At 38.2% G+C, this 248,905-nt stretch overlaps 10 protein-coding genes across 15 annotated transcripts; 5 read left to right on the top strand and 5 right to left on the bottom strand.

Moving 5' to 3' along the window:
- Nucleotides 1-8,764: 8,764 nt before the first annotated feature.
- LOC139134996 (uncharacterized) lies at nt 8,765-15,867 on the bottom strand. The gene is made up of 5 exons (XM_070702148.1): nt 15,568-15,867; nt 13,803-14,006; nt 13,160-13,220; nt 10,915-10,962; nt 8,765-9,480 (listed from the first exon to the last, which is right to left on the bottom strand). Exons 1-5 carry the CDS (start codon nt 15,784-15,786, stop codon nt 9,353-9,355), a joined length of 660 nt encoding a protein of 219 aa, XP_070558249.1. The 5' UTR covers nt 15,787-15,867; the 3' UTR covers nt 8,765-9,352.
- Nucleotides 15,868-42,763: 26,896 nt separating this feature from the next.
- On the top strand, nt 42,764-54,638 carry LOC139135017 (paired box protein Pax-5-like). The gene is made up of 6 exons (XM_070702179.1): nt 42,764-42,966; nt 45,732-45,770; nt 48,108-48,328; nt 49,251-49,430; nt 50,317-50,632; nt 53,656-54,638. Exons 1-6 carry the CDS (start codon nt 42,789-42,791, stop codon nt 54,105-54,107), a joined length of 1,386 nt encoding a protein of 461 aa, XP_070558280.1. The 5' UTR covers nt 42,764-42,788; the 3' UTR covers nt 54,108-54,638.
- Nucleotides 54,639-63,041: 8,403 nt separating this feature from the next.
- LOC139135016 (LHFPL tetraspan subfamily member 5 protein-like) lies at nt 63,042-77,353 on the bottom strand. Of its 2 annotated transcripts, XM_070702177.1 has the most exons (4): nt 76,806-77,336; nt 72,754-72,996; nt 71,790-71,840; nt 63,042-67,580 (listed from the first exon to the last, which is right to left on the bottom strand). In XM_070702177.1, exons 1-4 carry the CDS (start codon nt 77,200-77,202, stop codon nt 67,231-67,233), a joined length of 1,041 nt encoding a protein of 346 aa, XP_070558278.1. In that variant the 5' UTR covers nt 77,203-77,336; the 3' UTR covers nt 63,042-67,230. The 2 variants fall into 2 exon arrangements, with proteins under 2 accessions (XP_070558278.1, XP_070558279.1); XM_070702178.1 differs by lacking the exon at nt 71,790-71,840 and having other exon boundaries at nt 76,806-77,353.
- A 548-nt stretch (nt 77,354-77,901) lies between these two features.
- On the top strand, nt 77,902-105,818 carry LOC139135015 (origin recognition complex subunit 5-like). Its single transcript, XM_070702176.1, has 11 exons — nt 77,902-78,068; nt 79,117-79,257; nt 80,581-80,673; nt 82,613-82,816; nt 90,298-90,484; nt 92,453-92,583; nt 93,350-93,489; nt 97,718-97,940; nt 101,935-102,045; nt 103,049-103,161; nt 105,530-105,818. Exons 2-11 carry the CDS (start codon nt 79,129-79,131, stop codon nt 105,573-105,575), a joined length of 1,377 nt encoding a protein of 458 aa, XP_070558277.1. The 5' UTR covers nt 77,902-78,068; nt 79,117-79,128; the 3' UTR covers nt 105,576-105,818.
- On the top strand, nt 85,447-88,028 carry LOC139135014 (ATP-dependent DNA helicase RecQ-like). Its single transcript, XM_070702175.1, has 2 exons — nt 85,447-86,055; nt 86,555-88,028. Exons 1-2 carry the CDS (start codon nt 85,568-85,570, stop codon nt 87,894-87,896), a joined length of 1,830 nt encoding a protein of 609 aa, XP_070558276.1. The 5' UTR covers nt 85,447-85,567; the 3' UTR covers nt 87,897-88,028.
- Nucleotides 105,819-110,853: 5,035 nt separating the features above from the next.
- On the top strand, nt 110,854-181,524 carry LOC139135005 (reelin-like). Of its 3 annotated transcripts, none has more exons than XM_070702161.1 (56): nt 110,854-111,507; nt 117,119-117,356; nt 119,034-119,140; nt 119,431-119,500; nt 120,320-120,468; nt 128,949-129,045; nt 129,390-129,630; nt 131,592-131,752; nt 133,407-133,558; nt 134,252-134,367; nt 134,745-134,953; nt 135,645-135,773; nt 136,432-136,541; nt 136,955-137,024; nt 137,671-137,904; nt 138,389-138,550; nt 138,881-139,117; nt 139,846-139,976; nt 140,647-140,821; nt 141,268-141,405; nt 141,835-142,021; nt 142,261-142,466; nt 143,075-143,234; nt 143,718-143,891; nt 146,911-147,146; nt 147,560-147,711; nt 148,218-148,422; nt 149,226-149,470; nt 149,835-150,017; nt 153,159-153,432; nt 154,345-154,485; nt 155,427-155,601; nt 156,802-157,087; nt 160,447-160,642; nt 161,033-161,132; nt 162,350-162,576; nt 163,102-163,322; nt 164,072-164,222; nt 164,699-164,957; nt 165,242-165,524; nt 166,140-166,308; nt 166,589-166,729; nt 167,258-167,441; nt 167,977-168,170; nt 168,776-169,175; nt 169,548-169,765; nt 170,474-170,675; nt 171,427-171,608; nt 172,628-172,734; nt 173,147-173,326; nt 174,181-174,398; nt 174,964-175,205; nt 175,783-175,940; nt 177,880-178,093; nt 178,478-178,777; nt 181,150-181,524. In XM_070702161.1, the coding sequence occupies exons 1-56, from the start codon at nt 111,297-111,299 to the stop codon at nt 181,202-181,204; spliced, it is 10,362 nt and encodes a 3,453-aa protein (XP_070558262.1). In that variant the 5' UTR covers nt 110,854-111,296; the 3' UTR covers nt 181,205-181,524. The 3 variants fall into 3 exon arrangements, with proteins under 3 accessions (XP_070558262.1, XP_070558261.1, XP_070558263.1); XM_070702160.1 differs by having other exon boundaries at nt 111,163-111,507; nt 131,574-131,752; XM_070702162.1 differs by lacking the exons at nt 110,854-111,507; nt 117,119-117,356; nt 119,034-119,140; nt 119,431-119,500; nt 120,320-120,468 and adding an exon at nt 126,863-126,984 and having other exon boundaries at nt 131,574-131,752.
- On the bottom strand, nt 181,462-196,875 carry LOC139135011 (traB domain-containing protein-like). 3 transcript variants are annotated; one of them, XM_070702172.1, is made up of 8 exons: nt 196,702-196,875; nt 190,837-191,397; nt 190,041-190,181; nt 189,039-189,149; nt 188,173-188,312; nt 186,340-186,503; nt 184,770-184,869; nt 181,462-183,795 (listed from the first exon to the last, which is right to left on the bottom strand). In XM_070702172.1, exons 2-8 carry the CDS (start codon nt 191,392-191,394, stop codon nt 183,660-183,662), a joined length of 1,350 nt encoding a protein of 449 aa, XP_070558273.1. In that variant the 5' UTR covers nt 191,395-191,397; nt 196,702-196,875; the 3' UTR covers nt 181,462-183,659. The 3 variants fall into 3 exon arrangements, with proteins under 3 accessions (XP_070558273.1, XP_070558270.1, XP_070558271.1); XM_070702169.1 differs by lacking the exon at nt 196,702-196,875 and adding an exon at nt 192,496-192,895; XM_070702170.1 differs by lacking the exon at nt 196,702-196,875 and adding an exon at nt 192,689-192,884.
- Nucleotides 192,938-217,407, top strand: LOC139135007 (uncharacterized). The gene is made up of 10 exons (XM_070702166.1): nt 192,938-193,119; nt 195,428-195,543; nt 199,753-200,332; nt 203,842-204,006; nt 204,976-205,151; nt 205,558-205,701; nt 206,459-206,676; nt 207,995-208,183; nt 210,867-210,956; nt 213,622-217,407. The coding sequence occupies exons 2-10, from the start codon at nt 195,445-195,447 to the stop codon at nt 213,812-213,814; spliced, it is 1,854 nt and encodes a 617-aa protein (XP_070558267.1). The 5' UTR covers nt 192,938-193,119; nt 195,428-195,444; the 3' UTR covers nt 213,815-217,407.
- Nucleotides 217,408-218,004: 597 nt separating this feature from the next.
- Nucleotides 218,005-222,868, bottom strand: LOC139135010 (uncharacterized). Its single transcript, XM_070702168.1, has 5 exons — nt 222,402-222,868; nt 220,143-220,882; nt 219,368-219,500; nt 218,920-219,061; nt 218,005-218,415 (listed from the first exon to the last, which is right to left on the bottom strand). The coding sequence occupies exons 1-5, from the start codon at nt 222,720-222,722 to the stop codon at nt 218,294-218,296; spliced, it is 1,458 nt and encodes a 485-aa protein (XP_070558269.1). The 5' UTR covers nt 222,723-222,868; the 3' UTR covers nt 218,005-218,293.
- Nucleotides 222,869-225,673: 2,805 nt separating this feature from the next.
- On the bottom strand, nt 225,674-234,122 carry LOC139134995 (uncharacterized). The gene is made up of 5 exons (XM_070702147.1): nt 233,609-234,122; nt 229,723-230,462; nt 229,000-229,132; nt 227,948-228,089; nt 225,674-227,551 (listed from the first exon to the last, which is right to left on the bottom strand). The coding sequence occupies exons 1-5, from the start codon at nt 233,879-233,881 to the stop codon at nt 227,430-227,432; spliced, it is 1,410 nt and encodes a 469-aa protein (XP_070558248.1). The 5' UTR covers nt 233,882-234,122; the 3' UTR covers nt 225,674-227,429.
- Between the last annotated feature and the right edge of the window lie 14,783 nt (nt 234,123-248,905).

Here is a 248,905-nt window from a genome sequence, read left to right as displayed (position 1 = left end):
TGGCGAATGCAAAATGTTTATCCATTGCGGATATCCCGGCTAGCTTATATGGCTTATGTAGCCTATAGCAGATCAATCGGGGTCATACGTTAAAGTTCATCCGGGAATGTTACTACGCCTGAAGAAAATATAGACAGGTGTCTGTTCGCGGCTGATGAGGTGTAAGGAAAAACTTATTCCTTTAACAAGCCCTCGGGAAATGAGATGGGTCGGTCGGGAACTTTTTTTAATTTCACGCCAGTATGACCCATCAAAAAACAGCAAATTTCGACAAAATCATTCCTTAGTTTTCAAGTTGAAAATGACAAAAACAGGGTCGGAGGATTTGAAGTAGGGTATATCGGGTTGCGGGAAACACATATTTTTATTTGGTCTAAAAAACATTGTCGCTGCCTGCGAACTACGTATTTTTTCACATGATAAAGCTGAACCTGTTCGGCTGCCACGCTTCCTTGCTCACTCTGTCGGTTGTCAGTCAAGAAACCCCGATTTATCGCGCGGGTTTGTACCCGGTAACGTTACCTTCAATATTACCATTGCGCCCAAAACAGGCCCGGAATGAGATGTGGGATCGGAGCTTGAAAGTTCAAAAAGGAAGACGTTTGATAATTAATTTACCCAGGAGCATTTTGCTCGCATTGTATAATGATATACAGCTGTGAAATGAGCATGAAAACACGTCCTACGTCGGAAACTGACAAAATCAGTTACTTGCTCTTCTGTGAAATAATTTATGCTTGAAAAGCTCCATGTCTATGAAGTGGTCGTGAAATTTGATTTATCAACAGCCCGCATTATTACAGTGATCATGTGATCATGATTATGTAACCTCTGAACTTTACGACGTCGATTTCAATTGAATTTTATTTGGCGATGTTTGTCATAGAGTTTAAACAATATAGCCGACGTACATTGAGGTAGCATGCAGACTCTGACGATGTGAGAACAATAAAGGTCATCTCTCTCTCTCTCTCTCTCTCTCTCTCTCTCTCTCTCTCTTCTCTCTCTCTCTCTCTCACACACACACACACACACACACACACATACACACATGCAGCGAAAAGCATAGATACAAAGAGACAACTTTATTTTATTTTTTCACCACGAAGAGTACGCAGGCGATAAACACCGTTTGAACTGGCTATAGGGAGCATTCGCTTTTTACGGGGAAGGGGGGGGGGTCGGTGGAACTTGAGCAACAAATGAAATGTAAAAAGTGAACCCCCCTCCAAATCAAATTTCTAAAATTTGACCCCCCCCCCCCCCCATAGATCAATCGTAAAATGTGACACCCCCCCACAAAAAATATCATCAGGTTTGATTCATTAACTCTTCGCACCCTATGGCCCTGGGCTGAAAAATTAGACCCTTCAAAAGTGTTTGCAAGAAAAAAAGTTACCCACCCCAATTTTCATGCTCAAAAAAAAGCGACCCTCCCCAGATGTCACAATCCGTATCAGAAATATCTTAATTGACTTATAATTACCCATTTGACCTTTGAACTTTCAAAGAATCCTTTTTTAACTTTACAAATAATCACTGGGTGAAATTTCAGATCTGCTCTTTCAAATATAATATTCTCGTCACGTACATATATTTTAAAGCACAGATTTAATTAGCTAGTTTTGTATTGTAAAAATATATTCAAAGTTTCCTCACATACCATAGTGTATAGAGAATCAACATCTTTGGTGAAATTCTAAAATCAAACTACTTGCACACACATGAACTTGTAATCGCCCTAGTCTAATCAAGTACTCTAATATCCATAATCAAGAGTACATAAATACACAGATTTACCTGGTTTTGTATTGGAAAAAAATTATTCATAGTTTCTTCATAGACCAACATGTATAGTGAATCAACATTTCGGTGAAATTCCAAAATCAAATTTCTTGCTCACACATGCACAGTAACTACCCTAATCTTATCAAGTACATTAATATCAATAATCAAGCATACATAAATACACAGATTTAGCTAGTTTTGTATTTAAAATAAGTTATTCATAGCTTCTTATAGCCTACTCATAGATTATGTATGGAGGACCAAGCAACATTTAAGTGAAATTCCAAAGTCAAATTTTTTCCATAACTCCATACAATCCTTTGAAAAATTTGACCCCCTCGATATCCCGGCTAGCTTATGTGGCTTATGTAGCCTATACAGATCAATCGGGGTCATACGTTAAAGTTCATCCCGGAATGTGACTACGCCTGAGGAAATATAGACAGGTGTCTGTTCGCGGCTGATGAGGTGTAAGGAAAAACTTATTCCTTTAACAAGCCCTCGGGAAATGAGATGGGTCGGTCGGGAACTTTTTTTAATTTCACGCCAGTATGAGCCATCAAAAAACAGCAAATTTCGACAAAATCATTCCTTAGTTTTCAAGTTGAAAATGACAAAAACAGGGTCGGAGGATTTGAAGTAGGGTATATCGGGTTGCGGGAAACACATATTTTTATTTGGTCTAAAAAACATTGTCGCTGCCTGCGAACTATGTATTTTTTCACATGATAAAGCTGAACCTGTTCGGCTGCCACGCTTCCTTGCTCACTCTGTCGGTTGTCAGTCAAGATTCCCCAATTTATCGCGCGGGTTTGTACCCGGTAACGTTATACCTTCAATATTACCATTGCGCCCCAAACAGTCCCGGATGAGATGTTGGATCGGAGCTTGAAAATTCAAAAAGGAAGACGTTTGATATTAATTTACCCAGGAGCATTTTGCTCGCATTGTATAATGATATACAGCTGTGAAATGAGCATGAAAACACGTCCTACGTCGGAAACTGACAAAATCAGTTACTTGCTCTTCTGTGAAATAATTTATGCTTGAAAGTCTCCATGTCTTTGAAGTGGTCGTGAAATTTGATTTATCAACAGCCCGCATTATTACAGTGATCATGTGATCATGATTATGTAACCTCTGAACTTTACGACGTCGATTTCAATTGAATTTTATTTGGCGATGTTTGTCACCGACGTACATTGAGGTAGCATGCAGAGTCTGACGATGTGAGAACAATAAAGGTATAATCTCTCTCTCTCTCTCTCTCTCTCTCTCTCTCTCTCTCTCTCTCTCTCTCTCTCTCTCTCTCTCTCTCTCTCACACACACACACACACACACACACACACACACACACACATACACACATGCAGCGAAAAGCATAGATACAAAGAGACAACTTTATTTTATTTTTTCACCACGAAGAGTACGCAGGCGATAAACACCGTTTAAACTGGCTATAGGGAGCATTCGCTTTTTACGGGGAAGGGGGGGGGGTCGGTGGAACTTGAGCAACAAATGAAATGTAAAAAGTGAACCCCCCTCCAAATCAAATTTCTAAAATTTGACCCCCCCCCTCCCCATAGATCAATCGTAAAATGTGACACCCCCCCCCAAAAAAAAAGATATCATCAGGTTTGATTCATTAACTCTTCGCACCCTATTGCCCTGGGCTGAAAAATTAGACCCTTCAAAAGTGTTTGCAAGAAAAAAAGTTACCCATCCCAATTTTCATGCTCAAAAAAAAGCGACCCTCCCCAGATGTCACAATCCGTATCAGAAATATCTTAATTGACTTATAATTACCCATTTGACCTTTGAACTTTCAAGAATCCTTTTTTAACTTTACAAATAATCACTGGGTGAAATTTCAGATCTGCTCTTTCAAACATAATATTCTCGTCACGTACATATATTTTAAAGCACAGATTTAATTAGCTAGTTTTGTATTGTAAAAATATATTCAAAGTTTCCTCACATACCATAGTGTATAGAGAATCAACATCTTTGGTGAAATTCTAAAATCAAACTACTTGCACACACATGAACTTGTAATCGCCCTAGTCTAATCAAGTACTCTAATATCCATAATCAAGAGTACATAAATACACAGATTTACCTGGTTTTGTATTGGAAAAAAATTATTCATAGTTTCTTCATAGACCAACATGTATAGTGAATCAACATTTCGGTGAAATTCCAAAATCAAATTTCTTGCTCACACATGCACAGTAACTACCCTAATCTTATCAAGTACATTAATATCAATAATCAAGCATACATAAATACACAGATTTAGCTAGTTTTGTATTTAAAATAAGTTATTCATAGCTTCTTATAGCCTACTCATAGATTATGTATGGAGGACCAAGCAACATTTCAGTGAAATTCCAAAGTCAAATTTTTTTCCATGACTCCATACAATCCTTTGAAAAATTTGACACCCTTCCAATCATTGATTGTAAAATTTGGCCCCCATAAAAAACGGTTTCGTAAAAGTCAACCCCCCCTGATTTCCACAGACCCCCCCCCCGTAAAAAACGAATGCTCCCTAAGGTGTGTGTACGTATTGATATTTTCAAAGGGCGCCACCATGCGGTACGCTCAGAGAGAGAGAGAGAGAGAGAGAGAGAGAGAGAGAGAGAGAGGAGGAGAGAGAGAGAGAGAGAGAGAGAGAGAGAGAGAGAGAGAGAGAGAGAGAGTCGGCTCACACTAGCGGGACGGAAATGAATAGTTGGTCATTTTTAACATTATCCTATGATGACACCTTTGCCGTGAAAGTTGTTGCCATAGGAATTTCAACCTGGGAAAAGTGTGAATACAGTATCCTGAATGAGCTGTGAATTCATTTAAATCACTAATGCAGACAGAAGAGCAGTACTTTAAGTGTTACCAGCCATCAAGCTGAATGTTAGTGAACCCGTACTTTTGCTCGCAAGAAAGCGGTTAAAATTTCTCATTTGTTGGCAAACCTCAGCTGTATCTTTCCACAATTTTTTCATTATTTTTTTTCTGTATACTGTATTACCGACAGAGGAAACGTCCAGATTCTAGTTTATGTACATAGCATATATGTGAAAGCTTATAAAGTGTTGCGTTATTACCAATACATGAATTTAGGTCTGGCGTGGAAATTCTCTTGTCGCCTATACATGTACAGGTTATTTTACCAAGCTTAATACTTGGCTTTGAAACATGCATTTAACCCTCAAGTTGCCAACATCATGGTATCGGTGGAGTTCTACAGAGAAAAATTGGGTGAAAAGGTCACGAGAGTACGATAAACTGCAGTTGATAGTACAGAATTAAAATCACGAAGAAGTTGTATTACAGCTACTCTCTACAGACGAGACCAGTGTAATCATCAATCTCTTTTTGATAATTTGGGTTTATTTAAAGTTAATTTTCAGTGACTTGACACTGTTTCAACTCTCTGAAATGAGACTTTAAAGTTATCCTTGTACTAGCTTCAAAGGTGTTGAATTTTCATCTGTCGTGGTTTTCTCAGTGTGTTTCTTTTTTATGACAGTGCCAGAAACTCTGTATTCACATAGGGATTCGAAATCATTCTCCTAACAATGGACAGAAGCAAAGAAAGACGGACTTAAATTTATTAGATTCCAATTGCATCTCCCGAAATGCCCCGGAGAGCCATTTTTATAAGTTTTGGCAAAATCTGATAATATTATGAACAGTTGCTGAAAGGGTTTTTCCTTTTTCTTTTTAAGACAGTAAATATCAGCAATGACAAAAAACCAACTTCAGTAGTTATCATTTTACTCATAGAAAAACAACTTTTACTTGAAAACCTGACACAGGGACAAACACATTTTCCAGTAAGGTGCATCAATGACAACGAAAATTGTCCCGTCATTTTTCCTTTGTAATATATGTGACTGTCCACGTATTATGAAATATTAGTTCCTGTTGCTTTCTCATACAAAATTCCGCCCACAGCTCAGAGAAAACAGTCGAGGAACAGGTTTCTGTCAATGCTGTGTATATATTAATTGCAGATTTCCACGATGAATACGCTTTCCAAAACAGACTTTCAATTTGCAAACATCCAGATATCTTTGAAATATATTGCTGATATTTTGAAGTTACACGCCAAAAGTTCTCGCCTGAAAGTGCAACTGAATGATGCAAGAGCTGGAGCGATGCATTTATGCGATTGTGGGCTGGTATATCTTACAACAAAAATCACATTTACCCCTACCCCCACCAACATTTCCAAAATATGGTGACTCCTACACAAAAATAAAACAACATTGCGATTCCTACAAATCCACCTCCAGGCCGAAGAAACTGGCCAGTTCCTAAAGTCTGACACTTGAATTTGACAGATTTCCGGACCTGAACATGGCTAACTTCATGGCCTCAATAAAATCGCTTCTGCCAACGAATGCTGAAACTCTGTATCCCAGTATAAAAGTAAATGAAGAGTAGAGTCAAGGACTCGTAGGCAAATAACGCTGGTAGAGATGTCCATTTCGTTTTCTTTTGTGGATCTTTTTCAATAAAACTGATGTCAGTCTCATAAGAAGATTATAATGTCCGACAGAACGCAAACATCGACCATTATCCTTGCTTTAAAGATTTTAGCGCCTTTTGTTTTTGTTTTCACGATATGCCGGTAGAAGGTGATCTGTTTCTACCCTTCAAGCGTGACCCTTCTATCGCATTCGTAGCACATCCGCTGTGATCAAACTGCAGCCAAAGCAATGAACATCGATTAAGGCATTAAACAACCGATAATGTTCAGGGAAAATTTACAGAAGGATGAATCATTACATTAGAGGTGGTGTGCGTAAAATTCTTCCTTGCAAGTAAATAAGTTGATACAACTTGATTATCTTATGTTAAAAAAGTTCGTTTTTATGGTCCTAAAAACCGTGGTAAAATTTGAATTTGTAGCTCAAAATTTCTCCACTTTTATATCGTGTCAGAAATCTAGTAGGAGATTACCTATTGGCCCGCAAACGAGCTTACTTGGAAAAGATGCGTCACCCGGATTTGTCTACTAAATACCTAGATTCCAGCCCATTCTAAACAAATATTCTTGACCGATACCACTGTTCGCTCTGCAAATTGTAGGGTGCTCTGATGAAAAATAGAGTTTGTTGTGGACGTACAATAGCTGGTAGAAAAATGCCAGGCTTTGCCCATACCATCGTTTGCTACTCCTTCAGGGTCAAACAGTGGCCCACGATGGAGTCACTTTACGCATGAACATTAAAATTTCCATCATCAAAGCTCATGTATGGAGAAGCTCAGTTCACTACCACACATGCTTTCAGAGTCTCATAACACATGGTTAAACCGTTGAGGGGGTACATTACCAGATCTGAAAATTCACTCGGGGCAAGGGCTGCGTGAGTCTGATAGCATGCTGACAAGTCTGTGAGCGCCTCCCTGGCTTGGAATCTGGCTCTGCTCTTGTTTTTTCCCGGCGAATTCCCCATAGCAAATTAGAAAACTTTTCATCCAGCTGCAGCGAGCACACTCTCAGCCTCAAGTGCAAAGTAACTTCGACATTGATGGAAAAGCTTATAGGCAAGAGAATGTGTTGTCTGTTTTGGCGGTCAAAGCTTGTGTCCAGTTCTATGTGTTCACGAACCGTAAAAACAGGTGCTGTCACCGTGTGAAAGCTACAAGCCAACCTTCAGAGATCACCAAAGCACTGGTTTTGTCTTTGCTTTCTCCGTTTTGACAGTATTTTGATACTTTGCCAGCATTACTACCAACCGTTATGTTGTCGAATGACGAAGATCACTGTAACACAACACTCTACTGATCTGCAACAATGGTCATAAAGACCCAGCATTTCATCTCCGCAGTGGAAACAAATAGTTTTGCAATATCATTTTCCTTTTCTAATAGTTCGAACAAAAATTTTAAATTAAAAGGAAAAAGTCGTCGGAACTGCGCCTGTGCGAGTTTCTTGTTCACAAACAATGTATTTCACGCACGATATCTAGATACACATCATCATAGCTGCAACATTAAAATTATACGATGTAGATTATGACAGGCATGTTTTAACTTTCATCAATCACCATCGTACCTTGGATAGGGTTTACATTGATCGCATGGGTCCCATACGCCCTTTGAGCGCAGTTCCTCCGACTGTAAGCCCCTTAAATTTAAGGTATAATGGTAAGTAATCTGAGATCCTGTGTTTTTTGTACTGTTCCGTGAGGGCGTCATTTTATGAGTGCGACAATGTTTATTATTCAGCCTGTTAAAACGTGTAGGCATGGCCCAAATCAGCAAGCAGTGATACTTCTATACATATCCTTCAGTTAGCACATTTACACCAACCAACTTTGCTTTCAAAATGAAATCATGAAAATAATGCATGAAATTCGCAGCTGTTGGGGCTTTAATCAACATGCCAGAATTGCAGAAATTTGTATTTCTTTTTGATTTGTGAAGGAGTACAAGGACATGACCGGGCAGCTATCTGAATCCTCAACAGCCACTTCTTGTAAACCAAACAGCACACTGACTTACGGAACAAAGTCAAAAAACAACACGAGTCAACAGGAATCGGCTTGACTATAGCATAGGTAAGCACAGGTATAAATGGAAAATTCTTGTAACTCAGGTCGCGGGGTCTTTAATATACTGTACACACGTGATCTGATTTCTGTTAGTGGTTGCAAGGTTTTCAAAGATTACAAGATGGCTGACCTGTGAACGTCAGCTGCATACAGGAGTAACAAGTTAGAAACCATGGGCAACTATCACAGTTTGCAACAGGCATATTGTGGACAAAGCAACTTGGAGCGCTCTCTATAGACATCAAGCACTTTTGAGAATAGTGTTACAAAGGAATTAATCTAACACTGATTTGGAGAAGAGATCCATGGCGTATTACAAGAAACATGAATTTCACCTTTTTTCATGTCATTAATGTGATGCAATTTTTCCCTCCATGGAATTTGCAAGTAACAAAACTAGGGTCACATGTAACCAAGGTAAAGGAACCATGGTTTATTCAATCTAGGCGTCATCAATTACACATGGAGTGAAACTTGTTGACATTTTTTACATTTGCAAATGTATCAATGGACATGTTTACATTTCTCATTTCTTCCAGTAAACTGCAGATGCATAGGCGTCTGTACCAAAAACCTTGAAGATGTTGTGTTTCATGAAAGTTTGTCTTTTTTATTTACACAATTAATGTTGGACCAGATGCATTATCTAAACATATGATGGTAATTGAATATTACTATATACACACACAGACGCGCAAAAAAACAAAACTCAATTTTCTGGAAGTTCTGACAAGACTCCTTGCAAAATTACAAGTTTATTGTCAAGTTACATGATTGATACAATGTCCTAACTTTACCATATTTACATGTTGCTTAATAAATTTCTTCTTTCTTTCAGGCCATTTGGGGACAGACTTCCCTCTCTAGGGGGCGAACAGTTCAGGTCAAACAAACTGAATTCTCCTGCTGGCTGGTTTAAAAATTCTATTATACATCGCTAGAGGGCGCTGTCCCAGATTCACAGTTTCTTGAAATTTCCCTTTCATAGATCTTCTCCTCAAGACACTTTGTACAATAGCTGTGTTCTGGGTACCAGCATTCTGCCTACAGACTTGCTCTGTACAAATATGTTGAATCTGTCAGTGATGCGCGGATCAAAGCTCCGTGGCTGGATGTTCCAATCGGCTGAAATTAAAATGAGAACACGTCACATGAATGGCATTGGCAATCACCCTGTCAATGTCATTTGTGAATCTTCTGTGCAGATTGAACATGACATATCACAACTACATGAATAAACAGATGCCTAATATAAAGTGATAAGCTCCTACTCTGTGACAATAACACTGATTCTGAAAGAAAGTTCAAGAAAGTTCATCTTGCGTTCTTTCCACAAGTGCTCTTTCTGTTTTCAATGCATTCAGCTTTTCACATTTCTGGGCAAATACTGTCAACACATGGGCGGTTTCCTGCTGAATCAGTCAGCTTCCCATGAAGAATTTAGAGTCACAATGATAGATAAAAAATTACCACTATCACATTCATTCCTCAACATCTTGAAACCAATTTGATGATGAAACAGCGTGTATGATTTTTCAGTCGTCTGTTCATTGTATACAGCGGTAGGTCACATGTTAGCAGCAAAACAGGGCATTTTTTCCCAGTAACAGTGAGAAGAGCCCCTATTCCAGTAACAGTGAAAGAGCCCCTTGTGTGAGATTTTTTTGTCCGTTATGGATAAACACCAGTTGTCTTACAAGCAGCAGTAGGGAGCAGGGATCTTGACATATGGCAGAACAGATTATACCCTCTTGAACTTTGTAACACTCTCACACAACCTCAAATACGGTAATATGAATCCTTGACCAAAACTCCTTGATGTTTTGGACACATGACCGGGACAATTATCAAAGGCCCAGTGACTTTAATTTTGGATAATTTTTTACTATTTTTTTGTTTTTTAATGTCAACCACAATTCCTTTTTCTACTCCCAAAAGCATGTTGAGATACACAGTATTCAGATTGTCTACTCAGCCTGGATATGTGTGAAGACTGCATTGTTATCGTTGATGAGTGGAATTCTGGTCCGGACTGGAATTCAAATGTAAACAGTAACAGTGCATTTTACCAATACATGTATAGATGCTATGTTGACATGCTAAATAGTGGGTGTTTCAACATGCTTTTTGAAGTAGAACAAGAACTTGCTGTTGACATACGGAATAAAAACCATGACAAAAATCATGAAAAGTGAGATTAACTGGCTCCTCAAAGCTTCTATCAGAGCTATCTTGAATTACTTTTCCGCTGTGTGCGAGCTATAGCTCCTTGCTCTAGTCCAAAATTAGTATCAAAATGCTATTCAACTTGTCAATACAGCCTGTCTGTGGGTAACATCCAAAGTCACTGTTAACAAATGAATTTCAGTCTGGACAAGAACTTATTCATCAGCAATAACACAATATTATTCTACAAATTGCATTATGGTGGCAAGGCTTATAATTGTATTTCAAGGATTTTGTAAGGCAAGAAATAAGGAAAATATGATTGTTTTACATAACAAAAATTGTGAAAATTTTATTTCAAAGATCCAGCAACTGTCCCTGTAGGAGACTCACCTCTTCCCCTCACCAATCCTAGTAGCTCTCTGACAGCAGGCCCTGTATCTGAGAAAAAAAGAATAAAATTACGCTTTTTCTACTTGATATTGTGACAAAAACATACAATCAAAACAGTTTTGTTGGTGACGAGGAGCTTGCTTTGCACATCAACTTTACACATCATTTCTCCTTATCTATTTCATCCAATTCTAATGCTTCAACCCGGATTTGCCATACAACGGTCCACACTATCTGTCTGAAACAATTGGTGTGGGCTAAACCATGCTGGTGACAGGGTTTTACAACAGAACAATCAGGTCTTTGAACTTCTTCAGTTGGTGTTCCGCGTTGTAGCAAGTATTTAGATGTTACATGTACTTTTCGAGAAACCCAGTCTATAATGTGACAATTTGTGTACAGTATCCAATTCAAAATGTCATTTGTCAAGGCTAATGCTGCTACATAGTGAAAACTTGTCCATAAAAATCGTACCGAGTACAAGTTGATCATCATACAAACAAAAGCAGTTACTTATCAATAGCATCACTGCAACAAGCTCATCTCAGCAAATCTCTATGTTTGGCAAGTATGACAGAAATCTTAAATTTTGTAGCATGAACTGTCATCATATGAATGTGGATCATACGCATGACCTTACACAGTGATCTTAATTTCTTTTGAATTTTACTCCATGTAATAAGTCAATCAAAGTCATTTTTCACAAGAGTGAATTTTACAAATATGTCAGTTACAACAATCCTTGCACTGACATGACATATGCTGATATAAAAAAAAAGGCACAAATTTTGTGCAGCTGTTCATTAAATTGAAAATGCTTCCCAGGTCTCTCTTTCTTCTCATATTGTTCTAAAACATTCAACATGAAAACCACTAAACATCATGCTAGCTAATTTAAGGCAGACTGAACTAAGGGGACAGATATTCTGACTTTAAAATTTATACAACTTTTCTGGTCTACCACTTGTGGGGGGGGTGAGATTCCTATGAAATCTCTTGGAGAAAGTAAAGTTCTCGCCATCTTAATTTTGTGAATGAAGAAAATGTATTTTCTTTCCAATAGAGGTAATACAGGTATGGCGGCCATTTTGAAATTTGAGATATCAATAAAAGTTTGGAAATTCACTTTCCTAGAACCAAAATTTGCATTGTGACCTGATTTTTATTTTTCATGTGGTAAGAGTATGGTTGAAGTTTCCGTATAGACAGTTTGAGAAAAAGTTTTTTTCTGTTTCAAGACACAAACTACCTTGAGTTGAGAGAGGAGACTATTATCTGTTGTTTTGATTAGGCCAAAAAAAAAACAAACAGTCCTTTACCAATAACATGGTTTTCAAAAATAGGGTAGATAGATCGGCAGCATTTTTTTTTCCAAAATATTTTTGTTTTTAAACATGCATTTTTCAGGGGTTCAGGGCAGTCAAACACTGGCTACATTTCCAGAAAAATGTATCATACATATAAATGGAAAAAAAACATAAAAGACATCCTCGTTCAAGCAAAAATCAAATGAAAAGTACAAACGCATGATTTTACAGGTTTTTTTCTTTTTTTTTTAACTTCCATGTTTACATAACTCTAAGACGTTTAGGGTCGGCAGGTAAAAAATAGGGTAGGTCGGGTTATCTGAACAGCACAATTTTTTTTGTTCGGCATTATGGAAATTATGCCACATTGTCACTCATCTGACAGCAGTCTCTTTCCCCCAAACCTAATCAACCATGTTGGTATCACACAAGTTACCTGATTAAGCCAAAGAAATTTGCACTGCCATTACAAAGTGTTGCCATCAGAGAGGAAACCTAACAGAGAATAGTTTACAATCAAATCACAAAACCTAGCACGGTGACATATGAAGAATACAGAAGTCAATGTTGGAATTAAGATGTTCAAGGGTCAGTAGCTGTGATTTTAATGATTTTTTCACTATTTTTTGTTGTTTTTTTATGTCAACTGCAAGTTCTTATTCTACTCCCTAAAAGGTGTTGAAACACCCACTGTTTAGCTTATCAACACAGCATCTGTATGCGTAAAATGCCTGTTATTGATTACGTTGCATACTAGTCCAAAGAATTTAATCGTCAACAATGATGCAGTCTACATATGTACAGGCTGAACTGACAAGCTGAATACTGTGTATCTCAACATGCTTTGGGGAGTGGAACAAAAAAATCTAGTTGATATAAAAAACAAAGATAGTGACCTCTATTATTGTCTGTAGCTGTATCGTTGTTCAGAAACTTACATATTTGCTTTGTCTTCTTATCCCGCAGCAATATATTTTTCATAAGTCCAATTGTTTCACTCTGTCGATAAACAAATGAGAGTCTACAAATTTATCACCATGTTACAGAGGAAGGGGATCAGTTTATCAATCACAGTGAAAAACCAAAGTATTGGCAAGAGAGTACAAGAGGCATAGAAATGGCTGTGCGTGATAGATTTGCGGAATTTCACTCCGTTGCAACTAAATCCCTTTACGGACGTTTGGAAAGGTAAGTCTTTAGAACCGATTGAGGGCATAAAATCCTGAGATGCAGATTTGGAGAATAGCCACTCCTTATCCAAGGTCTTTCAATTTTTAGAAAAGAGTGAATGAAACTATCACACGTTCCACAGAAGCTTAACCAGTATTGGATGGTTCTTTCACTGTGCCCTCTTGAGTCCAAATCTCAAACAAGTCAGCGGTAGAAACAACCTTGTTTCATTAGAGACTCAAGAGTTTGACACCTGGCAATTGACGATGTGTCAAGAAACACCTGACAGGTGATAACATTTCCACGACACTCACGTAGTGAGTGGCTGCACCGACACCTTGGTAAGTGATAGCGTTTCAACATGACAACCGGCAAATCACAGAGTTGCACAAAGAGTGGATATCAACTGACCTTAGTGTGCATATAGTAGGCATTTCCAATAATGTACTTCCTGTTTGTTGTCGACTGGATAAATTCTTTAATGGGCGTCCTTTTTTTCACTTGAAGTTCAACAAAATTAGATGATGGCTCTGGTTGCAAGGCTTCAAGATTTTCTTCATAGGTCTTTGGTCTCGCTGCACGGGGAACAACTCTGGGATATAGTCGGCCAAGAGTCTGTAATGACAATGCGGTAAAAGATGGGTAAAAACAAAGCAATTAGGGATTGAAGCACTTTGTATATCAGTTTCACAGGGTGTCAAATCCTCTTTGCTTTAATAGCCAACCCTTTCAGCACCATGGTTTGGCCCGAGGCCATCGATATCAACAGTGTGTGTGGACCTGTTTACAAGGAATAGGGGTGTACAGGTTAAGGCAAGATGCACAAGTAGTATCTAAAAGTTTCAGATTCTCTCTTTGCTGTACTGTAGTTCACAAATTCATTTAGGAACTAGAGACAATAATATCCATTAATATTTCCCAAGTGATTTTTTTCACAAATAAGATATCCTGATGACAATAGTAATTTTCCTTGAAATTTTCTTTTGAGATTCTAAAGGGATGAGCTTGAAGTTTTTATGAGCAAAGTACTACAAGCAGTTGAATTTCAGGGAAACAGATTACCTCAAAACACAAGAGAGTCTGAGACAACAAAACTGTTATTCAATGCCTGATGGCGGATGTTTATGTTGTGTGAGCATGTGATACACACAACATATGGGAACTTGGTGTACTATTTGCCTGTCCATCCTTCAATTATGTCGTATTCTGAACTCTTTCATTCTTGGGTTCCGATTTCCTTTCATTCATGTTTCTTGCATTGCCATCAAAATCATTCCAAAACAGAGACAGTAATACCAGAGATGTGCATATATATAGGCATTATCCTCAGGATTTTTTTACCAATTTTCATTAACCATGAATTGTTGTCACTCAGTATGTTATGTTGTTTGGAAAGTTACAGTTAGCTAAGTCAAGTCAGTGGACTTGACTTAGCTAATCATAATTGCAAGCTTGGATTCAGTCAGTCATTTTGACACTTATCAAAGTCATGTGGTACATTCATACTGACATCTCCAAAAACATGCACTGATAAAAAATAAAAATACTGACTTATCATAAATTCAGAATTATGAGAAGTTACATCACAAAACAGAGAGTTCTCTAAAGCCTTGGAAATCACAGGGGTGACCAGTGGTAATCAAACTCAGATAGGGTTGTTAATGCCACTGCTAGCTGCAGTTCCACATCGCTCAAAGCTTTCCCAGGCTGTTCGGCGGTACATCAACGAATGAAGGCTGTGGGCAAAGTTACCGCAGTGATATTGTGCTGTTTGAGCCATCAGTCCCCCCCCCCCCCTTTTGCGGAAGGAAATGTAACATTTGACCGCAATGGACCCAACACGGGCGCTCGTGGGCTGAGTTGTCTGCATGATCGATCAATCGTCTGTTGCGGCGGAGGGCAGAGCAACGAGTAGGTAATCTATAGATCAAACAGACTACATGTACTGTACGGTACCCAGGTCCAAGCCCACTTGCGCCTGCGGACCCAAACTCCGGTTCTTCGGCAGCCATAGCGAGAAACCCCATCGTTGCTGACCAATGTCATAAAATGCGGATAGTTGGCAGTTTATTTTTACGTTAAGAGTTTTTCAACAGGATTATCTTGCTATAGGCTATGTAAGGCTATAAATACCCGATACCAGCGGAGATACAACACGCCAAGTTTCCATACCTACCAGTTGTTTGTACCGCGTTTTCCAATCTTCAGCCCGGCCAAGGTAAGGTTTCATATTTCTAATTCTACAAAGTCTCTCAACTTTCTCTTTCCACACACGATTACTGCCTGCAACGTCCCGCCACAAGTGACACACTTGCTCCATCTGACATAGGCTGCGAGGGTCCAACTCTCTGAATATAAGCTCGAGAACCACTTCATCATTCAAAACACCCGCCATATTGTTTTTTCTAGTCCGCAATGCATTGTGGGTGTGGTAACGCCGTCCTGACCCCTGACCTGGCCTAAATCTCGCGTGCCCTGGAGACCCGAATTGTTCCTTGAATCGCTTTCTTCGTAGAGATAAAAGTGACTTTAGGTAGCACTCTGGAAGATACAAACTGAAGAAATGACACCTTCCCTAAATAGAACAGAATATGTTCTTGATTTCTCGCTGAAAATACTGGTAGAAAAGATTTTAAAAACCTGAATTAGCTGGTGTGAAACTTTTTTAGGAGCCAAACGGATCAATAAGCTTATCACATGGTGTAGGTCTACTTGATCGTAGACCACGAGGCGAGTCTCACTCGGGGGAGGGGGCAGGGGGAGGCTATGATTTGATGGAGTGGGTCTTCTTTAGAATTACGATAACAATCCTAATGCCAACGTTCGCACTAATTCTGAAAACATAACATTTGAAAACTACTTCCTAAGGGACTGGTCAGTTTCTTCGGCCTGGGGGGGGCCGGTGGATTATTTTTTGCCGACGTCAAAAAGTGGCTGACCCCCCTATTCCAAATTTTGAAAACAGGGTGACCCCCCCTATTCCAAATTTCGAAAACAGGGTGACCCCCCCCCCCCGGCGCGCGACATAGGTAAAACAAAAGGTGGACATAAATCATATATATATATATATATATATATATATATATATATATATATAATATATATATATATATATATATATATATATATATATATATATATATCCAGACATCACGGGTTGACGTTAAACCACCCATACGAGCAATAATCTCACAGATCAATAGTCCCACTCGTAGAGCCTCGCTCTGGCTTCACTATCAACTCATGAATATCGTGCCAATATACTGTGTAGAGTTGGTCAAGGATTCCACCGATTTTCTGAATCATTTGCACCATTATAATGCATCACAGCTGTCAAACTTGCCAGACAATACTATTCTTTTTAGTCTTGACGTGGTAAGCCTCTATCCTAACATTCCCGTAAAGAAGGATTAGAAGCATTAAAACATGCTTTCAAAACCTGCTCTACTTTAAATGACAAAAACATCAATGATATCATTGATCTAGCAGATATCATCCTTCAAAATAACTACTTTGAATTCTGTGAAGAGTACTACCTTCAAACACATGGTACAGCCATGGGTACTCCCTTTGCACCCATGTATGCTAACATATTTATGAGCTGGTTTTGGAGAAAAACAAGTGTTTATAAAGATCAAGCAGACTTTCTTAAACGTTTCATTGATGATTTGTACGGTATTTGGACACTTGGTGAAAATAGACTCCAAACTTATCACACTTTCCTCAATAGCATTCACCCGTCAATAAATTTACTTTAGAATACGGAAACAAATATGCAACATTTTCTGGATATGTCCACCAGCCTAATTAATTCAAGAGTAGAGACAGATCTATATATTAAACCAACCGATAGCGGTAGATATCTGCCTCCATCCTCTTTTCACCCCAAGCATATATTCAACAGCATTATCTACAGTGGTACCATAAGACTGAGACGCATTTGTTCCCTAGACAAATGGTTTGATCAGCGAATAGAAGAGTTTCAAGATAAATTGGTTAAATCAGGATATAATAAAAATAAGATAATTGAAATCATAGAGAAGGTTCGTAATAAACCTAGGACGCATTTTCTTCAATATAATAAACTAAGACAACAAAGAGAGTAGCATGGGTCAGTGACTTTCATCCTCTGCGCCCAAATATAAAAGAAATGGCCAAAAAACACCAAGATATATTAAAAATTTCCAAAAGAATGCGTGAAGTCGTGCCCAACCCACCTCTTATTTCACAAAGAGTGTGCGCAAACCTTGGCCACTCATTGTTAGACATAAATTAACATTGAAACGTAGTGACAATATAAATTAGTTCAGGACCATGTGGAGATAGTAAATGTAAAATAATGTGTTCACATATGGTAAAAACGGACAAAATGACTAATATCCATAATGGAAATATATTTCAAATAAAAGGGAATTATAATTGTAACACTGAGAATGTTATATACTGTATCTACTGTGATAAATGCATGTGTCAATATGTTGGACAAACCAAGAATAAAATCAGATATAGAATGGCTGGACACAGGAGTATGATTAAATCTAATAAGTCTGACCCTAATAACCCTGCAATGTTCGTGAGCCAACATTTTAATTCATCTAACCACTCCGTCAAAAATATGAAAGTTGTAATTCTTGAAAAAGTACACAAAGATGACAAATTCTCCAGAGATTTCACAGAGTCCAAGTGGATATTTCAACTCAACACTATGTATCCTCAGGGTTTGAACAGAGAGACACCACAAAAATTCTAGATGTGTAAGCAGATTTTACAGCTCTTTCTTCATTTCATTTTGACGATTTTTAGTAGGCATCACTCTTTCAGCAGTATTCTTTTTAGTTTTCTTTGTAACTGTTCTAGTTTGATGTATTGTAGAATTTCAGTTGTTACATAAGTGTCCTTGGATGTACGCTATTGTCCACGGTTCATAATTTCACCTGTTTGAGCTGTATTTTTAGAGTCGGATATTTTTAGTACGTCATTTCTGTGTGGTTTGCACTGCCACCTTTCCTACACTTTATATGCAAATGTCTTTCAAGTATAAATAAGCCTTGACGTTGTTTTGAAACAATACCCACACTTTGACCATTCGACTCCTGGGTTTGAAGGAAAGCGGAGCAGTTTTCTGCTCGGCTTTTTGTAGTTGGCGCCAATTTTTATTTTTAACTTTTACACGTTTTCCAGTCTCTGTATGATTCAATCTTTTTTAGCATGTGTATTTTACTTTAAGTTTGTCGTTGTTATTTTATTTCAGATTGTTTTAACCTTGATAAAGTGGGATTACTCCCACGAAACGTCGGTGTAATAAATTTTATAAATGAAGAGCTTGGTGTCCTGAGTTGGTGCGTCTTGACCTGCTTTGTTATATATATATATTATATATATATATATATATATATAATATATATATTATATATATATATATATATATATATATTATATAATCATATATATATACATATACATATATATATATATATATATATATATATTTTTACATTTTTGTTACATATATATTTATATTTTAAATAGTCATTCTATGTTTTAATGAAATTGTTAACATGTCAGTTGTAAGATAGGAATGTCAAAGTGTCAATCTTAAAGTTTGAATACAGTACATTTTGAATGAGCTGTATTTTGAATGAGCTGTGAATGTATTTCACACTTTCTATGCTTAACCAGATGTCCTGAACTGTTGTACAAAGATGGATGTCAATCATTAATATCAAGAGGAAAAAGCAGTGAATCAAAAACTTTGATGGGTGTTAAGACTTGCCACCATCCAATTAAATCTCCTGAGGAGCCATAGAGAGCTTTTTTAGCCAAATCTGATGTGTACAGTGTCTGAGAGGACCTTTTCTTGTAACATTGAAACCATAAAAGCAAGCTAATAATGACAAAAACTGCCTTTTTTAACTGTTATTTTGTTCATAAAAAAGCATCTTTCTACAGAAAACCTGTGACACAAAGGAAAATAATTGCATCAATGAGAAGGAAAGATATCTTGTCATTTTTCTATCTCTAAAATAAGTCAGTGTATCAAATATATATTGTGAAATATTTGTGCATGTTGCTTTCTCATACTGAATTCTCATAGAGAGAACAGAAAAGTATCATGAATTTGTCATCCTTTTCATATGAAATGCAGATTTCATAATGTACACTTTCACTTTGCAAACATCAAGATATCTCTGATTTATTAAAGTATGGCGCCCGAAGGGCGCGCCGAAAAATATGAAACATCCTGATATCTCTGATATATATGCCTTGTATATTAAAATCATGCACCTGAAGGGCATGCTGAAAAATGTCTGATATATTAAAGTAATGAGCTTGAAGAGCACGCTGAAAAATATTGAACATACAGATATCTCTGATGTATGTATGCTTGATATGTTAAAGTTGGGCGTGCTGAAAATATGACTGATTATTAAAGTTACGCGCCGAAGGGCGCGCCGAAAATACAACTGAATGATGAAATTTGTGGCTGACACTAGCATTTTAGGCAATGATGAGCCTGTGTCAAAATTCAAAAACACACTGACCCCCCCTATTGGGTATTTCAAAAACATGGTGACCCCCCCTATCACCAAAGTCAAAAACAGGTGACACCCCCCCCCCCTGAATCCCACGCCCCCCCCCCCAGGCTGAAGAAACTGACCAGTCCCTAATACGTTCGTTCTCTACTAGTCCACAGATATAGGCCTATCCACCGGATAGACATATTAGTTTCTGTGACATCAGACATTCCCTATATAACGCATATTTTACACAAGGCGTTATGTTTTATCAAGCTTACACTTTCTGTTTCGATATACACTACGGGTAAGAATAAGCAAAAGTTATGAAACGATTATGAAAGTACATATAGGCCTATTGTCTTTTTAACACCATGACACTTGAAAAGATACGGGGATATGCAACAGCCCTGCGTTTGGCCGTTTTCTTGAGGGTCTATGGTTCGGGTGAGCATAACATTATTGCTAGATCTGGCTTCGAGAACATTGCAGTTGTAGGTAGCTTTTCGTGAAGTGTTTATGCTGAAACCCTCCATCACGTCGAAATCAAACGTCCCAACTGTACGTATATTGCTAAAACCTGTAAAATTGTATTGCCAAATGTCAAAGTAGGCCCCTAGCTGCAGTGTATCAAATTGAATGGAAGGGGGAGCGATTCTATTCCGCTTATCCTATACGTGTGATCACTTCCAGACTTGTAAGTCCATTATCATTTTATCTCATCACAAAATGTGTTTCTCAGAAGCTTCAGCAAACATCACAACCTTGTTGGATGCCAAGAAAAAGAAACATTTTCTCGGCTTCACCGAACAGTAATGGGCTCCAGACTCCTAGGAACACAAAGCTGGATTTCAACAGCATTTATTTTGCATTCACCACAGGGACTGTGCATTCACACAAGAACACAATAATTTTGATATTGTACCAAGTTATTTCGTCGATGCTTTCAACTTGACCTTGACCAGTGGACATGGAAATGAAAAGCCATCAGGCTATAAAAAAGGAATCAAAATGGCTGCAATAATGAATATGATTGTGTGACGAGGATGCCACCGGCGACACTGTTAGTGCCATATGGAATAAAGCTGCATAAAAGCGAAAATTAAAAGGTGAATCCAAACCACTGCGCGAATCAGGGTTCTGCCTAGAGACTGGAGGACAGGTAATGACTTTTATTTAAACCGGACAAGGAGGCCCTGTGGACATATATGTAGTAATAAATGCAGTGCACACTGAAAGAGGAAAGAGGAAGGAAGCATTTAGTTTTACAGAATTATTTAAAATAAGCTATGGGATTAAATCGACATAGCCGTTCCCTTAAACACATTAAAGGCGCCAGCAGTAATGAGGGGATGCGATCAGGTCCATTTTGTTAACCCTGTGTCGATGTCTATGAGAGTTATCTTACCGACAGGATCTATCATGAGAAACGCTTGTGATTTATGATCTCTTTGACCATGAACAATGAACCTGGCGACCTGTAATTTATTCAATATACCTAAGTACTGCTGCTGTAATCTTTGTGTCAAGCAACGTTCGTCTACGATAGGTTGAAATTAAAGTTGAGGGCATGGTCAAACTTTGATGAAATCAATCGTCACGCGTCCAATATATCTTCAGATCAAAGTCTGATTCGATTGTGTATGTTCGAGAAACGGGGTTACGGAGATTGACGGCTTTCTCTATACACTATACGAACAAATACGAGTTAGGAATCCTTGCACTTTACAAGTAAAACGTTCTATTTGTTTGCTGTGTTTACAAAATGCCCTGAAACACGACACGATTACGGATAAATGATGCCCAGAAACTCATCGAAATACATACATACATACATACATACATACATACATACATACATACATACATACATACATACATACATACATACATACACACACACACATACATACATACATATACATTACATACATACATACATACATACATACATACATACATACATACATACATACATACATACATACATACATACATACATACATACATACATTATAAATTATATATATAGTATATATGTACATACATACATACATTATATATATGTGCACACACACACATATATGATATTATATATATATATATATATATATATATATATATATATATATATATATATATATATATATATATATATAAAACGCTCTATCAACATTTTCCAAAATACTCTAGTGATTGGAATTCGAAAGAAGTTAGCTACCCATTCCTACATGCCTGTTTAGGTACATTCATGATTCGTTTCTCTGTTCGCTGATTTAATACTTCATAGTGAAATGCTAGCAGTGTTGGACATCAATGCTGTCGTTGCGTCTATTAATCGAATTACCGCTGCCCCCCCAAACGGGGAGTTGATGGCGTTGCAGTTGTTCTGACGTCAACCAGTGATTCAAGAATGTGTGGTTGGATCGCCAAAATGCAGTGCTCATTGTAACAATTAACTTGGCAATCGGAAGAAGTGATTTTTTAGGTGTTTTCGTGTCTATATTTTTTTGTGGGTGAGTTGATGTTTTGTTTTCAACCTCCATAAAAGTTTAAAATGCACTAATTAGCGCTAGGTAAAAAAAACAAAGCCTTGTCCATGGAAGACCCAGACATTTCTGTTTCAGGTGTCGATTCAGGCTATATCCAATAAAATGCTGCAAATTTAAGTTCGCTCAAAGGCACAACGCTGAAATCTTCAAATGACGAGATTCGTTTTAAAATATGATTAGATCGTTGGTGTTGTAGAGACAGACAGAGACAGAGACAGAGACAGACATACAGACAGACGGACAGACAGACAGAGACAGAGAGACAGACAGGGAAAGACAGAGACAGACAGACATGCAGACAGACAGACAGAGGGAAAGAGACAGAAAGAGACACAGAAAGAGAGACAGAGAGCCCTGGGCAAAACGATGGTATCCCATATTTGACATTTTCCGGCATTTCCCGATTCAAAAATGCAATGTCGTTTCTTTTCCTTGTTTCCACTTGTCTTTGCAAGTATTGAGCATGTACGACGTGACAAGCAACTTTCTACCAATCAAAACGTTCAAAACGAATACATGTAAAAGATCTCAACCCAGGTGAATCCATTCCGTTTCCGGGGTATACATAACGGAGTTTGTTTGGATGAGGCAGTAACCTAGACATGTTCGTCATGCTTCCAAAAGGATGGAAGCAGTCTATCGGTGTGCAGAGTGAAATCTTGATATCGCTTGCAGACATGCGCAGAGAGGTAACGTAGGCCAGCAACGTTTTTCCATTTCCGGACAGAAAGTTTAGAGTTCAGCTCCAGGTTGATCATGTTAGCAATTGAACACGTTGTCGATCATACTTGACGTCCACTGGCATCCTTATCTAACTTGGCCACCGGCGGTTCTAGTTTCCCACGCTGTTTTCAGGACAGACCTGCCGTGCTCCGCTGAAATTATTCAACTGTCTACGTTTTGTTTTGCTGAAAAGTTACAATGATAGATATACCACTAAACGCATTGCTTAGACTCCCCAGGTTGCTGCAGAGAAAGTCGAATATATTCCTCGGCTAATCCATTTGTTCCCGACATGACAACTCCAAACACATAATTCTTACATACATACATACATACATACATACATACATACATACATACATAGATACATATATCGATACATCGATACATCGATACACACATACATACATACATACATACATACATATCCGAATATCAACTGATCAGAATCAGAAAAGATACCATTGACCGAAAATCTATCGGAAACACATATTTCGTCATTGGACGTATGAAGTTCGCACACTCGTAGACATGCCGCAGGAATATTTTGAGATGACGCAATTTCCGGTAAGCACAAGAAAATGTATTAGAGAATAATAAATGATATGAAAGCGTAGCTTTAGAAGACATCAGCAATCGACCGGGCCACCATAATTTCATTTAACAAATGCAATAATTTGCGGCTAACCCTTTGAGCGCCAAAGTCAATTTTTGTCACTTTTATAAAATGTACCCCAGTCAATTTTTTTTTCAGATTTTTGCCAAAATTTTGATGAAAAACTGTAGCCAATGAAAATTGGTGTCCGTTTGGTCCAAAACTATCAAAAAAAATTACAGAAAAATTCATAAAAACTGTTGAAATGTTGCACTAAAATTTTGGTGGGAAAAATTACAGAACTCAAAGGGTTAATACTGAACAAAAATCTGCGAAATAATGTCGCCTAAATATTTATTGTGCCGAATTTCCATGTATACTTGGATAAATTTGTGTCTTTTCATAATTTTTGTTGGCGAAAGATAGTCCATCATTCTTCGTTGGATTTGAAGATCCTTTCCCAGCTGACATGCAGCATAGAACGGGACAGATTCATCTGCGCCGTCCCTGCAATGTCTTCATGGCATCAGTCTCTGTTCGGAACAGTTGGCAGGGGACAATGACAGAACGCGCTGTCAGGGATACGCCAATTGTTCATGTATGTGACGGAATCAAGTTTTATGGCACAGGAACTAGTAGCTGTACCAGCAACCGTTCTATTAAATGCCCCTTTGATAAAATTTAATCATTTCTGATAAAAGAAAGCAAAATAAAACGCCGTTTGAAATTTCCTGATGTTTTCTAAGCTTGACGCGCCATTATTGGACAAAATACATCGGAAAAAACGTTTTGTTCGGCTTTAATCTGTTATTTCGAAAGAACAGTCGAGGAAAAAAGAGATTGTCGGACCAGATTTCATAAATCTATTAAAACAGGATTCACTGGTGTATAAGTTTGTTTCGCTCAAAATTAAAAGTGAATAACCGACAACCGATCGGCGTGGCGCGGGAAGATCATTTTGCAGGTTTCACCTGCCACTACACTTAACTCGATTTCCAGTCAATTTTCTAAAGTAATCGAACTTTATTCCCCGTCTTCGCCTGTTTTGACAGTTGCAAAGTAATTTCTGACCGCTGAACTTTTATTTTTGGCGCTCAGGTGTACTTAACAGCTTCCGACAGTTCTTCGACCAAACAAGAAAAACGCACGCTTGCTCATAGCTTTCCATAGCGCCATTACGTCTTCCTCCTCAAGATGATCAGCAAGTTGCGAGCTATGTGACACGCGTAAACTGAAACGATTGTGTTCTAACGGTCTGTCGGCTATTTTTCCCACCTTTTGGACAGAGAATGGAGAATTTGGTTTGGTTCACTCTTCTTATCGGAAAAAGTGAACCACAGAGTGACGTGGGGTGATCAAGTCTTTGATTTTTGAAATTGAAGAATATTCTTCAGCGGTTATCCATTTTTAAACATTGAAACTATCGCTGCTTTGTTGTCATGGAAGCAAGCAATGCAATATACACTTCCGTATATTGTACACAGGCGATTTTATTTACTCTTCTTATATATCATTTAATGCTTGTCATAATGATGCTAGGGATGGTTATGAATTTTTATAGTAATGGATTTTTCACATTTCCCAAATATTCCACGAGTTAATGTGATAGTTCGTATTCGGTGACCCAGCCGGGACGGTGCATCATGCTATTCGGGTCAAGACCAGAGATAAAAACTGATCAACATCGTAACTGGTACAAAATTAAAAAAGAAACGTGAAATATAATGGCTTTGTATAAGATCGCGACAATTACTCCATGTGGCGTATTCGTTTATTTCCGATGATGCTCTCGTTTCTTTTTCCTGCACATGCCCAGATACTGCTAACCTTCAAACACACACAAACTACATGTACTTCAATACCTAACCCAATCGAATACAGGTACATCAGCGCCGTTAAATTAGCTTAATACGAGGAAAAAACCTAGGGCATATTACGGGTATATCGCCCCTCTAAAAACTTCAAAGTTCTGTACGTTATCACAGAAGTTCTCCATTAAACGTTCAACAATGTAAACGCTCGGCCTATAGGAAATAGCGTATTGTGATCTGGAGCAATATTAAAGAATATAAGTTGAAAATTATAATATAATTATATATATATAAGTTGTAAGTTTTTCTCATTTTTTTCGGCAATCTAGGATCAAATTGAAATGCACTTATCTTAGCGTCATATGAACAAACATTTCAAGTTCATTCGCTTATCGTGTGCTGGGCAGTAGTTCATGATATCTGCCGTTAGAGCCATGAGTATTATTGTTGAAATAGATACAAATTCACAGATTTGTTTCACTGTGGACGATCAAGAAAGACACCAAATTATCAAAACCCTTTGCAGTGACCGTTTACTGTTGATCTATACGTTACATCACGATACAACATCGCACCACACCACACTACCCTACACTACGTTGCACTACACCACACCACACTATACATACGTCTCATTTCTCTGTACTACACCATTTCACCAACGTCACAAGACCACATCATCTAACCACACCACACCACCCCAAACCACACTACACCTGGTCGATATTCACTACGCTACAAACATTACACTATACATGTACATGAAAGCATTTGTCTGTGTGTACATCGCCGTCTTACAGAAAAGAGCTGGGAAATGATGTACAATTATACATTCGTTCGTTCAACAACAGCATTACAAACCTGTTGCATACGGACAGAAAATCGGAGAGTGGAAACTGCGCCAGTTTCACCCTGTGGCAGATTGCTGATTGTTGATTCTGAGGAGAGACTCTCTCATTTTTGTACAAGCATATTTATGTATTTTAAATCACTTGCGATTCGAAAGACCTGATCGCACGGAGGGCGATGAATATCAAAAGCCACTGCAGTGTCTTACACAGTGTAGTACCGCGTTGACAGTCAGTCGATGATATTTGCAAGGTCCCAACATCAAATTAATCATTAGGTTTGATAAATGATGCAAAATACCCTGGCCATTTATTCATTGTTTAGCTTCTTCTAAGAGGACCTACTTCAGAAGTTTTAAACACAGCAGGCAAATGCGCTTAAACTTACAAATGAACTTGTTACATTTAAAAAAAATGAAATTTATTTATTTTAGAATTCGTTTTATCAAACCCATTGACTTTTACCTTAAGCTCTGGCTTCTATCATAACATCAGACAAGTGCCAATTATAATGACGTTGGACTGACCTAGCTATACATAGCAAACCAGTTTTAATCAGTAAATTAAAAATATATTATAAAGCCAATTTTTATCACAGCTTTCTTCTCTACACCGGACCTAGAATCCACAGATGGCATATGACTCGGATTGAGGTAAACAGCTTGCTGTTGTGATATCGTCGGATGAAAGCGACTCTTTCATGGGGCAAGCGGCGAGTGCACAAAGAAAAGCGGACGACTTCAGTTCGATGCCGCTAGGTGCTTCGCTAGATCCAGCAACGTTTCGCTGTGAATTGAGTAGAGGTGAAATATGTGTGACGGGCGTTTGCCGACTTTTAAAAAGAAAGCAAATTTGATTTTGATTGTTTTCGTTTCTTTTCAAAGCCGGGGTTGTGAGAAAAGTCTGCCCTTCAAAGGAGGGACACGTCTTTTATCGGAGCTTAATTCTAGGGTTGCCCACCAAAATATTTAAATGTGGTTTGATCGGGACACTTGCGGCGAGGTGTTGGCGAAACCGATACATTAGCCGTACTATTCATGAGGACAGCGAATTCGACCGTGAGAACTGAAAGTGTAACCGATGTACAAAATGAAGAATATAGGGGGAATAAGTCCAATACAATAGCCTCACCGCCTTTTATCACGTACCAGTCAGTTCAGTGCCGTCCCAATCTTTTATTTCATTCCTGTCTTAATTTTTACATGTATGGGCCGTGACAACAACTCATTTCGTCACGATGACTCCACATTAGAATAATCTAATCTAAGCTTTTTTTAATTATATTATCTAAACCTTACAGGATCTCTTCACTTTTCACTCTGATGGTCAGCCATTATGCAGGGACTCGGTGTTTTGAGGTAGCATAGCTCGCATGAAGTTGCCATCTTCACACACAGGGACTTCATGATTCTGTGTGAACACTTTCAAATATTTATAGCGACCAAATAAGGTATAAGTTAACCAATAATGCAAAATATCATATGTTCCAATAATAGTGTTGTACATAATATAATAATTGTACACAATATAATGAAAATATTTTCATGACTATGAAAATATCAGTTTTTCTTATAAAATCTTTTCGTCTTCTGCAGCTTTATACAGGAAGAGTCTAGCGAAGAAATGGTCAAACAAAAGAAGAAAGTTATAAAAGAATGCTCAACTAAACGGTCAATTGCACATAACAGCTTATTAGTCTCGATTTCCATACATACCTAACCAGATAAATATGCCCGCAAATATCTTCCTGTCAATCAACCAAATTATTTAGTATTTCTCATTGACTCAGTTGTTTTGAAATTAGCTGCCTAGATGTGACTGAATTTTTACTTCTGAGAAGACGTCAACGCCGCTATCATTATCAAATAGATTCATCATTACAAATTCACAATAGGTGGCGTTATATGTGTTCAGAAGGGTGAGACTGCGCTGTCGTCCCGGTATGTCGACTGCTTTTAATAAACCTGCGTCAAAAGCTATTGTCGCCGCGTTTGAAATTCATGCTGGTGTTGTTTTTTGTATTCATAAACAAAACACGCATAGTTCTGAATAAACGTAAATTTTCCAGAAAGTACAATCAGCGGACGCGCGCGAACATCGTGGATTTTCTTTCGCATTGTATTAAACATCAAAGCATCCGTTGTAGGTTTGTTTTTTAGCACGAGTATTGCTCAATGAAGGTAAGAGAATGGACGACAAAGCAAGGAAAGGCCGAGAGAGTGAGTTTGCGGGAAAACCCCGAAAGCTATAGGAGCAAGCAAATGCCATGTGGTCGGCAGTTCCACAACGAAACAAGAATGACACTCCTTCGCCCTGGTACGATTTATTGGCTTGCACTGGGTTGTTGGTTTTTACAAACAGAACAACGGCGTTACGCTCTACGTGAACGATTTATTGACTTCACAGGACGGGTAACCATGGCTTTTTACAAGCTACACGAGAAAGACACAAGTCGTTTACGCAATTCGTTTACGGGGGGCTTCGTTCAGAGGTGCTTTTCAAACCACTAGCTGAGTGCTTTCGAAGTCAGCAAAGTTAGCGAATGCAGTGTGATATTTGGAACAGAAGCTCACCCTAAAATTCTCTAATTCGACCGTTGTCGCCGTAATTGCTACACGTTGATCTGTTAATCTGTCGACACATCGGCGATGTAATCGATTCCACACCAGTTGTCAGCGATAATTCCCGAGAGGATGGCCGGCTATTAAGTGGCGAATCACGCAAACCCACGGCGGTGTCTTCCGTCCTACGAGAGCACTGAAAACAAATGTAAGGGTGTAATATGTATTATCAATTACTGTATCAGCCTAGGCAGGAACGCTCTGAAGTGACCGTGTGAGACGATGGAGTAGGTTTTACCTTTCCTTGACATCATCGTTTACATTGTAACTGAAGGACTTTTTGACCATCGACCAATACTGGCACCGTGTATGGCAAAGAAAGAGTCCGTCGTATTTTTCGTCTTCTTTATAAAAATAAAAGCATTTCCCCCAAATTAATGATTGCATAGCATTTTCTCGCTTTCGTATTTTTTTCCTATCATGATATTGAAACTGGTGTTTGTACTTGCAATTGACGACAACGGGACTCGAACAGCCCCGAAACTATTAAAAGTTTACCGACGCTGTTTACAGCTTGAGTACGACGGCCAAAGCAGTAGCGTATCCAAGTTCAGTGCAGTTTGGAGCCTAGACGCAGTGATTAGTATAGCCATTGATTTCCCCTCTCAAAGACGAATAAAATGGGCCAATGCAATTATTCTGTATATGTGGAATAGTGGATTGAACGTAAGTTTGCTCGTCTCCCACAGCTCAATTGTTTTTTGCGATCGTGCCCGAATTTTCGGATAGCGTGAGTTTCAACGGCCGTCGTCTCCAGAGCCCGTAAGTTACTTTGGCATGAGCACAGTAATTGCTGCAGGACCATGTGCGTCGGACAATATTTCTACAAAACAATGCAGTGTTAGGCCTTTTTTTATGTCTTACTAATTCTAGCTAGCTGAGTGCTCTCAAATTGAATGTGAATCGATGATGACCAAAGAAAACTACATGTAATATGGCTTCCCGCTGGTCGAGTTTTTTGTGTCTTCCGATTCGGTCACCATTCAACATTCACATTGATAACCTGTATTGAGGAGCGATCTGATGCTGCCTGCCTCCACTGGACTAGCCATGGTCTGCAGCCCTCCCAACGGCTCGTGAAATGCTGCTGTATATACGTCTAGACTAATCGGAGCCCAACGCCAATTGCTCATCAGCGCTAACCGACAGATTCGCACAGAAAGATAATCGACCATACTTATCGCTGATTTGCGAAACAAAGTGAGGGGGCAAACAGCTAATTTTTAATTCGCTGTGATAATCATAGGATTTTACAACGCAGAGGCGCGTGTATAGCCGCCGATTACCCACCGATCGAGGCAGATTTCTCAGAGTGAATTTCAACGAAATATCGACAAACGGTCCATATATATTCCTCGTTGCGTGACGGATCGCCAATCTGAACAGACATGAACTTCACCAGAGATTTTAACCGGCTATATACTGAGATGGACTGAAAAAAAATCGTTAACTTGCCATTTTATTCCACTTGCTTTGCCCACAGCGAACCGCTGAATAAGCCGTTGAACTTTTGCAGTCGCGCTCAGGTTGCGGAGACATGTCACTTTAGGTACTGCCAATCAAACTAGAGAGCGCAGAACGATCTTTGTCAGTATGCAGACTTTGAAAATGAAAGATAACTCGTCGACAAACCCTTGGTACGGGTAGGGTTGTGAAAAAAGTACATTTATTCAAAGTCGGCTCCTAGTAGCCTCTTAACTTGTGGCATGTTTATGGATATACATTACGGGGCTAATCGCCCGATAAATGTAGCTTGGAGTTCCGAGTTGTCTCGAGTACCGGAAAGCGGCCTTCGAACACCGAGTTATTCAGCTGACGGCATTGTGGTTGTCGTCTGTACCGACATCGTGCTCAATGCAACGTCACTGGCTGACAGCGTGAGTCAATTAAGGCAAATAACGACTCCTTCATTGGCCATTTGTTTTATCGAGGGTCTGATGTTAACTCAGGCGGTGAGTTGTGTTCCAAACGCATTGAGGAAATCCCATCGGGAAAACACAAGCATGCCAGAAAGTATGTTTTTTCGAACTAATGGAGACCGACTCTGTCGAATCCCAGACCAAAGAAGCCATCGATTTTTTTTTTGTAATTTTAGCTTTTAATTTTAGCCGATACCCAACGAAAGAAACAAAATTTTCCCCGCTGGATGCCCTAGATCTCAAGTTGCCATGGACAATGCAGCATCTTTCGTCTCTTGTTGCAGCCTTCAACGATGATTAAGTATGATCTATTTCATGTGTCGATCCTGTGAGACGGGTCACTGCTGATCAAAGCCAATTGCCTCACACATCCATTCTAATTTTTCGCTCCCACTGCTGCGCATTGTTTCCTTTCCCATTCGAGGCACTGCGCCAGGTCGGGAGATTTATATTGCTGCCGACAAAAAACTCGAGGATTTTGCACGAACTTTAACACACAAGAAGAAAACAAACCCAGACGAACAAAAGAGGAATCTTTTAGACTGCTGAAAAGCACCGTCTTGATGTGTGGGTATTGCTTTTATAGGTCAGAACCCCGACCAATGGCTGTAACTGTCCACTACACTCCTATGAGCAAAACAAACAGCAATGTTTTTCGACTGAAAAGTCACTTGCTGTTTTCTCCCAAATTTATCTTCACACTCAGACACGGGCACAGACACAGACACACACAGACACACACAGACACACAGACACACAGGCACACACAGACACACAGGCACACACAGACACACAGGCACACACAGACACACACATGACACATGTATATCTCTCTCTCTCTCTCTCTCTCTCTCTCTCTCTCTCTCTCTCTCTCTCTCTCTCTCTCTGAAGATTGAAGGTTGCATGAAACATAAGTAACATATATGATTACTTTGTACTTGAAGTAAATTATATATATATATATATATATATATTATATATATATATATATATATATATATATATATATTTGCTCTGACAACGTGAAAGAAAATTTGGCACTCTTTCTCTCGCGACAAAAGTAAATCGCTCTAAAATAATCGCAAGATCCCTTACAAAGTCACAAACAACAAATAAAAAATAGATAAATGGATTGTAGACCCTAAAAGTTTACCGTACGCGACATTTTTCCCGAAATTTAACTGTAAAAATTTGGGACTTTTTCAGTTTGCTTATAAGAATAAGGTGTCGGTTTTATCATGAATGCACATAACGCTTTACTACTAACAGTTACTTTTCTTGAAGTCTCCTCAGTCACAACATAACATTTCTTTGTGACAAAACTTTCTTTGTTGGCTTTGCCCATATGGTATGGCCGACTGCGAATCATAATTATACACCTTGCGACCTTTCTATTATTTTTGGCTACAATCCGTGAAAAGCCCTCTCTCTCTCGCCTGAAGGCCCCTGCCTCGTCTAATTAAGCATAATGTGCATCGGTCGTCAATTGAAGTCTGTTTTCTTTGAAACCCTACAATAAAGTGTCTCACAGGGTATACCGGGACGACACTTGACGAACGTGGTTGCGGTCGAGACTTTTAACTGCGGCACCAAGGCGAAAATCCCGCAAGATCCCCCGACTGGGGCACGCCGTCTTTCTTGCCGAATCAGAGTGTCGAACACAGATTTTAGAAACTCCGGGCCGTTCAGCGACAGTAGTTGTAAGTTCGGTCTAGAAAGAAATTATTCTGAGCTTCATAGCAAAGTTAACTCAACAGAAATAATAATTTCAGACTGACTATTAAACTAAATTAACCTCAAGAAAAAAAACTCTCCAAAATCATGCAAAAACAACACCGAGAGAATAAGTTGGCATGGAGATAATAGTAAGTCCAACAAGTTGCAATCGGTTCATTCCCACGCCCACAAAAAAGAAATCTTACCATTGGACGAACCAAAACATTAATTGCATCATCATCGTTCACACTTCAACTCTCCAATGAATTCAAACTATCAGTTTACTTGCAGTTAATCGGACACAGTGTAATTTAAGAGTTTTGCATCAGAGATGCGCGGGCCGGCGCAGTGATGCGCCCAAAAACTTTTTTCCCCAACAATGTGTTCGCACTCTGAAACCTATAGCGCCTCGTTACAGAAATATGACGACCAACGCCGCCCTCTTCAGAGGTGTTTCAATATTTACAGAGTGTTTATTCACAGAAATTGAAGAGTAAACAAACTGATTGAAATAAAATGAAGTGGGTTGAAAAGGAAGGCAGAAACAGTGTTAATATTGGTGACATAAGGTACACGGTTTGCAGACCACGTCGAGATAACTTACCCAAGAGACTGCATTCCGTACACGTGCACGGACTTAGCTACTCTGGCGTTATATGTACACACACACGGCCCGATCCATTTTAAATTCTAATAGCAAACTTTTACGAGCCGTTCTCTTTATGTAAATTGGTCCAAGTTAACAAAACAGACGATCGGTAACGGCATCGAGTGCACGTGGCTGTCGAGAGGCCCGCCTTTTTGCGATGTTTTACTGGCTTTGCTTATTTAAGCTTGGGAGATGGCATGGCAACGGTGTATAGAGATACTGGGACGATAAGCGACAATTGAACTATCGGCAGTGTTATGCTTTCAGTCATCACAAAAAAAGGGAAAAAAACACTCAGCGAATCTACCTTCGCCGGCGATTTTTTTAATGTTTCATCGTTAACACATACACTGCATCATTCATTAAGGGGTGGATGTCTGCCCCGGTGCCGCATTGTGTTGGGAGCAGATCTCTTGCAGGGATCGCCTCCAGTGAATATTCAATCTACAACGATGAGCCTGACTTGGTCTTTGAAATTCTTAATCCCATTTATCAATGCCCGTTTACTGCCCGACGGACACGGAACCGCGCCCTGGCACGAAGAGCTGGCATTCGAATGTTCGGAGTGAAGAACAAGTTTTCAGATCTCTGCAATTTTTTTCTCTCCCAAAAAAGGCGCGCACGACGTAATCTCTAGACGAAGACCGTCGTTTCTGAACCTCTCGGCGATTTCTCGGCTCACAGCAGAAGCTGAAACCGAATGCCCGGAATAGATGAACAGTAGCTACGTCGAGAGTGACACATTTCGAAGGATGGATAATTTCATTTAATTTACCTTTCAGGGAGATTTGCCACTTTCTCCCCCGAAAGCCGCTGTAATTAGTTCGTGCCCAGCAAAACCACCGAGCCCTTTTGTTCGAATAGTATCGCGGGAATATAGTTATGAACACCTGCAGACGCGGACCACAATGAAAACCAACTAAAAAGACAAGGAAACATCTAAATAATGTGCCGATGGTACATTTCATTTCAATGGGCTTCGTTAACACACACACAGGACAGGGTGAAATAAACAGATAATGCGAATTAGAGAGTTAATCGGGCGGAATGCAGTCGAACACTGTGGCTTGGCAGAAAGACCGCACTCTTCCATTCAGGGGAACACAAAACGATTGGATTTTCTTTTATCTGCGACCAATACAGAGTGTATTCATGTTATTTTTGTAGGGGAGGGCTGTAAGCGATGCTAGCAATGAATATGGCAAATAAAATTCAATAAACGTTTTTATTTTGATTTTAATGATAGATTAGATTTTCATGCACACATGTATGGCTGTTAATGACCGTCGACACTGGCCGTGTCTGTATTATCTATCTACCCTCGCTTCTCGTCTATTCTGTTGCCTGCATTCGCCAACTTTGGGGCGATTTCTCTATTTTTTTTTTTTTTTTTTTGCTCCTTGCTTGTGCGTGTTTTAGTCCTGTAGGTGCTGTGACGCGAACTTTCGTTTTGATTTTAAACAGTGTCCCGGCATGATGTTGCTCTGGAGGATTTTGTTACGGTGGCGAATCATATCAGAGCGCATCACTGCTAACTCGTATCGTCAGGGGAACAAGCCAATCCACGGAGGCAATTACGCTAATTATTGACTTCAGTTTCTATCGCACAATAAGGACACTCCATTCAAACAATTCCTGCTGTAGTGATTGTGGCCCTTTCAAAATGCGAATAAATCCCGTCCGACATTTCAGACGCCCAGCTTGGCAAAGACAGCAAAAACTCCTCTTGAAGTCTATACTCATTTAAGAGCGAGCCTTCTGCCATCCTTGACACAGTTTCGGTTGTCTTTAGAATTTGACGACTTCGTCATTTGTATCAAAGAGAAGGACACTGGTGGGCCGCTGGTCGCAGACTCCCCGCTGGCGTTTTCTGTGGCGACTGCTCTAGAGAGAGGCACTTTTCGTTGCACACAAAAGAGACCGGGGTGAAACGAGGCACTCTCAAGAATAAGCGTTTTGTCGAATGTTCGTGAACTGGTAATCACAATCAAGTCTCAAAAAAGAAAATGAAACAAACTCTGAGTCCGGATCGAAACAAGAACATTAATTCAAAAAAACAAAAACAAATGCTACAGCGACTGTAACTTTCGGAGATTAGAGCGACTCTTGTCCAAATGCTTCGTTTCAGTGAGCGACTTAAAAAGTTACCGCTCGAAGCAAGCAGCACAAACATCTCCAACTAAAGGTTCTATTATACTCCGTAACAAAACGGGAAGAAAGTGACAGTTCTCAACAAAGAAGTGTGAAAACGAGTTGTATGGAGGGGTATTGTTTTTACCCCGCAAAATAGGTTTATAGCGGCTATCGTCTCAGTCGACACGGTAAGAAGGCTAGCATTGACTGCGCTAATTATCGCCGCTCTTAATCAGCGAACTAACTGTCATAATGTGTGACAAATGTGTATGATCAGAAACAAGGTATGATAGGCCAGGAGCATCCCGCATGATTAAAAATGTTGAGCATAGCAGTGCAATTTTTTTTTAATAAGAAAAACATATTTTAAGGTAGATGGCCAAATATCTACAGACAGCAAAAGCACACATGTACTTCGGATGAATTTAAGCAGGGACATCATACTGGTTGAAAAATATAGAAACGATTTGGGTTTCATTTGGTTTGTGCACCAAAGACTACCTGATGTTTTTGTTCGCTTTTTTCTTCTCCTGCCAGTTTTTCCGTCCTCTATGAACCAAAAGTTATCAAGGAAATATTTCAATAATATCTAGGAGATTTAAACGGGCATTCGCTGCCCGCTGCTGAGCGACGGCGCCGCCTTTAGAACGGGGGAAAAAAGGTGTGAAATGCGTAGAGTGTATACATGCAGCAGACGGACCTAGACTACATGCGAACATTAAGACGCCTCTGAACGGTTTATTGGGCATGGTCGTATTAGCGGAGAAGGCCCTTCCCCGGTTGCTCCGTCGTGACGTGACGATGTCGCGACACTGGGGAAGAGTTAACAAGCCAGTGGCATCCCCGTATGATTGATTACGCTCAATCCGTGAAAATAAAACCGGTAAAGTTTGCACGGAGCATGCGCACATTGTCAGCAATCATAAAGAATTCATGGGTAACAGACAGTATGCCGTACATTGTTTTGTGTGGAAAAAGTCATTATTCTCCGCGTCGGGTAGACGGCAAGATTTAGCTTGGAGCGGGAAATCATATCTCGCTTACCGGGGCCCCGCACCATTACAAGTCTTCCTGTCCTTTTGTTAACCCGTGCTCCTTCGTGTCTGGCGAATCAAAATGTACACAGTATATATTAAAAAGAACAATTTTTGACGGAGTATCCTTCCTTTCCTTGAAAAGCTGTCACATGTAAACATCTGTTGAACGCTTGTCAATTACAGCAAGGCGAGCGATTTTTCATTTCTCGATTTTTTTTACGTCAAAGGAAAACGGTATGAGTCTGGTTGTTAGCCATGATTTCATGGCAACTGAAGCAAAATCCCCGACTCGACTGTTCTCACCATGAAACGGCTTCGAGGGGAAAATGTTACACTGCAATTGTAAAATGACGAAATTAATAGAATTGTAAATGACTGACGTATCTAATCTGCGCTGACCAGAAAGTATACTCCGTAGTTGTTATTATATGTCGCGATCCTCAAAGTGGAGGTAGTTAGGAAATTTGTCAACCTTTTAGCGTTCTTAGATAGGCGGTTTCAGATATCTTTATGAAACTGGAACATGTACATCTTGCTGAAGGTTTAACTTCACTTGTTTGTGTGCCTTTAACTGCGCTTGACTCACTTGGAATTTCTTGATTTTCTATGATGAAAAAGTCAGGCGAATAAATATCTCATGTGAGGGAGAGATGGCGTTACCGAAGGGAGACACTCGCGGCGGCTACTCTCAAAAGCGACTTCTGACCCAAATCAAGTGTTGATTTGTGTCACGCATGCCGACGGCAATAACATCAAGAGGCTAATAATATTGTGTCACAGAGACAATCGCATCAGAAGAGGACAAAAATTTCTCAAAAATCAGAGCCTTCGTTGTCATTTACCGACTGTCGGCTTTTCAGTGCCTTGTTTAGAACTGATTGGGGGGGCATTTTACAAAGAATCGAGTAGAACGCAAGGGGCTAGGAGTTGAAGTGCCTTTGAAGCATGTGTTAATGAGTTAATTAGTTATTGATTGTGGCCCTCGCATCTAGCCACACACAAAGCGCAGGAGGAAGCTTGTTACTGGTGCCTGTTTCACACCTTTTATGAGAACCTGTTCACCCGTGCATTGTTGTAAATTCACGTCACTAAATAGACGAGAGGAGTTTTTTATAGGGCACTGAGAAAAAAAACAGGATTAATGGCGAAATATGGCATGAGCCGTTTCCCACGAATAGCTGAGTATGGAGGATTAATGCTCGGCATTCAAATGTTAGATGGTGATTCTCTGGAAGGATGAGAAAAGATTTCCTTATAAGGTATAACGATTCTTGAATATTTTTCTTCTCTTCCTTACTGTTGTCTGTCTTTTAAATCTCTTTCAGAAGATCCAACTTTCCATTAAATAATCCACGAAATAAAAAATACTGTCTACATGAGCGAATAGATAAAATCTGCACTCTAAGATGTTTTATTGGGCAGATATTTCACCTACGTAGTACAATTAGAGTCAACCGGTTTTGAATTAGGTATTATAGTCTGCGTAATTATTTTTTTAATTTTTGTTTGCTTTTATTGATTTGTTTTTGTTTGGGTGTATAAGGTTTGATGGTCATTTTGATACGTCCGTTTTTTTTCCGCCGCGTGAGCACGAGACGGAGCGCCTCCAGGGAAGATTTAAAACGCTCCGGAGATCAACGTTTTAACAGCCAACAACTGACTGTTGGGATAGGTAAGAAACATGGAGCTCCGGACGGTCGAAAGCACAGATGACTGATATTGATTCGGTTGATTATTTTTTCACTCCTCGCCTGTCGTTCAGTGCAGATTCATTGTCGGTGGTGTGAAGGGCGTATGGCTCAAAGGTTAAAGTGTCTTCTTAATTTTGCCTCTTTAAAAATCATGACAGTATTCAACTGTAGCAGTGAGGCGTTAACTCTACTAGAAGCTGATGAGGACCATCCAATGTGGTGTCCGATGAAATCAAGACATTTCAACCAAAGGCCGCAAAGTGATGATTGGATGACACGACCCTCGAACATTCTAAATGTGAAAGTCTTTCAATGCCCCATTACAAAATTACGATCTATTCAGATATGATATACAGAGCAACGAAGCGTTGGACGAATGACGTCAGTCCACGTCCTTAAAGGGGACTTCTCTTCTACTAGAGCAATTACAACGCCTGTCGGTCGAGCAATTTGGTTTTAAGACTATGAATATAAAGGTAAAGTGGGCAGAAAACTCAAAATGGGGCAGTTTAAGAAGTTTCGAACCAACAACCACATCATTTTTCTTAAAGCAAAGTGAAACACCACATGGTAGTAACGATTGAATATTTTTTGATTCGGAGAAGTATGATGTGATGTGATATGTCAGTTCAGGTCAGGTCAGGTCAGGTGATATTGTATGTTTCGTGTGGTGTAGTGTGGTTGGCATGGTGTCCATGAGTGTGGTTTGGTGTTGTGTGACTTGACGTGACATGACATGACATGACATGACATGACATGACATGACATGATATGACATGATATGACATGACATGATATGATATGATATGATATGATATGATATGATATGATATGATATGACGTGGAATGGTATGATGTGGAATGGTATGGTATGATATGATGAGATGGTATGGGGCGCAATAGGGGTAGGATAGGAAAGGATAGGATAGTATAGGGTAGGATAAGATAGGATAGGATGATTTGGACAAGGAATCGTGGTACAGTATGCGATGTGATATGATACCTTGTGATACAAAGATGTTTATAGTTGTTTAAAAAGATTATGCTCAATATGGAAAGTTACAGGCAGGTTTGCAATGATTTAGAGGTACAGTCGCTATGTAGTATTCACTTCACTACATTTTATAGACTCACAGAATCATGAGCTCAGTTACAAAACAGGTCACACGGTGCTCTTGAAGTTTAACCACGGGCAGCAATGTAACTATCAACATGAAATGTCTTGTGACGTCATAATCACGACAAATTGTTTTGTTAATTCAGGTCGATACAACTAAACAATATTTATTTATTTCTTTATTTATTTATTTATTGATTCCAAACGGAGGATCCCCCATTTACAATCACAAATCGGGAGAAATGACCCAATAAGGTTTTTATCTTCCATGATGTCCTCTAAACAATAAAAGAAAAACATAAAGTAAAGTGTAAAAACTGTAAGGACTATAAATAATATAAATACGACAAAAGAAGTTTTAAATAAGGTCATTTTTCTACATTCGCCACAATTAAAGTTTTCAATTGACCTCTAAAACCATTGTTCTCTTAAACCATAGTGTTTGGTGATGAATTCCAGTGTTCTGCACTACGCATAGCAAAACGTTCTCTGTCTACTTTGCTGTAAGGAATTTCGAAAGAAACAATTTCAATGAGGAGGCTGCACGTGTATGTTACATTTCTGAGAGGAAAGATTGTTTCTGTAAGACAAGGTGGCGCCATATTCTTTGAACATATGTATGTCAAAATGTAGGTAACGTAAAAAGACGACTTTCTGGACAAAAAAAATTGTCAAACATGCAATCATATTCATATATTTAAATGGAAAATTGCGGTCAAGTTTGTCTGGAATGTTCTTAATATAGCGCTACGTATATGTTGTTCCATGTTACTAATTCTTGACTATTCCTCTTACGCTAGTGTAGACGGGCTGGTACTGGAATATTTCTTGGTCATGCAAATGATTTTGTGTCTACTACAGTATACATGACGATGCTTCATCTTATCTATCGCATGGTCACCACCAGAGTTGAAGACTTGTTTTGAATTGCCGGCTTCACGACACTGTAGTTTGCCCAAAGACAGGAACGAAGAAACAAATAAATAAATAAATAAATAAATAAATACCAGTACACGACATTTATTCCTGTCGCATGACACATCGTGTCGCGAGCCCATCTGTTGAATTCTGAAAGACTCAAGCCAAAGGTTCTACAGGACTGGCACATACGGTCTGTCCTCTACCTATAATTAATCCATGATGGCTCTTATTCTTTACGACCTGCGAAGCTTTGGTATGGAAATACCGACTAAGTCCTTGTTAAGATTTGTCCACAATATGTCTTTTTATCAGCATACAATGCCGACACTAATACCCTTCATTGGGAACAATGGAAGTATATGTATTGCGGTGGCAACAAAAACACTTAGAAGTCGTTTCGCTCTCAGAGGAGCAGCCTTACCATCCGACGAACAAAGTACACCCCTATCTCAGTCTATTATTCTAAATGTGGGTATTATAGATGTCACTGTGCCTTTTAGGACTGATTCGTGACTTTGTTTTACAATCTTTTGAACCTTTCACGAGTGATTCAAACCCTTTTGACTCGTTTAGTATACTTCAGACATGCGCTACTTGGAGTGCTGCTGGAGAAGATCCCGAAAGTCTTTTGAAAAAAAAAGTCGTTGGAATATTATGTATCATTGTTCGTCGTCAGTGTAAAGATTCATAATCGAGGGCCCAGTTTTTTTTCTCCCCGAAGTAAGGTAAAATACATAACATGTAGAGGTTACGGGAATACGTCACTACCCAGCCACAGTGTACGTGACCGGGTATTTGCAATGTGTCATGTCCAGCCGACGTGAGAGTCAAAAAGCTTGTTCCCAGTAGAACGGAGATTGTTTGATACATTGACGGCATTGCATGGCTTCCAACTTACCACGCTCTTAACATTGAGTTGGTCTTTCATACAATATATTTCCTAAAGTGTTATTGGATCAGGTCGGTAGGCTAGGTTGTCAAATAAATAATAAATACGCTTTAAACTAACTCTCCTTTGTGAGCCATTAGAGTTACGGTCGACCCTCTCTCGCCAAAGTCCATCGGGGATGTGCCTTTTCGACGGGGCCACTCTTAACCCCGGCCAATTTTGAAGACGCCGGCGTGGAAGGGTTCTTGTGAAGGCATATGGTGCTAGACGCTTTCCCACGACTAGCTGTGGATGGTAGAAACACAACTGACAAAGACGGAGAAACGGTTAGCGACATGGTTGTTTTGGTAATTATTGTGCATTATTGGTTTCGCCATTCAAGTTTCGTGCGACCAAGTTATACCGTTGATGGATTGTCCCAGTTGCAGACGACAGTGGCCCGAGTAGAACCGGAGTAATGAGTGAACGGTGAAGGGACAAAAATTAATTTATCATTCCTTGGTTTAACTGGAGTATTTAAAAGCGGCTGTGAGAACAAATTACGCTGTCTGTTATGCTCGTATCTCGTGGAGCAACGTGAGAAGAAAAACTGAAAAAAATGCCACTTAAAAACCATTAGAGGTGTCAAAGTTAGAAAGTTAGCGCACTGAAAAGCTTTAATGTAGCTTCCCAATAAATCAATCCACATTAGGAATTTGGACAGCGAGATTTGTTTCTCGGGCTCTCGCACGCGTTGGTCGTACGCAGTGTCGTCTGTCGATGGCGTGCTCTGACGGGAAGACAGCGCGCACTTCGTACATCGTAATCCCGGTCTCGTTGGCGGGATATACGAGGGGATTAGACAGAGAAAAGAAAATTGAAAACAACCCATGCCATGTAACAGTCTACTGGAGACAGACGGGACATGTGTGAGTCAAAATAACCCTCTCCCTGCCGGCACCTGAGCCAGCTCAAACAATAAGAAAGAAAGGGGACTCATACTGTTTACGACCGAAAAGCAGTTGACTTCGTTTTTCTCACGTTAGTTGCCTGTTAGGGACGCCTATTTGGCACTTGGGAAATCAGTACCCGGAAGTATTGTACCGTTCGCTTCTTGAAAAGGAAAAAAAAATATCATCTCTCGACGGTTTGGTGGATAAATTCGCAACATGTGAAAAATTCCGGTGTCTGTAGGAAGACGCATTTTGTTCCATTGGGGATGGTATTACTGCCGAGTATTCAATGAAGATATCGTAATATTTGTAAACTGTTCTATAAATAATGATAAAATATTGTATCGTTAGAATGGGTACTACAATAAATCAATCACCCTAGATTAATGTAACAGGTCAGCTGCAAGTTGTATTCAATTGCTCCATTTAGAATAGTGAAAACTCTAGATTTCTTGAAAAGGATGGATAATGCTGACAATTTATGTCAAATTTCACTTCGATCATTTTTGAATTTGGATAGCGCACAGGAAAACCTTCCATTGAGTATGTTCAACACGGTATGGCAGCTGTATTCATCCACAACCTAAACATGTATTATTAAAGCCGAAAGTCACATAATGAAGGCCGAGCGTGGAAACACATTATTGGTTCCGTTCATAAAAGTATGAAAAGTGCTTTATGACTGTTTCGCCACTACTCCGGATATCCGCCAGAGCTCCTTATTGGGCATGCGCCGTGGAGCGTTTAAAAGGTGCCGTAAGATCGGCGCAGGTGCTTCGCCTCTTAATCGCCTGTATCACTTGAACGCACACATTCGAGATTCTGTTCGGCTTCGGAGATCAGTGAAGCTGCGACTGTTGCTGCCACTTCTGGAAGCACTCTGCGTAAACGTGGTCATTCTCAAAGGTACGTGCCAATATTTACGCATCTTTTCTTCACTCTTCACTGCTTTCTTGAAAAAAAAAAAAAATACCGTTACGCCGTGGATATTACAAAAATTCCCGATGTCAGACATTGTCATTTCTCAGCTAACTATTATTTTTAAGTCTTGTGTTTTTCTTAACACTTCAAGTTCGCGATAGGTCACAAAAGTTATCTCTCCCCTGCTGTCGTATGAAAAATTGACTTACTTTTAAACTCACTACTACGATAATACACACGACATAAGACGACGGCCTCTATGGTCAGAATTTACTCTATTAAAATTGTTGCGCAGAGAGATAACAAGTTGATGGGCGAACGTGAATATCAGAATTCTGTATTCCGCGTTCCAGTTTCAATTACGTAGAAATATCGAGTGGCGGGCTGGCATTTAGTTATATGGTTTGCAATACTAACACTGCGCTCCACCCTTGATAACATGTCTTCATGTAAAACATCATCTTCGATTTAGAAACCCGTAGGAGCTAGAGGGAAAAAGCTAGAATTGCATAACTGCCGCCCCGTGAAGAAATTTTGGGACCGAGCTCCGATTTTGCGAAATTGCAGAGTCTAGTCAGGATCGTCCATGAACTGGCCATCATCTTGCTTCTGACAGTAATATTTCCGAGAGCATACCAGCCTTTACCATCTTAGTAATAGTCGACTGTAAAGACGCTTTGTTCTACATCTGATATGACGTGTCATAGGCCTTAATAAATGATAGCTTTCCTTCAGCGAACTTTCATCTCTCATCTTCCTAAACTCGACCGAGTTCAAAATCTCATTACTCTTTTTGAACACTTTTAAAAGCACTATACGATTTTATCGTTTCTTTTTGATCCACCTTTGAGTCGAAAAATGCCAAGTCAATGTAACGGTGTTGGTGAATACTCGATCATGGCTGAATAGTTCCGACGTTTTTGTTCGACCCTTTGAAATGGACATTAAACAGGTTTATCTTTTACTGGCGACGCAATGAATAATAATGAGATATGTCGACATTCTCCTCTTTTCATCAGCCTACTTGTTGTTGTTCAATTCTCTGAAACAGACATGGAAATACCCATCACCTTAACACGTGCCATTTGCGCACATTCATACGACCTACGCCGAGTGACCATCGATTTCAACGACGTTGGGGAACAGAAGCGTCAATTGACCGTCTTCGTAAATGTCACGATGACTTGGGCGCGGCCTCTACGAGCGGTTCCCTATTTTTGCTCTCTATTACAAAGAGAAATGATGTTTTGGTGAGGGGGGATTTGAAGAGCAATGAAATACGGATACATCTCTCGGTAAATTGCCCTGCACTCAGGGCTTAGGGCTTGACGTGCTATACCACCACATCGACTACTGGCGCCGTTTTTGATCCGATCGTCTATGGAAGGTCACCTCTCAAATTACGGAGGGTGAAGTGAGTTAACACATCTGCAATATTCCTAAAAGAATGCCTATATCCATTATTTGTATTCCCCCCCCTTTCTGACCATCCTGTCTGTATCTGCACTGTATTTCTAGCCCACACCCGGCCACTGCCGCGATTCGCATCCAATTGACATTCATGGTGCTTGCGTCACAATGAATGGCGATGTACTTGTAGCATTTTGCTAAAGGAGCACCCCCTCCCCATTATGTGTCACACACAATTTGCCAAATCTAATATCTCATCCGGACGAACCATTAATTCAAAAGGACCACTCTCTATCTTAAGTTCCTATTAGTGTCCAACAAGCTCATTTGGCATTAATAAACGTTCAAGCTCCGCTTTTGGCTCCATCAGAGAGGAAATCGCCGTCTCATCTGCAGGAACAGTGCAGCTGCAGTTCCACGCCGGTCAGGAAGACAAGAAAACAGAGCTCGGCATTCATGTCAAGTTATTAGTTTTGATACGCACTTTTACTGCACAGTAAAGGCCGGCTGAGCATGTAAAAGATTTCCTTTTCAGTCTTACAAAAACCCAAACTTAACATATGTGTATGTCATTTTTTTTTCTATGTCGCATACTTTACAGGGGATTTGCCGTTCATTTTACGAGTAGCACTGTCAATACCACAATTGCGCCCCTATACCGGTGTTTAGGTCGAATAGCACCGCGTTGTGATTTGCTCAACGAGCTAAGAAAAACGAAGTGCCATAACTTATTTTTCGCCGATTGACTGTTAAGTCATTAATAGTCTGTCCTAAATGTTTTGAACACCGGGAATGAAAATGAAATGGAAAAAATGAAATCGCTACCAGTGTTACACAGCTGGATGACGTCACGATGTTAAGGTGGATGTCAATCTTTATGTGAGCGGGCAGTTCAGCCTGTGTGACGTTTTATAATGGGACGAGTGCTGCATCGGAGGCTACTAGGCACGCTGTATGTACAGTGCAAAACCGATTCTCCATCGGATATGGATGGTTGGCTCTGAAATTTGATACAGTCAATACTAGTGCCCAGCCATATGTGAAACCCTGGTGTCGGTTTGATGCATGGTTTGGTGAGCGGAATTTCTCCACGCTTGCTACATATAACGGCACCGTGAACACGGCGTGACGTGTAACTGTGCAAGTTTATCGGTCAAGTGAGCTGTGGTCAACCAGACAGGACTCGTAGCCACATTATGCAAATGTTCCTACGATTTAAATATCAATTTTAAAAAGGGCAAAACTATATTCATTGTATTTAACCCTCTTCTCTTGGAGGTCTAATCGCTGGTACCTCCGTGCTCGAATTTACATGATTTTTCTTTGTTCTGCTCCCCAAGGTGAACGTGAAAACGGAAGGAAAGTTATGCCACACACAGGTAAGTTCAGGCCGACAAATCGACCGGTAAACTTCCAACTTAAATATCTCCGCAGCTTCAAATTTTTCGCCTCAAAGCTTGCCACAGAGGGCGGTAGTAATGGAAAAAAAAAGGCATTTATACTGATTGATCTGCTCCCACATATGCTTGAGTGAGTGCGGTGTCTTCAAACACCATGCTAAGTGATAGATCGAGCAGATTATTTGGCCCGCATATTGTTACAATCTTTTGTCTTTGTCATGCTCACCTTCAGACTACAATAATGTAGATCGGCGATACAGCGCCTTGAATGAACATCGGGAGGTGATGCTCAGTGCAATTTCTGCAGGCGCGTTTCCTCATGCTAGATTTACAAAAAAAACCGTTTAAAATCGGCACCTCAGCCTCTCTCTTGAAGTCTGACTGTTGTCCGTACATAGTAATTGTCAGCATATTAATCTGTCGGGCTGGACACGGTGTGAAAAGCCCTCGAGAGATAGCAAGGCGTGAAGCTGGGTCGCAAAAGGGTGAGACTGTCGTCAGAATGTCGGAGTGTCGTCAAAGGGTTAGTCGAGGAGCGCTCGCTGTTTCGGATGAGAGCTCGAGCGAAGGTTGTCTTCGAAGTTTCGGCCAATAACACATTTGCCTCAATACTCAAAAAAGAAGTCATCGCAGCCGTGATCACAAGCGTGGGACGCCACAGTGACACATGATCGGGTCATTAGACTAATACATATCATACTAGTGGAACCTATGAAATTGTAAACTAAATATGTAAAACAAGAACTAAAATTACATCCCTATACCACAAGACACTGAACATTTCTCTTTTCATGTATCCTTTCTATAAATTTCATCGCCCTCGATTTGAAATAATGTTATTCGACGGGACGGATGTCCGTGGCTTCAACTAGGGGACTTCCGCGTGTAATTCGCTTGATTTCGTGAGATATCATTCCAATCGTTCTTCGTTAGTTTTGTTTCAAAAATGTTTATTTTCCTTCATTACCGACCAACCAACCAACGAAAAAAAACTTGCTCCAATAAAAGAAAATTGAAGACAGCATTCATGTTTGGGTACAGTATTTCGTGAGCCAAACAAAGTCAACATTTGCAGGAAAGGACTCGTCATATCGCTCGGCGCGTACACGAACGTTAGCGTATTAAAAAGTAATACATATTCATTTAAGCGCTGGAGATAGAGATGTTGAAGCGCGACGACGACGCGGAAAAAGTAATCGTTCAGCCATCTTCGGAATGGGCAGAACGGAGAACAAAGGTCTGTCAACCCTGTTGATCGTATATTTCCTGGGGTTCCAGAGTTATCGACGTGCATGTGCCCATCCTTCTCTTATTTCTGTGCGGGGGTAATCCTTCCTTCACGAACGGCCGCCTGTCTTACAGGTGGCCGTAAAAGATTCCAGTTTTAGGTCGCTGACACATTCGGCAACAAGCGTAGCATTCCCCCATAAGTCTCAATAAAGGTACCGCTTCCTATTTTCTCCCTGACTGAGTTTTTCTTCCTCTCCCTCGATCTCAAACTACAAAGATTGGGGACGCTTATACTCTGGGTTAGCGAAGGACGGTATATACGGCGCGTGCGCTGCAGAGCCAGTGACAGACTTTTGAACCGCCAAGTTTTAACCCGGGGCGACGTCCATACAGATCAATTAATGCAATGCGCAGGTCCCCCAGCTCAAGCAACTTGACAAATTTTGTGTGTGTGTGTTTTCTTTAAAGAAAAGTAAGAGTTATTGGATTTTGTTAAGTGATCGATCGCTAGCGGGTGATTTCAGTTCAGCAAGCCCATCATACTTTTTGTCAGCGAGATATGTATCGTGTTTGTTGTTCAGGCGAATATCACAAATCAGATCCCGATCTGATAAGGGCCGCTCGACAAAAACGAAAGACTAAGGTCCCCATGTACTCGTGACAATTGAGAACGATATCACTCTATCGTGGACAACTTGGAACAAAACAAATAGAGAGTTAGTCTAAACAAAGACAAATTTCACAAAAGATTTATTGCGTCGTTTGTTGTGCTATTAGCATTCAGAGCACTGCCCCGATCTGCAGTAATGCGTTCCAACGCGAGTGGCGTTAGACTTTTTTTTTCAGGCAGCTTATGGTAATTGATGGCGAACCGCAGAACAACATTTGAGAAAAGTCTTTGTTTCTTTTGGGCAGCTGGCTGACTTCGGTTAACACATTTCAAGAATTACTTGCGCTAGATCTGACATACAAACATTTTGTACCCCTCTTTGATTCTGGATCTACATTTAATTCGATCCCTGTTTTTTTTGTGTGTGTGTAAACTAAGTTCTTTTCTTTATCGCTCTCCCGCAATGCTGCTCGTAGGCCAAGCTGGAGTCAACCAACTCGGGGGTGTTTTCGTCAACGGTCGGCCCTTGCCAGATTTCGTCCGTGCCCGCATCGTCGAGCTGGCCCATCTCGGCGTCCGACCGTGCGATATATCCAGGCAGTTGCTGGTTTCGCATGGATGCGTAAGCAAGATACTGACCCGATACTACGAGACTGGCTCAATCCGCCCCGGAAACATCGGAGGAAGCAAGCCAAAGGTGATTCAATAATATTTTGATTTTTCTTTAAATTCATATACGAACATGACTTGGTTTAAAATTTTTATTTATTTATGCATTTTCCTATTCATTTCATGCTTCACAAAAACTGAGCGTTCGCCTCACTTCATCATTCACCCCTATCTAGAAAAAAATACATAAATTTAATACTCGAAAATCAACTCAATGGTATTCTTTTACCGTTTTTCTTGTCTAGTAATGACGTCGGCATCATACGACACCCCTCTATCCGCTTAAGACTTGCTGAACGTTTTTAAAAAGAAAAGATTCGTGACTTGATTCACGTCAGATTCCGTTTCGAAAACGTCGATGACGTAGATCCATGCAACACTTTTTGTAGGAAAATTTCTTTGATCGCCTCGCTTTGTGTCATCCGTGACCACTGCTTTACATGTAACGACACATCATACTGTGCCTAAGGCTGGTAATGCTTAACTTTTGATGTTATTTTCACCATTTTTATTTTGAATGTGAACCATAATTCCTTGTTCTTCTCCCAAAAGCATGTTGATATACACAGTATTCAGCTTGTCAACTCAGCCCTCACGGTTGTAAACTACATTCAATGTGTTTTTGTTGAAAAACTGACATTGTGTCCGGACTAGAATTCATATGTAAACAATAACAATTCATTTCACAAATAAACGACAAGTTAACAAACTAAATAGTGGGCGTTTCGACATTCTTTGGGGAGTAGAATAAGAAGTTGCAATTGATATATGAAATAAAAATAATAAAAAAAATCATTGAAAGTTTGCATTACTGGCGCTTTGAAACAGAAATCCCCATTCTGACTTGTATCGACTTTTTGCCGTCTGTGGCCTGCTACATTCTACCGCAACTTACGCGCACGGAAGATGGAAATTCACGGTCTCTTTCTGTGTATGACTTCGCATTGCAGGTTGCAACGCCGCTCGTTGTAAGGAAGATACTGCAATATAAGCAAGAGAACCCCTCCATCTTTGCTTGGGAAATCCGCGACAAACTGCTTCAAGAGAGAGTCTGTGATGAAAACACAATCCCAAGCGTCAGCTCGATAAACCGGATATTACGTAACACCACAAATAATATAGCCGATAATGTAAGCAATTTTCACTGTTTCCCTTCGTTTTTTTTCCAGGACCTTCCTGTTTTATTCACTTTTGTCGGGGTACAAAATGATCTTATGCATAAAGCATATCTCTAATGATTTGATGAATAATAACATTCTACAAGTCAAGTTCTAATGCTGTTAAAATGTTCAGCTCGCTGGTACAGAAAACAGGAAGTACTCTCTGAAAACAATCAACGCATCTTTTCCGTCTAATTGACGGATAAATTCTTGATCAGTGTCTTGTGTTTTATTGGATTCTCAGAGAACCACAACATCAACAATGCGTAAATATCTTAAAACGGCAAATGGCATAGAGCTCCCAAAAGGATTACAATGCCCTCGTTTGAACATGGGACTTGCAGTGGTTTTTACCGTACACTGCATGCCGCATTGATTAAACATGTTGCTTCGGTCTATAAACGATTTTGCTTCCGAATCGGTTTCTATAATTCTTCGGAGCATTTATCACTGCTGACTAAGTTTTATACACTCAACAAAACATTCGTTCACAGTATCGTATGTTTTTTTAAATTTTGATTGTACCTTTGGTCTGTAATGACGGCCACGCCTTATACTAGTATTCATTTAGTTAAATCCGATTCGTATCAAACAAGCCGGTAATGTTTGGATCAATACGGTGAAACATACATGTACACATTTAAGAATTTTGATATAAAGCTAATCACAGCACATGGTAGAGAAACCCACGAGACAACGTATCGGAACGGACAGTCGAGTCTCTACAATATGCGTATGAATTTTTTATTATCCAGTCTGACCAATATCTGCTTCGCAAGTATCTGCTGCGAAAACACTATGTGTGTCTGCGGTTTAAGCGTCAATTTTTACGGCTTCATGAATGTTCATTCGACAGGAATTAGTCCACAACCAGCTACCAGTCCCTTCGCTTCCCGCTCCGACGCCACAGAAACCCACGCTGGACTCAATTCCGACTATGCTCCGACTGAGCGCCAACCGATCGCATTCCATCGAGGACATCCTCAACCAGCAGGTGGCCTCTGCATCCAGCATCATCCCCAGCAACTCCATGGCGCTGTCCAGCGTGACGTCACTGACAGCAGGCTCACCGGTTTCAACCAACTGCAGCATGGACGACAAACGGACTACGGGCGACTGCCTCAAAAGGAAACGACCAGCAAGCGAACATGATTGGCATGCCACTACTAAAGGTAAAAAATCAAAAACCGTGTTCTGTTATTTTGCTCCCGCTTACGATCGTCCTCGGCTCTCCGAAATCTTAAAATATTACTAATGGTTAACTAAAAGGAACACGTGAATGTTACGGATTTTGCAAAGAGTCGCGTCTCGACTCGTCTTTTTTAAATATACATAGATATATATACAGTACATTCAGTGGATACACTTTTTCTATTTGTGAGAAAAATTGTTAGAATTCTAAACCTCCTTTAATTTGACCCGATCGGTACGATGACGTACGGGTTAAATAGTTGAGCGCTCTTTAGTGTCGTCGCACGGTTCATTCCGCTCCGTGATCATGGTGAATTTAATCGGAAAAGCAAACAGTTCATCGAGACGGAGCGAACCCGAGCAAAACATAACATAAATCTTCCTTTAATATGCTGGTAACTGCCTGTATGTGACATCTTGGTCACGAGGTAGCCGTTTGTTTGTTTGTTTGTTTGTTCAATTATATTTGAACGTCAATATTTTTTGCCGCTTTGGTACCCCGCAATCAGCAGAAAGTTTGAAGAGCTGTTTCCCCGTCGCCATTGAACAAAAGTTTCGCCCGCTGTTATGCGCACTTTTTTGAACTTTGTTACCGACAGTAAATTTCAAAAAGGGTTGTGCGCGAAAGATTGTCATCGGAAAAACAACGGGTTTTTTTTAGATCGCCTGGCATCCAAAACTCGAAGTTTTTCATATAAATTTGCGCTGGCGAAACGTTGAGAGGCAGGGTCGTACAGAACTGTATGCATAGCGCCGTAAAGATTGTGAGTGAGGCGAAGCCTAATGATTTAGAGCAGACTGAAGTCCCCTGACGATCACAAATCAACGATATAATAGATTTGTAGGAATACAATATGAGTGTATAAGTTCTGAAAGAGTGGGCCTAATGTTTTGGATAATTATGTCGATGGCAGTGAAAATGAAACTGAATGCGTCCAAATTAATCCAAATAAGAGCGATAACGTATACATTGAAATAAAAATCGACGCTGCATCTCCATCGTAAATGCTTTAGAGACAAGACGCAGAATTCAAAAAGCCACTTGTGAAGTAATGAATTTGCCTGCGATGTTTGTGATAATATTGCTAAGGATAAAACCTGAAGAGCTGATTATAAGTCACACAAAAAAGTGAGCCCCAGGGTCTTTCGGCTGATATCAGCGGCCTCAGCAGCTGGGTTATCGCGATCTTGTTAAAACGAACTGTTTTTTTTCACGGATTTAAATAATATCAATAAAGACTCGTTTTCTGATCGCAGCGTCGACCGAAGACGTTCAATGGATGCAAAATCGGCAGCGTTTCGTCGGAAAATAAAATGTAACTCCCCTCGTTTCAACGAAGTACGCCTTCTCGGAGTATGTCGAGCCTTGTAGAAATTCAAATTTGCCTTCTTTGTGGTCTTTTCCCCGAGAGATTTTCCCCGAAGCCCGATGCAGGTGGCGCATAGTACCTATAACTGTAACCCGTTCTGACAATAATTATGCGGTTTCATTAGCTGGTTTTATCATTACACTATTACTTAGATAAACAGCACTTCAAATCAATTTGTTAAACCTTATCAATATTGATTTTCTTTTATTCATTGTCTGACGCAAAGTGCGTGTGCTCGCCTTTGCATAGAGAACGACATTGCGCTGTGGCGGTTGTTGGCGGCGGTGGTGTCGGCGACCCTCAACCTGTTTCTATAAACATCGCTCTGAACCCGGTGGAGACTGAAATCAACTGAAATTCTCGGAGGGGGGAGGGGGGAGGATGGGCTATTTATGAGCCTGTATCAAATACAGCAAATCTACCAACGCTTTTATGTTGATTTTAATCCCGTACAGAGCTGCCGATACCCGAAGTCGCGACATATGGAGCTGTTACACGCTTGCGCGTTTTTTTTCTTAAGTCAAAGGCCTTTAAATTTGTACACAACGTATTTTAATGTCAAACAATAAACATTGAGCAACATCGCACCTCGAGTGTAAACCATCAACGAATTTGCACATCGTCAAATTCGTTTGTAACACGACACATTTACTCTAGGTTTCATTGAAAATTATGTTCTTACTCAGTTATTTAATCTAAGATAGAATTTCGTTTGTGTGGGAGTTTATTGGGCAGCGTTTTGTGGGCGGACGTATGTTCATTACCAGTTGCATAATCGTGACAGACTTGTGGGTGTCACTGTCGTGGATGAGTATATTGACTGAAAAAAAATCAAAATTTTCAATCAGTTAAACAAAACAGCATGGGCTGAATGCTTAAAACAGTCAAGACGACAGAAAAATAACCTAACACATGTAAACAATAATTTACATTGGAATTATATAATTAACAGTTGATCATGTCGATATGAGATTCATTCGGTTCTATCATACGGCAAATTGTGTTCTGCAGAGTTATTATAATCGCCTCCTTTGTCTAGTTTATCAAATGTAATTAATTTCATTAGATGTCAGCATATAACGATAAATCAAGTAATCACCCACTGCGATAATTGTCACCAATCAACGCCGGCTTTAATGAACCCAGACCATGCCCTTAAAAGATAACGCTTGCATTCAACGCGCAGATAAGATTTCCGTATTATGAGTAGGCAGCGGGGAAAAATCGAGCTCAGACACTCTCAGATAATGTCTCCCCCATTTACCCGCTGAAATTTGATATATTGTACGATTGTGTGCTCAAAATGTATGGTAATTTTTTCCCCGCTTGTCTTCAGACTTTTATCATTGTCCACATAATGGTGTGTACAGCTTTAGAAGCAAATGAAAATTTCATCCTGTGAGGATTGTTTGCCGCAGTCGCCCGAAGCGTGACTACACTATCCATAAAGGGCAGTTAATTAGTTCCTATGGAAATTGACGTCCTCCGCTGAGGGGGTTGCTTTCCCTGTAGTAATGTTGGCGGCGCTGTTGTTGAAAATGGTTTAAGTTGATCCTTATTGCGAAGGTTTCGACATAGAACCCAGAAAAAGTAGGGTCATTGGTTTATAGAGATATTTCTACCATCTCTTTCAGATAGCATCAACAAGCACCTGATGTCCTCATCCACAGGAAGTTCAAGTTCAGCAACTTCAATGATCACACAGCCGTCCACAGTGACGTCACCTATCCCCGGCACGACAACAGGCAACATCGCATCGTCGCCCATGAAAACATGCGCCCCGACAGCAGCACAGGTGCTACCACCAAATAAGAAACTATGCGAGACACCTGCCGTCACCAAACTGACCGCCATGACGCCATGCATGACCTCACACGACGCCACTTTTCCTCATCATCGCACTCTCAGCCGCCCCGACATCCCGATAACTACCTGCGGGCCGGTGCTCATGCCGCCCGCCATGTTGCACTTCCATTCACAAGTAACCACTCCGTCATTTACCAGGTCTCCACACTATCAGTTCCCGGCTTGTAACATGTCCACTGACTGGGGGTACACCCAGCTGACGGCACAGCACAAACACTGAAAACCTTCCTTGCAAATCAGAGAAACGTTTCATGCGATGTGCCTTCTGGTTATTGTACATATCTATCACCTGTTTTTTAAAAGTATTTATAATATTTTTTGAAGAAAAAAATCCTTATTTATTAAGGCAAAGTCATACTACCTGAGTATTTGTGTGATAAGAAAACGCGGGGGAAACTTCAAATGAGATACATATTATACCTTTCCATAATCATTTTGCCAGTTTACGTTTATTTACTAGCTACAGGTCATATATTATTTATTACACAGGAAATCACTGATTTTCATGTATTATTCGAAGAGTTCATAATATATTATCTTGATTTCAATATTTATTTGGATATTTATGATATTTATTACATGACGCGGATTCAGTAGTTTTATTGATCGTTCTCAGCTGGCGGGCTTATGATCAAAGGCGCCCTCACTGGTGACACGAGGCACCCACCTGTTGAGTCAGTCCTGCGTCATACTGTTCTTTGTGAGTCGTCCCTGTCAACATAGAGTGAATAAATACAGCCAAATATTGGTATTCTTTTTTCTCAGTTGGTCTTCTTGTTTAGCTACTACATCTGGCATACTAGTCACTGTTACTGGGGCGCTTTCCCAATAAATACCGCATGGGGATCTTGGGTAAAGTTTATCCAAAATACGCTTATAGTATTTTTATCATTTTATATTATTTTATTTTTATTGTATTTCTATTCTTTAATTTTATTTTAGTTTATCATATTCTCGGAAAAACCTCCTAATAGCTGCCACTTACGGACACGCTGATTAGCAAAACACTTGACAAAAGTGCAAACCATTATGACAGATTACAGAAAAGAACTGCATGATTACGAAACAGCATAGAAAATATAACAAAATCACATCGCCTAAGACAAAAACGCGACGATTTAAAAGTGCTTCTGTGATTTACACGCTTTGTGGCATAAACAATTATTTTAGATCAGTGGAGATGTTGGGTGATGTTCAGCCTAGAACTAATTGATTTGCAACTCGTACAAGTTTGGTTGCACTCTGTCTGCAGGGGGTAATGCTTGCAGAGGCACAATAGACGAAGGTCACAATAGCACATAAAACAGAGACAGCTAGGAGAGATTTGACCAAAATACAACACCAGTCGTGATGTAACATGCAAGCTGAGATCATAAGACATTTCTATAATTCATCGAGAGTTCCAACATATTAAGTTGCATTTCGATTTTGTCCTACAAACATCGTGGAAGGCGTTCTACAGAGACAGTTTGAACGGACAATCTCTGTAACTTTTGATAATACTTTAATCAATTTTGTTCCATAAAACGAATGTTATACGTTATTGTGGTACCTTGTGTCGATCTGCAAAATTTTAGCTATGTTAACGCAATGCTTTGTGTATAAAATGCAATGTTGTCGTTGACAAATGAATTCTAGTCCGGAATAGATTTCAGGTAGTATGCGCTCCGAAAGTGAAAAAAATTAAACTTTTGCTGAAACTTTCCTGAATCAAACTTTCAACGATTCTCTAACCAAATCAACAATAAATATCGGGGTCACCGCGCAAAGTTTGTAATTAGCCATACAAAGTACCCAACATTTTGTGATATTTAAACTTCAAAATGGCCGCTATTCCTATGAGGGAAAAATAAAATTTTGAATTTTCGAAAACTAAGTCGGTGAAAGTTCTTCTGTCTCCAAGAGCTTTAAAATGAACCCTCACTAGTGGTAGATCAGAAAAGAATTGTAGAAATTTGAAAGTCCGACTCTTAATCCCCGATACCGTTCTACCTTATCATTAGAACAAAATTATACACACGGAACTTATGTTGTTTAATACTAGGTATATAGTATTTCGACACATCAAGGACCAAGAACAATAACAAGATACTATGTTTTACAAATAAATTAAAATTGCTAGATTACTCTGCAGCAGTGATGTGCCGTTACAGTGGACTTTCGTCTTCATCGGGGGCTGTGTACGAGTCAACGAAGAAAATTGTTTTTATGGCACGCCCAGCGTACTTTGACCACGAGTCTTTCCATGCATTCGTCATTAGCGGAGTATGTCAATTCATAGGGCATATTTTTCAGATATGTATCTTAGGGTCAGCTCTCAGTCACCCCAAGACAAACCAAAAGTGACATTGGTGGTGGCCTCGAAAATAAGTGAACACGAAGGGCCTCCGCACTGTGTAAACCGTATTTTCTACACTATATATAGACTTAGTTTCATCGCTTTTCATATAATTGTATCCTGATGAGCCAGCTCGTCATCGTAAGTCTAATAGGAAAAAGCCTTGCGCCCTGAAATCAACCTCAACATAGACATAAAATGAGCATCCAAAGTTGAGCCTCAAAACTCCAGACATAATACGAGGTAGAACTAAATATATGATCTCTGTATGCACCCGATTAAAACACATAGCTCGCTAACTGCTCTTGATGCAAAGTAAAGGTCTTATTTCCAACGCATTGTCGCTTCGACAGCAAGACGCCCATTGCAAAAACGTATCAAAAACTACTGGCCGTTTCCTGCTAAGGTAAAATAATCACCGAAAAAAATTCACGCTGGCCATAAAACTACCCGTTTAACATGTACGCCCGAGGCGATGAGACCCAACATAGCTAACGTTAGCTATGACCTAAAAACCAGGGACTCAGATTTATCGTCGGGGTCGGAAAAGAATAGGAACCCGGATAGCTTTTGCCATGCTGTCAGTTGGCTATTCCTAATGACACAAATTACAGAAGTTTGCGTAGTGTTATTTTTAGAGTATATTAAAAGAATCTAAATATATAGCTCCATATATAGTTTTGAGGGTTAAAGTTGATTATACACAACGTGGAATTTTCAACGGAAGTGTTGGGAGATGGTTTCTTTCACGGTCGGTAGGTGATGTTGTATGGAAGGCATTCGACAGTAACGAATAAAAATCGAGGATGACTACCAGAACGGAAGTATTTTTATCGCCGGTAAAATATATGTGTTGAATTAAAAAAAAACAACATAAAAAACCTAATGCAAATTAACTGTTATCTGATGCCCTATTTCTTCACTGCATCTTAAAGTTTACCAAACTAAAAATGAATGATGTCTGTCAAGGGTGAAACTAAAAAAGAATTTTTAAAAAAGGGGAGTTTTAGAGTCGCACCAGGACAAACGTTCCCGAGATCTGAAGAAAACACTACAACCCAGATAGCAAAAGTTATGATTGCTGGGACGATTGACGTTCCCCTTTCAATCATCTAAAATTTAAGGCAAAATTTAAAATCCACACAAATTTGTAGTAAGCTTCTGTTAAAGACTCCTTGTCTGTGGTTAAATGTTTTAATTTGAAAACATCTGGGTCATTGAATAAATGAAAATAGACAAAGAGGCCAGCCCACTGACGAGAAGTGGAAGAGAAGAGCCCTCTATCTGTGTGATAGGAACATAGCTTATGATGTTCATGGTAGTTCGGGTACGTAACTCGGGAAGTTGGTGTTCGCTCATTTTTTGAGGATAACACTACATCTTCTCTATTCAAAAAATCTGAAGCTGAGCATATTGCACCAAACTCAAATACCGGTACTTCCTTTCTGAAGCAAATGGTTTTGGTACTGAGACGAGAACAGATTCTCAATACTGTGACTGCTGACAAAAAGTTGAAAGGTCATCGGACATGGCGGTGATTCTATTGGCAGATTTATGAAAAAAGCAACCTGTTATACACCATTGAGACGTGACTCTGATACCCTTTCTAAGCAATATGGAGGGAAAATTAGAACATAATGCGTCATGCTTTCGGCCCTTCTGTACGTGATAATGCTGGATTTGATCATTATTTTGCAACTTGAAATTAAATTAATTACTGAAAGAGAGAAAGAAGTGTTTCCTTGACGTAGGAAACACTTTGTCGGTTATAATTTTAATCGGAAACAATTGGAACATTTGTTTATTGCCCTCGGCTGTGACTGAAAACCAACCGATATGATTCAATTATTTACATGTAAAGCGTTGCTGTCTATATTAGTAATACTGCACGTAAGATTCCATACCCTTCAGATATGAATAGTTTTACGGTTGACTTACGAAACGCTGTGCATGTAAGACGCCATTCTCTGATATTATTTCCTGCAATGTCGAATGAGGGAGGGAGACCTTTCTCCCTTCAAGGTTCGATGACGTGACAAGGTCCCGTGGGCTGCTTTTTGCCCCGGCAGTAAAATAATTCTCTTCTTATATGAGAGCAATGCCTTTCGCTTATCGGTCGGGGATGATGCACTTTGAACAGCGTAAGGGGAAACACTGAAGTTGGTTAGAAATTGGAGGTATAACTAAATTTGTTCATTTGGCATGCAGAGAATATCAATGGCACAATAAGGTAAGGGATGTACTATGAGATCTCGGGGAGGATTATAAGATTGAGGACATACAACGTTTTGCATTCAGAGATTTGACATTTTTAGGAATTCGTGATTTCCCCCTGTCTCAATTACATTTGACGAAACAGCATTACAGCTGAAATTAAAGATTTTTATTTTTGCAGGCCTACAGGAGATTGCTTTCCATTTTCACCATCCCTCCAAGGGTATCGATGGAATGACAGAGGTATTCCTAAGGTCACGGAGTTTGTGTACTTTTTAAAATATTATCCCTGAATGAACGCAACAGTAGCATGGAAATGCAGCCACAACGTCAAAGTCAAGATTAGGAGACGTCTATCACATGTGAAAAAATAACTTGTGCTTAGCCCATACTGCCGGACCAATTTAGAATATTCATGATCTCGGAGATTAAATGGTATGTTGTAGTCAAACCTTAACTAAATCGGTGCGTTCAATATAACGATCACGCGAGATTCTTGAGTGACTGTTTTATTGCTTGTAGCTTCCCGGTTTACACAGCGATATCACCAAGTTTTATTACGGTCGATGGAACTCTGTTCAGCATAATTGCTTGTCTGGCCGATTACCTCGAAAACGTCGAACAGACCAGTGGGTTTACGCAAACCTCTGCGGTTGCAACGTCAAAACCACTTGAATCGCTCCTTCGAGCAAAGACCGGCACAAAATTGGTTAAACGGTTGTGAACACGGATTTGGGTGGCCGGATTGGTGCGTGTCAACGCGTATCACCGCACCATGACTCGTGTTTAGGGAGCCTTCAGTTTTTATGGGGGGGGGGAGGAACTTGAGGGTGGTCCATCATGCAAAATATGACCTCCCCCTGATGCCCCTTTTTAAATCGTGACCCCCTGAATGTGTATAACTTGATAAAACATATATAAATGTGTATAACCTTGATAAAACATATATGAATGTACTTGATTAGAATATGATGGTTACAAGTGCGTATGTGTGCAAGAAATTTGATTTTGGAATTTCACTGAAAATGTGGATCCACTATACATCAGTGTCTACGAAAAAAATATGGATACTTTTTTTCAAATATAAAACTAGCAATATGTGTACATAAACGCTAAGTTGATTTCAATGCACTTTGCTTAAAGGTATAGGCCTACTGTCACCTGTCCAATTTTGCCACAGTTACCATGGAAAGAGAAAATCTAACCAATCACAGATTTTAAGCGGGTGGCCGCTTTTTAAAAACAGCGCCCTCTCATGGGCATTTTGAATGCCAAGGAACGCCCCTTTGACCATATATGGGCATATTTAGATTACAGGTGACTGTATACCTTTAAAATGGGATGTAAAAGTACATGTGAGTACACGAAATTTCATTTTTTTTATTTCATTGAAAATGCTGATTCACTATTCATGGCAGTACTGTTGTGAAATTTGTTTACACAATTCATTCTGAAGTTGCATCCATCATAACTTACCAATGTAAAATGTGACCCTCCCCCAGGCTAAGTAAAGCTACCTGATGGCCGACAGAGCCCCGCTGTGTTATGTAGAGAATTACTATTTATGACCCTAGGAATCTGCATACTAAATATCAACGCTATCAGACGAGTAGTTTTTAAAACAAATTTTTTGAATAAATTTTTTTGAACAAAACTGATTAAGGTCATCCCTGGGGACCTGTTCTCCAAATATTAAAGGAATCGGACCGGCCATTTTGAAGAAGCAGCTTGTAGTGTAAAAAGTTGACGGACGCCGCCACATATCCACCTATCATGTACGCTTCGCGTCGCTGACAGCAGAGCTAAAAATGTGACACCTCTCCCCCATGCCTCTGGCCCACCCACCTCATAATAACTGAAGGTTTCCTTATAGAAAATGGGGTCACCAGCTGACCTCCCTATAAAGTCAGGTACCCTGTCTGCTGTGTCAAGATGGAGGGATTGTGGCTGTGTAGAGTCGAAACAAATTAAAACGCAAGAATAGTCATCAAGTGCACACTCTTGACAAATCGCGAAACAATCGCAAAACGAGGGGATAATCATGTTTATATTTTAAGCGTGCGGAAGTACTAGTAAATAAAGGCTGTAGAGAAATAACATTTTGTAAAAGTAAGCCATAAAAGGCACGATAACAATCTCACGCGTCGATAGAGAACTAGATCGGTATACCAAATTGATGACTGATAATACTACAGTTACAGCATTCGGAGATTGTCCAGATCGCATTAGTTCTGAGCATGGCAGTGCCTTTTAATACGAACTGTAAATGGTTTTACCCGATAGAAATTGTATGAAACACGATTGGAACTAATTTGGGATAATTGGATCTTCATATTTTTTTAAATTTCCCAAAAATGTTAGGTGCTATATAGTTGAATGTTGCGATATTACAAATTATTCATAAAAACAAATATGTAATTTAAAAAGAAAAGCAGATGAGCCTATATTTACAGATTAAAACGACCTCACTTCACCATCCAATTATCCCAAATCAGTTCCAATCGTGTTGTTATAAATTATGGAGTCCCAAATTCATAATTTGGACCTGTTTGCATGAATAGCATATTAGCAAAGTGCAGTCCACACAGGTTATCCATATAAAACTAGCACAGTACGAAACATCTGACTACAGTAAGTCCTATGCACCCTCACTCTGATAGAGCGTAGTCAAGAGTAAATATTGTCTTCAATCTTTCACAAATCACAGATGATGCCATGCCTACCGCAATGTGCCGACGAAATCCGTGGCGTTGTTGCAGTGTTGAAACTGAGAAAAGGTTGAAATTCTCGCTTCAAAACAGCTATGACTAAATCGAGCTCCACAAAACTGGTAGAAATCTGTACGTGGCTCTCCTTGACCTCACCCCGGGACCTCACCGTCCCATATCTGATATCTCGTTAACAACTAAGCTTATGGTATGTTTTGGAACACGTGGCAAATCACAATGTCAGCTTGAGAGCTTGACAAATACTTGTAATACGAGATACGGTTTTTACATTGTTTGAACATATTCAATTTTTGTTTAATTTAGAAAATGAGGTAGAGCTGTTGTTCACGGTCTCGTAACATAGCAATGTTACAAAAGGTTGCCATATCTTTTTCGTCCGGTCCGGTATGTTGCTGACGAATAGATTGGCAAAGTTCCAGGAGTTCTGAACATACCTACACGAATACATAGATATGACAAGAGTAGCGTAATCGATTCATAAGATTATTATCAACGGATTTCAACATTTCTGTTCATTATCTAGTATCCGCAACGGCACAAAGCTTACAGGCCTATAGTCACTGGAATAATCAGCCGATACTTGGTACGATTTGAAAAACAATGTTTGCTTTAGAGGGACAAAGTCACTTTTTGTGGTCTATCAGGAAAACTATGTCTTGCACAAACTGCTAAAGTGTCAAAAATTACCCATTTGCTGAATACAAACTCATTATTATTATATTTGTGACAAGACAAAATCGATTTTTCCTATTCTGGCTTCCTTTCCTATGACAAATATAAACATTGCCACAATGTGAGGGAAAGCTGCTAACCTTATCAACATGAAAGGCACCACCATTTAAAATTTCATGGGGTACCAAACTTTTGTAACAGTGTATGTTCAGCCATGCATGGTGGCAGTTGTGCACGAAACTGGTTTTTTAGCATAAACCATAAAATGTTTCACTGAATCAAATCTTGTCTGGCTGCAAGCAGAGTTGAGGTTGTGTACAGAATGACTGGCATTTCAGCATGTTTCAAGAAGTCAAACAACACAAACTACTTTTCATATCAAACAAAATTCATCAAAAAAGATACAAAAAGAGCAACTTTGTATTTACGAACTGTTACTAAATCGGCATTCAGATAGTTCTAGAAAGAACTATCTGAACTAAATTTTGTGAGTAGAGGCACAGGGGGCCAGTAATCTAGTTATTGTTGTTGTTTCTATTTTTGGTTATGTTTATATTAATTGTGTTGTTGTTGACCAATAAAATTCAGCGAACAGAACTGTTGTGTTGTTTCAAACATAACGTAGATGTCATCAGAAACACTACAAGGATGCTATCATTATAGCATCTTTGGGATATTTTTGAAGCCATTTCTCATTGTTTCAAGGTAATAAATGGGGTTCATAAATGTACAGTTTCCATACAGTGTATATTGTCACGTATATGTACATGGATACGATTTAGAGAAGTTTGACTCCAGAATACTCAAATTTATCTGAAGCCTGGCACTTGACAATACAAGAAACTCAATTCAAATATCTAACAGTAACTGAGGAACAGAAACTCATTTAACACAGGATAATTATGGTGTTTCTATTCTCTACGATTCTAAGAATCATTGTTGGTCAAATGCTGAGATCTATTTGGTACACTCTGGTGCCAAGTACACTTCTAAACAATTTATCGTTAAAGATGTTGCTCACATGAAGTTTTCACATTTGCCTGTTTAAAAAGGGCAACCAGTGAGTTTACCAACCTATGCACAGACCACATACTTGTTAAGAAATGTTTGACACAAGAACATGTATCAAATTGACACAAGAACATGTATCAAAATCTAACATCTTCAAAGAAATTAACATACAGAAGCAAAACAACTGGTATAGGATTTGCATAATTAGTGGTTTTTTATTTGAAATTTAATCCCATCCTGTAACACCAAGGCTTTTTTTAATATATCCATACAAACTCAAATGGTGCAAAAAAGAAAAAAAACATGCAACAGGTGACATATTTAAGTACTGGAGGTGTTTCAGAAAAAATAAAGTTTCACACAAATACATGACCATTTCATTGTACGTTGAAGCCTTATTACAAGGTCTCTTCCGATTTTGAAGATGACATTGTGAAAATTCACAATACATCTCAATGCAAACAAAAGTGTTGACATCTTTTGACAGCAGCTTTGACTTTAATAAAACTATAATGAATTTGATATTAAGGTAGAACGCGCCTCGGGGACAGATATTAGGACTCTCAAATTTCTACAATTCTTTTCTGATATACTACTCGTGGGGGCTCATTTTAACCCTTACACCCCCAGTTCCCTGTATACAGGTCCAACTTTACCATACAAAACAATGGATTTGGGACAAACCATGGCGGTGAAAGGGTTAAAGCTCTTGGAAAAAGGATAACTTTCACTGTCTTAGTTTTTCAAAAATCCAAAATTTAATTTTCCCCTATAGAGTTAACACGGGGATGGCTGCCAATTTGATTTTCACATAATGCAAAATGTTGGGCAATTTGTTTCGCCAATTCCAAAATTTGCCAGGTGACCTCCGATTCTTATTGTTGATTTGGTTAGAGAGTGGTTGAAAGTTTCATTCAGGAAAGTTTCAGCAAAACTTAGTCTTTCACTTTTGAGGCGCATACTACCTTACGGTGTTGTCACAACAACATGGCTTTCATTGAAGTAACTTACACAGGAGTATATGAAAATGATATAATAAAGGGGGCCTGTTTGGAGGACAAAACCAAAATAATTCACAGATTCTTACAACAAGTTGCAGTAGATTAGTTGAAGTGTTCCTTGTTTTCCTAGGTGTAATTTTCCTGGAAAATGTTCTTGAAAAGCAAGGATTCCCTCACAGGGCACAGGGCACCAGGTTCGCATGTGTCGATTTTCCTCTGTACAAGCTACTATGTACACTGTACTATATACATGCCATGAATAATTTCTACTCCGGGTCAGTGCCATGGTATGTTTTGACCTCGGGGAAACCACAGTTGCCCTGCTCACAGCTTATGAAAAAAACTTGGACAATCTAGCCATTGCAAGTGTAGCGGATTTTGTGTCTGAAAATGAGACACGATGCGTATTCATGTTCGCTGCCCATTTGCTAGGGTTTGAATCAGTTTTTGACCTAATGTGAAGCTATTTATATACCTTCTAAATCAAACAATGGGACAAATTATATGCCTTGTGAACTTACTTTCTGAACAACTATCAAGAATTTTTACTTCATATTCAATTTCGTTCATAAAATACTGGTAATCAACACATGCTTGGCTGATGACCTGCATCCTTTACAATATCATGACATCATTACTGTAGTCATCCCTGCTCTGCGAGCAAACTCTGATTTTGAACAAGGCTTTTGGTGTTACACTCAAGTTCACATAAAAACCCATCAAGGGTGTCTGTGTGAGCTGGCATGTCACCATGCGGATGTGAAAGAAGGTATCACAATATCACCACTGTTGTTTGCTAAAATGTGTGCAAGAATGATCAGATTATCATAGCAGAGGCATGCAGCTAGATAAGCTCTGTAAAGTGCAAGGTGCAGATTTCACTGTGACTGGTACGCAGGTGTTATACATGTATGAGGTTTTAATAATCCTACATTATGACAATGGGGTAGGTTTGGTAGTCAAACAAAAAGACCTGACAAAGAGGGCATTGTTATGGTTAATACAGTGGCCTCAGATACATCTTCAGCTTTTGCTAACAAGTTCTCAATTGATCTGTTTACATATATTTTACACTATCATATCAAGAATTGGAGAGTAGCTTGTCTTCACGCATTGTCTAGGGGATGTATCATTTATGTGTGAAAAACTGTAAAGACACCTGAAACAATATGTTATCTGTAAGATTATTATACAAACTTGCAAATGACAATGGTGTGATGACCAACTGACAGCACACCTTGGCCATATAGTGCAAATCAGACATAGCTATCTATGGAGCCAGGCTGTGACTGATACCTCTACTAGATTTGCTCTCAGAGGAGTGAGTATATTCAAGGCCATAATCACCAAAACTTGAAAACAACCTCTTCCTTTGAATTTTAAGTTCAATACAGTATAAATCACTTTCACAGGGTAAATGCTGTATCTGTATTTTTATTCTTAACTTTTAGGGAAAGAATTATAGTACTGATGAAATTCTACTTCTCATTAAAAAAGAATTCTACTTCTCATTAAAAAAAATTATTCTTTCCTTGCCATGTAATCTTCCTACAAATTTTAAATTTTCTTAGAGTAAAACCTAAAGGTGGAACTTGACTTTCCATGAAGAGAGCCCTTTTGCATGCCAAACTGTCGCATCAAAATGACCAACGGAGACCTTTTGCCTAGCAAACATATTATGTACTTGGATTCTTGTTTCACTTATGGCTCCACTGGACACAGGTTTAAGATATTTCACAGGGTTTGCACAGAATGCACTCAGCCAAACATACAGTGTTATTTGGGGCACACTTCACAGCAAAGTGATCTAAAAAGGGAGTGACTTTGAATATATGGGTAATGACAAATAATGCTGGGTAAAATACATAGGATAAAAACATTCCACATATTCCTCAGATATTAAAAGTGTACATCCAAGGTAAAATCGTGTATACTATTCAAAGAACTATGTACACAATCTATGCAAGGCACAAACAATAACAATTCAAGGTTGTGTTATATGCATATATATATGTAAATAGAAAATACTGTCAGATAAAATATAGTGTTCAATCTACATTTAGAATCATATTCATGTATCTATATTGTGTACTGTGAAATGAAACTGTTTTCATTTGACCATACAATAGTAAGAAATACGTTTCATTATTCTTTCAAGTTGGTAAACAAAGATAAAAAGCCTTTGAGTTTTAAATTCCATCTAAGGTTTTTTCATTTTGAAGTGACACAATGACAAATCATTCATATCATTCACTGAGTTGACATTACGCTATATGGGTGGGGTGATTTCTGAGATTAGGGCAACAAACTTTGTACTGGTCAAAGTGAAATTGGTACAGAGATGGTGGACTTGGGAGTACAATTTCAACAAAATATTGCTATATTTAACTGGTGAGTGTCCATATACAAGTGCAGTGCACTTTATCTTACAGTGTATTATATCATTTGCAGTGCATTTAAATTTATGAAAAACAAACGTATATTTAATTGCTGTTGTTTAAATAGAGTTTTCAGCCGTATTGTAACATTGATTAGGTTAGCTATCCTCATCCAAAATGGTCATATTCAATACTCAGAATTTTATTTTGATCCATAGAAAACAACGAGAATGTGGTTTCTAGATAACATGGTTCATGTATCAGTAGGTGTATTAAAGACAATATATATCAAACACTACTTTTCACCACGCCCTTCATGATTTTTTTTTGGGGGGGGAGACAGAATCTTATGGCAAAAGATCTATTTCCAAGATGTTTTGATCACCAAAATACAGGTAGGACAATAACCAAGCTGTTGGAGCAAGTAGACTCTAGTGACCAGCAGTGTTTCCTGAAACTTATCTCTGAAGGAATCAAAAACCCTAATGGCCGAACCTTAGCAAAAGAATATTGCCATTGTATGGCTTACCTTTGATTGAGTGATAGGAGGTCCACACCCTGGCCTTGTTTTCATGTATATCACACCGTAAAGATACAATTATGAAAGGAGACCGACTGAATAAATAATTAACATGGCACATTTGAATTTTCAATGTTTACTGGCGCATTTTGCTTCCAATAATTAGTAAAAATATGAAAGTTTTGATCATGGTCCATTGCAGTGGTGCTACAAATATACCATGATAAGAAATATGACAGTATAGATTTTGTATTCAAGCTACCAAAGTGTTGTGAAGTAAAGAAATGTGTACTTTGGGGATAGAGAAATCAGCTCAGCATGTGATAACATGAGGTGTGGTGTTGGTACACCAGGCACTTCACAGCTGAGAGGGCAAAGAGCGCTGACACAAGACTGGGTGTGGTCCACGTGTTTGCTTGTGAGTAACAGTATGGACACGCTTGCCAAGACTTTTTATCTCTGACTCACAGGAGTTCACTTTTACAGCGCTATGTCTGCGGTGTGCAAGACAACACTGCTATTTCCAGCACTCTTGTTGCTACCAACACTTTTCCTGCTAGCGTTGTCATCCTGATCATCATTTCCGATTTGTGCGCTGTGCGTACTTCTTCGGCTCACACTTCCTGCACCGCTGCTGGCAATGCTGGTTGTGCTTCGCCTGCCGATGGAGCCTGCTGAACCATTTTGTTTGCTGTGTCGGCTGATGTCATCTCCGTCGCGGTTTTCTCCTGCGGGGACCGGGTACAAGTTGAAGGACTGCTTTGAGTGGCCTGAGTAACCTGATACAGAACCATGAGTACCTTTGAGAGCACTGGATGAGGCATAGTGACCTGAAAGGGGATATAGAAAATTTATATTATAAAACCTCTATTCTATTCTGACAAAATTTCTAAATAAACATAGAAGAGAACAACTGAAGACTGCATAAGTGGGGTGAGAAAAATGACTTAAATAAAAGGCAAGGCTGAACAGGCACAATAAATCTAGTTGTTTGCAAGTGTACTCAAGTCACACTATACCAAAAAGGGGCATCAAGAGCTACATGTCAATCATAGAGAACTTCTGAGGTGAAAGTTCAATATCTGAAATGACCTTTCAAGTCTATCAATTTCATTCGATGAAATATACTTTGACCATAAAAAATTTCCATTTTGTTTGAGATTTCTTGTTATTCATGATCTGTATGAATTATTACTTGAAGTTGCTCTACAGACGGGATGGAATTTACAATCTATGATAGCTTATCATTTATCATTGTTTATTTTTAACCAACGCATATAATTATGATAAGTAGAAAAGATGAGAATTTCAAAGTGAAAGGGAAGAATCGAAATGACTTCAATTATACAACTAGATATTATATTCCAATTAGACAATTGCATTTAATTTGCCTGACAAACTTGGGTCACATTAAATTTTGCATGTAAAAGTTGAGATAAAAAGTAACCATATCATCAATTTAGAACACAGTACTTCGGCTGACTTGATATATTAAACTATATCTGACATTTTTGTGGGTGTACTTTGTATGGCTGATAAGGTCTCCATGAATGACACGGTAAGAAGTAACTACATTTAACAAGAGGGTAACAAAACTTGGGCATTCATCCGCTTGAAAAAAAATCAAGTCTTGAAACTAGCAAACTTCAAATAAATGGATGAGAAAAATGAAATACACTTTTACTGTGAAAAGAGTTAAGAACAGACCTTAAATGCGATGGGTGTAAAGCATGCTTATAATTGCATAAGTTAGGTAGGGTGTGTGGCGGTGCATGGGTATGTCTTAACAAAGTCCAGCGTGCAACTTTACTCGGGGTTAATACTTTACCTGTTGACGCCTAAGCAAAAATATGAACAACAGGAAAATGCTTGTAACAACTCTACCAGGTCTATCAGGTTTCTATTTTAACTTAGGGATTTGTGAAAGGAGAGGAAACGTTATCTACGATAGTTTGTACTGATTTTCTTTTGAAATTAATTACCAATTTATTGCTGAATGTGTGGAGTTTTTTGTATTTTGCCTGCAAGAGAGGGAAAAAAGTGTATAATAATCAGACATTTTCAAATTCTGACCCAATGTCAGAATCTCAATACTCAGGTATACAATCCATTTGGCATAAAATGCCAACAAGAATGATGTGTCTTGACACACAGTTTCAATACACTACAATTAGTATGTAGACTGAGTGACCAAATCATATTTTTCTCCCAATCAGCACTGTTGTGGCAGTTAGCTTTCATTGACATCACAGGTCGTTTTGCTGTGTTAGGTAAAGGACATGGTACATTGGAAGATATGGTTGATTTTATTTCAGACACACAGCTATGCTGATGTAGCTGTGTACTAGACCTCAGGACTTCTGAAAAAACCCTACACGCTATAATGCTGCTACTATCGAATAAAACAAGATCATTGTCTACTATGGAACAAATAGATTCTTATTCCCTATTTACGTGCACCTCAGAGCTGATACCAAAGTGGTTGCAATGAATATAACCAAAGTTTCTCATTAAAGTGCGGGGTTATGAACCCTACAACATTCCCAGCATGCATCTGTCTCTCCTGCAGCAACAGCAGCAACGCTTTCCCAAAATGAAGTACCTTTAACTGCTGACAACTATATGCCTTGATCTTATACAGACATACTGGTACGGCCAAAACTTGTGTTTCAAAGTTAGAGCTGTAATACTTGTCATTGTAAATGATGACAATTGTTTGGTTGTTTTGTTCTGTGGAATTCAAATGTACCGTTTGGTTTACTTCCCTGTGTTGAAATATCTGTATCAAGTATTTGGCTTATCAACAAAACACCAGTACATGTATGTGTGACACACAGACACAAGTTATTATTGGCATATGATTCACTCCTAGACTATCTGCATTCGGGTCATTTTCTACAAAAGCTGATGTGTCTTTGGATAAAATGCAGGCTCCACATAGACACGAACGACCCTTCTCATAAATCCTGGAAATTTTTTATGGATATCCTTTCTCTGATTTGGGAATCATAGGGATACCTGGTGATATGCTAGCATTTATGAGATGTATAAAGAGCAGGCCCCATTTCAATTTCTTTACACTTTCTACCTGTAGGTGGCAGATGGTCTTGACAGCAGAGCTGACAACTGAATTTGTAATCAGTTGTCATTCCGAAAAAAACCAAAAACACAGGGACAAGTTGATCAACAAGAGTGCTGCTTCGTCAAGTTCATGTCTATCACTTTGGTAAATGCAGCCATGTTCATGTATACCGAGAGTAAAATTATTGCTGGCCTGCCATTATACTCTCATACAGCACACGTACATTTGTACTTTGTAGCATCTCCATTAGCTCCCTTCATCATCAAATGAGTCACACGACACATCAAGTGTCTACATTCTAATAGTCATATTTTTTAAAATTTCTCAATCTCTTTTGCCTGACAAAATTGAACATACATGAATCTGTTCATCTGCATTGTCTAAATACACATGTACAAAACTAGGTTTCCAAGAGCTGCAGAAACTGTCAGGCTTATCAATTGGCAGGGATAATAGGATTTTACCATACACTTTTGTAGTACATGACAATCACATATACAGGTGCACACAAGAGAACGTTCAGAATGTTCCAGTGTGTTGCAAATACCAGCATTTGGTTTAAAAATTTGCTTAAAAAAATACTGACCAGGTGAGGCAGGCTTCTGCCAATATCATTAATCTTTTTATGGTCAAGTTATTGAAAACTGATGTAAAAATCAGTTACCAGGTGTAGAACAGGCTGTCTGGATGATTCAATATTCATGTTGATTATATCATTTATTGACAAATCAGCAAAAAATCATAATGTTTACATAAATCTTATCATTGTCCTCAAATGGCCACGTCAATTGTAATGAGTGATATAGCTCATGTAAAGTTAGCTGGAGTAGGGAAATATGATTTTTTTAGTGGACAGGTGTTGGCCATCAAGAAGTGATAGCCAAGGGTGAACCTGGTGGGAAAGTGAATGTATCTACACAATGTAATTGTCATTTTTCGTATTCAGAGATGGCTCATATTACCACACAAGAGAAATGCGGATTTGAAAGTTCATGAAATACATTAATAAAATCTTACGTGTTACAACTTGCAAAAATACAAAAATAACAATGATAGCAAAGATCATGCGATTAGCAAAGATCATTTGTTAGCCACAGGCATGCACAATACTTGCAGACCCATGACGAAGCTGTTCCCAGTACTGGACACCTGGTACAGTAAAATGCTAACATGAAACTAATTACCCTAGCGTAGTTTCCTCCTCATTTCATAGATAAAGATTTAGGAAGAAGCCCTGAATAAATTACCCTGGGACAATCTATACCAGAAATGTAGATTAGGGAAATGGTGGATGAATTTGACAAATATGTCCAGGCAAGACTGAATAAGGTAAAATTAAATCTTACCACATTACACTGTTTTGTTTGGAGAAGGGGCAACAGCTTGTACTTACACAAATGGATAAAGGGACACAAAGAGAACACACAATGACAAGTCAGGTATGGTTATTGCAGTATTCATGACACATTTTTAAGAAAAAAAAAATGGGGTATGATATTGTTGGTGGTAAAAGACTGCAAGATCAAGCTTGGGAATGATGTAACGTTTTCAATTGAATACACAAATCACACACATTAAAACTGGCCAGCTTTTAACACATTACCATTTCGAGAATGACAAATATGTACCAAAGTACACACAATTTATTTGGTTCAGTGTTCAGAATTAATGACCATACTTACCGGGTTTTTGACACAAATTATCCAGTTTTTGGTTTAAAGCTGACCAGTCTCTCTTAGGAACACAAATTTTATGAAGGCTATTTTGAGTTAATCACATGCATTGATGAGGAGGAAGATAGATGTCATGGGAACAGAACAAGAGGTTACTTAAAACACGGAGTTGTGACAAGCACAGCCATTTAAGGTTTTTAGTCATGTTTCTTACGAAATGTGGGTGATGGAGCGCTGTATCTTCACACTTCACGATATCTGAGTGCAATTCTTGCATATCTTACCTGTTTGTGAAGACCCACTACCTTGTGTGTTATTATCGTGCTTGGTTTTGTCTAAGTAGTGATAGTAAAGGTCATGCAAAGTGAAAGACACAGAAGGTTAACTGTTTTCAGATGTTTGACTGATTTTGGAAGATTATTCAAGCTCCTGTGCAAGCTATTCATTGCTGTTTAGCAAATTTTGTCAATATAGGAGTACTCAATTGTCTCCCTCCAGTTGCATACATTGGGAATAATGCCCCTTACCACCACAGTAGAACAATACATATGCAAATCACAGAAGCAGAAAATTCACCAATTTCTGAATAAATTTACTTTGCTACTCTTTGAGCACCTAAAGCTCTGTTGTCAAGGGTGTTTCTGGCTAAAAAGCAGTGTTTGTTTTGTGACTTTACCCCAAACAAATCTAGGTATGTTTATGCGATGTCACTGAACAGACTGTGTGCGATGTGTGATATGACAGAAATATGGATACATACACTGTGCAGGTGCCAATCAGGCAAACACTTACTTACAAAATACAATGCAATTTACACAACAAACCATCAAACAAGGAAGAAACAGAAAACGATGGTAGTCTGATTGCTGTTTATGGTTTACAATGTAAAGGACACTGGTTAAGTTCAAAATGGCCAAGAATCTAGCTGGTTAATTTGGGACGCTGGAAACCCCAATTAGTCTTTGGGTTTGTACAGCTCCAAAATCAGCACCTGGATTCTTATCTGAGTTGTAAAAAGACTCAAAATATACACTTCACATGGCAAACATAGCTGCAATTTAAAAAAAAAAATTTGTCCAAGGCACTGGAAGTGGGATGTACGCTCGACACACTTAAAAAATTTGCCGTGTGATAATTTGAGATGTCTCCCTCTTTGAAACACTGCACACTCAATAAAGCCAGGGGCATAAATAATGTAGAATTTACACTCAACTGACTCAAGCACAAATACAACTCTGTTGGACATACCTTTGTAGCCATGCATTTCTGGGTGGTACACATGTTCAGGGAGCAATTTGTCCTGCCGGCTTGCTAGGATGAACGCCAGGATTCCGAGTATACCAGCATCGAACACTCCGATAATTGCTAGAATGAACGCCCATCGCATTTCGCAGTTTCCAAGGTTGTAGGAGCTACTGCTGCACACATTCTCGACATGTTGGCCATCCCAACCAGCAGGATAGAGCAGTATACCAATCACCAACAGAATTGCTGAAGGTCAATAAATACACAATCAAGATCAGTTTATTTTCAGGGGTTACAGGTCCCCTACTGAGCAGAAATACTCACTATTTCATACAGCACAAAACAATAGCATCAATATATCATAGGTGTCATAATCATAATGGCTGACATAACAACAGGTATACAATATGTTCAGCAATGGTATGTGTAATTTACAGTAAAGCTATACATAATTTTTGAAACACAGTGACCATTCAGACATAACAGCATATCCGTTTTATATACAGATCAGTTTGTATGAAAGAAATACTACACAATAGGTATCCTCCATTTGATTACAATGCATGTGTATATATCACAGACTTGTAAAGCCACACAACTGTCTCACTGGCCAATATTAACTTCGTATATCATTTATGATCATCCACACCTACCAAAAATATCATATCCCCGGTACAATGACAACCATTCCTAGCTACCTTGAAGCTCCAAAAATGTTGATTGACAGAAAAAAATTTGCACTAGAATGTGTATGCAAACAACTGATGGCCACTGTTTTTTGACAACAGTACTTCATACATGACAAAGCATTTGAACGTACAAGGTCTGTCTTTGTACTTCAAAGCCTGCAATGGTGGCAACCTTATCATCACAAGTTTACTTAATGTCAAAGTTTCAGGATGAAATAAACATGGATAAAAACAAATGTTCCTTCAAAAACAAATGTTCTTTCAAAGGGTCAAATATGTGAGGCACAGTTGGATTTTGGGATCTAATAATATCAGTACCTGTTCTGACATGCATAAAGCACTTGAGCAATAAGTCTATTATATCAAATCAGCTTTATTTCATGTTACAAGATTTCCTTCACACAGTTTGCACATATCTCTATTTGATCAATGTCACGGATGACTATGCCACTAGTACCATAGACTCGAGAAAAGGGTCTATGGTGAACCATTGTACCAATATTATATTGTTAGGTTCGGTATACAGCCATGCTGTTTGTAGAGAGCTCATACATTGAAATTAGTTCAAGGCCTGTACAATTTATGCACATTACGATGTTAAAAGAGCTGTTTCGATTGAGTTCTTATGTCATGCCTATTTTACTGAAGTCTGATGGTAGCTTTTATCTGAGAACATCAACAGGAGTAAATTGACACAATAAGAGTACTCAGCTACCAGTGTTTGAAAATTCGTCTATCGGTGACATTTACAGACGCACAGTATATCTGATCAACTGGATACTTATCTACAGAATATCAACGGACTCCATCCAATACCTTTGGCCCTATACATCACCCAGTTATGTACATTGACAACTTCTCTTTAACGTATGCCCATTGTCATGGCTACAGCTTGTTTGATTACATATTGGCAAGACGTGCATTTGAAATGATTCAAAACTATTGCAGGTAGCAACCTCCGAGGTTATACAGTTAAAAAGAATATGTTAACAAAAATTCAGCATTGTTGACAGGTGGCACTTGCAGTGTTCGCGGTAACTTTTTCTCCTCGCGTACGGCATACGCATTAGTCTGCTAAAATTGCGTAATGGCTGGATTTGAGTGCGTAATTTCACTTCCGCACTCGATTGATGAAAAAACCGACAGCAAAATACAATGTGCCGTTGAATAAACCTACACTACATATTCGGATTGTACGATGTAACATTATTTTAATGAAAACAGTTTAACGAACAACTTGAACAATGTTGAAACGTAACAGCGAAGGGTATACATGCAACCGTCACAACACATCGGGCAACCCAAAATGCACATAAAGTACTGGTCAGAACGCAAAGGTCACGCTTACGAATATGACGGATCAGTCAATTACTAAATAGTTTGGGTTGCGGTGCCGAAGTGACTTGGGACCGGAAATTGAGAGGCCGAAACGACTTGGGCCGAAACGACTTGGTGCCTGAACGACCAGTTACCATCCACACACTTCTGCAGTGTTCAAAATTTATCGGGATTCCGACGATCTCTACCAATGAATCATTTTTTTCACGGACTCATAGAGCAAAGTTGAAAGAAATTAAAACAGATTTGTCTGCTTCGACGCCATGCTGCATGTGTGCTTGATCAAAATTTGGGAACAGCGAGACGCGATGATCGTGCACGGTTGGCATTTATATAATTTGTCGCAACATTTCTGTCCTTTCAGAAACTATCGCTCGCCTGAAAATTAGCAACGTAATTCATAGGCACAGCTGACATGATAACGTGCCTAACGTGATAACGTGTGGACTATATATGATGCCGATTTTTCAGACAACGCCCAGAGAATTCGAAACTTTCCACACAAAATGAGTGATTGACAGAAATGTGTTGCAACAAATTTCGTCTGGTTGTCGCCTAAGCTCAGTCGTGGGGAGTGCTTTCGGTGTTATCCTTTGCGTATAGAAAACGCATAACGATGAAAAAAATGCGTAGAGAGTCAATTTCAATGCGTAAATACGCACGATTTTTGCGTAAACGCGAACTCTGACTTGTATTTGCTTTGGATTGAATCTGCTAAGTACGAGTCAGGATATGCAAGCTCAGTGCTCTTCAGTTGGGCTAAACCATACACTGAAGGGCTGAGGCTACACAGCACTTACTAGCAATACATTTCAGAGGGACAGCTGAATAAGGTACATTTACATAATGAAAACACATACTATGACAAATGACAATTTCACCCTTTTTTGGCCTTTGACATGCCAAACTTATCTGCATAAAAATGTGTCATTTTGGTTAATTACATCCCACGATAGGAGCCCTCTAGTGACACCTTAAGTGTTCTAGTTTGCCATTCTGCCTGTTTCCGTTCTGCGGGAACTCGTTTTGTGTGCATCCTGTTTTGCTCCCACCCACCACTCCCTTTTATTTGACGAGTTGTAACGCATGTAATCACGTGACCTTTGAGCAGCAGCTTCACTTATTTACTTGTATGGAATTTCATCGTTCTCTCAGTAGTGGCTTGCACTGTGGTTTGTCACTGCTGTTTTTCTTGTTTTGGTGGAGTCTTAATAAAGTACTTCCTTATTTACCGCCAGACAGTTGTCTTGTACTTGGTGGTTGTGTATAAGTGTTGGGTGTAATTATCACTCATTAGTAAAATCCCAGCATTCATCCCAAACATTTTAAAGGGCTTCTTGTTGTGACGACTACAGTCCCGCTACAGTGGGCTGCTCACAACAGGGAGACATATATACGCAAATTCATTGGGGAAAAATTAAAACAATTGAAATCAATAATTGCTCTTTACATCAAAAATAACCTTCGACAAGGAAATGAGATAAAATATAACATGCCGCCAGAGTGCATAGCGGCAGAATATAAAGCGAAGATTACCATTGTCGCGTCATTTTAATGAATAACTTCTTCTCCTTTGTTAATTGACGGTATTGTATATAACGGAACAAATTAAGAGAATTCCAAACAAATGGGTTACAAAACTTCACAGAGGTCGTTCGAACGACTGAACTCCTCCATAACGTGTATAAATGAACTTACAGATATAGTTTAATATATAGCAACGAGAAAAAGATACAGGCCGGCCTATGAAAATGTCTGCAGCCAAGGTGTTCTTCATAAGCAAGAGCATGCAGTTTCACTTCATCGAGCTGGTGATGCGTGACACCAATGTATCGGGTACGCTTATCAGCATCCGTGGCTTTATCAGATTCCATTGAAAATACACGACGTTCGGCAGAACTGAACGGGTGTGGGTAGAACCACACTAGGGGTGATACAAGGCAAAACACAGTGGTAAACATTTGCTGCACAGTAAATGGTGGACTTAAGATAAATCGTTGTTTTGTCACAACTGCACTGAGCACTTACCCGCAACTACTTGCTGCCAGGCACATACTTTGTAAACTCGAGCTGTGTTGACGAAAAAGAACAAAAGCATACAGCAAATTGACGTCAACACAAGCAAGGTGGATATTCCCACAAAAACTGTCGCGGCGATCCAATAGCCGCTTCTTTCACCGCTAAAGAAAGGCTCGGTTGTACACACAGTGTCCCCGGATATGCCATAGCCGACGCAATGACCATAAAGTCCAAAATGTCCCGTCGCCGCGGTATTCAGTGTGTCTCCAATCCAATATGGCTGAATGAAAACAACCACTGCAATAATAGCATAGCAAATTGTAAATATTCCCCATAGGACACCAACAGCACGACTATTTCTGATATAGTTCGTGTGATAGATTAAGGCAGCGTCTCCTGTCGTCATCTCGCTCTTGTTATTTCGAAAGATTCGGCAACATATAGATTTTTTCTCCGTCGACGATCACCGTGTATGCGTCGCTGCCTTTCCTACCATGATCAGTCTACCTGATAATCGTGGGTGGGGCCCACAAAGATAGACCTGTACGTCTGATCATGATGGTCTGATGTTAACAGGTGTGGTGGGGTCATACCTGGCTTTTTTAAATGTTGCTAGACATAAGTTTTTGAGTTAAATCCCCCAGAAGAAATATATTGAAATTCATTATACATTATGGTCTTCAATAAAAATATCTTACTAGGAACACATTTCGCGAATGCAGACTCGCAGCAGCGATGATTGCGATTACAAAGCGACCCACCCTACCAAGAAATGGAATATCTGTACTGTAAATGCACTGTAAATGCCAACTCGCAACGTGACCAGAATACTTTTTGGGTTTGCCGCTAGCTACTGTATTGCCAGTTCAATATTTGACACTGCGTGTACGTTTATTAGTAATACACGTTTAACTTATTTTTTATAAAGGGTTACTGCGTGTATATATAACAGCCGGTTTGAAAACTGTTTCCAAAAGACACCTTTGAAGACTATTCTCTCTCCTCCCACACATTGCGTGTCAAGGCCAAGTTTCAAACGGCACTCGACGCGGACAGACTTGCTTACGATAGCGCCACCACAGAACACATGCACACAGCCTCTCACACAGCTGATGCGCCTGGTCGGCCATGAGCATTATGAGCATTCATACACGACTCTTGACGACAGTGGTCCAGGGCGACTGAAGGGTTCTTTGAGCTGAATGCTCCAGATCGATTCACAAAGAACACTTCTAATTAAGTTTGAAATTTCCTCGCCACAAAATCGTCCAGGTGAGTTTTCGCATATTTCAATTAACATTGAGGCTGCTGCAAACCCATCGCATTGTCATACAAGTTACAACAAATTGAACAATGTCATTGATTTGCAGTTTCGGACACCGACAAAACAACTCTTAGAAACCTGCATAGTCACAAGATCTCTGACACCAGAAGAGTTGTCAGACACGCAAAATCCAGCAGTGAATTGCATCATAGACCCTGGAGCGCTCTCCAGGTCTATGGTGAGTTGTGTAGTGTAGTACGACTTAGACACGAAGAGAGGGCTTGTGAACTTGTGTGAGTGTACACAACTCAACAAGTGTGTCTGTCACTTCCTGCATCCTCGGCGAAGGCGGGAGATTTCGAATTTGAAGATGCCTACTAAAGATATTTACAGTCTCACTCAGGGTTCATATCAGAAATCTTAATTTTTATGGCGTTTATCCAACTCAGATGGTGATGAAAATCAGATGGTAATGATACAGATGACAGCGATGAAATTATGTCATTTGTTCAGAAGGTGGTTTGATATATCAAACTTGATAGCTATGGGACAAACCCTTTTTTTAGCAAAAATGAGAGAACTGGCCCCAAAAATTAACATATGCAGAGTTCAATATTTGACTTAGGTTACCTGGTCTTCCCAAGCATACGCCAGACATAAAAAAACCCACAGGAAATTGAAATATTTGGCCACTGGTGCTAACAATTTTGTTTAGTCATCAAGTATCACTGAGCAAAACAGCTTGGATTTTGCTACGTATAGATTGGTGTGATTAATTGATGTACAAATCAAATTTTGATGCGCTGTTATTTGTTAAAACAAATGTCCAAATACATATATTGTTATTTTTATTACCTTGTATAATTTTCACCCAGTAAAGCAGCTTTTAATTATTTCACTGATCTTCAAGTAATCAGAATGCTCAAACGAGTCTTAAATACCCTTGCGTTGTTTAGGACTTATGCGATGCATTCAATTGTGCATCATACGAGTTCAGTAATGATGACAAATAGACCTGTAATCTTTTGCAAGTTTTTTCTCTTCTATTTTCCACAGAGTATTTCTAGAATGGCCAAGGCAGATACTGCCAGTGCCTACAGTAACTATGGTTATGATGCCGATCTGGTCAGCCAGTTGTACAAGTCATTACCGTGTCGACAATCACAAATATCAACATTACTAGCTCTGTTTGGCGAGGTAAGTCAATTGAATGCAAAAGTGTTTCTGTCCATAAAGGCATACTGAAAATGTATTCAAAGTAATTATTATGCATTCTTAGATAGGCTTGTATATCTCCATAGATTTCCAGCAAAGTGATTGTCATGGTGTATAAACCCTTTCATAACTATGGTGTGGCCTTATGTCATTATTGTCTCAACCAAAGTTTGATCTCCAAAGGGAGAAATAAGAGTGAAACAAACAGAGTACAATGGAGTTCATAGAAATATAGATTTATCCTTAGCTCCAAACAAGTATGGGTTATTTCTTAAAGCTAATTACATGTATTTCGTTAGGAATACGCTAAGCTAAGTACCAAATACCGTATTTACAAAAGAATCAAACATATCTACTGTGAGATCACATAAGGATTCACCCTTTACTCTTTAAGGCGCAGTTTATAATTGATACACGTGCATGACAAACAAAAACACACTGTGTTTCACCTCAAAACCTGTCTCCTAACAGTAGTTTGGAATTGCAAAACTCTGACGACAAAGTTAAATGACTATAGTACACTGTAGTACTGTATGAAAAAACATCTATTATTAAATGGGCCTGCTACAGTTTGATACATTCATACAATGTGAACCATATCGTATACTTTGGGGTGTCACAGCTTAAGTATGGACAGTTCAACAGTGAACGTCAGTGACAGCATTCAAGATTTAAAAATCTTATGGTGGAACAAAGGTCACCATCATTGCTTTTAGACAGTATTGGTTTTTTTTTGTAGTACAAGGAGTAACGTTGTCCTTGGCATTGACTTGGATGAACTATTATGTTGATTAAATGTCAAATGTAATTTCAAACTCAGCGTATGGGCACAATCACTTCAGCAATGTATTTTCTGGCTTATATTAGTAGGAGCCATATTGCTGCATGGTGTCAAAAGCATGATTTAAAAAATAAAAGATATTCACAAAAATTTGAGCATGCAAATCATCTTATCGACAGAGAATAATTGTTGGTGATAAATCACACACTATTTATCAAATCACTGATGACTGCCTATCCCCCAGTCAAAAGCATAATCATATAAATCAACTTCAATCATAAAAATAAACTTGACTGACAGGAAGAAAAGTAGCCAAAATAATATCAGATGTCGCCAACTTTGAATTTCATGCATTTGAGCATCCCAGATCAGTATGTGAGGGAAGTTTCTTGACGCTTTCGTGATAAAAATTGTTGATTTTAAAGAAACCCTAGACCTACTAGTAGAAAGTTTTGGTGCCTATTTATACATGTATTTGCTGAATTACGCTCAATTGTTGCTGAAAGAGTTCTTGTTATTTCCAGCGAACACACACAGGATGTCCGTGTCTATTTGTCTATGGTCACACGGCAACGGGCAAGTCGGCTGTTGTTAACACCATGCTGCAAACACTACATGTAAGTTTCAATCCCAGGGCATTCCAAGTATTTTTCTTTTTATTGCAAACTTTGATATCATCAAAACACTACGTGTAAGTTTAAATCCCAGGGCAATCCAAGTATTTTTCTTTTTATTGCAAACCGTGATATCATTTAAAACTTTATTTACCTGAAACGTGATATCACACCGGACAACACTTCCCTTTAGAGGCACAGTGAAATAACTTTTTATGAGCCACGATAATACATGGAAATTGTTTTATCCGGCTGAAACCACACCAACGTATCCCAGAACACGGGACTCATGTCAGTTCACATATGTCATTCACAGTAATTTTCATTGCTACTGAGTGAATCATAATACTCATGATGAAGTTAGCTTCAGAAGCCTCATTTTCACATGGTTTTGTTCATAATTAATGGTACACTGCATCAATATCCCCATTGTTATTGCAAATTTTCTGTATACTATATTACACACTGTTGAGCTGAAGGCTGTGCTTTCACCATATGAAGAAAGCATTCAAAACGTACAAATATATGAGGTTTAGGTCAAGAAATATAAAAAGTTTGTTTCTCATCCTCGGGCGCGTCAATTCAGACCAACCATGTCAACCTTTTTTCTGCTCATGAGGAAATAAAATGAAAAAAAAGCAAAAATTCATGACGATAGTGCATAACACAGTGCTGTATAAAACAGAACTGTAAACAAAATAACTGACACTAACATTCCGTTCAGATCTGTACACATATGTCAAGTACTTTGCATTGCTGCACTAAAAGTCAAACCTCAGAATTGTTGCTACAGTGTATACAAAAATACTAAAGCAACACTGCTGTGCATTTATCTCTGTGTGCATTCCTATGTTGTTTTCATGTTTTTTGCGTGTTCTTGTTGGTTGAAGAGTAAAAAAGCAATTGAAAGAAAAATAAAACCTGCGTCACCGCATCATTTTTGCAATTTGTCTAGGATGAGAAACAAACTTTTTATTTTTCTTGGCCTTAAGAGACTACATCCATGTACAGACAAGCCACTGAGAGGAAACATGCAAACACTCACTAGCAATCAAAAACAGACAAGTTTTAAAAGTCAAAAAATGAAAGCATTAGGTTTTAGGCAAAATTAAAACCGACAGTACTTTTTGAAATGGTCAAAGAGAAACACAACTTCTGCAGATAATATATTCCATATTGTGACACCAATTTCAATAAGTGTCTGATATCTTCAGAAAACACGCTGTAGCTACAAAGTGCTTCTTAAAACAAAATAGAACTTCTTGAGCCAAAAGTCTGAGATTGAGTGTTCCTTTTTTCCAATGCTTTGGTTTTTCTTCTGAGACGACACACCTTGATGGTCATTTTTCAAGTCATGTATGCATAGTTATGATGGCTGTCAGCTCTCTTCCCTTCCCCCTGTCACACTGCAACAGATTTTTCAGTCAGATTACTTTTGACTTACTGTCATAGCTGTGTCATTTGAAGCTGAAATCATGAGTCTTTCATTCCATTTCCCTGTATAGGGGTCCAACTTTGCTAAGGGAAATGATAGAGCTGTCCTAAAATTTTGTTGTTAACTAAGTATGCATCTCAAGAGTGAAATACGTAAACGTGCTCAAACTTTCCACACGGAAACTTTCAACCATTCTGTTACCAAATCAAGCATAACAATCAGGGGTGAACATGCAAAGTTTAGTTCTAGAGAAAAAAATTATCGACACTTGCCGATATTTGAAATTCAAAATGGCTGCCATCCATGTGTTAGACCCTATGAGAAAAAATAAAATTTCAATTTTCACAAAACTTCTTTGCTCAAAGACCTCCAAAGTGAGCCCCACAAGTGGTAGACCTGAAATGAATTATGAAAAATTTGAGAGTTTGAATATTTGTCCCTGAGGGACATTCTCCTTGAAACTCATTTATACACATTATAAGTTTTGTGTCTTTTTATCGTCTTCAGCTTCCAAATGCCAGTGTAAACTGTGTGGAGTGTTACACACTGCGTCTCCTCTATGAACACATTCTGAACCAAGTCGCAGAGATTGTACCGTGCCCAGACAACAGCTATGAATGCTATTCTAGATGTGATACCATGAACGACTTTGTCCGATTACTACAAAAAGTGATCGCTGAAAGGCAATTGTCAGAAGAGACTGTTTACATCGTAAGTATTTGTCATTTTTTTGCATCTCAGTGGAGTAGGAAATAACTGCTTGCCCACCTGCCACAGGCAGGTAAAGTGTTGGCTAGGCTTGTGAAATTTTACAGCTACCTGCCCCATGGACAGGTAAAAATAATTTTTGCATTTGGTTTGCTCAGAGGTGAGGTTAGGTATACTGGGTGTATGGTATGCGGAACATAATTGTCAGGCTGGGTACTTTTTTGCTCAGGCAGGCAAATTTTCAAAGTTGCTTGCCGAAATATTGGGTTGTTATTTTCTGAGAATTTTCAACCCTGATGGTTAAGTCACATTACACTCTTTTAACATCTTTTAATATTATCTGATTCTGAATCTAAATCTTAAAGAATACATTGAAGGACCAGATAACTGGTATGTCATCAACAGGATTTGTTTATATCACTGAATGCTTCGTTTTTGTTATGTATGAAGCAAGCAACTTTGAAAAAAAAACCAACAGCCAGCCTCTATTTGGAAATTTGATTTTTGAAGGACTAGTAAATTTTAGGTCAGTAGCTCGAATGTTTGCCACTTGGACTATTGTAAACTAAGAAAAAAGTACAGATGAGTTCACAAACTAGTGAGCCTACGGTATGGCACTGTGCAATGTGTCTTCCTTCTTGTGGACTTCCTAGAATAGTTTTAATTAAGCACAGTGGCATTTGGGTGTATCAGCTAAGCATACAAACCGTTGTGAGATGTTCCGTTATTATGTTTGCTTACAGAAACATTTGACTGCATTTTTTCCCAATTTCTCCTTTTCCTGTGTAATTGCAATGGCAGATAAATGTTGACCTAACACTAATAAGTGTTATACATGGGACATACCTCTTAAACAGGAACTTCCCATATAAAAGCCGGATTATCGTAAAGCTATGTAAATGTGAAAAAGCCATGCTACTGATCCGACGTGCAACATTTGGGCCCAGAATCCCATAATTTTGCCATGCTGCAGGTGTTCATTGTCATTGAATCTTGCATATGATGTCTGTGAATATACAGTGACTAAACTTGAGTCGAAAATAAACTGAGAAAAACGTTCCGTTTTTTGTCAGAGAACGCACATGTTTCAAAATGCGTTCCCTCTATGACCATTTGACCCCTCTTTGCATATATCACAAAAGTGACCATTGTGGTTATTCAAATTTATCATACAGCAGGGCTCCCGCTAAGTCACCAAAATGATTAGCCAACTCATTAGCCAAATCAAAAATCTTTTAGCCATTTTGAGTAACTTTTAGCCAGTTTATGATCTCAAGTGTGGCAACAGCTTTCTCGTCATTCAGGAGTCCCAAATTTTACAAATCAAGATGTTTTGTGTGATGTTCATGATGGTTTTTACATTAACGAAATATGTTTAGTTTTTGCATTTATAATCTGTGTTTTTATGACATTTCAGGGATAGAAATCCTTTCTCATTTTTGGTGGTAAACTTTAAACACCAGAAATAAAATTAGGTAGCAATTGAAGTCTAAAAATCTGGTAGCAATATTAAGTGTATATTACAAGAGGTACAGGTTGAATATTTCTGCCACATTCAGTTAGTATTCACAGTATGATAGCTTGTCATAAGTTACAGGCTTCTCATGTGGCAAATTTATGCAGTCTTCCATAACCTAAATGTTTGAGCCACACAAGTAAAACAATTTTCCATGCAGAAGACAGCATTTGTGGTATAGCACAATGGCAGTGTAGATACGATTATTGTGGTATTTAAGGGCCTGGTTTTACTTGTATGTCATAGTTGTGATCAAGCAGGCTGAAATAGCATCTTGAGTATAAGTACTTTTCTTGAGACAAAAAGGGCTGGGCCAAACAAAACTCTTGTAAAACAAGACACAATGATATATATTCATTTAAATTACTCACTGTTTGAGGGCATTCATTGTTTTAATATTTATGATAACATTTTAGCCCAGATATATTTTCATTTGATATTTTTATATCATCAAGAAATGTCTGGTGATGTTCACTTCTAGATCATTAAACTGGTAGAATCTACAAAAATATTAAAATCATTCAGAATCACATAATTTCTTGTATAAGTTATAGCAGTTTGAAAGTAGGCCGAATGGGAGTCAGTCAAGCTGAATGCCAAAGGCAGCAAAATTACCTTTCACCTATTGGACCACCCTAGGTGGTTTCTTGTGAACCATAATTGTGTAATTAGGGGGTCTTCATGCATGACATCACATGATGAGATGACCTAGACTTGACCTTTCAGAAAACCTCAGTTTTTCTCCTTTTCTTTTGTATTATGGCTCCGTTTGTGAAAGTTTCCTTTGAAATTATGGTTTTTACTATCAAACTGAGTAGTTGCAGGCCAAATTTTGATACAGCAAAGTAGGTAAAACTTTTGATAGACTCAAGGACGACCCAGGACTCAGGGAGGCAAGCAGGCCTGCAAAGCAGGCCTCAGTGTAGTCTCGCATGCCAGACCTCTAACCTGCGACTGCGGTCGGCGCACGAAGTGCGCCACGAGCGGCGAAGCCGCGAGCAGCGAGTAACCGCAGGTTACGAGGTCTGGCTAGAACCAGCGTGCTATATATACTGTCCAATAGAATGCTTCGAAAATCGGAGAGATGAAAGAGCATATTTATTAATTATTCATGTATGTAGGCGGGGCGTCTAAAAATAGCCTTTTGAACTCGACTGAATGACGATGTCATTCATCCAGAAAAGTTTCACCGGAAGTAAACTATCCTCCGCTCCGTTGACCTCAGACAGAACGACAACATGGAAAATATACTCAATTCAATCGAGTATGGACTGAACAAATTGTCGATTGACAGCCTGAAACCGATGCAGGAGAAAGCAATAACAGCTTTTCTGGAAGGGCAAGACGTATTCGTGAATTTGCCGACAGGTTATGGCAAGTCTCTCATTTACCAGATTGCCCCGTTTTGCTCAGACTATTTACCAGACAAAATCGGAGTAGAGGGAAAAAGTAACCTGCAAGTCGCAATTGTTGTTTCGCCTTTAGTAGCATTGATGAGGGATCAAGTGGAATCTCTGAGAGAAAAAGGCATCAACGCCATATATTTAGGAGAATGCAGGCTGGAGGACTTGAAACGAGAGTTGAACAGCGGTGACTGTCGCTTCATCTTTGCCAGTCCAGAGTCATTACTGGAAAGGAAAGATACAAGACAACTTTTACAGACGAAACCTTACCGAGATATGATTTGCGGATTATTCGTAGATGAAGTTCACTGTGTTGCCAAATGGTAAGCATTACATCACTTTATAATTAGTGGTCCCCATTGTGGAAAAACTTCCGTTCAACAAACTTTGCATCGTATTGTAGCGGTCCCCCCTTGGAGTCACACTTCCGTTTCAAACACCGTTACAAACATGCATGGCCCTGCACCAAAGCCATATCTCATCTGTCACATAACTGTATAAATAAGAAATTAGATTATAAGAGTTTGAGACCAGACTTTGAAAAAAGTAAGCATCGGCAGTTTGTTGCAAGTGCTACGTTGTTTCATACTAAGTTCTCCAACTAATTCTTTTTGAGGCAAAGTGCTTTGACATTGGAAGTACATGTTAATAATTATGAATTGCATTTTAATTATACAGGCATTAGCAAAATTGTTAGAGTTGTTCACCATGTCGGGGTTTTTTCTATGTATTTCTATATACTACTGATGTAAAAAAGTAAAATCAAGAAGGTAATTACCTATGATACTGTTCTCAGTTGTTGATTTTTTTTTTAAATTTTAGGGGCATGAACTCTCATGGCACCAAAAAGGCATTTCGGAAATGGTATGGGAGACTTTCTGAATTGAGGTCGCTGCTTAATAGTACAGTACCACTTGTTGCTCTTACTGCTACTGCTAGTTTTGCAGTTCAAAGGTCTGTCATTGAAGAACTCTGTATGAAAAACTGCAGAATTGTTAGCCTGTCACCAGACAGGAACAATATTCGCTACTGTGTTATCAAAGTGAACAACGATTTAGAAAGAAACTTTTCCTGGCTTATAATGGACTTGATGGATAAGGGTGTCAATGCAGAACGTGTGTTAGTCTTTTGTAGATCACTGAGATACTGTAGAGCACTTTACTTTCTATTCAGAAAAAAATTGGGTGATCATGGATTTGACACCAGTAAAAATCAAAAGATTAATGATGACAGAAATCGTCTGTTTGCAATGTTCCATGCTCAAACCCCTAAAACAGTGAAAGAATCTGTTTTAGAATCTTTCAGAAAAGCAGATGGTTCTGTTAGAGTTGTCTTTGCTAGTGTTGCATTTGGAATGGGAGTTGATGTAAAAAGTGTATATACTGTAATACATTATGGCCCTTCAAACTCAATTGATGACTACTTTCAGGAAAGCGGGAGAGTTGGTCGTGATGGAAAAGAGAGTAATGCAGTTTTGTTAGTTTACAAGCAATCATTATCTAAGTGTGTGAGTAAAGAAATGAAACTATATGCCCACTCCAGCTCTTGTCGCAGGAAAATACTTCTGTCTCATTTTTCCACAGAGGCTGACACACCACCTGCAGCACTACATATGTGCTGTGACATTTGTACCAAGGTTTGTCAATGTAATAATTGTAAAGTCCATGACAAACCTGTAAGTCATGCAGAGTCTAGTATCCTTTGTAGTTATCAGTCTAAAGATCCTTTGCACAACAGGAATAACAAATCGAATCTGTCAAGGGCCCAGGTAAAAGAATTGAGATCTAAACTGTTGAAACTACGCCATGAAAGGTTACATGGGGCCACTGATACACAAGGAAATCTGCGCCCCTTGTATTCTGGCCCTGATTTCACTAGTGGTATTTCTCTCAAAATGATTGACTTAATCATCAGCAGTGTACGAAATGGTGACAACTTATCATCTTCATTAACAGAAACTGTAGGTGTTCATGACGTGGATGATATTTTGCAGCTTATAAATAATATAGCAGATGATGCTGATGATGATGATGATGATGATGATAGTTACAGTAGTGGATCAGAGACCTATTGTAAAAGTGATAGTACATCAGATAGTGATACTAGCATTGAAGACAAAATGATAGACCAGGTGTATCTTGAATCTGATGATGAAGTTGATTAATCATAGAAAACAATATTGTGACATTGTGCATGACACAAATTCTTTATTGTGATGTTTTGCACCAGGAAATAAAGTTTCTGTAATTTGAAAACAACAACTGAAGTGTCAGTGTATCTTTAATAGAAAGCTGCCTTTTTCTTGTAGGAAAACCTACTATATTTAGAACAGATTTCTCATAAGATTCACACACATTGTATGGTGCACAGTAAGTGAGGCTACCCACAATTCTCCATGATCCGTACACACGGAGATCACTCGCTGTACCGCGGTAGTAATTTCTTCTGTACACAGAACAACTCGGTCCATATTTCAAAATTCTGGCAACATAGTTCTGATAATCATAATTTTCTGATTTCTCACTGTGAATAATGAGACGATCAACCTCTTTTCCACGGAGGAGATAGCAATTTTGTAATTTTGTCGACATAGAAGTTGCTGTGCAGAGAGCTGGATAGCATTGTTCTTCTGTCTTTTTCTGGGACATAGCAGCGCGGGAGAGAAAACTATAAAATGTAGGCGCTCTAGTTTTCAACTCATCACTACATTTCTGGAAACTAAAATCTTCCAGATCTTCTTTTCCATGTTTCCTGAAAATGGATTGGTCTTTTGTTCCACATAGTTTGGTGCATTCAGCTTCAACTGTTTTGAAGATTCGTTCTTTGACTGCTTTGGCAAGTTGTGAACACCCAAGAATGATGTGAGCCATGTTCTCACAGGATACTCTATAGTCTGTTTGCAATGCCTTAATCAAAGCTGCTGCTTCAAGTGCTGGTAGCTGCTCATAATTTGCCTGTATCACCATAAAATAATGAATAGAAACACACTATGTTATTGAAAACGTAGTTAACAGTGTATTATGTTTTATTCATTTATTAACTTTCCCCTTACCGGGAAGTGTATCACCTGTACAGTTACATTTTGGGTAATGGGAACAACCACTATAGGCTACTGTTTAGGTCATGAAATTCCCTCTCACCCACCCCATCCCCCCCAAAAAAACAAAACAAACACAACAAACAAACCAACAAACAAATACACACATCCACGCAGGCAGTTTATCATAACTATCAACATATTTTTGGTTCAAGCGTTCTCATAGCAAAAATCCGTTCACGTAGAAATACTTTATCTTCCCATTTCCAGCTGATATGCTTAAGCTGAATATCGAGTACGATCGGTTTGTCAGTGTACAGTTTCAGACACGATTAATCATTTGGATTGTTGTGTGTATAGCACAGGAGTCTCGTGTGGGAAAAGGCGCGCGCACGTGCTATATGCAGTCCCATCAGTCAAGACAGTATGCACATCTGATAGGACAATATTGCCATTTACACCCATCAAAATGTCAAATCATCAACCACCGATAGTATGTAAAGATGTTGGTAATACGAACTCACCTCTTTGGTCGGTAGGTGCGGTTGTTTGGGTGGAAAAAATGGACTGTAATCAATGCTCGCGCTCGAGAAAGACAGTGGGACTGCTTGTTGCTGTGACTGTCGATCGTCAACATCTGCTACGGAGTTTTCTTTTTGCTCCGTTCCAGCAAAGCTCAGCCTTTTTGCCCCATTCGGCTGCCGAGAAGCTGGTGATAAATGGCCTCGCTTTATATGCCCGCCGTAGATTTTTACTGGCGTTTTTTTCGGGGTGGAAATGCGAAACATGGTGAGCACACACAGTGAAAATTAGTTGTGGTCGTTAGTGGTTAAAAGTTACACTTATTAGCATAGGAAAGACAGCCCACTTTTGACGTCACCACATTCCTGAGCAGTTGGTTCTTGCCAGACCTCGTAACCTGCGGTTACTCGCTGCTCGCGGCTTCGTCGCTCGTGGCGCACTTCGTGCGCCGACCGCAGTCGCAGGTTAGAGGTCTGGCATGCGAGACTAGCCTCAGTGTATTCATGGACCTTACGTTCATGATGTATTGTAGTATCGAACAGCAACAGTGTTTGTTTTACGTACCAGGTAATTTGGAACTTTGTAGAAAGTAGATTAAACTGTTTCAATACATTGCAACTTTGTAGGAAAGAGGGTAAACTGTTTCAACATCTTACAACATTTTATTGTTAGGTGTAGTTTTCTGTTGAGGAGGCCTAAGAATTCAATAGCCACTAAATTAGCCAAACAGGAATTTTTGTAGCCATTTTTAACTTTCTTTCGCATTTGGCGAATTGGCGAATAGGTAGCGGGAGCCCTGTACAGTAAAAGCGATGCTATGAGAATATTCAAAAACTCCCGCCCAGCTTTGTCATCAGTAATATCCCTATTGTGTGCCCACGGTCCTGTAACTTCCTGTTTTAACTGTATGAATTTTGACTTTAATTTTCATCGATGAAAAGAACACCAGCTTTATTGACTGATCGCCTCACGTTATACAGAATCAAATTTTGTCTTCTTTGTCTAGGTTTTGGACAAAGCTGAGAGACTTCGTGACATGGAAAGTAACATCTTACCAGCATTCTTGAGACTACAGGAACTCAGTCAGTGCAATGTGTGTGTGATTCTGATCAGTGAGATAGTGTTCGAGAAGTTTCGTCAAGGAACTGGCTTCTTGGAACCGTTTATCGTACATTTCCCAGATTACAGCAGAAGTGAGTCGCTACTTCAAAATAAATTAATCCCCTTTTTACACTAATTTCACTTCCCCAAGTTGTTTGTCGTAAATTGGGTAATTACCCTTCTGTGAAGTGGTGGTTGTTTTACAAACGATTGTATAATGCTATTAAAGCGGTAAACTCCTACAATAGTGACGTTATGTTTCTCTCAAATGTTTAAATTTCTGTCAAATGCATTCAAGGGATTGCTGTCACTCAATGTTTTTCCTTTCCAGATTCCATGTTTTTGAGACAAACTCATCCCTTACAAGAACGGGTCTGATTCTCTTGTATAACTAAAATTGATCCGTCACGGAGATTAACATATATTCACTAGCATTATTGATGTTGTAACATTTTAACATACCCCGTGAAATTCCTTACTTTACTCTTATTTGTAAGGGTTTATATCAGCATTTGTAGTGTGTCTAGTGAAGGTGTGACAAAATTGCTCAAAAAAGCCAAAGTTTTACTCAGAAACCATAAACATGTAGTTGTCATTTTCATGCCTCAACACGTTAAAACAGAAGAGAATTGTAAAAAATCCAAAGAGCAGGTTATTCCCCTAGGTAATTAAACTGTCAAACATAATTAATAAGTCACGAATAGTCCATTTTCAGTAAAACAATACACATGAGCATTTTATTTATTTTACCGAACAATGTAAGGGAAAATAAAGAGTATATGACCGGTTAAATAAACATCATGTGATGATGGTTGAATTCTCTGTGCCATTGAATAATTGTAGTATGGGCCTCAAAATTGAAAGAATTCAACTTTTGCTCACTCTTTCTGCCAAAAAAGACTTTAAACCATTTCCTTTTGAAAGCAAGGAAAAGATCAGGGGTCACTGGCATGCAAAATCTTATACTAGACAAACAAATTACCGTACTCGTCCGAGTATAAGCCCCCGGTTCGGCAACACTAAACAGCTGTAAAACTAGGGGAGGGGCTTATACTCGAGCAACCCCATGTTATCTGGCATGGACGCATAATTTATGCTAATTTTATGCACGATTTTTTTCAACACCACTCGATCTTTCTATCGCTTTCAAAATCGACTTACACATCCAAAGAAACTGATTGTACAATCTCTGAACACAGAAGTGACATTTTGGTGAAATTCAGCGTCAAAAAACCCCCAAACTTGAAACAAAGACGTCATGTATGCTGCTGATCAACAGTACAATGTGAACAGGCATGCATTGCTTACACGGAAAGGCAACTCAATATTCCAGTATCAAACTGTCTACATCTTGTGAAAACAACAACATAGCAGTGAAAATTGTAATAGTCACCAGGAAAAGTCTTCACAAATGAAAGGATAATTGCTTCAAACAAAAGAAACTGCATGTTTCAAGCATGAAAACATCGTGGCTGTGCATGAAAATGAACAATGGCCGACGTGAGTGAGACTATTCTATTTAGGCGACGGGGGTGAGTAGGGTCAAAGAATCAAGATAGTACTCGGAAACGTGTCATTTTCCTTACGATGCTGTCAAGGGAACTCCAGTTTCCCATTGTTTTAACATCATTTAATGGTTTCTTTATTATCTAAAAGTAATTTTGCCAAGTTAAATGACCAAATATACTCTCCTAACCTTTCTGTATTTGAGTTACACTAGGGTAGGGGCTTATACACGGATGTAATGCATTTTCTAAAATCCTCTGAAATCAGTAGGGGGCTTATACACGAGCAGGGGCTTATACTCGGACGAGTACGGTACCTAATAATTACCGACATTTTAAAATTCAAAATGGTTACCTTCCCTGTGTCAACTCTGAGAGGAGAAATAAAATTTTAAAGTTTTTAGCTTCAAATGAGCTCCCGCAAGTGGTAGACCAAAAAAGTATTGTAAAAGTTTGATAGTCGGAATATCTGTCCCTAAGATGCTTTCTACTGTAAAAACAAATTTTGCCTCCTCTTCTGAGAATCAACAAGTGTTATTTCATTTCACTCCACAGAAGAGATACTAGAGGTCATAGGTCAAGATTGTCCGGAAGGCTACCCAGCAGACTTCTACCTGTCGTATGTGAATCTTCTAATGAGTGTCTTTTACATGGTTTGCAGAGACCTCAGAGAAATTCGCCACTTGGTGAGCGTAAGATTTTATCTCGTCGTGTATGTGCAAATAGGTGTATGTGTTGGTGCTTTGGTACACGTATATGTGTGAGCAGTGGTCCAACGCAAGGCTACTTGTAGTTTGTTTGCCGAGACAAGTGTGGATTTGGCATTTGTCCAGCAGACCTTTTTTTTTTAACTTTTGTAATGTATATAAGAGAATAATGGTGTGTATGTAGAACTACCAAGCTGGTATGCAGGATGACTAGGTTCACCTAGATAGTGGTCCCTGGTTTTTTCAGGAATAGCAGACTTTTTCTCCCCTGATAGTAGTGTAGCTGTGTGTCTAGTTCTATGCTCCTATGTTTTGCATAATAGATTCATTCAACCATGTTGGGTGTGTGTGTGTGTGTCCATGAATTATAAACCAAATTTTTATTAGATGTTTGTATATTAAACTTAATGTGAATATGATAAATATGATAAATATATAACACTTTTCCGTGTTTCTTTAATAGTCATGTCAAGATGATCTCTTATTTTGCAAAGTTGCCTAAATGTCAGAGAAAGTTCTCCAAAGTAACTTCGTATTGGTCTTGAATACTGCAAAAATATAATGGAGAAATTTGTTTTCATCCAATGTTCATTTATGTACATGGCTGTAGAACTGTAATTTGATATAGGTTTGCCTGATCCTATTTTTCAAAAAAAATAGATCATCAGTGTAGCATGTGTCAGGTTGAGATGAGACCTGTGTCATCACATTGCAAGTGTTTCTCTTTACTCTTTGTTGGACGCAGGCACAGTTGAATTTCCCAAAATACGTAGAACCCATCATGAAAGGGGAAGCTACAATAGAGAGCGCCCCCAAATTATGGAGGAATATCGAACCCCATCTGAAGAAGGCTTTGCAGACAATTTATTTGAGAGAAGTCTCCAGGTAAGGCTTTTACCAGGCTATTCATCGGATTAATGATATCATTTTAGGTGAAACATAAACAGTCCCATAACGACTTTACCATGGAATCCTGTTGTCCAATCGAGGTTAACTCTTTGGGTGCCACAATCAATTTTTGTCTCCTGTATAAAATATACCCCTGTCAATTTTTGTCAGATTTTTTGCCAAAATTTTGGTAAAAAAACTGTAGCCAATGAAATGTGATATCCCATTGATCCAAAATTATCAAAAAAATTACAGAAAAATTCATAAAATTTGGTAAAATGTTGTACTAAAATTTTGGTTGGAAAAATTACAGCACTCTAAGGTTTAATAAGGGGCCGTCGATAATAAAAGCTAACGCACAAGAAACGTAATTCCTTCGTTTTACTTGAATCCCCTTCCCTCCCCCTCAAAACGAAAGTTCTTATGCGAAATCGATTTCGTATTATGATGCCGTTTCTGACAAACCCACTCGCACCTCTCCTATCCGCACGCCCATGTAAAATACCGGAAGTGCACTTTACGCGTATCACTTTTTAAGACACAGAACATTTTAATGTATTTCGCACGTAGGAAAATGTTTCATGTACATGTTTCACGTTGAAAAAGCATACAAGTTTTATTTTATATTTATGTCTTTTTTGTCTTTTCTGTCTCCGTATTTTTGTGGTCATTCTGTTCTCGAGGAACGCGAAGGTAGTATTGCGTTCTCGCTGCAAAGTCGCACTTCGAAAACAATAGACGAAAATCCTATGCGATTTTGACGCACACAAAACGAAATGAGCTTTGACCCCTCCCCCTAAAAGAAAGAATTACGTTTGTCGTGCGTCAGCTTTTATTATCGACGGCCCTAACCTACCTTCAGGTTATTACAGCTGATTATTTGTGTTCATGGAAGTAGCCAATTTGAGGTGTTGTGGAGAACCCTTATCGAGGTCCTTATCTGGATTGTTTGACTACTCAGGATAAGGCTCCCCTGTCAAGTACCAGGTTTCAGGTTCGATCTGAAAAAAGCAGATGTTTTCTGAAAATCAACACTGTGAAATTCGAAACCCAGCAACCTTAGGTTTCATATTCAGAAACGCAGTGAACTTTCAGTGTAATAGTTGTAGCTCTTGTCTGTAACTGCCGTGTACACAGCTAGTGTTGATGTTCTGCCAATGTAAAGTTGTTTACTTTCTTCTCCTCCATGGGTGGTTCATAATCTTTGTAGTCTGTCCCCAGATAAATGTTTCACATGTTCTGCACGGTAAATTCTCCCTGTAGTCTATGAGCTAACATGTATGGCCATTATTGAATAAAACAGAGAAGCTAAGAAAGTCACTTAATCTGAAACATAATATTTATTTCATGAAACAAAAGGCTCTGCATATTTTGTTTCAAGCTTTTGCAATAGCTTGCAAAGAAGAAAAAGCATGTTTGGGTTCACAGAGTGGGACTGTACTACACAGATACCTATTTCACATACATCATGTTGAAAAAATCATATCATCATATCTAAACCCTTGTAAAGGTACTTTCTGGTTATCATTATCCTTAACCCTTTGAGTGCTGTATTTTTGGCACAAAAATTTTAATGCAACATTTTACCATTTTTAGCTCCCATAGCCATATGTATATATGGCAATGGAAGCTATTCTTATAGGCTAGGGAAATGTCTGTATGTATGTATGTCTGTATGTCTGTATGTCTGTGTGTCTGTATGTCTGTATGTCTGTGTGTCTGTATGTCTGTCCGTCAACATCAAAAACCCAAAACCGCTGCACATTTCATCTTGATATTTGGTGTGTACATGGATGATGGGCTGTAGATGAGATTTTGTTCAAATGAAGTTGTCATTGCCAAAAATATGCAAATTAAGTGAAAAAATGTAAAACCAGTCAAAATTGAAAAAACTCAATAACCACTGAGCAGATTACATGAAAAATTAGCATGTAAGTACTTTGGGCTGACGTGAAATGATTGTGCACATCTTGGGTCAGTATCTTGGACTTGCTATTTTTCATGAATTTTTTGTAATTTTCTCCCATTTTTGGTCAAAAAATCTTCTTCTCTGAAACCACAAGTCCGATTGATTTGAAACTTGGTATGGAAGTGTATAGGAGTGACCTTTCCCAAATTTGGGCAAATCGTGGTGAAATTTGCATATTTTTAGTTTACACGTCCATAGACTCCCATGTATAAGGCAGATCTCCATAGACTCCCATGTATAAGGCCACGAAAAATAAAAATTTAGTTTCTCATCGTATTCATATTGCAAAAAGGATGCAGTGACACAATTTTTAGTCCCCACAGATGAAGTCCAGTGGGCTTATAGATTGGGTCATGTCCGTCTGTTCGTCCATCCGTGAGTCCATCCGTTCACGCAGATATCTCGGATATTTTGACAAAATGTCATGTGACCTTGATGACCTTTGATCTCAAATATACATATTTGTCCATAACTCAGTAACCACAAGTGCTACCACCCTTCATATATGGTATGATGGGACACCTTATGACGCCGCATATTGTACCTCATTAATTATGCACATATCTAATTTTGAGCGAGCCAATAGAGCTAGAGGTCTGATTTTTGGTATATAGGGATAACTTAGCAATACAATTTTTTTGACAAAATGTCACGTGACCTCGGTGACCTTTGACCTCAAATATACATATTTGTCTATAACTCAGTAACCACAAGTGCTACACCCTTCATGTATGGTATGATGGGACACCTTATGACGCCACATATTGTACCTCATTAATAATGCACATATCTAATTTTGAGCGAGCCAATAGAGCGAGAGGTCTGATTTTTGGTATATAGGGATAACTTAGCATACAATTTTTTTTAAAAATGTCACATGACCTCGGTGACCTTTGACCTCAAATATACATATTTGTCCATAACTCAGTAACCACAAGTGCTACACCCTTCATATTTGGTATGATTGGACACCTTATGACACCACATACTGTACCTCAATAATTATGCACATATCTCATTCTGAGCAAGCCAATAGAGCTGGATGTCTGATTTCTGATATATAGGGATAACTATAGGAGAGAAATTTTTTGACCAAATGTCACGTGACCTCGATGTCCTTTTACCTGAAATATATGTTTATGTCAATAAATAAGTAACCACAAGTGCTATGTCCTTTGTATTTAGTAGGATGGGAGACCTTATGACAACACACGCTTTACCTCATTAATTATGTACACATCTAATTCTGGGCAAGCGAATAGAGCTAGAGATCTGATTTTTATGCATATAGGGACTAATTAGCAATATAATTTTTTTTTCAAAATGCCATGTGACCTCGATGACCTTTGACCTTGATTATACATATATATGCATATCTCAGTAACCACAAGTTCTATACCCTCCAATTTTGCCGGGATATTAGACCTTAAGATGTCACATCTTGCACCTCATTTATAATGCGCATATGTATTTCTTGGCTGGCCAATACTGCTAGAGGTCTGATCTTTTTTCCAGATTTAGAACCATAACTTAGACATGCCTCATGTGTTTCAAATTGGGAACAATGACATAGACCTATGTGCCCATAGATCTCAACATATACACTCCAGTGATACTTCTTAATGACCACATTTTCCTGCCCCATCAAGACTAATACTCCTATTACAAGTGGGGACTATGTCATTGTAAATGACTTGTTGAGTTAATGGTTGTATCACAGTATTTGATATATCTAATTCTGTATTTTTTCCATTTTATATTCTGAATAAATACATTAAACATATTTCACTGTCTCCAGTACATTACATTTAAGTATCTTCACTTCATGCACTTTATCCCTTTCACACATGTTCAAATATTTGACCAGAGAACAAACACTAAATAGTCCAGGATGGGAGCTACAGTGTCATTGACGCTATTTTTTAATTTTTTCTGTAATTTTTTTTGATGATGTCTGATCAACTGGCTCTAAAAAAGATAATAATGAGCATCATTTCCTTTTTAATTTAATACTAGTACTTAAATTTTTTCTTGCACATTCAACAGTGAAGAATAAACAGATATCCTACCTTTACATTTATATATTCTACATGTATATTTTCATGATTACCAGTATACCTGTTTGAAATGTGTTTAGGGTAGGTGTGAAACAATGAAAGAATGCAAATAAAAAAACTAGAGATCAGTATCTTGCAAAAAGTTGTTGCTCTCGGTGTTATGGATTAAGGATACCTGAAAATGACTTCCACATTCCAGTGCACAATGGGAGAAGTTCCAACAGGAGGCATCTGACGGAAGTGTGTCCGGAACGCTGCCAAGTCAATTAACAGCCAGGGCCAATGTGGAACTTCCGTACTATTCCAAGTACCTGCTGATTGCAGCGTATCTGGCGTCCTACAACCCGGCCAAGTCGGATAAGAGGTTCTTCTCAAAGCATCATGGGAAGATCAAGAAAAGCAAACTGAAAAAGACGGAAAAGGTTGGTGTGATCTGGGTGAATATTTAGAATGACAACACATGACAGTAAGGTCCGGCAAGAGTTTAGTTTGTTTCCTGCAGCCTGCCCAGGGGATGATGCTCAAGATGTCAAACATTGATAATGCAAGACTTCAGCAATATTGCCATCATGATCATCAGAATTTGAGTAGGTAATGAATCGTAATTGTACCCCAGTGCTAGCTGTGATATGTGAATAATTAAACCGAACAAAAATGTCTGCGTCTAATGTTTGTCTAGCAAAAATGAGTGTTACCAACACAAGCAACTCCATTTCCTGGTTGCCATACGTGAACTTGAAAGTCATGTCACTTCTAAAATGAGAGATTGTATTGTTTTGTTTGTGGGTGGTCCTTCTGCATTTATTGTCCACTTGTACAGAAATGTGGTCTGATTTGGCTGCAGTTAACTCGCCATACCTTTCTCAAGTCGTGACAATCACAACAAATTGTGTAACCAGTGAATGACGGTTGTTCTATGTGAAGTTAGATGTGCATTAGTCCACTGTCACTTTGTGGTTATACCTTTTGCTTCGTGCCATGTGACTAAGTCTCAGTCAATCGTGATTACTGTAGAATGTGTGAGGTTTTATAATGCTGGGTATTCAACTGTATTTGAAAGTTTAAACCTAGATACGAAAGAATTTTTTGCATGGATTCACGTGGCAGCTGATAAATTGACAACATTTCATCATTTTGAGAAATTCTCTCATATTCTCAGCCAGTATTTTCATTAAATATTTCCATAACATTTTTTAATTACACTTAAACAGTTGGAGAGCTAAAATAAAATTTGGAAGTTAATAACAAAAAATTCTGACATCAAGTCAACATAATTGCAGTGATCTAAAAATGGTAAAGAAGAGCTACCAAAGAAAAACACAAAAGAATATTACAGGGTTTGTTGAACTGCAAAACCTAAATATGTAGTATTGATGTAGGATTTCAATATAACTAACAGTAATCCACGTGAAATCCAACACACAGAGATTTCATATCAGCATTCCAGTATTCCTAAATAGTATGAGTGGCTGGTACAGGGTATCGGAAAGATAAGTCTGAGTTGAATTTCAATCGTCTAATATTCTAACTTATAATATTCCTTGTTTAAATACCTCATTGTAGATTCTAAAAATGTATTATGGGATATATGCCAGCTTATACCATGCAATTTCCCATGTGTGAACATTTCTTGTCAATGATTAAACACACAAAATTGGTCTTTGTCTGTTTTATGTATTCAGCTTATGTGTATATTGAGAACCAGTTTTGTAAGTAGAGTTTAAAGCATAGACCCTCCAGGGTCTACAGTCCATGTAGCCGACAATGAGATGCAAATGATATGCGGTTAAGGTCTCCTCAACTAACTTTCAGCTGGTTGTTCACTTTCTACTATTTTTATAGTATTTTATACAAAGGCACAGACTTATTCTACCTGCAACTTAAAACTGATAGTGATTTTGTAGCCCATTCTTGACTATTTTTCCTAGTATTTGATAGCCGGTAACAGACACTTCGTGTTCATGTCGGCTACATGGACGATCTGCCCCCTCCAGGGTCTATGGTTTAAGGAATGCCTTCCATGTTTGTGGCTTGTAGCCATTTTGCATGTTTCGTTGGTCTCCATGGTTTTTAAACTCCATGTTGTAAATTTCTTCTTGAAATTTCAATGCAATCACCATTGAAGCAATTGGAGTTGAAGGTTGTAAGCCAGTTAGTGTTGCCGTGAAGCTAAGGTCATTAAACTCACGTTTGCACTTGAGAGAGAGGCTGTGACATGGTATAAGCTGTGCAGAGTAATAATGCCAGGGTATGCTGCAAAGTGAGAAAATGGTCCATCTATCATAAGTTCCCAAATGTTAAGCTAAAATGATACAAAACTGTCAAACCCATGCCAAAGGACATAGTTCTATCACTACTGAGGAACAAAAAATAGCTTTTTCCTTTAAAAAACAATAACTATCAATGACATGAAACTCTGATATTAAAGTACAGTATATATTTCTACTGTCAACATGTGTCATATCGACATACCTGCAAATATGAACCAACAGTTATTTGTACAGCTGATGAAGGGAGCCCTCAACCAATTAATTGACATTTTCTACTGTTTATGACCTACCCCATTTAAAGTAGGTCCACCAGTGTTTGTGTTCATCAGTCCATGACAGGATGGAACTGAGGCAGGATGAGACACTTTTAGAACTCTATAATTAAAATTCTAAGATAAACCGGAAAGAACATTCCTAGAGGCAAGGTCACTAATTGAATAAATGGATTTCTTTTGCTGAAATTTGCGTCCTGTCTTCTTTCCCCATCGTATCAAAAGCAAGCATGAAGGCTATGTCTGAATGTACATTTTGAGCATTTCTGAAGCATTCAGTATCCTACTTCTCATCACCAGTTGTACGTTTTCAATCAAGTCACGTCTGTAGGTTGAATATTACACTGTTTCCATAGTGATTGAATTGATGTGTGCTATTTTCACTGTGTAAATCACTGTCAAGAAATTGCTACTTTAACCTCGTCAGGGTACACAATACCCTGTTTGCAACTATACATGGTATAGAGTGTCTTACTGGTACAGATTTTTTCTCTGTCCCCTCCTTGAATGTAGAGAGTGCAGCTGATGAATAGTACAGGGTAAATTCCCGGCTCACTTTAAACATTCAAAGACAATATGTCAGATATAATATTAGCAATTACTCCTCATTTAAATTAACGTTGGTTGTTAAAATATTATCAAACAAATCTTGGAACTACTTTGCACTAAGGGTTGGTGATTCTGATTGTTTATACTGTTACGTGGCTGTTTTTCAATTGTGGCCATCCAAGGCTACAGTATGTGCCAATGACCATCCTTGATGCTCAGTCAGTTTTAGAAAACTAGAATTATTCATTCAAAATGCCTTCCATGCTAGATATTTGGCTTTCCAGTGTTTTGACTTGTCATTGTTGACGTTCCATGTGGACAACCAAGAGTGTTTTACTGTACCTTGCAGGAAATCTGATATCAACGTCCCTGAGCAAACTGATGATTTCTTACCAATAAAAGGCGAAACATTTTCCTTCTTGACATTGTCTTGGGTTTCATGTGGCTGTGTTCTTGCACTCATGCATGGATACCCATGAAATGAACCCACTTTGGATGACTTCAGTGAACAGTAACCCGGGGTCAGCAGAGGTCACTGGACGCTTGGGAAGCTTATGAGTTCCTATTGAAAGTCATAAGTTTCAGTAATCGTGATGGATGATAAAGTCATTTGGACTTGTTTTGTTTAAAACTTTAGAAGGACATGCATCTCAGGTGATTGATTGCACCCTATGAAGGGATGTCTGTGAACGTCGTTTGAATTTTCTGGGTTCATGCTCTGCGTTTGGCTCCCAAACTCTGTAATGGCTTCAGTGATGGACTGATTTCTGCTGTACCTCACCCTATTTCAGTATCACCAAACTTTGACTGAGTTGTTCAGTGGTTTCACTGTTTCCAGGCTCCAGCCAAAAACTTTCAGAATGATCACCCTTGTCAATTAAAAAAACTACATTTTAATAATCTCTTGTGTGAAAGTGTTCTATATCAACCAGTGACCATTTATATTAGAAGAGATATTTCTTATATTTCTAACAGTGGGATATGGTGCACAACTTAACTTACCGGTAGTTTATATCAAGGTGTAGAATCATGAAGGAGTTATGTAATGGAAAAGTATGTAATCAAAACCATGGGTCAGTGTTGATATTTGTGTATGGTGAAAGTAGAGCTGGAGATTTACCAATATATGATATTTGAAATTGGGCATTTCAAAAAGTGAAATCATGGTTAATGTATTTTTCATCGAAATAGGCAATGGTCGTCCAGGAGTTCTCACAAAAGTGATATTGTTACAAGGTGATAGATACTTAACTTAAGACTGCTATTTTTGCTGAAAATTTGTCCCATTACCACATCTCTTCTGCTTTTTTTTTCTCTTGCACCAGATAAGTTATCAGTTGCTGGGTCCAAGACCATTTCCTTTAGATCGACTGATGGCAATATTCTACAGCGTGGTTGACTCAAGGGTTGCCCCCACAGCCAACATCTTTGCACAGGTGAGTCATGTGGCCACTCTCTGTAGGATATATTTCACATTTTGTATCTTGCAGTTTTTTCCGTTCTTTTCAGTGCCTAATATTAATGTTACAATAGCAGTGGCATATTCTAATGAATTTGGGTTTGTGCAGCCCGTTTATGATTTCCAGTGAAAAAACCAAATTTTCAAAAAAAAGACGATGGAAGCATTGAATTTTTGAAGGTGCCAAATGTTTACACTACATACACAGGTATGTGACACGCATTGGTTTGTGGATGTATTGTTTCAGTATAGTTGAGAAACTAACATGGAAATGAATACTGTTCTTAAATATTCCAACAAGACTGTCACGTGGCACTGTAAATGAGAACGTAGGTGTAGGGTTGATACAAGAAGAATAAAGGGTCTTTTTACCAAATATATATCGCTTGCTGTAATGCCACACTGTATTACAACAGCAATCTCTCGAAAGCAGGGACTTGTCTCAGCTCTGCTACAGCTTTCCATCATCTTTGTCTTGCATTGATCAGTGTTTCAATCATCGTAATTCAAACACCATAATCCAGTGGGACTGTATCATCAGCAATGACTTGTTGCCTATGTATCAGCCCTTTATATGTTGTGACTCACATGCGTAGTCTTTCTACCATATGATTTCCATCATTGTCAGCTTGTATGATATTACTGTTCATAAAATATTGATTGGAAAGGAATTGAAATCAAACATATTCCATAGTACAGCAATTCATTTCTAGGTCAACCATTTTGATGTTGACCTCCATCATTATTAGTATTCTCCCTTTGCTGCTGAATACCCTAGTGATGCCTTATCTCTGTCGCTTCAGTGAACTAAATGTATGGAAAATCTCAGCTTTTCAGAGCTATTTTTAAGAATTTAAGAGTAATTATGTGCAGTCTTCAAGATTGGTTATCTTGTAAAGCTCACAGCTTTTAAAGAAACAGCCCAAAGAGTTACGGGCAAAAATTGACTTGTCTCTCATTGAACTTTTTTTGCCTTTCAGATTTCAAGTTTGGTGACTTTACATCTGCTGACTCAGGTCGGCCATGATGATCAGTTAGATGGTGCTAAATACAAATGTACGGTGTCTCTTGACTTCATACGTTCCATAGCAAGGTAAGACCAGTCTAACAATTATGGATCAGTGTATCATTTTGAATTCTTTGATTGGGTCAAGGATGTATTCCCCCAAATTTTACTTTGCAGAAAAAAATTTTTTCACATTGTGAAATTTAAGACCATTTTCATGCTTTTGGTCTCAACCCTCTCACATCCATTTCTCAGTGTACACGTCAAACCTTCCTATAGCAAACAATAGAGATAGACCAAAATCTGGTGATGAAAAGTGTGAACTACACAGGTTTATTACAGTCTGGCTATGCAAGTGATGAATGCTTTTAGTATTCTTGCTTGTACCACTTTTGCTAGAACACTTTAGCTCCATTCTTCAGCATGCATGCTTTTCAAAGCATTTTGCAGTGCATGAAATTTTTAATCACCCCAGAAAATTGTTCGGCTAGCTGCTTGAGGGTGCCAAAGGGTTTTGTAAAATGGCTAATTTTGTGTGAAATTTCGTGTTGCTACTGTAGACTGAATTTGCCACACACCAAGCAGAGGTAGTCTGTGTCAGAACAGCCAAAGTATTGTGAAATCTGGTTGGTTATCATAATTAGATAGAGAGGCAATTGTAAAAATTTCACTTGGATTGCACATTGAAATTCAGAAAAATTGCAGATTTGTACGGTATGTTTGAAATATTGTTCACATTCCACTGTGAGATATTTGAAGTGTATGCATCTCTCATTTGAGAAGGTCAAGCTGGTATGACCCGGTGCAGAGGACAAAGGTCTCAAACTATAGTACTTTTCCTCAGACTCAGATCAATAGATTTGTCATGACAGCAGACTGGTCAAGAGTACCATTGTACTCTTGTATAAGAAAGAATTAGCAGAAGACTGCCAAACTACATTACAAAACCACTTTATTCATCCTTGTTTATCAAATTTGAAATGTGTTTTAAAATCAAAGGTTTTTGAACGGATTTTCCCTGTGAACTGTCCTAGTCTAGAACATTTCTAGTGAGCAACAACAGTTATCCCTATAGACACTCACCCACCAGGCACTCATCCTACCACAACCCAGCTGGTCAGTTGGAAAGGTATGGAAGAGAAATGTTGGTCGATTGGGGTGGACCGTCCTTATAACATTTTTAGTGTAGAACCCCCGAAGAGTTAATTTTTTCTAAAGTCCCCTAGCATCAAAAAGCCTTTTAGATTTATCAGATTCAGAACAGTTGTTGAAGCAATCACCTGTGACATGGGTAAGGACAGTTTTATGGGAGAACAGTGTGTGAATTTACAGCTTTCACTCAGCCATGGTGGTCCTAAATGACCTGCTGTCCAAACCAAGAGACAAAGGTTATGTCCGCAGTTGCAATCAGATTTTTTTTGTGCATAGCATCAGCCCAAGGGCTGTTTTAACACTTTTTTGAAAAGTGAACACAAACCTTACAACAATAGTTCAGTGTTTGTCGCTCTTTCATCCAAATGCATTGCCACAGAGGCACTTGTATCGGGGAGGGTCTGCAGTCTTCAAGTGTGCGGGTTGCTTGAATCGCCTGATGCGACCATTTCCTGTTCAGTGTTCAAATGCATTCATGTTGAAGTAGAAGAAAAATAGGCATATAAAAGACATCCTGGTGTCATGCAAACATTTTCTGTGCATGTCTGTGTTTTGACTAAGTTTGGAAAATGTTGGTAGCATATAGAAGTTTGCCCAGAGCGGCTGAAAAGTAAAGAATGTGAAACTTCTGATGCTACCTGCACAATGTACTCACCTCTCACTGCCCAGTACAATGTTTCCATTCAGTCAGAGCATTTTTGACAATAAGTAAACATGTAGTTTAAAGTACCATGTAAACCATCTATCCTAAAAATAAAATACCTTCAAGTGCCATTATAGTTACCCTTGATACATAGAAATATGTACCAATGTTAAACTTTGTGATTTTCATGTGCTTCCTCATCAAGCTTGATTTTGCATCTCCGCAGCTCATCTGTAAGCATTTGGATTAATAATGGAGGATTTTGTACACTGTGATGTCACAATGTACTAATTTGCATAATGTGGTGGACCACAAACACTACTTGTGAATTTACACTTTTGAAGTTAAAACTTCTAATATCAACATCTTAGGCGCTCATGAAGTGTGTGTTTGTTTTATTGCCAAATTTATCATTTTTAACGTTTTTCCTACACAGGACGTCTTGTCCAACGATTAAGTAATTATAAGCTGTTTTTAAGAGAGATGACAAACTGTAAAACATTTTGATGAAATTTCTTTTCTTTCAATGAGATTAATCAAAATTCTGTTCTTCAAACAAGATTGATTTTATTTTAAGATTTATAGCCACTCAAGTCACTTTCAGTGTCATCAACACAAAGTATGATTTTTTTTGGTGTCTCTTGTTTTTCTTTTCTGTAGAACTGTTAATTTCGATGTGGTTCGTTACCTGTATGACTTTGCATGAAGCTATGAAAGTGACACGACAATTGTATCAATAAACACCTTGACATTGCTGCCAATATCCTTTCATCAACAAGGTCTATCCAGACAGTTGTGTCTCAACCAAGATGTTTGATGATTCTCTCCGTGGCTGATTCAGTTTCAGCTTCCATACTGCCATTTGTATATCATGATGTATTTTTCCACATATTTTGTTAGAAATAAAGATATGTGACCACATAGTTTTTGTGGTCAAAATAAACAGAGAGTCTGTTCTGTTTCAAAGTGGTCCTTGTTCACCTCTCACAATATCTTCTTCGCTGTAAATAACATTTCGGTGTGGAAATTTCATTTTATTTTAGTATAGTATTAACAATCATTCCTACTGTATTCAGAATTCCTATTTAGTATCGAGAGGCTTTCTCACCTTATCAGGTGAGTGCCACATGCATAGGAAACTATCAAAAATTCCCTGTGGATGGAAAAAATTTTTACCTCCTTGAATTTTTTATCACCAAGACATTTTTTTAATAAGTTTTCTGTCACAAGAATTAAATGCACATATATTTGCAACTGGGTTATAAGGACCCTATGTAGTGTTCAGTGAGTATGAGTTGTGATTTCATCTTTCAAGTACAGACAGACTGAAAGATGCAGTCTGCTGTGTTAAACCCTTTGAGCGCCGAAGTCTATTTTTGTCACCTTTATGTAATAATAAATAATTGTAATTTCAATTTCTTCTGATTTTTGCCAAAATTTTGATAAAAAACTGTAGCTGATGAAATGTGATATTCACTTTGTCCAGAATTATGAAAAAAAAGTTCACAAAAATTGGTAAAATTCCGCTTTAAAATTTTGGTGAGAAAAATTACAGCAGTCAAAGGGTTAATAGCATCGTGTGACCATTTACATCATCTGGGCCGTCAGTTTCACCTTTGAACATACTCATTGCTGTCCCACTGCTGTTGTGTTGAGGTAAAGCAGTATAGGGATTTGGGCATTAGGAGATCTGAACGAATGCAGACATGTTTACTGAAATCTGACGATCTTCTCAGATCTTATCGGAATTCAAAGGATGTATTGTTGAAACCAAAGATGGCATGAAATATAGATGTGTACATTTGTCGGCGAAAGTCTCTACTTCCAAATTTTTTTGTGTCAGTGGCCTGGAAACGGCAATGAACTGTCAAAACTGTACTACCAAGCATTGTATCTATGTCTCCAGCAAGTCTGTTGGCATGACAACGTGTACCTAGCAACAGCCAGATTATTAGTTTGGTCAATGATGCGATGAAGGACTACATTTTTGTGTGTGTTCTCACTTGAAAACATTTGCGTTGGTGAACAGCCACAAATAGAAGGAAGGCTACAAAGCTTAGAGGAGGTCCCATTTTAAAGTTCAATAACTCCCAAGCCGCATGTTACTTTGGATGAAAACAGCCTTACTTACATGCAATGTGCAGTGTAATATTGATCTGTGACCCCTCACCTTTGTTTGGTGAGTTTGTTTACAAATTGTGATCAGGAGCTATCCAGATCCCAGTATTAAGTGGTAACAAAGCCCAGACTTGCAAGCTTGGATGTGTCTTACTTGGTCCCCATTCATTTGTGAGACTGGTGTGGGTCATCAATTTTGATACTGTTCAGAGGGGTGGTTCCGACTCCCTTAGGTACATTGTATGCTGCGGAATTTTCAATAAATCATTCCACTGCTATTAAGATTTCAAATGAACTGGCACAGTGCAACAGTGCCATTTTTAAACAACTCTACACACAGGCTATGATCACCACATAAGCAGTTTTGTGGAAAGCTTTCTTCAGCGCCAATTATTTTATTTGCATGCATCAATTTCACCAAAGTATTTGTGGGGTACTTGCCTCTTGCATGCTTGACGTGACATTCAAGAGTTTTTACAAACCAAGGTTGGCTGATTTTTTTTTTCAAAACACAAAAAGTAACCTACACTTTCAGTTGGTGCTGAAAGTGCTGATGTCTAAACTCAATGTTGGTCGTTGCTGAAAAGCTGAAGGAACCTGTGCCAAAGTAGCAGACAAGCAACTGACAAATTGAAAAATTACCAGTGACAGTAGAATAATACTTGCCATTGTAAACTGCTGACAGCCTTTCTCAATGTCTTCCATAAGTATAAAATTGCGAGTTAGAATTGAATGGTATTAGGGTATAATACTCAAGTTCAGTGCAATTCTCCAATCAATATTTGACAGATAAGTTGTCTAACTTTCAGGATAACTTTCTGAAGGAATTGTGTTGTGCCAAAAAGTGTTGAAATTGATGGGTACATTGTGACATTTCTTTGGACAATTACACATGATTCTGTTCAAAACAAAAGCATTCATTAGCTTTGCCTGGTAGTGTGGTATGTATGTAAAACACCTGTCCAATATTTTGCAGTGCTTGCGGGTTCAATGTTTTCCCACCATGGTCTAGGTTCCTTAGTTTATGAGGCACTTACATGTATTTTAGATGGGTAATGGATGTTTCAATACCTGAGAGTCTATGCCAGCCATTGGCACCCCCTCATAATTTTCCTGAGACCCGCTGGTTTTAGATGCATTTCATACCTATCAACCTTATTCTATTTCTCCAGGCAACGAGGGCACAAAAGCAAATATTCTGACCTTGAAAAATAAAGTGGGTTACTTTTGTGTGATTTTCACTCAGTCTCAGTACACAGTTATTGTCTGTAACTTCTGTGTTTGTTTTTTTATTATAGCCAAACAAAGGTTTCTGAATCATGCGCCATGAGAAACAGTTATGCCTCGGGGTATGTCAGTTCACTTTACAGTCTGTGGGGATTGCTACGGCTTCAGTTCCATCGTCTGAGATGAGACTGTATCACTGATCGCCATCCTGAAAATGGTTTCTCCCCGGGCATGATTGTAGAGACATTTAAATAAAAAATGCAGGTCAAAATGTTCAGATTATTTTCTCGCCAAGCAACCAAAGTTTGTCTATGAGCATTTTTCACACAATTTCAACTCTTCCACACCTTCGTTTTGAGACAAACTTATTATATTCAATGGCATGGCTGACCCATCAAGCTATTATAGGGGAAACCAGGATTAAATGCTAAATTTATTGCATTTGGTCACTATCTTTTATGAAAGGATCTGCACTTTTTCGAGTCTTCAACTTTTGAAAATGGTGCACCCGAAGAAATTACTGGATCCAATATTCACGATAAATATAGTTGTGTTTTCTGAGTGGGCATGCCCATACCTTTATGAAGCAATGTAGATCATTAAGGATTATGTTGATTTTTAAAATTCTTCAGTTTTGGTCAAGCAGTGTTCTTCAGTCATACATTAAAAACATTGTAGTCACTTTTCTCACTAGTGCAATGCTTATGGAAGAATTATGGCAGTTTGATTTCAACCTTTATTGTATTGTATTGACAATTCAAAAAAAGCAGTCCCTGTTTTTAGGTTTTGGGTCTAGATCAACTGCAGTGACAAGCAAATAGCCATTTTTTAGGTGTACAGTAGTTAATCAAAATGCCTTGCTTTAAGGTACACACTGGGGGCAGCATTGAATTGGAAATTGATGGAAAGAACTCTGAAGTTCACAGAAGTCATGTCCATTCTTTCAAAGTAACCTGGCGGAACAGAAGTGATATCTGAGTATTCCGTGTTGCAGCATCAAGTCATATGTCTTGCCATGAATAATAATCCACTAGTCACGCTTTGATTGCCTCTCCCCATCAACAGTTTTCAGATTTATGGCACTTGGATGTGCTCTGCAGCTGTTGTAAAGTAGTATAAATCTACCCCTTGAATAGAGTGAGAAAAAAAAAACTTCTTTTGGTTTTAGTGTTTTTCCACTAGTGCAGATTCTTCTTTCAAACTTTGGTTGTGGATGATTTGGAGAAGGGTAAATCTTTCTTTATTCAAGGACTTCCTATGCAGGGATATACACTATATGTAAACATATGTCAGCACCGACAATTTTATCCTCACGTCTTTCCCAAGAAAAAAAAAACTTGATGCATGATGCAGTTGGCAATGTTATTCTTTTTAAGCATTTCAAGTGGCTGCGGTGAGAGTCTTGAGTATAAGAGAACCCGACTTGTTGTGAGTGGAAACTACATTCTTGAAGTTGAGGGCAGTTCAGATTGAGTAATCAGTCTGTTTGTGTGCTTTGCTAGATCTTTATCACCACTTCAACTCCCGGTCCCAGTGCCATGCGGGTCCCAGGATGTGGATACATGCATATTAGAAACACGGGTGACCTTAGCAGGGTCTGGTCACATGCAACAGGTGGCAGAATGGAACTGGTTTTTGCGAATGTAGGTGTTGTCAAGGTATTCTGTGGTGAGAGACAAGGGCAGAGCTTCATTTGTTGATGTACGCTCTCTAACCATTGAAATCATTGCATAGTGACCAGCACATCTTGATTGTTGTATTTGTCCAAGGGAATGCTCTTCGTAGCCGAGCAGCCAGTTATCTGTTGCACACACCAAATGCCATATTTCAGACTTGTCATGTCAAAAAATGCATCGGAAGTCATAGCTCCGGTTATCAGTTGACCATTGAAGTTTGACCAAAAATTATCTTGGCCTTTATTGACTCACGGGTGCAGAATTGCTCCCCTAGTCAAGCAGCTTTCTGACCTGATAATGACAATCTGAAAGATATATTGTACATGGTATTGGTGGAGACTTTGCTCAAATTTTTTTTTCCTAATTTTAGCAAGAACATATTCTCAGTGTTCAAGGAGTACATGTGAGAAGAAAAAATAGATTTATTTCTAAGCAAATAAGAATTACGGAAAACCTCTTTATAAATTGGAAATTTGTTTCAGCAGTTCCGATTTTTCATTACTGTGGTGGTATAGTGAGAATTGTCCCCACACTTGTTAAGCAGATTTTGAAATTGTACTGAACTGGACCCATTCATGCATGCAGACGGACCCCCAGCTTGAAATGGTTTGACTCAAAAATGAAATATATGAACAAGGCTTGCCAATTCACTCTATCTGCATACTTACTACTTCAAAAGAAACTTACTTTTTTTAGTAGATGTGTGCTGTTCAAACCTTCCTTTGGAGCAACGTTTTCTGTATCACGAGATATGAAATTAAAGGGACAAAAGTACTAGTTGAGTCAGGGGGTTTTTTTTAGTATTTCCGGCCCCTGAGAGCAGATCAGCAGTAAATCAGTGCATTGAGACGGTGAATGGCTGTCCATGCCTGTGAACAAAGGCATTACACACAATTGTTGTCGGCTTTTAAGTAGATTGAAAGATTGACTGAATTGTTTGGTTGTACAGGATTTGCTCTACTCACAGACACCACTTGCCTAACAAGCACAGCGTGTATGAAAAGGTCCCCCGTGTCTGAGCTGAGAGGTGACCCTCCCTTTTCTCGGAGCTGACTTCTTCGCTTGATCTGGAGGACTCCTGGCATCTGTAAAGGATACTTTACGCTCGCTGAGCCCAGCTGACGGCGGTATCACGTTTGTCAGTGGATTAGACAGTTGGCTGTTTTTAGCTGTCAAGCCATTGGCTTGCCGATGGTTGGCCGCTCTTGGTCAGTGCTGGGACTGTATTGATACACCGTAGTGTGTGCGTATGTTTATGATATCCGTCTTTGCTTAAAAAAGCAGTACTCGTGCCACTCCACTGTACTCCTATGGGAACAGGGGAAAACTATTAAATCTGGTCATCGGTTACCATAACAACCTCTTCTAAGGACAGCAGAGATAACACACTTGGCTCGCTGCAAGCCATGGCGCCGTCAGGAGCAATTACTATCACCCTAATTCTAACGGCATGTGTCACTGTGTCCTGGGGTATGCTCCCAGGTATGACATCCTTCTACTTCATGTGTAACTACCAAGGGGGACTCCACCAAGCAGATGTGGATAGTGGAGAAGTCACCCTAAGGGTGGGGATAGTCGGGAACCCAACATTCTACAAACCAGGACAGATGTACCAAGGTAAGTAACTGAGACAATCTTTCTTCTCATCCGACTAATAGTAGCCTAGGATTGCTTTGGTAAGGTAAAACATACTGCCTTGCTGCTGTTTACAAAAAAGACGTCCCTCCAGTCAATTTATAACGGCTGAACTTTGCTCACTTTGGTTGTTGTTTAGCAAAAGATTTGATCCTTCATATGTTCATATACATCTGCATGCCACATCTCTTTTTAGACTTTGTAAAGGTAACAGAACCACATTACGCAATGTGAACGACAACACCAAAAAGTTTGCCTCCAGTGCTCCCCTATTAAAGAAAAAGCTATTTGAGCATGGCATACCCATCCATTACGACTTGTTGGAACCATGAAGTGTGGACAAGTCCCCTTTGTTACACATTACTGTGGCGATATTTCATGTAAGCTGTCGATAAGTTGTAAGTCCATGTGATTCAGGAGACTGGCAATTAATGACGTCATAGTTGTTGATTTTCCCGTAACTTCACTGAAACTGATAGCATGAGAAAAATATCGTCGCAGTGCACTTAAAAATAGGTTTGGAAGTTAATGGAACAGACGTATGCCATTGTCAGTATCATTACTTTTCAAATTACCTGAAATATTTTGTAGCATATTTTCAGGAAAGCCCATTTCATTTAAGCATTTACACCACTCCCTAGTGGAGGCCTTGACATTAAGGACAGGTGTAATGAATGGATGGGGTGTCTGACTTTGGTGTTTGCCAAAGTACACTCAACAGAGTCCCGGCGGAGCATCCCACCTTTTTAACTGCATTAGTTATTGTTCAAGTTCTTCACAGCTGGTAGTCTTCACACCCAGCGTCACAAACAATTGACCTCTTCCACCGCCGTGAATCGCACTGGGAACAGCAATCTCGCCCGGCGATCACAACTTCTTCTTTGTCGCCGATGTCAGCCCTGGTGAAAACAGACGTATAGGGTGTCTGCAGCCCATTCTTTGATAGTAACATTACCCTTTCCTTAGATTGTTATTGAGGTGTATAATGAGTGATTTCATGGTCTAATTGTCCCAAGTAATCCCCTGTCTATTGTCAAGTTGTGCCGGTTGCATAGTTTAGCCAGGGTTGAATCTTGATGGAAAGTCACACAGTTAATGCATCCTCTGAATGGTAGGGCTGGTTCCACTGATTCAAAGTCATCTGGTGACCATGGTAGCTTTCTATGAACAAGTAATAAGTAAATAAATGTCTTTTGGTCTTTTATGTTACACCGCTATACATTATACATATCATTGTTTCTGGCATCAGCAATGCTTGCCGGAATGCATTCATCTGCTGATGGAAAGTCGGGCAATTAGAGTACGTATCACTACCTGCCCCCAGGTCTGTGAAATCAGCCTTCAAATTGAACCTGATTGCCGGCGTCGTAAACAGTCATCCTTGTTTGCTCAGAAATCTTGGACAGCTAGGGTTTGAACATACTCCCCTTAATGGGTTTTTATACTTAGTGAGCTTGCGACAGACTGTAATTCCTCACAACGGGCGCTACTCTCTACAGTATCAAGTTTTGCGGTTTTGCTTGAAATCAAGATGAAAACAATCCGTCAAAAGTTGATGTCTAGGGTCCCTGGCTGAGTCATGTGGTTTTTGTATCTTTTCTCTCACTCAAATCACTGCGTTCAGGTGGCAGCAGGCAGATCTCCAATCTCTGTACATGAAACAAATTACCATCAGGCTTGAATTTATTACCCCAAGTGCCACTCTGCAGTCACTCTGGCCATCTACTACAAACCTCCATTCAAACTTCTCCACGATCTTTAGAAGCACTGCAGAATGGCGCAGTAATTTAGGTTATCAAGATGTGCGACCAATCATCCATGAACCTCATGAAACTGACAAGGCCATTTAAAGAACAAAAGGCGGAGAAATGTTTCAATCAAATACAAGCAAAAGGCAAGGTGGTTGATTGCCTTTGCCTTTTAGACTTTAACACAGCAGCTAAATCCATTGTATGGCACCGAAAAGTTCTGATGTGAAAAACGACCATTCCTTCCATTTAACTTTACTTTTATCATCCCACGGAAATGACCATACATTGTATGCTTTACTCAAGATACAAGGTTACTGTAAAGTTTTTCAAACCTTGCACTTTCAAATTTTATCACATTTCTTGGCCAATCATCTGTTGCCTTTTGATTACCTACAACACAGAAAGTTCCAGTTTCGTCAGCCTAATTGGAGCTTTTGGCTAACACAGTGTTCAATGGCCATGCATCCTCCTTGCTCTGTTTCACGTGATTTTTAGCTCCCATATGGCCATACATGTATTTGCCAATGGAAACTATTCATATAGTTTGGAAAAATTGCCTGTCAGTCCGTATGTATGTATGTATGTATGTATATATGTATGTATGTGTGTCCGTCCACTGCAAAAACTCCTAAACCACAGAACCTACCATCTTAGTGTTTGGTATACAGGTGCACCCAGGGGTGGAGATATGAATTTTTGTATTTTGACTATTCATACTATGTAATGCAGTTAGATATTGTGTAAGACAACAATTTCTTTTTTTATGGCAGAACTTTGACCTCTGATAAAGGAAATGGCAGTGAAAGTATGGAAAGTGTTTCAAGCCATAGTGTTTTTTGCTAGCAAGATAGAGTGTATGATGTCTCAGTAATCAGGCAATACTGGTACTTGCTGATAGCAAGCTCACTGTCAAACTTTGATCCGCAGTCATTCATCTTTGGTTTCTTCTCTTATCCTTCATTCAGAAACGAAAAATTTAGGGACCTTATGGACCAAAATGAAATGAAATACAAATCATAGAAGTTTGGCTTCCCTGAACTGACTCATTCCAAAAAACAATCTAATAGATCAATCGGTTAATTTGAGATAGTATGCGCCTTGAAAGTGAAATACTTTAACCTTTGCTCGATCTTTCCTCAATAAAACTCAACCATTCTCTTAACTGAATCAAGAATAAAAATTAGGGGTCACCGTGCAAAGTTTGGTACTTGAGAAACAATTTACCTAACATTTACCAATGACAACGTTTGTAATTCAAAATGATTGCCATCCTTAAGTCAACTTTATGGAAAAAGATAAACTTTTCTACTTTGATTTTCAAAATAGTTTAGACAGTCAAATTAGTCTTATTGAAGGGCTTGAAAATGAGCCCCCACAAGTGGTAGATCAGAGAGGTATTGTAAAAATTTGGAGTTTGAATTATCTGTCACCATGGTGCATTCTACTTTAACCCTTTCACCGCCGTGGTTTGTCCTAAATCAATTGTTTTCTATTGTAAAGTTGGACCTGTACACAGGGAACTGGGGGTGAACAGGTTAATAGCCTAGTTTTTCTCCTGCATGCTTTTCCTATCTCAAAGAGTGAATTGTGCAAATTTTTATGGTTTCATGTATTGCACTGTATAAGTATAGACTGTATTCTGTTCCGTTATTCCAAAACTGTTAGCCTAGGGTCAATGATACATGATCAAGAGGTCAACTGTCATGGCAAATAGATGGCCTGTCAGTAACATTAGCAAGATGTAGTGTTACACTAAAAGCAAATATTGGTATGATAGTATCATATGTGTGTAAGTATCTGTTGAGTGAAACAGGACATACCAGAAAACAGACGACTGCAAAAGAGATTGATACTTCTCAAAATGATGAAATGATTCGAATTTTAAAAAAGTCATCATGCAAGAAAGTTTAAAAGATGGTGGAAAGATATAAAGCTGACAAACCATAGAATAACATTTTCAATTTATGTTAAAAAGGAATATATTTTATTGCCAGTGCAAAATTTATCATGAAAAAATTCTTTCTCTTAAAATTTTCCCAAACTGTTGGTATATTCTTACAACTGTTCAGGCAGTAAGTATTGGTATTTTCAAAATGAGATGCCGTACAAAGCTATCAGATCTCAAAGAGAGAAATTGTGAAAACGTCTCGGTGAAAATTTGTGATTATTCAAAGTTTTATGATATTATGGGCTTTTGTCAAAGTGTACTGTACTCCAGAAACCTCATTTATGATGATAAATAACAAAAAAAAGGAAAAAATTGTCTCAACATGACACACAAAAGATATGTAGCACTAAATTGAGTCTATCATAAGGAGTGTCCATTCGTTTCTAGTTTCAAAAACTTTCACACCTGTAGCGCTTTAACCTGTACATTTCAATGCATGTTTATGCGCTGGCTGTCTCTGCCATCATTGCGACCACTTTCTTGTCAACATCTTTTACTGATGAAGCCATCAAAGGGTTTACCTCAAAAAAGTACCACTGTAATGGTCCATTCATTGTGCCCGCTTAATGTCAACAACAAAAGCGTTAAACTTTCAGAATCTGTGTCAATGTTTTTCTTAGCCATCCATTTGCTTTTTTTTGCACGTTTGGCAGTTTTTAACAGCAGGTGGCTCCACCAGAGCTTGTCAGTTTTCCAAGTTAATCAGAGTGTTCCTGAATAGCATGAGACGCTGATTGTCTCCATGTCATTTTAACTGTGCCCTCATGCCATTCAACTTGTCCTGAATCTCCAGTTGCACTCTTACAGAGCCTGACTACAAGTCAGCACACACTTCACCTTCTGTGTCAAAACTTGATAAACAGATTTGAACTTGCATCTATGAAGAACAGATATCTGTTGGCTTTTTGACAGTAAAAAGTTTGGCAAAAGTTATATCGTTAAAGCAAATTTAGGAGTACTTGCTCGCATTTCTTACAGAAAAAAAATCCAATATACCACACCGAGCCAAAATATACAGAAGGGAAGAAAAGACCTACTGTATACGACACTTAGCTGAAACCATTGATCACCTCCAAACGGTACATTACCCAGATGTCTCTATTCGCTGCAGGCCAGTGGGATAGGCAGCTTTTGTTTTCACTTACAATAAGGGTCCTTTACGAAAGGAAAACAACTACATCAATCGCAAATTACTGCGTCCAATTTATCATGTTAATTTGAAAAAAGTGACAGAGGGACTTCATTTTCCCTTGAGAAAAAAAAAAAGAAAGAAATTGTAGAAGATGGGAGAGGCGTAGACATCCACTTTGTCATGGTGGCATTGAAGTCCCTTACAGAAGTACTGAAATCTTAGAACTGCATAAGATGACAGATTTGAAAATTGTGTATTGCATACTCACAAATAGTTGAACTTTGGCACAGTTTTTGACTGTGTCCTAATATGCAGACACCAGTACTTCAAAACCTCACAAAATAATTTTGACCTTGACTTGTTTTTCAAAACATCACAAAATGATTTTGAGCTTGACTTAATTTTCTCCAAAACCCATCCTACTTGTTGCTGATTTCTTCAATGAAAGGCACAATAGCTGTATATGTTGATTATAGTTTTTGTATTTTTTAGTACATTGTTTATACTTAATGATATTCAATGTCATTTTGATGAATGAATCAGAATTCGGACTGAAATTCTGTTGTCAACAGTCAAGTATGAGTACGTTACATGAAGGTACATGTAGTGTTTACAACTTGAATACCAGGCATTATCTTGATAGTAGAACCAGAAACTGTATCACTATTTTACAGAGACAGAAATATTGGAAACTTGCACATCAAATTTCACAGCGAGGGGAGCTTTAGGCAGTCTCTAACTGAAGTTTTCTTCTCTTTGCAGTGATGTTGACGTCCAGCAAGGAATTTGATGGATTCTTGGTGACCGGCATGTACCCATCCATGAAGCCCCAAGCACCCATCAACCCCATCATGGCCGCCATGATGAATCCAGTCGCCATGGCGATCGGACACGCATCCATGTGCTCCATCATCCATCAGCATCTCAGTCTGTCTCCCCAGACGTCTTTGTCCTTCTTCTGGTTTGCACCGCCGGCAGGAAGCGGTTGCATCAACTTCCTGTGAGTAAATTGATCTCATTGTCAGCGGCATTGCATGATCTCCTCATTTTCCACTCATGTAAGGATACATATTTTATTTTGAACAAATAATTGCCCATGTATTTTAAACTCAATCCAAGAAAAAGCTTAATTCATGCTGCTCAGAGTTGAATTGTTTTCAAATCTTATACCGCTCAAAGAAGAACACGGCTCCGAAATACTGAAGAGCTCAGTCTCAAAACACGCACCTTAGACAATCAGTGCCATCAAATATTGAAATACTTTCAGCATTGTTTGTGTTGTTCATACCAAATAAAATTGAAGGATAAACATTTGTTGTTGCATATATTGTTTTTGGTGTTTGTTGGATTGGTGTCTTTGCAAATAAATTGTAAGAAAGTAATTATATTAAAACCTAAAAATGACATTCTGTAACATTGCCTGCATGGGCATATTGTGACTTTGCTGATTCCGCAACACTACTTTCTGTACACAATCATCTGTATTATGCTCCTTGTACATAGGGAGTGTGTGTACCAGCACAGAGTACAATTAATAGGAACTGTAAGTGCTAGAACATGGTAAAGTCAGGTTACCTCTATGTCCTTGTACATGTACTGGCGAGAACAGCAATATTGAAGCATTGAATATAATCATCTACATAAATATCAACAAACATATATACTTCAATTGACACACTGTGCAGAAGCCAAATAATGCCAAGTAATTTCAGGTGATTTTTGAATGAAGACATGTGATGCATAGCATCCAAGCAAAACATCATACCTTATAAAAATCCAGGCTTGATAAGCAGTGGTACTCCTGAAGATTCCAAGACCAGACTGTCAGAAAATAGTTCCTGTTTATTGTCACTGTTTTGCGAACATTAGTTTATTTAATTTGTGTGCATGTTGCCTGTCAATTATTTGACATAATTGTATATTTCATATTTATTTCATATTCATTTTATTTAATGCATATTTATCATGCTGCATGTGTGAATTCCAGATCCTTTTGTCACAATGGTCAGAGATCTTGGCTTCAGACTGTTGCTATCTTGACATGACTTCCATGTTTCATAAAAAACCCTTTTCCTGCCAGACAGTATCACTTCCCCATCAGCCAAGTCAGTAAAAAGTGGTATTGAGCCAAAACATGACGTATTTTCACCCACTTGGCTTGGTCTGTTATAGCATCTTTTGTCCAAAAAAATCAAGTTTACAGTATTTATGTTTTCAACAGCCTTCAAATGTACAGTATTATGTTAAAATACAGCATATGGAATATGTTGTGTTTCAGTACTTTTAACCATCTTGACCTGGTGGTGAAATATGGACTTGGCAGGAAAGGGGTAAAAAACTAGTAACAAATTCGAAGACGGCGTTTCACACATGATTGATCTGTTTTTGTTGCTCTTAACGGAAGTGTGAAATTATGCAGTCGTGTTTACTTTTCTTCATTCTGTATATTGTCAAAGAAAAGGAATCAGTCCAGGGACACTCACTCATCTCAATGAACAGCAACAAAAAATCACAACAGGAAATTGATTAAAAAGTTTCTTGGATATTTACAAGTGAGCAAACATGAAACTGACAGCAAGGAAAAAGTTGAACCACCTGTTGAGTGTGTCCCATTTTGTCATTGTGCGATTTCCTGTCTTTATGCATCATCAATTCTCTGTGTCACCTCTCTCAACAGGGCCACAGGCAGCTTACACCAGCAGATTCTTTTCAAAGACACGCTTGCACTGGAACTCTGTGAGGAAGGCACCGTGCAGCAGGACTCGCCGGTCGCCGAGGTCGAAGGTCAGTCGATTTGTTTTCGTCTGGTATTCTCTTGGAGTGTTTTGATTTTGACACATAATGGGATATTTGCTGTTGTGAGTCTGGGATTGCTGTCCCAACGAGGGTGTCTTCTTTCTCTTTTTGAGTAATTTGTGAAGAGTAAGATGTCAATTGGCTGGTCTGCAGCTCTTTTTGCTGGGGCTGCAAATTGACTGCCTTTTTTGGAGGCCAGCTGACTTGCACAAAAATGATATTCTGTACTCTGGCCAAGTTTATTCTTCAACTCTTGCTTGCTGTTCCCGTTTCAATAGATGGTGCAGTCAGCGGTGTTATTCTCAGAGACAACTTTGATGCTTCGGACAAACTGGACACCTCACTTTGGTAAGTGGTTGAGAACGTCAGTCTTCATTCTCCCTCACTGCTTTAACTTTTGCCATTCTAATAACCAAAACCATGTCAAGTCAATGACTTTATCGGATGTAGTGGAACAAATTTTTAGAAAAGGCATTCCTTGTCATTCAGGCGGAATGAACCAATCATACGGCAATCTTTCGACTGAGCAATTTGACCAATCAGATGAACAGTATCAAGTATACGTTCATGAATATTCATGAGTGAACATGCAGTGGGATTTGTAAACAGCATACAATGGTGTGCCTCCTTTGTGTGTCATGTATTTATGAAATCAACCATTGTCTCCTCCGTGCTCATCTTTTATTGTGCTAATTTTCATGATTCTTTTTTGTGGGATAATGATAACTTCCTGCAACTCAAGAAAAACTTCTGAAATAACCCGGTTTATTAAAATCGCTAAAAAAACATTTCAAAACTAAAATCACAAAGTTTATTTACCGGTAGTATTTTTCATATACATTGTTTCTATAGCATGATCGCAGTATATATATTTAGTTAGAAATTTGTACAGAATACTAGTAATCAAAGGGATATACCACCTAAATGCAAGGAGTTGTGTTTGTCATATGTGTGTCGCACATTTCCATGGCTGTTTAGTTGGTGTAATTTGCTGTGAGTGGGTGTTACTATACACATTTCTAATAGAAATTAGCATGTCATGACATGCAATTAAGTTTTGTGTTCACTGAGTATCACATGTATTATCAATGCACATTATTGAGTACTGATTGAGCAATTGCTACACGTTTGACGATAATTGCATGGTCCTAATTCTTCTGGTCACAGGTCTGATTTGCAAGGAGGCGTCGTGAGCCAAGACTGTGGTCCTGTCATCCATGCCAATTCCATCGTCTTCTGCCAGCATTTGGGAACCAGAGAAATCACCACCGTGCACCTGAACACAACCACTGCTTCGGTTGTACAGTTTGCCCTGAGTAAGTATACTGTCACTGTGTCCTGGGAATAGAAAATGAACATTGGGTCTTGCATCAATTGACTGAAGGTAGAATTTTCCTCAGCAAGAGTCTGTCTTTCATCGCAGACACAAATTTTTTTAGTCCCCGCGGACGAAGTCCGGCGGGGACTTATAGATTGGGTCCCGTCCGTGTGTCCGTCCGTCCGTCCGTCCGTCCGTCCGTCCGTCCGTCCGTCATCAACAGTTTCTCAGACACTGCCAAACCAATTTTGTTCAAACTTGGCACAAAGGCATAGCACTATGACCTACAGATGCACATCGATTTATTTTGCGATACGATCCAATATGGCCGCCAGGCGGCCATTTTATTACAATTTTTTCATGTACTGAGCCATAACTCAGACATGTTTCAACCGATTTTATTCAAAGTTGGTACAAGGACATTGATCAATGTCATAGATATGCATGTCAATTTGTTTTGTGATATGATCCAATATGGCCGCCAGGCGGCCATTTTATTACGATTTTTTCATGTACAGAGCCATAACTCAGGCGTGTTTCAACCGATTTTATTCAAAGTTGGTACAAGGACAATGACCAATGTCATACATATGCACATCGATTTGTTTTGTGATACGATCCAATATGGCCGCCAGGCGGCCATTTTGTTTCGATTTTTCATGTACAGTGCCATAACTCAGGCATATCTCAACCGATTTTATTCAAACTTGGTACAAGGACATTGACCTATGTCATATATATGCGTGTTGATTTGTTTTGTGATACGATCCAATATGGCCACCAGGCGGCCATTTTATTACGATTTTTTCATGTACAGCGCCATAACTCGGACATGTTTCAACAGATTTTATTCAAAGTTGGTACAAGGACATGACAATGTCATATATATGCATGTGGATTTGTTTTGTGATATGATCCAATATGGCCGCCAGGTGGCCATTTTGTTATGATTTTTTCGTGTACAAAGCCATAATTCAGGCATATCTCAACTGATTTTATTCAAAGTTGGTACAAGGACATTGACCTATGTTATACTTATGCACATTGAATTGTTTTGTGATACGATCCAATATGGCCGCCTTGTGGCCATTTTTTTTACGACTTTCCATGTCCTGAACAATAACTCAGACATGTATCAAGCAAATTTATTCAAAGTTGGTACAAGGACATTTACTTATAGTATACATAAGTACATTGATTTGTTTCTCGATATGGTCTGATATGGCCACATGGTAGCAATTTTGTTATGGTTTTTTTCATGTCGAGAGCCGTAACTCTAGCAAGTCTCAACTGATTTTATTCAAAGTTTGTACCTGGACATTGACTTATGTAATACATATATGTGTTGATTTTTTAATCAGTAAGATCAAATATCGCTGCGTGGCGGCAAATTTGTTACGATTTTCTCATGTACTGAGCCATAACTCAGACATACCGGTATTTCCACCAGTATCATTCAAAGTTGGTACAAGGACATTGACCTATTTCATACATGCTCGTCAGTTGTTTCACGTCATGTAGCAGTATCATGTCAATTATTGAAGTTTCATAATTAGGTTGATATGTCAGAAATACTGCATCAAATTTCATGAAACTTTGTACAGATGTTAAGCTCACATTGCTTTAACAGTGAAAAAGACATTTATCAGTGTCATTTTAATTAATTTGTAATTGCATATGTAATGAACTTTCCTAATTAAGTGATATATCCACAAATACAACGTCAAATTTGATGAAACTTGATACAGATGTTGATCTCATAGTGTTGTAAATACTACATTAAACTTTATGAAATATGGTACCGGTTATCTATTAGTGTTAGGATAGAATGAAAAATGTTTTGCAACATCCTGTCAACTAATTCCCAGTTGTCTCATTTAATTACCTTTAGGATAGTGGCCTACATTGGTTTTATGTTTTTCATCACCATGGAACTCATTCTTGGCCATTGAGTGCCATCTGTATCAAAGTATTTTTATCACAGAACCTGTAATCAAGTACCATTAGCAAGCGGGGACTGGGTCATCAACGATGACTTGTATACTCTGGTCTCTTGCTGCTATCACTTTATTTTGAAGCCTGGAAAGTAATAGAAGTTTTCATTGTCAGAAAGTCAAATTTTGATTTTCTCTAATGTAGTTAACAGAGAATGTACCAGCCATTTTTAATTTTAAACATATATGAATTTGTATGAAATTTGCTTTTCTACAGCAAAACTTTGCACGGTGACCCTGATTTTAGCTCCCATAGCCATATGTATATATGGCAATGGAAGCTATTCTTATAGGCTAGGAAATGTCTGTATGTCTGTATGTCTGTATGTCTGTATGTCTGTATGTCTGTCCGTCAACATCAAAAACTCCAAAACCGCTGCACATTTCATCTTGATATTTGGTGTGTACATGGATGATGGGCTGTAGATGAGATTTTGTTCAAATGAAGTTGTCATTGCCAAAAATATGCAAATTAGTGCCAAAAAAGGCGTTTTTGGTAAAAAATCTCCTTCTTCATAACCGCTGGTCAGACAGCTTTGATATTTGGTATACAGGTCCCTAGGGATAACCCAACTTGGATATTTTCAAATTGTAATGAAATAAGCCAATCTGTATTTTTAAGGAATTTTTTTGTCATTTTTGGTCAAAATTTATTTCATCAAAACCGCTCGTCTGACAGCTTTGATATTTGGTATACAGGTCCCTAGGGATAGCCCAACTTGGATTTGTTCAAATTGTGATGAAATAAGCAAATCTGTATTTTTAAGGAATTTTTTTGTCATTTTTGGTCAAAAATTTATTTCATCAAAACCGCTCGTCTGACAGCTTTGATATTTGGTATACAGGTTCCTACAGATAAACTAAATATGATATACAGAATATATGATGAAATCTGCAATTTTGTATTTTTGGTGCAATTTTTGCCATTTTTGGTCAAAAAATGTGTTTCTCAAAAACTACTTGTCTGATGCCTTTGATATTTGGTATACAGGTTCCTGGGGGTTCTCTTAGTGTGATATAGTGAAATTTGATGAAATCTTCAATTTTTGTAATTTGGGTCAGTTTTTGCCGTTTTTGGTCAAAATATTTGTTTCTCAAAAGTTACTCATGTGATAGCTTTGATATTTGGTATACATTTTTATACATAATTATGATGAAATCATCAATTTTGTATTTTTGCAGCTAATTTTGCCATTTTAGGTCAGGCCATCCTGAAATGAGCTATCAAAGATCTCAACCTTCTTCATCAATACATATGTCACAAAACGTTGCTCTCTTCATAACACAGCAGAGCTCTGTCGACCATTGGGTCGTTTGTTAGCTCCCATAGCCATATGTATATATGTTTACAAGTTTACATTTTATTGAAAATCTCAATAGCCACTGAGCAGATTAGATGAAAAATGAGCGTTGTAAGTGCTTTGGGCTGACCTGAAATGATTGTGCACATCTTGGGTCAGTATCATGGACTTGCTATTTTTCATGAATTTTTTTGTAATTTTCTCCCATTTTTGGTCAAAAAAATCTTCTTCTCTGAAACCACAAGTCTGATTGATTTGAAACTTGGTATGGAAGTGCATAGGAGTGACCTTTCTCAAATCTGGGCAAATCGTGGTGAAATTTGCATATTTGCATTTTTTGGCTATTTTTTTCATTTTTGATCAAAAATTTTATTTAACTCTGAAACCACACGTCCGATTGAGTTGAAACTTAGTGTAGAGGTTTTTACGGGTGACGTCAGTAAGATTTGATCAAATTCTGGTGAAATTTGTATAATTTTATTTTATTGGGGGAATTGTTTCTATTTGTGATAAAAAAATCTTTTAGCTTGATTTTAGCTTGTTTTGATAACTATATGGGAGCGACCAGTGACATTGTCACTATTTTTACTCCTGTCATGAAAGAGAGTGGCTTAATGCTTCATTGATGGAAGTTTGAGCAAAAGTGCAAAAGTGTCTCTTTCAAGGCACACATACATATGCATGTTGCTCATTCATTCTTGTTGAAATGCTAGTTTGTGACTGTCTTGGACTATTGACTGAGATATCTGTAGTATTGTAATATTGGTCAATGCTTTTCATTCATATGCTTAATGCGTTCAAAGATCATTGGCTATATGTTGATGTATTTTTTGGTCCATATACCGTGACATCGGGTCCATTTGTGATGTTTTGTCGAGATTAGTACATTAATAATTTTCTGCCTTTTCGAACATTTAAAGCATTAGCCTAATTGAATTTTTCACCTTTTTCTTTGTTTCATTTAGAAACAAATCCTGATTCAGTTACAGTTTTTACATCTGAAAACAGACAACTCACACACTGTGATTGTTCCAGTACTTTTTCATATTTAAGTATAATACTGAAAATGTCCGTGACATGAGGGTCATACTAAAGGTTAAAGGGAACTCATTTGAAAAGACGCTGTATTTTCATGGGAGATTGTTGACCTACTGTCAATCTGTCAACATATTACAATGTTTCATTGCTGACAGCCCGTCAGAACATTACAAATTTAATTTGGTCTTTTAGATTTTTTTCTAAAAAGCAACCTCACAACAACCATTGAAGTCAGTTTTTAGTCCTTTGTGCCCTGTGGGCACAAAGTACTAATGTGATGACGCGGCCTCTGTTGTTGCATACAGTGGGCCGTATGCTGTGGACGCAGGTATCTCAGAAACGCTTCAGTAACTTTTTCTGAAATTTGGCCTGGTGGTCACTTGGGCATGTATCTCAAACGGTCTTTTTTCTTTTTTTGATTGAATCATTTTAAAGTCACTTTTTTAGCTTTTTTCTGAAAACCACTATTTTCAATTTTTCCTCAAAACCACTGATTTGATTATTGTGATATTTGGCATGGGTGTTCGTATAGTTGAAATGCCGTTAGAAATGTTCAAAATTGGTGATACATGCCTTATTATTTTTAAACAATATTTTTATCCATTTTTATTTTATATTTACTTGATTTTGCCTCGCTTTCGTTAAAGCTACCGTCTGCGCATGCGCACAATTCTAGGACAATTCTGAGTTGAAGAATCGAATCGGACGCCATCTTGTTTCTCGGTGTGGGTACATTTTTTACGTCGTGAACGTTTCACTGTGTATTTCAATATGTTCTATAGTTATGAAGTTGACAGTGATGCACTTTTGCGGCTGTCGTGTATTTTTTGGTACGAAAGGCGCCTTTGATCGACTGAAGAATGATGGCCTCCGTAGGCGATAAACACCGGTACCGGCAGGCATATCAGTTCTACTGAGGAAGCAATCCACTGGCCCGTATAGGTCAGGGGCTCACTTAGGGGAGAACCACATGATTTCCGGGGGGGGTATGGAGGATTTTGAGAAAAAAAAATGTCACCAGGTGAAATAAAAGAAAGAAATTAAGCCTGTCATGGCTTGAGAAAAAAAATTCTCACAACAGACAGAAATAAAAAGGAAGTGTCACAATGCAGTTGAAATGAGCAAAATTTTGGAAACTTCATCCTCATGTATTCTTTGCTGGCATGCTGCCATAGGCAGCGCAAATGTTTTTACCACAAGCAATTCTTACGTGTTTTTTTTTCAGCGCTTACGATATAAGCATTCACTACTTTACACCTCAGTGCACTCGATGTTTCCCTTCCCTTTTCTGACCCAAGAAATCATATTTCAGGATTTCTGTTGCAATATCTCAATGGTATAGGCAATATCTAGATGGGACTATTTGACTTCTGTAAATTGTGAAAATTTAAAACACAAGACAGGAGTCAATAACTAGTGTTAAAACCAATACATTATTCTCTCAATATAAATATGTTAGAAAGATTACAAGTTGACAATGAAAATTGAGGAACAACAAATATAAAGAAATACAATGTGTGAGCCTTGTTTCTCTGACCACAAAAGATAACATCCCCCCCTGAGAACTTAAAAGGAATTGACTATTTTAAAGAAAAGCAGGTATAGTACTGATCACAGTTGATTTGCCAAAAAAGTGTTCTACAATTGAAAGTTGTATATATACTAGACTTCCCATTTTGTTTTCATTTGTTGGAATGTACAATGAATACATAAAACCATCCTGTGATATGTGAAACAGTGGCTTAAATTTGAAAATTCACTGCTACTCCATCCATTTGAAAAAAAATTGATGCAGGTCTGACAGTAGAAATAAAAAATGCTGTCTCTCTGACAAAAAAAGTTCCTGCATACCCCCCCCCCCCCCCGAAATCAAATGGGTCTCCCTTAATATGCGCATGCGCATATAACAAGTTAGCATTGTTTTGCAACTTTGAAAAATCAAACCGACGCCATCTTGTTTCTCGCCTCTGGTGCGAATCTTGACGTTTTTTGGGGTTTTTAGCGTGTATTTGATGTTGTTTTGTAAATATGAAGTTCACAGTGATGGTACTTTTGTTGCTGTCATGTATTTTTTGGCACGAAACGCTTCTTCGATAGACTGAAGAATGATGGCCTCCGTACTCGGTACTCCCCAGTACCATCAGCGAGGCAATCCCACCGGCGGCCCGTACTAATAGCTGGGTGAGAGCGAGGGAACGCTCTGTCCTTCTACCTCCATGTCATAACAAACTAGCGTCGTTTTATGTTGATGTACTGTCCTTTCGACATAGCGATAACTTTTAGTTTTCTGTTGCTTATTTTGGGTAATTTCGACAGTTGTGCATTGATTTTGACATCATTGTTGACTCCGATCGCTAAAGACAGTCTGAGTGTGTGCATGCTTATGTTGACCTAGCCCTGCGTACGATGGTGTGTGTTCCGCTACAGCTATTAAATTGTCCCGCTCACCACAGCCCTGCAAAGACCCGTACGTAGGGTGAGCGGGGCGATTAGCTGTAGCGGAACACACAGCATCGTACGCAGGGATGTTGACCGATTTACTAAGGAAGTACGTGCACTTCAGAATCACAGCATAATCCGACATGGTATAAATTTGGCATGATCATCAGATCATACATGATCCGAGATTGCACTTCAGCAAGGTCACGATAACTAATGTTGTTTGTTTCACTGTCGTTTAATACCTATATTTCCACTAAAAGACCATTAGGATTTCATCCTTGCTACTTTGAAATCGTGCACTGGCATGCATGTACAGTGTAGTTGTCAACATCACTATGCTTGAATGTAGTAGACTCTTACTATGAATATATCAACTGTCACTGCATATTGCATATGTGTGGAAGTCACTCCATATCATATCAAAAAATGTAGTATTGCGACGTTTGAGCTGCCAGAAGCCAGAATTTACAGTTTACGAGAAAGTTATCTTACATGTAAAACTCAGTTCTACTGTGAACAAAATACAAGCTAGTGTGTATAACTATCGTGAATAGCATAATATTTTGTACCTATCACCGTGTCAGAAAATCAGAAGGAAACAACCAGTCAGACAAACTGTGGTCAGGATGATACTGTCCAATTTTAATATTTGTCTCTCGGCACACACCAGATACTCATGACTGTAAAACAATATTTCCAAATAATTGTATATTCAGTTTTTATATTTAATTTGCTTTTCACCATATTGTATGTCCTTCCCTGCACTACATAATTCAAAATTAAATATTGTCTTTGGCCTATACATACTTGAGGGGTAAGCTTATTTAGTCTCACACATTAAAGATGCACTGTTGACCTACAGAGTCCAAACTTTTTATCATTGTATTGTAGATAGGTGTAGGCCTACACTCCAAATACTAAGTACAAGTGTGGTGAGTGTAACAAGCAAATGTTTTTTAGTCAATGGCCCAAATTTATTTTCTATATGATGGACAATAAATACATGTGTAATCAATGCCAACAGTCCAGTTTAAGTAATTTGGTTTAGATTAGCCATTGGCTAAATTTTCTCCCCTTCTGTATTATATAAGTTCACCATTTCCTGTTTTAGATATTGTTGATCCTATTGAGTCCCATCTCTAATTCTTAATTCACTTTCATATCAGGGTTGTTGATACTTAGAATCCACACTTGAACTTATGCTGGAGCAGTAACCAACCAGTTCAAATAACTTTCATTCTATGTCCAGATAATTTGACTTTTTGCCAAATTTCACATTTATGGCAAATAATAAACAGTAAGGAGGTACAAAGGACGTCGGTGCCCCCGGGCCCCATGTTTTTGCATTGTCGAGAAGTTTATCATTTATGACAGAAAAGTAAAAGAAAAACCATCAAAGCAGGCCTTGACATTTTGGAATATCAGAGTCATACTCTAGTTCTTTTAACAAGAGGGTACCAGTTTCCCCTACATCGAGTAAGATTTCAAAGCAACTTTTTGGAATGTGATAATATGAAGCCCTCTCTAGCTTTTAAAGTGATAACTTTCCTGCCATCATGTTTACACACGTTACGTTAATGAAATGCCATACTGATTTTTATCACAAGAAAATGTACAATTTTTCTCATGGAAAGGCTCATGTTTTGCAAGATTTATGTGTAGTTGATGGAAATATCATAAATTATTGTTTGCTTTACCACCAGGTGCCGGCACGTGTCATCCTGGAGTTGGAGATTACAGCATTGAAATATCATACGCACTCCGAGAAAAAATCGACTGGCATCTCATTGATAAAGTCAGGTCAGTTACATCACCTTTTTCAGCAACTTTTCATCAATTAACTAGACGGATTGTATCATAAATAGGGAGGTACATGTAATAAATGGTACAATTTCTATTGAATGTTGTCAATCAGTTACCAAGCCATGGCATGTCAGAAGGGCCAAGTAATCAGTTGTGGCACTTGTCATTTGATTAGATAAGTTGTGTTTACCTTTGATTGGTCAAATGATTAAAGGTCAGAGTTCATCCTATTAAAGCTTCAGAGATGTATATACGGTATGTTGAAAAGATAAATGACAAAAATTTTAATGTGCGGGGAGAGATCACCATGATAAATCTCAAAATTTGTGGAATTTCCGCAGTGCTCCAGTAACAGATGAAACTCAAACCCATATCGTTCACCTGCCGCCAGAGGCTCGTAAGGAAGAGATAGTGTTGCGATGGCATCAAGATCTTGCCATGGATGCATACAGATTCCAGGGCTGCTGGGCCCTGGACAATGTGTTAGTCATGAATTCAGCAGATGTGCCCAATCAGCTCGCAGATGACTTTGACCCAGTGACCCCTGCCAACTGGTTGTTCTTTCCCACGGCTGGTGTCAAGGTAACTTTGCTCAATGTCTGATGGTGCACACAATGAGGGGAGTTGAGTTTTCTACATCTTATTGTGGCAACACTGGAATGTGTGAATATCATGGGAAATAGCCACTTGATAGTACCGGTTAAAGCATGTTACCCCCATACAACATCAGACCACCTTTGGGATTTAAGGTCAAGGTCATGATTAGGTATTTTAGAGTTCAATACACTTTCCCTCTTGGACATTTGGTGCTTCATGTCAGGTAGTACATTTCCCTTTCATAATCTATTTTTTATCCTATTCTAGACACTGGGATCATCTCAAAACATTCATGAAGGTCACAATCACTGTAGCATCCAATTAGCTATAACTTTTGATATATTTTTCATAATTTTTGATATAAAGTACAGCTACTTATTCTACTGTCAAATGTGTTTTTGTTAAACTTTTGAACACAGCTACTCTATGTGTGTCATGTGTGTCATGGCCAATGGTATTGACAACTGAATTTAACTCTGGACTCGAATTCATTTGTCATTGGTAACATGGCATATTGCACGCAGTGCATTGTGTTTGCATGGTCAATATTAAGTGTTCAACATACTGTTTGAGTGAAGAAGATGAAGAAATGTGGTGGCTTACTTGTTTCTAGAGTTCGAACGATGAAAATATCAAAAGTTACAATATTGACCCTTTAAGTAATTCAAGAGTTCCTTCCATGCATAAAAATGTGATTATAGAATTCATATCACATTCAATTAATGAAACTTATAGGTTAAAAGTTAATAAGTCAGTAGGCCATGTCACAACTCTTCATTTTTCAAATGGTATACCTATAGTAATTTCAGGGGTGTTTTTCCATGGAGGTAAAAATGATATTATGCCAATTATCACAAAGGCAGTGGTCACACAGTAATACTGGGTACTTTATGTTTTAAGTTTCTCAAATGCACTCTGCAGTTGTATGACCATGCATCTGCTCAATTTAGGGTAAAAAGTCTGATATTAAAACAATTGTACAAGCATGTTGTACTACAAGGTTGTAAGTGAGGCAAAATGGTCATACAGCCGTTTCTTTTCCGAGGAAATGAAAATAGAAACATTCTGCACAAATTCAGTATTCTTGAACTAATCTTTACTACATACAGCTTGTAAAGGTTTCACAAGGAAATCAGAAAAAGTACTCAAAAAATTAATGTCTTTATATATCTCAGGCTGCAATGTTAAATGATTTACTTCACTGCCCAACACTGCCCTCTTAGGTCAACTGTGAATCTGCCTTTGTTTGACACTTGGCTATATTTTCAATACATAATGCTGGGATAGAGAACTTTTGCACTGTCTATGTCACTGTGGGAATGTCTAGAAACTTACAAAAACAACCAACAAAGTCACTTCACTTGTTACTTAAAACTGAAAACAAAATGTTTTCAAAGTTTTGCAGCCACCTAGGTACAGCTATTTTACTTCATAAAAATATTTATCCCTCTATTTTTTTGTGTCATGAGCATATATAAAATATATTGCTACATACAAATAGTATTATTATAGTCTCAATGATGGATATAAATTTAATGAAGACATGGCTACGTACTGATTTTAGATTGTGTACATATCCTGTAAGGAGATTAAAGATACCTGTGCTACCATGCAGAGCTAAGTCTGCATATGCCGATAGAGAAATTCATAAGTTACCACAGTCTGGTACTCTGTACCCAAAAGTATTCCCGCTGATTTTCCCTGAAATTTGACAGACAGTTGGTCAATAGTTTTTCTTTTCAAAATCTCTGTTTCTGCGCATTTTCTTAGGACTTGAAGTGAGATATTTTTCAGTGAAATTGAACGGAAATTGAATGTGTGAAAAATTACTTTGGTTTATGATCTTCATGATTGTTTTGAGATTGTTTTAGTAAACGGTGTCTTTCTTCTTGAATTCTGACAACATTTTTGGTTTTTTGCTGATATAGCAACCTCTTCTCTTTCAGAACAAGTGCTACTCGGATGGAAAGGCTTTGATATTCCACGGTAGCCATGACAACGAACTAGGATACCAGTTTGTGACCTCCCGTGACATCAATCTCTACGAGGACGGTACTCAGGATGCACTGCTGTCTGAAACTTTTGAACAACTCTCCCCACCACTTGGGTAAAATAAACTTAGCTTGGAGTTTCAGACACATGTTCATGAATCACATTACTGCTACGTTGTATCATAAGCTTGCAAAGCCCAAATTACTGTAACTCTTGGCAAATTTTTGTAGGATTTGTCTCGTGCATATCAACCAAAGTGTTTTGTCAAATCCCCAGGATAGGTTAAAATACTCAGTATTTGGTTTGAAATCAGTCTGGATTGTTGCTTTTTGCTGTCGTGTTGCTGTGTAGACTTCATTCAGTGTTTAATAACAATCTTAATACCCCTTGCTTATGTGTGTACAATGTCGACTAGCCAAATACCTGGTACTCGACAGTTCAATGTGTTTTCAAAACTTAAGTTGAAAATCTTGCCACAAGTTACAGTTATTGGTCTGTATTAATGATCAGCAGATAACAAAGTTCATTCACCTTCCATCAGTTCAATATAATGTAACAGAGAAAACAATACTGTTTTGTGTCAATACCATACATGTATCACAGGAGATGGAAATAATGAAATTGTTGATGCCTGACCTAATCCCATATAGCTCTATTTTTTCCTTGCAAATATTAAAATTAAAGCTAATATTTCAATTCTGGTAGGGTATGAGAAAAGTAAGATATCAAAATTTCTTTCCAAGTTCGGTGAAAATTCTAATACTGTCTTGGTTCTGTGACTGGGATTTTACTTTTACCATTGACATAATACTACTATGGTGACCAGTTTGAATTTGGGGGTTAGCCATTTCGGGCTCTTTGTTCTCATTGAACAAAATTGCCCAACGATTCCAAACTTCTGTCAACTTTTCTCCTTCTCATTTGAAAGGCATTGGGTATTATTTCTGGACACCCATCGCGCAAATTTGTAGATTTCTTATTTCAAGCATCAAATACCTCAAGCCTTGGCAAATATTTCATCTTTAAGTCCTCAGTGCCGATAATCAGTATACTGATCTAGATTTTCTGAAATATTTCCTACATTCTAATTAATGTGATGTTGGCATTTTAGAGATCTCTGTTTTCCATTTTCTGAGAATGATACAAGAGCATTTCATCATCATCATCTTTTCAAAATGAGAAATCTTTATCAAAAATATGGAATCACTTTATTCAGCAAGGGATTCATCATCACTTTTTTTATTTCTTAATTCTCTCATCCATCATTAATGTTATATGCTACACAGTAAGAGGTTAAAATAGTATGCGCCTTGAAAGTGAAAGACTTAAACTTTTGCTCAAACTTTCCTCAATGAATATTTCAATCATTCTCTTTCAAAATCAAGAATAAAAATCAGGGGTCACCATGTAAATTTTGGTATTAGAGAAACAAATTACTCAAGATTTACTGATATTTGAAATTCAAAATGGCCACCATCCCTGTGTTAACTCTATGGAGAAAAAAATAAAATTTTCGATTTTCGAAACACTAAGCTGGTGAAAAGCTTTCTTACACCAAGACCTTTAAAATGAACCCCCACAAGTGGTAGATCAGAAAAGAATTGAAAAAGTTTGAAGGTCTGGATATCTGTCCCCGAGGCGCGTTCTACCTTAACATGGTTTTGATCACTTAACTTGATAGTCTCTACTTGTCATGAGTTGTCGCAAAGTTTAGTTGTAACGGCCACTGGACCATTATTTTGATTCTACATTTTGTTTGCCTTACAAAGCTGGGAATCGTCTGGCAGTGAGATAAGCACAACCTGTGGAGTTATCTTCAGGGGAAGTTCCCTGGTGTTCAATGGCAAACACAACAGGAAGGTCTGCACACCGTATCTCAACGCTGCTGATGTCGGCAATGTCAGGTTCTACTTTGCCATGGGTCAGTATACAGATCTGTGCACAGGGTTGGTTGTTATACCAGTATTACTGATGTGGAGTATTTCCACCATAAGAATCTTTTTGAACACAATCTGCACGCAACTGTGCCAATTTGAATGAAAAGTTAGACCTCTGGGCTTAATTTACTATTCCTGGGCACTTCTGATTACACTATATGTTGGAATCTAGGATCTTCTGTAGGGTTCTTAAAAGGCCAGTAATGCTAACTTTTTATGATTTTTTTCATTATTTTTATTTTATATGTCAATGGCAAGTTCTTATTCTACTCCCAAAATAATGTTGAAATCCTGCACTATTCAACTTGCCAACATAGCATCTATATAGTATGTAAAATGAACTGTTATTGTTTACATTTAATTCCAATCCAGACCAGAATTCAATCATCAACAATAACAATGCAGTCTTTACATGTATAGGATTAGTTGACAAGTTTAATACTGTGTATATCAACATGCTTTGGGGAGTAGAACAAGAAATTATGGTTGACATTAAGGACAAAAAATAGCGAAAAAATCATCAAAGTTGGCATCACTGGCCCTTTGATTATGGACTGGCATCTGGCCAGATGTGACTGTGCCATGTGACATAATGATGCAGTGTAGTATGACAGACATGCATTGGTAGGTCCAAAATGTATTTTATTACAACAGCTGACTGTGTGCTTGATTTGCAGGCAGTGGTGAGTGTGACCCAGGTGACTCTGTTGACGTGGAAGTGACTCTCTACGCACAGAGATCTGGATCTGATTCCTTGAAGAAACTGAGAACCATGGATCACCAGGCATACAGGGTGAGTCTTTATGCATTTCTGTGGCATCTCCATGGAGTCTTCATGCATTTTAATTCATTCTCACACTTTTCCCATACATTTTTCTTTTAGCTGGACACATATGATGACAAAGTGACCATTGAAATTGAAATACACCAATTTGAAGATTGCAATTCACAAAATTCAGGCGACTATTTTTATCAATACGTCAAACAAACCTTTGATGTCACTCTCTTCCCACACTGCTTATTATCAACAGTTTGCCATCTTATGATCTATTTGAAAAATTTTTGAATACTCTGAAATATTCACAAATGAATTAAGTCATTGTATCACGTGCCATATGCAGACACAATTGAAAGGGACACAGTGTGTTCTCTCGTGTTTCCACCTTTCAGAAACCGAAACTAATATCTGTGGTGGTACCAAATGAATTGCAAACTCCATCAACCAGATTCTGCCTCATTCAAGATGAACACAAAGGTGAAAATAGACACGTCTGGGCAATCGATGAGTTACAGCTGTTGCCAAGGTTACCAAGAAATGTCAACAAGTACATGCAGTTCAGCTTGAACCTTGAGTGTGGATCGTCACATCCAGCAAATAAGTAAGTCGGCTATGAGGGTTGTCTGTTACATCCTGTTGATACATTAGACGGATGTATAGAGATGTTTTAGCCTTACAATTTAAGGAGATATGACTGTTTTCCGTTCTGTTTTTCTTTCTGTCAGTACTTTCCTTTCACTGGACAAACTTACCAGCAGTCAAAGAAGCATGTTATATGTATAAGGTTATATGTGAGATGGTGTAAATCCTTGCTCAAACAATCTTATCACATCTTGGTGATCAGCTACAGACATTATTGGAGGACCATCCGAACTCACTCATTCATTACAAAATTAAATGATTAATTCAGAGAAATGGATCTACTAATTATTGAATTATAGCTTGTCTCTTATCATTCCATCATATAGTGCAAGGTCCAAGGCACATGAGTACTCTCCACTGATAATGTGTTTCATTTCTGAATTTGCATACGTCATGAATATTCATTGATATACTTTGCATAAATGAAAACCAATTAGTTGCACTTCAACCGTTTGATGCATTCCATAGACTCATTTGTTAGATGATCTATAATGTACTCCATGTGTCAAGGATGTTTTCTCCTGATATTGAGGATGTCAGCTGATGTCCAATGTTTTGTGAATGTGACTAACGTTACTCACCTTCTGTAGACATCTTGAGTCATAAAGAAGTGACAATTTTGCAATGGCATTCTTCTCTTATTCCACCAGGATTGATGTGGAGATGTCTACTGACCATGGTGTCAGCTGGGCTCTGGTGCACAGTGCCTGTCTGCCAGGCAGTTGTCCGGGCTCTCACTGGGCCGACAGCACCACGTACCAGGCTGATCAGTACGAAGGGTAGGTAAACTGAAGTGTCAGGGTAACCATTTCACTGTACGGATGAAAAACAACTTGTATAGTGAAATAACAAACTCCAATTGTCACATTAAGTCACCAAAAATTATCCACAAATACACATACGTTAGTTTAAATCAGATAATATAGTGACGGCTGGCATTAAAGTGAGAAATGATTTGTACTGCTCTTCAACAGTTTTACCATCAATGAGAATATTTCCACATCAAAATATTTTTAAAATTTCAGAAGTGAAAGGAAAACTATAAATGTAGCTTTATTTTGTCAGATGTGAGATATGAATAATTATTCATGGTAATCTATATTTTAGTTTCAAATTCTCATCATCAACAGTAAAATATTGATATGTTTGCCAGTATCAGTGCCTTAAAATCCAACGCTGTAGAGAAGAAACAGAAACATCCCTCTTTATAAATTTTGTGCTTCTATAAAAATGTTATGCTAATGTCAGAAGTTAAAAACACTTGTTTGTTGATACTTTACCATATTTTTTCTCTGAGTGTTTATGTTAAAATTTTGATACATACCAAACATAGAGTTCAGCCTTACATCAGCTTACATCTGCAGTGTTTTGAAAACTTGCAGTGATTTTATTGTGTTAGCAAGCAGTTCTCTACAAAGATAACTTCTTTTCTTCCAGATGGGTTCGTATCATAGTTCCACTTCCCTATGCAGCGTTGTCCACCTCCACAAGATTCAGATGGACACAACCTAATGAAGATGCTAAGACTAACTGGGGTTTTGATAGCGGTAAACAGCAAATGTTCAATTCCTGTGGTCCAGTGCTTCCTTGCGTTGTCCAAAGTTGCTATAACTAGAAGTCTCCTTTTAAAATAATGCAAAACATTCTCACAGGATCAGATCATCTTTTGTAAATGCTTAGTTCTGTCATTAATTATGTATGAAATGACAGTGATATGTAAAAGAGTGTATATATACATGGGTAGACTTCATTTGGTATTAAATTTCAATAAGTCTGCAAATGACAGTCATGGAAGCTTTTGAGTGGTAGACATTTTTACAGCTTTAACTGGTCATTACCCAGAGGGCATCCTTGTAAAAAAGGAAAGTATTGCTAAAGAATGCTGACTAATTCTTGTTATGTTTCACTGATACCACAAGAAATGCTTTGGTGTTAACTTTTTGTCTTTTCTTATTGCCAGTGCATATTGGAGATGGATGTGGTAATGAGATGTGTTCTGGTCATGGCTACTGCACATCTAAAGGTTGCAGGTACTGTACTGCCAATGTGCTCTATTGTCCTCTCAGATCAAAACTGATGTTCAATCATGATTAACATCTGTCAGAGAGATCGCATTTAATGGATGATATGGTCAAAAATTGACTCTGTAAACAGCAATCATAAGTGACAAACTGTGGCTGCCAAAACTTTTGGACTTTGAATTGACAAAAAACTGAAAACTACATGTATGATAAAGGTTTATCATAAAAATACTGACAACTTGATTTTCAGATGTCCATCAACTATCTTTGTGTCATCTGATACATCATTTTCCAAAACTTTTTTCTTAAATTAGTCATTGTGTCCCCTCACAAATCAAAGTGGATCCAATACCAAAGCTAGAGAACAGTAAACAGCATCATTATCAAGTTCAGTTTTCATCATCTTAAATTTCCAAACAACAGTATCCAAAATATTTGCAAAATTCAGGATTGTCTGTATGCAAATTATTGTTTGTTTGTTTGTATTCTCAAAAGGACATCAAGTATATGGTAGTTTACAAAAGATTCACAAAACAAAAAGAAAGTACTGTAATATAAGAAGTCACAGGCCTCCTATCGGACTTGTTCCAAACATATAAACGACTATAGATGTACCACACTAATGCTTCTGACTTCATGTTTTGTTTGTTTCCAGCTGTGATGCCGGATATTCCGGGACTTACTGTGAAACTGTGGACCATCCCATTGCATCGAGTCTCCGGGAACACTTTGAAACCAGCAACTTCACTGAGAACACACAGTTTGCAGAAGTCCTCGGCGCCAGTGTTGGCTACGCGTGTGGCGTCCTGTCCAAAGGGAAATCCTTGGTGTTCAATGAAGACAGTACTAGAATTTTGGTTACCACAGAATTGGATACTACTACTAGTAGGTAAGCAGTACCCAAGAGTTTGAAGTTTTTTAACAAAGACAACACAGGAATTCCAACGTCTACTAAACTTGTACAAGTAGGCATACGACACTCTTGTTCAAACAAATGAAGTTTTATTTGTTTTCTTGTTGTGAAAATCGAAAATTTAATATTCGGTGAGTTTGGCTAAAGGTTAGCAGCCATTTTGAATTTTAAATATATAAAGAGTATATTTAAGAGAGTTTATCTTACCCAAATACTGCATGGTGAACCCTGAATTTTATGCTTATGAAAGAGAACGGTTTAAAATTCCCTTGAGGAAAGACTAAGCAAACGTTTAAACTAACTTTCTGTTTCAAGTCAAGTATAGTGTTATTGTGATCATATCAGTTATAGTTGATCAAACCCTTGATACATGTATATCGGAAGAGATATCAGAACCGACTGAATTTCAGTAAAGTCTAAAAAGTCAAAAAATTTGGCCCTATTATCATAATTTTGCTAGATATCTGCAGTTCACCATAAGGCTTGGCAGTCGCTCAACACTTGGGACATGTCCACCACCAGATCAAGTGACAGAGGCCGTGCTGGTACACTACAGCTGTAACGGTGGCATAGTGTGGACTCTCCTGAAAACACTAGACTATGAAGAATATCAAGAACCCAAGTAAGTTATGCAAGCCACAGCACAGATCTGTAAACTGTCAAATTTCAGAAAATCATGGTCTATTTTTGAATTGAGTATGTGGTTGTATGCTCCTCTGTCTCCCAATTGGTATTTATTTTTATGGTTTGTCTATGGAGCTTGGTAGAAAGAGGATTGATGTTTTTCGCTAATAAGTGTGTCTCATCTGATATACTCCAAAAAGTGTCAACAAAAAAAACCCACAATATTTATATTATGTAAGAAATGTAACATCAGAAATTTCATCAATATAAAAACTAAGGAATGGTAAGACAAGTACATATTGACATTGTCCGCTTCTACCTTTGACAGGGTAGTGACAATATGGCTGCCCGTGACAGCTCACAAAGCCAGCTGTCAATTCAGATGGTGGCAACCTTCCAACTCCGGCCAAGACAGAGACGTCTGGGCGATTGATGATATCACCATAGCGACAGTTCTCCACAACACAATTTCCAGCGATTTCAGTGATCCAGAAATTGTCAAGGAAGCTTTCAGTTTTCACCGGGGCAAAGTAGATGATTTCTGTGGTGCCAGGAAAGCATTCAGGTGGGGTTTTTGTTTCCACTTTTATACAAGGCTTGTATAGTAAGAATTGAAGAACATTTTAAGTCAAAATTCATTTTTTTCTGTCCGAGCTTTATTAAGTGATCAGTTTCTTGGTACTATCTTCATACAGAGTAAATTTATGTATCTTTAAAACTGAAATTAAATCTACCGGTATCATATTTCAAAAGTGAACTCTACACAAATGTTGCTTTAACGTACTTCTGACAAATGCCAATCCAGATCTTTGATTTCAAAAATGATGGCTCTCAACATGTCAGTGAGTTAGAATAAACAGAGCAGTACCAAGTTGATTGACATGATTTTCCCTTTTCCCTTGTATCGGGCTGCCTGTAATGATCAGTAAACATGTAAGACAGGTGTTGAAAATATCCAAAGAGAAATTCAAGTTGAAGCTAGAATACTTTTGCATATACCAGGTCCAAAGAATAGCGCCTACTTCATTGATAATCCCTATGATTGATAGGCACTTTACATGTAACACTGGTCCAGCCTGACATGTAACGCTTGATTGTTAACTCATTCATAGTTGCATGCCACTGAGTATACTTCAGGTAATACAGAATAAATTAACTCCATGCCAAACTCAACTGTTCTCTAGGATTACAAATGAAATTGTTTGCAATGAGTTCCCATGTGGGTCATTCACAAATTCGTAGACATTATAGCTTTAAGAAGTAACTGTCTGAATATACCATGATGCTTTGCAGTTTTTCCAGTGCAGCTGAACCAGGCAGTGTTCGGTACATTGAGACCCAGTCCATGCTATTAGGTCCTTCATCCATGGTACAATTTGATCTGGTTATGGGATGTGGGGTTCCATTTAAACATCTTGGCATTGGTAGGTCAACCAAGATTTTAAAAAATTGACCATATCAATTGTTAAAATGTGCTTTTCATGTCACATGTCAGCAAATCAATTCATCTGCAGTGCAAGACCAGTCAGTGTGTCATTTTGCTTGTTTTGCAAACAGGTTAATGCAAAAAGCATTGTATTGTATAGTATATGGTACAAAACAAGGCAGTAGAACCATATTATTTCACTTTGATACCTTTTGACCTTACAAGGGAAATGGACTTGACAAGTTCTTGATGATGTTTTCTAAAAAGCAAAAACTGTAATGATAGTAGGTTTCTTGACTTAGTTTAAACCAATTTATGATGTCCATTGATAACCAATGACATTTCACCTTGGCCCAGTGGACGGGGTACCAGACTCACTACCAAAAAGATGGTGAGTTTGTGACTTGGGTTTGGCCAGGGTAGCAGACTCATTGTCAAAGGATGCTGAGTTCAAGACTCAAGCATGGTGTTGTGCCCTTGAGCAAGGCACTTTACTCCTCATTGCTCCATTGGGTAGTTGGTATTTGGAACCTCATTCTGTAAGTAGGCTTCTTGCCTGTTGGATGATAGACTAAATATTAATTGATCAAAAGTAATTGATCATTTGATTAATTGATTTTAAGTGTGAAACAGTGTTGCATTCAATTCACTGTGTTTTTTCATTTCAGACAACAGGGTACATTTTGACTATTCCACAACTCATGGGTTGACATGGAAACCAGTGGTTGCCAGCTGTCTTCCTCCAGAGCCTGGCTGTGATGAATACCTTACAAGCAGTGTCTATGACAGTTCAGAATACAAAGTGTGGACACGTGTCACAGTGCCTTTAAAAGCTAAATTCAGGTAAACTATACATTGTGATAACAGGAGTCTAAACAAATGACTTTGGTGTATCCTGGGCTACGTGTTTGTTTGTAGAATATTTCACAATCGTCAGTGATGGTTTTTGGTTCATGCACCAGCCTCCTCTGGTCATGTAGATCATCTTTTCATGACATCATAGAGAGATTAACAGCATCAACCAACCATTCCAGCAATATGTTCAACTCAAATTAAATAAGGAATTATGTCACAGATACCCACAAACATCGTATCTCAGAAGAGTTGACTAGTTTTAAAGACTAGAAATTCCACCACAAGAATTTCCCTTGCTGCAGTCATTTTTGCCTGAAATAGGGGGGAAAAAATTTGTGTCAAATTTTTCTTCTATATGTAACCTTTACAAAGAACACTGATGGGGTAATAGACATGGTTTGATTAATACCCGAAACTCTTGGTAATTTTTGCAGCCTTGGGCCAGTGCGTTTCCGTTGGCAACAGTCTGACTTCACTGGCAACGACAGTTGGGCCATTGATAATATCTACATCGGTCAGCAGTGTCCAAAGTTTTGTAGTGGACATGGAAGATGTGCTGATGGTATCTGCAGGTAAACTTCACTGACATAAACTTTTTTTTCTTGATCTTGCACAAGTACAGGAAGAGCATCCTCATTGGATGTCACTAAGTCTCAGCATCAATTTCAAAAGAGATGATATTTTTTCTTGATTGCACTCATTTATAACCCAGCATTATCCTTCCACAGAGTTTGAATAAAGTTCTGTAGAATTAGCAAACTTTAAAAACTGATGGTAATCCATGTGATTACAACTGTAATTACTTTTGATATTTTACTGCAAATGTAACATAAAGAAATTTGAAGCATTCTGAGATGCAAGTCATTGTCAACAGAAATGATAATATGTCAAGACAAAAATTTGCTTCACTGATCACTGTACAAGATTATCATCAATATCAGTGAAACCTTGCTTGCACATTCATTAACCTATTCCCTCCACCCATCCTCCTCTCCTCTCAGATGTGATTCAGGTTACAGTGGTGATACATGCAGCTTGGAGTATCCCCTTGTTTCCACTCTACGGTCAGACTTTGAGAACACCGTCTTGCTGCAGTCTGATTGGCTGGCTATCCATGGCGGTAAAATTATTACTGGAAATCAAGGATGTGGCATCATTACATCCGGCATGTCCCTCTACTTTTCCGGGGTAAGCTCTGATTCTTCCTCTAAAATTAAAAGCATTATATCTCTGTAAAGATAATGTTTTGCAGGCATCTAGTTCTCTGAACAAAAAACTCTATGACGTTTCACTTCAGTTTATAAATGCCCGTAAAGAATACAAACAATGAAAAATTTCATCACAATTTTTCCCAAAGGGTCGACTTTTGCCGATAGGTCACTTAGCCAAAAATTACAAGACTGTTCACTTATCTTCTTTATGGTTAGGATGGAGTTAGAAAACTAACCAGTTTTGATATGAACACACAACTCGCCAGTTTCGTCCAGTTCTACATCCGCATTGGTGGCGGCGAGGAGCAGTGCACGGATGCTTTCAACAGGGAAGAGAGCGTGTTGCTCCAGTACTCCAATAACGGAGGAGTGTCCTGGAATCTGTTGATGGAATTGTACTACAAGGACTACAGGAAAGCACGGTAGGGTCAGAGGAAATGGGGATCGGTATTAACTCCATGTTTTCATTCCCAGATTCCATATCTTTGAGAGGGACCCCTACTTTACTGTACGGTGCAGTCCAATTTCACGTATAATACAAAGATTTCGATTTCCTATTTTACATGAATCATGACAGGGACTCACCAATAGCAGTTGTTTGTACAGTTCCAAGGAAATCTCTAATACTGTCTTGTGTGCTTTATTTGCATGATTTTCTGGATAAATTTGCTCGTGACTTGATATCTGTGAGAGATTTGGTCATTTATGTCTGAAATGCAGCAATATCTATTATGATAGATTGAACTCTCAGTATATCTTATCAGGTAGTTTTCACTGAACTGTCACCCAAATTTTTGTGCATTACCGGGCCTAATTCAAATATCACCTCTAAAGCAGTGCCAAGGATAGTCATTTGTTAGCCACATTATGACAGATGATATCTAGACCTCAATGCAATAGTTATGTTCAAATAAAAAATAACAAACCTCTGGCTTTCCTGTCCATTAACTTTCTAAAGAACAAGATAATGTTGTAAGACATGGGTGTACTGATACAGTACCTACATATTTCTTTGACATTTTCTTCCCAGATTTGTGTATGCTGAGTTACCTCCAAAAGCGCGGACTTCATCCACAAGATTCCGTTGGTGGCAGCCTTCTCATTCCGGCACTGGTTACAACCAGTGGGCTCTGGATGACGTTTACATCGGCAGTGATAACAGTCTCAATACCTTACAAGCAGACTTCCATGTAAATGCAAATAATATCATCATCCACTTCACTTTGGATAATGTTTCTTAGTTGTTATGAAGCGAGTAATATCACCATTGCGCCTTTTGCATGTAGGGTAGATCTTGAATATAGTTATGTTGAACTCATGTCGCTGCGGACGCTGCTGTGGAATGAAAACTTTGCAGAGCTTTACAGTAACTTAGCCTGAAATAAAAGTTTCTTGTTGTATGATGTTGAAAGGAAGTAAGTCCTGCTGACCCAGATTTTGTACGGATGTGGCAACATTTTGAAAAGTGTTGACATTAATACTCCTATATCTCAGTTTCTCATCTAAGCATTTTCATAGAAATAACACTGAAAATCTCCAAGGTTATTCGAGAAATATGATCAGTATATTTTCCATGTGTATTTTCACAGCTCTCAAAGTACTAAAATTAAATGTTTTTGCACCAAACTAACCTTGATTATAATAACATCCTTTGTATCTTTCCATTTCTTTAGGACACTGATCTGTCACTGGTGACTTCTGATATCTGGATTTCCATCTCCAATGGCCATGTCGGCCAGTTGTGCCACTCGGATGGCACGGCTTTGGTGTTCAGCAGTTCCAGTGGGGAGAGATTTGCAGTGACCGAGTACATGAATCTTCAACTTGGCGACGTAGTACAGTTCAAGGTAAGTGATGCAGAAAGGTCATCAGTTCGTGTTCTCTCTTAATTTAGAGATGTATTTTGGAGCACTGCGCATGCACAGATTAACATTTGCATAAGCGACCCGTTCAACACGAAAATGGATTTTTCTCAGGGCACGCGTCCCGCACCGGGTGCTTTCGGCTCTTGTGTAAAGGCGATGGAGACATATATTCGGGTCAAGCTTGGAAGCAGAAACAGTTTGGACTTTCAGTTAACGTCATGGCTACCAGCGAGGGTGGAAAGTTCGGATTTCCGGTAGATTTTATGCAATACTTTCAGTGGTCCTCTCAGGGTTTCCGCCATATTGTTTCTGTCAGAATATGCATGATTTCATTCAGCTATATTCAAATCCATCGTACAGTGTCTTTTTGGCCGATTTTTTCATCCCACGTGAACAACACTGTCGATGAACAATTGGTGGACACAAAGGCCAGCATTTTATGGCCGTTGCACCATGGGGGACATCGGGGGACACTCGACATTTCCTTACATGCGTCGCGGCCTACTTCTATTTTGGGAAATTCTGACGTTTTAGCTTTGTATACGTACCAAGAATATAACGATCTTGTTCATGGCGACTTATAGAACAGCCCGCGAAGGAATTCTTTTAGTGAAAAAAATACAGCCTTCAACTCTCCACAGTTTCATCCCAGTGTTCAGCTGCGTCAAGTGGTAGCCCTGCGTACAATGGTGTGTGTTCCCGGCGCTACACGGCCTCCCATCCGTGTAACGCCAGGAACATACAGCGTTGTACGCAGGGCCGGCTACGTCAAGTGGCAGTATACGAATTGAATCAAGTCAGTGGGTACGTACCGCACTTTAGATGGGTTCAGATGTAAAGTGATAAGAGGGGAAATATACACAATTATAAATATTTAGGATTTTGATCCCATTTTAAAATAAATGTTGCATGTAGGCCTATCAGATATTGTAGAGTACAATAACAAATTGTGTTCTAGAGAGTCAAAGAATTTTGATGTTAGTGTTGCCAAGCATTTATAATAAGTTTTTGTTTTTGAGATGATATATGTATGGGGTCACATGGGTAAGTAACCTGGCCCTGTGATTAGTCAATTTGGTGATGCATCTTAAAGGTCTGCAGTTTGGGTATTTCTACAAGAGATACCTTGAATTTAGTCAGTATTGTTATTCCAGTAATTCTGTATTGCTTTTCATGACTGAGGATCTGAATTAAAAAAGACACTACTAAGTCATATTGCAGTATCTTTATTATATTTCACAACACCATGAACATGTATAACAATATAATTATAATTTTCAAATAAATACTCTTGCAGTAAATAAATGTTTCTCTGTCTTGTTTTTGTAGTACTTTATAATAGAGCTGCATGGACAGTCCTGTTGAGTAACTAACTATGAGTGATATGCTGCTGACATGCGTCTTTTATATTAACCTAAGAACAAATGCTTTCATTGCACTGTGCAAAAAATATAATGATAAAAAAATATAAAAAAATAAGAACAAAACCGAAAGAAAACCCTCAAACTAGGTTTTGGAGGAAATAGTTTTCCCAAAAACAAGAGCAAAATCAAAACAACCTTAAAATCAGCCTATAAGCTTGGCTAGACAAACGTTATAATGCACATGAAGCAAATTTTATTTAGGCAAATTTTATCATCCTGGTGTCGTACGTCTGACTAAAATTCCTCTTCAATTGGTTTCCTTCCGTTAGTCCGGATCCTCCAAACCTCATTATGGCGAGACTCCTTTGGCGTCGTTGGCGTGTAGCAAAAGACAGAGGGGAAGGGAAATTAAATATAGTTTCAGAAACCTACGTAAGTTATGGAAGCCTAGCCCCCGAGGGTCATTGCGGAAGCTTAGGTTTTTGACGATCGCCTTTGACGTACCTCTGCAGACTAGAGTGCAGTCGTCCATCGGAGCATCAACGTACGTTCACCGGCCGTGGCGATGGCGGAAGAAGTTTCTACCTCCATGCAGCATCATATTTATAATTATAAGCCATACACAGCCCCATTGCAACATATTCGAAATGATCAACAACGACAGGCAGGGAGGGACAAACAGTCGACGGTACAATGGCGATAAACACCCAAAGAAATACAACTGCTGTGCATGCAAACTTGAAATACAAGTCCGGGCAGCGGGCTCTGCGTCGCAGGGTACCGGCGTTATGTGGCCTCAACGCCGGTAACACACACAGCCCTGCCACGCAGGCCTTGCATCGTGCTCCCAGGAAAGTTAAAAATGAAGCGCTGGTTCCACAAATTTATCATGGGATCACTGTAAAGAGGTATATTTACTGTTGATTGCTGATCTATTGTAACTGTGGACCTGATTCGGCAAGTTTACCGTATACAGCAGAAGCTTCCGAAGGAGTACACACGGTGTAGACAGTCAGGCAGAAAACTTAGCCTGATCCGCGCGATCGGAGCTAGCTCTGACCTCTGACATTTAGGTACGATCAACTTTCTGCTCTACGCACGCGCAACAAAGGGTCAACGGGTCAAAACGTTACTGCGAGTGCGCATAATACATCTCTAAATTAAGAGAGAACAAACACGAACTGGTCATTGAAACTCAAATGACCTAAATGATTGTGACTGAGACTGAGAGTGCAGTTTCTTGTTAGACTTTTTGTTCCAGAGAAATTTCTACCAAATCTGCATGTTGTAATTAATGCAACTGGCCCGGATAGTCTATGCCTTTCAGTGATAACTTCAAGCCCATTAGTGTGGTGGTATCTCAGTGAGAACAACTCCTTGTGTTATATCTTCTTCACCCCTAATTACTGTAGCAGGTTGGTTAGGTTTTTAACTGGAAAAGAGGAATTTCAAAGTATTTTTGCAGCTAAATTTCATGCACTTGTGAATATCCTTTTCAATATACACATACATGTGTTAAAACAATGTTTGTTTCAGATAAAGTGTATATCTAACAAGCAACATATACATGAAGTATGCAGACCCCTTATCTTTTTGTGGGAAAACTTTTTTCTAAGGATTTATTTTGTCTTTTCCAGATTGTGATTGGTTGTGGATTAGAATTCCAGACAGATTCACCAGTGCTGTTGCAGTATTCAGTGGATGCCGGAATGACGTGGGACTTGATGATCAAGCCTTGTCATCCTTTCATCAAGCAGGAAGGATTTTGTGAGGGACTGACTTCCGATTATCAGGACGGCAGCATTTATCACATGGGAGCTTACAATGAATGGAGACTGGTTGTCATTCCTGTGGAAAAGAAACTAACCAGCAGGCATGGATAAAAACAAAAAGATTAGTTGTACTTTATTGTAGAGGCGCACTTGGTCCTACCACAGGCCTAGCACATTCTCTGTGACAAATTTTGAATGCTTGTCATTAAAAGTTGCTGGTAAATAAGTCATTACTCCAAGTCTGCAGACATCTCAGTACAAGGTTGGTTAAAACCAAGACATGATGTTGACATGAAAGTTTACAAAAACAATTCTAGTCTCATTGATTATTTTATCAGTATTGGGGAAGTGATTTATTCTCTATTGACAGATAAAGTCAGAACTCTCAGTAACATTAAATCTAAAGTCATACTGCATTTTGACAGTATCATATTTGTATTGTGTCGACAAGAGGCATGCCAATCTTCCACATAACGATGGAGAGCTCTACATTGATTGATGATTTTCTTCCCAGGAAAATCCAGTTCCGTTGGTGGCAGGCAGCCGCCGTGGATGCACCAGACTTTGCTCTGGATGATGTCTATATTGGACCATCATGCCCAGACATGTGTAATGGCAAGGGTATATGTTACCATGGTGAATGTGTTTGTGAGCAAGGTTACCATGGTGAGACTTTCTTTTCACTTTCTGTGCTAAAATTGTTTCCGTCCTTACGATTGATCATGTGACCATCATCATGAAATGTATACCATATGACATTATCATTATAAACACATGTCACAGGTATTTTTAGGTCTCTGGCATCTCTGACAAGTGGCTTCTCATCAGTTTATTGCATTTGTTAGATTTCATTGTGACAGAGGGAGGACTCAGGGCAGTGCTTGTCATTACGCTGTCTTTCTGTCAATAGCTGTATAATTTCTTTCAGTTGATCGATTGAGTTCATAGAATAATCTAAATTCACATTCGCATGTTTTGTGATGCAGTTGAAAAGTATAAGTATCATACTCTGATTTTGTTTCATTATTTTTGTAAGTAATGTGATAATTCAACACTGCAAATAAGACTAGCCTTTTTTGCAAGTCGATCATTTAAATGCAGAAATTTGCATGTGAAATAACACACCTGGCGTACCTCCTCCTCCACTTTATTTCTTCTGTTGTTATCGTTAGGTCCAAGTTGCCTGTCCGTGACTCCTCTTACCAACAGCATCTCTGACAGATTTGATGACAAGACGCTAGGCTCGTCGTGGGAGAGAGTCGTCGGCGGGGAGATTGGCACTAGTTGCGGCATTCTGGCTAGGGGCCAGTCTCTGTACTTTGGTTCAGTCGGTCCCAGAGAGGGTAGAACAGCGGCTCTCAACACCACATCAACAAAGTGAGATTTGCTCAAATGCTTTTGTTTGAATCAACCCATTTTCTAGATCTCATCCAACTGTGTTTGGTTGAACATTAGGTATCAAATGCAACAGTATCTATAAAATATAATTTTTGGTTATGGTTGTAAATGATATCAAAGATGTCAAGATGATGTGTTTGTCATTCATTCTCATAGTTTCCACTTTCTTCCCGGGCACTGTTTGAACAATGTCATTACAACTGATAGACCGTTCCTCTCTTATATTTGATATGATTTTATATTTCACTACCATGACATACATAATACCTCAATTTCTTGAAATACCCTCTGCAAGACCCTAGAAAACTTGCTTTTTTATGTGGATTAGAAAGAGTAACATATGCCAGTGTCACAATTATAAAATCTCAACATTATATTAAAAGATGGTGAATGGTTTTGTGATTGTCATTTCAATTAGTATATGTCACTGAGTTAAAGGAAAATGCATGTTTTCAGCAATCCAGTACAGCACAGTCTAATGTTTTGAAAAAAAAACATGTTCAATTTCATATCCAATAATAAAAATCAACCATTTTACCATTACTGAAAATTTGACCTTTAACAATATCATTGAGATATTTCCAAGATGAAAATGAAGAAACATTAAAACCAGTGTGATGTTGTTACATGGTGGACACGATCTGGAGAATTGACAGGAAGCTGTTTATAGTTGGACCTTACTGTGATCATTGATCAGCGTTTATTGACCAGTCCTTCATATAAGTTGCTAACTCCACAAACACTTTAGTTGTGCTAATATTCTTATTCACGTCCTATCATAGGATGCTGCAGTTCTACATCCGCATTGGCAGTTCAACCGTTGGCCAGGCCTGTCGGCTACCAATCAGTCGCCAGGAAGACATCATCGTCCAGTATTCGTCCAATAACGGCATCTCCTGGCACACGCTGCACCAGCTGGATGCCAAGTCCTTCAGCCTGTCCGCAGAGCTGGTGACCATAGCGCTTCCCACGGACGCCAAGACGGAATCTACCTCCTTCCGGTGGATACAACCTTACCTGAAGAAAGGTCAGTTAGTTTGCTAGTGAAGGAAGTGCTGTTTTAGATCATATAAGAGAGTCAAGACTTTGTGAATTGTGCAAAGCAATCAACAGAGTATAGGCAGTTCAGTCATTAAACCACTGTCATACTGTTGCTATAATGTGTCAATTAGGTCTTCACAAGGCACATAACATGTATATACACATCATCTCTAAACAACACTAACTCTACATGTACAGTACATTAAGTAAACATTAACTCTACATGTGCAGTCCATTTGTAGCATTCTCTGACCAAAAATCAATGGAAAGTATCTAATGTACTCCACCTATAGACGACTTTTCAGTGTTTATTTCACCAGTTCACCACAAAGTTTCGTCTTCCTGGGCAGGTCTATCCCGGGCGCAGTGGGCCCTGGACAATGTCCTGATCGGAGCCAACGACACATGTTCCGGTGGTTTTGAAGATGACTTCTATCCGGGAGAATCTAACATGTGGTACATGATTCACGGTGGACAGCCGCTCAGGTCGTGTCAGTCTAACAACTATGCACTGTATTTCAACAGTGAAATAGGTGAGAATGGTAGTATGCTGGGGTGAACTGAAAGCGATGGATAGACCGCCCAGAAAAATTTTCAGTGATGTATTCCAATCATGACGATAGATTTGTTCACTGTGTCAAAGGCATTGTTTACGGTCAGGAAACCACTATAACATGCTTCATAGTGTGCAAACCATGTAATTGTGAAAATATAGACTCTAGAAAAAAGGGCCGTGTTTTATTAGTATTGTTTAACATTGTAAAAACAACAAGATCTCACTAAATGGAGCATATTTTACCCATACATCATAACTGAAATTTCAATATCATCTGTCATAGAACTTCAACATCTTGTCTATTTTACTGCATGAGCACAGTTTTGGATATACCAGCTTGCTTATAAGTGATCAAGTAATAACCAACTCATGTTTCAATCTTTCCTACAAACACAGCCACAAGTTTTTTAGCTCCATAGCCATATGTACATATGGCAATGGAAGCTATTCTTATAGGCTAGGGAAATGTCTGTATGTATGTATGTCTGTATGTCTGTCCGTCAACATCAAAAACTCCAAAACCGCTGCACATTTCATCTTGATATTTGGTGTGTACATGGATGATGGGCTGTAGATGAGATTTGTTCAAATAAAGTTGTCATTGCCAAAAATATGCAAATTAAATGAAAAAATGTAAAACAGTCAAAATTGAAAAACTCAATAACCACTGAGAAGATTACATGAAAAATTAGCATGTAAGTACTTTGGCCTGACTTGAAATGATTGTGCTTTTTTTGATTTTTTGATATTGTTGAAAATATGCAAATTAGTGCCAAAAAAGGCGTTTTTGGTAAAAAATCTCCTCCTTCATAACCGCTGGTCAGACAGCTTTGATATTTGGTATACAGGTCCCTAGGGATAACCCAACTTGGATTTGTTCAAATTGTGATGAAATATGCAAATCTGTATTTTTAAGGAATTTTTTTGTCATTTTTGGTCAAAAATTTATTTCATCAAAACCGCTCGTCTGACAGCTTTGATATTTGGTATACAGGTTCCTACAGATAAACTAAATATGATATATAGAATATATGATGAAATCTGCAATTTTGTATTTTTGGTGCAATTTTTGCCATTTTTGGTCAAAAAATGTGTTTCTCAAAAATTACTTGTCTGATGCCTTTGATATTTGGTATACAGGTTCCTGGAGGTTCTCTTAGTGTGATTTAGTGAAATTTGATGAAATCTTCAATTTTGTATTTTTGGGTCAATTTTTGCCGTTTTTGGTCAAAATATTTGTTTCTCAAAAGTTAGTCATGTGATAGCTTTGATATTTGGTATACATTTTTATACATAATTATGATGAAATCATCAATTTTGTTTGCAGCTAATTTTGCCATTTTAGGTCAGGCCATCCTGAAATGAGCTATCAAAGATCTCAACCTTCTTCATCAATACATATGTCATGAAAAGTTGCTCTCTACATAACACAGCAGAGCTCTGTCGACTATTGGGTCGCTTGTTTTTTTCAAAACCGCTGGTCAGACAGCTTTAATATTTGGCTAACAGGTCCCTAGGATGACCTTAGTGAGATGATTTCATACAGTCAGGAAATACTTAATTTTGTATCCATGTCTATAGTAGCTTCAGGGACATTGGCCCTATGTTTAAGATAATGCGGTGATTCAGTAAGCATTTGAAATGGTGAACTGTATTTGGTGTTGAAATGCGGTAAAAATAATGAGAAAACATAGCTGAGGTGATTTCAGCAGGTTTGGTTTCCAACAAATATATTCAAAGTTTTTTTCAATGTTAAAGAGTGATGGAGGGGGGGGAGTCCTGGCAGATTTTGAAAAAATCCAAACAAATGTCAATAAAAAAATCAGCCACAGAAGGTTTGTCAAAAAGAAAAGGTGGGATAGTGGGAAAAAAAGAATGTACAATGTATCGGATAAAAAAGATAATGTTCCTCATCAATCTTCCAGACCACCCCCTTTTATCAAATGGTACACCCCTGTTGTGTGCAATTAACCATGCAGTGTATTTTAGTTTAAGATGTCAATCAAGTTAGGTAAGGATTTGAAAGGAAAAGTCAAGTTCACCACAGTTAAATTTCTTAACTTTATCTCTTAATGTGTCATCATCCTTGTATAATTGGTTAAGTTTGTAAGTTGCTCCAGATGTGGATGTACCAGCTGTTCTGGAAGAAACAATGTTTACTTTTCCCTGTAGGGTTTCTGAGTTGATGATTGTATGTTGAAATCTCTCCATGTATCTGGTGCATGGGCAAAATGTAAATATCGGTTGCATGTTATGTATTTCAGTCTATGTCAAATATTGTAAATGAAAATCATGAACAGTTTGCTGTGTGCTTGTAAAAGATAACATGTTTGTCAATACATATTAAAACTGCCTTGCAGTTTGATTGTCTTAAAAATTATCACAGAAGTAGAAAACGAAAAGAAACTAATCAAATTGCTGTAACATATTCACCCTCAGTGTCTGTAGGCCTATACTCAACTATTTTATCATTTCATTCAGCTTTTTGTTATATCTTTATCACTCTTCATGGGCCAAGGCACATTTGGGTCAATGTCATCACTCTGTGCCAGTCTGTGAATGTCAGTCTGTCTGTATGTGTATGTCCATGTTTCATACAATTGTTGGTTTGTTTTGATAACTGTATGGGAGCGAACAGTGATTATGTCACTATTTTTATCATGCCCGTGCCATGTAACCTCTACAAAAACAAAATTGGGGGTCTTCATAGATGTAAATACACCCTGAATAGCACATCTGAAGACAATGTGGCCACACCTTTCATGTGATGGAAATCCTTGTTTGTCTATTGGTGCTTGCAATTATGGTGAATTAATGTAATAACATAATCCCTGCGATAAATGTTGAATTATAGAACAGTTTAGTATGGGCCCAGCACTCTCCGGTCTTGCCAACTCACTTACATCTTTTATTTTGCTTCTTTTAATAATAGATAAAGAGAGAGTGTCTAGTTCAAATACTCTGTTTTAGTCTGATGCAATAGTCATTTAATGTGTTCAGCAACTCACTGGTGTGCATCAAGCTGTAGACTATGGTATAGTTTCACATGTATCATGATTTGCCATAGAGCGCATATGAAATGAATCACTATATTACCAACTGATCTATTCACACTCAGGAACATCGCGATATGCCGAGACGTGGGATTTCCACGTGGCAGAGTCCACATTCATACAGTTTGAACTAATCATGGGCTGTGGCATGACGTACTCGGCGGAGTCCAGCGTTCACCTGGAGTATTCCCAGGACATGGGAAAGACCTGGCACTATGTCCTGGAAGAGTGCGTCCCTCCAAACATTGGCTGTGAGAGCTTCCATCAAAGCAGTGTCTACATCTCAGAGCTGTACGCCAACAAGACAAAGATCACCGTGTATCTACCCAAGTACACAAAGTTAGTTGATTGTTATTCGCTTTGTGTTTGTGAAACATGGTCAGCTAGCATGGCTGCATATAAAATAGGACTAGTCCTCGAAAATACATTGAATAAATCTGAGTTGGTCATTCAATCATAGTCAGTTTTATTATGTACAAATCACCATCATAAATTGTGTAAAACTTGATAAAGTTAGTTGAGTCCAACACATGATGAAACACCAACATTTCTCCTATCATTTACCGGTATTAATAATAATTTATTTCACCTGGAAGAATATATATAACATAATTGGTGAAAACCATTTCTTTAAAGGTTACAAAAATTTACCAATTGCTCAGCTTAGAAAGTTATGTACAGAAATACATTTATTTGTTCATAATTCAGCAAATTTATGCCACAACATGTCAAAAATTGCCCAACGCCATAAAACGTCTTATTATTCACAGAATACATGTGGGTTTTCAAATCTACAAAGGAATCTTAAAAGTGACAGGATGAGAAAAAATTCCTGTATGGCTTCTGTTTTTCGTCATTAGTTTTCCGTGAAAACCACTTAATTTAATCCATGTTAATAATTAATGCGTTAACAGTACTTACGAGAATAGTGGTAGCCTTCAAGATGCTATGATATTGTATATAAATTGCTCACTGTATCCACAGTCCTTGTGGAGGGACTGTGCTGTATCAAAGTGAAGCTACCAGCTAATGCTAATTTCTAAGCATTTGTAAAGTCTCTTCTAAAATGTCCAAACTGATTTCACACTCAGCAGAAGTATGCGTGATGCACTTCTTGACAACAAGAACTGGAAGGAAAGTGGTTGATTTCAATCAGTGCTATTATAGTTTTTGAAATCACTTTCACCTTGTCAAAACAGTCATTTTCAGAAAGCCCTCAAATACCCATTTTCATTTTGATTCTTTCCACAGTTCTCCAGCAACCAGATTCCGGTGGATACAACCCTCATTTGAAAGTCGGCGAGACACCTGGGCATTAGACTTTGTGTACATTGGAGATCAATGCCCGTGGATGTGTTCAGGGCATGGAAAATGTTACCACGGAAAATGCCTGTAAGTAAATTTTACTGACAGACTTGAAAGTGAAATAATTGTGCAAGGCCAAATAATACTTGGTAGAAAGAAATATAATTCAAGCTTGCGAGATGATATGAAGCGAGAAAACCACCTCAGTCAAGATGAACATGATTTGTAGAGCTGGCAGGGCTAATGTATTTTCCAATTTTCCGTGATGGTACAATTGCAGGTACTTTTGCTGGATCACAAAAATGATCTATTAAAGGGAAACAGTCGTCAGAATTGCACCTGTGCAAGTTTCTTGTTTACAAACAATGTATTTCGTGCACGAAATCTAGATGCACCTCATCATCATAGCTGCAACATTTAAATTATACAGTGTAGATTATGACAGACATGTTTTAACTTTCATCAATCACTATCATACCTTGAATACAGTGTTTACATTGGTCGTATGGGTCCAATACGACCTTTGAGCGCAGTTCCGATGACTGTATCCCTTTAAAGTGCTCTTTGGTTTCACACTATTTTCAATCGTATCGCCGTCTTAAGAATTAGTGTACATGAGAGGTGGAATTTTTGCTGGTCATGCTTGTATCTCTGGTCAGAGCAAATCATATCATCACAAAACAGGTGCCCTTGCTTTAGGGTTATGCCTGTATCTGAGCACAGTTTTGTTCAAAATTGATATAGTTATTGATTTTGAGAATCATACATGGTTTTTCAATGGGTTGCGTAGTCAGGGTGAGATTAAAGTATGAATCATTTCTATTAACAAACTCACAAACTGAAGATTTATTTATGTCATACCTTGTATTTCCATCGAAGAGAAAGTTTGTTTTTTGACATTGTACAGAGAATGTTTGATAGGCTACATGCAAACCAAGTTTACTAAGTGTGAACACTCCAGTCAGGAGTAAAAAATTATGCAATCTGAGACTTTACATGAAAAATATCCCGTGTGTTCTATCTTTCAGATGTGACAGTGGTTTTTCTGGTGATAACTGCGTTCCACAGTATCCTTTACCTCAGCTTCTGAAAGACAATTTTGATGACCCGTCACATCTTGCACAGTGGCCTAACCACTACGGTGGCAACGTTGATGGTTCGTGCGGCACATTGGTATCTGGTAACGCTCTTGTGTTTTCAAAGGTAGATAACGGCTGTTTGAATTACTATAATTGTACATTGGTAGTTTCTCATGTCTGCAAGATTACATAATTATGCAAGAATTCATGCAAATTATATCCTAAGCTTCTGACACACTTTAAGGCCTATTTGCCCTTAAGGTAGTATGCACCTCGAAAGTGAAAGACTTAAACTTTTGCTCTAACTTTCCTCAAGGAATCTTTCAATCATTCTCTTTCAAAATCAAAAATAAAAATTGGGGGTCACCGTGCAAATTTTGGTACTAGAGAAACAAATTACCCAAGATTTACCGATATTAGAAATTCAAAATGGCCGCCATCCCTGTGTTAACTCTATGGAGAAAAATAAAAATTTTCGAATTTCGAAAAACTAAGCCGGTAAAAAGTTTTCTTTCACCAAGAGCTTTAAAATGAACCCCCACATGTGGTATATCAGAAGAGAATCGTAAAAGTTTGAGAGTCCGAATGTCTGTCCCCGAGGTGGGTTCTACCTAATAATAATGAAGGGAGCTTTTAGGATCACTGGCCGTATGGCATTGGGTAATCTTTATGTGTGTATGTATGTATGTCTGTCAACATCAGAACGTTGAAAACTGCTGCATGTATCATCTCAGTGTTTGATAAGTAGATATATATCATGCATCATATTAAAATGGGATTCAATCCAAAAGAAACATGCAAAAAATGAAATGAGCTTATAATAAATAATATCCAGAACTCAGGAACTTCTGGTTCAATCTCTGATGTTTCGGTGACATCTTCCTTAGGATATCAGAATAACAAAAATGCACTAATTTGCATATGTAAATTCTTGAGAGTTATTCTTTTTTCTGTTCAAAAATCACTTCTGAAATCTCATGTCCACTGGCTTTCAAAGTTTGTTTGTACCTCCCTGAGATTATCTCAACTACCAATAACCAAGTTTTGATGAAATTTGCTTTTTAAATTTTGGGGGCCATTTTCAGCCAAAGCATCTATTTCATTTAAACCACTTGTATATCCAAAATAGCTTCCAAATGACCTCATTCAGAATTGCTCAAATGATATTTTAAGTTTTATATTCAAACTTAAGGGCCCAATACTTCCTTTTTGCAGGAATATGTGTATTTAAGGAGTTTACCAGTAAAAGTCGCAGGTCGTGTAGATTTGTTTCAAATGGAAGCACAATGTCACTGAAGCTGTTTATCTTTGTGCTTTTTTTAAGGATGGACTTAGAATGTTGGTGTCACCTGACCTGGACAGCTCAAACATGGAATACATCCAGTTTACAATCAAATTTGGATGCAGGAATCCGATTTCCACGGAGCACATTGATTGTTCCCGAAGTATTCTGGTGCAGTACTCCAAAAATGGTGGCATTATCTGGGATTTACTGGAGGAAATAATGTACAAGTCAAACGATGATCATCCAATCCCCATAAACATCAAACTGCCATTGGCTGCCAGAATGAATCCAACGAGGTTTCGACTGTGGCAGGCAAAGCACTCAGGTATGATGGTATCTTTTATCGTTTCAAATAATATGCCAATATGATGCAAGTACTGTCACCATTCAAAATGTCAAAAATTGACACAGTGATAAGTTTTCAACTAATCACAGATTCATTTGCCATGTGTATACAGCATTGTGTACAAACAATCCTTAACTGTGTTGGACAAATTAAGTTCATAGAAAGAAGTGTTTGAGCTCATGATACATATGAAAATTATGAGAAATTTAACTTCAAATTTCCTCCCAAAAGCTTTTGTGGTATTTCAAAGTAAACCTCAAAATCCACATCATTCATAAACATTGAAAAGATACTACATGTAGGACATCACAGACACAGGGAACTTGTGGAAAATAGATCTGCGACTTCTTTAAAAATTGTCCACCAAATTCATTGACTTAAAATTTGAACTGTGACCTTCTTAGAAGAAAAAGGATAAACAGGTCTGTATGTTGCAAGTTATTGATGAATTACTTTTATGGCAGAACTGACGAACTTCAAAGACAATAATATCCAGTGATTCTGTATGAATTTTGTGTGTTTTCAAGATGGCAGCTGTTTTCAGTGAAATGTCTTCTTCATAGAATCAGTAGCAGTGATTGGTTGACAGTCATGAATCACCATGTACTCAGCCAATCAAAATCAACCTTCCTACACAACAGAGATCTCCATCTGTAATCAAACACACTCTGCATTACCATCCTTAAGGTAGTGGTAAAGGCTATTTTTGCACCAATTCTTTTCTAAGAGTTAATGTAAAGTTTCAAGTGTTAGAATCAAGATATTTAGTTCAAATTTTCAGGATAACTCCCTTAGTTAATACTTTCTCCAAAGAATGTAAAAATTGTATATTTGTAGCCATGATTTTGAAATATGACACCAATCAATATTAAAATTTAATTTTTCATATTTTTTTACATTAATAATAATTGGATTGTATTAATATTACCAATTATAAATATGTTGACACTATTGATTGTAAGATTTGTACGGCAGGATTTGTAGATAAAATTTGTTTTTATGATTTTACATGGGTTTACATATCAAAAAATTCTTTCAAATTTCAAAATGTGATTTTTCAAAAAGTACTTCAAATACAGAAAAATTGTGCCGTACAAATCTTATCTGTAACCTTGTTAATAAGGTGTAAAAATTCCATGTCCATATCTCATTTCAAAGGTTGGATTGAATTGGTGTAAAATTATGTACGAAAACTGTGATTCTGTCAAAAATGTTGAAAACAAGCCATATTTGCACCCCTCTTTTGAAGTCACAGAGCAGTCTTTTTGGTTAATCTCACTTTTGACACCTCTTTGACACTCAAAGAATCTAAAAATGCATTTACAATAGCAGTCACGCATTCTGAATGCAAGCACTGCCTTGTCAAACTTTCCTGAAAAACAGTAAAAAATGACTTTCCCTTTTCAAACATTTTTTTAAAAGCTAGGGGACCTCTACCATAGTTAATACACTAAGGACTCCCCAACTTCCTCTTATTTGGTCAGTTTTTCAGAAGTTTCAACGGGCTATAACTCTGCAATGCCTATGACCCCAAATGTCTAGTTTTTTTTATTCCACAGAGAATGTTGACTACTTTTATGTTTTAACCCTTTCACCCCCAGTTCCCTGTATACAGGTCCAACTTTACCATAGAAAACAATGGATTTAGGACAAACCATGGTGGTGAAAGGGTTAATAGTTTTATTAGCTCACATTTGGTTTTACCAATGTGAGTTTATCGTATAGGCTGAAGTCGATGGCGTCTGTATGTATGTGTGTATGTATGTATGTATGTATGTATGTATGTATGTATGTACGTACAGTATGTCCGTCAACATCAAAAACACGCAAACCGCTGCACGTTTCAGCTTGGTATTTGTTGTGTGGATGCATCCTGGGCTATAGATGGGATTTTGTACAAATGAAGTCTGCATTGCCAAAATTATGCAAATGAGCTTACAAAATGTGAAAATGGTTAAGAATTAATAACTCAAGAACCGCTTTTTTGATTGCTTTGAAAATTTGTGTGCAAGTACCTTAGGTGAACCTTATACAGTTTTATGAATATTGTGCAGATATCCTTAATTTTGTATTTTTGCTGAATTTTTTTGTGATTTTTCTCATTTTCAGTAAAAATTCTTCTTCTCTGAAACTGCCAGCCCAATCGCTCTCAAATTTAGGTTGTCTCTTTGCAAGGGTGTTACTCTTCTAATTTGTTGAAATTATGACAAAATTGGGAAAATTACTATTTTTGTGCAATTTTGTCATTTTTGGTCAAAAAATCTTAGACAGTATTTCCTTTTTAAAACTACTTGACAGACAGCTTTCATATCTGGTACACAGACGTACAGAGATGACAATAGTTAGATATGTGGAAATTGTCCTGAAATATAAAAAATTGTATTTTTAAGACAATATTGTCATTTTTGGTCAAGAAAACTTTATCTCAAAATTACTTGTTTGATAGCTTTGTAATTTGGTATAAAGTCCCTTGTTTGATAGCTTTGTAATTTGGTATAAAGTTCCGAAAGATGTTATTAGATAAATTTTCTGCTCAAAGTGTTGGGAAACCCCAAAATTTGTATATTTTAGGTACTTTTCTCAGTTTGTGACCTTAAATGACCTATACACCAACCCAGGATATGTTGTGAGACAATTTTGAAGGCTGTGAACATAATTTTGCCATATTTGGTACCAATTTGTAGGAAAATTTGATCCAGAAAACAAAGCTGAGGTGATTTTTTTCATTTTGGACCCATTTTTGCAACTTTTCTATGTGAGACATACAAGAACTGATGAGAAATTTGGATCCAGGATAATTCCAGATGTTGTAATCACCGCCCACAGTGGAAGGCATTTCACTATCTGTAACTAACTTAAGTGCTGTTTACATTAGAATGATAACACTCATGGCATTAATTAAAAATCTCCAAGGTTGTAAATGTACTTCCTGTCATTTGGTCTTATGTTATACCAAGGGGTGGAACATTTGATATTCAGGAGGGGGTAGGGTCTAGAAGATCGATGATGCAGCATTACTTTTTTACCAGATCCCTTGTGCATTTTTGCCCACTCCCACCTTTTCTTTTTTTATCAAGCCTTCTCTGTTTTTTGTTGTTGACATTTGCTTATGTATTTAGGATCTGCTTCTCCCATTGCTATAGAAGTTGATATGCATGTTCCTAAAGATGACCTCCAGTACCTAAGTTGGAAACCTTAGTTGCTTTTGTCATTCTTGTTTTTCTGGTTTAAATATTTCTTGAATGGACCAATTCAAACCGAATGTGAGCACATAGTGTCCTTGACGGTATTTTTGAAGTTTATAATTGACGCTCTAGCCTTTACCGCCACCTTAACAGGAGCCGAGTCAGAAACATGGGCTATTGATGACATCATCTTTGGAGGAAACAGTAAACTATCGAACATCATTGACCAAGATTTTGATGATGGTCCGTCAGAATCTGATTGGTTGTTTTATCCCGGGAGTCACATTGGACCATTTTGTCCTCCTAAAAAGCCAACTGTTAGCAGTGTGTACAACAACAGAGGTCATAGGTGAGATTGCTCTGGCAAATAGACACATTTATCATCCCTCAGAGGTACAGAGCCAATTCAGATCCAACGTGTATCCAATAATTCCTTTCTGTATATTGTAGATCATATTTGGTGTTCAATAAATTTTTCACCATTCTTAGACACAAATGGTAAAGAGACACCTGTGTACTTGAATTCCTCATGAAACACTTCTCCTCAAGCATACAAAAGAAACCTTTCAAGAGCTGTTTTGGGATTTCATATATTCATGATTACTGTTTACCTTTTCATACAGAAGAAGTTACATGCACCCCGAAGTCCAGCTTTGAATAGTGGATTCACTGTAATTATTAAAAGTACATGACTCATACATATCTCGTCATGTCATATCTGTCTCTTTTTCATTCTCAGCTACGACAGAACAGCGTTGACTTTTGGTGAAAGGACTGGTGAACACTCTGTGACTAGCAGGGACATTCATGTCAATGAGGACACAGTGCTGCAGTTTGAGGTGAGTAAAGCTTTCATCATGAGTCTGCTTATTTGCAGATATTGATATGAAAGCATAATTAGTTGTTTGTAATTTGAGATGGCATGGAATAGCTTCTACATGTATTTGATCATCTTTCTGGTTATACTGTACACAATTCTCACCCAGAAAGGCATGCAACTCAAGCTTTGATGATTTCAAAACTCCAAGCTAGAGGCAAAGCTTTCTATGTATGTGCATGTGTACTTTTTACAATGTAACTCATTTCCAGTACTTAGAAAATTACACCACAGGCAGTAGAATGGACGGATAGTGTGAATGTGTAAAGAACCATTGTTAGTGATATTTTCTGCTGCTGATGATATTGTTACAGGCATTTTGTTTTTTCCGAAAGCAAATTTTTCTCTTCCATAGTATCCAAAATTTGCCAAAAGCCACCTTTATGAAGTTAAATCACTGTAACACGATCAGCTAGTCTAGCTTGCCTCTGACATATATATTTGATTCCTTTTATCAGAGAAATGAATAGCTTTATGAATTTGAACTAAATGTTTGTCATCACACTCTTAATGGCATGAACAGTCTTCAACTCGTCTTTTCCATCACACATTCTACACTCTGTCCTTAAAGCCACAATAGCGGCAACTGTGTAATAAACTGATTTCAAAATATCCTCAGTTTTACGAGAACTTTCTTGGAATAAGACCTGTTAGAGACTGAAAAAGTGTGTAACACTGTTATAAGTGTGGAAAGTGGCATGTAATTTCAAACGTTTCCACATTATTGTAGATTTCCCGCCATTTTCAAATACTAATCATATCAACAGAGAAAATAAAGATTTCAACAACAAAATGTTGGCCATCATGCGTGGTGCATTCAAGTAAATAGCATCATGCTTGTCTCTTTTACGACCACGATGTGTATGTGCAGGAAATACTGATTTTTACACTTTTCTGTATGGGCGCCAGTTTATGAGTGTGGCACCTGTTTATTATTCAGCCTGTTAAAACTCATAGGCATGGTCCAAATCAGTGAGCAGTGATACGTCTATACACGTCCTTCAATTAGCACGTTTACATGAACCAGCTTTGGTTTGAAAATAAAATCATGATCATAATTCTTAAAATTAGCAGCTATTGGGGCTTTAATACCACATATTCTACCGTATACTGTCCCTAAAACCACATGTTATGTACTGTCCCTAAAACCACATTGTTCTATACTATTCCTAAAACAAGATCAATGTTGGATGCAGTGAACAAGGCTCATCCGAGAACGCCATCTACCTGAAGTTCTCCCAAGACTTTGGCGCAACATGGAAGCTGCTTCAACCACTGTGCATTGGAGCTCACAGAGTCAACACTATGTGCGGCGGTCAGATGAGTGCAGCTAGTGTGTACTACAGAGGTGCCACAGAGGACTGGCAACGTTTCATCATACCTTTGGACAAACTGCACATCTGTGGGTAGGTCACAAGTCTTTGATAGCACAATCTGTGTGATAATTCCTATTTAGGGGTTTGCTAAAATAACTGTTAAACTAAACATCTTCAAGTTACTATGTATAAGGTCTTTACTCATTTTCAGTCATACAAGGAACAGATTACCAGTTATTCAAGGATGCTGTTACTGTTTTCTATAACATGTCAACTGTTTCTTTAACTTTGATCACAATCTAAGTAAAAGTATAAAATCAAGCAATTCTATGTTACTGCATTATTAGCCATCTGCAATATTTCTTAATTTACACTGGCTTAAAACTCTGAACAAAACTGCAAAGTGTTTCTTATATTTTGGCATTTGAAGTTCTCTTGGTTCAAAGTTTTACAGTATGTACATGACGTAGGGAAAGTCATTGCAGTAGGAAAGTTACACTGCACAGTTGTATTGCTACATGTATTTGATCTAGATCTGACAACAAATTTACTGTAAGAAATATTTTGCCAGACTCAGCAGATGTTAATTGACAGTGCACTTTCGTTTCTGTCCAGAAATGTGCGTTTCCGCTGGTACCAAGGCGTCTACGGAAGGACTGAGACGTCAATTCCGTGGGCAATTGACAATGTGTACATTGGTCCAAAGTGTCCCGATAATTGCAATGGACATGGGTGGTGCCAGGCCAACCAACTGTGTCAGTGTGACTTTGGATATACTGGTGCAAACTGTCATGCTCTCAGAAATCATCCACATTTCCTCAAAGAAGCATTTGAAAGTAAGTCATACCAAATCCAAGATATGTGTTTAATATTTGGTACCTTTACCTGTCTAACAAAGGAAAATGTGATGATGTCGCTGTATGCTATTACTGTCCTGATATTCATTGCATGAATTTCTAATTCTTTTCACCCCATTTCCAGGGTACACAGATTCAACCTTCCGTTTTGAAAATAAATAGATTATACCAAGTCAGAGTTTTGAAAAGAGCAGAAATTTAAATCAGTAAATGCAAAATCATTATAAGAGTTGTTGATCCGTAATGATGATTAAAGGTATACTGTCACATGTTCCAATTTTGCCACAGTTACCATGGAAAGAGAAAATCTAACCAATCACAGACTTTAAGTGGGTGGCCGCTTTTTAAAAACAGCGCCCTCACATGGGCATTTTGAATACCAAGGAATGCCCGGCCCTTTGACCATATATGGGTATATTTAGATTACAGGTGACTGTATACCTTTAACTCAAAACAGAACAAAATTAAGGCTTTCCTGTGTGTGTTCACATGTCAGTTTAAGAGAATGATATGGGAAACATTAAGAAATGACTCTGGTACCAAACTATGGATGTCAAGAATACAAAACACTGGAAACCCAAGCTGCTGCTATGAAATATAGAAAATCCTAAGTACTTCAGTGAAAGAAGAAAAGTGAAATACAAAGTAGCAAAGTACATGTACACATCGCTCAATGTGGATAGTAGTAATTTGATTTCAACATTTGTTTTGCAAACCTTGCATCGCAGCTGATAAAATAAATTCCAAGAAATTCCTCCAATGGAGTGGTGGTGTGATAACGGACAAGTGTGGAACTTTGATCACGGGTAAAAGTCTGCATTTTGTCAATGACGGCTTGAGAATGTTGGTGACCACAGATATGGACCTGACAACCACAAGGTGAGAAACAGTATTTTTAGTGTCCCTGACATCTCTTTATCTATCTGTTCGTAATACGGCTAGTTTTCAATCGGGTTCGAACCCACAACATACGGCATCAGTCGCCTAGCGGAGAGGCCACAGAGAGAACCGCTCGGCTAAATCTCCACTCCCAAAAAAGAGTGGTTCAATAGCTGGCTAAGTTGTTACATTTTTCTGACTGAGACCGCTCCACACATTGTAGAGTTCGTGAAGCACTCACGCACGCATGCTCACCATCACACATCGCACATACAAACTTTATCGAAGCGAAGAAACGAATTGTAACTGTTTTGAGTCTGTTTTCTCAGAACTTGTGAATGCAGTCTGAAAAACTAAAACAAAGCAAACTTTTATGTCAATGATAGATTCCCGTGTCAGATTTTGCTGATGTGTACTTCTGAAATATTTGTCAGCTACCATGGTAACCGATGTCACATTTCCCCTTTCTGTCGTAGCTCTGTGCATTTCTACATCAAGCTTGGCTGTTCCTTCAAGCCCCCAAGCTCAAAGAATCACCCAGTGTTCCTACAGTTCTCAGTCAACGGTGGTTTGTTATGGAGCACTATGGAAGAGCTTCACTTCATGCATGACACAAACAAGCCGTCGTACATCGCTGTGGCACTGCCCAATGCAGCGAGAACAAACTCAACTCGGATCAGGTGGTGGCAGCCATCCACTGACGGTACTTTCCTTGATGAATGGGCCATAGATCAGGTATTACTTAAAGTAAATGTCTGTCATGGGGAAAGGTCAAAGGTCAAAATTGCATCAGATTTTGTCTGACTTTACCAAAGTCTGTACTTTCATTACAACCAAAGAGTAGTCCAAGTGTTGGGCTGTTAGATGAACAACATTCGAGAAAATAAGATTTGTATCCCTGTTTTTCGTAATCTGTTTCGAAGAAATAATCTCTCATTGCTGGAGTTACACTAGCGTATATATCCAGTGCAGTGTTGGGATTTCAAACCATGGATAACTTTTTGCTGTCATCTTTCTAGATATTTGTTGGAGGCGATGTCTATGGCCAGATGTTCCTGGAGGATGATTTTACGACATCTCTACAACAAGACAGCAATGGCATATCCACTGTCCATGACAGCAACTGGATGCTTTATCCCGGCAGCAGGGTGGAGCAAGTCTGTGGGTCCCACGTCAACGCCTTGCACTTCACAGGCAACGATTTGATGCGGTATGCCATCACTGCTGATGTCAGGATCACTGAGCACACTTTCCTACAGTTTGATTTAGCCATGGGATGTACCTCCAGTGAACTCTGCTATGGTAAGTTTAGGCCGAAAAATTAATGTTTGTGTTTTTGTTACAGTGTGTTCAGGAATTAGGATAGGTCAGCTTGGAAATGTTGTTACTTTTCTATTTTAATGAAGTGTAAATGTAACCCAGTAAAAAACATCAAAATTTGGCAAAAATCACGCATGATTTTTTGTAGAGAGAAATCTAAATGCTAAAGGTTGTTATGTTTTAAATATGGTAAGTCAGAATAGATTCCTGTGTCAGATGTATATTTATTTATTTATTAAGCTATTAACTCATTCATTCATTCATCAAGCCCACTGTGCAGTCACCTCTGACAGACAGACAAAAGAATTAAATTGTGAAATACATTTAAAAAAGAAACATCTTTACAGAAAGGAAAATAGCAAAGGAACGACAAGAACTACTCAACATTACAAAGTAAGCATAACACACTGAGGTGTAGTTACTCAAGAGCTTCAGCTGGAGACATTGTAAAAATCTAATCACAAAATGCTTGTATAATCAAATGTTGTTAGCTGTTTTACCAGTAAATATAGCATTGGCTGGATTTACTTTTACCGCAATCAGTGACATAGAATGATTGTTTCATCATAACTGCATTAATTTCCGCTACATCAACAGACATCAATTTGGAATATTCCACTGACATGGGTAAGCAATGGCGTATGTTGTTGGATGACTGCTTGCCTTTGAATGTAGAATGCATGGAATACCATACCCGCAGCGTTTTCACAGCAGACGTGTACAATGGCTGGAATAGAGTCATTATTCCCCTACCCATGTATACTAGGTAAGGATGTGAAATTGCCTTTAATATTGATGTGATATATTAGAACTGTGCACATATCGCTTCAAAAAAATAACTTTTACATGTAAAGTGTCACTACAAGAAATCGCCCTGGTTAGCCTGTGATAATTAACAACTGACTTTTGGAGAATGTTTTTGAAGAGTTTAAATGTGTGCCTCAGAGTTATTGTGTGATTAAATTTCTTCAGATATTCACACAAAGTTTACTCCAACTGACAATCACAGTACTTTGCCTTTTTGTTGTTTCAATGCACATGTACAGGTCCAAGGCAACTCGTTTCCGATGGAGCCAGCCACCAGGATTTGAACCTGCACATTCCTGGGCCATCCGCTACATCTACATTGGTCGGGAGTGTATGGATATGTGTTCTGGACACGGAAGATGTAATGAAGGATTTTGCATGTAAGTGCAAGGACAGGCTTCATCAACCTTTGATGTAGAATTGTAAAGTGAAAATGGATAATGTTTTGCAAGTTCATAGACCAAAAGGACAACTGTTTTTAATTGAACCCAATTTGACGAGATGCGGTTTACCAAGAAGAAGATTGTATGTTGTAAAGAGTAAATATGTTTGATTATTCCAATGTGAATAGGGCTTATTCCCAATGATATAATGATTCCATCATTAATATGAAAAAAATACACATTTTTCTGAAATTATTTATGGAATTTTTGAAACTATATTCATAGAAGTGGCAGCATTAGTGATTTGTTACCAAAGATGTTATGATTTGAAACTATATAAATTACTTGGCAGAGAATCTGACTGCGAGCGTCAAAAATGAACACATGCTCAAAAGATAAATTTTGTTCAAATTCTCTTGACAGTATGCAATGTCAAGTGCGTGTTATGCACTGTTTAGAAACAAACCTACAGTCTAAATCAGTGTTCTGAAATTCTCAAACTATCTCCAATTGGACTCAATGCAGGTGTGATAATGGCTGGGGTGGTGACTCATGTAACATCCCACTGAAACCTCTCCCGAAGAATCTGAGAGACAAATTTGAAGAGCAGCCTGGTGCAGACAGCACTGAGTGGTTGAAAGTGAATGGAGGAACAGTGTCTGATTTCTGTGGTCCATTGTCATCAGGCAAAGCACTGCATTTCAATGGGGTGAGTGCTATGCCCTGTTTGATATTATGTGAATCTACATGTGTGTAACCATTTACTAGAGCTGTGCCGTAGAGAGATCCACTTTTTATGAGATAATGAGCCACGTTTGGCAAATTTATGTTGAATAAATTCATGAAGTTCTCCATGTAATAGAAACAGTGCCTTGTGGACATCAGTGCTAGCAACAGATCAAATTACTATAATAGCAACTCATGTGCTGCTTTGGAGACCAGTAAAAGTAGCAGCCTAGCCGATGTATCATGATTTATTCTAATGTAACAATCACCATGAAATGCTACATGTAGTTGCATGAAATTACCTAGATTGTATCTGTTATGGAAAAGCTGAATAGGAGATCAGATTTCCAATCATTTTAAAGTTGGTCAAGTTTGTAAAATGTTGCCGTGTTGATTCAACTAAACTCATGATAGTATAGACCCAGATTGATTGATCGATTATTGATTGGTTGATTAGTTGATTAATTAATTAATTTATTTATTTATTTATTTATTTATTTATTCATTCATTCATTCAGGCTTGCAATAGACAATTGGTGTCAACAGATTTGGACCTGTCTGAAGTGGAACACCTCCAGTTCTACTTCATGTACGGCTGCAAGAGTGCTCCTAGCAACCGTAACCAAGGTGTGTTTGTGGAATACTCCACCAATGGCGGCATATCCTGGCACCACCTGACAGAGTTGTTCTATGACCAGTACACCAAGCCAAGGTAAGATACTAGGGCACACCTTGTGTATAAAAGCTGCACAAGCTCCCAATAAGTATCAGTGGACTGTCTTACTAATATAGGGTTATGCACAATTGCAGTCATGCATGTATCTAAATTTGCACAGCGTTTTGGACAGTCACCAAAGAGTCCAATACACCTATTAAATGCAGCTCTGTCGCAACGTAAAGTTGTCTGTCCCTGTCAAGGATGCAATATAGTACAATCAGGCTGTGTACTCTGTCTCTCTGTTAACTCTATGCAGAAACTGCAGGTGCTAAGCTGCAGACCAAGTATTACCTAGGCACAGTAAATTTGTAGTGTCTAGCTGTGTGGATAGTTTGATAAGCACTTTTTGATCAATCAATGATAGTGTTTCAGCCGGTAGAGGCTCGTGTTGCAGCCAAAATTTTAGGACATACTGGCAATATTTAATATTTTGGTTTTTACACCGATCACAACATGATTCTACATCATTGCTATTCAAAACATATATATGGTATGTATGTCAATCCAAAACAGTCAGGAAAAATACAAAGTCAAGAGTTGACATCAAGAGTTGACATCAACTGTTAACATTGATATAAATTCTACTTTCTATGTTTCAGTTTTGTCTCTGTCAAGCTACCAGCAGCGGCCAGATACAGAGGTTGCAGAATCCGCTGGTGGCAACCCAAACACTCTGGAAGGGGAGAGAGCGATTGGGCCATCGACAATGTCCTGCTATCAGGCTCGAAAACGCTCCCCAGGTCTCTCAAGGATCGGTTTGACAGTGATGAAATCCAGTCACACTGGTTGTACACCGACAACACCGGCCTTGGCAGTTACTGTCAACTGCCCAGTGATCTGCACACCAGTGACCTCTCTGATGTCTTGAGGCAGCTGCAAAGTATGGCTGGAGACACCCCAGTCGCTCCTGCCATCGTAGGCATCCCGGATAAGGATGAAAGTGTTTCCATAGTAACAGAGGACTTACTGCTGCAGCCTGGTTCTGTACTTCAGTTTAAGGTTAGTAGTAACAGACAAAGCTTCAATGTACATCGTATAATTTTGTGTAGATGAGAGAACAGCTGTAATTGCTTGTTTGTTCTGATAAACTCGCATTAGATCTGCATCTAAGCTCACAGCTGGTAAATGACAATCATTAGTTTTGCTGTGCATTCAATTCTGTAAGACAAGCTAGCCATGCTCATAATTTAAATATTATAATTCTGCTTTTCAAATCCCAGCGAAAATTTATTCAAATTTACCTGACGTTTCTCACTTCATAGTTGTCTTTTGAGTTCTCATTTTAATTCTGTTCCAGCAAATAGGAGACCTATCCTAACAAACTCTTAAACTTATAATATTTCCTATGTTATGTTGATATGTCCCTTTCAGATCAGTGTTGGTTGTAATTCAACATCAGCAAATGAACTCATACAGCCGGTCAAACTCTTCTACTCAACTGACCATGGTGTCACATGGTCCTTCCTTGTTCATCAATGTTTACCATACGACCCACAATGCAATGGAGAAGTTGGACAACCCAGTCTTTACTTTGCCAACCAAGGATGGAGGAAAGTTGTCATCAAATTGGCAGATAAGATCTTGGAACGGTACATACTGAAAAGTTTAACTCATAGTTCAAAATGTTTGATTCAAAATAAGACAAAATATCAAAAAAATGAAATGATATCCAGTGTCACGAAGTCTGGAAAATATCAAAAGTGCCAACATTCCATGTCAAAGAAATGATACATAACAAAAAAGATTGATTTTGTCTTTTCAGATGGAAACTTAATAGTGACTTCCAATCATTAGTAATAGATTAAGTTTAAAGTAGGAGGAAGTGGGTTCAAGCCAAACTTTTTGCAAAGAGGATCATCCTGCGTTAGACTGCAGATGCTCATCTTTAAATACAGTTGTAGCTAAATTATCGCATTTCTCAGTCAACACGTAAATATAATTCCTGAACTGCAAAGCATTCTTGTCAATCTTTTATTGTTTCTAGTTTCCAAAATTTTACGGAACGTTAAAAAAGTTCAGTTATCATTCACATGTTGTTGTCATGGCATTAGACCCTTACGGGGATCAGTTCCTTAAACAGTTTTTACTTCCTGGCCAAAATTCTTACAAGTTTTTCTCACCATTACTCGAGTATATGCAATATATTATTAAAAAGAGCTAAAACACGAAGTGCAGTATTTGATGTGGTTAATTATAATACAATGGTAGCTACTGCTCCAAAGGCACTATTTTATGCACTGTTGTGATACAGTTGCAAGTACAGTACAGTACCAAAGGCACGATGTGTTTTCTTTCAGACCTGTGAGATTCCGGTGGTTTCAAGGAGCAACCTCATCATCCGCGTCATCCTCACATCCACATTGGGCCCTTGATGACGTCTTCATTTCACAGAGCTGTGCAGATGACTGCAGCGGACATGGCCTGTGTGACTACCCACAATGCATTTGTGATGACGGCTTCTACGGAGACAGCTGTGAACTGCAGGTCACAAGATTACAGGTTGGGAAATTCAAAGTTAATAGCTATGATAAGGAAGGTTGTTCTCAGTACATTTAGATGTGCCTTTGTTAGTCTGATCACTTCATCACTTTGGTTATAGAGGACAAATTCGTACATTTATTCTGTATAACCAGTCATTTTGAAAAGAATAAGAAGTAAACTACCCTTCATCTCCTGCCATGTTCAATCCTAAACCTTCAATCAAATCATTACCTCTCACAAGATATGACTGCTCTGAGAAAGGACTCCCTGTTCCACACAGCATTATCATACCTTTCCAGTGTTGCAGCCAGGACACGCCCTCGTGACAATGACCCCAAAACACAACCATTGTCCCGCATTCTCACCTACTGCAGGTCACTTTGGGCGCACTTATGTGTTGACTGTGTTGAGCGTAGTCTGCAAGTAATACCTGTTACTGACGATGGCCTAAATTTGTTTGCACAATTAGTTCGAGGCTTATATTTACGCCATTTTAGAGCTGTGATTAGAATTAAATTAAAACTTGATATTATAACTTGCTTTCAGTCTGACTGAGCTCTGATTGCCTGAAAATCAAGCATAGCATCGCGTTCAAGTAAGCTTGAATTATTACAAAATAATACAAAATTTGATTGATAACTGAGGCATGTTGTCCAAAAAATGTGCAAAATGTCCCCCAAAAAAACCCTGGTTTGAAATTCGTGGCTGCAAGGCTGCCTTTCAAAAAGCACCCTATGAATTGACAATCCTCTCTGGCTTGAAATTTCAGACTACAATCAAGGATCGGTTTGAAGTGTCCAGCCAAGCACCCTGGTGGTCAGTTGTACAGGGAGGGGACATTGTCAGGGGTAGATACAGCTGTGGTGTTCTACGGGAGGAATCGTCTTTGTATTTCAGTGGCTATGGAATCAGACAAGTAGAGACGGTTGATTTAGATCTGAGAGGGGCAAGGTAAGAGACTGTCGTACTGTTTGGGAGGAAAGTAAACTTGATGTATGTTTTATTACATGCCTCGATGTGAGTGCAAATCAGTGCATTGATTAGAATAGGAACATCTAGGGAGTTAGCAGGCCGGTGAACAATGTACTGAATGGTTTCCATGGTTACCCGGTCCAGACGTTTTCGACATCAAAGTAGACGCTTAATGCTAAATGTAAAATATCCATGCGCGCACTGCTATTTTGACTTTCATTCAACTATGTTTGATGCTGTCAATAATGGTAAAAATGTTTGAGAATGCCCTGCATGTAACTAAATGTCATATAGCATGAACTGTGAAGAGGCATGTAATAAAAATATTATTGCCTGAATACATTGGTTTATGTGCCCTCACAGCAGGAGACAATTTGCCCTCCTGGCGTAGGGCAAATTGTCACCTTCTCTCGGGCACATAAACCCATGTATTCAGGCAATAATATATAGTCTTTTTGGAGGTTTACAAAATATGATGAAATGTTTTAGTTAATGTAGAAAGTTATATTTTTCAAGTGTTTTGCAACCCATTATACGTTGTTTGTCCAATGCTCCCTCACTTCCCCAAAGTGAAAGCTTTGAAGTGCCAAAATCTGACAATGAAATGGTGCTATTTCCCTCCTTGACCTTTGGAACTGTGCATTGTTGAACACTCATGGCAAATGCAACCCATGATTATATCGTTCGTCCAATTCGTCCTCTCTTCCCCAAAAGTGAAGGTTTTGAGTCACAAAATTCTGACAACAAAATGATCCTATGAGGGTTACTAAGTAACAGTCATAATGGAAGGCATGATGAAGATATATAAAGCTCATTTTTTCTGTGTTGATTTTGTACTATTCTGTCGTGTTTTAGTTTTGTAAATAATGAAAACTTAAAAAAAACAATTAAAAACAAATGTCATCAACATCATTCACATTTCATGTACAGCATCTTGCTGTGTTCCATTAAGTTCTTGTTGATCGTAATACTGGTCTGTTCTGAATTTGTTGAGACAGTTTCATCCAGTATCACGCAGTGATCGGTAGCAAGCAGGACACAGGACCATGTGAGAAACCACACAGCAGAAACGAAAATGTGATTTTACAGTATTCCATCAATGGAGGTAATGTATGCACACTCCTCCTGATCACTTCCAAGGTCAAAGTGTAAATTTGTCTGTCTGGATTTAAGTGCTAATATACATTAAAGTCTGGCGCTGATGATAACTACATAAAAAAATTGAAATCCCTTTGAAATAAAAAAGTAAAGAAATTAGAGGGCATTTGATTATGGAGACAACCAGTCATTCTGTTATGACTGAATGGTTCCTACAACAATCTAAAAGTTAGCAATGGCATAGGGTCTTCAGAGACTGTGGCTATTATCGATTAGTTATGCGATTCCTTATGATAATTATACTATAAAATGTATGTGCAAATAAATCTTTAGATTCATTCAATGAAATATAAAAATTTAAACTAAACATGTTATATACTGAAGTTCCAGGAACCAATTCATTTCCTAATTTTTGATAGGTATAAGTTGGAACTTACTCCATGAGTTGGATTTTGAACAATACCAGACTCCGAAACACGACTACATCCCATTGCCAGTACAGGCCAGATATAGGACAACCAAGATAAGATGGTGGCAGCCTGTTGACATGGAAACCTATCAATATCAAGCTCAATGGGCTCTCGATGACATTTTCATAGGTAATGTGTTTTTTTACCTTTTTCCATCATTTAAGTTTTTTTTTGATCTTTTGTTTTTGTTTTTATAGTGGAATGCGCCTTTGGGATGTCGGCAGTTATTTGTTTAGCATCATTTTATCCCCATGCTTCCCATAATATGCATCAAATCATTTACTTTTTGTCAAACATTCTTGAAGTTTAAAGCCAAAAGAGTTAGCATTTGCTAAGTTCATTTAGTCTGGCTAGAAAAAATATATTAAAAGAATACAGTTATCGGAACTGCGCTCAAAGGTCGTATGGGACCCGTACAACCAATGTATAAAACACTGTATCCAAGGTACGATAGTGATCGGTGAAAGTTAAAATATGTCTGTCATAATCTACACCGTATAATTTAAATGTTGCAGCTATGATGATGAGGTCCATCTAGATATCATGTACAAAATACATTGTTTGTAAACAAGAAACTCACACAGGTCATAGACCCTCGAGAAGTTTTTCTCGAGGGTCTATGCACAGGTGCAGTTCCGACGACTGTTTCCCTTTAAGTATATCACAGTGCCTCCACACACTGTGAGTACCGTATATGTATCTGAATTCAACTGCCAAAATGAAAGTGGAGATAACAGGTGTGTAGAGCACAAGTCTGGAGAGCAATACTTTGTAATTTATCGTTTACTAATGTTTATGAAGTTTATTGAAAAGCATCAATGTATATGGCATCGGTGTATACACTCCTAGTAGTATAAGTTAGTCGTAAAACATATTCATATATACCGTATGAGTATTCATGATGGAATTTTGGCATTCCACACTCTATCATACATATACTATAAATACTGTTGGATTTTCACATCCCTGTGAACACCCTGCAGGTGGCACCGAGATCAACCCCAGCTTCATCAGCGACAGGATAGAAAACGACATCCAGGAAGCCAACTGGGAATTCTACCCCAACAGCCGCCTTACCAATGGATTGTGTGGAAGCCAAGGAAAGCAGCTGTATTGGCAAGGCGGAAAGAACGACGGAAGTGACAATAGTGTCACTTCCAGGCAGTTAATCATCATGGAAGAATTCATGATCCAATTCAAGGTACACTTTTCATTATATTCCAATACATGTATTAAACAATCTCCATGACTACCGATATGTTTCCTTCAGAGCATGATGAAATGTTTCATTTAAATGAAGCTCAGCTTATGGCACCCAACTTGATGAGGGAGTATAACATTAAATGTACCAGCACTATCTTTTTTCTAGAGTGATTTTAATGTTTCTCATTTGCAGGCTGAGTCTATGTGCCATGTGAATTCAGAAAGTGTGCGGTTCTTTCAAGATCAAGCTGCTCTCACTGTGTTGATTGGAAAATTATTGGAGAGCAGTTTTGATTTTTTTTGTTTTATTAACGCAACCAGGCAAAAAGGAAAAGAAACCTAAAAACAGACAAAAGAAGGCTTACATAGACATAATTGGATTCTATTTTTCATAGAAATGTTTAATTTTTTCATTCTTCTGACATAATATCTTTTACTTTTTAACAAAAACAAAAAGAGATGGTTTCTCATTTAAAACCAGATGAATACGGTATTTTGCAATCATAAATTAATAGTAATTTGTTTCTGTGTTTGTAATTGATCATTTTCCGTGCCCTACATAGATTGTTGTTGGCTGCGGCAGTCAAACAGACCCATGCTCAGTGCTGGAACCAGTGAGATTGGAATTCAACACAGACCCTGTGAAACCAGACTGGCAGCTGTTGAGATCACTGTGTCTGCCTGGAATTGTGGACCATGTGGAATGTTTCCCCTATCAGTATCATGAAGCCACGCTGTTTGACACCAGTGGATTCAACCAGTGGACAAGAATCACCATGCCATTGCCCGATAAAGCTATCTCAAGGTATAGCTCTGTTTTGTTTATAGGTGCAGCCAATGAATATTTTCCATTGATAACCAATGATTGATCATTTGATTTGTATATTCATCTCTCATTAACATATCTGCATAAATAAGTAGATTTGTGTGTGAAATAACCATTAGATACAGGAAACACATTCCACCATTCAGCTTTAAATTTGACACTTCAACTTTTTCAAGTTTTAAGGGTGTTGTAATGCAGGCCCCACTGAATTCACCGTGGGAAAATTATTCATGATTGACAATTTTCACATTCATATATGCTTTTGGTAGGAATGATTTAAGCAGCTAAAATTCTGCCCAGGAATGCCTTGCTATATTTCCAAATATAAAAAATGCACAAGATGCAAAGATATCTTAAACAAGGATAATTTTTTACCATATTTACATATTGATTTCAAACATTCAGTTTTAAAAATTTGGGTTTCCCCATTATGTCTGGTCATGTTCCTGTCAGATGCGCTAGTTTATTCAAGCAGCAATCTTCCTGTATAAAATGAATCCCTAGGTTTCAACGTCAGATGTTGTCACTTCATCAGTTGTAAATGCTCTTTCTACAGTTCAACCCAGTTCCGATGGATACAGCCATCGCCCACCCGCAGTGCACCCAGCTGGTCCGTGGACGACATCTACATTGGTGAGAAGTGTCCGGGCATGTGCAATGGACACGGTGTCTGTACAGAAGCCAAGCAGTGTATCTGTGACCCAGGTTACCAAGGTACGTGTAATGTTACATGACGTTCATTTCTGTGCTGTTGACTTTTGCCACACTTCATTTCATATGGTTCCACAGTTAACTGAAAGCAAGTATCAGAATGGAATTTGCATTGAGATTTTAAACTCATTTTTTGTATGATAAAAAAACAAACAAACAAAAACATTTTTATCTTAAAGTTTTTTAGCTCCGCTGTCAGCGACGCGGAGCTTATCAAATAGGTTGATTTTCCGTCGTCGTCCGTCGTCGTCCGTCGTCGTCGTCGTCGTCCGTCAACAATTGCCTTCTCCTCTGAAACTGCAAGTCCAATTGCTTTGAAATTTTATATGCAGTTCACTTGGGGTGACCACACTTAAGTTTGTTCAAATCGTGGTGAAATTTGCATATTTGTATTTTTGGGGCAGTTTTTGGTGTTTTGGTAAAAAATCTTCTTCTCTGAAACCGCTTGTCCGATTGCTTTGAAATTTGATATGCAGTTTACTTAGGGTGACTTCAGTCAGATTTTTCAAATCGTGGTGAAATTTGCATATTTGTATTTTTAAGGCAATTTTTGTCGTTTTTGGTAAAAAAAATCTTTAAAAATCTTCTTCTTCAAAACTACCAGTCAGATAGCTTTGATATTTGGTACATATGTCCCTAGGGATGATCTATTTCAGATTTGTTCAAATTGTGCAGAAATATGCAAATTTGCATTTTTAAGGCAATTTTTGCCATTTTTGGTCAAAAAATGTATTTCTCAAAAAGTACTGGTCTAATAGTTTTGAAATTTGGTATACACGTTTCTATAGATGAACTAAGTAATATATATTGAATTTTTGATGAAATCTGCAATTTTGTATTTTTGGGGCAATTTTTGCCATTTTTGGTCAAAAAATGTGTATTTCCAAAACTATTTATCTGATAGCTTTGAAATTTGGTATACAGGTTCCTACAGATAAACTACATGATATTTATTGAAATTGTGATGAAATCTGCAATTTTGTATTTTTGGGGCAATTTTTGCCATTTTTGGTCAAAAAATGTGTTTCTCAAAAATTACTGGTCTGATAGCTTTGAAATTTGGTATACAGGTTTCTACAGATGAGTTCAGTAATATATAATGAATTTCTGATGAAATCTGTAATTTTGTATTTTGGGGGCAATTTTTGCCATTTTTGGTCAAAACGTGTATTTCCAAAACTACTCATCCGATAGCTTTGAAATTTGGTATACAGGTTTCTATAGATGATCCGAAATGATATTTATTAAAAAATAAAGATGAAATCTGCAATTTTGAATTTTTGGGGCAATTTTTCCCATTTTTGGTCAAAAAATGTGTTTCTCAAAAAAAGTACTGGTCTAACAGCTTTGAAATTTGGTATACAGGTTTCCATAGATGAAGTTATGAACTAAATTTGATCTCTTGAAATTATGATGAAATCTGGAATTTCATTTTTTGGGGCAATTGTTGCCATTTTTGGTCAGAAAATTTTATTCTCAAAAAACTACTCATTAGATAGCTTTGGTTGACATGTTCTTAGGGATGATCCGATGTGATATATTCAAAGTATGATGAAATCTTCAATTGGGTATTTTGCAGCTTATTTTAGCCACTTTTTTCTGGCCTCTGCATTGAGCTTTCAAAGATTTCCACTTCCTCATCAACATGTGTAAAAAATAGTTATTCTCTACATAAACACAGCGGAGCTATATCGGCCGCTAGGTCGCTTGTATGTGATTGTCTAGCTTTATGGTTTTAATATTTGACTGTCTGTATTAAAATACAGTGGTAGGGTTTTATGTTTTCTTAGAAATAATTCATTGATTCTCATTTGCATCAGCAATATGCCACAGTGTGTCCATGTATACTTTAGCCAGTCAGTGTGACAGAACCATGTCTGTACTGATACAGATGCACATGTACGTAACTACAGCTCCTGTGTTTTGTATTTCTTCATATCAGGTTTGTCATGCACACCCTCCACTAAATTACCCCATTACATGATAGAGACATTCGAAGCCAGCGCCTCGCCCTCCAAGTGGTCGTTGGTCCGTGGTGGGGCAACGGGCAGAGGTTGCGGATCACTCCTTCCGTACGCCCACGGCAAGAATCTCTACTTCAATGGATGTGGAATCAGAGAGGCTGTTACTGTGGCCTTAGATACATCAAAAGCAAGGTAAAATGACTACCAGACAATTCATTACAATTAATTAGGATATGCAAATCAGAAACAGAGGGCTCTGTATTATAGTTGGCAAAAATTGTTTCACACATCTCATTGGAAAAAAATAATCTACCTACCTGTAATAGATATATTTGTGTGGTTCCCGTGAGACTTTGTCTGCTAAGCTATCCTGTAGAGGAAAATATCTCCAGTAGTTACTCTTGCAATGCAGATGTCTGTTTTTTAGTTCAACATTTCTGGAGCAGGGTGTGCCTGATTATCCTACAGATGTTATTTATTTTGATCAGATATAGTAATGAAATGAATCAATCAATCAATATCTCTCTCTCTCTCTCTCTCTCTCTCTCTCTCTCTCTCTCTCATTCTGCCTCAAAGTGAGATTCAGTTTGTGCTTCAGATTGGCAGTCTAGGTCAGACACCGACCTGCAACATTGGGCTGCAGGCCACTGAGAACATTGAGAACAAAGCAGTTCTTCTGCAGTACTCTGCCAACAACGGCATCGACTGGGTGGTCATACAGTCCCATGATGCAAATGACTACACCACTCCAAAGAGGGTGTCGTACGATCTGCCGAGGAAAGCAAAGAGCAAATCCACAAAGTTCCGATGGTGGCAACCTCAGCACAGCGGCATTGGATTTGACCAGTGGGCTCTGGATCACGTTGAACTCATCTTGTGAGTATTTTGTCCCTAAGGATCAGACTCCATCACAGCTTAGGGGCACAGGAACACAAAATTGATGAAAAATATCTGATTTTGACCTTGATGAAGTTGTGACAGGCTGTCCTGTTTTCATTTTAAAGACAAAGAGAGAACATCTCATTCAAATTTCCACTCAAAATATCTTTATGAATTGCCTCCTTTGTGACAGATGTGCACAAGTGTGTTAGTGTAACGTACATTTTTACAACCTGCAGAAAGACTCAATGTTATAGTATTTTACACTGGAGCCATTCAAGTGTAAGATTATACTTCACCACTTACCCCAGTGTAGTACTTACATAACACAATATCAGAGAAACTCTTCTTGTCAAATAAGGAAATCTTCAACACATGAAATATTAAGGGAAAAAGTGATATAAAAGAAACATTATCATCCACACGTGTCAAATTCATATTTTATGTGTGCATGATCTGCAATAGTGAAAGTCAGTAACACCATTTTTATCATGGTGCACTTTTTTTGCATGCCCCTCCAGGACAAAATCACTGATTGGTGAATTGTAAACACAGGTCAACACATTGCTCCAACACTTTCACCACCAGACTTGTGTGCAATCCATTGTTTTAACCTTTTGAGAGCTGTGTTGTTCAAACCAAAATTTAAGTGCAACATTTTACCAATTTTTATGAATCTTTGTGTTTTTAGCTCCGCTGTCAGCGACGCGGAGCTTATCAAATAGGTTGATTTTCCGTCGTCGTCGTCCGTCAACAATTGCCTTCTCCTCTGAAACCGCAAGTCCAATTGCTTTGAAATTTTATATGCAGCTCACTTGGGGTGACCTCACTTAAGTTTGTTCAAATCGGGTTGAAATTTGCATATTTGTATTTTTGGGGTATTTTTTGGTGTTTTTGGTAAAAAAATCTTCTTCTCTGAAACCGCTTGTCCGATTGCTTTGAAATTTGATATGCAGTTTACTTAGGGTGACTTAAGTCAGATTTGTTCAAATCGTGGTGGAATTTGCATATTTGTATTTTTAAGGCAATTTTTGTCATTTTTGGTAAAAAAATCTTTAAAAATCTTTTTCTTCAAAAGTACCAGTCAGATAGCTTTGATATTTGGTACATATGTCCCTAGGGATGATCTATTTCAGATTTGTTCAAATTGTGCAGAAATATGCAAATTTGCATTTTTAAGGCAATTTTTGCCATTTTTGGTCAAAAAATGTATTTCTCTAAAAGTACTGGTCTGATAGTTTTGAAATTTGGTATACAGGTTTCTATAGATGAACTAAGTAATATATATTGAATTTCTGATGAAATCTGTAATTTTGTATTTTTGGGGCCATTTTTGGTCAAAAAATGTGTATTTCCAAAAGTACTGATCTGATAGCTTTGAAACTTGGAATACAGGTTCCTACAGATGAACAAAATAATATTTATTGAAATTATGCTGAAATCTGCAATTTTGTATTTTTGGGGCATTTTTTGCCACTTTTGGTCAAAAAATGTGTATTTCCAAAACTACTCATCTGATAGCTTTGCAATTTGGTATACAGGTTCCTACAGATCACCTTAATGATATTTATTGAAATTATGATGAAATCAGCAATTTTGAATTTTTGGGTCAATTTTTTCCATTTTTGGTTAAAAAAATGTGTTTCTCAAAAAATACTGGTCCAGCAGCTTTGAAATTTGGTATACAGGTTTCTATAGATGAACTAAATTTGATCTTTTGAAATTATGATAAAATCTGCAATTTTTATTTTTGGGGGCAATTGTTGCCATTTTTGGTCAGAAAATTTTATTCTCAAAAAACTACTCATCAGATAGCTTTGGTTGACATGTTCTTAGGGATGATCCCATGTGATATATGCAAAGTATGATGAAATCTTCAATTGTTTATTTTTGCAGCTATTTTAGCCACTTTTTTCTGGCCACTGCATTGAGCTATCAAAGATTTAATTCCACCTTCTTCATCAACATGTGTCAAAAATAGTTTTCTCTACATAAACACAGCGGAGCTATATCGGCCGCTAGGTCGCTTGTTTTTAAATAATTTTGGATCAAATGGACATAACTTTTCACTGGCTATGTTTCTGACCCATGGTTTGGGATAAATCTGAAAAAATTGTCAGAATCTGAAAAAAATTGTACATCTTACAATTTTATAAAGATGACAAAAATTGACTTTGGCACTCAAAGGGTTAAAATAAGGTGGATGGATCCATATGCAGGAAATTTGGTTTTAATGGGATGAACATGTTCACACCCGCACACTTCCCTGTTAACAGGTTCAGGATCGCCATTTACAACAATGATTTCAGGTGCATCCATGATGTTGAAAGGGTTAAACTAAATTGTAATTTTCTGTGTCTCATCTACAGGCCAAGGGAAGAAAAGATGCGCCATAGCTTTCACAATGGTTACGGGAGAAGATAGAAACCAACATATGGTGCAGTGAACCAGTTTATAGTCCAATATCATAGTTTTCCGTTATTTCATAGTTTTGTAATCACTGAGTGTTTCATGTGAAGTCCAAATATTCTACTATGGTAGAGTTCGTAGACATACATTTGTAGTTGAGCAAAACATGATCATTTTTAATAGTTTTTCTATTTTTGATAATGACAAAGATCGAACAGACTGCAAAGTTTTATATGACGTTTGTCAAGTAATGACCACAATAATCCAAGAGATATATTTTCAGGAAATGTAATAGTTTATTCTAGGTAATAAAAACAGAATGTTAAGAACAGGAATTATGAAAATATCGTTCTAAATCTATAAATTGTCAAATAATGCCAGTTGGAAAGATGTATGATGACTGCATAATTAGACCAATCTGTGTATAAATGTTAGCATGGTTATAGTTGTGCATGGTTCCGCAAAAAAAGACACTATTGTTCCCATAATGCATTGCTATTTGTACACGTCTACTTTTGTACTGCCTGTGTTTGGTGATATCAATTTGGTAAAGATGAGCAAAGTGGACTATGACAAAAATTAGAAAAAGATTGTTAAAAGGAGAGAGACTTTTCCATGTAACTAGATCTGCATTTGTTGAGGTAATTGACAGTCTCCACAGTGAAGAATGGGAGTAGCCTGATTTGATAGCACGTATCTACCCTTCTGCAGTCTGACTTTGGTCAATGCCCATTGTTCTCAACATGGTGGCTGGACTTGTACATGTAGAAATAGGGGTGACGCATACTTCTTTCAAGAAGTGCATGCATTGAAGCAACATATTTCATGCGTTGACATGTATGTACTAGTTTGTGAGCCCACATCATTTTGTCCATGGAGCCTGTCATTAAATAATATTTTTGAAAGAATTAAAAAAATACATCTCGAAAAAGGTACATCTTACTTGTAATAAATTCTTTAGACTGGAAAACTTTCCTGCATTTGAACTGTAGCGTCTTCAGCATTTGATCTCATGAAGCCTGCGCTTGTATTTGAATACCCAGAATTTATTCAATATGGTGATTGATCTTTGGGCTCTCCAAGTCATACAATAATAATTCTTGATAATGGAAAAATGTGCTGTCAGATGCAAACAGGTACAGTAAATGACAGAAAAACGACAGTATACCTGATGTTTGAGGAATATTTACACAACACCTGTTGTCCCGTAGTCAGTAGATGAACACTGATTTTGTTCATTTGACACGACTTGCTCAATCTAAAGAAAATTATTCTAAACCCAATCACTAGAAATGAACCATCTATCCACATAAACGTAAAAACACAAAAAAGTGCCATTAAATACTGTTATTATCTTCAGTCAGGAATCAATAAATGTGTACATTTACTTGGCGGATATGAATTAAAACAAGAGTTGTATTTATACATTTGAAATTAACATGATGGTAAGCAGATATGCTAAGTAGATTTGTAAAGTCAGTAATAGAAAATGATTTACTTGTCAACATATACATATATCATAAATGAATGTTTTTAAAACAGCAAGTTGATTTTGAGGGTAGATATTTGAATTGTCTAAGTGTAAGACTGGGAAAATTTGGTTCTTGTCTCTTAGCAACAATTTGACTGTGCTGTGAATCCCCTCATTTGACAACACCATGGAAACGAGAGAATATAAAAAATTCAAAAAGGATGCCCAGGAAAAACCAGTATATTGTTCATTTCCAGGAGGAACTCTTGTTCTAGTTTGAAACAACGACATAATTATTGGAGTACTTTCAGTGATGGCAAAGAAATTGGCAAAGGGATTATCCCACCCTATTTGACTGTGTGCAACTTACAGACCCCTCTCCCTGTACACAAGAACATTGGCATTCAAAACTCAATGTTCGACATCACCCCCTGAATTAACCAGGTACTACTTTGACCAATAAATACTGACTACACAGGCACCATGCTGTGTTTCACAGCATGATGGCATCTACAAAGTTAAAATGAAAGCATCACATGAAAGAAAGTTAATAAATTCAATTGAAATCATTAAAATATCAACCTTTACACTTATACAACGTGTCATTATTAAAACCATTAAAACCAAATTACAGTTGTTTTAAAATCAAATTTAAAAACCTGATAAAGGATCAGAAATGTGTCCAAATCGTTTCAATATGAATAATGGAGATTCTCTATGGTTGCTCTGTTGCAGGAATGACACTCCTATTATGTACATACTTCTTGCGTAGTTTCCAGCATCTGTAACCCTCCCTCCCCCGCCTTTAGATTCTCTACAGCCCAGATGCCATCAATCTCCAATAGTGTCATTTGCTGTCCATACTCCCTTTGTTGAGGAAGTTCTTACTCTCATATGCATGAACATAAACCTGACAATGAGTCCAACTGACTCGATACTTTCACTGGGGCACAACCTCAACAGGTTGAAACTCCACAGTGTTTTTTTTTTCACTTCAAATCAGGGGAATATAGTCCTGTAGATGCAGGAACCGGACCAGTGAATGATGCGATAGCCCCCCCAGGCCAGCAGTCCGACGAGAGTTGCACGGAAAGTCCACTTGAATATCTTGCCGGAGAGAGTCGGATCTGGAACGCTGTAATATAAACATTTAAAATCACGCAGATTCAATGACAAGCAGGGACATACAGAGTCAATGGACTTCTTTTTGTCCACAAACACCACTTGATACTTTCTCTGACTCAACACTAATGTAAGTGTCAACCCTAACCGCTTGCCATGTGTTCCTGCTTGCACGTAATAGCTCAGTAGATCTCAATGGATCGTTGGTGTGATCAAGTAAGGTAGGAAGTTGAAGGGAATGTAGATACAGTATGCAAGTACAGAATGTGCTAGAGCAACATATTGCATTCAACATGCAATCAAACTGTTTTACTTATGCTACAGTACAGTAATTTTGACCCTATACATGTACTGTTTGATGCGAACACAAACGCTTTATACGCACTCATGGAATACATCATGAACGTGACAGAAATCACACTGTCCTGTCTTTTCTGTAAATGCCCTCAGGCAATATAAGACATGATTTCCATTTTAATCTGGGAATTTTTAAACAGACTAAATATTCAAATCAAATGACCGTGTGAAGGTAAGGTACAGTTGCTAACACTTGGCAACACAGACCAGTCCTGTTTAAATGCTACAAAGCTGCTTGGCTAGAAAGCTACGGCAAATCACAGCAGGAATTAATTAGAAGATCTGTTTGGGACAACTGAGCTGAAGGCTGAGTGGGGATTGCACCAGAGTTAATAGTACACAGCAGTTCACAGTATTTTTTCAGATCTGCTACTCTCTAATTGTTTGAATAAATGACATCACAGTGACATGAAATGAGTACCTGTAGTTCTGGCACAGCTTCAATCAGGAGTGAATAATGAGAAAGAAATGCATGCATGTATTGAAAGAGAGAGAGAGAGTGAGAGGGAGAGTTTGTGTGTGTGTGTGTGTGTGTGTGTGTGTGTGTGTGTGCGTGTGTGTCTGTGTCTGTGTGTAGGTGTAGGTGGTGTGGGGTATGGGTGTGTTTGAGGAGATTGGTGGTTCTCTCACCTAAGGAGTTGCTTGATGTCCTTGGCTTTATTCCAGTTTTCCACGATGCCGGGAACATGGCCCATACCAACCACGCCAACGACAACTGATGGAAGGTAACCTGCAGACAACAGACATGGCGCCAACATTTTAATGCAAGTTTTCAAATAACAATTTACTGAAGTGGGAGGAACCTCACACAGTGTATGGTTAGATATCACCATTATGTCTCTTAAACTATGCACTATTGATGCCAGTTGTTCATCTGTCAATGATTAAACATAGGGCCAAAGTCCTGAAGCTACTATAGACATGGATACAAAATTAAGTATTTCCTGACTGTATGAAATTATCTCACTAAGGTCATCCTAGGGACATGTAAACCAAATATTAAAGCTGTCTGACCAGCGGTTTTGGAAAAACAAGCGCCTCAACAGTTGACAGAGCTCTGCTGTGTTATGTAGAGAATAACCTTTTGTGACACATGTATTGATGAAGAAGGTGGATATCTTTGATAGACCAAAAATGGAAAAAATTCCGTAAAAATAAAGATTTGCATATTTCATCAGACTATATTAGTCTATAATAGCAAATAAACGAGAGTTAATTACATTCTAATTAAAGTAAACAAGACTTGCTTAAATCAAGATTTACGTCATAATAAAACAGCATATCTGTCAGGTTATAAAGAATCTTCAGCTGGTTATCTATATCTGTATTGTCATCCTATTAACCAAGCACATTTTAACTTTCAAATTAACATTGTAAGTAAGTTCTGTTGAATAAGTTGAGACTGTACATACTCAGAGAAAGCACACTGAAGAGACAAATGTTTGTAACTTAAGAAGTTCAAGGTCATCAAAAGCATTATAAGGAATCATGTTACACTTTCATTGCACTGTTTACACAGATTGCATAATTGCTATAAATAGCACATGAGGAATCTTTACAGCCCAGCTTTACCATAAAAACCCTATCACTTTGACCACTCTTTTAATTGACCTCTCTACTTTTTTCCTCAAAAAGTAATCTTATTTTATCCTTACCAAGTCAACCATAAATGGAAATTAGAACTTTCTCTATCTCTATTTATTTGACCACCCTATCATGACAAACTATTATGAGCAATTTCTTTTAGATAACATAAATGGTGGTTCAGAATATATCAAAGTTGGGATTCAGGAAAGTTGCCTTTACATGTTTTAATCCTCCAAGATGGTAAGCATTTCACTATGGACTGTCAAAAAAAGTTGAACGTTCTGATAATTCCACACTAAAATTATTTTGGCTTTGATGATTTCCTAATTAATTCAATTATTTAAAATCATATTAATTCTCAAGATCTCAAGTTTCTCAAGATTCTCGGTTCTCAAGATATTTGAGTGGACGGACGCCTCACAAACGGACATACATACATACATACATACAGACTGACGACGGACGCCGGACGGATACCCATCCCAATAGCTTCTATAGACTATAGTCTATAGTAGCTAAAAAACTACCAAAAGAAAACCACAAAAATCACTACTCTAGAATATACAGGTGTGTCCTTAGCAGTCTGAACAAAAGTCTAGAACTATTCACATACCAGATTCAAATGGAAGAGGCTTAGCTGCCCTCTGTAGAGAATGGGCCAGAAAAACATCTCGTTCATCCACAAAGACGCGACTGAGGCCTGGAAATTCCCCAGTCATTTCACTCAACATCTCCTCCAATAGGTCCTTCTGTTTGCATTTCTCCACATCTTCTTTCCTGGAGAAGTAAAGATTGTAAATGTCAAGGCACTGAAATTATCTCCTGATTTTACTATGTCAGTATTTAAAATATTTGTCTGGGTGCCACATCTACAGCTCTCTTAATGATAGTTTGTAGTCATGTAAATCACTGACTGACCTGAAATAGACCTGTGAATATAAAGCTTGGAAATCTGATCAAAACTACAGGCCCTGTGATGCAGACTGTCACACACGCCCCTGTAACAGGCACTTGAGAAAACCTGTTACAGTCATGAAATCTGCCTATTGAGATTTTGCTGTGTATGTTGATGACCTAACGCCCATGAATGATTTTTGATAAAGCTTACTCGTATTTTCCTTGTCAGGCAATGAAACTTAAAAGAGAAGACTTCCAAACCAAATTCACAGCAGGCAAGATCTATAATTTAATTTACAAATAATTGGGGAAAAAAAAGTGGTTCACTAAACTGGAAAACTGCAATATCAGCATGAAGTAAAAAATCCACACTAGACTCAATCAGTGCCATCTATTCTACAGATACAGATAATGTCTGAAAGTTACGTGCTCCATGGGCAGAAGCCAATCCCTGGATATCAAATTGGTGCACATCAACATGTACAGCAATGGCAATCTCCTTACCCTGTACTAAATTGAGAAAGTACACCCATGATTATTTACATAATCATAGAAACTGAGCAACTTCTTTCAAGGAGACAAACACTTGTTGGTTGGTTAAACATCATATTTTCTATATTCCCTCTTAGAAAACGTTACACAGGGTGCATATACTTACAGTCATGTCAATATCAGGGACTTTCAATGCCCTGTTTAGGTCAAAATTTTTCTTATATCACTTTTACAGCCTATATCATTTATGTTACCATCACTTGGTGATTTTGAAAAAAGTGGGTGGCTTATAAATTGTCCAGCACTTGATTGTGTTTTCAAGGATGTTATACAAAGATCATATCATCGTATCCATTTTTTCAGTTTGTGGCACATGAAAGAACTGACTTTTCACATGAATTTTTTTTCCCAGCCTTGCGTGTTCTGCATGCAAAGATACGAGTTTGCATGCAAGCTCTAGCTTTTTATGTCCTCAATTCAACAAGTAATTTCACAAAAGGGAAAATGCACAGTGGCTTTATAGAATACATATAGTTTAATGGGCATTATTAATTGCCTTCTTGCATGACATGTGCTCAGCAAATCCAAAACCGGTAGTCTGACAGCTTGATGGTGCATCAATCATCACAAGAAACATTTCCCCTTGACTGCAAAATTTACATGTCCTGAAATCTGCCTATGAAACTGACCTGTGCACGAATATTCTAAAAATCTCTGGCTAGTTAATCTTTCCCCGGCAGATACATGTATCGGTGCAATGCTACAACTCTCTGGCTCTGAGGATATTTACCTCATTCAGTCCAAAACAAAGAACCTTCAACAGTTCATGTCATCTGTCACCCCATTTAACCCTTTCACCCCCAGTTCCCTGTGTACAGGTCCAACTTTACCATAGAAAACAATGGATTTGGGACAAACCATGGTGGTGAAAGGGTTAAAACACTGCATGCACATCATTGCATTCATCATCTTGACTGTTTAATTCATCTACAAAATTGGCCTCCAATTCATTGCGGACACCGAACCAAACCCGCATGAACTATGAACATCTACTTACGAGATTGATTCCTTAGAGGTCAAGAGATGCCAAGCTAATTTGCATTTCTGCCAGACAGAGAGCTGGGCCATGGCCCTCCGTAGAGTAATCTGTATAGGGCGGTCTCCCAATTGAACTTGGCAGCCTGGAACTTTCTGTGCCTGCAAGAAAACAGTTTAATGTACAGATTTTTAGGAAAAGGAAGTCAAATGGATCTTCTGTCTTGCAAAATGCTGACTACTGATGAGATTTAATGATGACAGCTAGAATTAAATCAACATACTCAGTATTTTAGCTTTTAAGAAAAACAAATGTGTCATTTTTTCTTCATAAAAATTGACATATAGACCCCGCAACCAATTTGAATATTCATAAATTTGGGGTGGTTTGCTTTTGTGATCTTAAACTTCACAAAGTAACTCTTGATATTTACTCCATATTACTAAAGACATTAATTCAAAAGTTGCTTCAAAACAGTACTGCAAAAGTATAAAATTTCTCTGTTTAAACACAGACCCTCAAGGGTCTATGGTTTGAAGATGAGATTCCTTCACAGGCTGTCAAATCTTTGCCATGTAGAGACAAACACCACAAGAAGCGTTGGATTACAAATGGCATTGCTAGCCATTTCATCTCATAATCATACATTACAGTGCATAAACAATATATGGTGACATTGTGTGGCTTGCTCATTGTTAACGGATACTCAAGAACACACTATTTTGATAGACTGACAAACACTGTCTGGCCCATTTTCAAACCAAATAGACAGGTCAGTGGTTATCAACCCCTCTCGACTAATGAGTGATCCAAACAGAGGACCTTTCTACATGTAGCATGGGCCACTATGGTCTTTCTACATAATTGACAAACTGTATCATTCTCACCTCATGAAAAGCTCTCCTGAATTCACCACCAGGGGCCATCCCCAGTTCTTTGGTGAGATGAGCTGACATGCTGAGGAGGAGTATCTGCATAACACCGGTGATTAAGCCACTCTTTGGAGAGAAAAATGACATCATGATATGTCTAGTTCAGGTAGCCAGGTGTGTAATTTTTTGAAAAGAAACTAACTGCACCAAAACTGGATTACCAAATTGCTCTGACAAGTTTAGATAGAAAGGCCAAATTCAATTTATCACGTGGAGCAAGTTTCTGTTCCTGATAATGGGAAACATAAAGAATTTATCTGTACACTTTATCTCTGAAGCTGAATCTTATGGACTAGTAGTTTTTTGCTTAGATTTCCGGCCAAACTGACCAGTGCATTGTTCAGCTTGTACCAAATGCTGACCAGCTGTCTTGTGGAAACTGAGGCTGGGCTAGAGATCTTTTTTGGCAACTGACAATGTGCTGGTAGAAACTGATAATGCTTTGCCTGGCCCTGTTGTTTTTGTGATATCTAAAAAAAAAAATGTCATCCTAACTGCTGTGCCTGGCAAATCTATCATTCGTGCACAGCTGATGGTATCATTAGGCTCTAAAAGGTATCCGAGCAAAAATGGTACCATCCTTCAATCCTTTAATTAAAGAAATTCACTGGGAGGTATCAACATTTCACACTCATAATTGTGAATATATCAAATAAACCTGTATCCTGCCAAGTTCATATGTCACCATCAGGTCAAGTTGGTTAAAACCAGTGAGACATAACAGGTCCCATATATTAGATTCTAACAAAAACTTGAATATTTGAAGGCCCCTGAATATCTAAATATACTGTAAATATGATTTTCAGTGACAATTTTACATTTGGCTCAATGCCACTTTTTACTGACTTTGCTCATGGGAAAGCGATACTGTCTGACAGAATTAGCTTTTCAAAACATTGAAAATTTACACAGAAGCAAACAACCACACTGACATTGACATTGACATTTGTTTATCACCTGTTTGATTGACATTCTCAGTTTTTGTAGATTGATGTCTTTGGCTTCTTCCTCGAGGGTCTTCTCATCATACTGCAGAACGTTGAGTCGACTTTCACACAACTCTATCAGGACAACGTCAGGCTGTACACTCTCAATGGTCTGAAATGGCAAAGCAACAGACAGTGTGTACAAAGCAATGAGGGCATTCAAGAATGGGAGACGCGGGTGTATTTAGGAGTGATGTTAGATGATTTATCATGCCAATAAATCTCTTCTGTGTAATGATTCTCAAACATAATAAAAATTATGCATTCTATGATTATCACTTTGCCAAATATTGTAAGAAACACAGTTATGACATGCATCAGTTGAAGTGTTTTTCAAGCACACCATACTTTACAGTAAAATGGGGAGAGCGTAAAGTACTGAAATGCAGACATGAGATATTGCAGGTTCAATATCCACTGTCTTCCCTCTAATTTCCATCTACAGTTTGAAAATCTCTCTCTTCCGGTCTCAATAACTGATCATGAAGGCAGCAAAAAATGCAACGGGCACTGTACACTTCATGACCCTTTTGTACAAACACTAAATGGTTGTGGCCTGGAATCAGTCACATGACACTGTACCAATGATGATCACAATGCAGTAAATATTACACCTGGCCAGGTACTGCACATACAAAATATCCCACTGGAAGGTTTTACCCTGAGGAGTTGTTTTCGTTTTGTCTGTAGCTCTTCTTTTATCGTTTACATCACATAATACTTGAGGACAAAAATCAGGGTGATGATTCTACAGTGTGGATACTCACTGTTGCCACATCTTGCTGACTGCTTTCACTGAAGTGAGCAGTGCCGACTATGTAAACCTTGCTGCCATTCAATGTGTTTAATTCGGTAACTGTCTCTGGTAAATCCGGGTCAGATTGGCGGTTTCTCCTCATCCGTTGCCATGCCACCATGTCATCATCTTCATCGTCCTCATCATCACCGTCATCATTGTCATTATTGTCGTCATCATTGTCTTCAACATCCGTTTCTACCCCGCTACTGACATCTTCATACTCCTCATCGTCGTCATCATCAGACTCATCAGTATCATCCATTTTACCTTTGGTATTGTCCATAATGTCCGTGTCGTTTTCATGTTCGTTCATTCCCTCTGGAGTTTGTTGTGCAGTTGACAATTGCTCCTTGTCACCTACACCATCCTCTGATACAAAGTGGTTTGTTTCCGGGACTGAGTCACCGCTGGCACGAGGCATACTGTCCACTTCCCCGCTCTTATCTTTGATTACTCTATCGCAATCTGCATCAGAGCCATTTTCTCTGTTTACCTGTTCATCATTACGGTCTTCCACTGCTTCCATTTCCTGGAAAAAAAAGTAATTTGAGATTTTCCCGTGAATTCTACAGAAGTACATGCTGTATACTTACACATTTTTAGGAAACCCTTTCACTGCTCTTGCTCACAAATTATAGTATATACACAGACTTCCATAGTAGCGATCGTTCAACCCATAGACATTAGTTTTCTCAAGAGGCAAGTATTTCAGCCTGTTTATAAAACAGTCTAGATTTGTGTGACTTCAATGGTTGTTGTGGATAAATGAATGAATAGAACACACTGACACAAATGCGTGGTTGACGAAACCAACTGAATAAACCTAAGGATGTTATACACACATATGGGCTGTCTTATTAACAAGCAAAATTACCAGTATTTTGAAAATAACACCAAAAATCTACGATTGATTCAAGGAACATATTTTATAAACAAAATGCTTATATGTAGATTGAGAGTCACTGCCCCTCAGGTTCTCAGACTATACTGATGTGTTTCTTACATCTTCTGGTACCTCCATGATATGAAGTAGTTATTACAGATAGTATACCTGCTGTAGGGTTCTGAACTCTTTTTCATTCTAAGTTTGATTATTATAATTATGGCGCTATCCAAAGGGAAAACTGGCAAAAACTCTCATATGCAGAGTCTATAAACAGACCAGATTCAGAGTGCATCGTGTATAACCATGGATGTACAAAAATTTTTGTACATCCATGGTACAACTCGCCCCATCAATGGCCACAGGTGCGTGGAGTTGCCGTGTAGTATACATTCTCCCTATGTATACTAAATGGAAACTCCACGCACCTGTGCCAATAGCCATGGTTGGTACATTACATGTATAAACCGAGCTGTATCATGTGTATGAAAGGACTGTGGTATGGCTTTGCAAGATCACATTTGCTGTTGTGAAGAAAATCGAAATAGTTATACGCGTATGCAGGGCAGTTATTTACAACACTCGCTGTTGAACACCTTAAATACGACCGGTACAATGACGTTTTTGTAGTCAAAACTCCAAAGTTCACACACAAGCAAGTAACGTCTAACGCCCGCCCGACTACATCATTTATGTCACTGGATCATGGACAACAGTTAAACATTATTTCGAGGTACACCTTACTTTTCTCCTGGTCGAAGAGTACCCTCCTTGTGGAAGACGGGGAAAGTGCAAGCGGAAAGTCCGGATACGTAATTCTGCGATTGTCTGCAGGTCACAACGGCAGAACTACCATGACGATTTCGATTTCATGCGCAGATTGTTCGAAGGCGCGCGAACATGAACGTTGGACTTTTACAATATCGGAAGTGCTTACAAAATTTCCAGAGAACCTCACAGGTTTGTCTGTCGAAGTTAAAAGACAATATCAGCCTAATCGGTGAGAATACAACGTCAATACATTTAAAAACACAACCAGACGATGTGGAGAATTACTTCCAGCTGTTATCATATGAGAAGAAGTGCTGAGTTGTCCTATATTTCCGTTTGGTTGCTTGCTCGCTCTACAATGTGACCTTTCAACCCGCTGACATCATCAATATTTGTATGCTGACCTTTGAACTGAACACTCGCAATATTCCTGGCCTGTTAGTGTGAGTGTACACTACAAGCCCGCGAGATAAAATTGCTCTATTGCTAAAACTAAAGTTCAACTGGCAGCATGGTAGTGCCATAGTCTCCAGGAGAGGCCATGCAGAGTGAACTTTCCGCGTATTGTAATATTAGCACCACTTGAAGCGGCAACAGGTAAGTTTTTTTTTTCTCAGATATGCAAGTGGGTTATGTGCGTTACGGGCGCCTAAAACACTCATTGGCAGCTAGAACATGTTTTCAATAAGTTACATATTAATATCAACGATTTTTGCCTTAATTTACAACAGAAACCCAGTACAAGTTTTAATGATAATACCGCTTTGTTGAATGAGTTGAACAATAAATCGTGTAAACTTACAAAGTTGACTTGCATGAAATGGAAAAGAATTGAACCTTGGATTGGAGCTAGTCATTTGTATTTAGGCCTGGGGAGACACATACGGGTTCGAAGATGCGTGTTGAGTCGCAGAACTAAGAGGGAAAATATTTCATAGGTAAAATGTACCCACGCCATCGTTCACTGAAGGGCTTCACATGATGCCAGCATCAAACCGGCAATTTTTGAATAGATAATGGCGTTGTTATCCATTGCAATCCCTCACTTCGATGCAATTTACAGCGATGTAAAAGACAAGGTGTCTGTCCATAGACCCTGGAGAAAACGGCCTGTCACTGAATTACTGTTACATGTAGTTCAGGTCATCAAAGGTTGAAGCATATTGACCCTGTATCTTAGTATATGTGCCTTCACACTGGATAATGCCCAAATGTGTTCTGCTAGGATTGACAACTGATGGTGGTGTTGATGATGATGATGATGGTGGTGGTGGTGGTGGTGGTGGTGGTGGTGGTGATGGCAACTTGAAAATTGCAGTCATTCCTCCATTAAGATGACTTTTCAAATTTTTAAGTACCAATGAATTCAGAAGAGCGAATCCTGCATGTGATTCAAGAGGCTGTTTTTTTCTACCAATTTAAACATTTTACACGACGTCCAAAAGTTTTGCCATCCCTTACTTGTGTGTAACATATGGCAAAGGATTTTGTTTGAATTTCCTCTCTATTTTTAATGTCAGCTATATTTCTAGTAGAGCAAAAGGTATATAATGTATTTTTGTGTTTTCTGTGAGTTAACAACACACTGTGCTGTTTGACAAGACAAGCAGTTTTGCATGCTCATCTCTGTTCCTGAAAAACTAGAGTTATTATCTCCTTTACTTTATACTTCACTTTTCATCCCCCACCCATTTCGACTCAGTGACGTCCAATAACCTTGAGTGAATATTAGGGTGGGAAAAGCCAGAAAAATTCGCAGAGATAAGTCATTCAGACTTAAAAATTCTTTCTGCACTACGTTGCATAGTTCTTTCCCGATATCATATCTTGCAACTTGTATATTAAGGCTGTCATCAACTGCTCTCTTTTTCCCTCCCTGTCATTAAACAAACAGTAGACATCAGAGTATCACACTGTACATTATCAACAAGACAGTACAGGATGTCTGCCTCTTATCTATATCAGCACAGATAAAGGATTACAGGGTAGATTAACATTTGATATGTCATAATTATGGTACCAGTACTGAGTTTCCATGTAGCAACAACCATCTACTGATGTAGTAACAATGGTCTTTCAATGCCCAGCAACAGAATGCCACAACGCTACCAAATATTCTCCTATATTTTACATGCAATTCTCCCTTGTCAAGATGAACTTTATTGAACATCTGTTTCTTGCCCGCAATGTCTCTATTTACAAATTTCGGTTCAGAATGACACAAAAACTGCCAGATGCAATATTGGTATTTTTAGTGCACCGTCCATATTAAATAAGAATACTGATGAACATTTAATCAATAACATATCAATCTAAATGCAACTTATGAATGATAGTATAATGTGCAAGTTCAAGTATTTGACGTACATATGTACTTCAACTATATTGTAGGCTGAGTTGTTAGCTCTAGTGGAATTGTACTCCTGTGCAGAAAACAGATTTATGTTTTTATTATAAAATGGAAAGATTTACACTGTCTCTGTGCAAAGAGTTTCTGGCTGACCACATGGTGTCAAAAAAACATATTAAGAGGTAACAGTTGGTTTACAACTTGATCTACATTTAGAGGGATTTTGTGCCAACAGAGGCTGAACACAGATTGTGTCTGAAAATAGAAATAACACCGGCATCATGTGCAAAATATCACTTGCCAAAGATATCGATTGTCTTTGTGAAAATTGGCAATTATGTTCACCAAGTATGAAATCCCCAGAGATGTTTGTATCAGCACATCAAGGGACTCCAAGCTGGACATGGCATCATGAGTATCAACATCACTCATGGGTGAATTATCAAAAAAAATTCAAAATGTGTCTCACCCCCCTCACCCCACCCCCCAAAAAAATTTGGAATGGATAAATAATGGCGCTTCAATGGCAATAATGTTTGTATACTTACAATACAGGTGTGCATACTGGAACAATGGGGAATGTGGAAGCGCATGATTTTGTCCCAGTTAGGGACGATGAAAGAAAGGAGCTAGACTTGAGTAGGAAAGTAAATCCTCAACTGTATGAAAAGGTAAGTACTGAGAGAACGTATCATCCTTGCAGGAGTACGAATAACTTCCCTTTGCTGGATTTGAATCATCATGGCACTAAAAATATGGATCAGCTTTCAAAAATTCCCTGTAATTATGTTGTATCTGGTCAAAAATCAAAAGAATTAGAAATCTACCATTGAACAAATGATGATATGCAGACAGGATATCGGTATGCATTTATAAATTACTTTTGACCAGAATGTTGACTACAGCTGTATCTGTCATGGGCAGATCATAAAATCATAAATATAACATTGTACTCAGGAAGCAGTTTATAACGTCCTTTTACCACAATCTACATTCAGAACGCTGTTATCTCAGGAAACATGAAGATTTATAGCAGTGCACTTTTTTACTCCATCTTTGCATTCTAAAGATCAAAAGCAACATTTCAGCAAAACAATAGCAATGGTACTATCAAACACATTTTTCTTTTTGCTTGTGAAAGAGGTAACATTGCAGCAAATCTTTTCATAGCGTAAGCAATAAAAGCAATGAGTTGAAAATGTCACAAGCTTGCGGAGGTGCAGGTATTTGGTTACAAAATACAAAAACACTCATTTTCTATATTAGACATAAACTTGATCTTTTTTTCTCATATGAAAATTTCACAGCTAAGTGCACATGGTATGCCGTGTGGCTTGCATGTTCCTGGCAGGTCATAATTTTCATTTTTGTTTAAAAACCCTTTTCCTGCTGAGCGCCCTTGTCCGTTATTCTCCCAAGTCAGTAGAAAACCGCCCCATAATATGTGCCTGCAAAAGATTGGCTCTCCTGCATGTTATCCTGCCAGCCATTTTGGCAGAAATCGCCCATTTTCAGGGTAGTTTTAGCCGTACTTATACGTGTTAGACTTCGATAATTTCTACATGCCCGTAGACAGGGGAAGGAGCTCAAGGGTTGCTGCAGAAAAAAATTGAGGTCACCGGCTTTGTTTGCCCCTGGGAGTGCGTCATTTTATTGCCGTTTCATGTTTATTTTTCGGAAATAAACTCCTTCAGTATTACGCACGTCCGCTAGGCACAAACATCACCTCACTCGTCTGTTAGTCAGAGGCCCTGAGGGTCGTGCTAGGGGTGCAGAAGCACCGTCAAACCTGTCCTGTTTCCCCAGGGTAGGGGCAATTGAATACGTACCTCCAACGACTTGGCAGTGTAGCACAAAAACTACGTTTTTGCCGTTGTATTAACGACATGGCTGAGCCATTGAAGCACAGCTTTACGTAGTTTTGCCAGCTCAGTTGGGAGTTGGCTTACGAGTGTTACCGTTCATTACTGACTTAATCGAGTGGTCCTCAGTCAGGTACGGGTTTGTACCGACATGGCTTGGGCTGCAGCTAACCAGTGATAACCAGTCACTACCCCCAAGTCTTCAGTTCACTTTTGCGATGCACGGGTGCAACGCAATATGCTTCCATTGTTCTAGCCATCGACGTGTCCACATGCTGGCAGCCATATTGTACTGCTAGCTGGTTTGCATAACAAAAGCAGTCCTGCTAAATGCAGACGTTATCCCCGTACATGTAGCATATTGACCTCATGTGCCCTTTTGAATTCTCTGTACGCAAACAGCGTACGTAGTTACCAATGCATCGGCAAGAGGATACGTTTGCCTGCAAACCAGAGCCAGTACTTCGGACGGTGGAATAAATAAAAAATCCAAGCTACGTCCATTGAATGGCACGGCCAAGGCAGTGAAGGACGTTGCCTGGCTTGAACTTGCAGAGCTGAAGCCCAGCTTAGTACGTCGGACACCAGTTGTAATGGTATTTCCGAGTCGTTCATATCCGTTCCATGGGAGGAACAAGTCGAGCCGTCCCGTCAAAAATACGTTCTCATTTTCAGTCACGCACAACTGAATAAGTGACTTTCGTCTCGCACCATCGGCATATCTGCCAAGTCGTTTTCAAGAGGTAGCCTTCTAGATTAGCATTGCCGAGTTGGTCAAGTTCGGCAGCAATCTGTATAGTGCCAGGCAGCCAAGTACGTCCAACTCCGCCAGAAAACGTCACCATGCTATCCTGCCAAGTCCGCTAAAAAGCGGTAAAAAAAAACCCAGCCCCCCTCGGGTGTGGGGGACTGGCGGACAGGTTTCTGCACCTTTCCCTGTCCTTGGACTCCCTGTGAACCCATTTCGAGAGCAAACGCCGTTCCTCGCCCAAAACCTGTCCTCGAACGACCCCTAGCGTGAGCAAGGGTTTGCTACACGTAGTTCCGTCGACTAGGCAGGAAAGGGGGTACCAAAAAGGAGCCCGATTTCCACCGCCTTAGGAGGATAACGGCCGTGGCTGCTCAGCTTCTAGCTACACCGAATTTCAAGCGGATTTTCACCGACTTGGCAGGAAAAGGGTTTTAATCTTCATTATGTCTGTATGTACTATGTGTATGTATTTTGTATATATGTGTATTTACATACCCGTAGTAATGTTTATTCTGTGACTGCTTTGTGAAAGTTAACAAAAACGATCTTTCATTTCCACTTAAGCCAGAAATCCATCTGCTTTTATCAAACAAGGCAGAAAAAAAAACTGTCAATAAAATTTAAAACACAGCCAGACAAAATGATAAATATTTTTGAAAGATAAGTAATGAAAATTCAGACATAATTCAGAGGTAGATAGTGTGTTGTGTGTTTGTTTTTCTGTGAAACTGATAAAATTTGAAAGCAAAGTGGAGCATGTTCAGTCTAAACTGTGGTAAAAAATTTTTGTTGCTCCAGGTCAGCTTGTATTTCCCTATTGCTCCAGAATAATCGTAAAATTTCTTCAGCGTTTTTAAAAGAATGTTCTTCCTGTTAAGAAAGATTGGTGTAGAGTTAACTGCCGTGGGAATGGCATGGGCAATGCTGGATAGTTTAAGCTACGCTTTTCATACCGAGGTTGTCAAGCATTGGTCCAATTTGTCATTCAACTGTGTCACGGTGGTCACCCTATATGTCATTGAATCAGTGGTGAAGTATTGCCCCAACCGGAATATAGGGGCTTTTTTTTTTTTTGCTGCACGCCCAACCATGCACATTTCCCAAGATGAAATCCATAGCTTGTTCTTCTTTTCTTCATTTACGTGAAAATTTTCATTCGAGCATTTGTACTTGGGGATAAAATCTGAAAGCACACACGTAGTTACTGTGATGGATGAGTGAGATTCTGTATATTTACAATGAATACTAAATTGGAATGTAAAACATTAACTGTGTGACAGGCAGAATTGTTTAGCATCACTGTAAAATACTTAAAATACAAGTGCGTGTTTGGGTTTGGGAGAGAGAAAAATAATGAGCCAGAGATACCGACCAATAGGAAAATAGATTTAGCTCTGTGCACGGGAATTACAAAGTAATTCAGAATGCTACATGGATGTTTGCTATGATAATGTTGACACAGGTTGTTTTAAAAATCCCAACAAATAATGCAGGTTTATCATTTTATTGGTCAAACAATCAAGTTACTAGTATGTACAATTTTTTTGTCATTTTAAAATGGGCATACATACCATATGTTGCTAACAGAATTTATCGTGAACGCTGAGAAACTGCACTTCACGTGTAATCCCCTTACATATATTGATAACCCTTAACAACCATCAACTGCAGCCACATGTTTTTAATGGAATTGTCCATTGGCCAAATGGCAGATGGATGTGCAATACAATAATTTTGTGTTCAGTAATGTTGCATTTTGAAAGTATGATTAATCAATTAACGTACATGTAGAATGGGCCTCAGGGACAGATATTCGGACTTTCCAACTTTTAAGAATCATATTTGACCTTCCACTTGTGAGGACTCATTATGAAGCTCATAAAATAAGTACAGATTTTCACCAGCTTATTACTGTTGAAATCAAAAATTTTACTTTCTCCATAAGTTAACACAGGGATTGTGGCCATTTTTAATTTCAAGTGTCAGGAAATACTGATTAATTTGTTTCTGCAGTAACAAATATTCCATGGTGACCGCTGATTTTTATTCCCGATTTCAAAAGGGAATGGTGCAAAAGTTTAAGTCTTTTCAATTACGAGGCATGTATTACGTTGATTGATCAACAGACCATGTCGTCTTCCTGTGCAATGTTTATATGTTGTCGCATTATCTTGGATAGTATTTTCAAAGAGATGTCACATACGAAGAAATCAAGCATTCTCATAAAAATTTGTGCTTTCAAACCTTTGCTCTCTTTGGAATTTCAGCACATGAATGGAGAAGCACTACCAGGGTCTCTCACTGAACTCCCATGGAATATTGTGGACTCTATCTCCTTGTATGAACACTTGGATGTGTCATTCAATATGCTGACGCAGATACCTGTTGAGATACCGCTGCGGTTACCCCATCTGAACTATGTGGATCTGAGCCACAACCACCTGACTTCGTTACCTCACAGCTTCGGACTGCTCTTCCATCTACAGACGTTGCTCTTGAACCACAACAACTTGAAACACATCCCAAAGTCTTTCATACACCTGGTCAAGCTGGAGAAGCTCGACCTGTCTTTCAATGAACTGGTGATTCTCCCGGACGAGCTCGGCAGCATGGAGAAACTGAGAAAGCTGAACGTTTGCCACAACTACTTGCAAGGCATCCCACCGTCACTGGGGACAAGTAAATCGATTAAGGTGATTCTTGCCTTTAATAACAAAAGTGAACTACCTCCACAGTGTATTTGTGACGAAGGATCTGAAGCCATTCTTGGCTATCTCAGACGACAAGTCCACAATGGCTACGTGTCAAGGGATTACCAGACTCTCAATATATTTAAAAGAGTTCGGGGTAAGTTTGAGTACTATTTCATATACACTATGTCATACGCTGCACACACGAAAAGTAATCTATTGTATTGTACATACAATTACAAAACTTGTTACAGAAAGATGGACTAATTGGTTTCTTTCTAGAGCCAAGTAGAGGCAGTTCTTTGGTATAGCTAGGGTGTCCTTGGAAAGTCAATTTTTGAGACAGCATGTGAAGCAGGGGGGTGGGGGGGGGTGTCACTCTGAAAAAAGATACAAGTTTTGGGTTGGGGGTCACAGGGACTCTTTGGATTTGTTATTGAAAATATGACTTGAGAAGCTTAGCTGCATGAAAGGAAATAAAATAGACACAATTTTTTAAGACTTATGAATATTTCAATCATTCTTGTTTAGCTGAACATTTCACCAGAATCTTCCCATCCTCCTGTATTTTAAATTGCAATCTCTCTGATCATAAAGAGTTGCAAGTCACTGTCTGTGATATTCTTTCTATTTGTAAATTGCTGTTCATGGCACTTTAGTCTGATCTAGAAGGGTGCCTCAGTTGGCACTGCATGCATATTTCTATTCTCTCAAGTGTCAATTATCAGGATGTAGCCCCCACAGTAGCCAGGAATTTTAAAACAGGGGGCACTGTGTCCCACTACCGTTTCTTTTTGGGGACATTTTGCACATTTTGGGGACAACATGCGTCAGCTGAAAAAAATAAATTTTGTATTATTTTATTATGAATTAGTTTCACAAAACGAAATTCACGTGACCGGGACCGTATCGCCATGCTTTAATTTCAGGCAATTTAGAACAGTATACCGTATCTGCCTAAAATCAGAGCTCAGTCAGACTACAACCAACTGCAGCATTTTAGTTACCTTTAGTCACAGCTTCGAAAATATGTATATATAAGCCTCAAAATAATCATGCAAAACAAAAGTCATCGTCAGTAATTGCAGACTACACCCATTCGACACAGTAGACTCATGAGTGCGCCCAGCGTGACCTTCAGTGCGCGAGAATGTAGGACAACGGGTTCCGTTTTAGGGACATTGTCGCAAGGGCACGTCCTGGCGGCAACACTGCATATACGGGCTAAATTACGGGCATATCTTTCCCAATCTCTGTATATGTGCTAAAGGTAATCCACATTTTCAGGCTGTGTGTTTATGCCAACTATTGCCTGGCTACATGAGGAAGTACACTGTAGTAAAGATATTTCATAAAGACATTTATGACTATTTTCATATGCTCCCACATGTATATCAGTCCCATATAGTATCCATTCTTAATATTATCTGTAAGCACATACGCCAAATAAAATTCAATCTAAACATTGCAAATGACCACAGTCTGTCTCATATCATAGCCACCTGATGGCGTGATGTTTCACATTTGCATATGAATACAGGCAGGTCAATGTAAGGTCAAACAAATTGGTACAAGCACCAGCTGATAAAAAAATGAACAGCCAAGACCCATAAAATATGGTTTGTGTTTGTCTCGTATAGTCTCATTTGTCTTATTTTTTATGGGCATCACACTTAACTTGAAGGTGAAAATTCTGAAAAATGGATGATACAGTAACAATTGACTTGTAGCTCAGTCTGACATTGACATAAAAAAATGAACATTTCTCACAATCACCACTGCAGATTGTAAATGTTTTCCTTCTCATTGTGACCGTGTCAAGGTTAAAGATATCTGTCAGGTTGTCTGTGGTTCTGTGTTTACACAGACATTGTAAAAATATCTGAGCAAAGGTCAAAATATTGTACCCTATATACATGTAGGTTTTTGTACAAGACTGTGTTCATTGCTCACATATCAATATCCCAGTCAAGGTGCAATGCACTGTATGTACACACAGTGTTCTCCCCAGGATTTTTTGAGAAGAGGGCGAAGACGTGGTGCGAAGCACCACAAGCGACCGCGTCAGCGGTCGCGGGGGGAGGTCAGGAGGGGGGTGTCCCCCCTCCTGCCGTTGGAGCTTTTGAAAAACAGCGATTAAAATGGTGTTATTTGGTGGCACTTGGGGAGTATTTTTTTCAGATTTTTTTCGTATAAAAAACTCAAAGGAATGGAGATCTGAGACAGTGTACCATAACTTTTATTACAGTTCACTGATTTCAATTATGAAGATTTCATTTTTTGAAAACGAAAATGTAGCGAGAGACATACATTTATTCATCGATGTCAAAATTATCACCATAACACTCAGGTTTGGGGAGCATTTTTTCAGATTTTTTTCGTACAAAAAACTCAAAGGAAAAGAGATCTGAAACAGTGTTCCATAACTTTTATTACAAACAAAAACATAGTGAGTCTAGAGACATACATTTATTCATCGATGGCAAAATTATCACCATAACACTCACGTGTTCGAACGTTCTCATCCTGATACAAGTCCGACCGAGCCTAAAATTAGGTTGTTTTGCTTTTGGAAGGAATACACAAACGAAATTCTAACCTCCTATAAAAACTTCAGTGTACTCTGCTGTCCTTGGTTACCCTCAAGCTCCTTGCCATGTTTACTCAGCTAAGTCGGTTACCTAATGCACGGTCCCTATGGAGGGACCGTGGCTAACGTACCGTTACGGACTGAGCCATGCAAATATGGCTGCCTTCGATGAGTGTGCACATGGGCTTATGATCTCGGATGACATCACAAACTCGCGAGATTTGCAAGATCGATGAGAATTACGTTTGCAGTCTGCAGGATCGACGCTCACGCTCGCATTTTGCTTGTAAATCACTGTCAACTTTTTTCCCCGTACATTTTATTGTTTTATTTTTCAAAAAAATAAATCTTTTTCATTTCTGGCAAAGGGGCGCTCGGAATTTACAAGAGGGCGCCACGCCCCTGTTACCTTATTCAGGGAGAACACTGTACACAGCACAGTATGCATAAATAACCAATAAAAAATGACAGATTTTACAGTAGCAATTCATGTTTAGACACAGTATTGTCCTGCACATGGAACAATTCAATAAATTGAAAAGAGTTTGCAGTCTGGATAGTCCAAATATGGTGTTCAAATGATTCAATTATACTTATTTCAAATTTAATGAACAAGGCAAAATTTTAAAAAACATCAAATTGGTACAATAATGTTCATAACACCCGGATTGATGCAATTATGAACAAGTTTCCACAATATCACACTTTGTTGAGATTGTTCAAAAGAGTGCTTTATGATGTTCTCTTTCAGCTGTACATATATGTCCCCCTCAGTTATTCGACTAAAATTAACAGCTGTCACTGTGACTCTTTTCATGAGCATTTCTAGGTCTGCTGTTATTAAATTATATAAATTAAATCTGGTATTATTAGACATGATAGGTTAAGGGATGTTCCCATTATCATCATGTCATAAATGTATTACAAATATTTCTGATTTTTTTGAAATAAAAGAAAGTTTTTAAAAATCAAATGAAATAATCTGTAGAATAAAAAGTGAGGATTCAGGCAAACCCAAATTACCAGCAACTATTTCAGATATGAATATCCTCAATTTTTTTAATTTTTTCGTCTAGGCAATGTCTTACAAAGTGCCGTGGCAAATCCTCATTCAGCACGTGCCCAGTACGTCCAAGAGCAGACGCGCACGTCCAACACAACGAGTCGGATACGAACTCCTCTTCGGCCACCTGTTGATGCAACAAAGCTGGAAGCAGATGAACTGATGGATAAAATTACCGGTGAGTGTAAACTAATCTTAACACGATTATTGTGAACTTCTGTCCCTGTGTGGAATTCCTTCGTGTCATTTTCTAGAAATTGGGGTAGGATGAATTTGAGGGCTTTAAATACCTGGGAGCATGCTGCACTTTGCATGTCAATGTTACTTTGGTGCACATAGATTGCTGGACCAATGTCCAATAATAAAGCATATACATCTATAAATATACCCTGATCTTTACCTGTCTTTGCTAAATCATACTTCTGTTGCTTGTTTTGACCATCAAATTTTTCACATTTTCCCTATTTTGTTCAAAGTAAAATAAATTTACCTCCAACATTAAGTCCATAATCCAGACACCAGCTGGACTCATAAGGAGCTACCTGTTGCCCTGCCAATAAAATTTGTTTCAAAGAGTTTAAAACACTCAGAACATCAAATAATCACCATGTGATCCAGGCATGTAAAGAAGGAACTTGTGTGTAATGATAGGGAAGAATGACTTGGAATATAGTATCAACAAACTATACCAGGTCACAGGCTCCAGGTCACTGTACGCCAACTGGGAAGCAGCTGTTCATTGATGTGAAAATGTGGAAATGTGAAAATTGTCCGTGTTAGCAAAGAAAATTATTTCCAAACCATGGTTAGAGTCACTGAGCCTGATGAAGTTGTTGATTTTTTAATCAGACAAGTCAGATCGTTTTTACAGAGCTTGTCATGAAATCATATAAGTTTGGAGAGTGAAACTGAAGTTTGCGAAGTCATTTTTGTCCTCATTCTATCTTGCAACTTCAGTTTACTGGTGTACTGACCCCAAAATGTCAAGGTTACTGAAATAATGAAATAGGCTATATGTACCCATCTCTTTCATCATCCCATATTTTAATGCTTCACAGTAGTCAAAGTGACGGCACAAAATCTAAAAAAAATTTACTATACATTATGGCACTCACTTTCAATAAAACTGCCTCGATATCATTTCCAGGGATGATATATGGTGCAGCTATTGGAGATGCCATCGGCATAGCAACGGAGCATCTCACTCAGGATGAGTGTGAATTCCATTACGATAAAGACAAACTTGGATATCAGTACATACTGCAAGATAAGCACAGAGTAAGGTGGCAGAAAGGAGACTGGACTGTGGACTTTGATCAAGTGGTAGGTGAAATCTTACATTCTCACTTTTTTTCATTTCATTGTGTTTGACTTTGACATACATGTAAAATGCATGTATGCGTAGAGATACAAGTTCATTTATCAATATGGTTGCAGTTTTGAAAAACGAGATTTATTTTTTATAACTTAGCATGTCTGTTTGTTTTCTGCAAAGTGAACTGAAATTAACAATGTCAGTGATGATGCAAGCAATGTCTGACAAAGATCCTGCTTTTGTCAGTGAAAATAAATTGTCTGATGGTTTGATAGATTTGATACTTACAGATGTGTATATTTAAATTGTCCAATGATTTTATATTTACGAATATGTTATTTTAGTAGAAAGAGACAAGAAATGCAAGACAGAAAAGTGCAGAAAAGTATAATCAGGTTATCTTATTTATGTCAGATTTTAGTTCTGGAATCTCTGTTGTCGTGGGCTGGTGTCATCGATGAGTTGGACTTTGCTCAGAGGCTATCATATTGGTGTTATAATGGCTTCCCAGAACTCGGTGACATGGGTCCCAATCTAGTGTGCAATACCATTGCCAAGGTGAGTATCATTCACTTCAAGTGAAAGATGTTTATCCAAGATTTAGCATATAATACAAGTCTAAGGTACATGAAACAGTTCTTAGAGCCACGTGTACAGTGAGGAATGCATACTCTGCTCTAATACTTAGCAACTGTGAACTCTCTATCAATATTCTACGTTAGATGTTTGGGTTTTTTCAAAATAAAGAGTTTGAATGCCACTGTAATATCATTTTCCCAATATTGAAATCTGAGAATGATGGATCGATGTGTATTCAAACATCCATCGGTCAACTCTGCAGTTGTCTTGAATTATTAATTTCTCTTATTAATGAAAGCTACACCCGGCGCTTTGATTAATCAGTTTTGCAATAACCCCCTGGTACCATATGACAATATGCGGACATTTTTGTCCGAGCCGGGTTCAAAGGGTTGGTTAAAGCAAAGTGAGTGTTCACAATAACTATGTAAATCACATAATTGTACAAGTAGCTACAACACGCTGTTGCTATAAAAACTTTCATTTTGGAACAGCCAATTTACATGTAGATATTCCAGTGTTTTTGCTAAGGTTCTCTGGAGTAGTGGTAAATGATTTGGAAACCCTGGTAACATTTCTGCTGTCCCTAAGCCTGATTGCATTGATATACCAAGGGGAACCCTGGTAAAATGACTGGGGAACCCCACAGTAACATTTACCAGGGTACCGGCCATAAGAAAAACACTGTACTCCATTTCATTCATGGTTGATGTAACACTCCCTTGCTCATTTCAAGGTTGTTTCCGACGGTGGCTACTTGCAAGATCCCCACGGTGTGTCCAGGGCCCTATGGCGCAAGCTGCGCGATCAGGGAGAGGCTGGTTGCCAGGACTATTTTGCTGACAATGGCGCCGTGGTCAGGGCGGCCATCTTGGGTGTGCCCCATTTCCACGACTTCAAGGAAGTCTCTCAGAACTCTGTCCGGATATGCCAAGCAACTCACTGGGATAGCAGGTAGGCAGGAATTTTTTTCAGATTGTAGATATAAATCTTTGGAGCTTGAGGATTTAAGTAGGAATTATTTTTCTGAATTGAATTAATGTAAGGAAAATGTTTTACTGTTTTGTGAAGATAAGAATGGACAGTGAAATTGATCTAAATGTTATCAAACTTGTGTAATTGGTTTGTGAAGTTGTTTCAAAACTTGCCTTAGAAGTTGCACTGACTTGTTATAATTGCGGTGAAAATCAAAGAGCTTTTATGGACCCCTAATAAACACACACCATGGGAGTACACTTTGCGGTGCACTTCACATATGCAGAATCATATTACATTCCTTACCGCCACCCTGAGTGTCACAGCCAAGTCAGTGTCTAGTTGTCATTAGACTCTTGTTGTCTTCGCACTGTACGAAGTTCTTTGTGCAAAAGAAATCATGATCCACGGGAAAAGAGGTGTACATACGCCAGAAGCAGTACGTGAGAAAGTTCTCGAAATGTACGTGGATGGAAAGTCATTTCGACAGATATCAGCGGTGACCGGCATTGGCAAGTCATCAGCGTAAGACATGCTGTGTAAGTCATCCTCAGAAATGAAGACGAGCACTATCCGTGTTTGGGAATAGTACGAGAACTCGACTTTGAACATATACTCGACCATGGCCACTACTGAAATACAAGTGTGTGTACACTTGTAGGAAACATTTATCCCACACATCGACACTAATCAGTTCCTACCGGCCGACAGGTTTTATTGCTTTACTTCAGCAATTACAGCTGAAGCCTGCTGTGAAACAACACTATCATCCGTCTGTTCTTTGCCTCAAGTTAATTACAAGTACTGATACTGCAGCAAGTTTTGGAACAACTTTACAAACCAATTACACAAGTGTGATAACATTTGGATCAATTTCACTGTCCATTCTTATCTTCACACGACCATAAGATAAAAGCAGACTTGTCTGTCAGTGTTATATTCCAGACTAACAGTAATATGCCCATAAAGTCCACTAACCCTTTCACCACCATGGTTTGGCCCAAATGTATTGTTATCATTGGTTATTATGGACCAGTTTACAGGGCATTTGGAGGTGAACAGGTAAAATTCACATACATCATGATTCTACTGATGCTTGAAAGTTGATCTTTTGATTTAGATTCAAAAATTCAAATCGGTATTCATGAAACATGTTCCATCACTATTTCATAGACAAGTAACCTTAATGATTGTCCCTTGCCTCTGAGCCAAGATGGTAGATTGCTAGAGATGGTACTGATCATTTCAGACTAAAATCAATATTATGTGTTTTTTTGTACCTTCCTCCTTCATGCAGGTGTCAGGCAAGCTGTGTAGTGATCTCTACGTTGATAGCTCAGATATTGCAAGGAAAATTTGACCCCAAGAACTCGTCGTCAATTGAGGAGATAATCAACGTCTCCAAGGAGATGGGGAAGCAGCTTTTGTCTGATGGCAACCAAATAAAGGATTACCTCCAACAGTTTACAGTAAACGACTTTGATGGGTGAGTACTTTTATTCGCATCACTGAAATTGTAGGCCAGCCAGTCGCGTATGCCTTCAAAAGTGAACTTGACCCCCGAAAATCTACCAAATGAGAGATGTTTGGCCAACAAGGATGAGCATTTTTTGTAACTTCTAAAAACCTTCAAAAAAAGATTTGAAGCAAAAAATTTGATAATACATTGTAGCTGTGTGTTCAACCATAATGAAGCCAAGTTGATGACAAAAGAGGTCCTTACTCAGTGTTACTCAGCTGGGCATTTAAACACTAAATGTGGATATGGTTTGTATTGATATTGTACATTTTCTTTTTTAGTTATTGATCTAAATTTTTCTGACTTGAAATCAGTACGACCGAAAAAAAAATGAAGTGTTGTTTATTTCAGAAAGTCTTTTCACGTCTTATTATAAAATCCAACAATATCTCTCTCACTGAGTAGAATGAGGAAGCAGATGTTTACAAGTGAATTTTGCCAAAGTCCTTCCCTTTCTGCTTTTAAGCTCCATTTACCAAATTTACTCTCACATTTAATGATGAAATACCAGAGTTCCATAGAATGTATTTTAATCAACATTGTGAATAATACAACAGCTGATCTGAGCACAAGGCAGCAGTGCTTTGCACTTTGTAGACAAGGTCCTAATGCATTTCCATTGTGGTATAAGTTTTGACCAAAATTAAATTCCTTCTATTGCGGTTCTGTTTCAAAACACCAATTTCAAGTGATTTCATCATTCTATCACCACCTGGTATGCAAAACATAGATATTTTTTGTCTTAAATTTATTTACAAGACCTTTGGAATTACAAGCACGAGAATGTCACTTTTTCAGAACAAATATTTGATGAAGATTATAAAAAAATAACGTGTCAGGGGCTCTGACCACAAGCTGCAACAGCTAACACAGATGCAACATTGAGACAAAATTTGTGTGACTTCATGTCGGCAGCATCCTTTGTGAGGCTATGTATGTCGCTGTTTTTAGAAATGATGAACCAGCATTTGCAATTGACACAATTGGATGCTCAGTCTGATCCAAGCATTAACCCTTTGAGCGCCAAAGTCAATTTGTGTCGCCTTTATAAAATGTAATCCCAGTCAAATTTTTTCAGATTTTTGCCAAAATTTTGATGAAAAACTGCAGCCAATGAAATGTTATGTCCGTTTGGTGCAAAATTCTCAAAACAAATACAGAAAAATTCATAAAAAGCTGGTAAAATGTTGCACTAAAATTTTGATGGGAAATTTTACAGTGCTCAAAGGGTTAACCAACAGCACAGTTGTGTTGTCCAGTCCTCATCGTTGCATCTAAAGGTGAACTGGACTGTATGATTTACGGGGAGTGGCCTTAATCAGTGGGGTGGTGGGTAAATATGTTTGCATTTGGGAGAAGGTTCAGCCGTGGGTCAAGGGGTGAGGCAAGATATTTGAATGTTTCATGTGATGGAATATTTACTTTATTCTATGATATATGATCAGCTTTGTTATGAAAAACTAATTCAGGGACTCTCTGTGGCAGATTTTAACTTCAAGCTAAATTCAACTTGTAACTGAAACTAATCCATACATCTGAAAGGTTCACCATCATTCCTTCATGCATTGTTTATTTCATGCAAACATATCTACAAGGAATTTTAAAATAGAATAACTTTGTAATATTTTATTGGTTTTAAAGATAAATCATATGAATTGAGTGTACAATATTGATTGAGATGGTATATGTTCAGAATTGCCCGACTGGTAAGACTTGTCAGCTGTTTTCCTCATGTGAATAATACAACACTTTTATCCTGTCCTGAAACAGAATTGAGGAAAGTTTTGGCAGAGGTGCAGTCTCTTTTAAATGGGATATCCATTGATAAATATACACACAGCTGCACATAGCATCACCATATAATTCATGTTTGATGCAATTCTGCAATGAAAAAAGGAACATTCTTAAAACCCAGTCAGATATGCCTTGAAACCAATCAAAATCCCAACAGAACAGGGAACCACCCACTGAATTTGCTAATACACTATTCTCACACACAACCTAGTACTTTTCACAAGTTCCTAAATTACTGTAATGGTCTGTAACTTATTTTGAAGACATACAATGCTTGTGTTTCATGTCTAGTTCTTTCCTTATCAATATTGTGCCTATGCTGTAATTAAAGGTGTTTACAAAGTGGTGAGATTTACGTCCAAGTACATTCAGGGGACAGGTTTTGTTGGAGACAAATAGTGTCAAGGACAGTATAAAGCATGTCTGTATAATGTACAGTACCAGAACTTACACACACACGTGAAAGATAGTTCTTTCTGGGTATATTATTACTATCATTTACCTTATAGGCTGACACAGTAAATAATCTCCATCTTTAATGGATCAAATTGATTAAACCTCATTTATTCTCAACATTTTCTCCTCCAAACACACATTGTATGTTGTAGATGGCAAGTAGTAGGGAATGTTTATTCTTCTGAGGTGTCTCATCAGCTCTGTCTGTACAGTACCAGTGTTCACATGTACGTGGATATCCATCAGGTATTATCCATGTTCATCAGGTATTATCCATGTTCAGTCATCCTGGTCAGGGTCTTAATTCAGTGTGGAATATTTTCAACTTGTATATACAAAAAAATAATGCTCTACCATTTTCTCATTTCTTGTTTTTCTATTTTTTTTCTCTTCCTGTCAGGGTTCGAGTGGGAGAACCCAACAGACAAAGTTACACATTCAAGCCAATGACAGCAGCTATTGCAGCTCTTCGCTTGCAGCAAGATTTCAAGTAAGTCATCTCTCTTCACAGACTGCTTGTTGCTTGAGTTACAGATGACAGATATCTAATGATAGTGTTTTTTGGGATGAGATCAATTTCCCTACAAGATTACAGAGTGAAGGACTGGAATCCATTCATAGGAAGTTTAGAGCCAGTGACACTGTATAGTTTGTATTTTCAGTGTAAAGTGCAGGAAGACAGCTTCTTTTGCGTCTTGCACATTTTACTTCTGTTTCTGTGTTTTGCTGACTATGCTTATTTCAAACAAATTTGATTTCTTTTTTAATTGCATTAAGGAATCGGATAGTATTACATGCATGTCTTTTTGAAATCTGGCAGAGAATTGTAAGCATTCACAAATCTCTGTATAATATTTAGCTCATATTTGGTATGTATATAAATACCAAAAAGAGCTTATATGGTGAGTCTGTGGCGTCTGTATGTATGTATGTATGTATGTATGTGCAGATGTATGTTTGTTAGTCCCCACGGACACCGTCCGGGGGGACTTATAGGTTTGGTCATGTCTGTGCGTGCGTCCGTGCATGCGTGTGTGCGTGCGTCCGTCCGTTCACACAGATATCTCAGAGATGCAAGAAGCCATTTCATTCAAACTTGGTACAAGGATTACTTCATATGTCATACAGATGCACGTCGATTTGTTTTGTGATACGATCCAATATGGCCACCAGCGGCCATTTTATTACGATTTTTTCATGTACAGAGCCATAAATCAGACATGTTTCAACCGATTTTATTCAAAGTTGGTACAAGGACATTGACCAATGTCATAGATATGCACGTCAATTTGTTTTATGATACGATCCAATATGGCCACCAGGCGGCCATTTTATTACGATTTTTTCATGTACAGAGCCATAAATCAGACATGTTTCAACCGATTTTATTCAAAGTTGATACAAGGACATTGACCGATGTCATAGATATGCATGTCGATTTGTTTTGTGATACGATCCAATATGGCCGTCAGGCGGCCATTTTATTATGATTTTTTCATGTACAGAGCCATAACTCAGACATGTTTCAACCGACTTTATTCAAAGTTGGTACAAGGACATTGACCAATGTCATAGATATGCACATCGATTTGTTTTGTGATACGATCAAATATGGCCGCCAGGCGGCCATTTTATTACAAATTTTTCATATACAGAGCCAAAACTCAGACATGTTTCAACCAATTTTATTCAACGTTGGTACAAGGACATTGACCTATGTCATACATATGTACGTCGATTTGTTATGTGATACGATCCAATATGGCTGCATTGCGGCCATTTTGTTAAGATTTTTTCATGTACAGAGCCATGATACTCTCAGGCATATCTCAACCGATCTTATTCAAAGTTGGTACAAGGACATTAACCTATGTCATACATATGTATGTCAATTTGTTTCATGATATGATCCAATATGGCTGCATGGCAGCCATTTTGTTACAATTTTTTTGTGTCCTTAGCCAAACTTGGGCATGTCTCAACTAATTTTATTCACCGATTTTATTCATTGTATAAGGACATTGACCTATGTCATACATATGCACATTGATTTGTTTTATGATACAATCCAATATGGGCGCCATGTGGCCATTTTTTTTCCGATTTTTTCATGTCCGGAACCATAACTCAGACATGTATCAAGCAAATTTATACAAAGTTGGTACAAGGAAATTGACTTATTTATACATATGTATGTCGATTGGTTTCACGAGATGGTCCAATATGGCCACATGGTAGCAATTTTGTTATGGTTGTTTCATGTCGAGAGCCATAACTCTGGCAAGTCTCAACTGATCTTATTCAAAGTTGGTACATGTACATTGACTTACGTCATACATATACATGTTGATTTTTTAAACAGTAAGATCAAATATCGCTGCATGGCGGTGATTTTGTTACAATTTTCAAACGTACAGAGCCATAACTCAGACATATTTCCACCAGTATCATTCAAAGTTGGTACAAGGACATTGACCTATTTCATACATATGTTCGTCAATTTGTTTCACGTCATGTAGCAGTAACATGTCAAGTATTGAAATTTCATAAGTAGGCTGATATGTCCAGAAATACGTGCTGCATCAAATTCATGAAACTTTATACAGATGTTAACTCATGTTAAGCTCACATTGCTTGAACATTGAAAAAGACATTTATCAGTGTCATTTTAATTAATTTGTAATTGCATAAGTAATGAACTTTCGTAATTAGGGTGATATAGCCACAAATTAATACAACGTCAAATGTGATGAAACTTGATACAGATGTTGATCTCATAGTGTTGTAAATACTGGATCAAACTTTATGAAATATGGTACCAGTGATAATCTGTCAAGTGTTAGAATTGTATGCAAAAATGTTTTGCAACATCCTGTCGATTAATTTGTAGTTGACTCATTTTCTGAACTTTAGGATGGTGGCCTACATTGGTTTTATGTTTTCATCACCATGGAACTCATTCTTGGTCAATGAGCGCCATCTGTATCAAAGTATTTTTATCACAGACCTAATTAATGAAGAGGACTCTATCCTCTCTGAGGACCTGTAATCAAAGTACCCATTAACAAGTGGGGACTGTGTCATCAACGATGACTTGTTGAATTTTCTCCCAAAATTTCAAAGAAGCATCATGTTTCTCTGGCTTTTCTTCTCAGGACAGCCATCAGTGACATCGTTATGCGTGGTGCCGACAGCAACAGCAACGCCTGCGTCATCGGCGCCGTTCTCGGCTGCATCTGTGGCTACAGTCAGTTGCCGAAGGCTTGGCTGGATGGTCTGAGACGCAGGGAAGTGGACTGGCTGGATGTGAAAGTCAACGCTTTGCTAGACATGATGGGAATTCCATAGTGTCATCTGCCCCTAGCAAACACTTTAAAACTCAGAATACGAGCCATGTATCTTTCAAAAATTACTATCAGAAGGGAAGTTTCCGAGTCACCTCTTCAATAGAAGCGATATCTGTGAAACTGAAAGTCTTGGTTTGCGCTTCATGAAATTTAAACTTTAGACAGGTTTTCAATCGTGGGTTTTTCCTTCTGGATTGCAGATGACATTTTCACTCTATTTTTTTCAAGACAAAAGTAAGAAAGAGTATCCCAAGATGCTTCGTATAAAGGGATGGTATTCTTGAACAAAGTATTTGCATGTTTTACGAAGTTTATATCCATCCTTCTTTGTGTATAAGCAAAATAATTCAGGATTGCCCAAGTTAACTGCTTAAATCAATTTGGGGCTAAGGAAATCCTAAAACTGACCCACCAAATTGACCTCTAAAATGGTTCATATGACACAAAAACTGCATTTGCCAACTCAGCTTAACCCTTTGAGTGCTGTAATTTTTCCCACCAAAATTTTAGTGCAACATTTTAACGATTGTTATGAATTTCTCTGTAATTTTTTTGACTTTTTTGGACCAAACGGACATCACATTTCATTGGCTACAGGTTTTCATCAAAATTTTGGCAGAAATCGGAAAAAAATTGACTGGGGTACATTTTATAAATGTGACAAAAGTTGACTTTGGCGCTCAAAGGGTTAATAAAAGCAACTCTCTAGAAAATATTCTTAGTTTTTTAAATAGTAGACCTTTGTCAAAGAGTTGAGATTATTTTTCAGTCCGTTTGATTGTTCAGGGAATGCCTTGATAGAATTTGTCTCCAGCATCATCAGCTTTATTCAGTTTGAAGACTTTCTCTTGGTCTGGTCAAGAGAGCGCCCTCTTGTGGTCAGTGTTCATGCTCAAGTGAATCACAGCGCCATGAGGGAGAGAAAGCCACAAAAGTACACTGTATTTCCTGGAGTCCCATCTCACTGTTAGTTTTGTTTGCAAATGCATTTAAGCTGATTTGGTTTTTAAGCAGTGTTCTCAGAATGGTGCAAGGCACAACTCACTGAGGAAAGGGCACGTTGTATTCACATTTGATAAGTTTTTCAGTTCAATAGTTTTCAGCTCAGTGACTTTGGAAATATACCATGATTAAGTATCGCTTGTAATAAACAGCATGTCCAACACAGTCAGGTACATTTGTACACACCTTATCCATATTCACTTATGGTGTGAGTTTAGCATCTGCTGTGGTATGGAAAAAGTTCTACTGTCCTTAGAATCATGGGGAAAACGTTGCACATTGATACAACCCAGTATACTTCAGTTATTTGATAGCTGCAGTAACCTAGCTGGTCCTCATATTATTGAATTCATTGTTCATCTAGTGCGCTCCTTCCATGGTACAGTATCACCATTCTTTGACCAGTGTTTCCATTATAGATTGAGTTTCGTGGGGTTTCAGGGAGAGAGGGTGTGACCTCGATTTCTGTACCAGAAAATGGAAAGGATTAATTTATGGGAATCCAAACAGATTACGAATTCTCAGTATTTCCTCTGTATGACAGACAACAGTAGACTGTAGTAGGTATCATCCAGATAGTTTCCCAACACATCCTGTAACTTTTTGTCTCTCCGTAATGGTCATTTTTGGTTTCCTTGTCTGTCACGTACTGAAGGTGTTCTGAACAGAGTTCCACCTCACACACACACAGAGACTGCTGTGAATCAGCGTCACACTACCAAGTGTAGAAACTGCCGCCGACTTATTTCCTTGACACACATCAGCTACTTAAGTTACCAACTTAATTCTTGCTTCTTCCTAATTTCTCAATCAAACAAGTGTGCATTATTCCTTGAAGGTGCTCAAGCCATTTTAAGAAAAGTTTTTTGAATTTATCACACTTAATTGTAAATGGTGCTAAGTTGTTGTCCAGGACTTATATCAACTATGTCTTAAAATTCTGGTGCACAAAAAAATTTTGGGCTGAAAGAATTCTTGAACAATACTATATATATTAAATTTAGAATGATAAATATATATAGAGAGATATATGTACTTTCTTAGATTTATTTAATTATGAAATAATTTGAGGAATATATATTGTTGTGATTAAACTGTCTATCAGTGAATCAGAAAGGATGGATTTCACAACTCAATGTAGGAAAGAGAGTTGTGGCTTTTTGCACAGTGCCTGGCTTCATCTAACACAGAGTAACATAGCTATTCATCTTGTATATCCAACATTTGATCTGAACAATCTACAACTCGTTTTGTGATTTTATGTAGACAATGAAACTGTCTGTGACTTTTTTTCTCACAAAATGTGGTAGATGGAAGGCATCAAACTTTGAGGTGTATTCTTTCTCTGAGTAATTTTGTCTTCCAATGGCAGGTAGTGTGTGCATATACCTTGTACATGCAGCATTAGATTTTTGGCACTTGACAAACCATTTTGGGATGGTATTTTTTTGCAGGTTGTGAAACTTTTAACAGTTTATTTATCATCAAATGCAGACAATGTAACATATTCAGTACTGTGTTTCTCTTTTCCTTTCATTAATTTTGCCTTCCTGTGGAGTCCTACTGTAACCAATTGCTTCATTTATCACTGTACCAAAAAGCAAGATTGCAAAACAAGACCATAAACTGGCTCCAAGTTTTTTCCGAAAGCATTTAACAGTCCTGAAGTATTACCAGTGATTCAAGGCATTGTCCAAAATCCCAACAAAAAGAGAGCTAATAGTATTGTCGTGAGTCAATTCAACAGGTCTGACAGCTTTCTATGTATGTGTGCATTAGTATCTTCAGCGCATGCAATTGTTTTTCTTCAGAGGGAGTGTTTAAAATTCAGAGCACAAACTTATTGCATGCCATATCATTCTTTTATGATGGCAAGAAAATTATTTTTTAAACGGTGGAAGTTATGTTCATTTTCAAAATCTGCAAATCCGCATGTGAACTTCGACCTTTGGTACAGATGAAAGGTTACATCTTTTGTTAGTGCTAGCTGTTACGTACATGGAGTGTTAAATTTTTGGCTATAAGCAACAGGTTTTGTAAATCTAGGTATAAGCTTAAACTTCTCACCCCGTGTCCCTATCTAGAGGTCCAACTTTACCAAAGAAGACAATGAGATTGGTTCAAACCACACTGGTGAAAGGGTTAAGCACATCCTAACAGTCAATTACATATGCATCAGCGATATGGAAATTTTAACAAGCCAATCATAATTACTGTAACATTTTTGTCAAGTTTGACAGTGTATCATTCTGTATATGTATTCAGTTTCTATCAGATTCTATTCTATCAGTGCGTGTGTGAACACAGAGAAAACTTTCCTTGGTCAAGGTGTAGGATTCAAATAACAAGATTTTTCATGAAATACCAGATGCTTTGCATTTGTAAGCTGTACATATCACAAACATATTGAATAGATGGGTCACAGCTACAGAATCTATTCAGTAAAAATCTTGAGTTGCAATTGCATTTTCAGAGCACCAATATGTCACATGGCCGAGGCCTGATAAAGCTTTTGTTTCTTTTACAATTTTTCCCATGCATGATAGTCTCCATCTTCATTGAACGGAAATAAATTGGCTGCTTTCATTCTAAGGTTTGTGCAGATCTCAGTCTTTTGAAACTTCCTGTTGCCATAGAAACATCTAAACGAAAAGTTATCAACCTCTTTTAGCCCAATTCACAAGTCCAAATAAAATAAGCTGGTCTCGCAAACCACCAACAGAACACTTTCCATTTTGCAGAAGACCTTCTAAGATATTGTCTCGCAATGTCTAAAATAGACTTGAAAGATCCATCGCTCAAGGGCACTCTGAGCCGGGTCTCTTGAAAGGGGGAGCATAGAGAGCGCCCTCAAGCGACAGATCTTTCAGTCTATGCCTAAAATTACCATATAACACAGGACATCTGCTCACAGTGCAGATGATAGCCCATGTGTAGAAGAGGTTTCTTTCAGTCAAAATACACTTACTAAACAATGATGCAAGACTTGAATCGTTTATCACTGCTATCGACCATTTGGTGAGTTGAATCTTAAAGTCTGGTTAAAATCTCACCCTGAGCAGCAACTGGTAGTATAATCTTGAATTTATGTTCGTGTCCCAAAGCTTACATACCTGGGTCTCAATACAACTTTCTTAAAACGTGTGTTTACTTTTCCGAAGTTACAAATGTAAGAGAAGGCCTCATGTATTCTGTTCATGTACGATTTAGTTAATGTATCTACCTAGGTATATGTACAAAGCAATCAAAAATTGACCTCAAAAATATGCGAGATTTCTTCACCTCTACACTTTTACACGGCAAAGCTGAGCAAAAGTTTACACACAATTTTATGAAGCCCACAGTGCAACGATATCATACTACATCCATTTGTGTACCAGGACACTTTGTACAGATACAAGACTGCCATGCTATGCCTTCCATTGACAGCACAAAATAACGATGACAAGTCCCTTTCCATTCCCTGCTCCATAGATCATCAAGACATGACGTAATCTGGGAAAATGTTGTCAGGCATGTACGCATGGTTATACCACAATCTTTCCTCCACAACTGTGTCACTCCAGGATGACAGACGACTGGCCACAAAAAACGTTGACACTGAAACAAAGGGTAGCAAACACAAAAGCAGTGATGAAATGCAAATATCTTCAAGCACACATGATCAGCCAAAGCAACAGCTTTTCATTATATTGTTATTTGGAGTACTAAAATGGAACTTTCTTTAAATGTCAAACAGTCTCTGCTTTGTACGTTCCTTAAATCTAGAAAAAAACACAGACACTGATAGAAAGCTAACACAGCAAGGGTTTCAAAGATGTTAATTTGGAATAACAGTTGACCAGTAGATTATTACTGTAAATTTTTGAATAAGAAAACACTCTCACCCCGTGATCTATGGTTATATAAAATGGCTTTTGTGTGTTTTGCTTTTAATATCCTGTTTGACATAGTTTGACACTTCAATTCATGTTTCTACCCAACTACTCCCTGGTAAAAGCATTACAAGTACAAGAAGTACAGGAGAGTTCTCATTTTGCAATGAAATTACATATGTGGTACCACAGCTCAATGCTTTGCTAACCTTGTGACTGCCTCACTCACCTTTACAAAGTTCCTGTTCAACCAAGGATAGTCTGTAGTTATCGCCCTTTAATTTCCACGCACCTGGTATTGAGCTGGAGATCAGATCGCTGGCCATATAAAACCTTGGGATTGTTGAGTTCAGGTGTTGAATGACCGCATTCTACAAATGATATGATACCGAGTTACTTTACCAGACAATAACTTGAATAAATTGTGTGAGTCAATTATCTGTCATATATTCTTGTCAACTACGTTGTCACACACACACACACACACACACACACGGCACAAATGCTTTAAGCACACGACACAAATGCATGCATTACGTACACTTCATACCAGGTACATACACAGAGATCCGCAGGTACACCGACATGAATTAACGTGTACCAAAACTAGGAACATTCACACACCTATGCTTGCACCACAAACATCCATCCATGCACACAAAGCCGATAGGTCTTACCCCTGATGACATAGTCGACGCAAAATAGACAGACGTTGCGTTATACTGTTTCATGTACGATAGCAGTACTTCTGAGACATTCCTCGGGGGCATTTTGAACATGATACAGGCCTTCATGTGCAGGAGATCACACCTGAGAGAGAGAGAGAGAGAGAGAGAGAGAGAGCATGAAATATTTCTTACATCCTTAGTTTATATGCTTGTATTTACGGAGCGATTGTAATTGAAGTAAATTTAGTCATGAATGAAACTGTTTGACTGAATTCCGTATATTTGGGATAATGCTTCAAAACTATTGACAATGGTCCGAATGATCTGTTACCTTCCAAAACAGACTAAACAAAACGAAAAGTCGTTTACCAAGTATCGCAGTGCTTTTTATATGATATAGAATATTCAGTGTACAAATGAATGTTGCAGAAAGCAATATTCAGAACACAGGCGTGATGTTTTCTGGGTAGTTTCTATAAGCGTAGTTTATTCTACGTTTCGACGTTCTCTTCCGTAGATTAGGCTACGGAAGAGAACGTCGAAACGTAGAATAAACTACGCTTATAGAAACTACCCAGAAAACATCACGCCTGTGATTCAGAACACTGATATTCAGAATTAATATCATTATTATTTGGTTTGACCAAAGTTTGAACGGGTGTTCATATCCACATATCATATGTATTCTCTGAACAGATAGAAGTCCATCTGCAATGTAGTTATAGCAAAATGCGTTGGGAAATGTGTTATTTAACTTGACGAAACACCAACAGTAAGCCCATACCAAAACGATTTGTACTCCGAGTTAAATCTCCAGTGAACGGCAATGTATGATCCGCCGCCGAGAAACTTCTGAACGAAAGCATTTGCGATTCGGCGTATAGATGGGGCTCTTTGGATAAACTCGGCAAAAGTCTGAATGTAGTCGGAATAGAAGAATCGTTTCCACATTCCATATGCGTATACCATCGCAACACAGCGCGATTTCGAGTCAAACGTGTCTTGCGACATTTCCAGAAACTTGGGGAGAGGCATGTTATTTATCGGTATGTCCTTCACCGGTAAACCGATCACGGTTTCATCATTGCCGTTGAGATCCGGGAATTTGATCCCCGTAATGTTGCTGTACCGGGAGTTGATATCTCTGTTAAGAGCTGTCAGGGTGCCAAGGTATTCTCTTTCTGACATCCCCCAAGTATGATTAATTGCATGGAGCACTGCCTCGGCACCTCGTGGACACTGCGTTTTAAATTCTTCCACTGTTGCTACTGGTAGTAGTTTCCCTAGCAACGACGCATCTAGAGTATCGTTGAAGGGTTGGAAATCGTCGGCGACGTTGCTGACTAGGGTGAAGTGGTTGTAGAACGGGGTGAGCACGAGTGTTCTGTTCCTGTGCAAAGCATAAGCGATCGTGGACTTTAAAGCTTGGAGCTGATTGTTTGGGCCTTGGTTTCCGAGCATGACGGGTACGAGGTATTTTCTGACCACCTTTACATCAGATTTTGGCCTTGAATGTGTGGATGTCTGAAGCCAAAAAGGAATACAAAATGTTTGAAAAAGCAAATTATTATACAATGCCATCAAACGAACACCTACAAAAACAACATGAGAACAGTAAGAAAATGAAGTAAACACACTTGTAAACAGGCAATCAACAACAACAATACACCGAAACGAAAGGAACGACAAACATAAAAGCAATTCACAAATTGAGAGTAGGTCTGACAATAAGATAAATATTAAAACATATGCATTTTCATACTTGAGATATCCTTAGCACTGATCGATGTTGCGAATTTTCCTTGTACTCGGTATCATTTACTGCAGTCGATAGAGATTCGGACAAATTGTGTAAGGCTTTTCTCTCAGTGATGCAACTTGTAGTGACAGCCCCACCACTGCCATGAGATTTTTACCATCTCGACAAAGTACATTTTCAGAACTCTTTGCCTGTAGAGTACGAAATTAGCCTCACCAAAACTTCAGACTTTATTCATTGTTGTATATTGGTAACAGAATATATTGAATTTTATTCTACACCGCTCAGTTTTTCTACATATACAGCGAAGCAGTTGGTTCAATGCCTGTTGAGAAGTGCACGATATGATGTACAAGAACTGAACAAATACTAGACTTGCTTCAAGTCTGTGGGCATATAAATATCAAAACAGTATCAGAAGTCGTTGGGGCCGTCGCGTACATCTTGGAGTGAACGCGATGGCCCATGCCAGCCAGTAAATGCTGCAGAAAAGCAAAGAAACTGGAGGGGGGCGATCTGAACATTACAAGTACTTAATTCATCACAATCTGTCAACCACGGGGAACAAAGGAGACAAAATCAAAGCAGTTACCTGTGATGTACTCACGAGAGAACAGAAAAACATGGGAACTCAGAGAAAGACCATAAATTATTTGGAAACTTTTCACAATACAGATAGTGACAGTGACGTATCCGACTCATGCCGAGGAAGAGGGTGATTATGTTGTCCATGAAATTGGCAGCAGCACAAGTGATGATGAAGTTTTTGAAGCTTCCGAGACACAGTATACAATGTATACAAGTTCTGGAAGAAGAGCAAGATCTTGGAAAAAATCTGCTTTCCACTGATGCTATATTGTATCTACGCACCGGTAATGGCCAGTGTTATCATTCAAAATTGGATCAATATTTACTCAAACAATACGGAGAGGGGGGTGTCATGAAATTTTTGTCAACCTAAAAGTGGGATCATCAATTTTAGAGGCAATGGGTAGGAGTTCACATATTTTTAATGATACACAGGAAGAATTTGCCGACCCATCCGGGCCATAATAACTGAATGCTCCCTCAGTGTACAGCGCACACATGGAATATACTACAGTATTACATTTTCCTTCCTTTTGGATCAATGAGCCTTGTCAGGTTGATCTAGTGTCTGTTTGTTTGCTTGGATACACACCAAAGGCACAGACAAGATGCCAAAGGTAAGTTGAACTCCCGGGACCGGGGAAGGCAGATGTCCGAATGCATACGGTAGCATAAAGACGTGAGTTAGAATATTACCTGTGATTTTATGGAAGTGAAGCCAGCCCTTTTCTCAGCATGGAACAAGTTTGGTGAGTCGTTCGTTCGCGCCACCGTCACGCCAGTACCGTTCTTCCTAATCACGGATTCCGATGTACCCCTTGGACCTTTGCAAGTCTGAGGTGTATGAGTACCTTCTTTCCGTTCCACGACATAAACGTCATCCAAGGCGACAAATCGCCGAGAGTTCTGTCCCACAGAGTGAAAGTTTACAATGAGATTCAACCACATCGTGTTCAGCAACAATGACATCACCGTTACCAGCAGCACGAACAGAGCATAAGCATTTAGTATCTTCATGGCTGCGCTGAAAGTGGCCAGCGAGGTAAGGGCGATCGGACTGTCAACGAAATTCTCCCCAGACGAGGTATAGAAAAGCGTCCATTCGTACTATAAAGATGTCATCAAAGTATCACCGGTTGCACTGTACAATGTTCGAAAAAACTTCCTTTGCGACGTGGCATGTTATCGACGGGGGGGGGGGGGGGGATGATAAGCCGTATAAGTGGAGCAATGTATAAATTTGAAGTGACGCACCTCCTCCTTTGGTCAGGTTCGATAGATTTTTCTGTGAACACTTGCGTATGTCCGTGTGGATATCAGTGCATACAGTATCTCGCTCTGAGCTTCATCACTATTTCTCGACCGTCATATTTCGAACACAACATTTTTACGTAAGGGACTGGTCAGTTTCTTCGGCCTGGGGGGGGGCGGTGGATTATTTTTTGCCGACGTCAAAAAGTGGCTGACCCCCCTATTCCAAAATTTGAAAACAGGGTGACCCCCCCTATTCCAAATTTCAAAAACAGGGTGACCCCCCCCCGGCGCCGACATAGGTAAAACAAAAGGTGAACATAAATTATATATATATATATATATATATATATATATATATATATATATATATATATATATATATATATATATTTTACATTTTACATATATTTATATTTTAAATAGTCATTCTATGTTTTAATGAAATTGTTGACATGTCAGTTGTAAGATAGGAATTTCAAAGTGTCAATCTTAAAGTTTGAATACAGTACATTTTGAATGAGCTGTATTTGAATGAGCTGTGAATGTATTTCACACTTTCTATGCTTAACCAGATGTCCTGAACAGTTGTACAGAAATGGATGTCAATCATTAAAATCAAAGAGGAAAAAGCAGTGAATCAAAAACTTTGATGGGTGTTAAGACTTGCCAACCATCCAATTAAATCTCCTGAGGAGCCATAGAGAGCTTTTTTTAGCCAAATCTGATGTGTACAGTGTCTGAGAGGACCTTCTCTTGTAACATTGAAACCATAAAAGCACAGCTAATAATGACAAAAACTGCCTTTTTTAACTGTTATTTTGTTCATAAAAAAGCATCTTTCTACAGAAAACCTGTGAAACAAAGGAAAATAATTGCATCAATGAGAAGGAAAGATATCTTGTCATTTTTCTATCTCTAAAATAAGTCACTGTATCAAATATATATTGTGAAATATTTGTGCATGTTGCTTTCTCATACTGAATTCTCATAGAGAGAACAGAAAAGTATCAGGAATTTGTCATGCTTTTCATATGAAATGCAGATTTCATAATGGTACACTTTCACTTAGCAAACATCAAGATATCTCTGAATTATTAAAGTATGGCGCCCGAAGGGCGCGCCGAAAAATATGAAACATCCTGATATCTCTGATATATATGCCTTGTATATTAACGTCATGCACCTGAAGGGCATGCTGAAAAATGTCTGATATATTAAAGTAATGAGCTTGAAGAGCACGCTGAAAAATATTGAACATACAGATATCTCTGATGTATGTATGCTTGATATGTTAAAGTTGGGCGTGCTGAAAATATGACTGATTATTATTCAAGTTACGCGCCCGAAGGGCGCGCCGAAAAATGCAATGAATGATGAAATTTGTGGCTGAAACTAGCATTTTAGGCAATGATGAGCCTGTTTCTAAATTCAAAAACACACTGACCCCCCCTATTGGGCATTTCAAAAACATGGTGACCCCCCCTATCACCAAAGTCAAAAACAGGGTGACCCCCCCATGAATCCACCGGCCCCCCCCCAGGCTGAAGAAACTGACCAGTCCGTAACAATCATGTCGTCATCCATGCCACATGTACGATGTGTTTTTGTCAAGCTGTTTCATTAGAAGACCAAGTTCATATATTGTAACCAGCTTACATGTGAAATTACGAATAACTTTTTATTTGACTTTTGTTCAATGTGCACTTTAAATAGCCTCGAAACAAATACAGTCGCTGCTCTTTGCAGAAGAGGGTTATTCATAAGGACATTTGAATTATGATTTATGTTTGTGTTTTGACCGCTCGTCGATGCAAGTGATTATGCAACCTCGCTCAAATTAATTTCAGAGTACCTGTATGCCAATTGTGAAGGTTGGTCTTCCTATATTTATAGTTTCCGTATGCTTAATTATGCCATTCATAACATTTTCCACGTTGCACCACGTTGCACCACGTTGTCCGTGAAATGTAGGGCCTGTATACACAGTGCTGGTGATAGGTAGGGGCAAAAGCTATGTAAGCTATGATGCCGACACTTCAAAATACTTCAAACCAATGGCATACCTATGGCGGGATTAATTTGTCATGTATTTCGTAGGATGAGTTTGTTTGCTCAGTTGGAGAATAGGTAATTGCCCGTTGGATACTTGGAGGTTGATCGTGCCGGACTAGTCACGTGATACTTGAGTAACAGACAAGGTTGTCTGTGCTTGAGTAAATGAGTAGATGACCCTGTACTAACATTTGTTGATACAATTGAATTCAAAACACTTTCCACGCGAATATGTAAAGGACGAGAGTGTATTGTTCCGGCTTAAGAAAGCAGCCACAACGCATACAACATAAGCTTACGGCCTGGGGGTCGGAGGAATGTGAGGGGGGGGGGTGTCACTCAAAAAATTCAAAACTTCTAGGGTGTTGCTCAAAATGTGGAGAGAAAGAAGGGGGTTACTCAATTTTTTGTGCGAAATAAATTGAAACACCTTCTCAAAATTTTCGATGCGAGAGGGGGGACACCCCTTCTCGTGCTCTCCCCCTTAGGGTGCTCTAACAGTTTTACTGGTAAAAGACAAATTGATAATACCTCTCAGATTGCACTACACTGCACCATGGCGCACATCAATTTATCAAAGTTTTTCACAGGATCTAGGACAAAACTGTACTGTTGTGAATTCATCCTTTATTATCAAAGAAACATATGAGTGCAAAATAAATTGAAACACCTTTCAGATTGCACCATTACATACATTAATCTCTCAAAATTTTCGATACGAGAGGGGGACACCCCCCTCTCATGCTCTCCACCTTGGGGTATTCTAAGAGTTTTACTTAATAAAAAATTAAAAAACCTCTCAGATTTCACCGGACTGCACTATTGCACACATCAACATCTCAAAATTTTCCATGCAAGATAGGGGACAGCCCCTCTGACACCTTCCCCCTCAGCCTCTCACGTGTTCTCCAACTGTACTTTCAAATTCTGCCAAGTCAGATATCTTTGTGAAAACCCTGTCATGATACACATCCGAATTAAACAATATACTATAATATGGTTGGATACTGGTTATAACGTGAGCTTTTATATCTGTATTTTGTTGTGACTTTGCCATTTATTTTGATTAATTCACCTTTTCGTCTGTCATGAAATAAGCGATGATAATCTGGCAGGGTACACCAGGATTTGAAAGTCTTTACTATTGCTGTATTTTTTTAATTTTACGGATGCATATATTGGTATTTAACTTCTCTAAGTTGGGGGGGGGGGGTCAGTCAAAATTTCAGAGATTGACAGGGGGTTACTCAAATTCATCATGGTTGGCGGGGGGGGAGTACTCGAAATTTCGGAGTTTCCGATGAAATTCCTCCACCCAAGACCGTAACTAATGACAGCTCCCTTACATTTGGGATATTCTCTGAACTTAGAGTGAACTTATGGACACGCCAACGTCAGCTGTTCAGTACATTCCTGAACCCGCTGCATCAATTTCCACGTGGTTGCATTTGCGTAGTTTCAAGAATATCATACAATCGTACACTGCAATAGACGTGCAAAATTATTTAGAAAATGTAAAGCGTAACGCTATCATAGTTCTGTGTGACAGTTGCAAATAACGCTGATTGAATATGAATGTTGGGTGACCATAACCTCAATGTGACGTTTTACTCTATAATTTTCCGTTTACCGAAAAAAATGTACCATCAAGTTTTAGGGTTTGAAGGGTAAAGGATCCAGGTACCTTGCCAAGTTTATTGTATGGAAGAATGTTCGTGTAGTTCTGAACACTAAATCGAACTCTACAATTATGAGTACGACATGTTTATAATCTTCATAACGTGATCAAAATGATCATGTATTATTAACCTATACTTAAATCTCATAAATTATTTCCTTACACGATGCATACTTTGTACTATTCATAACTCAACGGTGTGCAAGACGTCGTCCATTTTTACTCAATAATCATGCAAGACTTGAATCGTTTAGCATTGCTATCGACCATTTGGTGAATTTTAAAGTTTGGTTGAAATCTCACCTTGAGCAGCAACTCGTAGTATAATCTTGAATTTATGTTCGTGTCCCAGAGCTTACATACCTGGGTCTCTATACAACTTTTCTTAAAACGTGTGTTTACTTTTCCAAAGTTACAAATGTAAGAGAAGGCCTCATGTATTCCGTCCATGTACGATTTAGTTAATGTATCTACCTAGGTATGTGTTCAAAGCAATCAAAAATTGACCTCAAAAATATGTGACCTACAACTGAGATTTCTTCACTTGCACACTTTTACACGGCAAAGCTGAGTAAAAGTTTACACACAATTTTATGAAGCCCGCAGTGCAACGATATCATACTACATCCATTTGTGTACCAGGACACTTTGTAGAGATACAACACTGCCATGCTATGCTTCCATTGAAAGCACAAAATAACGATGACAAGTCCCTTTTCCATTCCCTGCTCTAAAGATCATCATGACACAGTGTAATACGGATAAAGGTTGTCAGGCATGTACGCATGGTTATGCCACAATCTTTCCTCCACAACCGTGTCACTCCATGATGACAGACGACTGGCCACAAAAAACGTTGACACTGAAACAAAAAGTAGCGGACACAAAGTCAGTGATGAAATATGGACATCTTAGATTACAAAGCACACATGGTCAGGCAGCATAGGCTTTTTTACATCGTTATTTGGAGAACTAAAATGGAACTTTCTTTTAATGTCAAACAGTCTCAACTTCTTCTGTTCCTTAAATCTAGAAAAAAACTACAGACACTGATAGAAACACAGCAAGAGTTTCTAAGGTGTTAAACAGTTTCAGTCTCTAAACAGTCTATTTATTAAGTCATGTTTCTCTACCCAAGTACTCCCTGGTAAAAGCATTACAAGTACAAGAAGTACAGGATAGTTCTCATTTTGCAATGAAATTACATATATGGTGCGACAGCTCGATGCTTTGCAAAACTTGTGACTGCCTCACTCACCTTTACAAAGTTCCTGTTCAACCAAGGATAGTCTGTAGTTATCGCCCTTTAATTTCCACGCACCTGGTATTGAGCTGGAGATCAGATCGCTGGCCATATAAAACCTTGGGATTGTTGAGTTCAGGTGTTGAATGACCGCATTCTACAAACGATATTGAATTGAATTGAATTGAATTGAATTGTTTATTCAACCAGATAAACGGACAATTACAAGAAAAATATTACAGTCACTGTGAAAGTATGACTTTATCTGGTTTGGACCATAGAAATAGTCCATAAGGACTAGTCGAGTCCATGGCCCACTACTCAGCTAATAACTGCAATCAATGATGCCATAAAGGGCTCAAGTAAGACAAAATACATATCGGAGATAAAGAGGAAATAAAATACATTAGATACATAAACAACTCAAGAAAAAAGATACATATTGTTATATGTTCATTAAGTAGTTTCTTAATTCTACTTTGAACCTTTGTCTACACGTTATTTGCTTAAATGAAGAAGGTAGAGAATTCCAATGTTTAATTGCTGCATACTTAATGTTGTGTTGTGTGACTGTAAGCCTTGTTTTAGGAATACAATAATTGCTATGCTCTACTGATCGTGTATCTACATGGCGAGGAGTTCAAAACAATTGTTAATAGTGATTGGAAACCCGTTATTTTTGAAATCAAAAAACAAAAAGGCAAGAACAGTAATTACTTAATTTAAAAATATGAAGGATGTTTAGTTGACGAAAGAGGGGATTTGAGTGGGCATGAAAATCAGAAAAACTAAATAATAGTAATATGTTACTAAGTTACTTTACTTTTCCAGACAATAACTTAAATAAATTATATGAGTCAATTATCTGCCATATATTCTTGTAAACTATGTTGTCACACACACACAAGACACAAATGCATGCATTCATCTTACATGCTGACATGTTCACAGAGATCCGCACGTACACCGACATGAATTAACGTGTACCAAAACTAGGAACATTCCCACATTCACACACCTATGCTTGCACCACATCCATCCATGCACACAAAGCCGATAGGTCTTACCCCTGATGACATAGTTGACGCAAAATAGACAGACGTTGCGTTATACTGTTTCATGTATGATAGCAGTACTTCTGAGACATTCCTCGGGGGCATTTTGAACATGATACATGCCTTCGTGTGCATGCGATCACACCTGCAAAAGAGAGAGAGAGAGAGAGAGAGAGAGAGAGAGAGAGAGAGAGAGAGAGAGAGAGAGAGAGAGAGAGAGAGAGAGAGAGAGAGAGCATGAAATATTTCTTCCATCCTTAGTTTATATGCTTGTATTTACAAAGGGATTGTAAATTGAAGAAAACGTAAATTGAAGGAAATTCAATCATGAATGAAATTGACTGACTAATTCTGGATATTTGGGATAATGTTTCAGTGTACAAATTCTTGAAAATAGTCCGAATATTCTGTTACCTTCCTAAACAGACCAAGAAAAACGAAAGTAGTTTTATCAAGTATCGTAGCGCTTTTTATATGATAAATATTCAGTGTACAAATGAATGTTGCAGCACGCGATGTTCAGAACGCTGATATTCAGAATTAGTATCAGTATCATTGGGTTTCAGCAAAATGCTGAAGCTTAATGACCAAGGTTTCAACAGATGTTCCATATCCACATATCATATGCATTCCCTGAACAGACAGAAGTCCATCTGGAATGTAGTAGTATGTAGTAGCAAAATGCGTTGTGAATGTGTCGTTTCAATTGACGAAACACAAACAGTAAGCCCATACCAAAACTTTTTGTACTCCGAGTTAAACCTCCAATGAACGGCAATATATGATCCGCCGCCGAGGAATTCCTGAACGAAAGCATTTGCGATTCGGCGTATAGATGGGGCTCTTTTGATATACTCGACAAAAGTCAGAATGTAGTCGGAATAGGTGAATCTTTTCCACATTCCATATGCGTATACCATCGCAACACAGCGTGATTTCGAGTCAAACGTGTCTTGCGACATTTCCAGAAACTTGGGGAGAGGCATGTTATTTTTCGGTATGTCCTTCACCGGTAAACCGATCACGGTTTCATCATTGCCGTTGAGATCCGGGAATTTGATCCCCGTAATATTGCTGTAACGAGAGTTGATATCTCTGTTAAGAGCTCTCAGAGTGCCAAGGTATTCTCTTTCTGACATCCCCCAAGTATGATTAATTGCATGGAGCACTGCCTCGACTCCTCGTGGACACTGCGTTTTAAATTCCTCCACTGTTGCTACTGGTAGCAGTTTCCCTAGCAACGACACGTCAAGAGTATCGTTGAAAGGTCCGAAGTCGTCAGCGACGTTTCTTACAAGGGTGAAGTGGTTATAGAACGGGGTGAGCACGAGTGTTCTGTTCCTGTGCAAAGCAAAAGCGATCGTGGACTTTAAAGCTTGGAGCTGGTTGTTTGGGCCTTGGTTTCCGAGCATGACGGGTACGAGGTATTTCCTAACCACCTTTACGTCAGTTTTCGGCCTTAAATGAGTAGAAGTCTGTAAGCCAAACAGAAACGAGAATTGTTTGAAAAATAAAAAAAATACAAAATCTTTTTTTCTGAACGAACCATCAAACGAACACCTACCAAAACAACATTAGAAGAAATTAAGAAAATGGAGTAAACACACTTGTAAACAGGAAAACAACAACAGTAATGATACATCGAAACGAAAGGAGCGATAAACATAAAAATAATCTATACTATGAATTGAGAACAGCGCTACCAGTAAGACAAATATTAAAATACACTCATTTTCATCCTTGAGATATCCTTAATGCTGATCGATGTTGCGAACTTTCCGTGTACTTGATCTTTACTGCAGTCGACAGAGATTCGAACACATTCTGTAAGGCTTTTCTCTTGTATTTCCTGATGCAACCTGTAGTGAGAGCCCCACCACTGCCATGAGATTTTCTCATCTCGACAAAGTACATTTCATAACTATTTGCCTGTTGAGTATGAAATCAGCCTCACCAAATTTTAGATGTAGGCCCCCCTATTCATTGTTGTATATTAGTAATAGAATATGTTAAATTTAATTCTATAGTGCTCAGTTTTTCTACATATAATGAAAGCTTTCTTTAAATTCTCGCAAGATTGTTTATTTGCAAACTTGTATTTAACAATATAAAATCTCTCGAGAGTTTGAAGGTTGTCCAGATCTGAATTTCGAAGGAGTACATTTGATTTGAGCTTCGTAACTTTCAGTTCTTAGTGAATTTGAATCTTCTAGTCATTTAAAACACTCCGTTGAAATTCTGTATGGCTAATTTCGGTTTAGGGCTCGCAAAAATGCGTGTCCGGTACGACCTAGGGTTAAAGGACGTTAGGATCTTATGAGCAACATTTATATAGAAGTCCATTACTCATTAGTCATATTTCATTAACAAGTCTTACTCCGCTATTATAATCCCCCATCGCTGTGTTCACAAATAATGGGAGAGGACGGAAGAATACGGGAAATATAGAAAATTTTCCACCATGTTTCAGATCTGAAATCATTGATGTGATGAGATTAGTGGAATAAAAGTCTATGTATTTCAATGTATAACAAAACTTTACCACTGTGGTTACTAGTCATTCATTTGCTGAGACAACATAGCGTCTTTTGCCCTGGTGAATACATTTTATGGAACGAACAACATTAACGGCAGGTGGGGGGCGGGAAAAATTGGTGTTCAAGGAGGCCTTAAAAATTCCAGAGCACCATTATGGGGCGTCTAACTTTTCACTCGATGCAAATCATTCTGATAAATCACTCTGAACGGGGCAGAAAACAAATATTTCATAAACCTGGTTATCTAGTGAAACAGCTGGTTTTAATTACTGACGACCATAAAGAGTTTGTGCTTGTGAACACTATATGCTTACTGTCAAAGTGTGGGAATGAAAAATGACAGCAACAGTTTACTATTATGGGCGTACTAAATTGCAGACGATGCGATGGGAAAAAAAAACGTTCGGGATAAAATACTCATTTATTTAACCATAGACCCTCGAGAAAATATTATCCATGTGAAATGACAGTTTTAGGCGAAATTCCAAATTTTATTTAGGGCACAAACGAATAGTTCCGAGGATAGATCGGATCAAAAACGTAGGTACATCATTTCCCAAGTGTTTCAAAGTAAAAAGTCTGAGCCGGTAGGAGCAGTCTAGTAGAACCTGGAAAATACCAGGCCTATGAAAATACTATAGGTTTTTCCAAGAGTAAGTTTAAAACCAAAGCTCAAATGTGATTTGTCCCACAGACCCAGAGAATAGTACCTCGTATATGATTGAAAAAGTTTGAGAGTACGAATATCTGTCACCGAGGCGCGTTTATTTCATAGGACTCCGACTTGAAATGTGTCAGAATTTTCTTGGAATTGTATTCAAGATATACCAATTGGTAACCTTTTGTCTTTTTGGGAAAAGGCAATACTATTTAGTAAAGCCCTGATAATGACTGCAAAATTCATGATTTTAGCAACATTTGTCCGCAAATACTACGATACGTTTTGTACACAATTGTAGCGACTGCAGACATACTAACAAAGTAATAATAAGCTTATCGGACTTAATGCAAGGATTTAATCAACTTAAGACAATTAATAGGTTATCTGAGTTGACCAAACGTTTACAAGAAATGCTTGTGTCGCGGGGGGATTTTTGTTTGACTTCACAGTGAAGTTCAACTCTTGCGTAGATTTGTAAATTTTAGAATGTAATTCTAAACATTAAGTGAGGAAGTCATCGGCTAATTACTCAAAGATTTTTCTGACGGTTGGGTACCTTGCTACGCCATGATTAAATCGAGATATAAGCTGAAAAAACAGTCCCTTCTGAAGAGACCCTGGCTGAAGGGACCATTTTTTTTACTCTATGGTCACTATAGAAACGAAACTGCCTTACAATCCGAACCTCAAACATCCATGTATAGGTTACATCACAGTCCCTCCACACACCGACGGAGGGAGAGACGGTGGTTATGGCAATCAATAAGTTGAATGGACCATGGAGCTGCCAAATTGGTAGCTCCCATGAATGGAGTAAATGGACACCTGTCTTCAATCAGTCAAGTGTCATTTACCACAAATTGCCACCGTAATTGTGAACACTTTTCGAAATTATAAGTTGTTATTGGTCGTCTATTAATATGAAGTGAATAAGTAGAATTTAAGACTTGCAGTGAGTGACGCAACACCAATCCTTTGAGCAGATAGTTAAGGGAAGTAGCTATTGAGTCTAACCTTGGACTAGGCTCAAGATAAACGCATCGATTAGGCTTCTCAAACTTCAAAGTCCAAGTTAAATGGGAAGAAGTATTCGATGAACTTGAACGGAAACTTGTATATTTTTATTAATTTAGTAGAAACTGTCACATTGGTTGTAAACTTACATATAGAATATTCAATTTGATCATTGATAAGTTGAGTATTAGTGTACAGGGCACATATAACAACTGCAGTATTATATTTCCATCCTTTTGGATCAATGAACCTTATCAGGTTGATCTGCTTGTTTGCTTGAATACACACCAAAGGCACAGACAAGGTGCCAAAGGTAAGTTGAACTCCCGGGACCGGGGAAGGCAGTTGTCCGAATGATAGGGGTTTGTCAATACTTACGTTAGCATGAAGACGTGAGTTAGAATATTACCTGTGATTTTATGGAAGTGGAACCAGCCCTTTTCTCACCATGGAACAAGTTTGATGAGTCGTTCATTCGAGCCACCGTCACGCCAGTACCGTTCTTCCTAATCACGAATTCCGATGTACCCCTTGGACCTTTGCTAGTCTGAGGTGCACGAGAACCTTCTTTCCTTTCCACAGAGTGAAAGTTTACATGAAGATTCAACCACATCGTGTTCAGCATAAATGATATCACCGTTACCAGCAGCACGAAGAGAGCATAAGCATCTACTATCTTCATGGCTAGGCTGAAAGTGGCTGAGAGCGCAGGGCGACCCCTATGGTCATGTTCGACAGATTACCTACGAACTCTTGCGTATGACCGTATGGATATCAGTGCATGCTGTATCTCGCTCGTGCTTTCAGTCGTAAATAGTGATGAAGCGAGCACAGAAAAGTATCGGTGTTTTAAAATTTCGCGCATGGTACACTCTTTGTAAACAGTCATAGCCAGAAATCAGTGATAATTTGAACTGGTACTGTACAACACACTAGTGCCGAATGTCATATTTCGAACACAACAGTTGTTACATAACATTATGTCGTCACTCATACCGCATGTACGATGTGTTTTTGTCAAGCTGTTTCATTGGAAGACCAAATTCATATATTGAAACCAGCTTAAATGTGTAATTACGAATAACTGTTCATTTGCCCTTGTTCAATATTTGATGCACTTGGTCTAGAACAATATGTCAGAATAGGGCAGGCAATTCATGATGACATTTGAATTATGATATATGTTTGTGTTTTGATCGCTCGACGATTCAATTGATTATGCAGTCTTGCTGAAGTTAAATTTCAATGTACATATATGCCAATTGTAAAGATTGGTCTTCTTGTATTTATAGTTTCAGTTTGTTTAATTATACCATTCATGACATTTTCCTCGTTGCACCACGTAGGGGAAAACTAAAACGAAGGGGGAAGGCGAAGGGGAGGAGAAGGGGAAAGAGTGAGCCATAAGCTTAGCTTTGGACAAATGACATATAGATATTTACACTACTATTACTCATCACAGTTTTCCAAACATACCAGGTAGAAGGTTTGACTTTTGACAAAACTATTAAATTATTATTAAATTATTTTAGTTCGTCCCTACCATGATACATACAAGTACAAGACCAGACAGAGACATTAGCTTTCACTGATGCTGTGAAAAGCGACAAGACATTCACGGTTTTATTAGAGAACACTTGGATACAAATATAAACCCATGAAATATTATCCTCACATTTCAGGAATTATGTGATTGGCTGAAAGAAGGATGTTGGGTACAAAATATACAAGCAAAAGACTGAAGGGAGCAAATAACTGTCACCGAAGCCCTGAAGGAGGACATGATATGTTATTGGGAACACTTTGATAACAATATGCAAAAATGACTTATGTTATCGGACGAAGGGGAGGCTTTGTGTACAATGCAAGATATACAAGTACCAACACCATACTGAAGGCGATACCTATAACTATCATTGATGCAATGAAAGGGGATATGATAGTCACATAATTTTTAGATCACACTTATAAGAAACCGTTCGAAAGTGAACTATGTTCTCACAATTCCGGGAATTATCATGTGGGCAGAAGGGGAGGGGGGGGGGTTCTGTACAATGCATGATGTGAAAATGATATTTCACTTTAGTATACTTTTTACCATAGTCTTCTCCAAACACGATTGGAACTAATTTGGGATAATTGAATCTTCGTATTTTTCAAATTTCTTAAAAATGTTAGGTGCCCTACAGCTGAATGTTACAATATTACAAACTACTCATAAAAAACAAGTCTGTAACTTAAAAAGAAAAGCAGATGAGCTTACATTTGCAGCTTTAAAAGACATCACTGTATCATCCAATTATCCTAAATTTGTTCCAATCGTGTGTTTCTTATGACTGCAAACATTATGTGCCCCTTCACTCTACCAGTGAAAGTTATATGCCCCACCGCACTGAATAAAAAGCTCCCCTCCTTCTGCCGATAAGATAATTCCCTGAAGTGTGAGAACAATATTTCACATTTTTTGAATTTTCATCAAAGTGTTCTTTAATTAAGTGAACTGGTCAAAATCGAGTGGGATACCGTCACTGGGAGTGATTTATTGCTATTTTATATCACAGCAGTATATTGAAATTCTAGCGTGGAACGTCAAAAACGAATTTTTGCTCAAGCTGAGAGCTCGCGAGTATGCCAGCAGTGGTATATCGCCAATATACCACGGTTCTTTTCGCGCGTCGACCACGCACGTCGATTATGCAAATGACCTGCTTTTACTGGATGGGAAATAGTGTCTTCCTGGTATATCGCCAATATACCACGGTTCTTTTGGCGTCTCCACCAATCAGATCGCTGTATTTGTGCCATCAATATACTGGTATGATATAATTTAATTTAATTTCATAAATTATTTGTATTTTTTAGATTTGTATGTATTATTAATGTCATACCAAATACTTTTGTTTTGCTGCATAAAACTTGAATATAATTCGAACTAATTATTTGTAATTTTATTTTATTCTTATTTGTATTTCTTATAATAGTCTATGTATGTCTTTCAAAGTATTTTATATTAGATATGATTTATTAATTGTTTATTTATTTATCTACAAAACAATAATCAAGTTATAACTAATGTAGCTTTAATGTTTTTATACTTGTTATATTTGTATTCAGTTGGTTAAACTTTTCAGCCTACATAAAATAAAACATTGCAACTTATCTGTAATTGTTCATGTCCTTTTATTAATAGAGTCAGCAAGCATTCACTCAAAGCAATATTGTTCACATAGATTGCAGAATAGTGTAGGTGAATGATCATGAATCATTCATCTTAATTATAAGGAATCTCAAAAAGATCACAGCTCTCATCTTCCTCACTGTAATTGAAGTCTGAATCACATAATTCATAGGCAGAAATATTTAAATTATTTTAAATTTTTTAACATATGTATAGTCATCATCTGCATTAGAAGCTGCCACAGGTCTTGAAAGAGACTTTTTATCATTTATTCCAAATTCCAGTCAGTCACAAGGACTTACATGTTGCTAAAACTTTCGGCCTGACCAGAGATATTTTGGTCTCGGACCCTCCTTATTTTCACACACTTCTTGCAATTATTATTTGAGAAACAGACATGTGATATTTAGAAACAACATGATAACAATGGCTTTGGGCCAAACTACGCTGGTCAAATGGTTAAACACAATTCCCTAAAATTTTGCATCCTCTCTACTCTTGACATGAGCCTGTAAGCTCTACTTTGAGAGTAGGTGCTCTATATCTATAGAGTATATATATCATGTCAGTTATAATGAAGTTTGTGATTTTTCTGAATCATGCTTTGTCTCGTTCATTGGTCCAAGGTGAATCATAGATCAATGCATTGTTATTTCAACTGTTCATGTAATAACCTTAGAGAAATTAATATCAACAAAGAAGCTGTCATTTGTAGGAATTAAAACTGTACTAACCCTTCTCATTTGCAATCAATTCCAAACTGTATGATGATATTTCTGAAGCTTTGAAGGATGTTGGTTTGTAAATCATTCCTTCTAATATTCATTGTAATATTGGGGCCAAATCAATTCCAGGTTGGAATCAACATGTTAACGATTATCTTGACATTGCTCACGATGCTTTCCTGTTGTGGCAGGACTCAGGCAGTCCCGGACAAGGTCCGATTTTTGAGCTCGTGAGGAAATCACGTGCTAAGTATAAGTATGTTTTTCAGATCTGTAAAAATAGTGAGTCCCAAATGAGAGCTAACGCCTTAGCAGACAACCTCTGTAACAATAATAACAAGCAGTTTTGGAAGCGTGTTAAGAGTAAAAAGAAGTGTCCTTTGTCATCAACCATTGATGGCTGAAATGGGCAACATGACATTGCAAATCTGTGGCGTGACCATTTTGAAAGTCTGCTTTCCTCTGTCACCAACAACAATAATGAGTGTTTTGTAAAAGATACTACATCGATTGTTTCATTCGATGAGGATATAATTGTCACTCCAACTGCCATTAGAAATTCCATTGCAAAATTGGCCAGTGGTAAATCTACTGGTCCAGATGGCACTGCAGCTGAGCATCGTAAGTTTGTGCATTCACGCCTGCATGTTCTTCTCTCAATGATGTTACTGCAGCGCATATTCATGGTTACTTGCCATCTCGCATGATGGACACCACCTTGGTTCCACTTATAAAGAATAAAAATGGTTATGTTACTAAATCTGGAATTATCGCCCAATTGCTATTGCCACTGCCATTTCTAAGATGTATGAATTATTCATTCTTGATAAGTGTGATAGTCTACTGTACACAAGTGATCATCAATTTGGTTTTAAAGAAAGTCACTCAACTGATTCAACTGATATGTGTGTGTTTCTATTAAAAGAAATAATTGATTTTATAAGCGTCATATACCCCTGCTTTCGTTTGCTTTTTTGATGCGACAAAAGCCTTCGATAAAATGAATCACTTGACACTATATCGCAAATTGATTGATAGAGGTATTTCGAATTTTAGAGTTCGTATGTTGGTTTATTGGTGTAGGCATAAAGACTTTGCTGTAAGAGGGGGTTCTATTTTATCTAAACATTTTAAAACATGTAATGGTGTATGACAAGGAGGCATACTTTCTCCACGTCTTTTTTCAGTTTATGTTGATAAACTTAGTCATTTACTTGTTAAGCAAAATATCGGCTGCTTCCTCGGTGGAAAGTGCATGAATCCCCTGTTATATGCTGATGACATAGTACTGATTTATCCTAGTGTAAAGGGTATCACAACCTCTTGAATATTTGTACTCAATATGCTAATGACCATGATATTGTCTTCAATGCTTTGAAATCTACGTGTCTTGCATTTTGCCTGATATGCTAAATATTTGTAAGATTCCGCATGTGTACTTGTATGACAAAGAGTTTTCTTTTGTAGATAAGCATTCTTACCTTGGTATCATTTTCAACTGCAATGGCGATGATAATGATGATATTAAGCGTCATATGAGGTTGTTTTATGCCAGAGCTAACACTTTAATCCGCGAGTTTTGGAACTGTTCGTACTCGGTCAAAACTAAACTTTTTATAACTTATTATACTTCTTTGTATTGCTCACATATTTAGAGTAAGTTCACAAATCAGAGTATCAATAATGTTCGCGTTGCTTATAACAACGGTTTTAGAATTTTGTTTGGTATTGACAGAAGATTAAGTATCTCGAACACTTGTTCAGAGCAACATTTTGACTTTCGAAAGTAAACAGCGCACTTTCGCTCGAAATTTTATATGACGTTGATAAATTTAAAAATTCTCTTATCAGTACTGGTATCAATACATATATTATGTTTGGTAGCCTGTTCTGGAAAAGACTTTTCTCATTGCTTTTAAAGTTTTCTCTGTCTGATATTTTTCATTTCCATTGTGTATTAGTTTTTTATAGTTTGTGTCCCCCCTTTTTCTGTACATTTTGGTGTATGAGCTGGCTCTCGAAATAAATAAATAAATTGAAATTGAAAATTAAGTGAAATGTAAACAAAGTACATGGTTAAGAGGGTAATTTGATCACCATATCTCATATTTGATGTGTACACTATATATGACGTGGACTCTCTTAATTTTCATCCCGTAATTTCCCCTCATTTTACAATGTAACACATAATACCTAGAGATGAGTATATCATTGCAATCACCAAGTTGACATGTAGCTTCTACCATTTAATGGAAACATTGACTTGATATATTTCATAGTGCAAATCAAATTATTCCCTCTCAATAATGTATCCAGCTTAGGTTTATAAAACTATGAGTAATAGTGTGTGTAACCATTCCACCTAATCCGTGTATAATGGCAAAAACTGGTGAGTCTCAAGAATAATTTGACAACATTTCTATGAAACCACCCCTGTTAAATTTATATTTGGCCTCAAATGGTCCTTGAAAATGTTTGGAAACACTTTGGTAAAGTCCCTGCATTTTGTGAATCTTTAACTGTTTTTAACATCTTTCCATCACAAATTATCAGTGAATTTTATAGGTTGCACGAAATATGACATATTTTGGCATGGAATTACATCCATTATTTGGTAAAATAATAAGTCAAGGCCTTGTAAGCTGGAGTAACGTGAAGTTATTATAGTGTTTTTAAAGTTGGGAAGTTTATCCCTGTATAAATACATAATCTTGATATTCACAGGCAATTAAATGTTGACTGTGTTAATCAATAATCATTACTAGCTAAATTCAAACTACATCTTTTATTGTTTTTGAAGATATGCCACATAAGGTTCGATGGAATTTGCCTGAATGTTCTATGGATACCAATTCTATAGCATTGGATGGAGTACTGTTCATTATTGTTGGAAATTTAGTATTGGGGTGTCATCAAGGCAAGAAGAAGGCAAAGAAAGCAAAACAAACACAACAGGTATGTTACTATGTTACTGCTTAGGGACCGTCTCAGATTGTCGCATAAGCTGAAGAAATGATATTCTAATTTGTTGAGATCAAAACCCTCTCCCCTCCCCTTAAGGTAGTATGCACCTTGAAAGTGAAAGACTTAAACTTTTGCTCTAACTTTCCTCAAAGAATCTTTCAATCATTGTCTTTCAAAATCAAGAATAAAAATGGGGGTCACCGTGCAAATTTTGGTACTAGAGAGAGAAATTACCCAAGATTTACCGATATTTGAAATTAAAATGGCCGCCATCCCTGTGTTAACTCTATGGAGAAAAATAAAAATTTTCGAATTTCGAAAAACTAAGCCGGTGAAAGTTTTCTTTTACCAAGAGCTTTAAAATGAACCCCCACAAGTGGTATATCAGAAGAGAATTGTAAAAGTTTGAGAGTCTGAATACGTTAACGAAAGTTCACAAGTGCAAAATGATGATGTCTGATGTATGTTTTTCTGACAGTTTTGATGAGAATTGAAGGCCTTGTGAAGACTGCAGTATTCATGTTCAGTGATGTTTGTCAACACACAGTCAGAGTGAAATGATTAGGTTAAAGCAGACAGACCCCTAACAAATTTAAGAAATGATTTTTTTTTTCTTTATAATTTGATGAATGAAAAGTTTATGATTGTTTGTAGTAAGCACAATGCAAGTGAGTTGGAAAATAAATTAATTTCGCTTTTTGAATTTATGCGACAATCTGAGACGGCCTTACACAAGTGAAATTATGAATCGAACTTGCAGATATCTATCAAAATTTATTATATACACTAAGACTGTGTTCACAAAAAAAAAACGATGAGAGGGCTGGATGAATTCAGAGGGGGATTCGAAATTTTGTTGGTAGTAGAGGGAAGGGATTTTAAAGTTTTGCTCAGTAATGATTCTACTCCGGAATAAAAAGGACGCCATGCGTTCTGCAGACTCAGTACGCCTAAGAGATCACGTGATCACGGTACAAACAAACCCACATGTGCAATAACGCGTATGGAAATACACGTTCGTCTATGCGCGTTTACACACGTGAGTTTGTTTGTACCGTGGTCCATTCGAATTCCGAGTTTGACCTATTTAATGAAAAATGAATAAAATTCAGTTTATTGTCGAAAAAAAATGTTCTAATGTTAGTAATAATTTTTTTTAAATCTAGAACAATTTTGTGACATGTCATGACTTTTACTTTAAAAATCTAAACATGTATGATTTTTTGTAAAAAAAAACATGTTGGCCTACCAATGGGACAGAGGCTTTAAATGTTGACAATTTTTGTCAATATTTCTATACAATATATCAAATACAGTTTTTTTGCTGTCTCCCTACATTGCGCTGAAAAAAGAAGAATAGTTTATTTCAATACACTAGGCCACCGGCCTTTCGTTACATGTTACAGATCACAAAATGTAGTTCAAGGTCAAAGGTCACATCTCAAAAAGATTTTTACACCACAAAGCCTGTCTCACTCAAGAGGTCTATCTGCAATCTGTCTCTTTTAATACCATTATGCAGGGCTCGAAATTAGCGGTAGTCCCGCGTCCACAGACTACCAACTTTTCCCTGGGGCTACCAAAGTCAATGAAATGGTAGCCCACACGGACTACCAAAGCCTGGGGCATGAAACACTAGCTTGGCGTGCGATGTCCGTCACTTTAGGACGAACTAAACGCAGTCAATTCAACATGCAGTTTCATTTGTTTGAAGCAATTATCCTTTCATCTGTTAAGAGTTTTTTTTTCTGGTGACTATTACAATTTTCACTGCTATGTTGTTGTTTTCACAAGATGCAGAGCGTTTGATACTAGAATGTTGAGTTGCTTTTCCGTGTGCAGTCTTTGCATGCCACTTCACACTCTGCTGTTGATCGGCAGCATACAAGACGTTCTTGTGTCAAGTTTTGGGGTTTTGATGCTGAAATGTCATTTCTGTATCAAGAGATTGTTTAATCAGTTTGATTTAAAATAGCGATATAAAACACTGTGTCCGTTAAGCTTGGAAATCGTGGCTGAGTTTTGCTGTAAGCCGATTTTGAAAGTGATAGAAAGTGTTAAAAATTTATATAAATTAGGATAAATTAAGCGTTCGTGACACATAACATAGCGTTTCTCGAGTAGAAGCCCCTCTTTTTACCGCTGTTTTGTGTTTGCTGAACCTGGGGTTTATACTCGGACGAGTACAGTATCCCTAAATTAAAATATTCATGGACTACCAGCCATTGCACTGGGCTACCAACTTCAGAAAATGGTAGTCTAAGTGTACTACCAGGGTAAAAAGTTAATTTCGAGCCCTGTCATTATGGATGTACTTAGCCAGACTAAAAATCACGTACTTTTGTTTGTTTTCCATCAACTCAATAAATTTAACATAAGAAACATTTTCACGGTAGTATACAGGTAAGTAGTCACTTCTTAAATCTGAAGTGTAAATTTACAAATCAACATAAAATGGTATTCACATCGTCTTCACAATATCTGCACAATCTCGTTTGTCTTTCTATTTTGAGCTCCCTTCCTTTTACAATTTCCAATTTGCTCTCCGCCGCACATCTGATTCTAGCTATCGCTGATATCAGATGTCTTTCTGGTAAGATATCGATGTATCTCTCTGGTTCTAACACTAATTTGAAATGAACATAATTAAAAAGTGATTTTTCATTATTTATGTTAATATACCATGTTTGGATACAAACTTCGACCACTCTTGAAATAAATAATTGCAAAAAATATTCAGGATTTCCTATTTCGTGTGCCAACCATGCATAATTAAAACCAAAATTTTGTACAACACGCACTTGACTTGCCCAGGTTGTTTTCCCGTCTTCATCCAGTCGTTTGAGCATTATATAAGCTCTAAATGGAAGTCGGTGTCTATCCATATGAATTACTTTCAACCAATATTTAATAACTTTCTTTACACATAAAACATACATTGGCAGTCTGCCACATTCACCTAATACTGCATTTCCTGACGTATTTGATCTTACAGCCAGTATGTTTTTGCAAAATCTTAACTGCACCTTTTCAATATTTTCATGTTTTTTATAACCCCATATTTCAGCGGAATAAGTCAAGATCGGGGAGACCATACAATCAAACAACTTAAAGTATAACGATAAAGGAAGATTTCTAATTTTGTAGCAAAATGTCCTCACCGTCGCCAAATTTTTACTTGCTTGTTGTACCAGGGTATTTATTGCTTTACCCCATGTACCCCTTGAAGAAAATAACACACCAAGATATTTATAAAAGCTTACAGTGGAAATCATCAGCAAATAAAAGTAGAAAAAGGTCATACAAGTCATCAATCTGTACCCCAGTACCTCCTGCATTCATTATATTTGTTTGTAGTTCACTAATGAATAATACAAAAAGCAATGGGCTAAGCATACAACCCTGTCTGACACCAATGTTACAACTGAAAAAACTGGACAACTGATTTTGAACTTTTACACAAGATTTGACATCGGCATAGATGTTCTGAATCATATTTAACATTTTCCCTCCCATTCCTGACATTGTTAGCTTTTTAAAAAGCTTTTTATGATCAACATTATCAAACGCCTTTTGGAAATCTACGAAAATACAATAAAATGGTAATTTTTTTCGACAAAGATGTTTTTGTATCAGAGCATTTAAAATAAAAATATTATCTACTGTACTATACTTTTTGCGAAATCCAGCTTGTTCTTCAGGAATTTTTTCTGCTACCTCTACCACGGTCCCTCCACTGTGGAGGGACCGTGCCTCTACCTATCTATACAGTCCTCTATTTATATAATACAAGTACGAGTTGGCACTAACAGAGTAACAAGCCGGGTAGCTAGACAAATAATATTATAATCTATGCACGACAGCGGTGGAGAACTCACGTATTTCAACATCTTGTATTTCATAATCCTAGAAGCTATGGTACTAACACGGCAGGCAGTTAATAGTCCGTCTCTTGCAGCCAGCATGGCCCTCTGGCACGCGAAGCAAAATGAGAGCTTACCGACTCAACACAGGATGATAACTTTCACAGTATAGTCATTTTGCAATATCTCTGTGTACGTGAGTCATCTGTAAACACTAACATGACACTGACGTAAGTGTAAGTGTGTATTATACGTCAGTGACTCCCACCGGCTGTCGCGTGACTGTGATGAAATAGAGTACGGGAGTTCATATCAGGTCAGCTACAATCTGTGACTCCCTGCCAACGCGTGCTTGCACAATAGTGGCTCCCCGTAGGTATTTTTGAGGGCTACAGAGAGGTTTCCCCTCCCTGTAGCTATTTTTCGGAAAAAAATGAGGAAAAAATTCTTACTTGTCACAGTTATACACATTTACATTACGTCTAAGTTGTAACAAAACACTTAGTCCTAACACTTTGCTCTCGTCCCGGACTTAAAACTTGTGTTGTGATCAAATTGCATACTTAAGTGTTCCAGAAAGTATCGATTTACTGTTCTACATCTCTGTTCGGTGTTGTTGGCCAAATTTCAAACTGCTTTTTTGCACAAAAAGCAAATCAGACCGGCGTCTTTTGTACCGTCAAAAAGGCAAGTATACTTTGTCTAGTTCCCTCTCGAAGTACCGTGACGTTGTGCGTTCCTAAGGCGCCTTTGAGTCCCATACACTTACAGGACACCAGAACAGTGAGTACTACGATAATTTTCTTTCATGTTTCACAGTGTGTGTGAGAGAAAACCGATGAAGCAACACAGAACGTATTGACGTCATACATTTTATTTTTTATTTTATTTACACTTTTAATGAGCGGTCGAGTTACTCAATGAGTAATTTTCATCGGGGTTCAATACATACAACACTTTGAATATTTAGAGAAAGTACATGTAAAAACAAAGTTGTTCACAAAGGAAATTCACTTTTATAAACTCTCTTAGCTTCACTTTTGACTGTATAATATTAGGAGCATGTTTTATGTCGTTTGGCAGAGAATTCCTAGAGTTTAGTAGAACGGTAATGAATACTCCGTTGGCCATTATTTAAAACTGACTTTGGAATACAAATATGGAGTGTAATTCATGCCAAAATTAGCACCCCACTTTTCGATAGCACTCATTCACTTTTCGATACAACTCATTCACTTTTCGATACCATTCATTCACTTTTCGATACCACTCATTCAGATTTTGACACTACTCAACCAGTTTTCGAAACTACCCATCCACTTTTCGATACCACTCATTCACTTTTCGATACCACTCATTCACTTTTCGATACCAGTCATTCAGATTTTGACACTACTCAACCAGTTTTCGAAACTACCCATCCACTTTTCGATACCACTCATTCAGATTTTGACACTACTCAACCAGTTTTCGAAACTACCCATCCACTTTTCGATACCACTCATTCACTTTTCGATACCACTCATTCAGATTTTGACACTACTCAACCAGTTTTCGAAACTACCCATTCACTTTTAGACACCACTCATTCACTTTTCGATACCACTCATTCAGATTTTGACACTACTCAACCAGTTTTCGAAACTACCCATTCACTTTCGATACCACTCATTCACTTTTCGATACCACTCATTCAGATTTTGACACTACTCAACCAGTTTCCGAAACTACCCATCCACTTTTCGATACCACTCATTCACTTTTCGATACCACTCATTCACTTTTCGATACCACTCATTCAGATTTTGACACTACTCAACCAGTTTTCGAAACTACCCATCCACTTTTCGATACCACTCATTCAGATTTTGACACTACTCAACCAGTTTTCGAAACTACCCATTCACTTTTCGATACCACTCATTCACTTTTCGATACCACTCATTCAGATTTTGACACTACTCAACCAGTTTTCGAAACTACCCATCCACTTTTCGATACCACTCATCCACTTTTCGATACCACTCATTCACTTTTCGATACCACTCATTCAGATTTTGACACTACTCAACCAGTTTTCGAAACTACCCATCCACTTTTCGATACCACTCATTCAGATTTGACACTACTCAACCAGTTTTCGAAACTACCCATTCACTTTTCGATACCACTCATTCACTTTTCGATACCACTCATTCAGATTTTGACACTACTCAACCAGTTTTCGAAACTACCCATCCACTTTTCGATACCACTCATTCACTTTTCGATACCACTCATTCAGATTTGACACTACTCAACCAGTTTCCGAAACTACCCATCCACTTTTCGATACCACTAATTCATTTTTCGATACCACTCATTCACTTCAAATTTTCGATACCACTCATTCAGATTTTGACACTACTCAACCAGTTTTCGAAACTACCCATCCACTTTTCGATACCACTCATTCACTTTTCGATACCACTCATTCACTTTTCGATACCACTCATTCAGATTTTGACACTACTCAACCAGTTTTCGAAACTACCCTCCACTTTTCGACACTCGCAAAACCATTTCGCCACTACCAACTCAGTTTTCAATACCATTTACTCAGATTTCAACACTCGCAAAACGATTTCGCCACTACCAACTTAGTTTTCGATATCAGACACCCTAGTTCACTAAAGAGTTTTACGGCTATGAATGAGACGTCGATGAAAGAATTTGAGAGGTGCATGACAAAATTCGCTAGCAAATTCTTAGGTCGATTGGGGTGTGCTTAGGGGGTCGTATAGAGATCTGGAAACGGTTACCCAGACACAGCAGCATGATCAAGATCAGCACTTTGTTCATGCTCAGAGTCCAAGAGATTCTGTGCTATTTTCATCAATCTACTAGCACGTCTAAGTTTATCAGCTGAACTGCTTCTCCCGCCTGGCGTCGCCATGCTGTACGGTCCGTGTATCCGTTGTATCCCACGTGGTCAGAGTTTGACCTTCCGGTTTACTAGTCTCCCTAGCATATTACGAGAAATTTGATGGAAATTTCAGTGACGTCATATGACGTAGGCATGATGCGTTGTGACGTAGCCACAACGCTTGCAAGCCGAGCTGTAAAAACTCTTCAGTGAACTAGGGCGTCTATATCGAAACCTAAGTTGGTAGTGGCAAAATGGTTTTGCGGTAGCTCTGCATGGCAGGGCTGTGTGTTACCGGCGTTATACGGCATCCCACCACAGCCCTGCAGATAGCTATATGCAGAACCGCTGGTAGCTCCTCGGAAATACGGCGCGCAGTTTCTCCGCCGAAAACAGCCGATTTTGAATCCAAAACTTGCATTGCTCTTCGTTTTCGAGCACACCCATCTCGCCTAGGTACACGATGTGTTCAGTCACGCTTGTAAACTTACGCAAAGCCTACTTTTCTCTCTCTATGCGAGGGAAGCGTTCGTATCCGCCGCCATTGTTAATCTCACGCAACCCATGAGCACTCGGGTGAAAAAATGAGTGGATTAGAAAAGTGAATGAGTGGTATCGAAAAGTGAATGAGTGGTATCGAAAAGTGAATGAGTGGTATCGAAAAGTGAATGAGTGGTATCGGAAAGTGAATGAGTGGTATCGAAAAGTGAATGGGTAGTTTCGAAAACTGGTTGAGTAGTGTCAAAATCTGAATGAGTGGTATCGAAAAGTGAATGGGTAGTTTCGAAAACTGGTTGAGTAGTGTCAAAATCTGAATGAGTGGTATCGAAAAGTGGATGGGTAGTTTCGAAAACTGGTTGAGTAGTGTCAAATCTGAATGAGTGGTATCGAAAAGTGGATGGGTAGTTTCGAAAACTGGTTGAGTAGTGTCAAAATCTGAATGAGTGGTATCGAAAAGTGGATGGGTAGTTTCGAAAACTGGTTGAGTAGTGTCAAAATCTGAATGAGTGGTATCGAAAAGTGAATGAGTGGTATCGAAAAGTGAATGAGTGGTATCGAAAAGTGGATGGGTAGTTTCGAAAACTGGTTGAGTAGTGTCAAAATCTGAATGAGTGGTATCGAAAAGTGAATGAGTGGTATCGAAAAGTGAATGAGTGGTATCGAAAAGTGGAGTGCTAATTTTGGCATGAATTACACTCCATATCAACAATCTTGTCGAGAAACAGAACGCGTTTGATAAGAATGAACATCACTCTGAAATGTAAAACCTTTATACGGATAGTTTTGTGCATTGCCAGTCATACATTAAATGTCAATTCTTGGTCTAATAATGGACAGAACATTTAACCGAGAAAAGCACTCAAGAGAAGGGTAGTCATTTGGTAATTCATTTAAAGTAGAATGCGCCTCGGGGACAGATATTCGTACTCTCAAACTTTTCCAGTTCTTTTCTGATCTCCCATGTATGGGGGCTCATTTTACAGCCCCTACTTAAGAAAAAATTCACTCTCTTAGTTTTTCGAAAATCGAAAATGTTATTTTTCTCCATACAGTTAACACACGGGTGGCGGCCCATTTTGAATTTCAAATATCGGTTAAATCTTGGACACGATGTTTCTCTAGTACCAAATTTGCACGGTGATCCCCGATTTTTATCCTTGATTTTTGAAAGAAAATGGTTAAAAGATTCCCTGTGGAAAGTTTGAGCATAAGTTTAAGTCTTTCACTCTCGAGGCAATTATTACCTTAATACGCAGCCGTACATGCCATGCAAATATTTCATGCAACTGGTCTGACGGAGCCACATACTGCATCACAGGCGCGTTGAGGGTTCAGTGTACACTCAGCCTGGAAATGAGGGTAACTTCACACATCGGGTTACCTTAGTTAAATGGAGTGAGTGGATCATTTTTGTTGTATTATATTTAAATGTGATATATATTCATAGTTCGTGTAGAAAAGAGGGGTACAGATTGTGATCTTTGAGGTATATCTTTAATTAGGCTGAGGATCATTTGCTGCGGCGATTGAAGTCATATTATTATTATTATTATTATACTTTATTTATACT

This window comes from Ptychodera flava, chromosome 6 (assembly GCF_041260155.1).
Source record: "Ptychodera flava strain L36383 chromosome 6, AS_Pfla_20210202, whole genome shotgun sequence".
Classification (NCBI taxonomy): Eukaryota; Metazoa; Hemichordata; class Enteropneusta; family Ptychoderidae; genus Ptychodera; species Ptychodera flava.
Note: the sequence above shows the minus strand (reverse complement) of the source record. Positions and strands in the feature narration are given on the sequence as shown.

Excerpts from the sequence above, each read along its gene's own strand:
- LOC139135007 (XM_070702166.1), top strand. The coding sequence starts at position 195,445 with ATGGGGAATGTGGAAGCGCATGATTTTGTCCCAGTTAGGGACGATGAA. Across the intron at positions 195,544-199,752 it reads ATCCTCAACTGTATGAAAAG|CACATGAATGGAGAAGCACT; the intron begins GTAAGTACTGAG and ends TTGGAATTTCAG. Across the intron at positions 205,152-205,557 it reads CTGTGGACTTTGATCAAGTG|ATTTTAGTTCTGGAATCTCT; the intron begins GTAGGTGAAATC and ends TATTTATGTCAG.
- LOC139135011 (XM_070702172.1), bottom strand. The coding sequence starts at position 191,394 with ATGGAAGCAGTGGAAGACCGTAATGATGAACAGGTAAACAGAGAAAAT. Across the intron at positions 190,182-190,836 it reads GTCAGCAAGATGTGGCAACA|ACCATTGAGAGTGTACAGCC; the intron begins GTGAGTATCCAC and ends TTGCCATTTCAG. Across the intron at positions 188,313-189,038 it reads TCAGGAGAGCTTTTCATGAG|GCACAGAAAGTTCCAGGCTG; the intron begins GTGAGAATGATA and ends GTTTTCTTGCAG.
- LOC139135016 (XM_070702177.1), bottom strand. The coding sequence starts at position 77,202 with ATGACGACAGGAGACGCTGCCTTAATCTATCACACGAACTATATCAGA. Across the intron at positions 72,997-76,805 it reads CTGGCAGCAAGTAGTTGCGG|CAATTCTGTTGGTGATTGGT; the intron begins GTAAGTGCTCAG and ends ATTGACCTTCAG. Across the intron at positions 71,841-72,753 it reads AGAAATGCATGGCTACAAAG|ACAAAACCAAGCACGATAAT; the intron begins GTATGTCCAACA and ends ATCACTACTTAG.
- LOC139135017 (XM_070702179.1), top strand. The coding sequence starts at position 42,789 with ATGCGCCGTGGAGCGTTTAAAAGGTGCCGTAAGATCGGCGCAGGTGCT. Across the intron at positions 42,967-45,731 it reads AAACGTGGTCATTCTCAAAG|GTGAACGTGAAAACGGAAGG; the intron begins GTACGTGCCAAT and ends CTGCTCCCCAAG. Across the intron at positions 48,329-49,250 it reads TCGGAGGAAGCAAGCCAAAG|GTTGCAACGCCGCTCGTTGT; the intron begins GTGATTCAATAA and ends TTCGCATTGCAG.
- LOC139134996 (XM_070702148.1), bottom strand. The coding sequence starts at position 15,786 with ATGGCGGGTGTTTTGAATGATGAAGTGGTTCTCGAGCTTATATTCAGA. Across the intron at positions 14,007-15,567 it reads AAACGCGGTACAAACAACTG|ACTCTTGGCCGACTATATCC; the intron begins GTAGGTATGGAA and ends TTGTCATTACAG. Across the intron at positions 9,481-10,914 it reads AGGATTGGTGAGGGGAAGAG|CCGATTGGAACATCCAGCCA; the intron begins GTGAGTCTCCTA and ends TTTTAATTTCAG.
- LOC139135015 (XM_070702176.1), top strand. The coding sequence starts at position 79,129 with ATGGCCAAGGCAGATACTGCCAGTGCCTACAGTAACTATGGTTATGAT. Across the intron at positions 92,584-93,349 it reads TCAGAGAAATTCGCCACTTG|GCACAGTTGAATTTCCCAAA; the intron begins GTGAGCGTAAGA and ends TGTTGGACGCAG. Across the intron at positions 102,046-103,048 it reads CAGCCAACATCTTTGCACAG|ATTTCAAGTTTGGTGACTTT; the intron begins GTGAGTCATGTG and ends TTTGCCTTTCAG.
- LOC139134995 (XM_070702147.1), bottom strand. The coding sequence starts at position 233,881 with ATGAAGATAGTAGATGCTTATGCTCTCTTCGTGCTGCTGGTAACGGTG. Across the intron at positions 230,463-233,608 it reads CCACTTCCATAAAATCACAG|ACTTCTACTCATTTAAGGCC; the intron begins GTAATATTCTAA and ends TTTGGCTTACAG. Across the intron at positions 229,133-229,722 it reads TCGGAGTACAAAAAGTTTTG|GTGTGATCGCATGCACACGA; the intron begins GTATGGGCTTAC and ends TCTCTTTTGCAG.
- LOC139135014 (XM_070702175.1), top strand. The coding sequence starts at position 85,568 with ATGGAAAATATACTCAATTCAATCGAGTATGGACTGAACAAATTGTCG. Across the intron at positions 86,056-86,554 it reads GTTCACTGTGTTGCCAAATG|GGGCATGAACTCTCATGGCA; the intron begins GTAAGCATTACA and ends TTTAAATTTTAG.
- LOC139135010 (XM_070702168.1), bottom strand. The coding sequence starts at position 222,722 with ATGAAGATACTAAATGCTTATGCTCTGTTCGTGCTGCTGGTAACGGTG. Across the intron at positions 219,501-220,142 it reads TCGGAGTACAAATCGTTTTG|GTGTGATCTCCTGCACATGA; the intron begins GTATGGGCTTAC and ends TCTCTCTCTCAG. Across the intron at positions 218,416-218,919 it reads TGAACAGGAACTTTGTAAAG|TGTCAACGTTTTTTGTGGCC; the intron begins GTGAGTGAGGCA and ends CCTTTGTTTCAG.
- LOC139135005 (XM_070702160.1), top strand. The coding sequence starts at position 111,297 with ATGGCGCCGTCAGGAGCAATTACTATCACCCTAATTCTAACGGCATGT. Across the intron at positions 119,141-119,430 it reads GCCGGTCGCCGAGGTCGAAG|ATGGTGCAGTCAGCGGTGTT; the intron begins GTCAGTCGATTT and ends CCGTTTCAATAG. Across the intron at positions 149,471-149,834 it reads ACAACCTTACCTGAAGAAAG|GTCTATCCCGGGCGCAGTGG; the intron begins GTCAGTTAGTTT and ends CTTCCTGGGCAG.